This window comes from Capricornis sumatraensis, chromosome 4, assembly GCF_032405125.1.
Source record: "Capricornis sumatraensis isolate serow.1 chromosome 4, serow.2, whole genome shotgun sequence".
Lineage (NCBI taxonomy): Eukaryota > Metazoa > Chordata > Mammalia > Artiodactyla > Bovidae > Capricornis > Capricornis sumatraensis.
In genome coordinates, this window is record NC_091072.1 from 29,299,288 (window position 1) to 29,570,864 (window position 271,577).

At 39.8% G+C, this 271,577-nt stretch overlaps 1 protein-coding gene and 1 non-coding gene across 8 annotated transcripts; both read left to right on the forward strand.

The window, feature by feature from the left end:
* Nucleotides 1–11,383: 11,383 nt before the first annotated feature.
* Nucleotides 11,384–223,950, forward strand: SORBS2 (sorbin and SH3 domain containing 2). Of its 7 annotated transcripts, XM_068970137.1 has the most exons (26): nucleotides 11,384–11,448; nucleotides 45,194–45,333; nucleotides 123,339–123,388; nucleotides 127,888–127,980; nucleotides 131,061–131,087; nucleotides 131,321–131,445; nucleotides 143,867–144,005; nucleotides 147,636–147,808; nucleotides 153,468–153,534; nucleotides 154,439–154,483; nucleotides 157,008–157,197; nucleotides 159,328–159,442; nucleotides 166,893–167,051; nucleotides 167,741–167,824; nucleotides 169,823–169,879; nucleotides 174,238–174,287; nucleotides 177,284–177,471; nucleotides 179,779–181,359; nucleotides 183,561–183,649; nucleotides 185,023–185,069; nucleotides 196,647–196,761; nucleotides 197,550–197,678; nucleotides 199,306–199,509; nucleotides 215,311–215,360; nucleotides 219,369–219,475; nucleotides 221,845–223,950. In XM_068970137.1, exons 3-26 carry the CDS (start codon nucleotides 123,379–123,381, stop codon nucleotides 221,904–221,906), a joined length of 3,906 nt encoding a protein of 1,301 aa, XP_068826238.1. In that variant the 5' UTR covers nucleotides 11,384–11,448; nucleotides 45,194–45,333; nucleotides 123,339–123,378; the 3' UTR covers nucleotides 221,907–223,950. The 7 variants fall into 7 exon arrangements, with proteins under 7 accessions (XP_068826238.1, XP_068826244.1, XP_068826243.1 ...); XM_068970143.1 differs by lacking the exons at nucleotides 166,893–167,051; nucleotides 167,741–167,824; nucleotides 179,779–181,359; XM_068970142.1 differs by lacking the exons at nucleotides 11,384–11,448; nucleotides 45,194–45,333; nucleotides 123,339–123,388; ... (3 more) ...; nucleotides 167,741–167,824; nucleotides 179,779–181,359 and adding an exon at nucleotides 132,239–132,817.
* Nucleotides 223,951–234,012: 10,062 nt separating this feature from the next.
* On the forward strand, nucleotides 234,013–234,084 carry TRNAS-GCU (transfer RNA serine (anticodon GCU)). Its single transcript has one exon. It is a non-coding gene; the product is annotated as a tRNA-Ser (tRNA).
* The last annotated feature ends 37,493 nt before the right edge of the window (nucleotides 234,085–271,577 follow it).

The following is a 271,577-nucleotide window of genomic DNA, read 5'->3' on the forward strand; positions in this document are numbered from 1 at the left end:
AATTTTTCTTTGATGTTTTCATATAGTCAGTTCATTATTACTATTTTAATAACTGTTTCCTTACAGAAAATATGTCCATTTATTGAAGAGTATACAATTCAACACGAATAAAGAAAATCTGTATATCATCCAAGCACTCATTATTAAATATGGGTAATGTTTAGTATAAATCCTATATTTCATCCATGAAAATATATTCCAAATTTTACTTACAAAAATGAAATTGTGCTACTGCGTTATTTTTATAGGTTTATTGCTGTTGCTATTTATTTAAATATAATATGAACGTCTTCTGTGCAATTCTATATTAAAAGTCAATTAGGATCTTGATTGCTCTTTCATGTCTTTCAAAATGCTTAAGTACACCATGAAACTACCAAAGAGACACAGTTCACAGGGTTTCCCACACTGTTTTGGCCTGTGGTGCCCTTTTTGAACAGCCTCTCACAGAACACATTCTGTAGATATCATACTACCTAATTACTGTTAAACACTAAACATATCCTGGCTGTAAAGGAGTAGAGTGCTCAGCCACTCAGTCATGTCCAGCTCTTTTGCGACCCCATGGATAGTAGCCCGGCAGGCTCCTCTGTCCATGGAATTTTCCAGGCAAGAATACTGGAGTTGGTTGCCATTCCCTATCCCAGGGGATCTCTCCAAGCCAGGGCTCAAACCTGCGTCTCCATCGGCAGGTGGATTCTTTAACACTGAGCCACCTGGAAAGCTTCCTAGGTGTAGAAGAACCATAATCGATTTAATCACTTCCCTATGACAGAATTCAAGTAATCATTATCTTTAATGAATTCCCTGCCTACATTGTAAAGTTCCCATTCTATTTCTAAAAGGAAATAATCGTCTTTCAATAATTCTGAGATAATGCTTTCTGCCATTGAAACATTTCAGAAAACCATATGCTTCTCAGCCAGGCAGCAGCAGTCTTGACGCTCTTGCCACGTGTGTGGACATCGACACTCACCGGACGTCAGGGAGTGTTCTGAACACAGAAGAGGCACACCACTTCTAGCAGTGCTCCTGTGCCAACAGCCCTCCTGGTGGCATAGAGCAGTGACTTGCAAACGTCAGGTGCCCTAGAATCTCCTGGAATAACAGCAAAGAACGTGGAAGCCCAGGCTTTTCAGAATGAAGCATGACTTGGGGCTCTAACTTTACCACTTTTCTAAGTGATTCTAAAACTGGCCAAGTTTTGTTTTTTGTGTGTTTTTTTGGCCAACATTTTTTTTTTAATGTAAAACCATTTGTTTCATTCTAAATCCAATCACTTTCACAACAGTGAAAATTAGAGACTGGTCAAGGCATGCCACTGTACATGGTGTTGTTTTCTGACTGTGGTTGGGACCTGGTCTTGATCCACAAAGGTGGCAGGAGGGGTTGGGGAGCAAGAACATAGAAACACACACAAAAGAAAGGAAAACTACCTCGGCAGAGAGGCAAGGTGGTGAGCCTGCAGTAGGGGTGAGAAGGGGCTCCGGGGCGGGGTTACCAGCAGTCCTAAACCGGCTCTCCTAGCCCAGCTCCTGGCAGAGGGCAAGTGGGGACCTGCCAGGTTCAAGGTTAAAGGCCAAGTTTTAAAAATTACCACTAAACAGGTGACAATACTGTGTGTGTCATGAGGAAAGAGGGCATCTAAATATTCAGAGGAGTTGAACACTGAACGTGAGGAATTTTAGGAATATCTTAACTACTTTTTCTTTCTTTCTCTTTTGTGTGCCCAGAGTGAGAGATGATGAGATTCACTCCACATCCATTTAAAAGAACTCTTCCAACAAATAGTATTCAAACATAAATAAAATGGAACATTGTGTCACCAGTTTATTGGCAAGCTTTGTTTTTAATCTTTAGAGGAATGTAAGATAAGGATATGTCTTATGATTTATGAGTCCTTCATTTTGCTGGAAAGTCTTTGGCACCTGATCTAACACCTCACATAAAGAAGATGTTCAGTAAAGGTCTGATAAAAAAAAAGCCATCAAAACACCCAGCTCAAGGAGTTGCTCCACTAAAATGTATTGCCTCGGTAAATGTGTCCCAGAGTTATCTTCCTAAAGTACAAATATGGGCACATCTTTGGTCTTTTAAAAACTCTGTTATGGCTTCCCATTTCCTGAAAGTCCAAAGTCCTTAACAAGTAGAACAAGGTATTTCACAAACTGCCCCACGTCTGCCTTTTCGGTCTCATCTTTCACGCCTGCCCCGGCCCGTGTTTCCACCACACTCAACTGAGGTCCTACAAACTTCACACTTGCTCTCCTGTCCCTGAGCTCTGCTGGCTGCCCTGTCCCCCAGTGCCCAGAATGAAAAACCCCTCCTAGTCCTCTTAGCCCAGGTCGAGTACAGCCCGTAGTCATTTTTCTCTGGCTCCCTGGGCATAATTGTACCTAAGAGCAAGTCCCATTGTAATGTCACTTGTATTTTCCTCTCTCAGAAGGAGAGCTGTAATTGAGTAACCTGACACCGGATGAGGTTCTTGGCAGGTAGTACAGGTTAGGGGGATGTTTGTTGCATTGCATAGAGGGGCGGCCATGAAGGAAGATACAATAAACCCAGGATATCCCCAGCCCGTTCATTCATTCATCTGTTCAGCCATCGTGTCTGTTTCTGCGTGCCAGGTGCTATGCTAAGCAATCGAAACAGGGTGATGATGAAACAGACATGATTCCTGTTCCGATGAAGTTTATAATCCCGTAGGAACTGGGGTGCCCCAGGGCCCTGTCTGTGAGCAGCATCACTTTCAAAAGCCCTGTTGTAGAAGGCTTGAAGGAAAATGTGACTCTTTCCTGAAAGGGCCACCCTGAGCTGGGTCATACTATCTTATTTGATCCTCATCAAAGTCCTATGAGACACTCAGGGGATACAGTCACTCCACCCAATTTGTGAAAGAAAATCCACCAAGGTCCCTCATATATCTTACACTTGGCTCATGTCATTCCCTTGGTTTATAGATTTCTTTTTTGTCTTTCCTTCATCAAGGCCTCCATATCTTTCAAAATATAGTTTAGGTATCAACTCTTTATCCCTCCTCTGGTAAAGCTGGTATGAAATGATATTCTGTGCTAATTTAAACCCACAAGGACTGTTTACAGAGTTAATCATCTTCCTTTTGATGTAGAAAAGGCCTAAAAGGAGAACATTCTATCCAACTATCATTTCAAGGGAACTATCTGGCAATTAGGACTTTAGACAGCATGAGAAATGAATTCTGCTCTGGGTAGATTCGGTAGAATAATTACCATTCTGGATTACAATTCTACCCTGAAAACAGGGAGCTCCCATTCAGTATTCTGCGTGCATGCTTGCTAAGCCGCTTCAGTCATGTCACGCCATGGACTGCAGCCCACCAGGCTCCTCTGTCCATGGGATTCTCCAGGCAAGAATACTGGAGCGGGTTGCCATGCCCTCCTCCAGGGAATCTCCCCAGCCCAGGGATAGAACACGTGTCTCCTGTGGCTCCTGCGTTGCAGGTGGATTCTTTATCACCGAGCCACCCAGGAAGCCCCTGCAAGGGCACACAGGCTGTTCGTTTCTTCTAGCTGTGTATGCCGTCCCTGGGAGGCTTTCAGCTATGCATCTCCTAAATCTAGCACATTTTGTCCCTATGGTTTTTAGTTTGTTTTCAACATTTTTCTCATTTGGTATCAAACACTTGGATCCTAAAATATGTACTAAATCATGTATTACTCAGACCTCATTATTTGTTCACTTTGATGAATAAATCTTACTGAACAGTTACATCAGAAAAAACGTCTAAAGGGCAAAGGGCGACCCCTGCTAATTTGCATTCCTCTGAGATTTGTGTGTTTGGTGACTGAGGGCTTTGGCAACTGCCTCTTCAGAGCTCGCAGAGCCTGCCAAGTTTCACCTCGTGCCTCATGATTTGTTTCGGTGGCTCAGGTGAAACCAGCGGCATTTGTTTTAGAGTGCTTCTCTCCGGGAGTTGTTTGCCCAGGCTGATGGGGCTTCATTACTAATTCAATAATGTGGTGACGCCTGAGCCTGTGGTTTGCTGTGGGGTCAGGCGCTGTGCCACGTAGCCCGTAGGCACCCGGGAGCCGCTGTCTCCATAAGGTAACAACGGGAGGTGGAAACGCTCCTTCGAGAGACACTCTGTTCATCTGGTCAGAGTGCCTCTCAGAGAACAAAGCCCGGCCCCTTGTAGGAGAGCAAAAGCCACCAGCCGCCTCTTTCTAGGTAGCTTTTCAAGCTTATCATTATGAAGTACAAACAGTCAACTTCCTTGGGACCAAGTGCAGCCTTTGCTATACAGGGCTCGAAGAATCTTTCACCCTGTGGGCTTAATATTAATAAAAGCCAAGGGTGCTTTCCTTTGCAGGTGAGGAAAGGCAGGAAGGGGGAGCAAGCAAGATGTATTTGCTTGGGGTGGGGGTTACCAGGGCTGAGGGACTGGTGGGTGTGGAAAGTTCACTGTAGATTAGGTTTTCGCTTTTGCTATTGGCTAACACTATTTCTTACCCCCACCTGGTACTGACACATATTAATGGACATTTTCAGATAAAGTCACACTTGAAAGCACCTGCAATTAAAGGTATCTGCAAGCCCAGAGCTTGAGAAACCCGAAATGCTTAAAACAACATTGTTATTATTAGCCAGTCAAGACCACGTTCTCTGTATTTAAGCCTGACCAAATCTTCTTTCTGTACCTTCTGTTACAGTTTCCTCTTTCCTCTTCATCCAGAGGGGATACAGAATTTCTAGTGGGTTCTCAGAACTACTAATGGAATTTACTTCTGTGGTACACATATGGTATTTTTGTGTTAACAGATTTCACTTTATATTCAGCTTTTAAAAACATTTTTATGTAGCTGATATTTATATTCTTATCATTCGCCCTCTAGTAAGGTTTTGTTCTTCTGTAATCATTTTCTCATTTGTAATTCAGTCAGTAAGTGGATGTCCATAAAGCCTTCACTCTGCTGGGTTTGTTTTGGTTTCAGGTACCTCTGATTTATCAAGGTCATTCTGGATCCTTATCAAGCTTAGACTTCCTCAGAGGATATGAAGGCATTGACTAATAGCCTGTGAGTCAGTTGGCTTCCCAGCATATATTTCTTGGAGGATGGAAGTTTAGAAATAAATCCCATTTGCTTAACAGAGGTACCCCAAGCCTCTTTCTAATCCCATCCAGGGTAGCTGTCACACTTCCCATCTTGGTCCCACTTAAAAGCACATTTTTCATGTTATTGCTAACATATCTAATTATGCAAAATTTAGAAAGATTCTTTGGCATATTCTCTGTGTTGCTAGGAATTAGAAAATTCAGTCTAAGCTTTATAACAGTCTGTACTATCCCATTAAACAAACCATGCTCAAATTCTGTTCTCTTAGTTGTACAAAGAGCTTCTTTGTTACGACAGGGATGGGGTCCCTTGGAAGACTGTAACCCAGCTGCAGAGGCTGTAGGGCTCAGTGTGACTGCAGAATACTGCTTCAATCAGCAGTGATCTTGCTGAATTTTTACAGCAATGAAGGAACCAGATTAAGAAGGATTTCTATATGGGAAACAAGGGATACGTGGCTTACTACCAGGATATAGGAAAGCAGTAAATGTAGGGAAACAACAAACTTCTCTGAAAGTACAGAATGTTTCTAATACTCTCTACCAGAGTAGCCTCTTCATAACAGTAATCAGTATCACTTTAGTCTAGAACTTAATAACTTCAGTTTTAACTTTGTCTCCCATCAAGTAATCTTACCTTAAATCTCTTTTTGTTCTAAACACTTGTTTTATTTTATTTTTAAAAACTTTTTATCTTAAAAACAAATAACTTCAAACTTACAGAAAAGTGCAAAGAATAAAAGGAATACCCTTTACCTAAGATTCACTAGGTGTTAGTATTTTGCCACATCTGTCTTAGCTTTTGATAGATTGATGGATAGATGTGTACATAGGTTTACATAAATCTAGTCGTCATCTATTTTCTTTAGTTTTTATTTTTAGTTTTTATTTTTTTATTTGGCTGTGCTGGGTCTTAGTTGCAGCATGTAGGATCTAGTTCCTTGACCAGGGTTCGAACCTGGGCCCCCTGCATTGGGAGCTCAGAGTCTTAGCCACTGGACCACTAGGGAAGTTCCAATTTTTATTTTTAATTAGAGAATAATTGCTTTACAATGTAAGGTTGGTTTCCGCCATACAACAATGTTAATCAGCCATGAGTATACATATGTCCCTATCTATTCTTATAAGTGGTAAATTGTACCATGAACATGCATGCATAAGATGGATACTTAAAAAAAAGACAAATATATTAACTATTATGCATTATTATTCTTTCTGCTGAACCATTTGAAAGTACGTTGCAGAGTCCATGGCCCTTTACCCTAAATACTTCAACATATGTTTCCTAAGAACAAAGACATCTATTTTTAAAAATCATACTATAATACAGAATGGGAATGACACTATTAAATATCACAGAGCCCATTCTCAAATGAATGAATTGTCTCCAGAGCAGACTTCATGGAATCTTTCTTCCTGACCTAGTGCCCAATCCAGGATCATACGCGGTTTTCAGTCAGTCTCCTAAGGCTCCTTGTATCTGCATCAGCTCCTCAGGCCTTTTATTTTCATTTTTAAAGACACTTATTGTTTTCTTTCTAATTTTACAAGCAATATATGTTCGTTGCAGACAACAGTTCCTCACCATTTCTTTTTCTTTAATGATACTTGCTATTTTAGAGATAAAAGTAATAGTAATTTTGACAGGCACTTTTGCTGACAACATTTTAAAAGGGGAATGTGATTTATATGATTTTAGATTTTGTTTTAGAAAATCACTCTTCATATTGTAGTGTGGCAGTATACACATTTATACTGAAAAAAATTTTCAAAATTAGACACGTGGATTTTTACCCACATTCTTCATAATAAAAACCAAAACAATTGGCAGTGAATTACTGGTTTCCCTTTATAAAGGATAACTTATTAACTATTAATTAGGTACCAAATTTAATTATGTTTAAATATATAAAAATTTAAAAAATACTTTTCACAGACATTTTGTTTAAAATTCTACACTAAGACAACAAATCTCAATAGAGAAAATAGGCAAGACCTATGAACAGGAAATTAATGGAAGAGATGACTCAAAAGACCACTGGACATGAAGAGAAGTTCGATTTCACAAGTAACTAAAGTAATGCACATTAAGACAATAATAAGTGACTACTTTGTACCTATTATATTGGCAACATTTTGAAAGCCATATAATGCCAAGGGTCTCTACTCTAGCTGGCATTTAGGGCAGGCCAGGTATACAGTTACTAGCAACTTATGATGTATCTCATCTGGCTCAGAAAGATGAGCTGGGAAAATCCTATTTGTTTCTTGGGACTCTGTATTTAGCAATGAGCAAGTTAGAAAGGAGAATAAAAGTCAGATGAGGCAGGGCAGAGCCAGAGGGCCAGAATGATGCGTCCGGCAGTCAGAGCGATGAGAGGAGAGACCTGGGGCAGGTGGTGAAGCCTGATTCTGCAAAGAACACAGCACCCCACCACCCACCTCCCTATCCCCTGCTGCACAGAGTGATTTATAACAACTAACAGAGGGGCCATGATGGACACCATGGGAGCAGAATGATTCATCCCAGTTCCTGCCAGCTTCCCAGCTCCTCATCCTGTGCAGCTTTGGGTATTCTCTAGCTCTCTCCTTCCGTGGAGTATAGTGGGGGTGTACTGGGGCAAGAAGACAAGACAAAAGAAGACCTTGATAATTTAAAAGGAAAATGACTTCAAAGATGCTTAAACTTAGCCAAACAATCAATCACATGTGAAGGGAGAATAAAGACATTCTTGAACAGGTAGTGAGAATCCACCCTAAAATACCAGATGAATTCAGGATGTTTCTTGATAATTTTTTTTAATGCCAACATTTAATCAAAATAACTTAAATTTTTCTGAAGTCATACTAAGTCAGTAATGCCTGGTATCGAAAAGATGAATGAAAACCCAGACTTTACACTAGCCAGTCTTTCAACATCTGTTCAGACACTGTTCTAGGCTGTCACTAAAAGTATATTGAAAAATTAGAATATTTTAAGTATGATAAATAAGACGTGGACCAGGTTGGCCTCCGGGTGTTGAAGGAGCAGTATGAGTCAGACAGGAAAGGAAAACAAACTGTGGAAAATTCTGAAAGAGATGGGAATACCAGACCACCTGACCTGTCTCTTGAGAAACCTGTATGCAGCTCAGGAAGCAACAGTTAGAACTGGACATGGAACAACAGACTGGTTCCAAATTGGGTAAGGAGTATGTCAAGGCTGTATATTGTCACCCTGCTTATTTAACTTCTATGCAGAGTACATCATGAGAAACGCTTGGCTGGATGAAGCACAAGCTGGATTCAAGACTGCCAAGAGAAATATCAATAACCTCAGATATGCAGACGACACCACCCTTATGGCAGAAAGTGAAAAAGAACTAAAGAGTCTCTTGAAACTGAAAGAGCAGGGTGAAAAAGTTGGCTTAAAGCTCAACATTCAGAAAACTAAGATCATGGGATCCAGTCCCATCACTTCATGGCAAATAGATGGGGAAACAGTGGAAACAGTGGCAGACATTATTTTGGGGGGCTCCAAAATCACTGTAGATGGTGATTGCAGCCATGAAATTAAGACACTTACCCCTTGGAAGGAAAGTTATGACCAGCCTAGACAGCATATTAAAAAGCAGAGACATTACGTTGCCAACAAAGATCCATCTAGTCAAGGCTATGGTTTTTCCAGTAGTCATGTATGGATATGAGAGTCGTACTATAAAGAAAGCTGAGTGCTGAAGAACTGATGCTTTTAAACTGTGGTGTTGGAAAAGACTTTAGAGAGTCCCTTGGACTGCAAAGAGACCCAACCAGTCCATTTTAAAGGAGATCAGTCCTGAATGTTCATTGGAAGGACTGATGTTGAAGCTGAGACTCCAATACTTTGCCCACCTAATGCGAAGAACTGACTCATTTGAAAAGACCCTGATGCTGGGAAAGATTGAAGGTGGGAGGAGAAGGGGACGACAGAGGATGAGATGGTTGGATGGCATCACAAACTCAATGGACATGAGTTTGAATGAACTCCAGGAGTTTGTGATGGACACGGAGGCCTGGTATGCTGCAGTCCATGGGGTTGCAAAGATTCGGACATGACTGAGCGACTGAACTGAACTGACTGAAGTATGATAAATAAGACGTGGACCAGGTTGGCCTCAGAGTGTTGATGGAGCAGTAGAAGAGTCAGGCAAGAAAGGGAAACTGCTAATAACCTAGAGCACATGACAAGGATGTGACAGTAGAGGCAGATTCCAGGTACAGTGGGGGCACAGAGAAGACCACTGCAAATCCAGGACCGTCTTTAGGGAGGGGGTCTATTTGAGCAAGGTGCGGAAAGATACAGTAGAAAGCAGACTGGGATGCAGGCGGAAGATGCTGGGGGGATGGACTTGATGGAGAAGCTTTTGGAACACCTGCAAGGCCAGGAAGCAAGAAATGGGATGTCATTCAAAAATGCTGAAACGTGGGGACGAACAGAACCTGAGGCTGAAGTGGAAGGCAGAGGCAAGTTCAGGAGTAGAACACTCAAAACAACTTAAGGGAAAGTAACTCAGATCAGAGCAGGCTGAAAACAATGTGAAGTAGGAACAACCCACCGACTTTTCTTCAGCAGATGTGATAACTTGAGCAGGCTCAAACCGACCGAACGGGAATATGCTTGGAGACAGAATGAAAATGGGACCCCCAAATCTGCATGCACAGGACTCTTATGCACAGTAAAGTTGGCAATTACTTCTGAAGCAGGAATCCTAAAGTGGGAAGGGAAAAAATGTATTACAATACTTACAAAACGGTAAACCGATGACTACCAGCAAATGAAGGAAGTATCTATGCTTATAAGTGCAAAGTATTAATACAACGATTCCAATCAAGTTGCTAGAAACAAACAAACAAACAAAAAACAGGATGGTGTCTTGAAAGTATGTCAAATAGAATATGACTGGTGACAGTATTGAAGGGTGGGGATTTTGCAGAGAGTATAAATGGTTAATGGTGTGGATTACGGGAACTTCCCGGGAAGAGGTGAAATTTTAAGGAAGTGTGGGATGAGATCCATCTAACTGAGGAAGTAAAACTATTCCTGCTTCGAAGGTAGTTTTAAAGCAAAGGAGTCTTAACTTGGTCTTGATTTTCTAATGTATTTTAATACTACAAATAAATCATACGTTAGTTAAAGAGTCCTTTTCCACAGTAGGAGACAATAGGAATTTTTAGAATTTTATTTTAAAGTTTGTAGTACCGAAAAGTGTATTAAAGTAATTAAATACATGGAGTCCATAAGTAACACTTCATTAAAATATCCTAACTGGTTTGGTTATTTTAGCCACATATAATGAGTCAAAGGGCTCTGTTTCAGCTGAGGGGCTAAAAGATTATCATTGAAAAACAGAAAGTACTGATATAATTGCCCATATTTGCCAGTCTCCTTGAGGCTATGAGGAAGGTAGGCCCCGTTTTGACAATGGTTTCAATTACCGTTGCTACGGTGATTTGCATGTTATTAACCTGGAAAGACACAAATCTATGTATTGAGAAGGGCTTCCCTGGCTCAATTTCACATGGCTCAGATAACAGAAGTTCCTCCTGAAAGCTGAAAACTCAAGAGCACTTGTACGATGGGTGAAATATTGAGAATGATCACAGAAGCTACCCTCCTCCCAAAATGATGAGTTCGATGAAAAGAAATTAACAAGCTGTGTCGGGGCGCCGCACGTGATCAGCCGTGCTTGCTAAGTCTGTCTGTTGGTTGTTGCTATGGCTACGAAAAGCCAGTGGAACCCAATGAGCTGTCTGCAAGCAGTTGCTGGGAAGACCAGCCATTTTACTTATGGAAAACAGGGTGGCATATTCTGCCGAGCTTTACCCTGGAAGGAGCATTTTTTAAAAAAATCTATTTGAGGGACGAGAGAAGCGGTGGGCATGTTGGTATACAATTAGCACAGCCAGGCATGCCTGCCAGCTGCCGTTTGGACAAGCTGCTGACTGCTTTTCCTAGTAGCTGATCTGAGAACGTGGAATGCAAGGAGATAACGCTGCCTATCTGCTATCACACAGCAGGAAAGGTTTTTGTCTTGGGAAGGCTCGCCTGGCCTGCAGTGTTATCTCGGCAGCTCTCTAGCTGCTTACTCTGAAAACTACTGACCCCGCAGGAGGTGTTTCCGGCTGCAAACACCGGTCCGCTGCGTGGCTGTTGCGTATGAGTGGCAGGTCTGAAGAAGCAGGTGCGTGCTCCGATGGGCACTGGACTGTAACGCGGGCGGACGCGCTCGGGTTTACCTGCTTCCTGTTAACAGATTGTTGGCTCAGAGAGCATCTGCCTGCACACTGAGGCCGAGGCTGAGAAGGAGGGTCCCCGTGTAGCCACTTGACTGACAGAGGTAAGCCTTTTTGTCCTTTCTCCAGCACAGCATAACAATAACTCTGGGCAAAACTTCACCTAGACGTTTACATTCATTGTTGGTTCTTTGGCTTTACCAAGGCAACACACACACACACACACACACACACACACAATAATGTCAGAGACAGAAGTTTTTTCAGTAAGTTCAGGTTCTAGAAATCATAGCGATTTAAAAAAAAATTCCTAATATATATGCCTTGGGGTTTCAGATAAAAATTTGCTGTTCTAACACACCATGATGGCTTGTCCTTTTGGACAGCCTTCGTAATCAACAACCTTTCTCCTTTAGAAACAATGGAGGCTTTTATAACCTGCACTTTGACATACATTAAGACAATTACATTGAAAATCAGGGCTGGAAAACTGTGAAGCATTTATTTTTAAGCCTGTGAAATGATGTATTTAACTCTTAACACACCTCTATATACATTTACATTAAGGAAGTCTGTTCCCTATGTAGGTCATAACAGCCAGTGGATCATGTCCCCTGCTTACTCTGAGCAGACTCTTGGCGTACTGTTTGATTTAGTTGGGGGTAGTTGCAAAGCAAATAGTGTAGGTATTGGAAGCTGCTCACACGTCCTCCCTGAGTATCATGCACGCCACGCCAGCCCAGAGCACAACACCCTCATTGTGTGCCTTAGCTTGGAATCCAGGCAAAGAAAGGAAGTGAATCGCTGCATTGAGTTCAAGCACAGCATTACTATGTGACAGTAAAACTTCTTTTATTGGACAACTTTTCTCACAAGCAGATAGGTTTCAGAGAGAGAGTGAAACCTAAAACACAACACTCCTCTGACAGATGTACTAATATTTGCAGTGGATGTTTGCTATCCATTGCTACATGATAATAGCACAGATTTTGAACTGCAGTAGGAATTGCTCCTTACCGAGTATAATCTCTTAGGAACAAAGCTGCTACTGTGGGTTGAAATTGGTCAGTCAAATTGAAATTCCTGGTAAGGAAATGATCAAATAATGATTAAATTCTATTTCAGCAACACTTCAGTTTTAGGTAAATCACTTCTGTTGTTGGTGTATCGGAAAATGTCGGATCATTTACAATGCTATAGAAAATATTTAAGGAAAAATATTGTGTTGAAAATGTTGAATAAAAACCTGTAAATGCTAAAGATGAAATCTACCATGAAGTGTAAAATAAATAGGATCTGAGATCTACTTCTAAGAAATATATCTTTATTTGCTATCCTTTTACCCAACATGTGAATGACATAGGATACACCGTTTAAGTATGATAATATAATTTTCATAGTTATGTATGAGTGTACATCACCTGTTTCACAAATATTGCAATGTCATTATGCCCTCAGATAAGAGAGTTATAGAGCACAAGGAGAATAGTTTAGAAACTTCTGTTCTAAATGTCACCAATAATCAAGAAACAGAAATATTCAAAAAAATTCAAGATATAAGCAATCTCAGTCCAGAAAATCATCCCCAAACATTTAACGATAAGAGCTCTAACTAGGAATATTGTTTGTTTGTGTGTGTGAGACAATGTATAGGCTATAATAGTGAGGCGATAGCGTTGTACTTCACTTACGTTTAACTTTCAAAGCAAAGTTGAACTAACAGACTCAGTTTTGAGTCCAATTTTATCAATAACATCAGCCAAGAAAGTGAGTCTGCTATAGCAAAAAGAAAGGTGGGGGAAGTCCTTCATCAACTTAATTCTTGTTGAAGCTTTGCATGGCAAAAGGAATTTTTAGAATTAACACAGTGAAAAGCGCTGCAGCAAGAGAGGATCTTGTATTAGATTTTCTTGGGGGAGTTTTTAGAAGAACCAGGTGTGACATACCGAAGGTTGTCTGCTATTGCCTTTGCGTGGCACCATATGTGATGGGAGTCAGACTCTGGGAAGAGGGACGCACAGACTTTATACCTGTGCTTTCTTCCCCTACGTTAATAACCTTTGAGGTGATGTGCTCTGAAAGATTAGCAGTCTCCGTCCGCTACTGCACAGCACATCTTCATAGTTATGAACGCAACAATTTTGAGAAGCAGACTCAGAGATGTAAATCCCTATCTTTCAAGACTCTGCAGCTTTGACTGTTTTCTGCTACTTCTCAAGTCACCCGCTAGCAATAGCAAATACTTTGTAATTTCCCAAATGCACTATACCAAACTTCGGCAAAGCCCATCTCCTCTGTACAAATTTTTTCTTTAAATCACCCCCACAGCGGCAGCCACCTGCCAGGCACCCTTCAAAATCCAGCTAGAATGTCTCCCCTGACACTTCCTCACCTTCTGCTTCAGCTCCAGCCGATCTTATGTCCGTAGTGCTGCCCACTACACCAAATTGCACTTGGCTCTGCTCAAGGGCTTCCAGAGTATTACTGACCTCTGAACGTACTTGGTCGAGTGTCTAGAACTTGGCATTCTGACATTGTACTGGTAACCTCGACTTCACTGTTTTCCTGTTAGTTACCATAAATATGGGCTTAATCTTGAAATGGAAGTCCTATTATCGATTATACTGCATTTGATCAGAGAAACTCAAAACATCTAAAAACAGCAATGAGCCTTTAATTTCCCTGCTTTCAAACTGTAGCTTCAAGATCACAATTTAATAGAAGGAATACATGTCCTGTAATACATCTGAATTTTCTCAAGGAAAATTTTACAATATGTAAGTTTTAAATAAAACCAACTTAAAAGCTTTAATATCTAGAAGATACTGTTTTTCTACTTGTAGCTATTACAGAATTTGCAGGGGGAAATGAGCACATTAAATATCCCTATTAGAAATATGCTCTAAAATCAGGTCACTTAAAATTAATGTTGAATTGATGATGATTAGTAGTTGATTATAAAAATGTTAGTTATGGAATTGTTTTCCATAAAAGTCAGAGGAAAGTAGAGGCCATGAACTGGGAAGAAACCAAAGGATTAATGCCTACAATACCAGAATTTCTTTTGATTTTCCATGTAAACCTGAAAGGTTACAGATAATAACTAGTTACATTACACTTTTCCGTAACTTGAGTTCCTGGGTGATGGAGAGAATTGTTACACTCTTGTATAGGTATGCATTTGGTTATAGAGACGTCCCACTCTTTTTTCTATATTAGATGGCATGATTGTTATTTTTTAAAGCCTAAATTTTACAGACTTTTTATGGAAAATTTATCACCATGTTGTAATAAAAATAAAAATGCATCAAAAGTTACATTAAGAATGAATAAATATATAATCCCTCATCTCTAAGATACTCACCTAAAAAGCAAATGTTGGAATTAATATGAATTCTTGTACATAAAGTAGCAAAGATTAGGGAACTTAAAATATCTAAATGTTTGTAATTACTAAGCCAAATATTTAGGAAACCACCTAAATTCATATTTCATATTTTTACACTATTTTCCAGCATTGAACTTTATAATCAACATAAGATATATAGTAACTCTTAAGTATCTTGCTGTCCTTTAAAGGCTTATTTTTACTATCTTCTAGCTGTTATTAATGTATAGCATGCTAATTAAAAAATAGTTAAAGTTGAAATTGGTTCTAGTAGTCTTAAAGACTAACCATGCTTAATCAATTACTTTATATTGTATATAGTAATTAGATTTCAGGAAACATGATTCCATAGTATTTCTGTATCATTTTTAAGATTTTCTTATTTAAATAACTAAGTTGAATATCAACATACTTATATGTATGTATGACATATAAGTATGTTGACATTCAAATGAAATGAAGGTGCTCCTTGCATTTTATAATGAAGTAATGTAATATATAATTGTATTAGATAATTTTCTAAAAGTTCCTCAAATAATTTAATAATAGATGTCTGTTAAATTCTAACTTGTTATTGCAAAGAATTATATGGAGATTTTCAAGATCCCTTTATCTACATTTCTGAGAAAGTTAAGACATACATTTAGCTATTAGGGAACACTTCTATAATTAATTGAGTTCTAAATATTGATGAGTTCTAAATATTGATGGATAAGAATCCTCATTCCAGATTAAGCTCATTTAAGATGATCTTATTTGATATATGACAGAGAATCATCAAAAAGAGAGTTTTATTTTGAGTTTCAACAACATGATATATCTGTATGGAACTGTATTATACTTTACCCTAGTCTTCAAAACAGAAGTTTTGTCAACCAAGAGTTTAGTCAAAAATACAGTGGTTTCTTCTTCCCCATACAGGTCTGGTATGATATAGATCCAGGATTAATTTCGCACCTTTGAAAAGCATTATTTGAGCCAAAATCCAGAAATCTTTCACTTTTCCTAACTCTAAGCAAAAGTCTCACTTTCAAAGAAAAATTTCCTACCTCAAAAAAAAAAAAATCTAGCCATACTCTCACTATATTTCCTAATTTTTTCTATCCATGTTAGAATTTAAGAAATTTTTATTTTTAATAAGAACATTATTTTAAAGTTTTAGTTATATTTTGGGTTTTTAATGTGCACTGTTGCTTACTTTTAAAATTTTTGACTTTTTCAGTAACCTAGACATTCAATTCTTCTAACTTTCCTTTGAGATGTCTTCTCAACAGCTGGTGTAAATTACACGCCAAAAAGACTTTCTTATAATGAATCCTATCCTCTGCTTTAAGTAGGAAAGTTAATCCAACCAATTAGAAATACTTCTTTTTGGATGTCCTTTCCTGATCAATTTTTCAGGAATGGCTGAATGTGAGGGGCAGAATAAACCTCTCAAGCTCCAAGCCTTCTGACCTTCTACTGAATTTGGTATCTTCTAGAGACAAATGTGGCTTTAAGGATCAGCCAAAAGGAATCCAAACAAACTGTACCAAAAATAGGTTTCTAATCAAGAGCACTTGTTACAAAAATCCCTGAGTCCAGGCAGGGAATAGTATAAAGAATGGAAATTTTTTTAATGTATCTACACAAATATATGCAAATGAGACATTCTAAGGAAACACTGGCCAAGTTGCAGAAAATGTATTAGTATAAACGTTCATTCTATCTGCCTCTATAAAGTCGCTGTCGCTACTTGTAGTCGGAGGTAGTTATCTTCTTCGGAAACATTTAGTCCTGTGCGGAGGTGGCGGATCGAAAGAAACTTGCTTAAGCTTTTGACTAAGTTGAGGTCTCATCCTCCACCTGTGGACACATCAGCTACTTCTGCCTCTTTGGATTCTTTTGCGATCAGATCTTAATGTTTAATAAGGTTTTCCTTCGCTTTATACGTTAACCAAAAAAAATTAAGAAAGCAACGCTTGGTTGTTTGCAAGAGAGCTTTTTCACAGATTATCAAGATGCCTTCACACATCAAAAGATTTCAAATTTCTGCGCTACAGTTAACAAAGGGAAAGAGATTAGATAACAGTTTCAGCTGTTCTTGTGTTAACCATGTCATCTGGTGAACTGTCCGAGCACTTTCTGAAACAAGCACACGTAATCTGTCAGGTATATAATTGCAGTAGAATAAATACTATTGTATCCTGTGGGGATAAATAACTTGAAAGAACTTGCCTCAGTATCCAGATGTGGAGATGTATAAATCAATAGCATAGCATTACTAGTAGTGAAGATAAAAATTTTATAACTTAATTGTTCTGGAACAGAGTGAATAGACTTGTATTGGCTGATAGACCTCAAGCACCGGCTTGAACCAGTTTAGGTAAAGGAAGATGCTGACTGTAGCAAGAACAGGAAAAGGTACAGATTGCTTGCACAGAATTAAAGTTCCAGGGACAACTCAGCTTGCTTTGCAAGGGCAGCTGGAAACTTGTAGGCACGTAGCAAACAAGTCAATTTATTAAATATTCAGTCAGTATTTGTGGACTGAATGAATGGATCACCGTTTTTCCCTTGATGTTGTGCTAATGGCAAACGTTGATCAGAAGATGTTGCTTCAATTTAAAGATTAAAAGGTCACTGACAAGATTTTCTGAGGTTTTTCTTTTTTTTTTGGAAATCATGAAACTTGAGAAAGAAAAAAAGATGGAAAAATTTTTAAATGCTATTATTTTAAAAAATAAAATATAGTCTTTCTGATGAGAAGACTCATATATTTTAACAATGATATAGAGCAGAAATATAACCAGAAGCTTGGATAAAACTCAAAGGGCACACATCATTTACTGAATAATTCAAATTGATTTCCACTCTTTTAACTTTCTTAAAATCTCTGGTTACCATCACATTCATCAAAATATGATCAACACTAAAGAGTAAAAGTATCTTACGCTTCTTAGGGCAAGATAAAAATGTTAAAACCTAGAGTTACAAAAATTAAAAGGTTTATTTTAAGGCTTTATAATATAGTTAAACAGAGAATTCAAGACAGAAAAAGGCATCCATCTGGGAGATTTTTTCAAGTTAAAAACCATAGGAACTGGGAGACCTTCCACGGCCAAAGAAAATTGCTCTGTTTAAACTCAAGAAAACAATGAAAACTGAATAACATGATTTCAATAAACTGCAGAAAAAATTGCTCAGTTTTTTCAATCCAAAAGATACTACTACTAATAAAAAGTTACATGGACTTTACTCTATGCTAGCTGCTATCTGAAGAGCTTTACATATATTAGCTTTTTGTTGTTGTTGTTGTCACCATACAAAGATTTTACATAGTTACTGACTGTATTTCCCACTCTGTACACTTCATGCCCATGACTCATTTATTTTGCAAGTTTGTACCACTTAGTTTCGCTCACTTGTTTTTTGCCTCCCCTCAGCTCCTCCCTCTGGCAGCCACCTATTGGTTCTGTTATCTATGATGTCTGTTTCTGCTTTGTGAAGTTTACTCATTTGTTTTTTTAGATTCCACATAAAAGTGAAGTCATATAGTATTAGTCTTTCTGTGTCTGATTTATTTCACTTAGACCTTCTAGGCCCGTTCATAGGTGTCACAAATGGTAACATTCAATTCTTTCTTAGGGCTGAGTAATATTCCATATATTACTTTGTGTGTGTGTATGTACATATATATGTACACACATTCCACATTTTTATCCATTCATCTTGTGATGGACATTTAGATTGCTACTGTATCTGGCTACTGTGTGTGGAGTTTACTCTGTGCTAGAGAGGGCAATGGAACCCCACTCCAGTACTCTTGCCTGGCAAATCCCATGGACAGAGGAGCCTGGTGGTCTGCAGTCCATGGGGTCGCTAAGAGTTGGACACGACTGAGCAACTTCACTTTCACTTTTCACTTTCATGCATTGGAGAAGGAAATGGCAACCCACTCCAGTGTTCTTGCCTGGAGAATCCCAGGGACGGGGGAGCCTAGTAGGCTGCCGTCTATGGGGTCGCACAGAGTCGGACATGACTGAAGTGACTTAGCAGCAGCAGCAGCAGCTACTACCCCAAGAACTTTACACATATTAACTTTTAATGAAGGATCTGAGAATTCATGAAGCTTTTAAGCATATTTTAACTGGAATTTTCCATAATGGGATCTTAAATTAGTCCCCAGAGAGGGACGGAATGAATAGCACATTTAGTTGCTCCTTCTAAGATGCTCTCATATCAGTTTGTAAATTATATTATTTTTATCTAATTTTCCCTATATGTGTTTTCCCTATAAGTGTCTCATCTTTCCATATGAAAGTGAATTCCATGAGGGAGTGATGGTGTTTTATGTCCATTTTACTTCCATCAACTTGTCATGGGAATGGCCAAGAGTAGATGAGTTTGGATGATTAGCCCAAGTAGTCTGCTAAATCAATTTCAACAAATAAAATTGACACCAAGGAAAAGAGATGGAGTCAAGGTAATAAAATCTGTATGTGATTCCATGTAACCATCATGAGAATGAACTCAGTTTACATATCTTTAAATGTTTGTTGTTCTTTGCTATGGTTTTACTGTTTGTTTGTTTTTGGTTAGTATGCTTTTCATTTAAAGCACTAAGTTAAATGTCAGAGCCAGTCTTCTTAATACATGGGACCTCCTCAACAGAGGAAATCATGACAGGACCAAAAATGTTCCTGCTCACTTAAACCGCTTTAGACTTTTCCCCCAGAATTTAATCTCCTGAACAAGTTAACTATATGTTTGTATCTCTGACAATCAAGGAAACAATAAAAATGTGGGAAAGCACGTTATCTCCTTTACCAGAAAAACTGCTATTCGTTTGTTGAAAATCTGTTTTGGGAAAAGGGTTTTTTCTTAGATCAAAACTTCAGATGACTGCTAATATATTCTGAATTCTTTGACACTGACTTTACTTAGAAACATGACTTTTTATATTATATGTAGTCTACTATATGTAGTTTGACTTCCTTTCAAACATAAACTTAAATTTAGAAGACTAACATAACTGATTTATATAATTAATATGACTTTTTTCTTGAATTTAAAAAACCTTCCTTCTGAAGTGAACAACATGCTTTTAATACATTTTAAATTAGCTTTTAGATTTATTGGCAGCAGAGAGGCGTTTCGTCATTCTCATTTTATAAATAAATGTAAATGAAAAAGCCATGAATAATCTAATTGGAAAATCTCCTTCCTTTTGACCCAAAGTCCCAAATGTCCTCTCATATTGACAGTTCTCTGGTAAAATAATTGCACCTGGTGTATGTATTTTTATGTGATGCATTAACACATCATAATCATTTTGAACCCTAAACTTTTGCTTCCTTTGGGATGAACTGGGAAAGCATACCCCTGAAACTCTTGTTCACTCCTCCTGGCACTAACATTTAACTTTGCAACTGTCAAGAACTGAAAGATTACAATCATAAAATTAAGCTTCCTGGGGAGTGTTCCATTCAGGAACTGCCTTGCTCCCAGACTCCTCTGCATTCTGTTTATAACCCAGTCTGCGAGAGGAAGTGCTGACTTCCATGGTCCAGAGAAAGCTCAGCGGGGAGGAGAGGACAGGAGCTTAACAATGAGGGCCCAGGAGGATCCCAGTACTCCAAGGTATTTGCTATTGGATGAGGTCATTCAACTGAAAGAGCTAGGAGTTTAGTAGAAATTAGAAAAAGTCACATGTTCTGATTTCCAACCAGAAGTAAAGCATTTCTTTTGAAAATTCAAGTTCTAATTTTAATGACAGAAGCTGAAATACAGTTTATGCTCTTTTCCTCTTCTAACCATTACAAAGACCTCTGTTCAGCTCAGTTCAGTCGCTCAGTCATGTCCAACTCTCCGCGACCCCATGAACCGCAGCACGCCAGGCCTCCCTGTCCATCACCAACTCCCGGAGTTCACTCAAACTCATGTCCTTCGAGGCGGTGATGCCATCCAGCCATCTCACCCTCTGTCATCTCCTTCTCCTCCTGCCTCCACTCCTTCCCATCATCAGGGTCTTTTCCAATGTGTTAACTCTTCACATGAGGTGGCCAAAGTATTGGAGTTTCAGCTTCAGCATCAGTCCTTCCAATGAACACCCAGGACTGATCTCCTTTAGAATGGACTGGTTGGATCTCCTTGCAGTCCAAGGGACTCTCAAGAGTCTTCTCCAATAGCACAGTTCAAAAGCATCAATTCTTTGGCGGTCAGCTTTCTTCACAGTCCAACTTTCACATCCATACATGACTAGTGGAAAAAGACCTATACCAACGCTATTCCCTTTTACAACAAAATCTGAGTTCCTATGAAGCTCCATGTCTTACATTTTAGGGAGATATGGCAGGTACAGAAATGAAATATTGATGTATCCAATAAGTTTCAAATTGGAACAATTTCCATGACAACTTACTCAGTCTTCTTTAATGAAACACTTGCACAGTTCATATACAGAACCAACATTTTGTTGTTTGGCTCCCTGTATATTATTTTGTGTTATGAGAAAAGTAAAGCATTTTTTGAGAAATCAGTGCACACTCTTATGTAATGCATCTCACAGAGTGACAGTATTTTATCTGGCCAACAAAACAGAATGGTTTGTTGTTGACTAACATTAAGAAACGTCACTTCCCAAAAGGTCAGATTACTATATAGTTGGTCAGTGCGTTCTGTAGAGAAATAAAATCAGAATTGCATCTGACAAGTAGAATGTCAGGGACAGACAATTTGAAGACTATCCTCAAACTAGATTTGCCCAGCAAACACATCAGAACTGTGAGTCCATAACTGCTAAGTAGACTAGAATATCTAGAGTTCCCTGTTCCTGCAGCTGGCCTTGACCACACACTGACAAGAGCCTCTAACTCCCTTTTCTTCCCAGACTCCTGAGGATTGTTGTCTCAATTGCTGGTATGTTCACATCCATTAGTTGGCATCTGATTTTATCTGATATTGAAAAGGCTTTGATAGGGAAAATAGAGGATGAGAGAGATGCTAAGTTCTGAGAACAATGTAAGGAAAGACCAGACTCAAATACAGATACCAGTTTTAACTGCATATTTAAAAATCATTCTTGAATTTTCATATCATTCATCTTTTTCATTTATTGCATCCTCAAGGAACTACAGTGTGTTTAGCATGGATAAAACGATAAGAAAATGAAACAGAAAGACACTTAAAAAGCTTATAGTTTAGTAATAGAGATAAGACAGGAACACTAATTTTTATAATTAGAAGATGAAGAGTGATAAGTATTATAAGGGAAGTATAATCATGCATTTATGTATTTCCTCAAAAGATATGCCTTTGTGTAGTTTGGTACTGAGCAAAAGTTATTTTTCCTATTGAAGTTATGAGCACTACTAGTTCAATTTTGCTGGGAAAAATAAATAAGGATTAAAAAAATAAATTATCTCAAAGGGTCTTTGAGGCTTAACTGGATTATAAAGGTTAAGTGTGTAGAATGGGCCCCAGCATGTGGAAGATGCTCATGAAGTGCTAGCAATATTGCACTGGCCAAAAAGTTCGTTGAGGTTTTTGGTACCATCTTAGAGACAAACCTGAATGAACTTTTTGGGCAACCCAATATTATTAGCAGTCATGTATATATAAACGAGTTAAGTAGAGAGTGCAGGCTCTGCAAGTTCAGTGGTGACTTGCCAGACTCAGTTCTTGAGAACAGTTCACAGTCTTCAGGGATGAGGGAAAGGATGCTAAGGATGACCAAAAAGTATCACAAATACCAACACAGAGGTGAGGGAACACTCAGGTCAACTCTTCTAAGTGTTTGGGCTGCATCTCAAACAAGGACTGCTCAACAGCCTTAAAAATAGGTGATTCTCACTCAGAGTGGTATGGTACGCACAGAAATGTAGGGCATGCAGAGGACCTACTGTGCTTGTTGGGGCGGTGCTCCCGAGGTATCAACAAGGAAACATCTGCGGCGTAAAGAATAAGTGGGCTCTTGTCTTGGGACGCACTGAGCTCCGTGATTGACAAACCGCATGTGCTGAAGCACAGGAGCCAGAAGGAGGTGTTCTAAGGACTGAAAGTCAAGTCATTGGGTGTGGTTGGAATGCAGGGTGCTTTACATGGACAGAGAGAAGGTAACACGGACAAGAACAGCAGAGCCAGACGGTGGCACCGTGTGTCACGCTCAGGTAGATGAGAAGGCTTTGGAAGAGTTCAAACAGGAAGGTGAACTACTGGTAATAAGATTTCCATTATAAAACCTTTATTCCGGTATAAAGTACAACGAGGGTGGGGGCAGGTGGTGAGACTAAATTCAAGGATTTCACAGAGGATGGTGCAAATTACAGGAAGAACACTGCTCTGGTCCTTGATCTTTTATCTTTTAAGGATGTGGGACATGAGATTGGAGTTTCAGAAACTTCAGGAAACTTTGATTATCTGTGCTGAAATTTCATACAAACGGGAATCGGCATGTAATAGGCAAAGCCTAATGCAAAATGAAACTATGAGACTCCTTATTCAAAAATTATTGATAATTTTGAGATGAAGACCATAAAGTATTAAACCCAGCATCTGCCCTTTCTAAGCACAGCACCAGGTATAAATGCTCAGGTGGTGGTGGTTGTTCAGTTGCTAAGTTGTGTCTGACTCACTGTGACCCCATGGACTGTAGCCCGCCGAGACTCCTTTGTTCATGGGATTTCCCAGGCAAGAATAGTGGAGTGGGTTGGCATTTTCTTCTCCAGGGGATCTTCCTGGACCAGGGATCGAACCCACATCTCCTTCATTGGCCCCACTCCAGTACTTTTGCCTGGAAAATCTCATGGACGGAGGAGCCTGGTAGGCTGCAGTCCATGGGGTCGCTAGAGTCGGACATGACTGAGTGACTTCACTTTCCCTTTTCACTTTCATGCATTGGAGAAGGAAATAGCAACCCACTCCAGTGTTCTTGCCTGGAGAATCCCAGGGACGGGGGAGCCTGGTGGGCTGCTGTCTATGGGGTCGCACAGAGTCGGGCACGACGGAAGCGACTTAGCAGGAGCAGCAGCAGCTCCTTCACTGGCAGGTGGATTCTTTACTTCCGAGGCACCGCAGGTCCATAAAGCCAACCCTGCACACAACTTGTATTTTTATTCATCAGATGTGAACACGCTTACCTTTTGTGCATCAAACTCAATGGACTTAATGAGTAATGAATTTGACTACCACTACTGGCAGCCACTTTTCCTGGTTGGAGGAAAATCAGCTTCTCCCCTGGCTGGGGCCCTTGGGATGCGTGAGTCCTGCCATACCCTTCCCATATTCCACATGGTAGGGATAGGTAGGGAAAGGTCATCAGAACATCATCACCTGGACCCCTGCATCATGTCAAGGGGGCCCTTAAATTTCCCAATGTGGGAGGCATCTCATTTCTCTTCTACCTTCTAAAAACCCTCGTTTCTCTTCTACCTTCTAGAAAACCCTCTCTCCCCACCTTTCCAGTGGTAAGAGGGCATTCCAACATGGAAGTGGGAAGATTGAGCCTTCCCAGAGGATGGGGGAAGAAGAACTGGGTCAAGGAAGCATAATCTGGAACTCTCTCAGATAAGCCAAATAGCTTGAGAGTTTGGGGTGGACTGTGTGCCTGCAGTTCTATGTCCAGGCCAGTGCTTGAAGATGCATTTGGATTTTTGTATTTATGGATTTCTGTGAATGGAAGGTCCTCGACCCTAACAGTGTCAACATACTGATCAGTTTCAGACTTTCCCTGTAGTACATCACAAATGGAATCTCCCTCACTGAATAGCACCAGGTGCCAAGAGGGCCCCAGACACTCAGGAATGTGTGTGTGCCCCCCAAAACCCCCTACCCTGATCCCGCTTTGCCCTTCCTCCTCCTCCATCTGTCTCCATTCTCCTTCCGTCTGATGTCATTTATTCATGTGGTTGTTATAAAAATCCAAATTACAGTTTGACGTCCCAGTTAATTGTATTTAGTAAACAATTTTATGCTCATTATTGTTGGTTGCTGATTTTTAAAGGTCAGTAAATTACAGTATGAATTAAGTACTTTTTAAGTTTCAATAGCCCATAACTTCTTTTCCCTTTGTATGAGCCTTGTCAAAGACAAATTTTCTCTAATTCTGCATCAAAGTCCCTGCAGATTTTTTTAAAGAAAGAGCCAAGTGTGTTAAGTGTTGGTAGTCTATTGAATAGTTAGGTCATTTCCAAATAAAATGAGATTTTGAAACATTTACTACTAAACACTAATTTCCTTTTACAGAGAAACTCAAGAGATTTGGGACTATAAATGAATAATGTTTGGTGCCATCCTAAAATGTTCTAAGAAAGCAAGGGTTTTAGAAATTATCACTGGTATTTATGCTCACCAATCTATAAAATGCTAATATAAAAGTTAGTTCTAGGTTGCTAAAGGAAAGTAGGAAGTGTGTTTTCAGTAAAAAAGAATAGAAAAAGGTATGAAAAAATACTAAAAAGAGTTATGCATGATCAGGATTTTCTAAAATTGGATTATAATTAGTTAGATAAATGGATTTTGTTAGAAATGACACAGCCGTAAGAGAACTGGTTAGAGTCAACTGGTCCAAGATCGTGGAGCTGACTTTCACTAGACCTGGAGTCTTGGTATTTATGCCTATTGTGACATATCAGCAAGCTAAATGATACACCCATCAACATTGACTAAATCTGATGAAATGTTCTAAACCCTTTTAATTGATCTTTTCGATAAAACTTCCTAAATAGAATTCTTTTGAAGTTCTTTTGACCTCTAGCTAATATTGGGGTGCTTCAGAGGGCCCCTGAAACATTCCAAAGAGAGATATTAAACTGTGTTTATTTGGTTGGTTAAATTACATGAAGAAGATTATCAGATAAGTAATAAATCTGCTCATGTTATAATGTCAGAGAAGGCAATGGCACCCCACTCCAGGACTCTTGCCTGGAAAATCCCATGGATGGAGGAGCCTGGAAGGCTATATAGTCCATGGGGTCACGAAGAGTCTGAGAGGACTGAGCGACTTCACTTTCATGTTTCACTTTCAGGCATTGGAGAAGGAAATGGCAACCCACTCCAGTGTTCTTGCCTGGAGAATCCCAGGGACGGGGGAGCCTGGTGGGCTGCCGTCTATGGGGTTGCACAGAGTCAGACACAACTGAAGCGACTTAGCAGCAGCAGCAGGGGCAGGCAGGGAGGAGCCTGCAGGGTAGAGTAAGGTCCAGTCATGGGCATGGCCTTCAAAGAATGTAAGTGTAGGCGTGTGAGTGAACATCTTTCAACCACAGGTCTGGAACCAGGTAAATGAGGATATTATGCCTGGGTCATAGGCCTGTTAGTTCTAGTACATGAAATAATTCATGCAAAAGTACCCACAACAGTGCCTAGCACATAACTAGCTCTCAATAAATGACAACTCTGCCATCAAAAGCCTTCTGGGATGAAAGAGAAATGGGGATCTAACAGAGAGGTCTTGACATGATAGACCTGGATTGGGCCCAGGGCAAAAACTATATACTGCAAAATTATCTACATGAATTTCCATAATAGATAATGTAAAGCATCTTAGTATAAAACCCACCAGACTTTCAGTGATCACATAGTTCTTAAACTTGACCTTTAAAACTCAAAGCAGCTTTTAGAAGAATCTAACCCACGTACTTTTGTATCTTCTGGTTATCACCAAATTATTTCATGCCAAGGCAAACTTCTCAGAGTTATTAAGTGAAAACACCATGTTAAGATAGAATGGGGGAGATCATTGTTTTTAAAGGTCCTAATTCCAAATAGCCATCCCACCATTAACTGAGCTAATAGAGAAGAATTTTAATGAGCCCTACAATCCGAAAGGACTTGCTCCAGAATGCCTTATAGGGTCTTTTGCCAATAGATTTACCTGCTTAATTATGTTTTTCTTGGGCTGGTCTAAAACTAATCTTCAAGTCACATGGTGCTGAGCTTGGTGACCTGCAACTGTTAGTTAGGAATGTAAAATAACAGTAAGTTTTCTTATAAAGGTTAGCTATCATTCACTGAATGCATACTGTGTTGGGCAGCTTGCCAAATTCTTCAAATACCTCTCACTGACTATTCACAGAAACACTCTGATGAGGGTATTATTCTCATTTTACGGAAGAGGAAACAGGGTCTGAGAAGTTAAACGTCTTGTACAGGGTCACACTTGAGGGGAAGGGAGGAATCAAACTTGGGCCGGCCAGATTCCAAACCGGTGCTCTAACATTCTTCTAGGTTGATTCTTTGTGGGAACTTCTGACGAGCTCCCCCCAAAATATTATAATTCCCATGTTATCCTCCTCTCTATATTTTTTCTTTGTGGACTCTATAGAAATATTTATTTACCAGACTATACCAAGTATCTTTATTCTCACAGATGAGAATCAACACAACAATAGAATTAAGGAGAGGGGAAAAATCAATCTAGAAGGCAAATAAGGATTCTCTCTCTGTGGTGAGATTGCAGATGAAATTTTCTTTTCTTCTTTCGCTTGTTCGTATTTTCTAAATCAACCTTGAGTTTTGAAAATTTCAAAATAAGGAGATGCACATTGGTGAGGGCCGAAGGAAATCTGTGGGGCACCAAAGGCGCTTAGACATCCCAATCTGATGTTGCAAAGCGAAGCAATAGAAATTAAAAACAAAATGAATCTCTGGTTATACATATTTTATCAATTTCCTTTTATTGCCACAGTTTGCCTCCACTTTAATTTGGGAGACTATTTGGAAGATGAACCACTAGAAATTGATCACTGCCAGCTTGATTTTTTGTGCTCAGTGTCAGTGGGCCTGTTTACTGGTAGTGATGGTTTTACCTCCGGATTAAGAATGATTAGTTCTACTTTGGAATCAAATACAGTTCAACCGGAGTTCGAAAAGAATTAAGTGTCTTGTGGCTATGTGCACGTGGAACAATTTCCCTTTGTTAACCAGGGCACTGTGATCTAAAGGAGAAGTGGCCACTCTGAGAGCATGTATGGATACTTTGAGGGAAAACAATCTTATCTCGTTCACATTTTTAAGATAGGAACTAGAGCTATAGATAGCCATTGAGACTCCTAACCTGTAAGCACTAACACACTAGGTGAAATAGATCCAGAACATTTAAAATAAAAATAAGATGGAAGAAAGATCATTTCAAATTCCAAAGATCATTTCCAAAGCATTTGTTCAATATACATCACATGGCCTGTCTCACTGCTTTGGTTCTTCCATTATTCTGTCATTCACTTCCCACCAGCATTAAGTAAGCTTATTCCTGTGAGTACTGTATTAGTACTGTACTGACGTGAACAAAACAGACGTTCTTGTCCCTGTGGAGCTTCCAGTCTTAAGGTTTATTTATACTTTGTATATGAACCTGAATGGCCTAATTCATGAATGTGTGAGCTTATACACACAAAACATATGATGATATGAAGTGTGGAAAATTTTCTTAAACAATTACTATATTCATAAATATATTTCCCAATTTATTTTCTAATGTAGATGGTGAATGTATGCATCCCATTGAGTGGTAATTAAATGGTGCCTTGGCAAACTGTACTCATTCTAATTTAAATAGATGTCATTTTTAAGTTGCATTGAAAATAAGCATACTTTTCAGAATTAGTACTTAGGAAAATCTTTAAAGTTGTTTATTAAAAATGCCATTTTAATAAGCATCATTAAAAGCAGTATATTACTATGCTTTTAAATCACACTGACATCTTTTATTGCTTTTCCCCACATTCATGGTCTCCAACTCAATGTTCAAACTTTTTCAGAGGAAACATTATAAACATTATGGAATATAATAATATAATATTATAACCAAACACCAAAATCAGCTCTTCTTTCCATTTATGGGATGTAAAAGAGGAAAGCAGTTTCAATGATACAGAATCGATGCTGAGTTACAAAAGTCATTCATTTCAGGAAAATGTGACCAGGGAATCTCGAATTCTGCCCTAAATTAATAAAGCCAGCTGTTAAGTAATAAGTAAATTTTAGAGTTATTATATGTGAAATGAGAGATGCTTTCTACCCACCCAGAGGACTATTATAAGAATAAGGAAGTTAACATTCATGACATTAAAATGTGAAAGCTTCTCAGTATAGAGTTTTCTTTAAAAGCTAAAAATAGAGCTACCATATGATCCAGCAATCCCACGCCTGGGCATATATCTGGAAAAGACGAGAATTCTAATTGTAAAAGCTACACGCACACCAGTGTTCATAGCAACACAAACTACAGTAGCCAAGACACAGAAGCTGACTAAGTGTCCATCCACAGATGAGTTGATAAAGAAGATGTGGTATGGACTACTGCTCAGCCATCTGCAATGGCATGGATAGACCTAGAGGTTATCACACTGAGTGAAGTAAGTCAGACAGAGACAAATACTATATGATACCACTTATATGTAGAATCTAAAAAAATACAAATTAATTTATTTACAAAACAGAAACCAACATACAGACATAGAAAACAAATTTATGGTTACCAAAGGTGAGAGGAGAGGGGAAGGATAAATCAGGAGTATGTGATCAACAGATACACACTACCATGTACAAAACAGACAACAGGATTTACTGTGGAGCACAGGGGACTATATTTAACATCTTGTAATAACCTATGGTAGAAAGATTTTACACACACACACACACATACACAGGTATATATTGTTGTTATTTAGTTGCTAAGTTGTTTCCGACTCTTTTGCAAACCCATGGACGGTAGCCCACCAGGCTCCTCTGTCCATGGGATTTCCCAGACAAGAATACTGGAGCAGGTTGCCATTTCATTCTCCAAGGGATCTTCCCTACCCTGGGATTCAACCTGCATCTCCTGCATTGCAGGCAGATTCTTTACCACTGAGACATCGGGGAAGCCCTGTATAGGTATATTAATATATACAGACAATCCCAAGGACCGAGGAGCCTGGAGAAGTTGGACACAACTTAGCCACTAAACAACAGCAGCAATGTGTACAGATTATATATACATATAACTGAATCACTTTGCTGTATGCGCAAAACAAATACAATATTGTAAATCAACTATACTCCAGTTTTAAAAAATGTTAAAGTGTCTTTCACATGAAGAGACCATCTGTAACTGTGACTGGCTATCCAGATAAATGGTGTGAAATACGAGTCCATATATTTCTTGACTCTTTGAAGGTGGAAACCATTCCAATTTTCGAGTCACGCAGCTACTCAGGTATCTTGTAATAATTCCCAAAGTTTATACCCCTTATCCATTTGGAGGAAACCATTAGTACATATCCAACAGATGAAACGACAGAGATACACTTATTTTACTTGTAGAGCCACAGAGATTATCATGTAAGTGAGAATCAGGAACGTTTTAGTTTTAAGTGTGTTTTTGTGTACAGGTGTGGGCACTAATCGGTATGTGTTAATAGACTGATTTACTCACTTCATTGTTCTGGTGTTTCATATCTTAACCCAATGCTAGCTCCTCTGAGAACAAAGTTAACAAAACCACTGAAGCAGACAGTGGAGATAAGTAATAAGAAACAAGACCCTGCATATCCTGCCTGCTGAAGTGTGTGAAACGAGAGCCCTGTTTCATCAACCTAGAAGTTAGCAAGGGCCGTTTATAAACCTTTTCATGACTGTAGTATATCATTTTTCGTTGAAACAGAAATGGCAAACACAGCCCTTGAGGCACTGCTCACTTTGATTTGGAAACTGTGCAAGAATTTACATGTGTAGGAAGACACTTCAAACTCAAAACTTCTAAATATACTAAGACAGTGAGAAGACAGTTGAGAAGCAAGAATAGCAGCAAACTTACATAACTATTCCTCACCTTGTATGCGTTCAAGATTCTTTACTATTTAAGAAGGAGATGCATGAAATATTGCATTAAAAATCAAGACGAATTCAATGTTATGTCTGTCTCGAATGATTCTGTTGTAAGAAACATATATTCTGAAGGCACCACACAAAGGTTTCCTTCTATAAATATATTGACTTATATAACTATATTATATATAAATTATAAATGTAATTTATCACTGATTTGATAAATTATATTTTGATAAATCAATTCTGACTACATTCTGAACAAGTTATGCATGAAACATGAAGGCTCTGATAACCTTGTGTTCAATTAAAATCCAGATAAGATGAGCTCCGCCTATGAATAGGAACGAGTTCTCCATGGGGACAGCATCATTTGATATGAACAGAGAAAGGACCTAGTACCCATCTCAGGGCACACAAAAGCAAGCTTTAAAAATGGCCTTAAGTTGAATTGTGGTTATAGGGGGAATGAAAGAGCAATAATACGGTAGCTGGAAGAATAAAATCATCACAGCAAAGATGACCTAACCTGGTCTAAATGTCTAAGTCAGACACTCCAAAGAATAATTGGAGCCCACAGCCCAGGGGACCAGGTTTTCACCAGATCATGTTCTTCAGTTTGTAGGTGGTGGTGTTTGTTACTACTTGAAATTTCCAGCACCTTTGTGGTTACCCAAAATAGAACGTGGTACAGAAGTCCAGTTTGGAGTCACAAAGGTGTGTTCAAATGTGCACAAGCCTTTAAAAAGAGGCCAAGTGGATAGATCTTAATCAGGAACAAGAAAACAGAGTTCGTATTACAGAATGTTAGAGCCATTGCAATTTATAGCTCAGGTTTGGTTTGGCCACAGGTGACGGGCAGCGTTTGTTAAGACCTTCCCAATTCTTTCTTCTCTTACTCAATGTTGTATATGCAAATCTAAAGGCAACCTGGTTTTAGCCCTCTTTATCTGTCTTTGCAGGTAGGATTCATTACAGAGTAGAATTGTAAAACTGGGCAAATAAGCACCCTAATGTAATGCTATTAAATGAACTCAGGGTTCTGTTTTTTAGAAGAGTTTTACTAAGTGAGCCCTGCATTCATAAAAATGATTACTTGTTGAGAATTACCTCATTTTTCAAGCCATTTTTCTAATTATCTTAAATGGTATTCTTCTCCTTTGATGATTGAGTCCAAGATCACTTTATTCTACTTGCGTGTCTGACTATGCTTCAATTAAAATAGAGCTAGTATTGAACTCTGTAGCTCCAATGCTTCTGTTTTATGAGATGGTCTATTAACTTCTTTCCCCTACTGAATCCCTTCTCATTAGAATTATTGCAAATAATTCTACTTCTCTACTGTTTGTGTCTGTTTTCTTATCTCTCTGAAAACCTCTTTTGGTTGAAGTTGAAGCCATCACTTGATACTTTAATGAGTCTACTACTGTGCATAGCATTCACTCTAATTTAGTTCACTGAGGGGTTGAATCCAAGTTTCGATCAAAGCGGCTCCCAGCAAAAGGAAACAGCAGTTAGTGATGAAGGAGCGCTGGAGCTCATGGTACAGACCAACAGGACCCAGTGGGGCTGCTCATCCCATCTCGGGTCTCAAATCTGCTGTTGATGCTGCGCTTGACCTTTCAGCCTCATAACGACAAGGTTTCTCAGACTCTGGCCCCAGGGATTTTCTATGAAGTGATCCTCTGTACCCCAGCGTTCTTTTTTTTTAACTTTTTAATTTTATAGTGGAGTATAGCTGTTTAGCAATGCTGTTGGGGATCAAAGAGAAATCAGGAGATCTGAGTTTTATATAAAAACGCCTATGAATCAAAGAAGAAATCAGACAATGCTCACAGAAATCATGAACTAATAAGAAAGAAAATATAGGTGAAACGTAGACAGTTTCACTTAAAAACGTTATTTATCATCCCCTCAGCGAGCAAAGGGATCCCTGTAACAACCTTTCTCTGTCCCTTACAGTCTGCCTTTCCCTCTAAATGTGTGAGGAAGAGGCTGTCTTTCAATTACTTTTTTGTTGTTGTTGTTCAGTTACTAAGTCGTGTCCTAGTCTTTGGACTGCAGCCCGCCAGGTTCCTCTGTTCATGGGATTTTCCAGGCAAGAATACTGGAGTGGATTGCCATTTCCTTCTCCAGGGGATCTTCCCGACCCAGAGATTGAACCCATGTCCCCTGCTTGGCAAGACGATCCTTTACCGCCGAGTCACCAGGGAAGCGATTTACTTTTTTACTTAAATCTGTTCCCCAGAACAGTGGTTCAGTTGGGCAGTGCCTGTCTCTCTCACTTAAGCAAGTCGAGCTTGCCAGAAATCACCATGGTTGTTTCAGTCCCCCATGCAGGGTATCCCTTTCATTAGATAAATATTCACACAGAAGATTCTGGGGCCCAGACACTGTGCTGGGAATTGGCAATATTTATGGGGCTTCAAAAAAAATTTTTTTTATTTTAATCTTTTGGCCACACCTCAGGGCACACATGGCCTATGACATCTTAGTTCCTGACCAAGGATCAAACCCAAGGGCCCTGCATTAGCAGTGCAGGGTCTCAACCACTGGATTGCCAGGAGGGTCCTGATACTTGCGTTTCTAAAGGGAGGCCAGTCCTCAAGGAGCCTACACTCTAGTAGAAAAAGGACAGCAAACAGCAGCAACAGCACATCACTCCTCCACTGCAGGTGCTTGACTCACTGGCTTCCCACAGCCTCATGCCATCCTCTCAAAAGGCTCCCCCAAAGGCAAGGAACATTGTTTGTGTTTTACAGATCCAGAAAATCAAGGCTCAGACTAAGTAACTTGCTAAAAGTGACAGGGCTTGCTAAGTCTGATTCCAAACCTTGAATCTTTTTCCCAGCAATGTACTTATTGCTAAAATAGGGGTACTTCTACTTCAATTAATCACTTATAAAAATTGTAGTCAATGGATATAATTAGTGTGCATTTGTTTTTAGCAAAGACGGATAGAATTATAACTCTGTTCCTCCCCCTTGCTAAGGGAACGACAGACTCTTAAACGGACTTACAAAGTCCACTCTTTCTTTTTTTTTTTTTTTGCTTCTTCTGGTTTATTCCTTTTAATGGTAATAAATTCCCTCATCAACCTATTACTCACCAAATAAGATGATGATAATGCTGTTGCTTTAAGGGGGAAATATCAATCATAGAGAAAGTCATTATCAAAGATTGGGAATTTTCTTAATCCATTTGTTTGACAATTCTATGAATTCTTACTTAAAATTAAAATTTTTTAAGTCCCCAAGAAGTCTGAATGTGAGCCATCTGAAATGAATTATAAGGAAATTAAACTCAGAACCCCAGTGTGTCCTATCCATTTCATTTCCCCCCATTTGCAAACTAATAAAAGAACACATTTGCAAAGATCAATTATTACATTGACAAATAATTTTTTTCTACCTGATTTTTAAAATAACTGATGATTATTTTGTGGCAGGTATGGCTTTTCATGCAATATCTTCTGCTGCTGCTGCTAAGTTGCTTCAGTCGTGTCCGACTCTGTGCGACCCCATAGACAGCAGCCCACCAGGCTCCCCTGTCCCTGGGATTCTCCAGGCAAGAACACTGGAGTGGGTTGCCATTTCCTCCTCCAATGTGTGAAAGTGAAAAGTGAAAGTGAAGTCGCTCAGTTGTGTCCGACTTGTAGGGAGCCCATGGACTGCAGCCCACCAGGCTCCTCCGTCCATGGGATTTTCCAGGCAAGAGGACTGGAGTGGGGTGCCATTGCCTTCTCCGAGTATCTTCTTCTATCCCCTTAATAATGCTCTATGGTAATTAAGTGGGCTTCCCAGGTGGCACCAGAGGTAAAGAACCTGCCTGCCAATGAAGGAAATGCAAGAGCTGTGGGTTCCATGGCTGGGTCGGGAAGATCCCTAGAGTAGGAAACGGCAACCCACTCTAATATTCTTGCCTGGAAACTTCCATGGGTAGAGGAGCCTGGTGGGCTACAGTCCATGGGGCCACAAAGAGTCAGGTACAACTGAGCGACTTGTCAGCTGAGGGAACTGAGACTCAGAGATCATGCCCAAACCAAGGAGCAAATAAGGGGCAGAACCAGAGAGTTAAGTAAGGACTATTTATCCTCAAAGCGTGTGCTTTTAACTGTGTGTGTGTGTGTGTGTGATGCCTCATTGAGACAATGATCACATCAAGAGCAGCAAACAACACTTATGCCTATTGCATACAAGGTATTGTCTTAAAACCTTTGCGTATATTAACTCGTTCAATCTTCATACCAATCGGATGCGTTAAGTGCTGCAATAATTCTTACTTTCTTCACACAAGAACTGTAGCTCAAGGAGATTTGGTAACCGTGCTACTGAAGGCAGTGGTGTCAGATTCACTGGTGGCAGACAGCCTCCAGACCCTTCCTGTCGAACATCAAGCTCCTCACCAATATAGACAGAAAGACCAAATGGTTATACGTGACTGATGGTTGCAAAATGGAATGTATTATACTTTATATTCATTTCTTCAATGTATGGTACAACCAGAAGCCATGAGATAAGAATGCTTAAAATAATTTCCACATTGTATGTGTATCTTAAGTTTGATTTGAAACTGAAAAAATTATTGGCTTCCTAATCCAACATGCTTTCGCCTCAGTTATGACTGAAAGCATTTACCATTTTAAGAAATCCTAAGTAGAAAATTTTAAGATCATTTAAATACATCCCTTGCCATCTTCTCAAAATCACTTTTTTTTTTGTACCAAGGACAAATTCCATCATTCAGTTTAGCTTTTGAAACCTTGGTAAACTACACTTCAGTGACCCTGCTCAGAGTTTTCTGAACAATGCTCTGGCAATGTCCACTGAACAGGGTAAACAATGGGTTCCTGTTTTCTATTTCCTGCAGACTATTATGATGTTCTTATTCCTCTTGATATCACTGATCACTAATTGTTAGTTTTAGGGAAAAAAAAAAAAAAGAGCCAACTACTCAACTCTATTTGTTTAAAGTCGAAAAGGTTCCAACGCTGCAGCTCCTTGGGCTTCAAACATATCAGCTCTGTTTTTCACAGCAATTTTCAGTCCATTAGAAAATGACAACGGGCCCCAAACTAAACACAGCAACTCACAAGAGGTGAGGGCTAACTGTTGATGTCCAGAAGTACTTTCAGAACTTCTGAAACTATTTTGTGCGTGATTATCTTTATTATTTTTTAATTGGAACATACTCGCTGTACAATATTGTTAGCTTCTGCTGCACAGCAGCACGAATCAGCTATGTCTACATATATGCCCTGCCTCTGGGGCCTCCCTTCCACCCCACCCCATCCCACCCCTAGAGTTCATCACGGAGCACCCAGCTGAGCTCCCCTTGCTACAGCAGCTTCCCACTAGCTGTATATTTTACACATGGTAGTATATATGTATCAATGCTACTCTCTCAATTCATTCCACCCTCTCCTTGCCCCTCTGCATCCACCATTCTCCATGTCTGCATCTCTATTCCTGCCCTACACATAGGTTCATCAGTACCATTTTCCTAGATTCCATATACACGTTAATAGACGATATTTGGTTTTCACTTTGAGTTAACTGCACTCTGTATGACAGGCTCTAGGTTCATTATGATATCTTCATAGCCAGTCTAATAGGCTTCGGCTATCTTTCAGCCAGCCTGAGCTGAGAAACTTGTTCTTGGATGATTGTGTTGGTATGCCTCTTAGTTTCCAGCGACCAGATTATCTTTAACCAGGTGAGGGGCTGGTTTCCCCAAAACGACAAGGCGCCCAGAGTGGGTTCAAGGCTGCTCAGCAGGTGCTTCCCAGAAGGGTATCTGCATTTCCATCAGCTCAGAGGAGCAGTGCCAGGTGACGGGGCGAAGGGTAGAGCACCCTCTCCTCAGGAGGGTTAGCATCGCACCCGTGAGACGTCTTGCCTGTAGCTTATCAGCCTGAACAAACCACCAGGGGATCCCAGAAGATAAGTTTTTAAATAGACCTGTGACCAGGATTTTATAGCAGAGTTGAAAGCAAAGATGGATCCTCCTTAGGTAGAAAGCTGCGTCTGCCACGACTGTGTTACAGTATTTATTTCTTTTCAAGCCATGAGTCTGGATATAGTGAGTGACTTGATTGTAAAATGAAATGTGTCAGAGAGAAACTCCATTTGAAAGTGACCCTTAAAGAAACTCTGGCTGAGGAAAAGAGGAAACTCACGAGAAGGTGAAAATGCATGCATTTACTTTGGCTCAGACGTCCATTCCCCACCCCTCTGCCTGAGCACACACTACCCACAGACAGGACAGACAGTCCAGCACTTTCCTCTGGAGACCAGGCCAGTCCTGGCTCAGCCCAGAGTCTGAACAATGATTTTCCCCCCTGTTTTTGGTAAAACTGAGCTATCGTTACTCATTTCTTGACATTTCTAACATGCCTCTCCCATACCATCTCATTTCTTGTGTTTCCTTTGTTAACAAGACTAATGTTGCTGTTTTTAGGAGGCTGACCTTGCTGGTTAGATCATTCCCACCCAAACTTGTCTATATCTGGCACATGGACAAATGAGCATATCTGTAGGCACGGAGGTAAACAGATGAGGTTGCTAACAGCCAGAGGTGACTGGCCCCAAAGCTCCAGGTGCCTTGGGTGTCACCTAGTGTGGTGACAACTGAAGGGATCAATATTGCAGCAACATCTGTAACCTACCTGGGACACACCAACAGGTCACACGAAGAGGTAGGAAGGTCTGGATTGCAGGACGGATAACACAGAAAACATTAACATGTCCAGTGTCTGAAAGCTTCCATTTCTAACCCACATTCATTTTAGGAAAATGTTTTTCTTATGCACTTGATATAACAAATCTATATAGCTCCTTCTAACCCTTGCATGCTGGTCCACTCGTCCTTATTATTCTTCACTCATATTTCATCTCTGTGGGTTTCAAGGACATTTTTCTAACATTTTGTGTATTATTTATGTATGCCTGTCCTTGCAAAATTAACTTTTGTGGTCATAGTAACGATGGAAATATGCCATAGATGGTTGGGTTAATTAGTTTGTTTTTTGAATGCCTCAGAAAAGATATTTTTCATGCTCTACTGTGTTGATTTCAAAGTGTCTTACACGTGCACAAAAAGCATGATTTCAAAGTGTCTTACACGTGTACAAAAAGCATGTACACATGTACAAAATAGTACATCTTCAAACACTCTTAGGCTGTAACCAGTGTCCTTGTGCCCAGGGTAGAAGAGAGTGTCTCACAACCTCTTCCCAGGCAACAGGGTAAAGACCAGCCCCCAGTCTCCAACTCAGCTCTGTATTCCAGGCCACACAAAGCTCCCTTTCCTCGCCTTTGCCAGAGAACAAGATCACAAATCTCCCAGTTTTTCGACAGCCAGTAATTCCTGGTGTGTTTATAACTAATACACTATATGGACATGACAAAGGGTTTCATGCCGCTAGAATGACAATGGCCTGAGCAGGCAGTGCTGTAGGTGAGACACTTCATTTCTATTTGTCTGCTCATCAAGTATCTATAAAAAGCATCAGGTATGGCTTGCAGGAAGCCATGTGGTATAACTGTCTGCTGCTGCTGCTAAGTCGCTTCAGTCATGTCCAACTCTGTGCGACCCCATAGACGGCAGCTCACCAGGCTCCCCGTCCCTGGGATTCTCCAGGCAAGAACACTGGAGTGGGTTGCCATTTCCTCCTCCAATGTGTGAAAGTGAAAAGTGAAAGTGAAGTCGCTCAGTTGTGTCCGACTTGTAGGGAGCCCATGGACTGCAGCCCACCAGGCTCCTCCGTCCATGGGATTTTCCAGGCAAGAGGACTGGAGTGGGTTGCCATTCCCTTCTCCAGTATAACTGTCTGCTGCTGCTGCTAAGTCACTTCAGTCGTGTCCGACTCTGGGTGACCCCATAGATGGCAGCCCACACACAAATACATCATTCTCTCAATAACCCTAATCAAAAGAAATTTTGATCAGGGATCCCAGTTGAGTGATTAATACACCCTAATGGAGTGTTACATGATTTTTAAAAAGATCTGGAGAGATGATGCAAGAATGCAGGTATCGATTTATTTCAAGCCTATTTTAGAAGATAAATGCAAGTTATTAAGATAATAGATTCTATCCCGAGGAGGAAAACAAGTGCTGATTCTTTAAAAATTTTTTAAATCAAATATGTAACCAAAAAGCAATACCGTTCAGAGAATCCTCTTGGTTGGAAATAGCTGCTTAATCAGAATACAGAGTTTTTGCTTTTTAGAAGATAAGATACTTTTATAAGCTCTCATTTATATATAACAAAAATACCATCATGTGTTGCTTAATGCCTTGAGCAGAACTTACTGAATTGCTTCTTTATTCAACAAATGCACACTGAGCCCTCCCTCAGTGCCAGGCACAAATATAACACACCTGTCGGGGGTTCAATGGGAATCAGAGGAGAAATCCATGAATCAATCACTCAAACAAAGGCAACGTTTGATGTTGGAGGGAACGCGAGTATCACAATTCTTTAAGAGTTAAAAAAAAAAAAAAGCTTGACCTTGGCTAGAGCAGGGAAACCCTTCCTGAGGAAAAGGCACTTGAGCTGACAGCTGAAGGGTGCCTGGCATCCACGTCAAGCAGGGCAGGTGGCAGGGAGAGGGAATAAAGCACACACAGGCCCCGACCGTGGTCCAACCCAGGAACTGAGGGGAAGCCAGAGAAACCGGAAGAAAGGGAGCTAGAGGAGGGAGGGAGATGTGCGTGGGTATGAGAAACAGCAGATCGCACAGAGCCTTAAATAGGCCCCTTTATGAAGGCTTATCTTGATGATTTTTCTACCATATGTAGCAACTGTTGCATATGCTCAATTTCAATGGAATATAAATATCGAGAACTAAGTCATAGTTATATAAAACAGCAGAGGCACTTGCTAAATACACATGGAGTTCAGACAGTCAGTTTAAAAACAATAAGGTTTTCACTAGAAAAGTGAGTTGTAACAAAGGTTTTAAGAAGTTATTTCTATAGAATCTCTAGCACTTGATAGATAGAATCTCTAGTCTGAATTGTTCATTCAGACACTCACCTTATTTGGTAAAATCCAGTCCCAGACTGCATAATGGCAAATGGGATGGCAAGTCACATTTCGTTTCATGTCAGTAAACCAGGAAGCAGAAATCAGTGACATATGATGTGACAACTTTAAAATAATTATGCCTGCAGATGTAGATCATGGGGGTGAGCGGGAATGGCCAAATGAGATCTCTTAGCAGTCCAAGTAAAAGTCGAGCTGTTCAAGTTAGGAACGGGCTTTATATAGCTCAATGTTTCTGCCTTTTAGGGTATCCTCGCAGAGGACTTGTATGACTGGTCTGAAACCATTCAACCCACGGGCTTGGGTTTCCCCACTTGGTGCATTTATTCACTGTTCAGCACACTGAACTTCTTGGAGACGACGCTGCTGGCACTTACTGAGTGTGTGATGCTTCTAAGCATCACTAGTTTCGTTGCACACACACGTGGTTCACTCTGTTTCCATGTGGTTGAAGCAGACAAGTGTAAAAGATGTCAGTACACTTAATTGAGTCTTCATTTTGCATCCAGCATGCCTGCTTTGGGGGTCTGCCCCTTCCTTTCATCAGCGTTATCTGATTTCTATCATTTCTATAGGATCAGAATCTGACCGCCTTTTCAATACATCTTTGAAACTCATGCCAGTGTTTCAGGCAGTCCTGCTGCCTCTCCCTAAGCACTAAAATATCTAAGAGAATGACGCATTGTTCTCCTGGAAAATTAGACAATGCTACCCAACTGACATGACCCTGAAAGCCTTCAAACATTTATAGTGCAACTCAGTTTTCAAAGGACTTAGTGGGGTGGGGGCGGGTGGGGAGAATGTGTAACCTAGAAAACAATATTCATGGGAAAACTACATTCACTTCCTTCCTACTGAGATCCTCTCAAATCATAGGAAGCGATGAGGAATCAAATGAGAATTTGGAGTTCTCTTGGGGGAAAAAAATTTAAACAACTCTCAAAGAAGCCCTCAAAACGCATGTATTGAAGAAACCACGCACATAAAAGTCCCTAGAAATCATCATGGTATCTGAAAACAAAATACTATGTTTGGCCATAAAAGGAAACCTGCACAGTTATTCTACTACGTTTTAATTATTTAACCAATAACATTAATAGCATTTGCGACATGGAGAAGGAAATGGCAAATTCTCCAGTGTTCTTCCCTGGAGAATCCCAAGGACGGGGGAGCCTGGTGGGCTGCCGTCTATGGGGTCGCACAGACTCGGACACGACTGAAGTGACTTAGCAGACTTTTCTACATTCCTTTGAAATGACAACTCTTCTAATCCTCACAACAGCCTACTGAGATAAGTCCTATTTAAAGAAGAGGAAACAGAGGCACAGGGAAGTGAAGCAACTGGCCCAAGGTCACACCAAAGTGGATTCAAACAGACATACTGTCCCAGACTCTCTGCTCTTAAGCATTACACACTTTTTTAAGTTTTCTGAAACAACCAACCAGTAAGACCTAAAGCTACAGACGATCGCTGCATACAGAACTGGGAGTTTTAAATATTACTGTGTGGGTCCACATTTTCTGTTACAATGAGGATTTCATTTTTAGGAAGCCCTTTGAGCCCACGAGGCTTTGGTGCCACCTGAAAAGGTGAGAAGGCATTTGGAAAACTGGTGAAAGCATTCAAAATAACGTGTTCACTTACTTAACAGTGGGGCAGAGGACAGCGGAAGCCTCTCTTCTCCAAAATGCCAGTCTCTTGTGCTTCTAACAATTGGAGGGTTATCTGAGTTAATAAGATCCTTCCTTGATACATAAATACCTTCTAGGATGGTTTGTTCTACATCAACTGTGCCTTAGGTACAGTTTCGATTAGACCAATACTTAGCTGAAAACAGTCTCAGTATATCTTGTGTGCTATGGAGGGAGAGAAAGAAATGAAACGCTAAACTGACTTTTGACATTTCCATCCATTTCCCCCATTCCCTCTTCATCTCTGAAAGATTATTCCTGCTCTAGCCTCTGAAACCAAGCCTGTCTTTCTGGAGAGTTTAAGAATCTCAGTGAACATGGTGGCCAGTCCCACTCATGCCTGGCACCAGGGCAACTAGGTTCTTATCTTTTTCTTCAGAACCAGTATTGCTGCCCAGAATCTTGTGAAATGTCCTAATTCCTCTAAGCATTAGATGTTGATCTGTGGACCACTCTTTTAAGTAGCAAGGATCAAGAGCTGCTGCTGCTGCTGCTGCTGCTGCTGCTAAGTTGCTTCAGTCCTGTCCAACTCTGTGCGACCCCATAGACGGCAGCCCACCAGGATCCTCTGTCCCTGGGATTCTCCAGGCAAGAACACTGGAGTGGGCTGCCTTCTCCAACGCATGAAAGTGAAAAATGAAACTGAAGTCGCACAGTCGTGTCCGACTCATAGCGACCCCATGGACCACAGCCTACCAGGCTCCTCCGCCCATGGGATTTTCCAGGCAAGAGTACTGGAATGGGTTGCCATTGCCTTCTCCAAGCAAGGATCAAGAGCAGTGGTTCTTAAAGTATGGTCAAGTATCACCTGGGGACTTGTTAGCGATCAAAATTTCAGGCCCCTCCCCAGACATAGTAAGTCAGAAACTAGGGCTAGGACCCAAGAATGTGTGTTTTGATGAGCCTTCCAGGTGACTCTGATGCTTACTACAGTTTGAGAACCACTGGCCTAGATGGCACTGCCTGATAAAAATATAATACAAGTCATATTTATAATATAAAAGGCTTTGTCATTTTAAAAAATAAAAAGAGGTAAAATTAATTTTAACAAAATATTTAATGCAATGTATCTGTAATACTATTTCAACATATGATCAAGATTTTAAAAAAATTCTGCTTACAATCTGTTTTTCATACTTAAAGTCTGGTATATATTTTACACTTATATGACATCTCAGTTCTGACAAACCACATGTGGCTCAACAGCCACATGTATCCACCACATTAGATAGGCAGGCTCTAGACTTAAATAAAATCAGTCCTGAATATTCATTGGAAAGACTGATGGTGAAGCTGAAGCTCCAATACTTTGGCCATCTGATGCGAAGAGCTGGCTCATTAGATAAGACCCTGATGCTGGGAAAGACTGAGGGCAGGAGGAGAAGGGGACGACAGAGGATGAGACGATTAGATAGCATCACCAACTCAATGGACAGGAATTTGAGCAAACTGTGGGAATCATGAAGGACAGAGGAGCCTGGAGTGCTGCAGTCCATGGGGTTGCAAAGTACTGGACATGATTTAGCGACTCAACAGCAACAACAACAAGGCTTAGCAGTGATAATATCATGAACTTTTATGTTTTCTGTGTATCAGGCATTACTTGGTTAAGCATTTTATGTACATAATCGTATAAACCCGACCACAGCTCTATGGATTGGCATTGTTATTACCCCCATCTTATACAGAAGAAGAGTTATGCCAAAGGCCTATTTAATGTTTCATCAATATAAGAAGCCCACTCTAATATAAGCATTTCCGAATGATCTTAAATCAATTTTTTTGGTAAAAAACACAAAAGAAAAAAAAGAGAAATAAAACCATTAACAGTACAGTTGATATAACTGTTACGTTATTAATAACTTACAAAAGACATAGTAGTTGGGTAAGTACTCTAACCTTTAAAAATATGCCTCAATTTGCACTCTTCTGTGATGCCAAATCTGTTGAAAAGTTCTTAGGGACAGGCTGTCTGGACAGTCAAGATCTTTGGGGAACAAGGGAGCCCTGGGTGAGTTACTTGGCAGGGTAGGACTCATCCTAAATGGAACAGGGAGTTGGGTCATAACCTGTTCATTCAAGTGCAGATGGACATAAAATGACTCTAAAAATAGTTCAACGTGAAGCAATGGGCTTCTCTCAGTATTGGTGTGAAAAGCACCCTGTTTGTAATTTAAAAATAATGGTTGACTTAGTACTCAAATAGTTAATCTTTATCTGTTCCCTTAACTTCCACAGTTTCCCAAGGAAGGTCCATTTTTAAATGTATTTTCCTTTTCATTATAAACTACTATAAGGAGAAAAAGGAAAAACAGTTAAAAAGTTTAGTTCCTGTTACATGGCATAGTGATTTGATATTTCTATACATTTCAAAATGATCACTACAGTAAGTCTAGTCACCATCTGTCACCATACAACGATATTACATAATTATTGACTATATATAATCCTCAAACTGTCCATTTCACACCTTGTGACTCAATTTATTTTGCAACTGGAAGTTTGTACCTCAATCTGCCTCACCTATTTCTTTCCTCAGTATTTTCTTTAATCAGTTACAAGGAAAGAACTGAATTTGATGTGAGCCTCTGGTAGCCAGCCTTCATAATATTCACTATAAAATATATCAAGGTGGTTTTTATAATGGACTAAGATCAGGGGATCTTCTTTTATCTCTCAACAGTACTTCCTGACTGCATACGCATTTTCTTTGTTACAAAGAATGGGGAGTTCAGAGGTTTCAGGGATTTCATCTAGAACAGAGGCTTTTTTACAAATACTTAAGTGTTTCCTTGGTAGGAAGTAACTAATTTTCCTTTTTCGGGATGTTGCAAAAAGCCTAATGAAGCAATGGCAGTCAGGAGTCGGTCTGATGACGCATATATTCCCTGGGTCAGAGTAAGAGATCTCCACATCTTCAGTTGCCATGGTTTAAATAGCCTGTGGAAAAGAAGCTGTAAACGTCTGTAACAAATTCTGTCCTTACTCTCGCTGCGTTTGTGTGCTGTAAACCTTTCGAGGCAAAGAAATTAATTCTGTCCACTATTGTATTCTCAGAGTGCTTGGCATATCAGAAGTTTTGCCACAAAAATGTTTGTTGAATGAATGAATACAATTTCCAGATCTTAATTCATCATTCTACAAACAAAATGAAAGCTCAGAGTTTGCCAGTCATTGCTGGTGACCCAGTCTGAAGTATTTCTTCACTGGCCTTTGGAGCGGGGAGAGAGCAGGAGATGGGTGCCTGTCTGCATCTTGTCACTGAATGGCCCCCAATCTCTGCCAAGAGATAAGAAATGTCAACAGCTTAACCCAGTAGCTTTCAAAAATAGCATGGTTGATGAGACTGGAAATGTGGGTGTGGGCTAGAAATAACTCATTTGTCTTCAGTCTTAAGGAGGACAGGCTGACAACAGTTATTCCTCCCAGAGAGAAATGTAAAATATTTTTTAAGACCCATATAAGCTGGCCAGGAACTATCAGAAGAAAAGTCTTTCCTCTCAATACGGCATAAATAGGACATCTGATTTTCAACGAATCAGGTGAATCATTTTGAAAACGCAAGGATTATGGCAAAGTACTATGTTTCTTTAAGATTCCAGTTAAGTTTTTTTGTTGTTGTTACTGTGTGTTTTGCTTTCAATCATGCTGGCAGTTTTCCTCAAAATATAAAGGAATATTTGCACAGTGAAGCAAGTTGTTGTGGGTTTCCTGGTTTGTGTCCCTGCCCCCCAACACACACCCCTGGGGGGGCGGGATGTGGCGATCCAGGCAAGGTTTTTTCATCCCTTGCAGACAACCCCGGCTGCTGTTAAATGCTGAAAATAGCTCAAATGCTCTCAGAACAGTAGCACCACCCAGCAGCTGAGATTCTTTCTCTCTCTCACTTGCTTTCTCTCTTGCCCACCCCCCACCTTTTTTTTTTTCAGACACTTGGATTGGACTTAATCTTAAACCTCTGGAGTTCAAGACCTTTTAAAAAGGGCTAAATAAACAACCTCCACATGTAAAAGGCCACTGACTCCTACTTCCTCTCTTCAGAGCAACTGTTGAACCTGGCTGCCTGTAGGTAAGATTTTTTTTTTTAATTCTGGAATTATTTTGTTGGTTTATCACATGGACTCAATGTTTTTTAAATAACTTGTCAATGGTGAAAATAAGCAGGGGGTGGGGGGGGGGACGGTTCTGGGGGTGCTGAACGCCCTCCAGGTAGATACAGTGTTCCACAGTCCAGCAGCAGCCTGAGTGCGTTTCTGCAACTGCAGCTTTAAACAGTGCTGAACGCGCTCTGTACGATGCTGACCTGCAGAACAGAGCTGTCTGTGCCTGAGCCTGAGCCGCTGCAGAACGCTAATTAAGCCTCCTTGCCAGGGTCATCCCAGAGCCTTTCAGACACCCTCATTTTCTTGTTTAGACCGGGTTTACTTATTTTTAACTTTCTAAGGGCGTTTTTTTTTTAAGGGAAAAGATGCAACTACCTGAGTAAAGGAGCTAGATTAGTGATTTATTCTTTAAGGACAATGAGGGGCTCTATCTTATTACCTTCCTTCACCATTGCTTTGTTCATTGCTACTGTGGAATTAGAACAATTTCTTGTTTGCTTTTGTATTGTATCTTCCTACCACAATTCAGTGACTCAGTTTTGAGGTTTCCTTACCTAGCCGATGGTCTTCGGCTAGAAGTTTTCTTTCTCTACTGTCACAATATAATAGTTTGGAGGGTTTTCTGTGCTTTCTCCCTCCCCCACCTTACGCTTGGTCTTGACATTTTGCAAAGCACTTTGATCTGTGGACTTTAACTTCAAACATGGCATTTACTTTGATTGTGGGTATTTACTATGTTCGGTAAAAAGTCTTCTTTTTTGTTTAAGGCTTTTATATCATTTCCTTGGAATAATCTATTGGGTTTTGGTTTTCTCTCACTGATATGTGTTAGGTTTTATTAGTATAGGGATCCTCCTCCCCCCAGCAGAAAAGCAAAGACTTCTATGGCAGGTTTCTCTGACCATCACAGAGTTTATGATAGCTCTCTGCTCCACTCAGCAGATGTCTAAAATCAAGCAGGAAATAATGGTGCACAGACCAGACTCTATCAACCCCTCTTGTAAGTGCCTCTAAATTGCCATATGCCTTGGGGCCCTTACTGTTGCTGTTTAACAGGGACACTGAAATCCTTGAAATTTAGAGATTATTATTTCCAAAGAAGTTTATTGGTATCTCACCATATGTCAAAAGAAAGCAAGCATTTTAAACACACATCTTCCAGGTAAATTTTTTTTTTTTTTTCAAAAAAGAAAGTAAAAGAAAAAAAATTTTTTTTAAGAAATAAAAGAACATTTTACAAAGGAAAACTAGAAAAAAAGGAAGGAGAAAAAAAAATTCTCTGTAGCCAGAAGTCTGTTATGCTAGTGAAACTTCTGCTGAATGAGGGATAAGGAATGAAAAAAATGTATTTCCTAAAACAGGCAGAGTGTAGCACTTTCTAGCCATTCAGTCAACCTTTAGATGTTCTGTTTGTTTTAGAGAAAATTCGTGGGTATATCACATTTGTTTGTCACTCTTTTCTTCTCTATTGCAAACAAAGTGTGTTTTCAAAGTCCTCAGCCAGATACTGAGTTTGTCATCTCCTGGCAATCCGGCCTTGCGTCCTGGGTGAAGGTGAACAGTAGGACGAGCCTAATCCTGTCAGGAGACTAAGTGCCAGGCAGGGACCCTGGCTCCTCAGAGCTGACACAGGACACACCCTGTGCCCTGCATCGTGCTGACAAGAAAGGAAGCCAGTGGCCGCTGGACTCAGGTTCAGAGGGTGGAGCTAGGGAGTAAGTTATGGGAGACGTCCCTCTGGATTAGAAGCAGATGCAACATGATCTCTAGAACTAGGACTGAGATTGAAGAAAAACCTAGAGCTGTTCAGTCTAATTTTTTTTTTTTTAATTTCCCAAAGCTGGACATTTAATTACTAACTTTCTTTCTTCAGATCTTCATTATAAGAGCTTTTGAATCGTCTCATTTCTGTGATGTGTGTATAGTCAAAACTTGAAATCCTTTGGTCATTTTGAGCATATCCGTCACTACCTTTGGTGGGGGTCTTCCCTTTAATACTAGGCATTCTTGATTTGGCATTGCTGAGGAGAAATGTGCTGCTAAAAAGGCAATGCTAGTTAAATGGCAACCCACTCCAGTGTTCTTGCCTGGAGAATCCCAAGGACGGGGAAGCCTGGTGGGCTACCGTTTATGGGGTCACACAGAGTCAGACATGACTGAAGCGACTTAGCAGCAGCAGTAGCAGTTCAGTTGCAGAATCCAATGGCTGAAATGTGTTTGGAATGTGACAGAGGCCATTCCATTCTTGAACAAGCTATTTTTTTCCTGTTCTGTTGGGTTTTTTGTTTTTTTGTTTCCTTTTGCCTCTTAATTTTACTTTGAAACTTTGGCTTGTTTGAATGTGAAACTCAAGGATAAACGTAGCCAAAACCACTGAGTTTCACACAGCTTCCACATGAAAGAAGTATTCTACCCAGCCTTGCTCGAAACTTGGCCCATGTTTTGCCAAAAGTTTCATGAATGTCACTGAGCCTGGATTTGAAACATAATCCCAAGTCAAGTGACTTCTGGTGACTTTGAGGCTGTCCTGTAGAAGTATAGAATCTGTCAAACAAGGGCACCCCTTATTTTCACATCTCTGACTATAATTTCATGTATACACACATTTTTGCAATAAACTTACATTTGTTCTGTGATACTTTAAAGCCAGGTTCAATCCTAATGTGAATTTTTATCACTGGGGTATTGGAGCAATTGGCAAATAGAAGTCTGCATTTTAAAATTCCAACACAGTCTGAAGCAAGTGGTGTGAACATGTTGGTATAATTCAGCTGAAGGAAGTCAGTCCCAGGAGAGTCATGGAGTGGCTTTCTTTGCTTAAATATACTTCTGTGCTCATGTGGAACAAACAGTAACATTTTGTCCAGGTCTATCTGCTTGACAGTATGCCTTTTGTTCGTTCTCCAAAGGTGGTGTCAAATATATTGGTGGAAAAATAATAAACTTACAGATTTTTTTTTTTGGCCTTCTCAACTGACACACTCCTAGGGAACATTGTAAGCATTGAAAAGTTTAGTAACGTTACTTGTAATGTATACTGAGGGTAAAGGAATCCTCAGCAGTCAATTTTCTTCAGAAAAGCTTGACCTCGAGCTGTTGCATGACAGCCAAATGGGCTGGGTTGTGAAGTTGTGTGTGTGTGTGTTGAGTGGCTGGAAAGGAAGATGGGATTTGTAAACCTGGTTCAGCAAATGTTACATTTACACGAGAAACAACTGAGAGAAGAAGGAGACAAAGATGAGAGCACTGGAAGTAAGAGGAGACCATCTGGTGCAGAGGCTGAGGAATCAGGACATTCAATAGCGACTTCTTTAACTCGACTTTGTCCTGGAAACTAAAACTCTACCTGCAAAATACCCACACCTGTCATTTTATTTAATACTCAGGGTTATCAGAGATCATAGACTGTGTTTTTATTTCACCCCATGCATGGTTGTTTCACATTCAATAACTGACTTCCTGGATCATCTGTCTTAAGGTAGGGTGGTATTCCTACTAATATGGGGTTGGTCATGCAGGCAGTGTGTTCCCAATGTACAGGTGAGGACACTGATCCCCAACGTTGCCACAGTATCTATTTTACATCCCTAGAAAATAGCCAATGGTAGGTTGGCTCTCATATCAAGAGTTTTCAAAGTGTACCGTTCCATCTCATTACATAATACAAAGATATAAAACAAGTTAAAAATAAAAGCCAAAGGATAATAAGAAAATAGTTAGTCCAAGCTATGAGGGGAACGCTATTTGGAATCATAACAATTTCTGAGTTTCTATACTTCACTGAGAAATAATAATCAAATAATTAAATAATCAAATAATCAAAAGTAGGATGAAGATTACAGAGAAAGACAAACATGTGTGGTATAATGAACCAAAAGTTATGACTTGGTGATCAAAACAAGACGCAGGTCAGTGAAAAGAATCACGTTAGTAACTTGATACAGCTTAAATAAAATAATGTACTTGCTACTGAAAGGTCAATCCAGTATTAGAAAAGATAGGACAGAAACACTAATCTCTTGTTTTGAACATAAATTTGGACTTGAAAAGAGAAAGTGAATTTAGTTTAATGGAAAAACACATGTACAGCTTGTGTTATTAAAGCACTGTGTTTTGGTTACTTTGACCTGATACAAATCCTGGTCCAAGCACAACTTTGAATTGGTTTAATTCTAGTGGAGCCGTTGCTCTTGACATGCATTCAGCTTAGTGGTACTTCTCTTGTTCAATTTTGCAAACCTAAGAAATTTGGTTGGTTCTGAATTTAGCTCCAAGCAGTGTTCAGAACTTTTGTGTTTGTTCGACCTGACTATTTAAATATTTTAAAACCACATAACACTCAACTTTAGAACAAATTCCTAGTGTTAAAAATACCTAAGAATGTTGAAAAAGTTATGTATAGGTACACTGTCTGCAAATTTAATGAGCATACAACCAAATATAGTTAACAAACACAGTTTCGATCTGTAGATCAAAACTATTTTCTATTCCGCATTTGTATGGTTTACTATGAAAGTATTCATTTAAAATTTTTTTTTATTATACTGGGATTAAAGATCATGGTTAAGGACAGAAAACTGGGAATTCTCTGTCAGTCCAGGGGTTAGGACTCTGCACTTTTACTGCCTCCCCCCGGCTTCAACCTCTGAGTGGGGACCTAAGATCCCACAAGCCACAGGGCGTAGCCAAAATATTCTCTTAAAGAGAAAAGAAAAGAGAAGCATGGAAATCTATCCCCAAACAAATATGGCTGAGTAAATGTGCAGTTAGACTAGAAACCACATCCTTGTGGTACCAGCAAAGCCAAGTGTTTGCAGGTATTGTCTGGCATCTGGTTGACCTTCACATGGACATCTGTGAATAGTCCAGAATAGTGGGTCTGTACTGAAGGATTCAGCAGGGGAGTGTTGGAGATTAAGGAGGAAGTTTTGCACTAATTCAAGAAGGATGCTAAATGTCAAGCTAAGAGATCCACACCTCTTTCTGATGTAAGAAGTGGTCATTATCCCTGACTGTACAGGGCAGTAAAATGAGAACTTTGGGAAGAAGTAAACAGCTTACAGAATATCACGTCTTAGAGACTGAGATTTTAAAAAAATTAGATTGCTTTGAATAAAAATCTTTGAAATATACATTTTTTAGTATTTTTATTTAATTAAATAAAATTTTAAATAAACTCATTCTGTTTATTTATAAATGTTTTATAATTTGAAATATAAATTATTTTACTTATAAAATGTAAACAATATTTTATAAATTATTTGCTATAAAACTCAATAATTTACTATTGATGTGGGGCATAAAATTAAATCCCTGAAATTTTCTTTTTCTATCAAATATGACTTTTTTCATTCAAAGCAAGATAAAACCAAAAGTACATATAAACAAGTTCTAAACTTTATATTGATATCACAAAAGACTGTGACTTATGATGAGAAACTTTTAAAAACCAAGAGACCGAAAAACTGAGTGAAATGGTAAATTCGGCAAAAGACAATTTTTTGTAGAAAAAATAATGAAAGTTGACTTTGTAAAAAAACAAAAAACTTTTTTAAGATGACTACTAGTTTTCAATATAAAACATATTTCATTTTAGTGTTTAAGCTACTTTACTTAATAAATGAATGGATGAATTTTATATTCCAAAATTAAAGTTGGCATTTGCACTTTATCTCACATGGTGAGATCCATCACTTAATAGCCATAGTTTGTGTAAAAACTTGTCTGGAAATGAAGTGATAATATTTATGCTAAGGTAAGAAAATTTGATTACAGTGAGAGTTTTATCCTCTTTATAATATTTTACCTATTTTGTATATTGAAATTAAACAAAAAGCATTGAGGTTAAAAATCACTTGTGCCTAAATCATGTACATCCTTTTCCTAATCAACATTCTGAATGACTATATAAGAGCATACAAAAATTACATGTAAAAACACTTGGCAGAAGATCAGTTTGCATTTTTCAATGAACATTATAGCTTCTTTCACTAACACATGACGTGCTTTTTAATTTAAGAAGAATGATCTTACATATAAATCAAAAAGGAAGGAAATTAAGAGGTTACTAGTAAATGCAAACGGTGTTTTAAGGGACCACAAATAACTACTTTTAATATCCTAAGCATTTTCATATTTATTGAGTGAATATTGTCATAAGGGTCTTTTTATATTGCTTCAGTCATTTGCTTCTTAAAGACTGCCGCCACCATCCTATATATGAAGCATATGGAGCTTGAGGTTTAAAACTTTACACTCTGACACTCTGACTACTGAGCAATCTCAAGGTAGAAGACACTGATAAAATCCAAAACAACTTTTCAAGTTAAAAATTCACAACCAGCCATAGGAAAGAATTGCTTTTACCTTAAAGAAAAAAAAAAAAAGTATCAATTAAAAACCTGTATTATAAAAGATGCACTAAAAAACATGATTCTCAGATTCTGGTTACCTTGGGGGACATAGGGAAGATATTTCAACCAGAGGTGTGTACCACAGAATTTAATTGAATTCATAATGTCTTATATTTTAAGATGAATTGTGGGTACATGGATATTTTTATATTATTCCTTTTATCTTTTGAATGTCTGAGTAAATGCTGGCATCTTCCATGCCTTAAATTTAAGACAAACATTGTATATACTGAAAATTTTAAGTATATTTCTCAGCTGCTAATATTGAGAAGACAATATTAATTTTAGTGAAAAGCAATTTTATAACATACAGGCAAGCCTTTCAGTGGCCACAGGACCACAGCAGTGGTTTGATATGCATGAGTTTCCAGTTAATGTTATCCTGTGCAAAGTAAGGATGACCTATGTTTACTATAAAGACATCACTCTGTAACTTAATAACACATTTCTTAAAATTTAATTTATTAAAAAATTTACATACACACAACTGTTCCTTAATTTTCACACTAACACTTTGATATCATGGGGCAGGGGGAAGTCCAGTTATTTTTCATTATCATTTGGTAGGAACCTGCCAAATGAGAATTTTCATTCTGATTTTTTTGTTTGTTTGTTTTATCCATAGAGTTATTTCAAAATGCTAAAATGGAAAAGCTGGCAGGCAGCACTATCTTTTTTAGGAGGTTTGATGAATGATGGATTATACTGAATAACTTTCTTTTTTTTATTGCAAGTGATTTTACACTTAGTCTGAAAATTCAGTACAAGCCAAAAGTCCCTTATTTTAAATCACAGAATTCAAAGAAAATATATTTCCTAAGATTCCAGACAAAGCCTATCAAAACATTTGAACTGTAAATAATAAACTCATCGAAGAAATTGTGATGTTCTGATAATACAGAGAATAACTTTGAATTTCTTCATGCCGTTGTTACTAAAGCTGTGAAACCAACTATTACATAATTAATAAAAGAGTAATATCTATAAACAAATGTGAGGAAGAGGCTTTTAGATTTCTGGCATTAGACACTGTCAGTTCCCTGACCATTAAAGTCTCTTCTCCTTTGCCTCCTGTGACACTGAAATATTTTCCTCCAGTCTCTGATCACTCCTGAATTCCACTGACAGGTGAATCTTTCTTTGCCTGACCTTAAAGGTGTTCCCTTGGGTTCTGTTCCTCATGTCAAATCTCCCCTCAGTTCACCTTTATCCTCCTTTGTGACTATCTTAAAATCTATGCCTCTATCCCTCATCTCTTTCATGAGTTCCAGCCTCACATCTATAAGGAAATGGTAAACACCCCATATGAATACCTTCAGTGTGTTTCAAACTCAGTACTTCTAAAACTCATCATCTTCCAATTCCCAACTTGCTCTTCTTCCCCAGGGCTCTGTTTTAATAATTGTGTCACCGAGTTATTCAGAATTAGAATCTTAAACAAGCATTCAAATGTTCCTTCATACCAGCTTAGTCACTGTCGAGTCTACCTACACACACAACTTCAATATCGCCCCTTGCCCTCGCTTAAAAGCCACTGCAACATTCTTGACTAGAATTTCTCAGCACTGTCCTGATTACTCTTGACATCCATATTTTCTGCCCTCCAGTCTAATCCCTTGAAGCAGAGATGCTTTGTTGAAATAAACAAGCTTGGTATGTAGACTTCCCATACACCACACTCCCCTATCATATAGCAACTACATTCACTTTGCTTTCTCCTCAGGCTTGCGGGACCAGGAAAGATGCTCATGTCAACCAATGGAAGTAAAACTCAGTATATGGTGTTCAGACATAAACAGCCCTGGGTTTTCCCAGACAAAAGGCAGAGTTGGCAACCTTTCCAGATTCATTAGTAAGAAAAGGTGTGGCTCACTGTGCCAGCCATGGAATAGAGATCCAAAGTCAGTCTAGCTACTTCTCTCAAAAAATCCTTTCCCTCTGATTCTCCTTCTAACAGTAGTTCACAAATCACCTGTTTCATTGGCACTTATTATGTACAATGTGATGGTTGTAGGCAAAGGCTAAGCGATAAACATTTTGTTAAAAAAAAAAAAAAAAGACCATAGGAAGAACACAAAGTTTTAAGCCAGAAACCCCATGTGATTCATAAGTGACAGTGGAAGAAGTCTTTGAGAAATAAATGACTTTAATTTTTTGAGGAGCCTCCATGCTGTTAGAGGCTGCACCAATTTACATTTCCACCAACAGTGCACAAGGGTTTCCTTTCTTCACATCTTCAATAAGACTTGTTATTTCTTATCTTTTTGATGATAGCCATTCAACTCTAAAATATGTGAACATCTTCAGAACTAAGTAGAAAACAAAGAAATGACTGAAATAATATAAAAAGATCCTTATGACAATATTTCACTCAATAAATATGAAATCACTCAAGGTATTAAAATCATCTGTGGTCACTTAAAATGCAATTGGTTTTACTAGTAAATTCCTAATTTCCTTCCTCTCTGATTTATATGTAAGAACGCTCTTCTTAAACATAAGCACAGTCAAGTGTTAAATGTACCAAGCTCTAATAGTCCATTAAAAAATACAAAAACAAGGAATGGAGCTGTTTTGGGGGACACCATAAAGGTCCCACTCATTGAATGACTGTCATAATTATAGTAAATATAACTTTATCTGAATAGTAGGATATAAAGAGTGAAATTCTAAATACCAAACTTCTGGATCTTTTAACGTTTCTTTAACCATTGATCTTTAGTCATCTGATCAGTAATCGTTTATTAAGAGGCTACTCAGTAGTCTGTTCTGGCCTCTGTGACAGTCCCTGAGAACTAGCCATCCCCCCACACCACCCCCCATCCCTGTGCAGTAGGAGATAGTTATTGAAAGGTAATTGGCCAAATAGCCATATAATTAAAACTGTAATAAGAGCCACGAAAGAAAGATAAAGGATGCTAGAAGAGCAGAATTCACAACTGTGAGGACCAAGGGTCAAGGACAAAAAGACAGCTAGATTTGGAATTTAGTGAAATTATTAGGAAGGTGAGTCACTTGGGGTAGCAACCAGAAGAAGCATTTCCTATGCCAGGAATGATGGTCCCTTTTACCAATTACTGATGGTAAAGAATGAAGAGAGATGGACACGATTCCTCCAAAAATAGATACATCAGGCATCACTGTGAACATCCACCCTCTCGATACAAGTGAGTGCATGTGATGGACTTTTTGTCCTGTGGAAAATATCTTTAGAATGATAGCTAGCTGGGCTAGTATATATATATCGTGGTGCTGGAGAAGACTCTTGAGAGTCCCTTGGACTGCAAGGAGATCCAGCCAGTCCCTCCTAAAGGAGATCAGTCCTGGGTGTTCATTGGAAGGACTGACGTTGAAGCTGAAACTCCAATACTTTGGCTACCTGATGCGAAGAGCTGACTCATTTGAAAAGACCCTGATGCTGGGAAAGATTGAGGGCAGGAGGAGAAGGGGATGACAGGGAATGAGATGGTTGGATGGCATCACCAACTCAATAGACATGGGTCTGCATGGACTCTGGGAGCTGGTGATGGACAGGGAGGCCTGGCATGCTGTGGTTCATGGGGTCACAAAGAGTTGTATACGACTGAGCAACTGAACTGAACTGATTATATATATATATATATATATATATATATATATATATATATATATATAAACTAGTTTGTATGTATATATACACACATACATATAAATTAGTGTGTGTGTCTGTGTGTGTGTGTGTGTATATATATATATATATATATATAAATTCTCCATGGATTTTATAGTGTTGTGTTTGCTCCTGCTTAAATATTGAAGGAGTATGATTTCTGAAATGATTTATGAAAGATGAATGTGACTTTGAGTAAAACTTATTTGAGCTTTGAGTAGGATTTTCAAGATAAACATCCAAGGAAATGTCTAACAAGAGGGATATTGAAACACAATTTCTCAATGAATAAAGACCTTACTGATTGCAGCTATGAATTCAAGTATTTTGACATATGTTCAGGTGTTTGTTTTGAGGCATGTAAGGAGTTAAAAGTGAAAGAAAATGTTTAAAGTTCTCTTCCTCACTTTGAACTACATTTCAAAGAAATACATACTTTCAACGTAAAACATATTTCCTCCATAGACCAACACAAATATGTGTATGAATGTGAATTAAATCTCATGGTTGGGGTTATATCTGTTAATTTTTATTATGTATCTATAATGGCAACTATTTAAAATATTTTCTGCTTTAATAATATTATTCAGAGTAGTACTGATAATAATATTTCTTCTGCTTCATATACCCTTATTTACATTTTTCAAAATCAGCAATGAGACTAATTTATTTTAAGAATTCCAAGGTTTTCAAACAAAAATACCTGCATGCAACTAAAAAAAAAAGAGAGAGAGAAAGAAACATGGTTTTTAATGCATTATTTACTTTAGGTATTTACTGTGATCGATTGTGTCCAACTCTTTGCCATCCCATGGACTGTAACCCTCCAGGCTCCTCTGTCCATGGCATTTTCCAGGCAAGAAGACTAGAGTGGGTTGCCTTTTCCTTTCCCAGGGGATCTTTCCAACCCAGAGATCAAACTCACATCTCCTGTATTGCAGGCAGATTTTTACCACTAAGCCACCAGGGAATGTTTCCAGAAATAATCATAAACTTATATTTGTAAAAGGTAGCTGAGCACATTTATAACATTTCTTTTCCAGGGATCAGTATTGCTCTAGAAACTGCTGTTTGAAATCACAAAGTGGGTATCCGTGTAGACATCTTTTGTTAATTTTTCAGATTATTCCTTCCTCATGCTACCATGAACAGTAGCAAAAAGGAATCAGAGAGAGCAATAAACAATGAACTTCCAGGTTAAAGAGTATTAAACGAAGCACTTCCAATTCAATGACTATTGTATTCCTAATATAAGTCTTGAACCCAAGAACTGGGAAACCTGGGCATTCATGGGCAATAGAAATATGTCAAAAAAAAGGAGAATCAGAATATTTGCTGGAATCCCTAAACTGTGCAATTCCTGAATGAGGCAACTTTGAGTAGAAAACAGAAATCTGCCTCATAGGAATATGAAAGTGCTGTGGCACAGAGTATTTTCTAGAAGTTGAAGATTTGACCTTGCGTGATTACTGAAGCTGACTTAGAATACTGTCCATGGCAGGAATACTGGGCTGGGCTGCCATTGCCTTCTCCATGTTCTCTTTACTCACGGTCAGTAAATCTGTCCTATGCTATAGTCATGTAGCTCAGCCCTTAGGAGAAGACATCCCTCTTCCTTCCAATACACACACACACATCTTATTTGATTTCTAAATATATCAAATGGAAAACCTTACCCTCATCTATGACCCTGACAATGCTTGGTATTAGGAGAATTACTGAGAAAAAAAGCAATCAACTCTTTTATCGCTGTTACTTGAAAGGTGCTTTCCTTACATTAGGCATAAATAGTTTTAACTCCTACTTCATCTCTTAACCAAGAAACTGTTCTTTCCTCTGGCATTTGGTGCACCATAGGACATGTTTCATTTCTAGACTTAGACCAAGTTCCTTGTCTCTCTAGAGATATTAACAGCACCACCATTCACTCAGACAGAGGCAATCAGAGCACCTTCTAAGAGGAAAGCACTGCTCTGAGTTCTTGGGACACATCAGTGAGCAGCACTGATCAAAATTTCTGCCTCCAAAGAGCTTACATTCCCATGAAAAGAAACAAACAATAGAAGATAAATATAATAAGTAATTACGTAGTAGGTGAGAAAGTAACAGAGTGCTTTTAAAATACAACACACTAAGGAAGATGTGGAGAATGTGTTGAAGACACTGTGGCTCAGGATTTTAAACGTGGAGCAAAGAACATGAAGGAGTGAGGAGCTGTCCATATGGATCTCTGGGGGAACCGTAGTCTAGGCAGAAGGATGTGCCCCCCCAATGCCTCCAAGGAGCCAAGGCTTCCCTGTTCGAGGTACAGCAAGGAGCCTGACCCAGTTGCAGCCAAGAGAGAGGAGAGAGCACCTGGAAGATGAGATCAGAGAGGCACTTACACTATAGAAGGCACTTACACTTACCCTCTGGCTGCTCTATTGAGAGAAATCTGCAAGGGAAGGGTGGAAGCTAGGGAACTAAGGAGGAAGCTAGTGCAATAACCAAGTGAGAGAAGATGATGGCTTTGGACAGGGTGGGAATGGAAGAGGTGACAAGAAGTGGCTGGTTCTCCATGGGTATCTAGATCCCTGGGACATTCCAAGATTGAGAGGTCAGGACGCAGAGGAGAAACCAATCAATGGACCTGAGAAGACGTATCTAGAGAGACAGGAGGAAAAGCAAGAGGGCGCCGTGTGCTGGAAACCAAGAGGGGAAATTGTATCAGAGGAGGAGGCATGATCAAGTAAGATGACACCTGAGACTAGGCTAGTGAATTTCACAAATTGAAGAGGATTAGTGACCCTGACAAGAGCAATTTGGCGGAGTGGTATAATTCTGGAAGGTCTTTGGCATGATATTTAACTTTAAAAAACTGAAGTGTTTTTATTGGTGGGTAATAGCTTTTTTGATCGATTTAAACTTCCACATTATTTTTACTCCACATGCCCAGCAGTCACAGATTCCACAGTCACTGGACCACTTGAGCCCATGGTGCCAGTGTTTAATGAAGTATGTGTCTTCAGGTCGGTAAACTTCACCATACAACTTGGAGTGCTTCCTGCAGATCCACTTTCTGACTGCTGAGTGTTTACATGGACCATGGTGATACCCAAAATAAAAATGCTTTTATACTTATAGATTACTTCACTGAATTATATAAAACTGATATCAATAAACATATTTACTCCAAAAAAATGAGGTATAACACAAACAAATTCATGCAGATTTAATGGCAATCTGAATTGTTGTTTAGAACCTGAGAGTTTCTGCACCACCAGTCTTACTAATTGTGTGAAGAATTACATGATATTCTGGTTATCAACCTTCATGTTAACAATCTATAGTAGTTTCCACTTATTACACTCAATCACATGCGTGAATCAGCCAATTTGTACAAGCTGTCTTGCAAATAACTCCTATAATAAGAGTAAAATAAGAAAACCACCATTATGGAAATTATTGTTAAAACACTTAAGCCTGAATTTTCCCATCTCATTGTGTAGATCTAGCTGGAGAGAAAGCAGATGCTTTAAGGACTTGAAATAGCTGAACTAATGTATGCTCTCATCTGTGTGATGTGTTATACAATACAGTTCTATACCAAACAGGTTTCTCTCTGCTAGACTTTTATTGTGCTTCTGTGTTTGATTATGTTATCCTGAAAAAGGTAAACACAGTGTTTTAATTTCTAAGGACTCAGAATAACCATTAAAATAGAATTGTGATGTTGCATTGTAACAAATGATATTGAAGGTAAATGCTATTTTCCTATCTTGAAATTATTTTATAACAGCATTAGTTTCTGAAGTCTTTAAATTATCAGGTTAACAATGAAAGGGAAATTTTAAAAAAAATCTCTAAAAGCTCAAATGTACAGTTAAAGACTAAAATTTAATATAAAGTTTAGTTGTGTTTTCCTACCCAGAAATCAAAACTTGAAGAGCAGCAAGGGAATTTTGCTCTTCAAATTTCAATATAGGGCTTCCCCGGTAGCTTGGATGATGAAGACTCTGCTTGCAATGGAGGAGACCCCGGTTCAATTCCTGGGTTGGGAAGATCCGCTGAAGAAGGGATAGGCCACCCACTTCAGTGTTCTTGGGCTTCCCTGGTGGCTCAGCTGGTAAATAATCCACCTGCAATGTGGGAGACCTGGGTTCGATCCCTGGTTGGGAAGATCCCCTGGAGAAGAGGGAGAAGGGAAAGGCTACCCCCTCCAGTATTCTGGCTTGGAGAATTCCATGAACTGTATAGTCCATGGGATCGAAAAAAGTCAGACTGAGTGACTTTCACTAAACACCAATGCACTGCTGATATATTTTTTAAATTTATTTATTTTAATTAAAGGCTAATTACTTTACAATATTGTGGTGGGTTTTGCCATACATTGACATGAATCAGCCATGGGTGTACATGTGTCCCGCATCCTGAGCCTTCCTCCCACCTCCCTCCCCATCCCATCCCTCTGGGTCATCCCAGTGCACCAGCCCTGAGGGCCCTGTCTCATGCATCGAACCTGGACTGCCAATCTGTTTCACATATGATAGTATACACACTGATAATTACTGCAGAACTACTTTCTAACATTTGAAGTGAAACTTGATCTTTTAATACATGTAACTGGGTATGAAATCAGGATCAGTGAGATAAACAAATGAAAGATTTTTACCTCAGTGAGCCATTGAGGGTATGTTCTATGCAGTGATGTTTGATGAGTGACAAGAAGGTCCACATGAGACCTTTAGCCATTGTGATCCAAGTTAATGAATGCTTTAGCCCCTCTTGGTAGTCAAATCCAGTTTTCAAGACTTGGTGCTACTTCCAAGCTCTATGACAATTTTTGTTGTTTTATCTCCTCTGCTAATGTCTGCCAGTTAAAATCTTGCTTGGAAAATTCCAAGGACAGAGGAGCCTAGCAAGCTGAAGTCTATGGGGTCGCAAAAGAATTGCGCATGACTTAGCAAATGAAAAATAACAACAATGACAAATGAATGGCAGAATCGATAGTCACATTCCAGGTGACAGTGACTCTTCCCCCTGTTAAGACAAAGGTGCAGGGGACACTAATCAGATCTTTCCCTGAACTGGACAGGACTGCTCTTTCCAGAAGGAAAGGAGCATGATTACTCACAAGGTCAAGAGGGTAGTCTGGGCATGATAACTGACCAGGTCTGTTCCTAAATGACTGGGTGGAATAGACACCTCCCTTTCCTACTCTCACTCCCACCCTCCACTGACCTGCACCGGATATTTAATCTCCTGTGTTAAGCCACTAAAACACAGGGCTTGTCAATTATAGACACTGGCCAACCTTACACAGTTGGTGACACTATATGGCTACATGAATCCATAGTGAAATATGCCAACATAGCCTAAAAGACTTAATGATTACATATGAAGATATATTTCTGAATTTTTGTATTATTAAAAGATACAGGAATAATTTCAAAAACTCAAGTCCAATGGTACTATGATTTTACAAGAATTTTTAAAAATATTGAATTTAATTTTTTGATTTCATTTGAAAGTATGTAAGTTACATATATGTCTTTTGGACAATGCTCATTAAATATTTCTGCTTTCTAGGAGGATATGAGTTATTCTAACACAAGGAAAAATCCACAAGATATTAATTTTTTTAATTCCCCCAAATGAAACTGTTATCCTTTCTACTTTATCTGAAAAGAGTATTTTTATGAATAATCTTTAAAAACAGATTTGAACCTGTCAAGTTCCAAATTAAAACTTTCCAGATTAGATTTTTAGGAGGCATCTTTTACCTTGAACTCCTCAAAGTATTAAAATAAGTTAAACAAAGGGAATTTAAGATTTTCTTATTGTAAAGTAGTAGATCTTATTGCATCTTTATGCAACTTATAGTTCCCTGATGTGTTTTTTACCAAAACCTATTTTTTAAAAAAGACTTCCAGACAGTTCTTCATCATCATTAAATGACAGGAAAATGAACAATAGTGCTGGTGTTTAAACAGCCATGGTTCTATATCCACTCCTCTAAAACCTTATTTTGGTATTCATGGGTCGGTGTCCTACAAAGCATAGTGGCTACAGAGTTAAAATTCATTCATTAGGTCTAATTAGGATCAAATATTTATTATGCATCACTAGCTACACTGAGTGTATTTCCTAGGATGGAAATTGTTTGTGGCTAATGTGCTGTAGAACCCATAAAGTATTCATGACTATGTTAACTGGTTCTGAGATTGGGTCCCCCTTTGTGGAATGTCTTTCATCTCAGTAGCTGCTTTATATAATTTGGCTGGGGTTTCCCCTACTAGTCTAAATGTAGCATATTAATGCCAATTTAAAGATCAAATATTATGAATAACAGACATGCATTTTTCTAATAGATATACATTAATTACCTCAAAAGGGATACAGATTCTTCAGGATATACATTTTTTCATAACTAAATGGGTCAGAATTCATTAGCAGTTTGGAAAGACAAATATAAAGTCGGACCAGTAGCTGAGTTTAATTAAGTTGTCACTTCTTTCAATTTTTTTCTTTAAGGCAATTTTCTGCTCATTACATCTGAATTCTTTCTGTAAAGGACTAAGCTCAGAATATCGTTGCTTTCCACTGGCATGATTTTGATGGAAATATTTTCAGTTTATTCTTTGAAAAGGGTGATGAAACTGAATATATTCTTTTAAAAGTCTCTCAGTAAATGTATAGAAGTCTAACCACAATGAATTGTTGCTTAAATTCTTTTCAAATATGTGATTTCAGGTGTGTAGGTTCTGAATACAGATGCTGTCTATATTCTCGATATTTTCCAGTGGGAAAGAGACAGTATTGCAGGGATGATGAGGAAATTTAGACCCCTGGTTTGATGATAATGAAATAAAGCTGGATTTTATAACTTGTACATATGTGATACATATAGTTGACTCTTAATATGATGCTTTGTATCATCATTTTCATTTACATATGGGGAAGAGCTTCAGAAGTATTAACTTTCTCAAAGTCCCTGGGCTAGTGAGTTACAGAGCTGGGATTCAAACCTGCTTTGTGTCACATTCCAGTATCCAGGTCAGCCCACAACAGCAGGGAATCTCTCCATATTAGTAGATAGGTAACAGGAGGTATTTGCAAGTAGCCATATAAATGGTTACATTTGAACAGTTTACTATTTCCCCAGTGAATACACTTAGCAACCAGCCCCACCAGACAGAAAATTAAGCCACAGCACCCAGTTAGGGCTGCAGGTGAGCAACAATTCCCCAAAGAACAGCTTCTAATTTTTGGTTTATAAGGAGTTTAATGGGCATACACTCAGTAGGCATGCAGTTTCTTTTTGGGGTTGCATCAGAGGCTCTGATCTCCATTTTCGTATTTGTTTTGTCTACACGGGCAACACAGAGTCCTCCATTAGCTTTGTAAACTCCTGGCAAACGAGTCCACTCTGGCCTATTCTGCTTTGGCCTCTGCAACATCTCCAAAATTACTTCCTCATCGTCAACACGTACGTTAACTAACGTATCTGTGTAGTTTCTTCCCGACCTAAAACTGCGCTGGCCTAAAAGTCCATTTACTCTGAGGTTATACAGCTTCACACATTTGTCTCTGTAATTCTGGCCCCAGATGGCCAGGAATCAGAGGTCCACATGTTAATGAGTTGGTATCTAATTAGTTCTGATATCCAATCCCACTAAGATTTCAGATTTAAAAAAAAAAAATGTGTTTCTTTTTTTTCTTTCTCTCTTGTTGTTACTTAAGACAATATAAAGGCTCTGTCTCTATCTCCCTCAAGGCTTGACTCTCAGTGGGGTATCAACAAGGCAGGAAACTCAAAGTAATTAAATCTCCTCTGACAGTCTCTGCCATTCCCAGGGATGGCTCAGAGCAGGGCCAATTCCCGGCGCTGTTTGCTCTTGGCAACACCATGCCATCTTGCCTCCTGACTGTGGCTCTAGGGTCACTCCCATAAGGCACTGGTTTTTGCAACAGTGACTTACATTGTCTCAGTGTTCCTCTCCTCCCCAGATGGTCAGAAGCCACTTCTGCTTCCAGGGAGGCTGGGCACTTTAGTCTCCTCAGCACCGCCAGGAGGCTGACTCATGCACTGGTGGCTGGTCCCTACTGGTAGCTGTGGAATTCCATGGTTTTATCAAGGACCAGTTTTTTTTTAAAAGAGCCTTACTCAAAGTTTCCTAAATATGCATTAAAAAAAAAAACACATAACCATAGCAAGCAGAGCTATATTTGCAAACATTGTTTTGGTCTTTGCTCCCCTCTGAGAAAATAACACCATCTTAGCTTGGAATTCTCTCTCATTCTTCCTCAGGTTCTGTTCCAAAGGGTGGAGCCTCTCGTTTTTGCAGGTGGAAAGTTGCTGCTCCTTGCACTTGGGCACTGGAGCTCATCAATAAATTAGGCTCCAGAAACAGCCCAAAGAAATCCTATAGTTGCCAAAGGTAAAAGGTGAACCGGCTCTAATCATAAGCCAGGTTTGGCTATCATTTTTCAATATGTTACTTGGATTACCAAAAAAAAAAAACCACAAACTGATAAATCAACTCAGTAGCAAAATCTAATAGCATCAGAGATTACTTTGAGGTGGTGAACAAACCAATTTTATGCTTCAAATGTCACTAATATCAAAACTACGGACACAAAGCCCATGATAAATCTCTCCCATCCATTATTGCTGCTGCTGCTAAGTCACTTGAGTCGTGTCCGACTCTGTGCGACCCTATAGACGGCAGCCCACCAGGCTCCTTAAAATTGCCCTGGGCCCTCCCTTGATACCCTCGACTGGCTGTGGAGGGTGAAAGAAAGTGAAGAAAGTGCTAGTTGCTCAGTTGTGTCCGACTCTATGCGACCCCATGGACTGAGGCGTCCATGGGATTTCTGAGGCAAGAATATTGGAGTGGGTAGCTGTTCGCTTCTCTGGGGAATTATCGCAACCCAGAGATTGAAACCGGGTCTTCTGCACTGCAGGAAGACTGTTTACCATCTGAGCCACCTGGGAAGCCCACCAGGGAAGGCTGTGGAGGGTGTTCTTGCTTTAATGTGTAAGGAGATGATACACCCCTTAGAGGGTTTCAGCACTCTGCTCCCCATTTCCCTTTACCTCAAACCCCAGAAGCAGATGTCTATAGCAGAGGGGTAAGACTGATAGACACATCTTGAAATTATGTTCAAGAACCAACTGCATGAATCAAAGGCGGCATGATTAAAAAGAGCTTCCCTGAATGACTAAGCATCCTCGGGTGGGATTCGTGGAGGATTCGTATAAGGTCCAGAAAGCCTAGCCTGTCATTCTTCATTAGAGCCCAGTTGTCATGGATGAGGCCAAGGCCACAGGCCTGGATGTTGTCGTGTGTGCACGCTTAGTCACTCAGTCGTCTCTGACCCTTTGCGACAACATGGACTGTAGCCCACCAGGTTCCTCTGTCCATGGGATTCTCCAGGCAGGAATACTGGAGTTGGTTGCCATTTCCTACTCCAGGGGATCTTCCCGACCCATGTCTCCTGCATCTCCTGCGTCTCTTTACCCACTGAGCCCTTGGGGAAGCTCATCAGATGTTTGTAGGGTTGATATAATTTCCCAGTTACACAGTACCACCAAGAACAGCCCTCTCTACCTCAGAGCACACCACCCCAAAATTCACAAAATGTGCCTTGAATGGAAGACAGCTTTGTAACCAGCTCTTACAGCATCTTAGACCAAACCTGGGGAGACGTATAAGAATCCAGGTCCAAGAGGTGGCAGAGACCACATCTTCCTCCTCCAGACGGGGAGCAGTGCATGCTGGGAGAGGACAAGGGGACACCATTGCCCTGATCGCCTCTGAGTCTAACTCACTGTCTGGGGCCCAGGAAGGGACTAATGATGGCACAACCTGCTACCTCTGGCTGTCCCTGAGAGAGGACAGAATGGTTTCGATGCCGTGGGCTCTTATCGAGAGAAGTCAGGCCATCCTGAACACAGAGCCCATTAACTACCAGCCTCCAGGGTTCTCCTATCACACAGATCATCAAAAGCCTGTTTGCACTCACAGCCAGACATATGCAATAAGTTCAAATTACTGCATCAGGAAAAAAGTGCATCCCTTACTTACTGCTTAAAGCCTACAGGCTGCAACTAGTTTAGGAGACAGTCTGGTTGATGAGGAAAAAAAAATCTCCCCACACAGGGACATTTTACCAGGCATTCCTAACTGTGCATCAGTCTAGGATGAACTCAGCTTGTCACAGCTTGTCATGGTTGCTCCCGCCCTTCAAACACAGCCTCCGTTCTCACTTAAGTAACTCGGATGAGGTAAAAGAGACCATGTGGATCCATAGAAATCCATCACATTTCTCAAAAACAAACCCCCAAAAACTGACTTACGGTGATGTCAGTGGCAGACTTTGCAGAAACAACAAAATGTATTTGAATTATGTCACCAGGGGAATCATCTTTCTATAACCTTTCGAGTCACTTAAGTGTAGAGAAAACATTCTCACCTATAAATCTTACCTAAAGGCGACCCTGATGAAAACTCACTTGCTGTTTCTCCCCCAAGTGTCTGTCATTTTGTTCTTCCTTCTGTGATTTCTCCCTCTGCTGTCTTTTCCACGGCTTATAAAGTAGAAAGATAGGGTTGAAGTATTGCTGATGAGTGGCGACAACTAAAATATGACCAGGAAGACTTATTTGGGACAGCTGGGGCCGCCCCACTTTTCAGGAAGGCCAAAATGGCAGCGTCGTGGCCAGGGGACAGAAACCCAAGCGATCAATGAAACAGGCTTTCATCATAGGTGCCTAAGTTGGTATCTTCAAAATGTGTGTAGGTGGTAGGTGGTGGGGGTAGTATATGTTTAAAAATAAAAGTGTACCATCTAAAGAGAACCAGAAAGAGAAATGCTATTTGTCTGTTGCTACTTTGTTCTTTATCTATGAAAATAAAATTTAAATTCTCACCAAGTATTAAGATTATATCCTACTAAATATTATAGTTATACTCTAGATAGGTTAGTACACTGATTGACTGGTACAAGAAAGTGGATTCCATATTCACCAAGTATTCTGGGGAGCCTTGGAAAAGGCTTTATGGAACTACTGTGTTCCCAAATCCCACAGGAATGCAGGAACTTACAGGATAGGCTATTTGTTTTGAAATCACCGGCACTGACATGACCACAGTGTAACTATATAGTTACAATAGCATCCAGCCATGCGAACTTATGGGAAGAGAAAGTGGGAGACAGAAAAATAGAGCAAAAAAGGAGAAGGTGAGGAGGAAGAGAGGAAGAGGAAGAATTAGGAGAGGGAAGAGAAGTGGTACAAAGAACCTTAAGTTTGCCTTGTCCCACCACTCATTTGATATCTGAAGCCTCTCTGAACTTGCAGGAGTGGGAGAGAGGAAGGAAGGGTAATTGAGTAGAAAATGAAGTGAACAAAAAAAGAGCTCTCAGCTACTGGGGGAACACCCTGCAAGGAGGCAATAAATCATTGCACATCACACTTTTTAGCTCCATGTCCTCACTTCATCCTGAGGGGGAAGGAGTGATTACAAGCCTCATAGTCTGGTTACCAGCCCTGGTCTTTAGCCTCCTAGGTACCAGGCAAGGAGCAAGGTGAGCCGCCTGTGCAAAGTCAGCATCAATATATCCAGGATCTAGTGGGTTCTCAAGACACAGCGAGTTACCACTGTAGGCTTTCCCACTGTGCTGAAATTTAGAGAGTCAAATGACTTATCGAAAGTTCCCTCTAAGCAGCAGATTATAAAACAAGCCTGCTCACGAGGATGCTACAAAAAGATAATGTGAGCATGATCATAAAAATACAGTTAAGATACACTTCAAAAGGAACGTGTATCAACCAAAAAGTAACAGCACCAAAGCTCAGTCTTACCCACTGTCTAATCTTGAGATCTGAGGTTCAGATCTGCGGTGCTTTGTAGATGGAGGTAAAAGAGATGCCTCCTCAGGAAACTGGAGCTGGTACCAACTGTGTCCCAAGGACTCAGGGCTATTTGTCGCCACTCTCCCCGGGGCCCTTTAGAGTTGGGGGGGTGGGGGTTGTTGACACGCGCCGCAAGCTGTGTGGCTGGGAGTGGGGTCAGACCGTGAGCACACAGGTATGCATGCACACTAAGTCACTTCAGCCATGTCCGACTCAGTCTGCGACCCTGCAGGGCTTTATAAATACACCTTTCCAGCTGTGCAACGCCCATCCAATAGCACAGCTCATGGGTTAGGAAACACTGAGTCCACTTAATACCAAATTCATGCATGATTTTAGCAACTATTTCTCTTTCCTGACTTCCCTCTATTTTCTGTCCTTTTTACCATAGTGGATACATCTTTACTTCTAATTTTAAACTTTGGCTATAAGTTTACTGTTAAAGCTAACAACTCTTGTGTATTTCCTATGTCAAAGACACGATGGTGAACCATTCTGGTGGATTCTTTTATTCAATCCTGGAAGTAAAGTGCCCTGGGATATAAACTCCATGAGGGCACGGACTCTTATCTGAATTCCTTTTGCCTGGGGGCAGGGGTAGTAAGTACTCCATAAATTTTTGCTGAAGGAATGACCAAATGGATGAATGAGTGAAAGAGCAGCCTATGAAGCAGGTCCTATCATTATTCCCATTTTGCGACATGAACAGTGGCCAGTCAATGGTGAGAACAAGACATGGAGCCGGGCAGTCTGTCCCCACAGACAGTGCTTCTGATGAGTACAGGTGCTAACTTCACACAGGGTGGATTTTGTATTTTATTCACTGCTTGCTTTAGGTACCGAGTCGTCCTCAAGTGCCAGCTGACAGGCTTGAAAGATAGGATTCTGAAGGGTTGTCTGAATCCCACAGCTAAACTCCTGGAGCCAGGGATGCATCCTCAAGAGCTAGACACTATTTTCTTTACCAAGAATGAGCAAAATTAAGAAGTCAGTGGGGCGAGTTCAGTCAGGAAGAACGCGAGGGAGCTGAGATACCTATTTCTGAGAAAGGCAAGTGGGGGCGTTGGCAAGGGCTGCCAACTGTGGAAGGGACTCGAGGCTGCATCAAACCAGAAGGATTCTGAGATGCAGGAGACGAGGGGAGCCAGTGCCGACCAGGGTCAGGTGGAGGACGGGGGTTGGGGGGGGGGCGGTGACGGGAGGCGGTGAGCATCTTAATAACCACCTTGAAAGTCAGGCGTTCAAGTTTGCTCTCGTCCGCTGGCCACTGTATGATTTGTGGCTAGGTTAGTCCAACATGAAGGACCAGAGATAAAGCAGATAACAAAAACAAAAAATGTATTTTTAGTTTGCTTCGTGTAGAGTCTAGCACAGTGTCCAATCGGGGCCACAAAAGCAAGAGTTGTAATGAAGTCAGGAGGAGGGGAGGTCTGGGGCCTGAGCCTGGCTCTGAAGCAGTGACTGGGCTGGAGAAATGAAAGGCACTAGCCATCATGCACTTTTCTCTGTTCCCCTCTTCTTTTTCCTTCATGACTCCTCTCGTCCTCTCTTTATATCGGGTCTTCAGCTGACGTTTCTCTTTCATGTCTTATACTCAAAGACCTTGTCCGTATTCAGGCAAGGCATGGACCACAGGTCCTAACTTGGCAGTTTTTAGTTAGATTTTCCCTACGAATTTTCGGGTTCTAACTCTTCTTGCCAAGGGACCAGTACATGCAGTGGGAACTGGTCTGAGGTGCTTCTTTGGCAATTCTGCCCTCTCAGCATCCCTCCATGCCACGGCACAGACAAGTTGACCTTCAAGCCTTCATTTCACTGCCTGCCAGCTTTCTGTAATGCCAAAGCCACAGATCACTCTTAGGTTTGAAATCACCTTTTTGCACAAGCAAAGAGGAAAAGCCAAGCAGCACAGATAACTTGGCCTGTCCACCCTAGTGATACTCCGTCAGCTGGAGCCTCTGTGCCCGCGGACTCCTCACCCGTGCTTGCTCTCCGTCACTTATGTAAATGAAACAGCATTGCTGAGCCCGCATGGCTGGCGCCCTGATGAGTATCCTGTGCACGTGTGGCTGCTGGCCAATGCAGGCCAAGTCCAGGTTCAATGTACAGGCGAGACCGGCACTTTGCTCTGCTCCAGTCCCGTAGAAGACACCCACGGCAGACTTGTATTTCTGTCCAAGGCTCCGTTTTCCATCATCTATTTTTTATAGCACTGATACTAAACCGGCTGCAGCAGATGAAGGGTATTCTTTCTGGCTCGGGTGCATCACCATACTGATCTGCCCCTCCTGGGAAGCAGGCTTGCTGAGTTAGCTTTTATCCTTTACCATGGGAGACTCAGTTCAACAAAACGTAAGTGTTTTGAGATGCCTGGTATTTTCAAAATGTAAATATCTACTTCCCCACACATGAGGGGCCAAGGGCCGTGTGATAAGATGGAAGAGGGATGGGGATTTTATTTGGTACCATTGGTGGCAGGATGACAGTGGGTTTGAAGACAAGCAAAAGAATTTGTGGCGACCTCCAGTTTCTCAGTATGTCATTAACCTCTGAGAGAATCTTAGTTTATTCTGAGGCAGCTTTGTGACATTTCAGAATCATACTGTCATCTGCTTTCTCTGAGATGCTTGCATATTCTCATCTTTATATGCTCGCCAAATAGAATAAGCTTGCATTTTTAGACTTCTCTACGAAGAGTGATAAAGATTTGCAAACCAGGAAATTTAAAGATGACCATTTATAAAGGACCATAAGCCACTTTTCCCATATTGAATACTCCACATACCCTCACACACTAACAAACATAAAAAGATTTTAAACATTAACTAGCTAACTAGTAATAGCGTTATATATAAACTTAGAATGCTTTTGGCTTACACTAGATTTACGTAGAATGATTCATTAAATGTCAATAATAAACGACTGTATTTGTTGCCCAATATTAAGCTTTAAATCTGTAGTGTATTTCACCAGGTCGTTTGTAGTTTTATGAGAGCTAATGATCTTTATTTCCATATGCATATTTATCACATTTCAGGTATACAGCTATTATTGCTTTTTCAAGCTTGTTTTTCTTTTGGCCTGTATTCTCGACTCTAACTCTATTCAGCTTTTTGATTTTGAGAATGTTATTGCCATTTTCAGCTGGTAAAAAACAAAAACATCCAACCAACCCACATGAACTGCTATTTTTCAGTGTTCCTGTGTGTCTGTGCTCTACCTAACAGCAAGATCTGTAGGACACCAGGAAGGGAAACAAGTCAGCTCCGGGCTACACTGTCCACTTTGTATTAAACTTGACAGCTAATTTGCATGTTCGCACTTGTTTAATGCTGGAGTTCTTGAAACCCTGACAGCTGAACCCTTTTAACTTCAGCTAAGTATGCAAATAGAGAACAAACCCAGAGGGTTCCCTTGCATTGGTATCATTTCCAAGGTATTTATTTTGGTCAAATACAGAAATTAATTCATGTTTAATGCTCTCTAGTAAAAGGGAATCATATGAGGGCAGTGAGAGAAAAAGTAGTATTGAAAGTGCTACAAAACAAGCCTGAATATTCCAGTGAGAATCACAAAAAGAATTCAGAGACCAAATATTTAATCAAAATTAATTTAACAAAATCACATTAAGCAAGGATCCTTCCTTAGACCCACTGATGAAATGTTTCAAATGCTTTTTCTATATAAAGAGACATTTAATCTGATAAAGCAAGTGGCATTTTTATACTCCAGAAAAATTATTTATTCTTAGAAAAGAAGAAATCCTGGACATGTAGCCAGATATGGGAAAAAATATTTAAGGGGGAACTTGTTTTGGCAGGAAAGAGAGAGAAAATACTTTTTTCTTCTGAAGCACTTGGCAAAGCAGAAAGCTTAAAAATATTTCCCAATTTGACCAGTTGCAAACCCACACAGCATGTTTTGCTTTTCTGTTTGGGGAGAAGGAAAAGCCTCAATGGGGATGGCCTTCTGAGTCCCATCACGTCCCCTATCCTGGTGGGGGTTAGTCACGTTAACTCGGCGCTTATTGGAATGCCTAAGCTGTCATTTGTCCTGCCCACCCCACCCCCCCCTCCGCCCCCGAATGAGACACACGGCATTCTGAGAAAGAAGCCAAAGCAGCCAGTTTCTCAGAAAATATGAGAATGACCCCCGGAGGTTAACAGCACAATCTTTTATACAAAATTTGCTTCAAACATGGATCACGTGTTCTTCCCGGATCCGTGGAGTCTCTGTGTGTGCTGAAAGCCACTCACAAACAAGTTGCCCTGACTGGATCAGATGTGCAGGCAGAAGCTGGCGAACAGAGCATGGAGCTCACATCTCCTTTATTTTTTTGTGCCCTCGTGTGTTGTATTCCCTGAAACAGTTTCATTGAGGTAGATTAAGTGGTGAGCAAACTATCTCTTCTGGTCTTGTATCTGGAGTCAACAAAGGGTGTTTCTGTCCGCTGAGTAGAGAGTGGAAAGGTTTGTTTATTGAAAGGAAACTTCACTGTATTATTAATTTTTTTTCCATGATTAATTTTTTTTTTTCCATGTTACCTCAGAGGTCAACAAGAGGTAGGCAGCAGACAGAACCTGATTGGGGGGAGATTTGGCTTTATCTGTGGGAGAGTCCTTTAATTCCTCCCACAATGTAAAACATAAATCCTCACAAAGATGCCGTACTTTCTTTCCCTGAGGCTGGGGAGATAACCAGAATCTCCTCGCCTTCCCACCCAAGAATCAGAACCTTCATCCTGTCAAGGGTCTTACAGACCATCTAATCTTTGAGCACACAATGTTTTAACATTGTTTGTTTGTTTGTTTGAATGATAGAGTTCCCTTCCATCCTCTCCTAAGAAACCCTTTCTTCTGAGTTGCACCTTATGTCAGCACGGGTCCCCCTAAATGGTAGGGCCATTTGAGGGGAGACACAGGTTGTAAAGGAGCAGACAAAGTCTTGGTCCTGATCATGGGAAGGGGAGACCCAGGTGCAGGACAATCCCTCGGTCCTCCCCTCCTTGCTCCTCCCTGGCTGGGCAGGTGTCAGCCGCGGTCTGGCTGGACAGCTACCACTCTTCCTGCCCTGCCTCTTTAAGCCCCGATCTACTGTGGAAATCCTACTTGTAAATGCAAAGTCCAAACCATCATTGGAAAATCAACCTCTCCTTATAGCTCACCCTGAAACACAGTGAAAGAAGCAGTGGTTTGAAAGCCCTTAAATAATTGCTAAAAAGGGAGAAATTGTGGGCATTCTTGCCCTGGCTCCTGTTCTTTAGTAAATGAGGGGAGAAGCTCAGATTCATAAGTGGTGCGAAGGGCGACCCAGGACTCAGACATCCTTACGTGCTTTACTCAACTTGTAACTTGAAGTGAATACGTTAGCGATAGGGGCCAAGGGAGAAAGTACAGGACAGCCAGGTAAGCTTGTACTCTCAGGTCAAATGGATCAGGCTTTCTTGTTGGGGAACCCTCCAGTTAACCTTACTATGGGCTCAGTTCCTGATTGCAAGTCACCGCTGAGAGTGGGCCGCTGTGTGGGATGACCCATCTCTGAGTGAACGGGTGTTGAGCCCCGTCCTGGAGGACCCTTGGGTTGAGTGGGTTGTCACTCAGGAACACCTGGAGATTCTTAGGGGCTGGGGGTCACCCACAGTACAAACCCTGAGCTGTGACCAGGCAGCCTTGGCTCCTTTGCAAAAGGCGTTTTGTCTGAAGCCTCATCCTCTGAGTTTGTGTTAAAGTACCCAGACAGAGCTGAGTGCTGTGTAGACTGAATGTCATCGGCTTCAATCTCTCCTTAAAGCTCACCATACCTCCCTATTCCTCCTTGGTCCCGGGTCTGCTCAGTGACCACCAGAGTACCCAGTTCCTTCTACATTGAACAGACTTCTACATTGATCTTAATGATCCTAGAGCACTTGCAGAAAAGGGGAGACTTTCGTAGGGGAGGAACGTAACTTCCCCTCTATCCTCCCCTCTATCCTGAGTTCTTAGCTACAGCTCCTGTAATACTAACAGAAGACAGATGAACAAGAGACAAACAAGCATGTTTATTAACCTGTATGTGTTGTGTACATGGAGGTACACAGGGAAAAATGAGGAACTCCCCAGGGTGGCTTAGAATTCAGGCTTCACTGCCATCTTCGCAGGAAAAGGGGAGAAAGATGCAGGTCTCTTAGGAGAGGGTAAATGACTTTTAGGAAGATGAGTGGGCCCTTAGGAGAGTGCGTGGGAGGTGCGATTGTCTGTGGCGATGTGTGTGTGCTGTGGTTTCATTCCTAGTCTCCAAAGATGAGTCCCTCTTCCCTCGCTGATGAAACTCCTGGAGGGGCTCCATGACCACTGAGTTCCTTTTGGAGCTTCTGTCTTTAGGCAGATAAGGGAACTCAGAAAAAAGCCTCTCCCTGCATTTGCTGTTTTTCAAGTGCCCACAGCTCAAAATAATGAATATACCTAAGCAGCATAACTTGGGGCAGTATATTCTGCTGGCCTTCACTTCTAAATGACAACACCTATATGCTGTAATTGCCTTCGATGCAAAGCGTACTTCTCCTTTTAGTTCAGTACAAACCCAGACTTGCACTACAGCACCTGCATGAAAGCTGGTGATTTCTGAGGCTGACACAACTGTTGAGATGGTTCCTGATTGACTCGGTATCCCAAGCTCTCAAGAAGCCATGATGAGCAAATGCTTTGGGACCGTTAGAATGGGCCACTTTTAATGCAGCCATGGCAGAGTACATCTAAGCCCTGTTTGTGTGGGAGACCCAGCTCCCCACCCCCCACCTAGACCTGGCTAACTTGGCGCCTGACCATGGCTCCGCCTGGCGCATTTTTGGAAGGATTAATAGAAATGCTTTGGGAAAGAGCTTGAACACAAAACACATTGGCTGCAATAGATACTATAACTGTGTTGCTGGAAATCCAGCAACATTAGGATTGTATGAAAAATCAAATTCTGAGCATTTTCTAAGAAATTTGTTCATTGCAACTTAACTTCATCAAGGCACATGCGATACACAGGATTTTAGTTTTCTGGAGGTAAATCATTTCTTTTGATCCATCAGTGATGAAGAGGACAAAACTACACACACACACACACACACACACACACACACAAATATTTTAAAGATACAGTCCAGGAATGGCAATTTAACTAAAGTTTAGCAGGAAAGCAGATGCACTTTTAATGAGGTTTCATCAGATATTATTTATAAACAGTTAGCTTAAACAAAATGAAGACTTAGAGAGATTTGGGGGGAAGGTTGCATGTGAGTATGTGTGTGAGAGAGAGAGAGAGACTGTGTATGTGTGAGAGAGAGAGTGTGTGTGTCTGTGTGTGCAGTTTGCCTTTTTCCTTGTCAGAATGGTTCCATTTAGGAAACAAGCTTTCTTCCCAAATTTGCAGATGTCTGCAAATAGTATTCTGCCCAGAAGGGAAAAAAACAGCTTACTATGATTCATTTGAAACAAATCTCCTACAATGTCAAAAGGGAGTATTTATCACTATGAGAGACTGGTTTATCTGCAGAAACAGATATTGCTTCTCACCTGAAAATCAGGGCCTTCCCTAGAAATAGGTTGACTGACAAGATAGGAGGACCCCTGAGAAGTTCCCACTGGCCTCCAAGTGGCTCCTTACCTCCCATGACCCTTGCTTCCTGGCTGGTCTGAAATTCTTGCCCACAGGGTCAATCTTATGTTTCAAAAACACAGATAAACTTAAGATAGGATTTACTGAGAGGAGAGTGTGTTCAACTTGTTAGCATCTCACAGAGCCTTAAATGGTGAGATACACTACTGTACCCCTTCAAGATTCAGTGAGCAGACCCAGAAAGGTGATTTTCAATTTGAAAAAAGCATCTGGGCAACTTAAACTTTGAATTGTAAGGAAAGGGTTGAGAGCTGGCGAATCAATTGAGGAGCGATCCTTTGAGGAGGGGACATAATGGGGTCTCCTCGCAGGATGAGCTGGCTGTGGGTGGGGGGCAGGCAGCAAAGCACGTGGTGAGTGAGGGTGGGGGTGGGGGGAGAACACTCCAGAGAACTGCCTGGATCCTGCAGGAAGTGGGGTTGCCTCCCTCCTACCCTTTATGCCTCCCACCTCTCCTATCCTGCTCCATGCAGATTTGGAAAAGACTCTGGAAGAGCCAACAGGAGATGGGAATGGTGGATACAAGATATATTGACACTATAGTCTTTGCTATCCTGCATTCTTCCATTCTATTAAAATACTCATCGGTGGTAATGAAGCTTTGTTAGAGAAAGTTTGTTTTAAATAAATGGGGTGAGGAACGTGGGAATGGATCAGCAAAACAACTCAGGGCTGCCAAAGCCACACTGCCTGCTTCACCCCCACCTGAGACCACCATGGGTTAAACAGCCCTGATCGACCAACTAGCTGTGGTGTGTCACAAACTAAAAATAACGACAGGTGTTGGCCCAAATATTTCCTTTCCTATTGTTTCTTGAGAACAAGGTATCAAACTTGGTCAAGGAAGAAGGGTATACACAATACAACGATAAAGTGAAGCTTTCCTGAGCTTGATTTCATTGCTATTTTGGTTGCTTTCGCGATCACCGAGCTGATCCCACCCACCTATTTATTGTAACGTTTCTTTTCTAGAGCCAGAATAGGACAGACTCATATACCATTCTGATCTGGGTGCATTTCTTCAGAAGGTATGCTGTGCTCATGGGGAACTGCGGCTGCCCGGGAGTGGGGCTGACAAGGCCGGGAGGAAAGTCTGTGCGTGTGTTTTAATAAGATTTCCCAGGGAAGTGAGGGACGTAAAATGATGGGCACCAAAGGCTGTGAGGCTGCTCCGCCCTCTCCTGATATTCATTCCTCCAGATTTCATCCCCAGAAATTCTGCTGGAATTCTTCAGAGATGCCCTTGGTTTAACTTGATTGATGTAAAGGAGGCCAGTGGGGAAATCAGAGGAAGTTGGGAGGTGGGGGGGGGGGGGGGGCGGCCAGAGTGATGGTTCTGGAATTCTTGACTCTGCCTTATTTCTCAGTAGGATATTGTGCTGTGTAGGGGTGAGGTCGGGGGGCGGGGGGGCTGGGACAAGGAATCTTAGGAATGCTGTGAGGAAACTATAATCAGGCCCCATCCTTGTCCTAAAGAGGAAACTAATCAGGCCCCACGTGCCTTGTGTCTGTGCTTAGTTGCTCAGTTATGTCCAACTTTGCGACCCCATGGACTATAGCCTGCCAGGCTCCTCTGTCCATGGGATTTTCCAGGCAGAATAGTGCCATTTCCCTCTCCAGTCGGGCCCCATCCTTGTCTGAAATATCTCCCGTCTCGCTGCTTCTCAGTTACAGTCACGCCCACGTGGTCCTACTTGTTATAGCGAGAGGATGCCTCTTGCTCACTAACACTTGACAGGGCACGGGAATGCCCTGACCACCATGCACACCCCTGAGAGCAGGACGTCTAAGGCCCTCCAAGCCACCTACCAGTGAATTTTCCCTGGCTTTCCACTGGGCTCCAAGAGTGGACAGGACAGCAAGGTGCCACCACTGGATGTCAAGGGGTCAACAAGGTCACTCTGCCCTTAAAGGCGCTAGAGAAGAACCCCTCTTGACCTTTTGCTTGCTCCAGGTGGTGACCAGAAATGCTTGGCATCCCTTGGCCGATGGCAGCATCGCTCCAGTCTCTCCTTTTACTGTCACATGGAGGTGTTCCTTTTCCTTGTGTGTCTGTCTCTCTCTGAATCTCTGCCATTATAAGGACACCAGCCACTGGTGTCCTTAATCCTCATGTGCAAAGAGCCTATTTCCAGGTGAGGTCACTTGCGTAGGTACCAGGATTAGGACTTTACCATATTGTTTTGGGGACCCAGTTCATCCTGGGATCACCACTCCTGGGCACTGGGTCATGCCCGAGCAAGAAGTATCTTTCAAGTGTGGATCACCGGCTGGTGACCCTACAGTCCCAGACTCAGCACTCACCCCCTCCCACATCTGTGCAACTGACCTACTCCACGGGGAGCACAGAGGGCCGTGGTCCAGTGTCTCACTGGCAGGACAGGCCCACCTGGTCCAGGTGATTCCTGAGTGAGATCAGAGCCTGGAGGACTCATCACCTCACCATTACTTAGGAGCTTTGGTCTGAATGAACCTTAAGCCCACAACTTCAGTTCAGTTCAGTCGCTCAGTCGTGTCCAACTCTTTGCGACCCCATGAATCGCAGCACGCCAGGCCTCCCTGTCCATCACCAACTCCCGGAGTTCACTCAGACTCACGTCCATCAAATCAGTGATGCCATCCAGCCATCTCATCCTCGGTCATCCCCTTCTCCTCCTGCCCCCAATCCCTCCCAGCATCAGAGTCTTTTCCAATGAGTCAACTCTTCACATGAGGTGGCCAAAGTACTGGAGTTGCAGCTTCAGCATCATTCCCTCCAAAGAAATCCCAGGGCTGATCTCCTTCAGAATGGACTGGTTGGATCTCCTTGCAGTCCAAGGGACTCTCAAGAGTCTTCTCCAACACCACAGGTCAAAAGTATCAATTCTTCGTGCTCAGCTTTCTTCACAGTCTAACTCTCACATCCATACATGACCACAGGAAAAACCATAGCCTTGACTAGACGGACCTTTGTTGGCAAAGTAATGCTTTTCAATATGCTGTCTAGGCTGGTCATAACTTTTCTTTATTTTTTTATTTTTTACTTTATTTTACTTTACAATATTGTATTGGTTTTGCCATACATCCACATGAATCCACCACGGGTGTACACGTGTTCCCAATCCTGAACCCCCCTCCCACTTCCCTCCCCATACCATTTCTCTGGGTCATCCAGGTGCACCAGCCCCAAGCATCCTGTATCCTGCATCGAACCTAGAATGGCGAATAGGTTGGTCATAACTTTTCTTCTAAGGAGTAAGTGTCTTTTAATTTCATGTCTGCTATCACCATCTGCAGTGATTTTGGAGCCCCCCAAAATAAAGTCTGACACTGTTTCCACTGTTTCACCATCTATTTCCCATGAAGTGATAGGACCAGATGCCCACAACTTACTTCTTCCTAAATACTAGGACCATCATGTAATAGATCATTCTTTTTTTCACAGTCCTTCTGTCACACTTTGATGCCCTTCTAATCCACACACAACATTGAGAATATCTTTCAAGGGAATGAGTTTTCCTAAAACTTCATGGGTCTCCTTGATTGTTCTGAATTTAGAGGGCTGCAGAGTACCCCGGAGTTACTTATTCCTATGCAGAGAATTTATAAAATGACCCATCGCCATTGAACTTTCCATTTTCTACTTGTATATTACTTCTAAAAGGAAAATTTTTACTTCCTCTATTGTAAGTCAGGTTTTAAAGGGGCATATTTCTCAAGAAAGCAGATCAGATATCAGAGCATAGGTATCAGGCTGTGGAATTTATTATCCATGATCTACAAATAAGAATCTGAGTGATACTTTTAGTCCTTTGTCTGCACACTGATTTGAAAGTATATCTGGGAAGAGAGAGACAGGAGCAGAATGAGAGAGACATTCCCCTGTCTAAGAGTCACTGCTTAGTCATTGCGTTCTGTGTAAAGACAAAGAGAATCCTACTGAAAAGGTAAATATCAAGAGGCTTAGTTAGGTATGACTATGCAAGACATTTTATAAATATTTTGATACGCAGGTACAGGAGAAAGTGATTTGTGAGACGGTAATTTTGCATTATGCTATGGCCAAAGCCAACTGAAATTCCTCATTTGCATTAACCATCTGAGCTCTTTTCCATTTGGAGAAATGTTCTATTCTGAGTTCCAGCTCCTCCCATATTAGGAGGGCAGTAATGGAGAGTCTGTATTTGAATCTGTCCAGATGAAACTGTGTATCCAAGTTAGTTCTATGTATCAGAGATGAAGTAAGAAGTTATCTTATTTTATTTTACTGCTGCTTCTACTTTTAATTTAGACTTGATCCATTATTACAGTGAGGTCATACTTTCTTCCTTTCTTCTTCTCTCCCTGCCTTAAATTAACCAATGGGACTTGGTTTTTAAAACAGCCTTTTAAAGAATATGGATACTTGCACATAAGAAAAAGATACAAAATAATGAGTGGCATAAGTCATTTGTTGCTTAATAGAAGGGAATAACTTGTTTAGTGACTTTGATAGGAAAAATATCCACTAAGCAGATAACATCAATTAAAAAATATATCTATATGACATTTTAGCCATAAGGATGGAATCTGGGTAGAACGCTGCAGCCCCTTCGGGGTTTCAAGATGGTTGATACTTTCTCACCTGTTCCAGCAGGCAGGCAGGTGCCTGGGAGCCCAGCTCCAAAAGTGGGACAGCATTTAAAGCCTGGACCTCCTCCAGCCAGTGACTTCTAAGGGCAGGGCCCTGAGCTGAGCTATTATTTGTGCATTCTAGCTGTAAACTGCCTACTGCAACCTGGGCTGCTGCAGTCCACAAGAGGAATCTCTGTCCTTTCTTAAAGGAACTTAAAAGGGACTCGCTCAAGGACTACTTGTCAGAAATGCTGAGTCATTAATGTTTTATTACAATTCATCACGGACATATGTTGCCTTTATTTGTGAAGGTTCATAAGAGCTAAAATATGACATGGTAAAGTTTCTTGGCTGTCCTGAAGTGTCCCCCTGAGTGGAAGAAGGCATGCTTCTCAAAAATGAGAGATGACTTTTACAAAAATCCAACCCATCTAAGAGATGATGAAATGAACATTTGGAGATATTTTTCCCCTGTTCTTAAAAAAATTTAATAGTGACCTTTTTAAAAACCAAAATTGGAATTACACTGTGTTGGTCTGCATCTTCAATTTTACATCATTGTTTTGAGAGTATTTTTCCATTCATGAAATGTTTTTGAAAAATGTAAATTAATTAGTGACACGAGGAGTTACATAATAGATAAATATAATACAATCCAATCCAATGATAAAAACTAAAATTTTCTCTTAATGTTAAAGGAGCCAGAAATTCTATATTGAATGTTAGATTTTTCTCATTCCCTAAAAAAAAATTACATAAGTTATACTGTAAATGAAATGTGATAGGGGTTTTTTCCTACAAAGTAGATCTTGATAATTCTAAAATTGGGCCAGAACCACCTGGAATATGAATCATTAGACTAAGTAAGTAGAAAAAGAGAAAGAGTAATAGGGTGTTTTTCCAGGAAACCAAAGATCTGTATTATTCCTTTTATTTCACGGGCTGGAAACTAGGGATCTGGGCGAACTTTAGATTGGATGGTTTTGTACGATTAACGCACCCTGAATACTTGTAACCCATGTGCTTACAGAACTACAGCCATCAGCTAGCCTGATGTGAGGGTTTGTTCTCCTCGAATCAGTTTAACATAAGGACCAGGCAGATAGAGACAGCACTAAGCATCTAGCTCTGCTCTCTACTTATTCAGAAACTAGAAGTAGAGAGGAAACCGCAGAAGAACATCCTGCCTCTAGTCCCTTAGAGGGGAGTCCTCTGAAAGAGTAGAGATTTGCTCAGCTGGCCCAGAGAGAACTGGGTAGAAAGTCAATGAAACCTCTTAGAGTCTTTTCCTTTTTCAAGCATACAGACTTAAAAGCAGCTTTGTCATGATTATACTTATTTAATATTGGTAGAACTTACAATTTACCACATGAGAAAACACAGGAGAGTAAGAAATAAATGAATTCTGTGAATCAGAGACATGACCTCCGTGTAGGAAGATCAGCAATTACCAGTCACAGAATTCTCATCATATGCAGCACCCCTGTGCTCAACACTTAATTCTCACATGCTGCTACTGCTAAGTCGCTTCAGTCATGTCCGACTCTGTGTGACCCCATAGACGGCAGCCCACCAGGCTCCCCCATCCCTGGGATTCTCCAGGCAAGAACAGTAGAGTGGGTTGCCATTTCCTTCTCCAATGCAGGAAAGTGAAAAGTGAAAGTGAAGTCACTCAGTCGAGTCCGACTCTTAGCCACCCCATGGACTGCAGCCCACCAGGCTCCTCCATCCATGGGATTTGCCAGGCAAGAGTACTGGAGTGGGGTGCCATTGCCTTCTCCGTAATTCTCACATAATCAGTGGTAAACAGATGCAATCGTTTTTATTCTACAGCAGAAGTAGGAGAGACCGGAGGGCTGACTTCATTCATTTCCCCACCTACTCCCTCACAGAACATGTATTTGGCTCCTAATGTGTGGCCAGCATGGTTTGAATGAAGGAGATGAGGTTGGGAGCATGGCCGTCACCTCTGCCTCCTCCCCAAGCAGCCAGGGATTTGCGTCGGTGAGTGAACTCCGGGAGTTGGTGATGGACAGGGAGGCCTGGTGTGCTGCGATTCATGGGGTCACAAAGAGTTGGACACGACTGAAGCGACTTAGCACGACTGAACTGAGTTGAACCCATCTCCAAACCACAGAACCCAACACTAACAGTGCTATTTAATAGAGAAACCTGTGCAGTCTCACAGGAGACCAGCAAATCGCACTGCATCTTCATTAATTTTCTTCGTGAGTTGAGAATCACTGTGATTAACTTCAGAACCTGGAGTGAAAATAACCAGTGCGAGTGTGCATTATTCTGTGATGATGAGTTGAGGCGGGAGATGTTTGGTTAACCACATTTAGAAATAAAGCCCTGTGCTTTTGCTGCTTTACCAAAAAGAATCTTATCGATTGCCACAGAAGACAGAAGAATGCTTACAGTAAAAGAAGCACCACCAATATCTACCTAGAACACGAGGTTCATCACAATGACCAGAATTAGATAGAATGGCAAAGACAGGACCTTAGCAAGATATTTTCAAGTGATCCCCATTCACAAATACAGTTTTATTTGGCAAGCCAAGGGCTCTTCTCAGCCACAGCAGATGAAAACATTTGCCTAGGTGACAGATGGAAGAACCAGAGCTTGAAAGCATCCATTTGCAGCCACATTCTTTCCATACACCATGCAGTGGGCTTTCCTACGGAATGCAGCCACTGGCACTATGATAGATCTTCCCGTCCCCATAAAGGAAGACAGAACCTTATCTGAGTCCTATTCTTGGACTGACTAGATAAACCCACAGACCCAGAACTCAAAACACTTTGGTTTTGGAATAAAAATCTTTTTTTGAACGTTTAAATAATGTCCAGAAAAGCTATTCTCCTTAGGTTTACTAAAACTCAAACTAATTTGAAAGTATTGACCATGTATATTTCAAGTGCTTTTTAATACTGGAACCCTTAGTCAAGGATTGTACCTCTAGGATGTGTTTAATCTTAAAAGCAAATCATATTTCCATGAGAGTTAGTCATCAAAGAAAGCATAAAACCTATCTGGAGCAGATTCAAGAATGAATGCGTGAGTGCTAAGTCAATTCAGTTGTGTCCGACTCTTTGTGACCGTATGGACTATATGTAGCCCGCCAGGTTCCTCTGTCCATGGGATTCTCCAGGCAAGAATACTGGAGGGTGTTGCCATGCCCTGCTCCAGGGGATCTTCCCAACCCAGGGATCAAACCTGCATATCTTACATCTCCTGCATTGGCAGGCAGGTTCTTTACCACTAGCACCACCTGGGAAGCCCAGGTATGAATACTAACCAGTAATTCAAAACAGTGATTGAGGATTGAGGGGTTTTATTTCTGTTTAATTATTTTTCCTGAACAAGCTATTCCCCTTGCTTTACCTTAAAAGATATAGCAAACTGGTTTTATTAAAAGAAAATAAGCTTAATTATGGGACATTATTTTGGAAATCAAGTTTTATTGTTGCATAACAGTTTAATAACCATGATAAATAAGCCTGCGTCCTAATGAACACATTTAGTTAAAGGAGCTTATTGAAATGAAATGAATTTCTCTTCAGGCTTTTCTTTCTTAATGTAAGTATGATCCCATAAAAGGCTTAATTTGGTAATCTGGTAACAAAATCATTAATTCCTCATTAACTTTAAAAAATATAAAAAGTATTGAAATAAACAAGATTTGGTTCATTTAAATGCCCCCTACAAGAGTATAAGAAAGAGTCAGTTACTGAATTTATTAAAATCCTCCTAACTTCCTCTTGTATGTGAGCATTGTCACACTGTCAGTGTAATAATTAACACAACATGTTAACACAACAGTTGCAACATGTGTTGTACTTAACACAGCATGTTGACTCTGACACACCTATTCTGTTAGCTGTGAGTGTGTAATTGTGACCATTGAAGCTACAGGATCACTGATGCAAACTGAGGAAGTTCCTCAATAAATCTGTCGGCTTTTCAGAGGGGAAGAGAATTGGCTCTGATGAAGCTATTTCTATCACATCAGGGTTGACTGAAGTGAATAACTCATTTAGTCACCATGGAGATGACGCCCGGGAGTATGAAGGGAGGAATGTGTGATGTGTGTGCAGGCTTCCAGACGCTGCTGCTTTTGTGGGGGCATCTGTTCAGGGCTCCGGCTCTGTGAGACACACACTTAATGTCTCACAGAACTGTGTGGTTTTGCTTTCCCTTCCCACTTTTGTTGGTTCTCTAGAAGAGCCTCAAGTAAATATAAAACAAGGCAACCCAATACTTCACTCACAGGACCCCATGTTCTTTCCAGAAGTGTGTCTCATATTTAAAGACGTGTGCCCAAATGTGCTAAAAACAGACCTTCCTCCCAGACACATTTCTACTACTTCTATTTTGAAAGCCCTGGTCCCTCTCCAGGATCCCATACTATATTTATCTTTATATTTGTGTCTTTCTATTTATCTTACAACTGTTTCCAGAATTTTTTAATATGTGAATACTTGTAGGACAAACGGATAAGAAAAGAACGTAAAAAAAAAAAAAAAAAAAGGGCAATCAGTCTCCTTATTTGCTTAACCTACATCTAGTCAAGTAAAATGTGTGTGGGTATATATATGTATGGGTTTCCCTGGTAGCTCAGTAGCTCAGTGGCTCAGTGGTAAAGAACCTTCCTGCTAATGCAGGAGATGAGGTTTTGATCCTTAGGTTGAGAAGATTCCCTGAAGTAGGAAATGGCAACCCACTCCAGTATTCTTGCCTGGAAAATTCCATGGGCAGAGGAGCTTGGTGGGCTAGTCCATGAGGCCACAAAGAGTCGGACTGAGCACACACACGTATGGCTTTTCCAGTTGTCATGTACAAATGTGAGAATTGCACCATTAAAGAAGGCTGAGCAGCAAAGAATGGATGCTTTTGAATTATGGTGTGGAGAAGACTCTTGAGAGTCCCTTTGACTGCAAGATCAAACCAGTCAATCCTAAAGAAAAGCAACCCTGAATATTCACGGGAAGGACTGATGCTGAAGCTGAGGCTCTAATACTTTGGCCACCTGATGTGAAGAGCTAACTGACTGGAAAAGACCCTGATGCTGGGAAAGACAGAAGGCAAAAGGAGAAGCGGGAAGCAAAGGATGAGATGGTTACATAGTATCACCGACTCAGTGGACAAGAGTTTGAGCAAACTCCAGGAGATAGTGGGGGACGGAGGAGCCTGGCATGCGGTAGTCCATGGGGTCAGGATCGCAAAGAGGCAGACACGACTTAGTGAACAAAACAAAGCTTCTTTAGATGAAGTATCTTGGGGGATAGAGCGATAAAGAATGATCCATGAAAACTTTGGGTATTTTTCTATTTAAAATAAAATTCTACTGATACGTTCATTTGATAGTCAACCAGTATTAACTGAAAGCCTAATATATATAAGGCACAATGACGAACACAGAAGTGAATAAAGCATGGCCCTTGCCCTCAAGAGAACATAAACACAGATAACAACAAGTAAGACAAGATCAAATGATTCAGACAAGGAACTATATTCACTTAAATGAAAGAGGGCAATTTATGTCATATGCACAGCAGGCAACTTTTCAGTGGACCTCCAAGAATAAGTGTGATTTCAAGAGTGATTAGGAGTAATGCCAATTAAGGAAAGATATCATAAAAGGTGGTTCAAAATCATGTTTGCCTCACCACACCAGTCATGTGTTCCCGGGAGACAGGGATAGGTTTTGATGATCTGGACACCCCTGAGACCCAGAACTATGCCTGACACATGGGAGGCGCCCAGTTAAAATGTGCCAATTAAACTCATAGGCAGGCTGAAACATAAAATGTGTATAAAAAGAAGCAGCAGAAAGTCCAGTTTGGCTAAAGAACAGAATATGAGAAGGGAAATAGAATAGAACATCTTGAAGATTAGGATGGGAACATATTGTGCTGGGCTTGATTTGGAATGTATAAATAGATAATGTGAAGTCACTGGTCCTTGTCAAAGATAAACCTTGCAACACTCCACCATCAAACCAAGAGAGACTGAGAGGTCAGAGGGGAGACTAGAGATGGGAAAATGAACCAAAAGATTAAAATGATAATTTGTTTGCCAAAATCAAATTAAAATAACAGAAATAATGATCCTGAAATTAATAGCAATCGTTACAAGAACTCTATGAACAATAGCAAAAATAATAAACATAACAAAAGCTAATATTTAATGATCAATGCTATATCCAGGCACAAGGTCAGAATGTCTATTAATTTACCTCTTAGGACTCTAACTTCAAAGTTGTAATTCACAAGTTTATAGGTCATTGAGTCTGGAAGGGACTAAGTAACTTCCTCAGAGAAGCTATGCTAGAAACTATACTGGGATGCCACATTTTGTTTGATCCTCTGGAACAGAATTCTATGGTAGGTGTCAGAAACCCACCTTTAAAAGCTTTATCAAATGCAGCTTCTCCTTTGAATACAAATGATTAGCTCGAATATTCAGCACCAATGGTAATAATTCCAAACTAGAATCTCTGCAGCATGGTGCTTTTTTTGCAGGATAATTTCCAAGCTTTTGTAACTACTGGATGTGAGCTGGCTGTGATGGTTTATAGCTGCTGACCCCACAGAAAACTGAAGTTCACTGTAAATATTAACAGGAGAAATGCTCAAAAATAGATGTCTAAATCTTTTTCAGGAACTAGTCAAAGATTTACTGTAATTGCTTAAAAACTCTCCATTAAAATACAAACCAGCAACAATCTTATATAGGATTCACCTTTTAAAAAACTTGCTAAGCACATAAGATGCACAAGGTCCTGAACTAGATGGAATGCGAGATAAATGGTGATAAAGAAGTTAGCCTTAATCTCAAGTGTATTGTAGTCAATGAAACAGACAGACACGAAATAGGTAAGCATACCAGTATTGCCAGAGGAGTGTGCTTTGAGAACCTGCAAGAAGAATCATGATAGTCAACGCAACAGGCATATGAACAAGCTGGTTTTAGAGCCTCTTTCTGTGTTGGAGCCTATGAGGAATACACGCATGATTTCAGAGGCTATTTTTCACTGTTTATTTGTGGTTGTTTTCGTTGTTTTAGTCACTAAGTCGAGTCTGACTCTTCGCGACTCCGTGGACCGTAGCCCCGCCAGGCTTCTCTGTCCATGAGGTTTCCCAAGCAAGAACACTGGAGTGGGTGACCATTTCCTGACTAGGGGAAAATTGTATGTTACAGGATTTGAATAGATTAAAAACACCTATAAACGCACAGAAAGAGTAATTAATTAGGGAGACAGAAGCCTTGAAGATGGGTGAGAGTTGAGGAAACCAAGAGAGTTCCAAAAGGAAATTCTATACCCAGATGGGGAAAGAGCATAACCATCCATGGTGGACTTTCTGAAAGAACAGGCAGACACGGCTGAAGTGAGGGCTGTGGTGGAAGAGGAGGCTGGGGATGGAGGATGGCATCAGATCAGGGGATGGCCTTATGGTCACACTGAATTGTGGGAAGTTGACCTTGGACAACCAGAGCCTTGAGAAGCTTCAGGAGGAGCGGCATAATTGGGCTAGGTTTTAGGAAGGGCAACAGTGCAAATGATGGTGAGGAGAAGTAGAGGAGTCAGGTTAGGTACCCCTACCTGACGTCGCAAAGTATGGATCTGATCGCTGGATGCTATGTTAGGAAACTTAGGTCAGTTCTGCAAATATGACAGCACTCCAGCAAACATTTGCTGTTGAAGGATAACTAGCTCCTTCTAGAAGCCAAGAAGACCATTAACTAGCTGCTCATTCCTCTTTCAATTTCTGCGCATGAAAAAATACTGCCAGGTAGTCAAGAAAAACACACCAAAGTGGTCCCAGCACAGTTTAAGACCTAACTTTACAGTATCTTTTAAAAAGCCTTTTAAAACACCCAAGCATCCTCAAAAATAGTCAGAGATGCCTATATGTAAGTCAAGAAGCCCAGGATTTTTTCCCCCAAGATCTTTTTTTTTTTTTTTTTTAATACAAAGCTTCTTGGATCATTAATTTGAGAGCTGAAACAACGAAAGATAACTTACAGCCTCAAAACTGCTTCCTGCTCTCCAACTATAAAGAAACTGCCCTTTCGCATGGAGGAGTGCAACTACCTGGAGTATTTAAGTAATCTGCTAACATATAAATGCTAGAAAAACTGAAAATTCTTACTTCTTGGGTATTTTCCCTTTGTGTATGTAGCATACAAGAAAAGTTTAAAGTAAGTAAAGTGATTAAAAATATGAGGCCTCAATGCAGCTGGAGTCTATGGATTAATATACTGTACTCTCTCCCCACTCCTTGGGAACCCAGGGCCTTTACAGTCACAGAAGCAAGGTCAATGCCCTGCTCTGTGACTGTGAACTCTCCTGCTTCTCCCTCAGCTCCAGAGATCACTGAACTAGAAAGATGCATGCTTCAAAAAGAAGCATTACTAAACTCCCCAAAGCTATGAAATTTCCAGTGTGATTAAGACACTTTCTACCTTGAGCCTCCAGATTCCGTATGCCTTAACAAACACTGGAAATTATTCTAAGGTGAAATGGACTAAGACTTGGTAGTTCTTAAAGCAAATCAGCGTCTCTCCTTCTGGATATTTGAACACACTTGTACTGGTACCCTGGATCTTTTTTTTTTTTTTTTGCCTCCTGGCTTCCCGCAAAGCTTCATAATTATTTTCTCACGATCCTCATAGAAATAGATTGCTCTGTTAACATCTGTTGCTTAGCTTTCAGCTTATTGGAACATACTCAATATGTTCTATACGATCTGTATTTCTACTAAATTGGGTCTTATTCTCCAAAACATAAAATTGTTTTCAGAGTTCCTTAAGGGAGATGGAGCAAAAGAGTCCCCTTTCTTCATTTTCGGTGAAGTTGCCGCTCCCCTCCAGCAAGAAGGCACCTGTGTTATTTCAGGTGCTCACCTTTATGGCCAGAGTCGTGCCTCCAAATACAATATACCTTTAAATGGCTCTGAGACTGATTAATTTCTCAGATGTTTTCCTTCTTCCCTCCATGACGATGTGAAATTCATCTCTGGCCCTCTTCAGCTATTACACAAAATAAAATTACATGGAGTCTTAGAAAACTGGCTATTTTCCTGGCACTTTGGGTGCCCACTTTGGGTAGTATTTTGGGTAAGAGTAAAGGGGTGTTAAGAAAAGCTCAGGTGTTTCTGGTTAGTAGATACTTGATATCAATACTATTCTCAATGCTTTGGCCATTAGAAAAAGGAGATGAAGTTCTTAAACCTAACACAGGGATGAAGGAAAAGAAGCCTTATGGTCTCTTCAAGTCCCGTGTTTTCAACAGCTCTCAGAATTCTGTCCCAGAATAACTTATGATCCATGCCTGATGATTTTTATTAATGCATTTACTTATTTGGCTGCCCTGGGTCTTCATTTTGACATTTGAACTCTTAGTTGCAGCATGTGGGATCTAGTTCCTTGACCAGGGATTGAACCCAGGCTGCCTGCATTGGGAACGTGGAGTCTTTAGCCACTGGACCACCAGGGAGGTCCCATTCCTGATTATTTTTTATCACCAATTGCATGCCACAAACAGACTCATTGCAGAATGTCATTCTGCTCTTCAAAATATGAAGTGATATTCAGCATTTTCATAACTCTAAAAATATTCAAAAGGGCAACATAGCTGCTTCATGTTAAATTCAGTTAGAATAAATTGTAGAAACAGTTTTCCAAATAATGTGTGTGTGTGTGCATGCTCAGCCACTTAGTCGTGTCCAACTCTTTGCAACCCCAGGGACCGTAGCCCACCAGGTTCCTCTGTCCATGGGATTTCTCAGGCAAGAATACTGGAGTGGGTTGCCATTTCCTTCTCCAGGGGATCTTCTCAACCCAGGGATCTAACCTGCCTCTCCTGCATTGGCAGGTGGATTCTTTACCACTGTGCCACCTGGGAAGTCCTTCCCAAATAACACCACTTTCTAACTAAATAACCATGTGAATAATAATAATAACTGAAATCTAATTGTTCATAGCTTATTAGGACTGAAGAGTCATTTTGAGATTCAAAGATTAGGAACTTTTCTGTCTCATTAGACTAGACTTTCATAGATGTTTTTCATTAAAAAAAAAAAAAAACAGAACTCAAAAGTAACACAGACACACACACACAAAAGTAACACATCCATCCTTAACACCATTCTCCAGATAAGCAAATAAAGCTGATACATGATCATGGCTTTTTCATCACCCTGTCTGGGCTCAGTGACAAAACACGATCTCCTTTCTATTTATTTTTTGCAGATTATTCTGAAGTACGATTTATTCTAACAGCTGTTACAGAACTCATGACCTTTCAACAGGTATCAGTGGTGCCCATTTATATAATATCCTGAGATTTCAACTGTTGTTCTGGCTAAAATTGGAACAACTTCTCATTTTTCTCCCTTACTACACTTTACTACCACTGAGAAGGTTGTTTTGGATAAAGATTATAATCTCACATGGTAGTTTTCCCTAAATTATTTCGAAGTTGAGCAACACAGGAACAAAAGCCTATCATTAAGAGGAAGACCTCAGTTCTCTGGAACAGGGCTTTTCCCCAAGTGACGGATTTCATCTCCTAAAGAAAGTTCTTGTTTTCCCCATTTTTTTTCAGTGTATATTAATACAGAAACCATTATATTTTACATAAAGATCTGGGTGTTTTTTTTTTTTTCCTCTTTCACTTTACGGTAAAATACTTGGCTTATTTGAAACTGTGGTCTTGGGTTCATCTTCTGGCTATACCCCAGAATTCTTTCTCATAATTGTTTGGTTCTCAACCCCGTTTGCATGTCATATCTGGATCAAAATTCTCATTAAATGTGACAGAACAGGGACGAGAGCAAGATTTGCACTGGCTGCTCCAGGAAGTTTTCTTATACTAGCTTCCAAGAGCTGCTGCTGCTGCTGCTAAGTCGCTTCAGTCGGGTACAACTCTTGTGTGACCCCATAGACGGCAGCCCACCAGGCTCTCCCATCCCTAGGATTCTCCAGGCAAGAACACTGGAGTGGGTTGCCATTTCCTCCTCCAGTGCAGGAAAGTGGAGAGTGAAAGTGAAGTGGCTCAGTCGTGTCCGACTCTTAGCGACCCCATGGACTGCAGCCCACCAGGCTCCTCCGTCCATGGGATTTTCCAGGCAAGAGTACTGGAGAGGGCTGCCATTGCCTTCTCCACCAAGAGCTGCTACCTGTTGCTATTTAAGGAAGTTAGGGCACCAATTCAATTACCGTGGTGATTTTTATCTACAAATAGGTTAGAGATCAAACATTTCTAGCACACTTAAAAGAGTTGGGGCAGGGGCTGAGGGAGGAGAAGTTATTAGGAAGTTAGTTTTCATCATAGTTGTTCTTTTGTCCCCAGTATATGGTGTCTCTGTCTCCCCATGAGGGAGACAGATCAGGAATTGTAGCATCATCCCCACTGCAAAGGTGATGCCTTTCTTGGCTGAGAAATGTTTCTGTAAATTTTATCCAGACATCTAGAAACCTTAACTCTGGGCCTGTTCCTATACTGCAAAGACAGAATACATTCTGTACCTAATGCAGTCCACACACAAGGTAAAATGTAACTTGATTCGTCTTCTGGCAGTAGCAATCCTCTCAAATGTTTATATTACATGTGGATAATCAGAATCTACAGTCATAACATCAACTCAGGCAACATGAAGAATTCAGGACAATATGAGAAATTTAAGGCATTTAAAAAATTTATTTTCTAAACTTCAGAATAAATCATTTTGTTTCCTATAGGACATTCCATAGATATTTTGCCTTTTATGGTTTTTGGCCTCCTTAACCTTTAAGTAACTTTTACTGGAAGTGATAATAAGGGAATAAATATTGGGCATGAAGTGCTTTACACTTAAAGGCTTTGAGAATTTCATCTTATTTAATACGTCACGCTACTCTTTGTTGTGTCCAGGGCTGATTCTTGAGGCACTGAATCACTTAAAATGCCACTGAATTTTTTTTCTAATGTGTTATCACTAACAACTAATAATATCTGTCTAAAACCTAGAAATCTAATTTTGTATTTAATTTAGTTGTTTTCAAATTCATTTTAGGAATTCAGTTACATGCATGGTGTGTGAAAAATTAACACAGCTCTGTGCATGTCTTTGGAGTATCTCTTTAAACAAAGGCTCACTCTGAACTTTTTTATGTACAAAACGTTGTGTTTAGACAATGGGATAGTAAACTCTGGGACGTGGAATGTAGGTCTAGACCTGAAGGAGTCTATAATCCAATGGAGATGATAAGACATTTAGGGAAGAGTGGAAGGGGAAACAGAGGGAGGAAGGAAACAAGATCTTTAAAATAGACACAAGGGTTGTAGTGCCACCAGGAATATGTTTGCTAGCCAATATTTCACTCAGCCAGTGACAGAAAGAAAATGAAGTTTCCTATAAAGTTGGAGATTTTCCCCTTATAACTATTCCTACATATAAGTTGAATGAGAAATTATGATTTGCTGGATTCCAACTGTGGTAGTCCATTCACTGGAATAAAAGCTCAGTGCTCCTGGAGATCCAAAATAATAGAGGCTTAAATAAAGGACATGCTTGTTGCCCACTTGTGTATCAGTGCAGGTGGGTACTGGCATCGTTATCAGGGAACCAGCCTCTTGCACACTCAACTTACAGCTTCCCTTTCATGGTCAAGATGGCCACTCCAGATCCTAACACCAGGTCTGTTGAGAGCAGACAGACAGAAAGCCAAAAGCACCCCTTCCCTGTAAGAGGGCGCACATATGATTTGTCTCATGCTTACCAGCCAAACTCTGGCCACAAAGGAAAGAAAACTGAGAAATGGAGTCCTCACCTGGCCTAAGCCATATGCCCAGCTAAAACTTCAGTTATAGGGTAAGGAGGAGATATTGGTAAGACTGCTAGTTGTCTCTGCCACCTCCTACCGCAGAACTGAGAGTCATGTAGGAGAAAAGCATCTTTTTTAAAATCACATATTACTAGAGCTTTCATTTTCAAAAACAGATGAGATGCACCCTGGACGATTTCAACAATCAAAAGAGGATTTCTCACCTTGTCAAGAGCTGCCCTCTCGCAGCTGAAAGCTCACACCTTATGCTAAGCTAGTCAGAGCCAAATATGATTAATTAGATTAAGCTTGTCACTAAAATATCAAGACAAATGTTCTTGAAACATGGCACTTTCTCCCTTTGCCTTCCCCGCCCCCCAGTCTGGTTTTTTTACAATAAAAGTAGGTTGAGGCACGGCGTTGCAGAAACTGAGCCTTATGACTGTTACTCTATATATCCCCACAACTGATAACCAAAGGCTGCAGAGCAAAACAGATCTGAATTGTGTTAGCAGGGACTTCCCAGCCTGGATCACATTTAATAATTAATCACAGTGGTTTTCACACTGGTTTGAGAGCCTTTATAAAAATATTACAGGCAAGTCTGGATATGTCATTCTCTAAGGAGCTGTCTCAATTTAGTACCAGAGCTGTGACTTGCACCTGCTGCTTCTCCAAATCAGAAAGACTGAATTTTCCTCCTCTTCTTTTTTTGGTAACCTCTCTCTAAGAAAATGATTTGCCAGAGGAGTTTTTAAAATGCACCAGTTAACAACTCTATGACACACCTTTCTTGATGCAGTAGACAACAGACAAGCTGATTTTTTGAAAACCCAATTCTCTTTTAAAGGCATTGGGCAACATGCTCTGTAATGGAATATGATCATGCATTTGCTCATTTGTACAGCAAAAATAAATCATCTGACTGTTCCTGATTTATAACTCTGAGTTTCCACATGGGCACGTTTGCTTAGAGTTAACCTGTGAAAGAAATTATTGTACAGGACTGCTCTTCCGAAAAGGGATCAGAAAATTATGAGTTGTGGAGATCTAGGAAACATTGTCTAAAAGTCCAACTTGCATTAGCAAATGAGGACACAGAGAAATCCACAAAGATTCCACACAGTTAGCAACCAGAACCTGGACCCCAGGTTCTCCCAAACCCCACAGAATTGTACTAGGACCACATGACTTTTAAGTGGAATAAACACAGATGTCCTTGTGCACAGAATCTAACTAATACATAGCTAACCTTGGGCAGCCTGGAGCACGTACACACTAAATTTGTAATGTCACTGTGACAGTAAGAATCAGCAGCTACCAACACGGGAAATTTAAGAAAACTTTAACTTTCTCTTTGCTTCCTTGACACTTTCCTACTTTGGTGAGTCTACCCTTTTTATCTGAACATGTGGCTTTCCAAACTTTTGAGGTTTCATACACCTGCGATTCTCTAACTTTTGGGTGGTGGTGAGCTGTATTCTAGAAACAATAAAATAATGCTCATAAACATAGTGAAAATTATATCTTCAGTTCAGTCACTCAGTCGTGTCCGACTCTTTGCAACCCCATGGACTGCAGCACGCCAGGCTTCTCTGTCTATCAGCAACTCCTGGAACTTGCTCAAACTCACGTCCATCGAGTCAGTGATGCCATCTCATCCTCTGTCGTCCCCTTCTCCTCCTGCCTTCAATCTTTCCCAGCATCAGGGACTTTTCCAATGAATCAGTTCTTTGCATCAGGTGGCCAAAGTATTGGAGTTTCAGCTTCAGCATCAGTCCTTCCAATGAATATTCAGGACTGATCTCCTTTAGGAGGGACTGGTTGGATCTCCTTGCAGTCCAAGGGACTCTCAAGAGTCTTCTCAACACCACAGTTCAAAAGCATCAATTCTTCAGCACTCATCTTTCTTTATGGTCCAACTCTCACATCCATACATGACTACTGGAAAAACCACATAGCTTTGACTAGACGAACCTTTGTTGGCAAAGTAATATCTCTGCTTTTTAATTTGCTTTCTAGGTTGTTCATAGTTTTTCTTTCAAGGAGCAAGGGTCTTTTAATTTTGTGGCTGTAGTCACCATCTGCAGTGATTTTGGAGCCTAAGAAAATAAAAAGTCTGTCACTGTTTCCATTGTTACCCCATCTATTTGCTATGAAGTGATGGGACCAGATGCCATGATCTTAGTTTTTTGAATGTTGAGTTTTAAGCCAACTTTTTCACTCTCCTCTTTCACTTTCATCAAGAGGCTCTTTGATAGTTCATATTCCCTTAATCATTCTTAGTGCCAGGGACTTTCTTAAGCACATTATTTTCTAAGTATATTACATATATTATTTCATTTCATCCTCACACGGATCTTGTGAGGTATGTACTAGTATTTCCCCCATTTTATGACTGTGGACACCAAGGTACAGAGCATGTAACTAATTCACCCCAAGTCCCACAGCTAATAAGTGTGTATGTTAGTTATTCAGTCACGTCCAACTCTGTGACCCCTTGGACTGTAGCCCACCAGGCTCCTCTGTCCATGGGATTCTCCAGGCAAAAACATCAGGGTGGGCTGTCATCCCCTTTGCCAGGGGCTCTTCCCAACCCAGGGATGGAACTGGGTCTGCACTGCAGGTAGATGCTTTACCATCTGAGCCCCAGGGAAATAAGAGTAAGAGTTATTGTTTAAATTGAGTCGTCAGTTTCAGTCACTAAAACATATTAGCTCTCATAGAAAAAGAATTCTAGAGTTCATAACATATGTAGCTATACATATACAGTATGTACTGAGGATGGTGTGGCATAATGAAATGAGCCCTAGTCTTGGGGCCAGAAGGGTTACAGTCTTTCTTCTTTTTATTTTATTTCAATCCAGAGGCTTGAGCTAATTGTCCTCCTCTGTGTATCTCTTTTGACCCATGTTAGCTCCTGCATGTATGTATAAGCACTTCTTTTAAGACATAAGCCTCGCACTGCACCTATGTATGATACTGGTTTTGAAGAAATTACTAAAAATTATGATTCCATTTGATTAAACAAATAATATGTATTAAACATTGGTGACATGCCAACCACACTGGACATGCCAACTGTTACTGGCCCTGCTCAGATAACAATTCTTAAAATTCTACATTCATTTCCATGGCTCCCTTACCCTCCTGTCCTTATGCAGAATGGTCCGGGCTTCAATACCTCACTGCAAGTAACAGGAAAAAATGATCCTTAAGCAATCACTGCCTTTTTTTTTTTTTTAAACTTTTGGCATTCTGACAGTGGGGTGGTTATGCCCTGTAATCAAAGGAAAACATAAACTGGTCATCTCCTAGCAACTCACTGAAGATTACTCCCAGGGAATAATTTGTGTGGCTGAGCTGGAGCGCATATAACTTTGAAGCCAACAGAGCTTCTTCCCTGGCCATTAACTCTTCTCTGTATCTTGCAAATACAGTGAACTCATTTTTGATGATGTTGCAGGAAGAACAGGCACTAAAATATCCCAAGCGTGAGCAATTTTATGTGAAAGACACTGAAAGAGTTTTATAATCTTTTTTGTTGTCGTTAAAAAAAATCTCATGGCAGTGCAGTGTCACTAGGCATCAAGATCATTTTGCGGCTCCAGGTTCCCCTTTTGCTGACACCTGTCCCCCGACTCTCCTGTATAAAGGGACATCTGTCGCCTAGGGTTGGGCTGTGTCACGGCAGCCTTGCCTTCCCGGGTGTTTCCTCCCAGTGGGGGCTTCGTTCTCTGCCCCCACAGTCTGCTGTGCTGATGAGACCAGTCAGTCAACATCGGCTCCTCGTTAGTCTGGGGGAGCCACCGTGTGCCAAACGAAGGTGCCATCAGAGCAGATTTGACTCAGCCATCTGTGCCTCCAGGAAGCAACTGTGACTCGGAGAATTCATTTGAGCTCTTCAAACCAAGAGTTAGTGGGCTCCTTTAGAATTTTTAATTTATAAAAAGAGGAAAGCTGACTAGAGAATTTGTTTGAATGAATGACCTTGGCAAGAAAGAGCCCCACGTCTGGAAGGGGTCAGCCAGCCGCTAGTCACAGGAATCGACACCAGAGAAACACTCGCTTTTTCACAGCAGGGGTAGTCAGTAGTAACATTACTGGCAGGATGCCAGACCCACGTCTGCAGGCTTTATGTATATTAATCATTGGACCCTCAAACAACTCGAAAAGGTTGGCACTATCATTACTCCTATTTATAGAGTGGGAAGCTCCATTAGGTGCAAGGAGAGGAGAAGTAGTAAGTTTCCTGAAGTTAGCTAGGGATATGGTAGAATGGGCTTTTAACCCTGCTGGCTTGGCCCCAAACTCTTGATCACAGCACCAGCCGCCCCAGCAGCAGGCATTCTCATTCGCCAATCCCAGCTCTGTCTGGAAACCAAGGGAAAAAGGTAATGATGATACAGTTCTTGAAAATGCCCATAATTCAGATCATAAGCATTAGTTCTAACATGCCTTTTCCATGAAATCCTCTGATACAGAAATTATGTCTATTTCCAGCCTTTTCCATGAAATCCTCTGAGGTAGAAATTATGTCCATTTTTATTTGGTAAAAAAGAAGAGGACTGTTATCTTTTAGGTTTCTTGCTGTGCTTTCTGTACGGAAAAGTATTCCTGTTCTGACCAGACAAAAATATGTAATCAACTTTAGTCCCAAGCCTTCCAGTAGAGTTACATTATGGAACACTGTGCAGTGAGCATGAACAGCCTTCTTTTTAAAATATTCTGTTAGAGATTCTAAAAACATTTAATGGGTGGTCAGTATTTATTATTTATCTGTTGAGCATGTGGTATTTTTCATTTATTATTTATGATCTCTGTCTTTCAAGCCATTTAAAGTCAAGAGGGAAACATGAATGGGACTGTCACTCATGCATACTTGTGAGGATTCTAATTCTGTCTACATTTTCAGTCTGTATAGTTCAAATTATTGATCCCCAGAAATTTTCTACTCATTATATAAAATGGTGTCTCATCTACATTTATCAAAAAGATTTTTGAAGTATAAGGAGTGTCTTTTAATCCTGCTAAGTTAGGTCTATGGAAAAAGTAGAATTAACTTTACCAAAGTTTTTCCTGATTTTAACATTTCAGTCCCATTTTTTGAGGGGGGCTAAATTATAATTTTTCTTATTTAATCTGAAAAGTTATTTTATTTTGTTTTATATCTGTCCCTTTGACCTTGTTATATGCCTTTTCTTAACTTCGTTATCTTTTTCTTGGAATGCAGGGATATTTCTTAGAGAAAAAAGCTATAAACTGCTGGAGAATAATACTAAATTCTATAAATTGCTGGAGAATAATATTAACTATGTTAATATTAAAATAGAATGAATTTTGTTAAGTCCCTTTTTTGCCTTATTATCTGGGATAATTCCAATTTATGCCTGTTATGTCAGCATAAATATTAAAGACACTTCCTTTTACTACTGTTCTATTTAGACAAATTATACAGCCATGCTTTCCAAAAGTAGAGTAAAGCTAATGATTAAGTACATTTGTTTTTATTTCCAAGAATTCATGTATACATACCAGAAAACCTTATTTCCTAAAACCTTCCTTGAAAACTGCCACTGTAAAGTAGATTTTCTTTTTTTGACAGTGGCTTATAAGCCTTTAACTTGTAGTCCAGAAACACAACTCCTTACCTTGTCATAGATATGTTCTGAAGCTGACGTAAGTGAAAACCTAAAATCATTCAAAATACACAGGTAGCAAGATAGTATTGCTTATTGCTGTTATAAAACATATCTCTGTCATATTTAAGGATACATTCTGTGTGCAAATGAGGAAAAGACCTAAAGCAAATTTAAATAAACACTAAGCTTGTACAATCTGCCATCATTCCACATGACACCAGCTTAGCGTATCCATGAAACTCCAATCTGACCTGATATGAACCATGTCTAGACCAAGTATAGAATCTGTGGTCTAGCTATGGGGTTCTTGGAGGCTCACTTGTAAGACACTGCCCAAAAATAAACTACAGTCTAGCCTGTCGGCCCCTCCCATTATTCGGGATACTCCTTTAGAAATAAATGAAAGACAACCTGTTAAAAATTTTAATGTGTTCTTTTTAGAAGTCAAAACCTCACACTCGAGATCTTAACAAAACTTGATGTTTTGATAATGTAAGATAGAACATCCACCATACAGCCAATTAAATAATGAAGGTTCTTCCCACCAAGGATGTAATTTTTTCATTATACTTACGATAGGTGGTAGCTACCTGTCCCATTTAGACTTAAAGTTACGATCACAAGTAGTGGTACTGATTCCAAATTTCACTGAACTGCGTCAGCATTGCTTGGAACCAATGCCCGTGATCAGAGTCCAAACTTGATTGGTGACTGTTTGTCTAGTTTCACATGAGAAGACAACAAAGGCAAATAATGGTGCTCAGAATGAACATACGGCAGTATTGATGTGTTGAATGCTGCAGCATGACAGTGGAGCAATTAGCAAATCATAATGATTAGAGTTTCTATTGATCCAATTATAAAACACTGATCTGATCCACTCTTTTTCTTGTACTCCAGTTCATAACAGCAAAAGTTCCCACTGTTGCCTAAGTGGTAACGTTTGACTGTCTCTGCATTAACTATAAAGGGAGGTGGGGGGTGTTGATTTCAGGAATTGGTAGCACTCATCACTTCCTGGCACTACCCTGGGTGGAGCCACAGGAGGCCGGTGTGTTGGTGGAACTGCCCGGGAGGCTCCACCCCATGACTGAACTTCCTGCCTCTGAATCACATTCTCCTGAGAAAAGTCCCTGGTCTTCTGAGCTTATGTTCTTGGGGTGGGAAAGAGATAATAAACAAACATAAGGTGAGGGATGATAAGAAGGGTTCTGATGAGAAAAGCTTGCAAAGGGTAAAGGAAACATGGAGGGGGAATTCTGTAACGGATGGTTAGGAAAGCTGTCTCTGACAACGGGGTGTTTGAACTTAGACACGAAGGGCTAAAGGAGAGAGCTGCAGATACAAAGGGAGTGTTCCAGGCAAAGGCAAAGACCTGGGACCATGTGACCTTGGCCTATGTATTCACAGGGAGGAGGTCTGCAAGCCTGGAGCAGAACAAGCAGGGAGGGAGGGGCAGCATGAAGCCTGAGGTCGAGTGAGGGCCCAGGACCCCGAGGACCCTGTAGACTACGGTAAGCATGGGAGCCCAGATGCCCTGAAGGGTTTCCACGAGGGGACTGAGTGATAGCGCTCAGCTTTTAGAGAGATCATTCTGAACACTCTGGGGACAGCAGAATGCAGACGAAAGGAGACCAGTTGCAAGCCTCCTGAAATAGTTCTTAGACTAAAGTGAAAGGCCGTAGTGGAGAAGGCAATGAAAGCATTTGGATTCTGGACATACTCTGAAGGCAGAGATAGTAGAATCTGCTCATAAATGAGGGGCAGGGATATAAGAGAAAATCTAAGTCAAATATCATGGCACTGCTGTTGGTCTGAGCAACTGAAATGGTGATGCTGTTTACGGAGAAGTGAAGGGAGGAGAGGGTGGGTGACATGCCTGGTGGACATCCAGGTGGACACGGCCAGCAGGCAGGTGATGTTCCAAGCCTGGCACGCTGAGGACAGTCAGGGGCTTGGGAAGTCAATTTATGAATCTTCAAATAGTTGTAATTTTAAGTTACCCAGTCTCTCTTTCAAACACATTCATGTTTTACTCTGCCACTGTTTTAAGGATGACTGCCTAAAGCCCAACATTAAGTTTGGGAATTTTGCTTGGGCTCAGTATAAACCCAACTGTGATGAAACTAACAAACAAACAAAAAAATAATACGAAAAGACGATGGCAGTAAAAACACGGAACAAGGGTGGAAGGACACCAGCGATGCGCTGCCCCACTCTGCCACGTTAGCAGGTGTTTGACCCTTAGGGCTCACCTGGACGAGGCTGCACAGCAAGAGACCATGTGCCCGGAAACGCTGGTCAGACCTGTATATTTCTGTGAACTGCTCTACCTGAACTTGAGAAGCAAAATATCTGTAATAAAAAGTTGTTGAGATCTGTTACATAATTCTATCTCATTGTAGAAGGCATTACATTGGTTTTAAAATAGTTCCAAATGTCTAATTAGTAGGATCCTTGTTATGTTTGGGATAGATTTCTGTGCAATTTACGAATAGAGCTGTGACTCAGTTTTGCATCTGTTATGGTCCCTCAGCGTTTACCCGAAGAGCTTGGTTTCTTCCGGCCCCATCAGGTACATGGTCTCTCTGTACCTCCACTGCCAGACCTTCTTGCCTCCCACACAGTGTGGGCAGCAGACTGGTGATGCTCACTTTGCCATTAACATTCATCGCTAACGCGCAACGCAAAGCCCATAACTCGTAAGACGAGGGCTCCCACAGCACAGAAGCAGCTGTGTATCTTGCACAGAAAATAAAGACTGAAACAAAAACAACTCAAGTGCTGGAAACTAACAGCCATAATAAAAAATACAGGTATCATGCCATTGTGTGGGAAAGAACTTAAACAGTAAATATAGGGGAAAACACTTTTACTCCATCTTGAAAATTTGGAGTAAGAAGAATTTGGAGTGAGGGGAGAAGCATGTATACTCAAACACATGTAGAGATAGACAGAGAGACAGCTGAAGCTTGGAAATCCAGAAATAATGTTCCAGTTCAGATTTTAAAAGATGGCATAAAAAAGCAACAATAAAGATGAAAATATTAAACTGTCTTGAAAGTATTTGCTTCTTTGAAAGATGCACGCTTTTAAAAGACTGCTGATTGTGGGGCCTTTTCCCGCCTGCCTTGATGATGTTAAGGTTTTCAGCACCACATTTCCTGCTTTTTTCCTGTTTTATTGGTGTGACCAGGGAAGCACTGGGAAAGGGGAGAGATGGAAGCAGGTGTCACACAGGGTGGAAAGAATGGGTGAGATAATTCCAGGGAGAACTCAAAATAGCTAAACTAGTCTTTTTGCCAAAGGTAAATGAAGTAATTTACTTTTTATAAGATTTGTTCAGCTGAATAAAATGATTTCATTTTTGAATGTTCCTGTGATTATAACTAAAATATGACTCATCCATCTGATGGCTCATTCTTCCTCTTGATAATAAACCTTCAGAATCAGGATGAACAAGAGCTTAATGGAGCCATGGAGGGTGGCTCTGATGATGGTTTTGGTGCTGGCAAAGGAATCAAATGCTATTTGTGCTTCCTGTCTCTGATATTTTATGTATATTTATGGCAATAGCCTTTCTTGACCCAGTAAATTTATTATGAGTTGCTGTGCAGTGACATATGTAAACTTTTTTTTAATCTGTTTATTTTTTATTTTATTTTTTATTTTTTTAATTAATTTTTTTTAATTTAATTTTAAAATCTTTAATTCTTACATGTGTTCCCAAACATGAAACCCCCTCCCACCTCCCTCCCCATAACATCTCTGTGGGTCATACCCATGCACCAGCCCCAAGCATGCTGTATCCTGCGTCAGACATAGACTGGCGATTCAATTCTTACATGATAGTATACATGATAGAATGCCATTCTCCCAAATCATCCCACCCTCTCCCTCTCCCTCTGAGTCCAAAAGTCCATTATACACAGCTGTGTCCTTTTTCCTGTCTTGCATACAGGGTCGTCATTGCTATCTTTCTAAATTCCATATATATGTGTTAGTATACTGTATTGGTGTTTTTCTTTCTGGCTTACTTCACTCTGTATAATTGGCTCCAGTTTCATCCATCTCATCAGAACTGATTCAAATGAATTCTTTTTAATGGCTGAGTAATACTCCATTGTGTACATGTACCAAAGCTTTCTTATCCATTCATCTGCTGATGGACATCTAGGTTGTTTCCATGTCCTGGCTATTATAAACAGTGCTGCGATGAACATGGGGGTACATGTGTCTCTTTCAATTCTGGTTTCCTTGGTGTGTATGCCCAGCAGTGGGATTGCTGGGTCATAAGGTAGTTCTATTTGCAATTTTTTAAGGAATCTCCACACTGTTCTCCATAGTGGCTGTACTAGTTTGCATTCCCACCAACAGTGTAGGAGGGTTCCCTTTTCTCCACACCCTCACCAGCATTTATTGCTTGCAGATTTTTGGATCGCAGCCATTCTGACTGGTGTGAAGTGGTACCTCATTGTGGTTTTGATTTGCATTTCTCTGATAATGAGTGATGTTGAGCATCTTTTCATGTGTTTGTTAGCCATCCGTATGTCTTCTTTGGAGAAATGTCTATTTAGTTCTTTGGCCCATTTTTTGATTGGGTCGTTTATTTTTCTGGAATTGAGCTGCATAAGTTGCTTGTATATTTTTGAGATTAGTTGTTTGTCAGTTGCTTCATTTGCTATTATTTTCTCCCATTCAGAAGGCTGTCTTTTCACCTTGCTTATAGTTTCCTTTGTTGTGCAGAAGCTTTTAATTTTAATCAGATCCCATTTGTTTATTTTTGCTTTTATTTCCAGAATTCTGGGAGGTGGATCATAGAGGATCCTGCTGTGATTTATGTCTGAGAGTGTTTTGCCTATGTTCTCCTCTAGGAGTTTTATAGTTTCTGGTCTTACATTTAGATCTTTAATCCATTTTGAGTTTATTTTTGTGTGTGGTGTTAGAAAGTGATCTAGTTTCATTCTTTTACAAGTGGTTGACCAGTTTTCCCAGCACCACTTGTTAAAGAGATTGTCTTTACTCCACTGTATATTCTTGCCTCCTTTGTCAAAGATAAGGTGTCCATATGTGTGTGGATTTATCTCTGGGCTTTCTATTTTGTTCCATTGATCTATATGTCTGTCTTTGTGCCAGTACCATACTGTTTTGATGACTGTGGCTTTGTAGTAGAGCCTGAAGTCAGGCAAGTTGATTCCTCCAGTTCCATTCTTCTTTCTCAAGATTGCTTTGGCAATTCGAGGTTTTTTGTATTTCCATACAAATCTTGAAATTATTTGCTCTAGTCCTGTGAAAAATATGGCTGGTAGCTTGATAGGGATTGCATTGAATTTGTAAATTGCTTTGGGTAGTATACTCATTGTCACTATATTGATTCTTCCGATCCATGAACATGGTATATTTCTCCATCTATTAGTGTCCTCTTTGATTTCTTTCATCAGTGTTTTATAGTTTTCTATATATAGGTCTTTAGTTTCTTTGGGTAGATATATTCCTAAGTATTTTATTCTTTTCGTTGCAATGGTGAATGGAATTGTTTCCTTAATTTCTTTTTCTACTTTCTCATTATTAGTGTATAAGAATGCAAGGGATTTCTGAGTGTTGATTTTATATCCTGCAACTTTACTATATTCATTGATGAGCTCTAGTAATTTTCTGGTGGAGTCTTTAGGGTTTTCCATGTAGAGGATCATGTCATCTGCAAACAGTGAGAGTTTTACTTCTTCTTTTCCAATTTGGATTCCTTTTATTTCTTTTTCTGCTCTGATTGCTGTGGCCAAAACTTCCAGAACTATGTTGAATAGTAGCGGTGAAAGTGGACACCCTTGTCTTGTTCCTGACTTTAGGGGAAATGCTTTCAATTTTTCACCATTAAGGATAATGTTTGCTGTGGGTTTGTCATATATAGCTTTTATTATGTTGAGGTATGTTCCTTCTATTCCTGCTTTCTGGAGAGTTTTTATCATAAATGGATGTTGAATTTTGTCAAAGGCCTTCTCTGCATCTATTGAGATCATCATATGGTTTTTATTTTTCAATTTGTTAATGTGGTGAATTACATTGATTGATTTGCGGATATTGAAGAATCCTTGCATCCCTGGGATAAAGCCCACTTGGTCATGGTGTATGATCTTTTTAATGTGTTGTTGGATTCTGATTGCTAGAATTTTGTTGAGGATTTTTGCATCTATGTTCATCAGTGATATTGGCCTGTAGTTTTCTTTTTTTGTGACATCTCTGTCAGGTTTTGGTATTAGGGTGATGGTGGCCTCATAGAATGAGTTTGGAAGTTTACCTTCCACTGCAATTTTCTGGAAGAGTTTGAGTAGGATAGGTGTTAGCTCTTCTCTAAATTTTTGGTAGAATTCAGCTGTGAAGCCGTCTGGACCTGGGCTTTTGTTTGCTGGAAGATTTCTGATTACAGTTTCAATTTCCGTGCTTGTGATGGGTCTGTTAAGATTTTCTATTTCTTCCTGGTTCAGTTTTGGAAAATTGTACTTTTCTAAGAATTTGTCCATTTCTTCCACGTTGTCCATTTTATTGGCATACAACTGCTGATAGTAGTCTCTTATGATCCTTTGTATTTCTGTGTTGTCTGTTGTGATCTCTCCATTTTCATTTCTAATTTTATTGATTTGATTTTTCTCTCTTTGCTTCTTGATGAGTCTGGCTAGTGGTTTGTCAATTTTATTTATCCTTTCAAACAAGGGACACATACAGACTGAAAGTGAAAGGCTGGAAAAAGATATACCACGCAAATAGAGACCAAAAGAAAGCAGGAGTGGCAATACTCATATCTGATAAAATATACTTTAAAACAAAGGCTGTGAAAAGAGACAAAGAAGGCCATTACATAATGATCAAAGGATCAATCCAAGAAGAAGATATAACAATTATAAATATATATGCACCCAATATAGGAGCACCGCAATATGTAAGACAAATGCTAACAAGTATGAAAGGGGAAATCAACAATAACACAATAATAGTGGGAGACTTTAATACTCCACTCACACCTATGGACAGATCAACTAAACAGAAAATTAACAAAGAAACGCAAACTTTAAATGATACATTAGATCAATTAGACCTAATTGATATCTATAGGACATTTCACCCCAAAACAATGAATTTCACCTTTTTTTCAAGTGCTCATGGAACCTTCTCCAGGATAGATCACATCCTGGGCCATAAATCTAAACTTGATAAATTCAAAAAAATCGAAATCATTCCAAGCATCTTTTCTGACCATAATGCATTAAGATTAGATCTCAATTACAGGAGAAAAACTACTAAAAATTCCAACATATGGAGGTTGAACAACACACTTCTGAATAACCAACAAATCACAGAAGAAATCAAAAAAGAAATCAAAATATGCATAGAAACTAATGAAAATGAAAACACAACAACCCAAAACCTGTGGGACACTATAAAAGCAGTGCTAAGAGGAAAGTTCATAGCAATACAGGCATACCTCAAGAAACAAGAAAAAAGTCAAATAAATAACCTAACTCTACAACTAAAGCAACTAGAAAAAGAAGAATTGGAGAACCCCAGAGTTAGTAGAAGGAAAGAAATCTTAAAAATTAGGGCAGAAATAAATGCTAAAGAAACAAAAGAGACCATAGCAAAAATCGACATATGTAAACTTAAAGGAAGACATGTGACACGTCGCTTGCCAGAATGTCCATACATTGCTGAGGATGCTGCGTTACTGGTCCATGAGCATTTTGCTCTTCATGTAGGAACATCTTCTCTAGGAAGGGAGCATCCAAGTTGTCTCTGCCTTAAGATCATTATCTGATTCCCTGAGAGCCACCAAGTGCCCAGACTGTGCACTTAGTGTCAAGGCATAGAGGAAGCCTGGGCATCTTAAGGGGTCTTCCCAGGTGGCGCTAATGGTAAAGAACCCACCTGCCAATGCAGAAGATGTAAGAGACACAGGTTCGATCCCTGGGTCAGGCAGATTCCCTGGAGGAGGGCATGGCCACCCACTCCAGTATTCCTGCCTAGAGAATTCCGTGGACAGAGGAGCCTGGTGGGCCACAGTCCATGGGGTTGCAAAGAGTCGGACACGACTGAAGCGATTTAGCATGCGCGCACAGGGGCCCCTTAAAGGCGGATGAAGATGAGCAAGGCGATTGGGAAGATGCGTATCCTCTGACTGCCGTGTAGAGCGATGCAAAGATGTGGAGAGATGTGACAAGTGCATCTGAGAGCTGCCACCACTGGGCTGGCGGGGCAAGCAGTGATACCTTCAGCATCGAAATCTGCAGGTGTGGATGTGCCTGGAGTGTGTCATACAGGCTGAAGTCAGAGGGGCGCTTTTATACGCTTTACCTGTATTTGGCCCACAGAAAGTTCAGAGAGCTAAAAATGCTTATCCTCTCATACCCAAATCTCTTCCTGTGGGGCTGTGACAGAGGCATACTGTCCTTTCCAGGGCTAAATGTCAAACACATACAGTTGAGAGACAGGGAATGGTCAAGGTTCCCCCCAAGTTCTGCTTATACAATGCCTGCTTTCAAATTTTTTGATTAATGAATTAATGCATTGAATAATGAATGCATGGAGACATTCTCTGAGTTAAGAAATGCTAAAAAATGGGGTGAGGTTTGGGGAGAGGGAAATAATCATGAACCCAGCATGAAGTGGGAAATAAAGTATATTTGAAATGTTACTTAGATGTATCAATTTACAAATGAGAATAATTGGATGAGGGTCTAGGCTGCCATTTACTTTTGATGATATTAAAAGCTAGGTTCTTAAAGAAAATGCTAGCATAAATACCTACTCGACATAAAATAAGCCTTTTTTGAAACATTTAGTACATGTTAATTGATGTCACATGCACAAGTCATTCTTATGTGTTTATTAAAATAAAGAACCCATTTTTTGGCATTATTTCCTGGACCTAAAGTTAATCTACGTTTTTGAAGGAAATAAATTGTTTCTTCACAAACATTTGCTAATTCATCCTTCTCCTTAAGTTAATTTTCTTTCTTAGTCAACTATAACTCAATAACATGTGTATCATACAGTTGCCATATAAATAACCAAATATCCTAAAATCATAACTTATGCTAAGTAAACAGTCTAATTCCAAAGCTTCTGAAAAGAGGAACAGGCTGATTTGAAATTTCTGTGGGTCATAAGACTTTGGTAATTTGTTTGTGAGCCTGATGTCAAACTTCCACAGTAACCAAAGCATATAATAGCAATCATCCACATGAAAAATCATGTGAAATAACACTGTACTTCACATGCTATTATAATTTAGCAAGCGCTGACATGACTGATTCAGCCACTAAGAAAATGTAATAAAAATACTAGTTTGGAACACAATGTGCTGAGATCTTTCAGCCTTTTGTTTCCTCAAAGGTCAACAGACTTTACTCTTGGAAATACAAGATATGCAAAATAATGTAACATTTGGAATTTGAAACCACATTCTTGACTTATCTGTTTTTTCCACTGCAAACTCTAATAGAAAACCCCCAAAATCAATGATCCTTGTCACTCCCAATGTCCCTGACACCATCACACCACCCGTAATGGAAAAAGCTTTAAAAAGGTGATGATAATTTATTGACTGAACTTTATTTTTATACAAATTGTTTTGGATGTACATTTATAAAATGGATATTGTTTTAGGCCACATGAAATCTTAAAATTGATCATCTCCACTGAAAGGCACTTGAGGTAATATGGGAAGACATGCCATATAGAAAGAGTGCTATGGACCTCATTCCTGGACTTACGTAAACGGGGCAGCTAGAGGACAGCAGCCATGGGCGAGCTCAGACTCGCACTAATATGTATCTGTCACATACTGATGCTACTAGAAATACAGATCTTTCAAAATCTTTTTTTCTGAATTTTAATGTGTAAATGAGTCATTAAAATACTGACTTCCAAGAAGATTCTGCTTTATATCATATACAATCATGTTAGTAAGGATACTGGATTGTACCATTCAATACATATAAATTAACTAACTATACCTTTTTTGGATTTAGGAAAATTTCAGACCATGGAAGGACCTTATGTGCTTTTGCATTTTAAAACAAGCCTTTCATTTTATAAGTTAAAACACTCAGGCAACAAGAACTGCAGAGATTTGCCCAAGCAGATATAGGCACAGAAGACTAACTACTGACACTTACTTTCATACAAGGAAGACCTTGAGGGAATGTTAAAGAACATGTACCTGAAGGTTCCCTGAAACATGGATTGTTGAATCCTGACTCTGCCACTTCCTAGCGGCTGATGACAGTATATGTATTAATATATTTCTGAAGTTGTCCCTCCCACAAAGTGGAAAGTTGCTAACTTTCTGATCCACCCATTATCTTTGGCTCCCTCCTGACTTGAGGAAATATGAGCTATATTTTCTCTCTTTTTTTAATTGAGTTATAATTGACATACAGCATTTTGTAAGTTTGAGGTGTACAACCCGACGTGAATTATAATATGATGGGCTCCATTTCTCACCCTGACATAGGAAGGGCAGACAGGCAACATCCCAACTGAATGAGTTCACATTAGAAAACAGAAATGTGATCGCTCTCCTCAACTACATTTGCTAGAATCACTATGACAGCATGTGATCATAACACAGTTTTTAGGTCTCCAGTGTTGCAGGAGAAATGAGGGAATGCTTCTGCTCTCCATTAATAGAGAAGAAATGATGCTGAAGTCAGGGAGTGTCAGGTTTTGGTCATGGGATGTTCACTGCAGATACAGTCGCTATCTGTGAACCTGATGGAGTTCACAGCAGAGTCCACATGATGGGCACAAAAAGCCCAGGGTGGGTTTTTAAGATCATGACCCCATGCCACAGCTTACCCTGGAGGGGAACCCAGCCTGCCCTGAATCCTCAGGCCGTTGGGAAGCCAACATGAAGTCTTTTCTGCTTTTCAAAGAGCAGCCAAAACTCAAAACGAAGAAAGTAGAGAACTTCTCCCCATAGATAAAAGCGGGGAGGGAAGACTAACAAGGAGCAGATCAAATAAGGCTTTAACTGTATATGTTAAAATATGTTCAACAATCATCTTAAAGAGTATTCCAGTCATTTCTTGATGTAGCGAGTGTGTCCAAGGTGTCATGAAAGGGCACAATCTTTGTTCAAATAATTTTCACTGTTTGCCAATGTTTAATTTAAGTATAAATTTGTATGCTGTTTTCTTTGCCTATTTTTGGTAGGTTGAGTGAAAGTTTTAGCTTTAAATAGTGGCAGGGTATGAAGGACTATATTAGGTATTAAAAAGTGAAGAATGCTGGGAACATGTGACTTGGTTAAGACCTACAAGTGAGGTCATTTGAGTTGGCATCTTGTTGAGCAAAAGAGGAACAGATATCAACTCCAGTTTTGTTGTATAATGCAGAATTATTAAAGCCCTTAGTTCTAGGATGGGGTTATTTATATCCTTCCTGATGAGAGTTGTAAACCAAACCGTTAAAAACCCAGCACTGAGAAATAGTTGCATTTGGACGTAATACAGCAGTGGGTTGCCATTCCCTTCTCCAGGGTATCTTCCCAACCCAGGGTTCAAACCCGGGTCTCCTACCCTGCAGGAGGATTCTTTACAGTCTGAGCCACCGGGGAACACTTGGATATCATGTTTCTTAAATTCAGGTGCATCCTAAGGGATACTGAAACTTTGAGTTACGACTGTTATTCTTCTCCCTGTCAGTGCAAAGCCTCAGTGTGAATAATTTAAGAGTATTAATCCTAAAAGCCACTGAGATGACTTCCCTGAGATGAAAAAACAAAACAAATCAGGGCACTGTCGATAATTTTCTTATGGCTGCTAACACTCAGATGACAGCACTTTCCACCGAATCACTCAGAGGCTTCTCCACTTCCCTTCAGCATTCAGGGCTAGCCTCTAAAATCTGGGGAGACACTCACATCCACAGCAGGCTGGCTCATGGACAAAACCAAAAGAATGACATTTTAAAAAAAACTGAGGCCAATGAGGTGCCAACGTGAGTGTAAAAGTGAGATCATAATCTTCCTTGATTTTTTCAACCACTGCTCATTTTTATATTGATACAATCACATTTTTAAACCCCTGTGTCACACTGAGCTCGCAGCCCACTAAAGCTTGCATACATATTTCCGATAAAGTTTTGAGAAATCAATCTTTTCAACCTTATCATGAAATAATTTGGTGTAGCTGAGTTACAAGACTTTTTATTTATCCCTGTTAAAGTTTAACTCAGCCTGTTAAGATAATCTGTCTTTCTACTTGTTACCTAGTCCTCTCTTGGGTATATGCCTTCTGTGGAACTGATAAACATACTAGTTATTTTCCCAAAAAATAAAAATGTTGAACACACACAGCTGGGGAAGGGTGCTCCTGAAAATGATTTTTAATTCATCTGTAATTCCATCTAACACTTTCACATTAGTACATAGAGATGTCATGAAGCATTTTGCCAGATTTCTTGCTAAAGATCTAGTGAACTACTTTTGCACTCTGAATATTACATTTGGATATAAGAAGTCAATAATTTTAACAATGAAAATAGAAGATATCTGTCTTTATTATCTATTTTCTTTGGCTCCAATGAATAGTGTCATAAACTACCCACTCTTCAGCAAAAATACCAAGTTTCAACTTTTAATAAATTCAGGATTTCTTCAGAGGCAGTATTTTCCTTCAGTGGCCTCTTTATTTTCTTTCTTGGATTTTCGCAAATTAGTCCAATTATCTTAAGATGTTTGTGAACTGATTTGCAATACATTTTCATTCTAAATAAACTTTGTAAGAGAAATATTATTTAAATGTTAAGTGACCAAATTAGAGCAAAGTTCTTACCACCACCAGCACCCCCCAAATTCAAATCCCAGATAGAGTAGCAAATAGAGTTTTACCATGTCATATCTGCTGCTGCTAAGTCACTTCAGTCGTGTCGGACAACACAGGTTTGTACTACTGCTGGCAGTATACAGCAGGCTTTTTGCCCTTGCTAAGTTATGCAAACATTATTTCAGGTGTTCAGGAAGCAGGTGTGTTCAATCAAAAGAAAAAATGTGACTCTTTAATAGTCAATTAACAATAAGCAGATTATTTAAAGGTAGTTATTTCATAAAATAACATTGCCATGGAAATACGTCCAAATAAATATTAACTTAAAATTCTGAGGTTTTCTTAAAAAAAAATAAAAAAGCAATAGTTATTGATTTAGGCTTAAGCCTAAATAAAGCTGTCTATTTAGGCTTGTGTAGTAGTTGGGTGAAAGAAATCCTTGTTATAAGCAAGCATTATCTCCATGTTAGTTCTAGAAGAATAAATCTATGGTCCTCTGTTAACAGTCCTTACTTATTCATCAACCAGGTCTGTGTTTTACCTACAGAATCTATCACACCTCCTCAGATGTAGGAGGTACATGTATGTTTATCTGGTAGCCCCTGCCATGTAGGTAGGATTCAGGACTCAGGCACTATGCCTAATGTACTCTATTATAATTAATTGTAATGTGTTGAGGGGAAGCAGCTTGATTTCAATTACATTTGAAGATGTCTTAAAAGGAGATGCCTTTTCTTCACTGTCAGGAGAGCTAAGTCAGTTTTGACTGTCAACTTGTTACTATTTGATCTTGGAGCAGTCATTTCTCTTATTCCCCAAAAGCCTAACCTCAAAAATTGAAATGACTGATCCCAGGTCCTTTTCAGAAGTTGAAATTTAAAAAATAAAACACATAAAATTATACTTCTTTACTACTACCACAGCATTTAATGTTTGCTTCCACTTAAAGTCTGCATATGATATATACAAAATTAAACTAGATTATTTAATTTCCTTTTATATCAGCTAACTTGTGATATCAGTGTATAAAAATTAAAATGAAAGGTTTAAAAATAAAAATAGGAGGAAATTTATGAATAAACAACAAGATCCTACTTGATAGCAGAGGGAATTATATTTAATACCCCAGGATAAACCATAATAGAAAACAATATTAAAAAGAATGTATATATGTATATAACTCAGTCATATTGCTGTACAGCAGAAATTAGCACTATATTGTAAATCAGTTATACTTTGATAAATAATGTTTTTTTAATTTTGAAAACGGAGGAAATTTTTCAAAGTTCAAATTTTTAAAAAATATGGTTCTTTTGTTTTTTTACATTGAACATAACTGTGAAGTGAATTCGTTCAGTCGTGTCCAACTCTTTGCAACCCCATGGACTGTAGCCTACCAGGTTCCTCTGTCCATGGGATTTTCCAGGCAACAGTCCTGGAGTGGGTTGCCATTTCCTTCTCCAGGGGATCTTCCCAACCCAGGGATCAAACCAGGGTCTCCTGAACTGTAGACAGATGCTTTACCATCTGAACCACCAGGGAAATCCCGAACATAACTATAATTAACATTTTTAAATTTCAACTTTATGGAAGCTATAACTGACATACACAATTGTAAGATGTTGCAAGTGTACATAGAGATGACACGTGTACACTGTGAAAGGATTCTCTCCATTTGTTAACACATCCATCATTTCATATATTAATAATCCTTTCTTTTTTTGTTGAGAATATTTAAATTCTATTCTCTCTGTTGTTGTTGTTTAGGCATGAAGTCTGTCTGACTCTTTTGCAACCCCATGGACTATAGTCCTCCAGACTCCTCTGTCCATGGGATTTCCCAGGCAAGGATACTGGAGTGGGTTCCCATGTCCTTTTTCAGGGCACCTTCCCAACCCAGGGACTTCCTGCATTGGCAGGCAGGTTCTTTACCACTGAGCCACGAGGGAAGCCCTCTACTTTCAGCAAATTTCAATTCTGCAATACAGTGTTATCAACTGTGGTCACCATGTCATACATTACATCCTCAGACCTTATTCCTCTAACAGCTCAAAGTTTGTACCGTTTTACCAACCTCTGCCTATATCCCTGCTCCCACCCGCAGCCCCTGGCAACCACTTTCTTACTCGCTGTTTCTATGAGTTTGATGGTTTGGTTTTTTTTTTTTTTTTTCTGTTTTAGATTCCACATATAAGTGACACCATGCAGTATTTGTCTTACTTATTTTGCTTAGCGTAATGCCCTCAAGGTCCATCCATGTTGTCACAAATGACAATACTTCCTTCTTTCTCACACTTGAATAATGTTTTATTGTGTAAATACACCACATCTTTATTCATTCATCAGTTGGCAGACACTTAAGTTGCTTCCATGTTTTGACTGCTGTGACTAACGCTGCAGTGAACACGGGAGTGTAGGTAGCCCTTCAATATTCTGTCTTCATTTCCTTTGGATATATTCCCTCAAGTGGGATTCCAGGATCATATGGTAGTTCTGTTTTTAACTTTTTGAGGGACCTCTGTATTTTCCCCTGTAGTACCGGCACCAGTGTATTCCCACCAACAAACAGCGCACAAGGGTTTCCTTATCCCCACATTTCACCAGCACACTTGTTATCTCTTGCCTTTTTGATAGTAGCTGTCCTAACAGGTGTGAAGTAAAATCTCATTGTAGTTCTCATTTGCATTTCCGTGATGATTAGTCATGGTAAACACTTTCTCATGTACCTGTTGGCCATTGTATGTCCTTCTTTGAAAAACGTCTCTTCAGTTCCTCTGTCCATTTTTTAATCAAATTGGTCTTTTTTGAGTTTTGGCTTTTTGCAGTTGATTTATAGGAGTTCTTTATATATTTTGTATATCAGCCCTTTATCGGCTATATGACTAGGAGATATTTTCTCCCATTCTGTAGGCTGTTTTTTCCTTCTGTGATGATTTCCTTTGCTGTGCAGAAGTTTTTAGTTTGATATACTCTTACTTGTGTATTTGTGCTTTTGTTGTCAAGTACAAATATATATATATATATTGCGAAGACCTAAGTCGGAGAAGGCAATGGCACCCACTCCAGTACTCTTGCCTGGAAAATCCTATGGACGAAGGAGCCTGGTGGGCTGCAGTCCATGGGGTCGCTAAGAGTCAGGCACGACTGAGTGACTTCACTGTCACTTTTCACTTTTATGCATTGGAGAAGGAAATGGCAGCCCACTCCAGTGTTCCTGCCTGGAGAATCCCAGGGACGGGGAAGCCTGGTGGGCTGCCATCTATGGGGTCACACAGAGTCGGACACAACTGAAGCAACTTAGCAAGTCAAGCTTATGCCTTGTATTTTCTTCTGGGACTTTTATGGTTTTAGACCTTATATTCAGATCTTTTATGGATTTTGAGTTGATTTTTGTGTATGGGGTAAGATAGGTGTGCCGTTTGGGACAGTCCTTTCCCCATCATATATTCTTGGCTCTTCTGTCATAAATAAACTGAGCATATTTGCATGGGTTTATTTCTGGGCTCTATATTATGTTCCATTGGTCTGTGTGTCTGTTTTTAAGGCCAATACCATATTTTTTATTTTATAGCTTTGTAATAGAGTTTGAAATGAGGAAGTGTGATGTCTCCAGTGTTGTTCTTCTTTCTCAGGATCACCTTGGCTAGTCATGATCTTCTGTGATTTCATACAGGTTTTAGAATTGTCTTTTCTATTTGTGAAAAATGGCATTTAAATTTTGGCAGGGACTGCTTTGAACCTATAGATTGTTTTGGGTAGTACAGACATTTTACCAATATTCTTCCAAGCTGTGAGCTTGAAACATCTTTCCATTATTTATAGCTTCTTCCTTTTCTCCCACTGATGTCTTACAGTTTTTAATGTACAAGTGTTTCATCTCCTTGGTTTCACTGATTCCAAGTAGTTTGCTATTTTTTACACAGTTGTAAGCAGGATTACTTTCCTAATCTTTCTTTCTGATATTTTGTGATTAGTGATATTAGTGATTAGTGGATAGAAACGCAACTGATTTTTGCACATTGATTTTGTATCCTGCATCTTTACTAAGTTAATTGATTAGTTCTAACAGTTTTTGTGGTAGAATCTTTAGGGTTTCAATATGTGATATCACGTCATCTGCAAATAGAGACAGTTTTATTTCTTTCAAATCAGAAAGAAAGCGTTTATTTTAAAAGATCATAGATTTAATTTATGGTACTCTCTGCAATGGTGGATGGCAGGGGAGACACATTCACTTAGTGAAATAAACAAGGATGGCTGTCACCAGGATGTTATCACTTTGCAATCTGCCACACAATTCTTTATGTGACATTTAATAGACATCTCTTTCCTCCAACCATCACCTTAGGTTACAAGCTGTCAAAGGTAATGGAAAGTCTTTTTTTAAAGCTAATTGTCACAACCTTTAAAGTGTCCCTTCCCCTTAGGTTCAGTAGTAAGAACTTCACTGGGGCAAGAGGCTAGTGTTTGATTCAACTATTTCTTTGGGTCTGTCTCCTCTTATTCACTGCAGTGGGCAGAGGCCATGGGGAGAATCTCAGCTAAAAGAAGGCTCTGTTTAAGGAAGAAAGAAAAGCTGCCTGGAAAGCAGAATTCCTTTTCAATTCCAATATGTCACTAAGTTGAGCATGGAATAATTGAGTAATGGGAAAATACACACAAATTAACTTTATAGACTGTGGTGGCTTAGTTCAATCTAAAGCAATAAAATAAAGTCTGTGTATTTTTAGGAAAGTGTTGATTACATTCAAATGACTCAATCAAAGGTAAAGGTCTGTCTCAAAATATTCAAAATGTTGGTGAATGGGAATGATGCCAGTTAGCCAATCTGGGGATGGTTCACAACAGTTGGGGAGGGTGTTTCATCCTGCTCCTGTTGCTGCTGCTGAAGATGACAATGATGTTGCTATAAATCATTTTTAAGGGCTTCCCTGATGGCTCAAACAGTAAAGAATCTGCCTGAAATCCAAGAGACTGACCTAGGTTCAATCCCTGAATTGGGAAGATCGCCCGGAGAAGGAAATGGCAACCCACACCAGTATTCTTGCCTGGAGAGTTCCATGGACAAAGAAGTCTGGTGGGCTATAGTCCATGGGGTCACAAGAGTTGGACACCACTGAGTGAATAAATTATTTAGATGGCTGCAAATGGGCACAACCGTGTTTGAATCCAGGTCCACTTGACCTCAAGACCTATAGTTCCAACACTATTCAGTTCACCTGTAACATGTGTCTCTATAGTCTAATTCTTTACATGTCTCTTTGATGATGTGTCTGACTTACCAGGTCCACATTAAAGTTCTGGCTTATTTTCATTAGGAATATATTTGGATTTTGATTTACAGAGTAGAAACCAATAGAAATTTCCTAGTACTATACTATCAAGTTGATCAATAGCTTTGACTTAGAAATAAATGCATTTGTAAGTACTTAGATGTATTCTATAATCAGTCTTAAGTACTATGAAAGTAAAAGGTATTATGAATGTAGGATACTAGAGCAATATGAAATCACTTGATCATTTAGTGCAAAAAGAAACCAATATTCTTTTATCATTAAATAAGAGAGTAAATTACAGAGTTTGGAACTTTGGAATAGCATCAGAAAGAAAATTATCTACCAGGATCGACTAGTATTCTTTGTAAGGAAAATCTGTACATATTTGGACTAGCTTGCATTGTAAAGTCTCAGAAATAAAATTGCTAGTTCCCTTGAAAAATATATGGGCAAAACTGGGTTTGAATACAGGTCCACTTGACTTCAAGACCTATTCTTGAACCAACACTATTCAGTTCACCTATAACATGTGTTTCTATAGTCTTCAGGAAATTTTTCCAGGTATAATGATATTTGGTATAATGAAAAAGAACACTGTACTTTTATGAAAATAGTCAATGACCTCATGTCCTTTTGTTCATCACTATTCACAGTAATGATTTTGTCTTATTCCTATGAAATGACGCTAAATGTGTTCTGACCCCATCATTCATGTGTGAATGCTATGGGTAATTTGACTTCTGCATACTAAGGACCCATCTTTAGGCAGCATTCATTCAGGAATGTTCAGAGGGATTTAAGTTCTTATATGGAGGCTGAGCAGGGACAACTGTGCCCTCATTATTGACTGAGATGATCTGTGCCACCCACTCAGAGGCAAAGGAGCCCCCAAGCTGGCATTATAGACTGGCTGTCAGCTCAGAGAAACCATTCAGAAAAGGCTTGACGTGGATTCTCATTTATCTAAGCTCAGGGATTGTAAAGAATATAATAAACAACTTGGGGTATTTTCCGTGAACATTTCAAAGCAGCCTATTAACACACTAGAAAGGACACATGTCAACAACTTAAATTATGTCATTTGGCTATAATTGAAAAGTGAAATCATTTGGCATTTATGAATACTGCTAATCCTACCAGAGACAGAGAGAAATGCATTGACCACTCAGGGTAGTTTATGCAGAAAGAATGGTACATATGACCCCATTTCAAAGTAAATTCAGGCTAAACTCTGGTGCATAAAATTAATATGCACCATATTTTTATTCTTGTGTTTAGAATATATCTCTTAATAAAAATCTAACATTCCTCAATGTTTTCCCACCATTCTGTGTGTCCTATCTTCTGAATTATATATGAACTCTGAATAGAATAATTTTAAAATGACCTAGCAATTTACTGGATTAAAATTATTCCATGGAAAATCTTTAAGTCTCCAGTCTTAAAATCCTCATATTAACTGAGCTAAAATGTAGTCCTATAGTTGTACAGCTGGCCTTGGTGCTTAAATTCAAGTCTACAAAAATAACATAACTAACACAGAATTGTTGGACAAAATTGAGGAGAGGCATTGACCCTGCTCCTCTTCAGAATGGAATGCCCAATAATCAAAAGAATTCAAGCAGAACTATAAGATTATGGGCACAAAGTCATGTTGGTGCCCATGAATGAGCAATCAAACATCTTAAGATCCTCATTCAAAACTTAAATGACCCAATCTGCTGTCATGTTGGAAATAAAGACTACTCTGATCCATTAAAAAAGAGAGATCTGATCATTGAAAGTAACTCAAGGGAAATTAAGAGACCATAGCCACAAAATCATGTCATTGCTCTCTGACCTATGAGAAAAACAAACCCACGGCTATATACAAATTGTTGCTGTTGTTTAGTGCTAAGTCATGTTGGACTCTTTTGTGACCCCATGGACTATAGCCTGCCAGGCTCCTCTGTCCAGGGGATTTCCCAGGCAAGAATACTGGAGTGGGTTCCTTCTCCAGGGGATCTTCCCAATCCAGGGACTGAACTCAGGTCTCCCACATTTGCAGGCAGATTCATTATCATCTGAGCCACCAAGGAAGCCTTTATGTTGCCTTTTATATAAAAACTTCAGCAAGAACTGATCTTAAGGAAATATAGCTCCACACCACCTGTTGAATATCCTTCTGACACTTGAATGCACAGATAGTTCTTTGCCCTGTGGATTATCTGCTGAGGTTCAAGGTAGCCTGCATTTTATGGTCAGTTTTCATAGTCTCGGCCCTAGTATAATTCCAGTTCAAGAGAATACTTGAAATACTGTCTCTTCTAGTAGCAAGTAAACACTCCAGGAATTCGATGCTTTCCAGAATAATCTGTGCTTGTTATGTAAGTACCATCAAAGGCACTTTTTCAAAACAGAACAAAAGAGATTAGATTCGCCTTAGTTCTAACTGTCTAAAGAGACTTCTCAGCTGTAGACTTGTTAATGGCTTTAGCACAAATAATGGAAATCAAATCACGCATTTTTATTAGTCACCAAAGAAGCCTTGGGTTTCGGGTTCTTCTGCAGAGCTCAATCACTGTGACACTTCTTTTAACAACTTGGAAAATGTCTTTCCTGATTAGGAAGTTAGTCATTTCACGTTTCAACATCTAAAACAACGCAAAGTTAAAAAAAAAAAAAACCTCACAAATTACATTTATAAGTAACAAGATACATCACTTTAAAGAAGACAAGTTCAAGGCTTTGTGATGCCTTTCTTTGTTCCTAATAATCCTATTCTACTTTTTTGAGTGTCAGATACTTTGTAAATATCGGCATTTGAATTCAGACAATAAATGCTGATAATTAGTTCCTCAAACTTGGTATCAAAACATTATTATAGTAGCAGGTTTCATGTTTTGAGAACTAACCTTCCTTCAGTTTCATGTTTTCTGTAGCAATTATTACTATCCCAGGTCAAACACTGTCTTTGCGATTCAGTTTTAAAACTTAAAACATTTTTTTAATTTATTTATTTGAAGGGTAACCACTTTGCAGTATTGTGTTGGTTCCCACCAAACATCAACATTAATCAGCCGCAGGTTTACCTATGCCCCTTCCCACTTGAAAAACTTCAAACAGTTTTAAACATCAAGTGTTTTGAAAAGGAGTGATAAATAGAACTGGGGAAATGTCTTTCCAGTCCTCATTTTTCTGGAGGCTTGTTTATTCCTTCTTGTTTTAGCAGTTGCTTCAGCCTTGGTCACAGACATCCCCTGAGGCTTCTCTTTTCTATTTATTTTGCCCATTTAAGGTTAACATATTAGGAGTTTTGCTACTGAGACATTAAAATAAATACATCTGGGGCTTTCTCAAGGCTCCTGCACTGACCACTGCCTTCTTCCCTGAGTTCACTGGCATCCCCTCAATCCAGGCGGTATTAAGGCTACAGAGTAGAGCTCCTTAGCTATGTACCATGTTTATTTTTGTATTCGGAAAAAGAAAATAGAACCTTGCCTCTTTATTTATACTAGCTGAAAAAAAAGAGTTACAACTCATCATAATAAAGTGTCCTGCAATCACTATTTAAAGTCGATTGGCATGAAATTTTACGGTGAAATTCAGTGTAATGTTGTGACTCTCTCGGTCCTGGCTGTGGCAGCTGCAGCGTCCTTCAGGGTGGATGGGCAAGAATGTAACACTAAACACTACGTAATGAGGATGTCATCTGTGTTGTTTTCAGTGTATAGCTCTAAAAAATAAATTGGGGTGAACATCAGTACTATCATTTTATCTATTCTATATATTCACTGTTGTAGTATTCATTGAGTACCAGGACCTTGGAGAAGGAAATGGCAACCCACTCCAGTATTCTTGCCAGGAGAATCCCATGGACAGAGGAGCCTGATGGGCTATAGTTCATGAGTCGCAACAATTTGGGCACAGCTGAAGCGACTTGGTACAAGTACCAGGATATTAGTAATTCAAGTGTAGGCATAAAAAGATAAAATCCTTCTCTTCTTGCTTCCTACGTACATCTCATATCATTTGAGTGTATTGATTTCATGCTGGTTTATTTCTCGAATTCTCCCTCTACCCTGGGGGAGAAGGTATCATTTTATTTAGCCAGTATCCACATTTTAAAATTTTTTTGCAGGTTTAAATAATCCAGTTTATTGAGATATAAGTGACATACAGTACTGTATAAGTTCAAGGTAAACAACAAAATGATTTGACTTACATACATCATGAAATGATGACCACAGTAAGTTTAGTGAACATCCATCATCTCATATAGATACAAAATTAAAGAAATAGAAAAAATATATATTTTTCAATGTGCTGAGAACTCTTTGGACTTTCTCTCAACAACTTTCATAGATAACTACAGCAGTGTTAATTATATTTATCATGTACATTACATACCTGGTACTTACTTCTCTTATAAGTGGAAGTTTGTACTTTCTAGCAGCCTTTATCCAATTCCCCCTACTCCTACCAGTGGCAACCTCAAATCTGATCTCTTTTCCTATGAGTTTGCTTGTTAGTTTATTTGTTGAGGTACAACTGACTTACAACATAGTATGTTAAGCTTCTGTTACACCACATAGTGATTCGATATTTCTATACAATTCAAAATAATCACTATATTAAGTCTTGTTATGAATCTATCCCCATACAAAGATATTACATAATTATTGACTACATCCCGCACACTGCGCGTTTCATACCCTGACAGCTTGATTTTGCTGCTTGGAAGTCTGTGGCCTCTTCATGGCCCTCACCTATTTCTCTGTTCCACCCACCCTCTCCCCTTTGGCAACCACCGGTTTGTTCTCTCTATCTGCGACTCTGTTTCTGTTTTGTTATGTTTGTTCATTTGCTTTGCTTTTTTATTAAAAATATTTTTTTTTGCTTTGCCATGTGGGTTTGTGGGATCTTAGTTCCCTGACCAGGGATTAGCCCTATGCCCTCAGCAGTGAAAATGTGGACCGCTGGACCACCAGAGAATTCCCTATCTTGTTTTTTTGATTTCACATATAAGTGAAATCATACACTATTTGTCTTTCTCTGCCTGACTTATTCACTTATATCCTCTAGGTCCACCCACATTGTCACAAATGGCAAGACTTCATTCTTTTTACAGCTGAGTGATATTCCATTGCACATATAAGCCACATCTTCTTTATTAATCTATGGATGGATGCTTGGGTGGCTTCCATATCTTGGCTGTTGTAAATAACACTGCAACAAACATAGGGGTGTATATGTCTTTACTAATTAGTATTTTTGTTTTCTTTGGATAAATACCCAGGAGTGAAATTGCTGGAACTTATGGTAGTTCTATTTTTAATTTTCTGCGGAATCTCCATAGTCTTTTCCATAGTGGCTGCAACAATTTATATTCTCACCAGTAGTGCACAAGGTACCCTTTCCTTGATATCCTTGCCAGCACTTGTTATTTGTTGTCTTTTTGATAACAGCTATTCTGATGGGTGTGAGGTGATATCTCATTGTGGTTTTGATTTGCATTTTCTTTTTTTTTTTTTAACTTTATTTTACTTTACAATACTGTATTGGTTTTGCCATACATTGACATGAATCCGCCACGGGTGTACATGAGTTCCCCACCCTGAACCCCGCTCCCACTTCCCACCCCATACTGCATTTTCTTGAGGATTAGTGATGGTGTGTGTCTTTTCACGTGCCTGTCGGCCATCTGTATGTCTTCTAGGGGAAAAAGGCTTTTCAAATCCTCTGCCCATTCTTACATGGGTTGTTTGACTTTTTGATGCTGAGTTGTATGAGTTCTTCGTATATTTTGGATATTAATCCTTTATCCAATAAATTATTTGCAAATATCTTTTTCCATTTAGTAGGTGGTCTTTTTGTTTTGTCGACAGTTTCTTTTGCTGTGCAAAAGCTTTTTAGTTTGATGTAGTCCTGCTTGTTTATTTTTGCTTTTGTTTCCCTCGCCTAAGGAGACATATCCAAAAATAACATTACTAAGGCCAATGTCAAAGAGAGTATTGCCTCTATTTTCTTATAGAAGTTTTATGGTTTCAAGTTGTATATTTACGTCTTTAATCCATTTTGAATCTATTGTTATGCATGATGTGAGAAAGTAGTCCAGTCTGACTCTTTTAATGTAGCTGTCCAGTCTTCCCAATTGGACATTTTAATTTATTATTATTTACTGACCATGAGGTATAGATAATTTTTTTTTTAACCTATCAGATATTAGAGTGCTAATGCACATGGAAACTGAATGTGTGGTGTAGGGGAAGTTCATGTTCATTGACAATAGGCCCTACTCAGGAGCTAAGGCAAAGTGACCAGGGTTAAAGAACTATCAGAGAGCTCTTCCTCTTAGAAGCATTGCTTCCTGAAGAGCCTATCCTTTCACTTTGGTTACAGGGTATAGAGAAGTAAGAAACTCTAAAAATGAGCACAGAGAATATGCCAGGAAAAGAACTAAGTCATATTACACATCAAGAAATACTATAAATATTTTGAAACTTGTTTTCTACAACAAGTACCATTTTTCCAACCCATTTCCAATAAGTTAATCTCAACTGTCATACAGCAAGCACTCCAATGGGGAAAACCACCACATCTGATACTGAAACAGAACTGGGTTTAGTAGTCATCATTCATTTCTTGCACTTTAGTAAAAATAGATGAGTCTTACCTTTGAATACTTGCTCAAAATACAAGTACATTTGCTTAAATACATTAAATATTCCCTGGCAATAAATTAACTCAATAATAAATTGAATATAATAAATTAAATAATGTAAAGTAATAATCTCAAATAAAATAAATTAAATAATGCAATAAACTGAATAATGTAAAGTTAATGATTTCAAAGTATCAGAGTGTTTTTTAAAATTCTGGTAGAGGGCACTTAACCATCAATGATCCTTTCTGGTTTAGAGAACAAAAACTGTTACTATAAATGTGTGAGAGAGCAATTTAATTTTCAACCATGAAAACCCTACTCCATTTTCATCCATTAATGATCACCATTAAACAAAAACATGAGTTTATGTTTATGATAATAAGACCAATAATAATTGAAGTTTAACTTGAATAGAATTATAAATTCTGCCCACTTTATTAAACTCTCATTTAAATAAGACTAATGATAATGTGATATTAGCTCACAGGTACACCAAAACCAAAGAAAAACACTTTCTTAATATTTTGCTCCCCACGCTAGTGACAAATTAATACATCATTTTCTTTCTACAGGAAAACTGAAGACTTAAATAACAAACCCTCCAAGGTCAAAATGAACGCAGGTATGCTGTCTCTGTTAGTTTTAAACTCTTCAGCCTCACTCTTTAAAAATCATCTTGGCCCTAAATCATTAGTTTAGCACCTGGCTGATCCTAAATGTGATACTGAGTTTCTGAGATAGTCAAATTCATTATTTGATTTCTTTGTTTTTGTACTTCAATCTTACAGCCATCAAAAGTAGAATTTTCTGTTTTGCTGTCTTTTACTCCTGTTTTTCTGTAATTGTATCATGACATTAACTCCTATAAACCCTAAGAAAAGGTAGTATATCATCCAATGCATACATTTGAAAACTCTCACTTAAAATAGGCTAAATTCATAGGCAGGTTGCTCTAGTGAGAGAACATTTAAAGCTCTCCATTCTATAAACATTTTACATTGACATCGAGAGTAGATAGAGTGCCAAAACTTTACAGGAAATCAGCTTAATTAATCCACAGAAACAATACACTTAGAGTCCTAAGTATTATATTTTTAGATGTGAGAACAGTATCTCCAAATAGCTTAACATTGGTGCTCAGAACCCCAGACTGTATACAGATTAATTGTAAAAAAATTTTGTAATACTTGCTAGATACATATGATTTTTCCCCATAATTATTTTAGCTTACATTTTCACCTTCTCCTTCTGAAATTCTTATATTCAGTATTGAATAATTCTGGAAAGCAAGTTGAAATTTTGTAATTTTCAACTTATTTCGAAAATACCACTTCCTACCCATAAGTGATCACTCCAGAGCAGAGGAGAAAGCATAGTGGAAAATATGTTGCTCACATTAAGCCAGTTGCTTTTTTGCTGTCTCTTGTTATCAAAATGCCTCGAGGGAGGATTAACAACCACTGGTGAGAACCAATATCTAATCCCTAGATCAAGTGTAGAGACATGCACTCTGAACGTGATTCTGTGGCAGCCCCTTAGCAGAAACTGGCTGCAACCGACCTCTGAGAGTTTGAAGTCAGCTGGCCCCTTGGGGATGCAGTCAGCTCACAGGTGTGCAGGCAAGATGAGGATGTTGGAGACAGTCAACAAGTACAGGGAAGGGTTAGAAATCAACAGAAATTGTAATCCTGGAAATGAACCAAGTAAAGTCATTTGGACAACTGGAGATGTGAGGATTATACATGGGAAATGAAAGGATAAATCTTATTAGGCAAAGGAAACTGAAGAAAGCAAATAGAACAGAGAGCCCATCACTGAGCTCGTCAGAGGAGCCTGAAAGGCTACAGTCCATAGAGTCACAAAGAGCTGGATACGACTGAAGTGACTGAGCACATGGACACAGAAAACTACATGCACACACACACACACACACACACACACACACACGTAGTTTTTCAACACTGTAGGAAGCTGAAGAAAGTGTTGTCACTGTATCTCAAAACAAAGTAGAAATTAGTTCCCAAATATCCAATAAATAAAACAGGTCTCCATTATCTACCTATCAATCATTAAAGACAGATATTACTATTTCAAGGTTCATTTGTCAGTCACTAAAGTTTTTATTAAAAAAAAAGATTCTTTCAAAGCAGCTCTTTGTTTTTAGCCCAATACATAATAAACCTGCCCAGGGAACTGTGACACATTTCTCATACTAAAGTATCTAAATAATGTATAAAATATACAAAACATGCTGTATTTGTACTCTTAGAATTTTTGGTCCACTATTTTCGAAGGAAAATCTTTGCCGGGGACAAGAGAGAGAAAGACATCAAATGCTCCATTGTATACAGTTTACTCCTGTGAGTGTTTTCCAGCAGTAGAAGCAGCTCCCGAGGGTCTTGCCACTACCTGGAAGCGTGAGCAGGTTATGAGTGAGTGTGAAGGCGAGGGCAGCATTAGTGTTCTTTCGGATGACCTGAGCATGTAAGATAGCATCCTCATTTTGAGATCTAAAAGAATATCTTCAAGAAATTGCAGGAGGTATCAACACATAAGTAAGAAGAAACAGGATATCATAGATTTCTTCATTCCAGCACTTTCACCAATGCCTCAACTTTTCAAATTAAGCTCTTTATTAAACTGTTAATAAGGAAAAATTCTCCAATCATTTTACCGAGTTCTTAGAGTTACGTGGAATACAAAAATTATTTAACCCAGAGGTTCCCACACTTGCTTGGTTGACGGGGCCAAGAGAGCTCAGTAATTTTTCACACACCCTCAGGCCAAAAGAAATACCTGATAGTTGTGCTTAGTAAGCACTTAGGTGCAGACAGGTTAGTAAGTGCTCATATTCTATCAACTCAGAAGCAAACTGAACAAAATCATATACTTCCCCGGCATCTCCAAACAGCCAAGGTTATTTTAGAGCTTCCCTGGTGGCTCAAATGGTAAAGAGTCTGCCTGCAATGCAGGAGACCCAGGTTCGATCCCTGGGTTGGGAAGATCTTCTGGAGGAAGAAATGGCAACCCGTTCCAGTATTCTTGCCTGAAGAATCCCATGGCGAGAAGAGCCTTGTGAGCCCCAGTCCGTGGACTCGCAGCACATCGGACACAACTGAGCGACTAACACTTAACTTCATTTCATATACTTCAACTGAAAAATAATCATTTAGCCAATTCCCTATCATCACAGTTACTTGTTACTGGGATGCCTGTGTGTACTGGGCGCTATAAAATTTCTCAGGCTCAGAATTAGATTGTATTTCACTTCTCTCAATTACTGGCCCGGATTACTTTCACAGGGCACTTGCGCTCCACCATAACAATCGCGAAAAACCCAGATTTACAAAAGATGTGACGTCACCTAAAGGAAGATAACAGGATCGCTGATGTTGAAACTGGGAACTGCCTCAGGCTAGTGGTGGATGCAGTGTCTGTCTGATACACATCACTGTGTTTTCCTCAAAAATGTCAACTATGTTCCCAAACCCTTGTGAATCCACTGTGGTGGGTGCTTAATACAGAGATCTGGAAACCGAAGGTTTGACCAGCGACCTTGGGTCTCCTCATTCTGAATTTTTCCCTTTGCATCTCTGCTTGTTCTTCAGATGTTCAGAACTAAAAGAACTAGAAAATGTAACCTCTAGTAAATGAGAGCTTTCCATTCACACTGTCAACACCCTGGAATACTTAACCCTTTGAGACATTGATAGCTGCTGTATATTGCATATTCAATAATATTGCCTCTATTTTATCAGAAACACTCATCCCCCATGGCTATTTTCAGTTTGCAGAGTTTGCTAAAATCCTGTTGGTGCCTCTCCTGAAGATACATTTGGTTGTATGTTTTTACCATTTATGTCTTTCTATATTTGGTATTTGGTTTATTTGATTTGCTTTCTTTTGTTGTCCCATTTCTCTGTATTAATTATTATTTCCATTACAAAATTGTTATTTTAAGTATATATTTAAAAACATTTTGACATGAGAATCATTCTGTCAATTTAAAGGTCTGCTGACCTTACTACTTGTGATTTTACCAACAATTAATTCAAATCATACTTTTCAGCACTCGATTCCCTCATGTCCAATAAATGAAGTGGATACAATCCTTAAGAAATAAAGGAAAGCAATATGCAAGACTAGCATGTGGCAAAATATAATAATTATAATGTTGGTGGTTATAGAATTTATCTTTTTGTTATAGCTTTCAAAAAGAATTAAATTTAAGTTCTTTTGGTTCCAGGGGAATGAGCAAAACTATTTATTGCACATTCCAGCTACAAAGGAATGTGGGAATGGAATTGGAATCTGTTCCTAAATAGAACATTAACCTTCCAATTTTAGAAGTCTTGTTATGCTAAGCTTCTCAAATCATATTAAAATAGCTGATGCATTTTCACTTCTTTTGCTTCATGTTGTGATTTGCATCAAGTGTAAATACATAAATCATATACTTCTTGTTCAAAAGTACAAAAACTAATTTTTTAAACATGGTCATTTCAGTACTGTATATATCAATATTGTTTTATCTCAATTAGGCAAAATTTCCCATAACTATTAATAACTATGGGAAGACATAGAATGTTTTTCTTTATGAATCTTACACATCAAATGTATTATGCCTATAACAGGTAACAACTTTTACTTCAAGAGGTCCTTCAGGAATCATAATAGCTCGAATACAGTAAAATCTAAAATGATGGATATGAAAGTACGTTATACCATAGCTCTTAATCCTGAAATACAGGATATTCATAACTAAAAAAACTAGTTACAGTGCTTGTAAATTTAGTCGTTGAATTCAAATGGTATACACAAAGTTCAGTTCTATATGTGGTGTTCCTCAAAGAAAAACCATAAAACATTAAGTATAAAATCTGATTTTTTTTTTTTTTACTAAATCATTGGCATCTATGTCTAAGCCATAGCCCTGGCGTGTTCCTTCTGTCTTGCTTCGGTTTAGTCTGGGGTGGGTGTAAAGTTTGCAGATGTCCTCCATGGTTACCAGCACTGACTGTTCATCTCTCGTGGATGTCTGTCACATTTCACTGAGATGCATGATACGCATGTGCTTTCTCCTTTGCTGCGGCCTCTGCTATGTCATGTTTTTGCTTCCAGATATCGGTGGGTGTGCTCGCAAACGTGCCGCCATGTCTGTTACATTAACATCTGTGAAGAGAGTTCAGAGTTCTCCAAACCTGTTGGCTGCAGGTATAATATCACTAACTCACAGAATGTCACATTTGAATGGCTTTCTCTGACCTTTCTCTCTTTCCAGAATTATCCTGTTTGGATGACGAAAGTGGCTGTAAATACCTTTCTAATGCCCCACAAGTTCTTATTTTTCTTGTCTCAAGAATAGCTCCTATCCCTTATGACTGTTTTGCTCTAAAAATAAAAAATGTCAAAGGGAACTGATATCTTGTAGAAAATATTTTAAAAACCTAATTAAAAACAACAGTCACTTGCCAAAAATGTGTTAAGTAGCTGCAAGTTTTAACAACTAAGTTTTTGTACTGCATGAACTAAAGTAACATAATATTTAATTAAGATAACTCATAGGTATTTTTCTTGTTTTTTACCTAAAAACTGTTGAGGGTGGAGGCACAGAGTGTCAGAAGTGGGATTTGCAGGAAATTGAATCTTTATTAATTTGCTTCTCTGTCAAAGGTTGCAAATAAAATGAGAGAATATTAACTTTGAAAGAGATTTTAAATCTTCCTTTAATCCAATCAACAAAGAGCTTTCTAATATATATTTTTAAACATCTTGGTCCAATTAAAATTAACATGAACTCGCAAGTATAAATATACTCTAGAAAGTAACTGGGAGTGTGATATTTCAGCATCCACTGAAGTGCGTCTTTTTATAATAAATAATCTCTCATGACTTCAACCCTAGTCTCCCTAGACCCTGAAATATACCCATATCACTAGGTAACTGGTTAGTTGGTTGGTCAATTTTATTTTTCCTTGGTTAGTTGGGGTTTCCTTTGGTTTTTTAAATAATATTCATGGGTTTTGGAACAGAAGTGGGAAAGGGATGAAGGATATTTAAATAATTCTAACTCTCACTGTGCGTATTAGTGTCTTTTATACATATGCATTTATTAGTCAATTATTCAGGATGTCCTTGACTTTGAAGCCACTTGACTCTAAACTATCCAGTTTTGTTGAGGAAAAATCAAGCTTCCATGTGGAGAATCCTACTCCTGCTTACCACCTTCAATCAATAAATAGATTTCAATGTCTAAGTTTAAATACAAAGCCAGGTGGTTCCATAATACATAACCTTTATTTAAAAAATATAAATTGCATTGTAGCGGATGTAGTAATGATCTCATTTTGGTTTGAAAAAAATATCTTTATATATATATATATATATATTTGTACCTGTTTATTCACGTGGATGTGAGCATAGAAAATGTTAGAAAAACAATCATTTCCCAAACTCATAAGGATTTGTCAGAAGTAAATGAGGGTAAATGAAGAAAATAAATGGACAGGTTTATCATAGTACTGACAAAGACAGTAGCCATTCAGTAAGTTAACTTGATGTAATTAATACATTAAATTCTTGCAAGCCACTTGAACCCTCTAAAGAAAGGGGCTATAAGAATTAAAATCAACATAGCTTTAAAGAAAAGTTTCTAATATAGCATATCATAAAGAAATTTAAGTAAAACCCAAGAATAGAGACTATGAGGTAGGGAGTACTGCAAACACAGCTACATAAAAATAATAATGTTTGAATCATAAGGGTGGAAAGGACCGCTTAAGGACATGAAGTCCAGTCCCCGACACCAAGCCAGGAAGGCCCTGACTACTTCTCTGACGTGTTTGCTACCTTCTGCAGCATACAGGGAGTGCTTGTTGTAAGAGGGAAGAGCAGTTAAAGTTCTTGGTTCTCAAAGACTATTTTCACGCACAGAACAGCCAGGGAACATTAAATCCATCCCATTTACTCATTCTTAAATTTTCAAAGAAGCAATGACCACCCACTAAAGAATACTAAAAATTAAAGGCTCTGATCCCTAGAATTCTAGCTGGGTTTTGTTTTCACAAGTGAATGGTCATACTGTTCAAAATATTAGACAAAACCATTTTCTCCAAGCATCTGCCAAGTTATTTACCTGGCCAATTCTTTAAAAAATAACCAAAAAGCTCTATTCTCTTTACTTGACATGTGTCTAGGATGCTTCTTCTTATCCACTCCAAATCACACCTGCCCTCCCTTTCCTAAGCTTTCCTGGTAGGGGTGAAATAAAAACAGAGCTATGGTGAACAGTGTTCATGTGGGATGCTGTATGACTTTCAGTTCCTCTGAAGAACTATAATATTAGTAAAGTAGCAAATTGGCACTCGGCGTTTTATATATCTAAAATTAGGTTTATGTTAAAGAAACTGAAATATTTGTACACCTAAGGAATCCTAAAGGACCACCCACTTAAAAGGAAATCTGAATCATTAACGTCCAGGACCTGGACAGAAGATTAGGCTGAATGATCTCTAAGATCCTTTCCAAAATTAAGGCTTTATGATTCCAGGTAAAGTTGGCCCCATGGTATCATAGAACCAAGCAATACAAACTGAGTACCTAAAATTATGCATAATTTATAGGAGATTCTTGAAAGTATAATTCCAAATAAAACTGAGAGTAAATATGTCATCAGGCTGCTTTCCAGCTGTATTATCAAAAGCAATTTATTAGTACTGAAATGCTTACTGCAAGACAGTGGAATACTTGAAACAGCTTTTTCATTGTTGAATATAAAATCACTCTTAAATGGCAATAAGAAGAAAATTCAAAGTCTAAGAGTGATTTGAAAATATCACATAATATGGCAGTGTATTTTACACTTTCTTAAAGTAAAGAAGAATTAAAGCTACAAAAAATTGATGGCATTGAAATCTAAGAATCTGGTGGTTTGATTCATTGTTAGGAGAACCATTCATTGTTTACCAAACTTTTGATCCTTCAAACTGATATTTAAAAACTCATACATTCACCTTAAGCAGTAATAAGATAAAATTGAATTCTTGCAGTAATACTGAGGGGAAGATAAGTGTTTGATATATGTTTTAATTATATATCATATTTAATTAATTCTAATCTAATTGAAGTAAAAACAAATGCACAAATTTCCATTAGTATATTTTATATACCCAGAGTTTTAGAACTGAGATAATGTTTGCCCAAAAACCAAAATGGACGTGGTTTTTTGCTAAATGATCTTTACTGCATTGTTCATTTTACCAGAGAACTAATTTTGACATTTCTTTTTCTTTTAGGGCGTGATTCTCAGTCACCAGACTCAGGTACCAAAACACTATTCTGAATGACTACTACATTTGTTGTGAGTTTTTTAAAAAACATATTCATAGCCACATTGTTACTCTTATAGTAAACTTAAATTGCATACACAGTTACACATTTTTAACGTCTAAAAAGAAAATTTCAATTTTGGAAATGAAAATAAATTTTATTTTAAAAATATGTTAAAAGTGAATGTAGATATTTTTGTATCCGATTTGTTTTCTCTTAATAAAAGCTTGGAGATGTTACAATGATCGAAATCAAGAGACACTGAATGGAGATGCTACATGTTCCTCTCTTGCAGCAAAAGGTTTTAGAAGCGTTCGACCAAATCTACAAGAAAAAAAATCACCAACTCAGGTAATCCTGCATGCTGCTGTCCACTGTGTTAATTTAAACCACTGCTCTAGGGTCTCTTTTCTAGTAACATGCATATTTTGATATGTTTCATTCTTAATATGTTGCTTTTATATTTGTATTGACTTGTATTTAAAACATGGAAGACAAGTCTTAAGTTCAAAACAGGTTATTGATTTTTCTTTTTTTCTGATTCAGCTGATAAAAGCGTATCAGTTTCTGATATAGCATATAATTTTCAGGATATTTTCTAATTCTTAGAAAAACAGCTAGTTGATGATTTGGATTTCAAAGTTATGAGGCCAGCAATATATTTACTGAATAAATATGAGTTATTAGTAAAACTGTCACAGGCATGAAACGTGTTACCAAAACAATGTGAGTAAATACTGTATATGTATCTCAAGGTCTAAAAATATACCAAGAGAAAATATTTTCACTTTTAACCTAATTTCCCAGAAAGTAGATGGAGACAAACTTGATAATATATTCTCCATAAAACTATTTTCCCCCAGAAGGCAACTATTGACAACAAATTAAAATGCATTCTAAATGAAATAAACATGATCATTCAACCTGGCCAACAAAACGTATAGCATAATAAGAAGGTGTGACATTGCTTTACTTTCTTTAAGGGTAGAGTTAACACTGGTTTCTTTAATGATTAACTTTGACTTTCTCTCTGTTTTTCCTTCAACATTATTTCTTTCTCTGGATGCTTTTGGTAACCCAGGCACCCCTTCCACCACCCAGAAAAGAGAGCTTTTGTAGCTCCTTGATAACCAATCATACAAAGGGTGACATTTTAGACCAATCAGTAACTAACACACAAATTCCATCTTGTACAGAGTTCTTTACTAACAAAACACCTCTCCAGGGAACTATGTATTCTAATGATGATTCTAGCCAGACAATTGTATATTCTGAAGAATCTAACACAACCGTGTCATATACACAAAAAATCACTAATCCACTACCACCACCTTCCAGCACAGGTCCCCCACCAAAAGCTGATATGAGTACCCCATTTCTCCAAGAGGACTACACCCAAGATTCTCAAACTCGGAGAATTTCCACATTGAAACTAATCCATAACCAGGATCCAGGAAGCAGCATTACCGTTAGTCCTCCGCAGTTTCCCAAATCTGTTGAAGTACCATCATTGCTCAAAAGGCCTTGCTCACCACCCGCTAACCCAGTGCCTGAGAAACACACAGCATCTCTTTCCATCCAGATAGCTCCCCTTTCGGGACACGATCCTGAAAGCCACAAACAGCCACCTGAGCTTTCTCCAGAGACTGCAAAGATACCTCTTCAGCCAGAGAGACAAAGACCTGCAGTTGCTGCGGCCTCTCAGTCCTCAGACTGCCAAGTGGTACCTTACACCTTCCGATCTCTTCTTACAGCCTTCTGTAGAGACCCTAACTCCTTTGGTTTGGGCTTCTTATATAACCCGATGCTTTGTTAGTTTGCAATCAGGAAAGGAGAAAGAAACCATCTTCCTATTTAAAACCCCATCAAATTCATCAGTAAATTTCTAGGGATCTTTTAATTTAAAAAATCTACAGATCTTTTACCCAGAAATAATGTTTTATAAGCATCTTCCTTCTAGGTATTTATTAGAAATCTTTGATAATTGGTTAACAATTAAAACTGAAAAGTACTCTTAAGTTTTAAAGAAATATTGTTCATGCCAGATTTCTGAGTACTTAGATTTTACTTTATTTACATGGGTAAAATCTCTTAAAATAATTGTCCATTATAATTCACTTTGAAAGAAACAGTTATCTTAATTCTAGCAGAATTTATTTTCTTGTAGTTCAAAATTCATTTTCATTGAAACTCGATAAATTTCTATGTGTTTATTATTTCAGAAAGTATATAAGTAAATCTTTAGTACTCAGACTATTCAGAAGTAAATCTATATTTCCTCATATGTTAAATTCTCCCATAGTGTCATTCTGCTGACATTTATGAATCTAGTTAGAAGAGAAATGTGTTCCTTTTCTTGGCTTTTTCACAAAATAATGTAATGTGAAGAGCATAAGCTTTAAGGCTAAACTGTAGATTCCAAGCCAAACTCCATCACTGGCTATGTGATAAGACAACCATCTAACTTCTCTGTGAGTCTGAACAAAGAAATGAGAGTATTAGTTAACCCTTAATTCACAGGCTATGATAAGAGTAGGAAGTCAGTAGAGGTACATTACTTGGGATTCAGCAAGTTCTGCTTAAACGGTAGCCATTTATAAGGACATACTGGCAACTGCAGCAGTAGCATGAGTCCAGAAAAACTCATACTTGAGTAAATAATTTGAAGAATGGTATCTACTATAGCTGGACTATTAAAAGTCATCCAAGACATATCCTTGAAGCAAGGTATTTTTTGTCTTTATAGAAAGTCTTCAATAGACATCTGATTGACATCAACATCCTTCCCACACACACCCACCCACCCATAAAGCAGAAACCTTAAGCTTAGATGATTAAAAAGACAAGTGGGTGTTCCTACCAAAATACCTCCTTCATCAGTGCAAATTCTTTGAATTAGGGTAATATCTTCTGAGAGCCCCTATGAAATAAGAGTTCACTATATGCAGGTACTGTTCCAAACCACTCACATTTATTAACTACTTCCACAATCCCATGAAGTAGGGAGCAAAATCAAGTGGAGACACCACAGACAGGGATGGGCTAGTGTTAGAGAGCAGACTTATTTGTGTCCAAGAACGTGTCCCTGGGAGCAGATGTAGAAGTCAGAGCAGACACCACCACATTCACAACTCAGTTCACTCATCTGACATAGTCTGGCTTTTAAAACTTGTTTTATTATGCTTAGAAACTTAATTTGAGAACTTTCTTCCCTATGGTTTTGTCACCATCCAGGCTGGCCAGAGACAGTTGGTTTCATTATCCAGTCCCCAGGGAATCAGCATGATCCACAAATCAGGATTTGAGATGCTGTCACTTTGATTCATTTAGGGCTTCCGAGGTGGCGCTACTGGTAAAGAACCTGCTTGCCAATGCAGGAGTCACAAGAGATGCCAGTTTGATCCCTGGGTCAGGAGGATCCCCTGGAGAAGGGCATGGCAACCCACTCCAGTCTTCTTGTCTGGAGAGTGTCACAAAGAGTTGGACGTAACTGAAGCAACTTAGCACACACTTAATTCATTCAACAGATATTTATTGGGTGTGTGTTATCTATTCTAGCCACAGAGTTGCATTTGAAACCATTGATGATTAAAGCCTTGTCGACAGCAAAGGGAACAAATATTAATAAAAACTTAGATAAGTAGATTGCATACATTAGAAGGAGGTTATGTCAATAAACTAAACAGCACTGGCCAGGAGTGAGGAGAGCAGAGTCCATATTAAATAGGGTAGTCAAAGAGCCCTCATGCAGTAGACAGAGCGACTTTGAAGGGGGAAGAACTTTCCAGGCAGAGGGAATATTTAGTAGTGTAAAGGCGTTCAGGCTGAAGCACACTGGGGCTGCTCAAAGACCATCAGGGAAGCCAGCGGGAAGGAAGGAATCAAGTGAGGCTCAGAGTAAGAGGAAGTCAAGACCGAGGTAACAGAGGCCAGATGGCAGAAGTTCTAAGAAGCTACCGTAAGGATTTCAACTTTTACTCTCAATGAAAATGGGAGTCAGTGGGGGAATTTAAGGCTATGACTGTCATTATTTGATTTACAGTCTAACAGAATCATTCCGGCAGCTCTGTGGAGAGCAAACTACAGGAAGGCAAGACGGAGAGTAGGCAAGCCAAGCAGGTGGCAATGGCAACAGCTTAAGTGAGAAATGGCGGTGGCTCTGAGCAGGGTGGAAGCAGGGGAGGTGGTGAGAAATCGGATTCTGAATGTATTTTGAAAATACAGCACATAGGACTTCCTGACAGATTGCACGTGGGAGGTAAGGGAAAGAAAAGAGGCAAGGCTGCCTTCAAAGTTTTGCATCTTTGCAACAGGGAAACGATGGAATTTGCCACCCATTGTACCCTGAGACTGGATAACCATGGGTAGAGCAGGTTTGGGGAAAGATCAGAAGTTCCATCTGGGACCTGATAAGTTTGAGGTGGGTTTTAGACATCCATGTGCAGAGGTCCAGGATGCAACTGGATATAGGAGTCTAGAGATCCGATGAAAGGCCCAGGTTGGAGATATAAGCCATCGGCTTATAGATGCTTTTGCAGCCATGAAACTGAATGAGATGACCAGAGCATGGCTGCAAAGAGAGGAGCAGGCCCAAGGACTGAGCCCAAGGGCCTCCCGACTGTAAGGAGGAACCAACTCAGGAGACTAAAGGCAGTGTCTACTAAGGAAGGAGGAAACCCAGAAAATGTGGCCTCCTGAAAACCAAGTGGGGAAAGTTCATTAAGAAGAGATGGTTAACTGCACAACTGATGCTGCTGGTATGTGTAAGATGAGACCTGCTAACCTGTCGCTGACTTAGAAGTGGGGAAGGGGGCTTTCCCAAGCTCTCTCGTGAGCTTGAGAGAGACTGGGAGGAGAAAAGTTGGAAAGTCAGCTCCTTAAGGAGTTATTAATGTCAGACCTTTCAGTGAATGATTATCCTTCCCTGAGCCTCATCTTACTTCATCTATAAAAACCTTACTTCATCTATAAAATGGGGATAATAATGTAGCATTCATCGCATACTATTGCTGGGAGGTTTCACAGCCTATAAGGAGCTGGGTACAGTGACTGCCATGATAATCCCTCAGTATGGAGTAACTGTGGTTATTTTTAAATATCCTTTTTCCTGTGCATCTGATTGGGAAAAGGAAATATATTATTCTCAACAATACATTTTCTGAATGGGTGGATTAAAGTTTGTTTTATAACACTTTGTCAAAAAGTGGTATAAAACTGTTGCAGTTCTGACTTGTTTTAATTGTGTAAGAATACTGAACTGAGATCCACCCACTTAACACATTTTAAAGTATACAATATAGTATCATTGACTACAGGCACAGTTTTGTACAACAGATCTCTAGACTGTAAGCACGTCACCATCTCGCATAACTGAAACTCCTCCTGTGAACAGCAGCTCCCATTTCCCTGTCTCCCCCGTTCCTGGCAACTACCATTCTACTGTCTGCTTCTATGAGCCTGACTGTTTTAGATCCCTCATAAAAATGGAGCCATGCAATATTTCTCCTTCTGTGACTGGTTTACTTCATTTAGAATAATGCCTTTGGATATCATCTGTGTTATCTCATGGGACAGGATTTCCTTTTTTTCAGGCTGAATAATCTTCCCTTGCCTGTATATACTGCATTTTCTTTATTCATTCATCCACTGATGAGGATTTAGACATGTTTCCACATCTTGCCTATTGTGATATACTTTAAGTCTCATTTGCCATGGAATGGCCTTTCACAGCAGTGACCTTTTGTTTTAAATACCCACATTCCATATTCTTGTAAGAAAGTCAGTAAATGCCAAGAGCTATCAGCTACATATCGTAAATCAGCCAAATATATTCTCTATTATAAAGAATCATCCTCCCAAGAAAACAGCAGTCCCAAGAAACAAAAATGCTCTGCTGCTGCTGCTGCTGCTGCTGCTAAGTCGCTTCAGTTATGTCCGACTCTGTGCGACCCCATAGACGGCAGCCCACCAGCCTCCCCCATCCCTGGGATTCTCCAGGCAAGAACACTGGAGTGGGTTGCCATTTCCTTCTCCAATGCATGAAAGTGAAAAGTGAAAGTGAAGTCACTCAGTCGTGTCCAACTCTTAGCAACCCCATGGACTGCAGCCTACCAGACTCCTCCATCCATGGGATTTTCCAGGCAAGAGTACTGGAGTGGGTGCCATTGCCTTCTCTGACAAAAATGCCCTATTGAGAGTAAAAAGGAAACTTTAGTGCTCTAGAAGTTTCATTTATATACTTCTCCTGTTTTTATTAAAGTCTGACCATTAGTGTAAGAAAAAAACTATAGCCTACCATTAGGAATTTTCATTCTCTCCATATTTGATAATATAACACATTGCTTTATAAGCTGCATATGCTATAATTTACCTCCTACACATTTATGTATAGAGAGAACACAAAATGAGGTATGTTACCCTCTGTCACTATGTGAACAGATACCCTGTTGCTAAAAATGTTGCATTGTTCCCAATGTCAGATAAGTGCAAGTCTAAATTAGAAGCTTTGAAAGACAGCAAAATCTACACCTCATACATTTTCTCTGGCATTTTTTACCGCTGTGTCCTTTGCTTCAGGAGAATAAACTTTATGATATATATAATATATAACAAATCTATTATGAAATAAAGTTATCAATCATTTGCCAAAGCTTTATTTCACAACTGCTGATGCACAAATGTTAGGGACTCAGAGGGGACTTTGTCTCAGTGTCATATAGAAGAGGGAGAGAACTCATCTCTGTGGCTCCACGGGGTCAAGATGTAGAATGTGAAGGAAGGCTGATAACGGATAAATGCCAGCAAAGTGAGATGCCAGAAAAGGTAGAGACTACGGATTATACTTTCTGGACCAATCCCATCAACGCCAGCCCCAGTCACTCATGTGTTCTATTAGGTCATGAAAAGACAGAGATACAAAACAATGATGCTTTTCTCCAGTCATCTATCTGCCACCAACTCCGTAGGGGGAAAAAGTCTGCTCTTGTTGAAAACTAGTTTTTCCTACTTCAGAGTAGTTCAGAATGAGAAAATACTTCCCTCCCCTTTTCATACTTTCATCTTCCTCCTCTTACGTTCTCTTCAGGGAAACATTTGTATTGTGATTCTTTCTCCCTCTGTGTCTAAGAGGGTATTTCATTAACGCAGGTATCAGGGTTATGTTCAAGAAGCTCCAGCTAGTCTAAGAGAAAAGTTACAGCTTTATCCCAAGATATTTCAGAGTTTGTGTGTGGGTGCCCAATTGACTGTTGAACTTTTCAGTTTTATCCCTGGAAATTTAACTGTGATATGAGTCAACAAGAGGCATTTTACTGTTATTTACACACACATACACGTGAAAATTGTAAGCATATCAGCTGCTTGAGAGAAATTCAGAAAGTGAGATAGCTCTGTTTTCTGTAGACACTCTCTTTAGAAAAACAATGAATAAGGACCTTTCCTAGATACAATGCTCTACAAACAAACTGATCATATTCCCCATAAGTATGGTGGTTTTAGAGATGATATTCTTCAGCTTTTGACATGTTTCACATCCAAAGAAAATGGGCAAGCCAGTCCCAAGAGGGGTACAATCATTAAATTTTTCTTTTTATTTTAAAGGAAAAAAAAAACTTGCTTTATGCAGATTACTCAAATCTTTTTGAATGATTTAATTAAAAATTTTTATTTAGCATAAACAGAACTAAAGAAATTTACATTATATGAAAATGTCTTAAATGAAACTGCATTGTTATGAGGAATTTCACTGACATTATCCAACCCAAGACTGTTCTATACTGAATTCCATTCAGACTTGTAGCAAAATTCTAACCTATTAGCTTGTAATTATTATAGTTTCATAATGTTACAGTTTTACTTCCATTAAAATCTAAACTTATGATTAAAAACTTACTAGTAAAAAGGGTACAGTCCTTCTAAAACATTTCAAGTTCTGGGTTATTTTAAGGTTTCTATAAGTTAATTATAAAATCTGAAAACTATACAAGTATAAAAGTATCATTTAAAATGAGTGGGGTTTTTTTACTTTATAAATGTTTAATTTTATTTTGGCTTATAATTGATTAACAATGTTGTGTTAGTTTCAGGCACATAGCAAAGCGATTCAGTTATGCACATACATATCTATTCTTTTTCAAATTGAGATGGACATGTACACACTGCTGTATTTAAAACGGATAACCAACAGATACCTACTGTATACACAGGGAACTCTGCTTAATACTATGTAACAACCTAAATGGGAAAAGAAGGTAAAATGAGTGTCTTTAAACAACAACAACAACACAAGCTTACTAGGTAAGAATAGAATAGAGAAATCTGACTTTGATTCAGGGCTGGAGTTTCTTAACCTGTTAAAGATATGCTTTTGAGTATTCATGAACTCCTAAAGTTGACATGAAATTTTATGAATTTGTGCATTTTTCCTGAGAAGGATCAATAGCTCTCAGACTTTCAAGGCATCTATGACCAAGAGATCATTTTATATAGTGGGTTTTTAAAAAATTCTTCAATGAAACATCTGAGGAAAAAATTAATTTTAACTTTTTATGAGATCAGCAGTCTACATGAGATCAACTGTTATGAACATGACAACTGGCCAAGAACCACTTAAATCTTTACCAGGCAAGATTTTTAAGTTTATACAGTTCTGTTTACTGTATTCCCCATCCTTGTATTAATAATAATACTTTGGCTATCTACGTTACAACTGACACCATACCAAACACTCAAAAAGCCTCTATTCTGGAGGTGGGGGTTTCAGAGCAAGGAGTAAGAAAAAATATTTTGGTTCAGAGTTCCATTTACTCATGTTGAGTGAATACATTTATCATCATATTTGACCTGTGTGGTTAGATAACAGAAGGTTAGGACAAATAGTTATCTGTAATGAGCCATCCACTCTCTTCCTTTTACAGACCACCCTTCCCACCATGTTTAGCCTCTTGGGTTGTATAGCCTTGGAGGTATTAAACCTTCTCTTTTGTCTTCAGTTTCTTTCTCCTTTACCTAAGATTTAAAGCCAACAGTAGTTCTAACCAACTAGGATGTACTCTAACATCATCAATGGCTGGTTTTTGTTTTGTTGTTGGTTTTTTTTCCCATTTTCACACAAAGATGCCACTATTTTCACTGCTAGGATACCTTAAAGTTCAATTCCTTTAGCATCTTATAGTGAAATCAAAATAGAGATTCAATGAGTGGAAAGGAAACAAAATTCCCTTTCCACTTAGTTGTGTTTAGTTTGATCAGTCTCTATATCTGTAAATCAGCATAACACGAGGCAAAGTCCTCCCCCATTTATAGCTGGGGGATGCTTTCCAAGAAGGAGGCAGTAGGAGAAAATTGCTATTTTTCTGGTGAAGGGAAACTAATTCTGCCAACTGATGGATAACCAGGTATTAACTTGCTGTCACCAGTACAAAAACTAAAACTTAGGAGAAAAAAATTCCATTATGCCAACACTCTTAAGCCTCTACCCCAAATGAAAGCTGTGTGAAAACTGGTCTTTCTTATTTCCAAAAAGCACTGGATTCATTTTCTGCATGTTTTCATGCTTTTCCTCTACTGTGTGGTTGGCACCTAATCCTTCTAAATATATTTCCTTAAAGTGCTTGCAAATAAATCTGTGCTTTGCCTTCTCTGTCACATTGCAAAAAAAGAGATGTTTTTATTAATTGGATAATCTATCTCTCTTCTCATTATTTTTTCCTCAAACTCAGCTTGGAAACCAGAACTTAACTGCCAATGTGTTGGAGGTAAATGCTTCACAGACAAATCTGATCAGAAGCCTCTGCTCCATGCCCACCTTCTGGGGTACCTCATAACCCTTTTTCACAAGACAGTGGCTCCAGCCCAGCCTCACTTACCCTGCCACCACCTGCTGATTTGGGGTCTTCACACCTGCAAATACCCCCCAACCTTTTCATGCTGTTTTTATAACCCACATCTCCCAGGGCGAGCACTCCTCCTGCTCCTCCAGGGAGTCCTCCTCAGCCACCCCAGATGAACTGCAGATAGCTGACTCCGACACCACTGACCGTTCTGAATTACTTTCCCCAACCTTGGATCAGCAGTCTGCCATGACAGATGGCATCACCTTAACCACCCCTGCTATCATGCATGGAATTACTCCTCTTTCCTTTGCGCCATCATTTTTTACAACAGATCTCCAAAAGCCAAAAGGACCAGTTTCTTGTCTGCCACCTGATTTTGCACCTGAGCATTTTTACTTGCATAGGTGTTGATTTCATCTAAACCAATCCTGTATCATCTATTAGGGAAAATTCCATTAGAGTCATCCTCATAAGCCTATTTTGGGCTGAAAAAGTCAGTTATATTCTCTTAATTCATTTTAGAGTCACTTATGTTAACACTGTGTTGCTCTAGTGAGTTGTATAGTGATGTGCCTTAATAAGAAGGTTTCTCAAAAATTTAGATATCCATATAATATTATGATTAGATTATAAAGTCTAAATCCTGGTAGATAATAGTTTACTTCAGAGACTCATATGAATGTGCCCTGTGTGAGCAGTTCACATCTCCTTATTCATCACATACATGATCACTATATGATGTTAATTCTTGTTGCTTCTTCATTAGCAGCTACCTCTTTTGAACCCATTTGTCCAACAGGAGTAAATAATGTAAATAATCTACACTGCAGGAATTTAGCCCTATGAATTTTTTGGAACCATTTTCCCAAGCCATTCCAGTATAGAAATTTATGAATATGTATTGTTTTATATAGAAATGATTTGTCTTCCATTTAGATTAAATATAAATATTTTCCATACATATTTATGTCATTTACATATGTCTATTTGACAAGCAGCCCCTAATAAATGATTTATGAATGACTGAAGTGCTTCAAAATTTTATGGTGCAGATTTTCAATTATGTATACTGCATATATGCCTGGAAGGGATACATATATCCTCGTGGAGCTAGTTGTAACTGAACTTACCTTTTTTTTTCTTGCAGTGCAATAATAAACGTTTATTGTTTTAGATTCTGAGTTTTAGGTGGCTTGTTAAGCAGCAATAGCTAACTGATACAAAAACCAACACTATATGAACTTACTTTAAATTGCATATACCTTCTCCATGAGACGGCTTTCCTAATAATCACTTCATATAACAATAAAATATATTCTAAGGTTCTAATAGTAGTATTCAATTAGTAAAATCCTAATTGATTTAACATGATGAAAGACTAAATCTATTTTCAGTGTTTATTTTTTCTTAACCCATAGCCATTGTTATTGAAACCATCAATGTAGAAGGAAGGGCAGCTTTCCTAAGTTTAGTTACAAAACATGATAGTTTTTAATTCTCTGACCTTTAATGTTAATTCAAACACATAATAACACTAATATTGAAAATGTATTTCCAAAGATCAACCAAACTGGATTTGGGCCACAAGGCAAAAATATTCTTGAATAATTCATCAAAGGTATATAAGCATTCTGAAGCATTTGGGGAGATCTGTGCATCACACTTATTTGAATGGCCAGTGCTCTAAGTTAGAAGACCCTCAAGACAGAGTTGCTTATAATATGAGAGTAATTTCTGTAACAGCTCAGAGAAGTACTTCATCGTTAAGCACAATCATTGTAATGAAATGTTTACTGACTTTAGACAGATGTGGCACGGCTAGAAAGTAACAAAATTAGATTAATTCTACATGATTTGAAAACATCTGCTTTAAAGTGAGAAATCACGGAAATGTGAAATTAATTGACTACCTATGTTTCAGGCCTGTACAACAGAAGTTTAATTGTTTTAAAATAAGTAGATTAAGTTCACAAATTACGGTTCTTTATCTGTATGCATATGTGTGTTGTGCGTATACTATATTCAGCTGTATTTTAACTAAGTGCTCTTGCTAACATTTTATCTTATTTGCATGCATTATATCATCTGCACAGTGCCCAGCGCTGCATTGTGGACAGACAGGCAAGCTTAATAGCAGTGAGTTCAACCTCTCTGAACTGAGCTGATTCAATTCAATTTTAATATGTATCTACTGAATATCTACTATGCTATTAGCACCAGGTTGCATGTTATACAGGGAAAAAAAAAATACCAATGGGGATATGAAAATACTCAGATAAAAAGCTATCAAAACAACAAATTAGTATTACTATAAAGGGCTAAAAAGTGAAATGAGAGCAGGAAGTAGCCAGAGATTTAACACATCTTTCTGATGCTTTGCGAGGTATTTGATTCTTCCAGAATAGATTGCTTCAGGACATATAAATCCAAACAATTATCCTCCTTCTGTTAGTCACCTTGCCCTGGAGACACTGATTCACAAGAGGATATACATCCATGATTAAACCTGAGAGCCAATCCCTTTCTTCTTGTCAAAGAACATTCATTTCAAATCCCACACGCAGAGCAGTATGACAGTGTTCTGACTACTTAAGTCCTGAGCATAAGAACAGATTCACCCTCGTGTTTATTGTAACTGACTCCTGTGAGATTTTTGGACATCACTGCTGGCAGAGTGCTGTGCCCAGTGGTCAGCTGCTTGCATTCCCTCATCACCTCCTATGGTCTCTGACATAAAAAGAAAGTGATTTTCAAAGTAAAGGAAAATAGAAAAGACACTGAAAAGAACGTGCCATGCCCTTCTCGACATCAGTTTCAAAGTAAATAAACACTTGACAGCTGATTACCATCATGTGAGTGGAAGTCTTTATTGCCATCTAAAGGAGTGTGGTGTATAGGGGAATGTGTGCTTTAACAGGATGTCTTTGCACTTTTCTCAGAGCCAGATAACAGTGAACGGAAACTCTGGAGGCACTGTGAGTCCAATGAGTTACTATCAAAGGCCGTTTTCCCCTTCTGCTTACTCGCTACCAGGCTCACTCAATTCAAGCTTGATCATGCAGCATGGCCGGTCACTTGGTAAGTCATCTGATAGTCATGATTTTCATGACAATTTCAATATAGCAGGTACAAACCACATGAGAAATATATAAAGCATCCAAATAATTTTTGGAAAAGGAAGAAGCAACATGCAACACTCCATTTTTTTAATGATCCCATCCTAGGAGAGGAATTAAAGGCAGAGGATTCAACACTGGAGAAAATAGACACCCAACTATTCCAAGACGATGACTGCATCTATGTGTGTGGAGAGGGCTATTAGATATTTGGGGTGATGGCATAGAAAGAAAGAGATGGCCATTTAGGGAGAAGTGAGTGTACATATACCAGGAGAACATTCCATGAGGGACAAATACCATGTGTTCAAGACAGCCCTTTCTTTCATGGAAAAGCTTTCAATATAGAACTGTTTAGCAATTAAAGCAGCCTAACAAGGGGACAGGCACCTCACAAAGTAGTAAACTGCTGTTGGAACCGAGACCAGAAGACCATCAGACAGGGGTGTGAGTTCCTTTAAATGATTCCAGAATTTTATAGGAAGTTATTTCTAAATCTTTGGGGAATTAAGTCAAAGATAGAGCTCTCCTCCAGAAAAAGAAATGAACGTTAGAACAGCCACATAAATTTTAAGACATAATTTCATGGGGCTAATGAACTCTTTAGAGCCTCCTGGAAAAGAAGCTATGCTATGTAATTCTAGAAACATTTTTATGCAGCAAACTATGTTAGGACAATTTAGAAGATAATGTAATAAGTATTTATGGGCTTTGAAAAGGGTAAAGAAAAAACCCCAAACATTGGGAAACTGACCAAATCAAATCATCATCTGAATTGAAGCTGAAAAAGGTTCCATAATTAGCAACCGGAAGGTCTACAGGACAGCCGGAAACAGGGAACCCAGCGGAGGGCCACATGACCTCAACCTACCTCTCAGAAAAGCAGGAGACCAGTCCTCTGGAAACCACCAAGCAGCAGAGAAAGGAACTAGACAGGGCTCTAACTCCCATGTCTTCACTGACAGTAGACAGTATCTTCTCAGCCCTGAAACTGTATTGAAAGAAAATAAGGGTATTAATTTACCCAGGAACACCAGCCTATGGATTATGCAACTCAAACTTCTGCAGCCAACAAAAGCTCTCTAATTATAAGACTTATATGGAGCCATGAGACTCATTAAGCAGAAGTCTAAATATACTTGCTCCTTCTCTAAGGCTGCTCCTGGGATCATCTGTGAATCTTATAATGATGTCCTTTTAGAGTATAAGAAAGTAGAACGTCTTTGTGCCAAAACACTGTAAGCACTCTGTGGTGTAGTATTATAATAGAAGTCTGACATATTTAGATTCTTTGTGGAGCTATGCATGAGCATACCCACCCTTGCCGTAATATTTTTCCAAATAATTATCAAAATTAGACTCTCCTCTTTGTCTCTCTTAATGAACACAGTTTTGTCCCTCCCACTCCAACAAATAAAATATATAAATACTTGAGAATGGGCAGATTTTTATATTAGAACATATCAATGGGTCAATTTTACATAAAAACTATACTACACAGAAAGAAATTCTGTAGATAAATATTGAACAAATTCTGCCTAGAGGAACTATTCTGCCCTAAAGGAACTTTATAGAGTTGAGGACAAAAAGACTGAAAATGAGAGTTAGTAAACCATATAAAAGCATAATAAAATAAAAGGCTAACATATTGTGTAAGCTATTAGTTCATAGAATCCTAGGAATCACATATTAAGACAGCGTTAACACCGTTTACACTGGGACTTTGCACATACTCAGTGCTCAAAAAATATTTGATAGAAATACTAGCATCATGGTGTCCACTCAAATCCTTTCCATAATTAAATGGAAAATCAGAGGCAAATATGACTTTGCATCTTAATTTGGAGTTGCTTGGGAACGATATTACTTTTATATACAATAGCGCATAAAGCAGTTTTATTCTTAGCCTATTTATCCTTCATCCTGAATTGAAATGGACTGAAAAAGCCTTTCTGTTGCAGACTAAAACATAATCAGAGTATAGAAGTTATAAATGTTACAATGGATTTTAGTTTGAAGAGGACTTATCTTTATCCTTATAATGATGAGTCAAATTTTTAAAATATCTTATGAAGTTCTGCTACAAAACACAGTCATATCTTTTTAGATTTTTTTAAGATCTGCTATATCTGTATCTATACTTATATGTAATCAATGACTGCTACCCTGACATAAAGACTTCCTTATCCATATAGAAAAAAAGACCCAAGTTACATGAGCAACAGACCTGGCAAACCATGGCTGAGAGTCACACTTGGTCAGCAAAATTTTGAAATTTACTGTAGAAAAACAGAAAGTCATATCATCAATTGTACTAAATAAATGATAATAATGTATAAATACCTATATACTATAAGTGGAATAAATAGTACACCTATGTCCTCTTTGTTTCTTACAAAAGTACACCAAAAGTTAACAAAGATGGCTTGAAAATAAGAATGTGATAAATCTTAGCCAAACTGTATGCTTATGGCGACTTTCACATCCCAGGGGTGGGAAGTCATGGTTTTTGCTTCTTTAAAGTAAAAACAAAGCTATTATGGCCATCATAGAGTCTTAGATAAAAATAATACTAATAGCTTATGATCATTTCTTTACCCATATGCCTTATCATCCAAGTATATGTTTGGATGTGAAGATTTTCTGATGTGATTAGGAAGTCATCATCACTGGACCCACCAGGAAAATCTTAAAAGCACTTTCTTACCACATTGGTGGCTACACAGCCACATGGTCTTTCAACAAATACTATTCTTCCCTTAACCCCTGTCACTGAATGATGAAGATCTTGTTTTCAGAGGTCCAAGCAGTATATACCTACATGTTAACAAAGAGTGGCTCAAATTTAAGATAAATGAGTTAAAAGAAATAGTGATGGAAATACACTCTATATTTATTTATAAATATAATATGGGGCTTCCCTGGTAGCTCAGTTAGTAAAGAATTGCCTATAATGCAGGAGACCTCAGCTCTATTCCTGGGTCAGGAAGATCCCCTGGAAAAGGGATAGGGTATCCACTCCAGAATTCTTGGGCTTCCCTGGTGGCTCAGATGCTAATGAATCTGCCTGCAAAGCAGGAAACCTGGGTTCGATCCCTGGGTTCAGAAGATTCCCCTGGAGGAATGCATGGCAACCTACTCTAGTATTCTTGCCTGAAGAATCCTCATGGACAGAGGAGCCTGGTTCAATATATACCTACATGTTAACAATGAGTGACTCAAATTTAAGATAAATGAGCTAAAAGATATACTGATGCAAATACACTCTATATTTATTTATAAATGTAGTATTACATGTGTGTTATTCGCTCAGTCATGCCCGACTCTTTGCAAGCCCATGGACTAGGATTTTCCAGGCAAGAATAGTGTAGTGGGTTGTCATTCCCTTCTCCAGGGGATTTTCCCAACCCAGGGATCAAACCTGGGCCTCCTGCATTACAGGCAGATTCTTTACTGTCTGAGCCAGCAGGGAAGCCCATAGTATTACATATTTGCATAATTAATCACATATAACTGTATGTGTAGGCATGAATATGAGGCTTCATTAATCTGATACCCTGTGCATCAAATATATTTCACACCTTCTCTGCAGATTCCTCGGAGGCATACCCCCAGCATGCCCAGTCTCTGGATGGCAGCATGGGCAGCTCGATACCACTGTACAGGTCCTCTGAGGAGGAGAAGAGAGTGACAGTCATCAAGGCGCCCCACTACCCAGGGATCGGGCCGGTGGATGAATCCGGAATCCCCACGGCAATCAGAACGGTAGGAAATGCCAGCGCCCGCTTTGCTCCGGGGCTGTGCAAATCTCCACAAAGGATGGATTGTCGATGGCTTTGTGCATTCCTACACTCTTATATAATGAGGATTGCCCTCTGTGCCATCTGAGTTCTCATGAATATTATGCTGTGTGTGGCAGAGAAAAGGAACTGTCCATTGAAGATAATGACCCAATCTGTTTATTTCAATTAAAAAAGCAGGAAAATTGTGATTCTGTGAGATGATAGAACTAAGCTTTGTTTGCCTTCACCTTTTACCAAGGAGTGTTAGGGCAACAGAGAGAGAAGAGAGAAGGGAGAATTAAATGTGAATTCTTTGGCTGCACTGAATTCCCACGTGCACAGAGAATAAGCCAGTGATTTGTGTCTGGAGATGGATGTGCCTTACCGCCAGGAGATTGGGAGCCCTGGATTGGGAGTTGAGAAGCCTGATGATTGGAGGGAAGGGAGTTTATGTCAGAGAAAGGAAAAGCTGTCCGAGGAAAATACACAGCACATTTGAGTGTCCCTGCTCGGCTGTGCCTGCCGAGAGCTCTCCGGGGCGATCAGTGGAAGTGTTTGGGTTGGTTTTTTTTTTTTTCCCTCCAGTCTGTAAACTCTCCCAGACCATTGCTCAGTGTGTCAGGGCAGCCCCTTCTGGCAAAGTTCAGCAGCGTCAGAGTCCGAGCTCGGGCAGGCAGCTGCTTGCAGAGCCAGTCCACTTGGAGAGGAGGTTTGTGCTAGCCTGCGGGGAAGAAGACAGGGCGCCAGGATGAGAGCCGCAGCACCTCTGCAGGTGAAACTGGGGGGGCGGGGAGGCACTGCAGGGCCAACTGCATACACAGGGTCCGCATACCTGGCTGGGAGGTTGCGGAGGGCTACTGGTTTGGAATGCAAACCTGCAGGGCCAAAGATGAGAGTGCAGAGAGGAAAAGACGAGGCATTAGATCAGAAAAAGAGATCGGGGGCAATTGGAATCTGCTTAAAAAGAACGAGAGAGTGGGGGTGGGTGGGATTCTTCTCTCCTTGAATTTGCATTTGTTACATGGATCCCACGATCTGAGAGAAGAGTTAAAAACTGATTATTCCAAGCATCTGTATTAGAAAGGGAAGCCAGAAGGTAAGTCTGTAGAGTCATTGCTAGGGCTTTAGACTCATGAGATTCAGGGAATGTTGAACGTGGCTAATTATAAAGACCTAAAAACAATCTATGTTGGCACTAATGGTTGTCATATTTAAGTGACAGGAAAAGTTTGTGATCGGGACTAACATTTTTAATCTTAACAGTGACTGCATGTTTCTGGTGGTGGCGCTCCCTTGAATGTTTCTTTTTTAAGATTTCTGACCCCAGATGCTTTAATTAGATTTTTTTTTTCCTAATAGAGTAGGGATACAGTGTCAGACAGGTACAGTGTCACTGGTTTTGTTAAATTGACCCTTGAAACATAACAGTTACACAAATTAGAGATTCCTGATTCTGCGTAGTTATAGACTCTCTTATTTTATCTGAGACCTCTAGGTGTGTTTTTAAGTCAGTACACTGCAAAGTTAGAACTGTTTTTATCCTTTAGATATAATCTCCTTAAATAACAAGGCCTTGCTTTTCACATTTTAAAAGGAAAAAACTGAGATGTTAGAGATGGTTAATGAAAAATCAAAAAATATTAAATTTTTTATATTTTGTTTTATCTACTGCCAAATGAAAAGCATGTTTAGATGTGCATAAACAAATGCATATACTAGACATTCAATGCAAGCTTCCCTTCTATAAAACAGAAAATAAAATATAAGCAACTCAGAAGTTCCTTATAAGGAACCAGCATTTTTATGTACAGCCAGGCTCCTCTGTAGACATTTCAAGGTTTACAAAAAAGGTACAGGTCTGAAGACTCATTCACATTTCTTATTTGTCAGCCCCGCACAGCACATCCCCAAGTATAGCTGTGTTTATAAATGTGGAGTCAAGCCATCTCGGAGCCACAGCAGGCCAAGAATCTCCAAGGCTGTTTTCCATTCTCATCTGCATAGAAGCAATGATTATCTGACTTACATTACTTCACGTGGGCTTTCCACTCAGGGTGCACACCAAAGGCAGTGCTGTGTCAATGTACCATTTTATAGTCTCATGGTCTCAGTTAGACATTTTAGACTGTAGGCTCATTTTAGACATATTCTAGATGTTGTGGTGCTGCTGCTGCTGCTAAGTCGCTTCAGTCGTGTCCGACTCTGTGTGAGCCCATAGACAGCAGCCCACCAGGCTCCCCCGTCTCTGGGATTCTCCAGGCAAGGACACTGGAGGGGGTAGCCATTGCCTTCTCCGAGGTGTTGTGCTAGGTCTCTGTATATACATTGTTTCTCTCAATTTCCATAGACCAAGGACACAGAATTTTGTAAAGTCACCTAGAAGCTCTAGAAAGCCAAGAGGTAAACAAACGCACCTTTGAGCTATTTGCAGGAAGGGGAGCAGCTCCCCAGACTGCCCTCTCTCATGTGACCTGGGACGTCTATGCCAGCCTTTTACTGCCATCCTTAACAACAACAAAACCCGCTGGGGTCCAGCTCCCACAAGACTGTGTAATTAAGGCCAACTAGTTAAGTGAAATACAAGATTCTTTTCTTCTACCTCAAATATAACACCGGTAGAGCCTTTTCAAAGCTGGAAAGGCAAAAACAGAACAGAACAATGAACACTGGTGGGTAGAAAATACATGTCTTTCCCCTTTTTGGAAATCTCTGCCTGATAAATCAATGTAGAGTTCTGATGTTTTGTAAACTACAGGAATGTAAATTTTCAGGTTTATTCAGCCAAGTTAGAGAAAACAACCAAAGAGTGATTTACTAATAGCTACGATCCATGCAAAACCATTTTGAAGAACACATAAGACAGTAAACTTTCTCAAATTCAAGTAGACTTCTGTTTACTTAATCTCACTATTTGCCATAACAACCTACATGAGGACATATATAAAAGGAACTTTAAATGCTTAGAGGACTTCTTTGAGAAAGAGATGGAGAGGTTAAGTGTTCCCATTTACCAGGTTCATAGTTCTCTTTGTCAACCAACTTGGGCATTTCCTGGCATCTCGGTGCTCACCATATAAAGCTAGCAGATGGCACAACGAAGATCCTGCCTGATATGTGCCCTCCAGCAAGTGAAGGGAAAAAAAATCCTGTCTGTCAGGATACCTTGCCATATACAGTGATATAACTCACTTATTCAGCTTCCCCGTTGCCATCGGTGGTGTTCAGGTATGGCTGGGAAACATGTTTACACAGTGTTATGTTTTATTTCTTATTGCTAAAGACTACAAAGGAATCAAAGCTTAATTTTAAAAAAAAGAAACCCATCTTTTATGAAACTAAATGTCCCTTAAAAAATACAAGTTCAGCTACTTTGTTTAAACCAGCAAATAACAGCTAGACTTTGCTTTATCACTACCTCCCCTACCAGCTTCCACCATTTGAGTATAAATCCACCCAATATTTCCACTGTAAAAAGAGCCTAAAATGAATGAAGAAGCGATTTCCAACAAAGTCAGGTAGCCCTTGATGGTACTCTGTATTTGTCGGGATTATCAGAATCAGATATTCTTAGCAAAAGAAATTTAGATATATGACAAACTCTCAGTTTCCAGAAGAAAAACACAATGACCACACTGGAGAGAAGAATCAGGATACAAAATGTACACCAAAGCTCAGTGTAACAAACACATGACTACTTTTATGGCTGTCCTAACAGAATATTTTATATGAAGAGAACTATCTAAAAAAATGGTATATTTAGTTACTATATACAGAACAGTCATGTTTCTTACCAGAACAGCCCTGGAAAAGCTGAGGTGAACAGTTTGCCAAGCAAAATCTTGATTATGATTATAAGGCATATGTACCCATTTACAGGTATACTATTAGGCAGACTTCCATCCAAAAACCTGGGTCATTCATTTTTTTATTCTGTAAATATTTGAGGTTTTCTACTGATATGACTTATGTAACATTTCTTATATTCTAGCCACTGTTTTAGATCTTTTTGCATACACTGTCTCTTTCATTTTCCATAACAATTCTATGATGTGGATATAATTATTTCATCTTAGAGAAAACTGAGGCTCTAAAAGGTTACCTCACTTGCCCAAATTCACATTGCTGGGAAATATTAAACAGTAATTAAAGGAACCAAGAATTGAATCTAGGTTGATCTGACATTAATCTTAGCTTTCCACTGTAGCCTACTGTTTATATTATGTCAAAAGCAGAGTGGATAAGAAGCTTCTGCTTTTAAGGAACTTACAGTTTAGCACAGCAAGTACTGCCAACATTTTATTATTATGTTAAAGGAGTTTTGAAGCAATAGCTAAATTTTTGGACTCGCTCCAGGACACTAACTTATTTACTATATTCAGTATTTTATTAACTTAGACTAGTAAATATCAAATTTTTATTTCTCTAATTCTAAGCCAATGATCAGAATACAGTTTGCATCCAAAATATTGCCTAGTTAATTTTAAAAATAATGTATTGAATAGTATACTAACAAGTTTTTATGGATAATGATAATTATCACCAAAAGGAGTAAAACAAAAAACTATAACTACAAACTATAATTACAAAACTATAGCTTTGATTCAACTTGTTGTTGTTCAGTCACTAAGTTGGGTCCAACTCTTTGTAACCCCATGAAATGCAGCACACCAGGCTTCCCTGTCCTTCACTGTCTCTCAGAATTTTCTCAGCTTAGCTAATTTTATATAAATAAGCTTGCAAAAATATCAACTACCCCGGGTTGGGCACAGCTGTGATCTGGAAAAAAAAACCATAGCATATAATATTCCAGCTCATCCTAAACTCAAACAAGGGGTAATATGTTTACAAACTGTGGGTCAGTTCAGTTCAGTCGCTCAGTCATGTCCAACTCTTTGCAACCCCATGAACTGCAGCATGCCAGGCCTCCCTGTCCATCACCAACTCCCGGAGTCCACCCAAACCCATGTCCATTGAGTCGGTGATGCCATCCAACCATCTCATCCTCTGTCATCCCCTTCTTCTCCTACACTCAATATTTCCCAGCATCAGGGTCTTTTCCAATGAGTCAGCTCTTTGCATCAGGTGGCCAAAGTATTGGAGTTTCAGCTTCAACATCAGTCCTTCCAATGAACACCCAGGACTGATCTCCTTTAGGATGGACTTGTTGGATCTCCCTGCAGTCCAAGGGACTCTCAAGAGTCTTCTCCAACACCACAGTTCAAAAGCATCAGTTCTTTCGCACTCAGCTTTCTTTATAGTCCAACTCTCATATCCATACATGACCACTGGAAAAACCATAGCCTTGACTAGATGGACCTTTGTTGGCAAAGTAATGTCTCTGGTTTTTAATATGCTGTCTAGTGATATCAGCTTATTGACCAGAGATGTATTAGTACATCTTTTGTTACCCAAACAGTATTGACCTGAGTGTTTCAATATTTACTTACATAACAAATCACCAGCCACAGGTGTTGATTTCTACAAAAATCCCGTGGTCAATAGTGTGATATTGTCATCATGAAATAATAAAGAGAAAATTGTATTACAGAACAGACTCTGCTATGAAAAAAGATAAAATATAGAAAGCAGAACAACGTCTATTTGTGACCAGTTTTGTAACTTTTGGACATTTTCTTTTACAGACAGTTGACAGACCGAAGGACTGGTACAAGACCATGTTTAAGCAAATCCACATGGTACACAAGCCGGGTATGTAGCTCTGTTTTCTGATCAGGTCCTTGTGGGTGGAAGAATAAGTACTCTTCTGTGCAGTTTTGTTTCACACAAAATGTCGAGACTCTAGCAAACTTCATGTCCCTCCCTTCTTTTCAACACTCCTCCTTACTCTTAGTATTAAATGTTAGTCACTCAGTCCTGTCTGATTCTTTGTGACCCCATTGACTGTAGCCTGCCGTGTTCCTCTGTCTATGGAATTCTCCAGGCAAGAATACTGGAGTGGCTTACCATCTCCTTCTCCAGAGGATCTTCCCGGCCCAGGGATCAAACACAGGGTCTCCTGCATTGCAAGCAGATTCCTTACCGTCTGAGCCGCCAGGGAAGCCCTTATTCTTAGATCACCCCTCAATTCCCAGACACCTGTGCTTCTTCTTCACCCCTGAGCTGCCAGAAAGCCTCTTAGAAGATGACCCTCGAGGAGTACCAGAGGCTCTGGCCTTATCCGTTCATTCTTCCCTGTTCACAGTATAAACAAGCCTGGCTATTGTCTGCTTAAACAGACTCAGGATTCCTCTGTCCACACAGATCCACCCCGTGTCAAGAGAGTGGGCCATAGCTGGGTCTCACCAAGCTGATAAGAGATCTTGAAAGCACTTACCAAAGGAAATTCACCATCCAGAACAGGTAGAAAGGGGGGAAAAGGACTGACGTCCGTATGCTGTGAAGTGGGCAGCAGAGCAAAGCTGTTACAGCCCAGAGAAGTCAGTTTGCAGAGGCCCAGCAAAACAAACCAAAATGTAATATTTGAAAATTTTTAAATGGTATTATGAACTAGGCAAACCATGTTAGCTTCCTAACAGATCTGTTGTTTCTGCCATCTTGATAGGATGTGGTGACCGCATCTGTATTACCATAATATTTATGTTTCATTTTCTAGATGATGACACAGACATGTATAATACTCCTTATACATATAATGCAGGTAGGCTGGTTTCCTTGCTTGCCATGAATACACTGTGCCTTGCCATGCGTGGAAGAACTTCCCACTTTTTTTTTAACCACTCTGAGTGCACGATTTCGGTTTCTACAATTGGGAAGATGCTTTTGTGTGTGTCTGTCTCTTTCTTTTCTCAGCATGTGTAACAAAAAAATGTGCATCGTTTCTCATGCAAATGAGAACTAATACTGTTTTATCTGCTTCACCCCCACTGTTAGTTTATTCTCGGCTTCAGGAATGTTTAACCAAAATATGAAGGACAGCAGGGAAGAACACACTGTAATGGGGGTACAAAGTAAGATAAAGGTCTCCTTTTATCAGTAAAGAATCATTAAAATTGCGTAAGATCTTTCGGATTACACTTCACAGTAAAACAAGTCAAGCAAAGTATTTTGTGACCCTGTCCATGCTTTTGCTCCAAATGCAACCATTCATAGAAAGCTTTTCAAAAATCCCAGTTTGCCAGACCACTCTTCTGACTCAGAGTTGCCAGTGGTCATGATGGAACGGCTTCAGCCCTGGGCGTTTCCACTAGTGTTTCTGTGAGCTGGTGTCTTGGGAATGGTTGCAGGCTAGAATGAGGGGCCCCTAAAAAGTGTTTCTGATTACAGCTGTCTTCTAAATATCACATCAGGGGATCCTGCACAGGGCCTCCGGTCACTTGCCAGTTCCGGGCTCAGGATTACAGCTCTGTGTCTGTATTCCCTTCTTAGAGCAGGCTTGGGGGCCTACGTCCCCTTTGGCAGCTGCGGCCTCCTGTCAGGGTCCCCTGGGTCAGCCTGGCCCCTGAACTAGATGAGGTTGCCCTCTCCGTGACACTTGAAGGCCAGCACTTTGGCCTTTTTAACTGTTGAGGATTTTGCTACTAGCGTCCAAGGACAAATAGAGGAAAAAAAAAAAAAAATACAAGCAGAACAAGCTCAACAAGCTTCAAGAATCTGGCTTTCAGCCCTCACTCCTCTCGATGATAGCAGGCGGCCACCTAAGAGTCCCTCAACTTTTATATTCTGGTCACAGGTCCTCCCAACTCCCCTCTTGGGTTTAGCCTGTTAAAATGCAAAACGCAATTGAGAAATTTCAAAGATCTTATTGACTTTATATGACAATTCATGAATCAGGTGGCATTCAATCCAGCAGACAGAAAGGACCTCCTAGGAGCTGAACTCAAGGAAAGAATTTAAATAGGCAGAGGGAAGCGGGAACAAGGAAGTCATACCACGGAGAAAAGCCAGCACGTTGCCTCAAGGTCACTCTCCTTGAGGGGAGGGTAGAGGTCTGTCAGGCAGAGTGTTTAACTCATACTGACCAGGCAGTTTCTGATGGACTGGTTTAAGATTCTGTTTCTGGGAGAGTCAAAACTGTGACTAAGTTTAAGTCTCGGTTTCATGACGTGGGGCTTAGCATGAGTGACTCCATTTTGGGTCTGTTGTTTTGTTCTTAAAAAGCATTACAGTTGAAGTCTAACTGTGGAACTGAGGCAAAACAAAGTGTAGAGACTGTATCTTATTTGTCATAGCCAATTGTACATGGGCTTCCAAGAGAAGGAGAGGAGTGAAATTAGTAATAGCTCAAAAGACTGAGGTGGCAGGAAATTCAGAATTTTTATAATTATTGTTCATACTGAGGTTTATATCCATGCATAATTAACAAACTGAAGAGCAGTTACCTATCAACTCACAGAGCCCTTTAGAGAGCTTTACCATTTAATCAGCAGACAAAGCAACTCTAATCAGTCTCTTCCCCATTTACTAACCTTGCATGGTGCTGTTCTATGCATTGCACTTTGAGCCTCTTTTTTTCCTCTGCTGTCTCCACAACCTCTTCCCCTACCTGCCCAAATGATCCTTCAGGGCTCACACTCGTGCCCTCGGTTTTTTATATCTTCTCCAACCTATCAACCATCTTCTAAAATCTTACTTGCCAATATAAATTTCTGCATGTGGCCTTTATCATATGTTACCAATTATTTTCAATCATAATTCTAATCATGTCTCTTTTCCAGAGATGTCCTATGAGCTTATTGAGGGTTTAAGTTTCCTTATGCCTTGCACAGCATGTAGATAACTTGCTCAATATTTTATATGATTATAATTAACATGTCAATTACTATATACAAATCAAAGCTTCTAAAGTAACAGAAGATAATTGGAAACATGTTACTAGTTTACATTATCCAGGAGCAAATTTGCTAAGTATCTGTAAGTCTGTTTCTAGTACCAGTCTGAATTATTACTAATTCCATAATAATTGATGAAGATTCACTGTAACCAATGCTTGTGCCTACAGTACATTAATGAATTAACAATGATTAACAACATTAATCAATCAAGAGCATATCATTCAATGCATGCATTATGAATATGTTTACCGACTATAATCTTGGTAAAATCATGGGATATTTTGTAAATAAGTAAAAGGATTTTTATTTATTACAAATAGTGTAATGCACTTTAAAAACGTTACTTGTCTCTGTTCTTTTTTTGTTCTGCTGTGCTGTGCTTCCTGACAGGCCTATACAACTCGCCCTACAGTACTCAGTCACATCCTGCTGCCAAGACCCAGACCTACAGACCGCTCTCCAAGAGCCACTCCGACAACGGCACCAATGCGTTTAAGGATGCTTCGTCCCCCGTCCCTCCCCCGCCTGTTCCTCCTCCGGTTCCACCATTTCGAGCAAGAGATCGGTCTTCAACAGAAAAGTAAGGCTTTCCCCCTCAAAGTGACCAACAGTAAGTTTAGGATAAAACTAATTCCACACGGCATTCAGCAGAAGAATCGGTGCTTACCTTACGAGATAGTTTGTGCATAACCTTATATGTATCATCTTATCAGCCATGCTGACCTCCTCTATCAAGAGTGCAGTAAACACTTTCATACTCTTGCCTCATAATACCCTAGTCACCTTAGTCAGACTTGAAGTAACTGAGCGCCATCTCCACTCTTTGATCAATAAATGCATATGACAAACAGAAATAATGGACACCCACTCCCTTTGGCATAGCAGGTCAGAGACTATGCAGTTAAATTTCAGGTTCCTCAGATTCAAACTGTTAGGACTATTAATGATTTAAAAATTCCCCTCCGATATCCAAAAGTACAGAAAAGGTTATTCATAGGTAAGGCATTAGTTAACAGGTGTCCACCTATGACTCATTTCACACACTAATTTTAATTTCCCCATTGAAATACATTTATAGAAACTATTCAAACAAAAATAAAAAATTTATAAACATACTTTTATTGTGCCATTTTTATTAGGATGATGACTAATAGCCCTACTTATAGGTAACCTTCATTGAGACCTCCCTACGAACACTCATCTAAGTACTTTTCCTGTATAATATCACTTAATTCTGAACACAACCCAATGAGACATGCTCTATTTTAAAGCTATTTTAGAGAGGAAAAAAACTGTAGTTTCAAAAACCAAAGTAAGTTGCTCAACTCATGCAGCTAGTATGTCCAAGCCAGACTCACACTTGTCTCTGACTAAAGCCACAGCTCATTCCATACTAGCAATAATAAATAAAAATGTAAGGATTATTTAGTATTAATATGGTTATTAAGCATCCATCTATCTGACCCATCCCAGAAATTATATTCAACACCCTACTGTACCATGAAGAGTAATTGACGATCAGATAGGTTATAAGACAGCACAAAGACAAGACATACATTATATGTGAAGAGATTCTATTTTAATGCCATATCTTCATGATTATTATATGTTTACAGGTATGATATCTTAAATTTGAGAAATAATAGTCTAGACACAAAACAGTATCTCTGCCATAAAGAACCAAGATTAACTCAGACTTAAATGTATTATTTGTCCTATATGTCTAGTAAAAATTAATCTTTCCTTAAGAAACATGATAATCCCTTAACATTTTCTAGAATGCTTTCTTCTCTGCCGAATAGTGCTCATCAATTTACTAGAAAGCCAGGACCTGCTTTCCCCTAGCTCTCCTGTCTTGTAGAATATGAGTGTCTCCAACCTCTCAGTCAGAATTTCATCCTGTTCGATAGACAAGAACTGCCCCCATCTATAGGCAGAAAATTCTTCTTCCTCAAAAGTGATCTCCCAAAGGAAGCCTTTTTCAGACTCAGCTACCTAGAAGAGTTTTACTTTTGAAGTCCCCCTTTGACTGCCTCTTGAAGGATGTTAGTTAAGGAAAAAGAGCTGACTCCAAGGTCTCCTATGCACAGAATAGATGCCAGGCTCTGGTTTCTCAAGGGTAAAACCATGGAGGGGCTAGCCTGTCACACAACTTGCTCCTATGGACAGCAACCCAAGTAAAACTTTTGCACATTTTGCAGACAAACTGCGATGCCATTTGCAAGATAAACAAGATCAAACATGACGTGTACATTACTCCCTGTCACTTCAGATCAAGGACGCCAGGTCACAGAGTGATGGGATAAACTCACAGGACTTAATGGCGGGTAGCCACCACTTACTCTAAACACAAACATACACAGCTGCCATTTGTGACTCCAGGGTTCACTAGCACATCACTGACTGCATATTTATTGCACAGACCCCTCTTGTGACTTACTGAACCAGCAGGAGGCACATCCTTGTATGAAAAAAACAGGGAACATACAGCATGAAAACAAAGAAATGGCTTTCTTTAAATCATTTATGTAAAACAGAACATAAATGTGCCTTTTTTTTTTCCAGGGTAACATTTTATCCTGAGACACTTTTAAACAGTCTATATCGGAATTAACTTTAAAAACAGACATTGTTTTCAAAACAGTGGTTTTATACAATGGCTTTAAGCACAGAGAATGATTTTAATATGTAACTTGTTGTTGATTTCTAGGCATGACTGGGATCCTCCAGACAGAAAAGTAGACACAAGGAAATTTCGTTCTGAGCCGAGGAGTATTTTTGAATATGAACCTGGGAAGTCCTCCATTCTGCAGCATGAGAGACCAGTAAGCGCTTGTCATTAAACAGAATGCCAGTTCTCTAGGCTTCATGGGTTCCCAAATAAACCTGAACTTCATATTGTTTAGCAATTTTTATCACCAAGGTAATTTATTTAGTTGGCATTATTTAAAAAATCTTGTTTGTTGTACATTATGACTTGTGCATCTTATCTTAGAATCAAAGATGCACTCTCTAATATACTGTCCCTACCCACCAAATATAGGACTCATTGGCATGGAACTATAACTATGCCTAATCATGATCCTGAATTTAATGTTTTTTTTAAAGTAAAAGAACACTCAAATGCTGCACTAAACTGCCCATCTACATTGCCAGTAAGAACAATCATTCTTGGACCTCTCTGATACAAAGCGATCAGGCAGTTCCATCCCTTCATTTCCATTATTGGTTTCTTAGTATTTCTTTGACTTCAAGGGAAATTTTCCAAATGCCCTTTTTTTATAAAAGTTGTTTTAATTGATTCTTATTAAATCTCTCTCAGGTTACCAAGCCTCAAGTCTCCTGACTGATTGTCAATCTAATGGATCAAGATTATATTTAACTTTGCAGCATTTTTTCCAATTATATGTTTTAATAATCTGCAAAGGAAAAGATCTATAAAGTTGAAAATAACCGCATGTCTCCTCAAAGTGCAGTTTAACAAACAGGCTCTTCCTTGGCCCTCTTAATTCCCCTAATCCTCCTTTCTGAGTCCTCTGCTTTCTCTCCTAGACCAATGCCTTCAGGATCTCTTTGAAATTCTGAAATTCCTCTGCGTCATTTCTATCAAAACCTGCTTCTAGAGAAACAATTGTGCGGTTTACTCTTGTCCTTGTCTTGAAAGAATGTTAGGTGTCAGTGAACAGGAAATAGAGTTTTCTTTGTTAGTGTCTTTAAGAGTACCCAGGAAGCCACATCAATTTATATAAGGTCAGCCCTGAAATTTGATTAGAAACTGTTGCGCACCACACCCAATATGAGTGTCCTTGATTTAGTTTTCAAACCCTGTATTTATGGTTATGTTCTTGAGAAACATGTTCCAAAACTTTATAATCACATAATTCATACAGGATATTTTTCTAAACCTTCTTTGCCTTTCTTCAAATTAACTTGTATCTTTTAGAGTAACATGACTTTACCAGAAAAACTGAAAGAAAAAAAAAAAATGAACACCACTGAATTGCAGGTTTCACTGCAAACATATAACTCATTCACTAAGTTTTAATATCATTTAATATCATGATCTTTGAAATTTTTAGGATGAGAACCGTGAATTCACCATTGCATAAAATGGAAAAGATCAAAATCATCATTCAGTATGAGTCTCAGAGTTAAATGTAGTTACCAAAACATTAATGATCATTCTAACAATGTCTGAGACCCTTAGGATGATGGGGGTTGTTACTGTCCTGGAATGCTGTTGCAGCTTTGGTGTCAGGAAACAGGACTGATTTTGGAAGCTGTCCATCAGGATATTTCTAGTATTTACTCATGCAACAAAATTTATGGAGCACAACCTATGTGCCAGACATTAGATTAGGTGCAGGGGACATGGCAAGGAGCAAGACATAGTCTTTACCTCAAGGAACCTGTAGTCTTTCGTTTAACCAATATGCAGAGTAGACCCACATTTGTAAGAAGCAGCATCTCCAGTGAGGTTAAAACGGAGACACGCAGAATGAACTTGCCCTCCTCAAGAGCTTATTCACAGGCCCTGTCATTGTGAATGAAATGTCCACTTTAGTCATGTCTTTGGGTTAATGCCTTGAAGACTCGAAGTTTAAAAACAGCAACGACAAAAGCAATAGCAATAGTTGTAGCTCCTTATTGAGCACTTACTTAAGATGTCAGGCCTTGTAATCCATGCCTCATTACCATATAATGATCCCAACAATTCCATGAAGTAAATGTATGGAATTCCCATTTTACAGATAGAGAGACTGAACACTTGTTAAGCAACCTTGCCCAGCTTCCCATGGCTGGTTAGCACTGCACCTGGGAGCTGAGCCCAGGCAGATTCATACCTGGTGCATTTCATCACCTGCACAATGCTAAACTGCAAACACATTTAGCTAGTAGTCATTATCACCTTAATTAGATGATTTTTTAATTATTTTATAGTATAAGTTAATTTGTTCATTTATAATAGTGTACTGGATTTATTTGACCAGCAACCTGGGCCCTGAGTATTATAGTTAAGACACAAAACCAATATACCCAGTATACTGAACTAGTTCTAAAAGGAATGGAAAGATCTAGAGGGCAGGTGTGGTTGAAGATTCAGATATCGATAGCTCTCTGCTGCCACAGGAAAAGGGCAGTGAAAGAAACCTAGAAACTTGGAAAAAAGTGAGAATGGCTATCTCATGAAGAAACAGAAAGAACCAAAATGTTTATGCCTCCTAAACAATTTTGCTGAGGGCCAGCCTTATGCAAGATGATCTCAGCCAGTCATCTGTATCATCTTGGCCAGGCTTTTTATTATAGGGCTCAGCTGGTCTAGGATCTTCTTCTTTTCATCAACCCTGAATCCATTCCAATTGCCTCTCTAAACCAGAAAAAAAAAAGGGCGGTGGTGGTGCCACAGGGCATGGTTGCAGAGACTGGCTATGTCTTGATATTTTGATAGAGTTTACATAAGATTTGATGTCTTAGACAGAAGAGATAGAGGATAGGGAGCAGGTTTGCTAAATAAGAGGGATGGGACAGCAAATGAACAGCACTCTCATGTCTTTACTCCAAGACAGTTTGTGAGCATTCCTTTGCTCTTTTCATCTTTAATTTCTGTAAAGTATACACCACAGCTAGCGTACTCTCTGCTTCTCTTTTGAATTCCGAGATGATGCCATCATCTGCCCAGTCTTCCCAAGTTGTCATCTTGGATTCCCCTCTCCCCAACCATCTCAAAGTCCTGCCTCGTGGGAGAAGGGCCACTGCCCTACTCTGTCCATCTGGCCCACCACTGTCCACACCTGGATTAGAATGTCAGCCACTAACTCATTTCCCTAATTCTCCAATCTCGTCTCCACACCATAGCTACGACAACCTTAGAAAGCCTCCTGCTCAAAACTTTCTCCTGGCTCTCAAGGGTCCTTAGAGCAAAACCAAGTTCCTTAACATAATACACAAAAAGCCTCGTGGTCTGGCCCCACTGACCACTGCAGCCCTGAGTATCTCCCTGCCCTTCCTGTCTCACCACATTACAGCTCTACAGAGCTCTGCATGCCCTCCTCCCTGAACCTCTGTCCAGCTGTCCCTCGGCCAGGAATGCTCTCTCCACCACCTCTTTCCTCCCATGGAAAGTCCCATATCTCCTGCTCAGCCTGGCTCACTTCCCCCAGGGCACCACCCTATCTTCTAGACAACAGATGCCTGCTTCCCCTGCTGTGAGAAGCCCCCCTAAAGCACACTGCACTGCCCCTTACCACCCTGAATTGTTAATGGCCTGCTGACTTGTCTATGTCCCTCATTAGACTTTAAGCTCCTTGAAGGCATAGACCATATCTGGTGCACCAGCTGAATCCCTAGCACCTAGAGCAATGCCTGGCACAGGGTAGGTGCTCAGTGAACACACACTGAATTAATAATAAGAGAATGGGGATAGGTTTTCCCCTTGGAGTAAGTTGTCAAGTTGGTGGGATGGAATCCTTGTTATGTTGCTTATCTGTGAAGTCTGTATGTTTCTAGGGATGAAAGGCACCCCCGGTCTCCCATCAAAGCACACACAAGGGTTCCCACACACTGCTGTTAGTAACTGTGGTTCCCTGATTCCCTGGCACATGAAGTGGAGAGAGGAGACAGTGCTATCTGAACAGAAGTCCTCCCCAAGACCCTGGCCAAAGGGATCCTCCTCTTCCTTAGAAATCTTCCTTATAATGTACATTCATATTCTTTAACAGGAAAGTAAAAATGAATACAGTTTTTTGGAAGTGCCTGCATACTCTTTGACTATAAATTCAGGAATGATGATTAAATGGCCCTAATGTTTGATCTAGAAAAGTACTCTGCAATCACCAGGAATTTATCTTAAACTGACTTGAACCACAATTTATTCCACAAGACAATCATATAAACTCTCTCCTGGGATTATATTGATAAAAATTCTACATCCTCTCTGGCTTGGATATATTTACAGGTGAACCACGTTAAATTCAATTAAGCTCTGGTTTAGAACACCTTTATGCTTGAAAATAGAAAATAACGTGGAGATGTAATCTTTCTCTATGATAACTAAACCCACACATCATAAAAGTGAGCAAACAACCACTGAAAATACAGTGCAGAGTTGAAATGCAACTTAAATCCTCAGTGAAGTTAAACTTCTTCAGCAGTGAAGATTGTCACTAGAAGCTTAAGCTATAAAAACTGAGAGTTTCATCTGTTGGTTTAAACCATAAAAAATTGTCCTAACAATTGTAGAGCATTTACTGTGGAATCTCAGTAAATATAAAACATAGTTGCCAACATCCTTAAAGCTTAAAAATCTAATGACCATATGACAGTGGCAATTTCTTTTTGTGCAGAACTGCAAATAGAAACCCCATGCCTGCAATAATATTGAGAACAGGAGAATTTTTATAATCTGAAAAGCAACTCAATTCATTTCAACAGTAGAAAACAAACCTTGAAAAATAGGTTACCTTTAAGAATCGTATGTGATTCATAGTTTTCGGTTTTCTCACACACCTTCCTCTCGCGCTGATGACCCAGCGTTCACTGTGAGCACAGGTGTGCCGAGTTTTTCAAAATGAGAGGAGACCCAAGGAGGGTAGAAAGAGGTGCAGCAGAACCGCTGGTCTTTTGTTGTCTTTTTTGAGCATGGTTGTGCCTCCTAAATGTTTCCTTTGTGTTGTTAACCTTTGTGTTGAACAATTGAAAACACTTGAGTCGCTCATGGAAAGCGTTGTTTTGTGAGATCATGAGTATGTCTGTCTCTCTGTGGGCTGACCATCCGAATGTGTATCACTGACTTCCATGAGGCCCCTGTGTACCTTAGGGTGACTCTAGGTTGCTACATAACACATTTAATTGTTGCCTGACTAAAGGGATTCAAAAGGTTAACCGCAGCAAAGAGAAAATTCCAGTTCTGCCACTTAGCATTTCTTTACCAGGCAGGCTCTGCTCAAGCCTGTGCCTTTCATTATGCCCCAAAGTTATGGATAACTGCTAATGATCATTGTTGTGGGCTGGGGGGGTTGGATGGGGGGAGGGGTTCTCTTCTAATTGAAACAGTAAATTGAAGTTTTATTCTACAAAATTATAAGTCATGGGAAGTTGCCGCTCTAAGGTGGGATGCGGGATGGTAGACAATATTCTCCCTTTTCCCTAGTCTATCAGTGAAATAGATTTCTATAAATCAGAACTTAGTATATTTGTTTGCTGTATATATACACTTTTAAGGTGAAAACAGAGTGAAGTTGTAACCACTGGAAAATATACTTATTTGTTTGGTAAATTTGCTGCCCTCTACTGTTCAAAACGTTTTTAAAACAAATGTTTTCTCTTAAGAGAAGTTTCTGTCTCCCCTTAACAAAAATAAAGTATCGTACATGAAAACAGAGATTATAAAATCAAGAATTAGCAATATTATTAAAGGTGTAGCATGAGAAACAGTGAGATTTGAAAAAGTTAAAGATTATTCTCCTCTGGAACCAGTACTGGGCCTCTTACACACAGAACAAAATTGCTGGAAAATTCTAATATCATTTACCCTAAAAATCAGCTCCAGCCAAACTATTCCACAAAAAGCCTACATGCTGCAGCTATAATCTAAATGATAATTGGAGAAAAATAATATTTTAGTACAATCAAAATCTCAATGACTACTTTTGCACTATCAACACAGAAATAAATTGAAACAAGTTTTTAATTAAGGAAATGGTAAATTAGTTACCAGAATATTTTCTATCCATTTCATTACTTCTGAAATGTAAACCAAACATAATGCTTACTAAATGGAGAATACATCTCAAGATTTCTGCAGCATTTTTCGTAGTAATCATACAATGTTTTCCATAATGTTATAATAGTCAAGGATAATAATATTTGAAAAGAAAGAAGTCTCAGCACTGTTTGTCCAGGCACAAGCTTTGTGACACCGCCATCACTAGTATCACAGTCTGTTTTGACTCACTCAGCACCCCATCGTAAATGTGTTACAAGGTTACTATATGGGCTTTATCACTTTGTTCACCACAATATATCGGGTATTGTAGGCCATTTCAGCCTTCTGTTATGATGTCTCAGACTTTTTCTATCACTGCCTGTAACTACTATCACAATCTCAGAAAATACTGAAATAAAAAGCACATCTGTTAAAAGACTTTGGATATAATTGATTATTAAATACAGACCGTGTGTTATTAACAAAACTATTGGGAATGCAACAGGCCAACAAAACACTTGGACAAGCTAGGGTCAAACAATGGCTTCTGTTCGAATATGGCGTACCTCAGAGGTTGTTAGAGCGTTTCTTCTGGAGCTGACATTTAGTTACTCAGTGCAAGTCCTTGAGAGCTTTAGGGATTGGAAGAGAATATAAGGACCCACTTTGAGGCCGTGAGCACATCACAGACCTCTTGGACTATGTCCTCTCCTGGACCAGGTGAATGGCTTTTAGAAAACAGGAGCTTTTTTTTCCCCCCTGACTTAAAATACTACCGTCCAGCTGCTCCACATTTAATTAATGTCATGTAATGGAGCAGGGAATGCCAGCCCACTCCAGCGCTGTTGCCTGGAAAATCCCACAGACAGAGGATTCTGGCCGATTATGGTTCATGGTGTCACAAAAGAGCCGGACACAACTTAGCAACTAAACAGTGAATTCTCAAAAAAGTTATAACCCATACGTAGTACTCTAAGCATCCCTTTTGAATGTAAAATCAGTAGCCTGAATCAGTCTGGTCAGGCATGTATTATTTAAAAGCATTAAGGATATTGCTGGGTAAAGTCAATGCTCTTTTTTTTCCTATTATCAAAACAATTGTATATATTTTCTCAACCTGCTAATATTAACAGTCCTAGGTTTTGTACCTTAAATATGACATTCAGAAACCACTGGAGAGGTGAAAGTCAATTATAAAAATTTTTTTTTAGTTTTTCTCTAGAATGTTAACCAGGGTTGGATTTTCTCTCTTCCCCAGCCCTTGGCTAACCATATGAAAAACCCCTCCCCACCCACATCCATGCCTCTAGCTCAAGGTGGACAGGTAGGTGGTACTTGGGGTATCATAAAATGAGACCTTTCTTCGCTTTGTGAAGGCTCTTCACACTGTTTTCAGTGTTCGGATCAGTCCTAAATTATCTGGGGGCTCCTGGGGCAATGTACTTTCCTGGACCGTTTTCTTCTGCCTGACTTAAGGTAGGGCACAACGCACTGCTAGCTGGTGTCCTGTTGGCTCCCCCAAGAACCTCTATCTAATGAATCAGTTTGTCCTTCACCCCTTTTTCTTGCAGCCCCCTCTCCCAACCACTCCGACACCTGTTCCAAGGGACCCTGGCCGGAAGCCTATTTCTATGTCACCCTGCGGAGAAGTAACTGGTAGCCCCTCCCCTCCGCCCAGGACCAGTCTCCCCGCACCAAGCCCGTGCGCCCCGGCTCTCTCCCCGATCCGGGTGAGCTCCTTCCTACTTTAACCCACGCCGTCAGGAAGTTCAGGTGTAGCCCTTGTTCCCCAGAAGCTGAGAAGATAATCAGAGGCTGGCTACGCACCGTCACCCCCCTCCTTGCTGCCCTTTTCTCTCTCACCGAGACTTCCGGGTTCCTCTTGTCCAGGGACCCGCTAACAGTCTCCCAGCACTGCTCACTCCTCCCCCGACCTTGTATCTCTTCCACGTCCCCCCCTTCCTCCCCGAGGCTCTCCAAGTGCCTGCACCCGAGTCAACTGTGAGCGGAAGGCAGGCTCACTCACTGGGACCCCTGAGGGCAGGGCGACGCAGGCACTCGCCCAGAAGAGCTACCTGGGGAGGGAGTTGAGCCTGTTTTAATACCTTGCTGGGCTATATCAGTGCTCAACCTCACTGTCACAGAGAGTCTGTCATAGTTTATGCATCCAGCTAAGGAGGAAACCAGAAATGATGGCAGAGAAAACAACTAGGGCCTAAGTGACGCCCTCGAAGCTAAGCCTTCATATCCTAATGTGACTCATTTTACTTTACCACCTCTGTTCTCTCTGGCTGAGATCTGTTGGATGAAAGTTGATGCATGTTTGTGTGCGAACGTGTGTGTTTTTCATGCCTCACAGCGTTGCCCTCACTTAGCTCAGTGTGACTTTTCCTTCCCTTTTCCTTCACATCTGCTCCAGACTGATCGCATAAATCCAGATGACATAGATTTAGAAAATGAGCCCTGGTATAAATTCTTTTCAGAACTGGAGTTTGGACGCCCGGTAAGTGAGGCTAGACTGTTAATATAAAACAATTAGGAGAATGTTGTTTGATTTTTAAAACATAATCGTTATCAGAAGAGATAGGTGTCATTTAGAGAATAAGAGCTGAATTCTATAGACACCAAAAACCACTGAAAAAAGTATATTCTATATACACAAATTTGGTACAGCTTAGCTCACACTCACTTCTCTACCAAATGGTTAAATTAAACATGTTCAGACACTGCCTATATAGTTCTTTTTTCCCCCACCAAATCATACATTAGGATTACTTTATATCTAATTGCAAATTCAAAATGTTGAACCAGTATCTGTCTTCCCATAGACAGACAATTCTTGATAGAAGATTTGTATTTGTTTACAGTCCATTTAGGTCTAATTCAATCAGAAGAGTACCCTGTGAAATTTACGATAATAAAAATTACTGTGATGATAGCTCCTGTTTGGTTTGGAATCACCAAGCACCTGCAGAGGGCCTGTTCTGTGTGATCTCAGAGAGACCTCACAGCATCCCTCCTGTAAGAAAAAGCCAGAGGACAGAGGGGTTAATTAATTTGCCCAAGATAGCAACTGGCAGAGTCAGAAGTTAATCCCAGACCTATCAAAAAACAAACAAAAAACAAACATCCTGGGAAAGCCCTACTATAATATACTGCTAGAATATCACCACCATAAAATGTCTCATTTGCTCTTTGTGCTTTTAGGCATGAAAAGAAAGGGAAAAACAAGGAAACCCTGTGGACCTTGATTTCCCCTCCTGCTACTGAAAATCACAACATCTCTGGTCCCCAAAACCCCACCAATAAGAATTGCTTAGTCTGTTTGGGATAATGAGTTGACCCAAGCTTCAAATAACAATTTCCTCTATCAACTAAAATTTTATTGGGGAAGTGCAGATGCCAACAGCAGTGCATTTGATGTCTGTCAATGTCACAGTTTTTATACTTTCATTGGTGTTTCTGAATTTTAAATGCCTGAAGAACATACTGAATGCACTGCACAGAAGTTTTAGTAAATCTTTCTTTTATCATATCATGTACTGATTTATACACTCATATACTGACCATGTATTATATACTAGGTGGTTATAGTGGTTAGTCCCTTTCATCCATTAAAATGCAAAGGAGACTTGATTAGATTCATTATATCTTATTGAACTGGATCAAAAGTGACTGTAAATGAATATAAACCAACTAATTTTTTAGAATTTCTATAAGTAATAGGAAGAATATTTTCCCTAATTTGTATCCAAGTATTCACATACATCGGGCTTCCCAGGTGGCTCAGTGGTAAAAGAATCCGCCTGCCAATGTAGGAGACCTGGGTTCGATCCCTGAGTTGGGAAGATCCCCTGGAGAAGGAAATGGTGACCCACTCCAGTATTCTTGCCTGGGAAATTCCATGGACAGAGGAACCTGGCGGGCTACAGTCCCTGGGATCACAAAAGATTAGGACACAGCATAGGGACTAAAACAGCAACAATTCACATAAATGCATTTTACTTTAGAGAAAAAAATGTCCCAGCTTTAAATGTGGTGTTGTTACTGTTGATTAGACAGTTCACAGGGGCTAGAACCAATTTCTGTTCTGAGCCTAAATTATCACCATTTTTCTAACATCATTTTCAGCTACACATGGAAACTCACCAGCATGCTATCCACCTGCTCCTTCGGTGTTTCTTTAATGTACCTTGCATTCCTCCGCGGCTAGAGACTAGGAGTGCTGATTTTGATTTGCTGAAATGAGTTTATACTAATCCAATCACCAGTGATTTTGCCCAGTGCTTGGAAATAGTTACGAGCATTGCACTCCTCCTCCCGGGCTACCGCGCCCCCGCCTCGCCGTTTTGCTCCATTCACGTCGCTCTTTTGTGTGTATCTGATGCTGTCGGTCGGTCTCTAACTGTTGTCACCTTTCCCACATGGTCATTCCTTGCTGCCATTGGTTCTCCTCCATTCCATCTCTGCACTTCTGCTTATGTGGTGCATCTCCACCCAGCCTCCCAAAAAGGCTCTGGACTATGTTCAAGATCACTCTCCTGGTGTTTCCAATGAGGTAAAAAACAAATTACTTTCTTTTTCAGATTTCTTTCTTGGGAGCTGTTACTGTGATTCTGAACATCCATGTTTTACGAGTCACTGAAGTATCTATAACCTGTTTTTTAAAATCTGTCTTTGTACCATTGTGTTGTATCCAGTATCATCACTGCTTGGACATTAATTACATCACAGTTGTTGGCTCTTAGGTGAACAGTCATGCCAATCATTACTTTCAGGTGAACTATTCAATGCATCCTGGTATCTGAGTGTGATAATCAAAAAGCATTATTGCTTATATCTGATTATACTGAATAAAATACTGCTGGAAATCTCCTCAGAGCCATTTTATCATCATGCTTGGAGGTACAGAATGACAGTTTGGATTCTTAGATGATCAGATTTTTTTTTTTTTTTTTTTGGCCATACCATGTGGCACAAGGAAATTCCCTAATCAGGGATCAAAATCACATCCCTTATGGTGTAAACATGTAATCTTAACCACTGGACCACTGGGGAAGTCCCATAATCAGATTTTTTTATGTCTCATATATTCCTAAAATTTATTTCAATTCTTTCTTTTTCACAGATACAATTTCTAGATTTTAACATCAGATAAAATCAAGAATAGGACTGACAAATAACTGGCACACATATTACAACTTCCTAGGCAAACATTACTATGCCCTTGGCAAACATTACGGATCCTTCTCAATGCCGTGATCCAGGCAGCCACTATAATAGAGTAGATTATCACTGGCACATGAGATGAAATGTATTTTCCATCTCTATATATGATGTTCATGACAATCTGATACATAAAACATATTATGCCTGGCAATGTAAAGTATTATTTGAATTAGTCAAAAAGAACCTAAGAAATTATACAGAGCCAAAAGCTTTTTCTCTGCAAAGAAGAATGAAATTATTTTGGAAAGCAGATTTAGGACCATTAATAGACATAAGCAAAAGTGATGGTTGTTTAAACATTAGCTAATAAGAAACAAAAAACCCCCCATGGGAATTCACAGATGCAGCTAGGATGAGAGCAAAGTGAATAAACTGGCTTTTGCAGTAGTTTTTACATAGCAGTTTCTCTGTGATCCTAAAGAAATGAAAAAAGCAATAAATATTTTCATCAAAAAAGTCTTAATTCAGTTAAATATATTCAACTAGAAAATAAAGCTAGTAGGACACCTATGCTGCGGGATATACTACTGATACACGAAGGTGATAACTGGAATTCCAGGCACAGCTGCAGGAGAAAATACCCAACTAGCTAGAGCAATCTGCAATTCCAAATGACTTTCCCTGAGGTATGCATCAGAGTGTATGTTAAAAGTGTATAAATATTTATATATTAAATAAAAAGTAATATAGAGTCTGAAGAAAGAGTATCATTTCAACATAGGAGCAGTCAAACGATTTACTTCAGAATTCGATAAGGTCACGTATTTCTCTTAGATATCCTGGCCAAATATTTCCAGGATATTATTAAGACAGTTCATTGAGAACTGACATGGAATTCAGAGATCACCATGTCTAACCCACACATTTTTCAGTCAAGAAAGGTAGAGTCCAACTATTTTAAGAAATACATCCAAAACCAGATGATAATATATGGCAAATTAAAGATAAAAAACATCTCCTAAACTTCCTTTATACCATACTTCTTAGCACTTCCAAGAGATGTACTAAGAACTAAAACCTTTTAGATACAAATTATTTGTTTTATTTGTTTATACTATTATACAAGTTATACTATTCTAATAATAGATTTTTATAAAATACATTTCTGTAATTAATATTACATAATAATACTTGGTGTAAAAATAGTAGAAAATTAATTCTATGCATTCTGTAATGTTAACAATAGTGATGAAAATATCACATATAGATGCACTTGGATATTTAAACTGATTTTCATCTTCTCTTTGGGACTGAGAAGAGGGTGTTATTTGTTCTGATAGCATATTAACTATATTATTAATTTCACATCATAGTTTTTCAGTGTTAAAAAATAGTCTGATAAGGTACTGAATTCTGTCTCTAATAACCTCATGTAAAACATTTCTGGTCAAATTTGTAATTGATTGGACATCAACCTAGCTACCATTTTTTATTCAGTGCCTATTATATGCCATGAATAACACATTTTTAATTCATAAGTGAGAAACTGACATTAATAAGGAACAAGTAAGGGTTTTTAAGCAATGTTTAACTGCATGATTACTTAGACTCAATGTCTGTACTTTATTAAATGCCCTTCATTTGGGTGTATTAAAATAATGGTAACATGTAAATACTCAGTACATTATAATAGGTAAAACAGGTACCTCCTCTCTGAAGACAATTTCCATTTCAGAATGAGTACCAATCATATACAAAGTTTTCTCTTAGTCATCTATCTAAACTTCTTATTGATTCCTTATAATTTAATACTGAACCATTTCCTTTCAGCATACATCACAATACTGGTTTCAATTTATTTTACCTTGTGGAAACCAGCACATGGAGGAATAATTTTAGCTTCTTAGCGTAAGTCTAAAACACAGTTTAACAGTATGGAGTCTTCACTTCTTACACTATGTTTTATTTCATATTACAATAGTGTTTATGCTCATCTCAAGCTAGTGATTCAAAATTTCTGATCACTTTAAGCGTATTCTAAGAGTGTCTACAAATGGACACTTTTTTGGCCAACTGGGCACTGTGGTTGGGTGTCCCATGAAAGCTGTGAACCACACAGATGTTCTGAGGCTCTTTGGTGCTGCTCTTCTGCAAACATGAAGAACTAATATTTATAAATCAGAATATAATTATCTGGTTTTATTTATTTACTTGTTTTCAATCCTTCTTATTTGTGTTTATCTTTCCACCCTTCCAGTGTCCAATTTAGAGTAGCAAGTTAAAACAGTCATTAAACTTACCCAATTAGCAGACCAATTTTTTTCTATCTTTTTATTTGTTGAGAACCTCAGAATCTAAATATTTTATAAGAACTAAAAGTATGCTTTTTCTCTGTCTAAAAAGAGGGAGTAGTATTCTCTTGCATAGGCATGCTTTGTTTGTTTTGGGGCAATTCCATTCTCATTCAGTAAGAGAGAATTAAATGAAAATAATAGTTAATAGAAGATATTTTAGAGTTGTGTGTAATGGGGCTTGTCAGTATATATCTACACATACTTGGTAGGCATTTTCCTATACATCCTACACACATCATACATCATACCACAACTACTTGCCTCTCAAATCCATGTCTAACAAAAATATTAATATCTATTTCATTGTATTGTTCAGAATAAAGGAGTATGAAAATGGTGTGTACAAGAAGCATTTGGAATTATTTACCAAATTTATAGTATCTATTTTTCTTTGTTCCTATGTCCATGGACAACTGAAAGCTGATTTTCTGACTAAAAGATTAAAAGTCCACTTTTAAAGAAAAGTTGATACTTTGATTCATTAAATCTTCTATTTTAACCTAACCCTGAATGTAAATAATTTCAAAGATACAAATCTGTACCTGATTCAAGGACCAGGTAGTTTAATTTCAAACCAAATTCTGTGGTTTTTTTATTTAAAAAGTCATGTTTATGTTGACAGATGAAAGAAGTTCTGCTTAAATTTTATGTCTACATAAAAATTACACATGGCAATATGACAAAAATTTATAAAGGTTTATGCTTTATAAGGATTGAATGATGGCTACAAATACTTCTTTAAACATCAACCATTTCTTTATGTGAGAAGTTTCTATTTATAGGCTGTTTATACATGAAGGGGTAATTTTTCTTTTTCTCACCCTAGGCAGCGTTTATGAATATTTTTAGTTACACAGAGAAAAGTAGTGTTGTACACTTGGCCCTCCATATCTGCAGGTTCCACATTCATGGATTCAACCAACTTAGGGACAAAAATATTTCCCACACACACACACAAATTCCAGAAAGTTCCAAAAAGCAAAACTTGAATTTGTCATGCTAGCAGCTATTTCTATAGCATTTACATTGCATTAGGTATTATAAGTAATCTAGAGATGATTTAAAGTATACAAAATATGTGGGTAAGTTATATGCAAATAGTACACCATTGTACATAAGGGACTTGAGATCTTCAGATTTTTGGTATCCCTGGGGAGCTCCTGGAACCAACTCCCCTCAAATTATATATTAGATGAAAAAGTAGATAAGAGGAAAGTAGAAATTAGGCTGCATGACTTCTTTTTGGGAAAACATTTTTATGCCCAAAATAAATGGTATTTTTAATGTCAATTTTGACAATATTCTTTTTAGGATACCTAATTTAATGTCCAGGGACAAATAGAATTTTGCCAAGGTAAAAATTTTCATGTTAACTATCCTTCTGTCTTAACAGGCCTCATTGTATCAATCCTCTATAGACAGAAGCCTGGAAAGACCCACTAGGTAAGAATCTCTTTACAGGTGGTGAGGGGGGTGGGAGGGAGGCTCAAAAGGGAGGACATATGTGTATACTTGAAGCTGATTCACATTGTTGTACAGCGGAAACCAACATAACATTGTACAGCAATTATTTTCCAAATGAAAAATTTTTTAAATCTTCTTACATTATGCAACCAGAATATTTTATGCCAGTGGTTTCTTTTTCAGTGAAATAGTAATGATAATTTTTTTATCCTTCATCTTTATTTTAAGCACCATAATTCATGAAATTGTTTTGTTTCTGCATCATTTTATATGAGGAAATATTCAAGAATGTATAAAATTTAAGTGAAATAATTCTAGGTCACTTTACAGGCCGAGAAACTCTTGCCTTTCCTGTCTCCTCCATACTCAAGTTGTCTTCTCCTTAGATAAGGATTATAAACATCTAATTTTTAATACTGTTAGATGATATGATGATGATACATTTTTTAAAACTGTAGTAAATTATAAACGATTTTATAAATTATGTTCTGCATATATTTGTTCATTATACTCTGACCACACATTTCAAAATACCATGGAGTCGTTGCGTGTGACTCCATGGACTGTAGCCTACCAGGCTCCCTTGTCCATGGGATTTCCCAGGCAAGAGCACTGGAGCAGGTTGCCATTTCCTTCTCCAGGGGATCTTTCCAACCCAAAGATCAAACGCACATCTCCTGTGTCTACTACATTGTCAGGCATGTTCTTTACCACTGAGCCACCAGGGGAGGCCTAGAAATACTGTTACAACTGATAAATGAGGACTTACCATATACCAGGCATTCTAAGTACATAAAATATACTCAAGCCTTAATTATGAATTAAGTACTGTTATCTACATTTTATCTCTAGCAAATGGAAACTTAGGCTTCATAACATGCCAGGTTTACACAGTCAGCAAGGGACAAAGTATAACTGAACCCAAATTACCTGTAGGTCCTAACTGCCCTAAGAGACCACCAAGGCAAGTTCTGTTTGTAGGCCTTCAATATCTCACTTACCTTAAAGTGCTACAGAACTTCAGACACAGTTCAGTGACAATACTGAAAAATGCAGACTCCCAGCCCTATCATATCATCAGCAACAAATAGTTAACAATAATTTGCCCTTCTGCAAATTGCTATCAACATAAATGAAAAACTTGGTAAACTGGATCCTTTGTCCATTGGTTTCACGAGTGCCATTTAACAGCATTAAGGTCACTAAGAAAAGAGCCCACCAAACCCCTCCTTTTACATCTTGTGCGACTATGTATGCACCTGGAATATTTGAATTTTAGAGCTCTAATCTGACTTCAATAAAGACACACAGACCCTGACAAGATAATAACAGAAGATGGGCATCCTCTTTGGAAGAATGCAGACAAATTCCGAGGTCTGGCTCCACCTCTATGCGTGCATAGTCTGTAGGTTCCATTTATTTGTAAAACACTGAAATACTTCATAGGTTACTGTGCCTGCATGCTGTATAAGACAATAATGTCAGTAAAGTAAATAGCATACTTTGGCCATAGGACCTGTTGTACTGCTGCTGCTGCTGCTGTTGGTGGAATTTCATCTAATGATTTGACAGACAGCATGCTACATGATGTATATATTCATTCATTCATGTTTGTTTTAAATGATGCTATACTCAGAACCATGATAAAAAAAATTCCCCTGCCCTTACAGACTATCAACATCTTTTAACACAACTAAGTGAAAGGACTCTAAATAGTTTATTTGATGACCAGATTATTGGTTATTCATTAATTAAATGTTGGAATTGCAGTGTAAGATTTTTAAAGCTAAGATGATTAGGAAAAGCCTTATGGAAAGCTTGAAGTAAGAGAAATTGGTCTTATCAGATTTCTTCCTTTCCAATCATCTCTTCCATTTTGGCATCCCTCCTCTGGATGTATTCATGTCGGCGCAACTCCTCTATATAGAGAAAAGATGTATGGTGCAAATCATAGCACTGAATTGTCAGTAACAAAAAAACTACCCTAATAGGAGAATTTTTACTTTAAATGGTGATTATAAACTTATGTTCATACAAAAACCTGTACATGGATTTTACAGTAGCTTTATTCATAATCGCCAAAATGTGGAAGCGACCAAGGTATCCTTCAATAGGAGAATGGATAAACAATGGTACATCCATATAATGGAATATTATTCAATGATATGAAGAAATGAGCTATCCAGCAATGAAAGGACATGGAGCTACCTTAAGAGCACACTGCTAAATGAAACAAGCTAATCTGAAAACATTATATACTTTTGATTCCAGCTACATGACATTCTGGGAAAGGGAAAACTAGAAACAATAAAAAGATCAGTGGCCACCAGGTGTCATAGGGAGGCAGGGATGAAGGGGTTGAGCCCAGGGGATTTTTATGGTAATGACACTACTTTATATGATACAAAAGTGAGGGATGTATGTATGTGTGTATGTCGTCATACGTTTGTCAAACCCATAGGCTGTTCAACAGAAAACATGGACCCTAATGTAAACTATGGGCTTCAATTACATTTAATAATAAGATACTGATATGATTCATCAACTGCAAGAAACAAAAGATGATAATAACAGGCGAAACCGTGTGCAAGAGAAAGGGAATACATGGGAACTCTCTGTACTTTCCAATCAATTTTTCTATAAACATAAAACTGCTCTGAAAAATAAAGTCTAGGAAGTCCTAACCACAGCAATCAAACAAAACAAAAAAAAAAAAAGAAAAGAAAGAAAAGATATCCAAATGGTAAAGGAAGAAATGAATCTGTCACTCTTTGCAGATGAACCTGTTAATTTTCAAAGAGGTGACTGTAAAGAAATAGTTTTTTATATTAAGGAATGAATTCCTAAAAATGCAATTTGGGGGATGAAGGGTGAGAGTCATTCTGTGGCCACCTCCAGCACCTTCCACTAGTCTTTCTGGTTCACATTTGAATCCCTGCAACACCAGCCAAACTGAAGCCGGTTCCTTCTTGCAGTTCTGCAAGCATGGCCAGCGACTTTAGGAAAAGGCGGAGGAGCGAGCCTGCGGTAGGGCAGCCCAGGGGCCTGGGGGACCCAAGTGCAAGGAGCACTAGCCCAGGCCGAGCAGACCTCCCGGGATCAAGCACCACCCTGACAAAGTCCTTCATTAGTTCTTCTCCTTCTTCTCCGTCAAGAGCAAAAGGTGAGCGGCGATAAATGGCATGTAAATAATTTACTAGTTCAAGTTTTACCCTTGGGAGAACTGGTCCAATGATGACCACCCAGAGATGGTTAGGGTTGGTATTTTAATAAAATATAGTTTCAAAACCATAGCTTTCCTTACACACAGACTAAGTCAGGACGATGAACCTTCTGAATGACTTAAAGGACTCTGACTCTCATCTGTTAATGCTTTCTTGTCTCCAAATATATCATGTGTGTTATTTGGAACAAATTTAAAGTATCAAAAAATGTATGGTCAGGCTATTAAAAGATTATAAACATTTGCATACTGTCAAAATTTTCTAATGTTACTACAACTAGTAAAATTAATCAGAGTTATAGAATAGAAATTAGTAGTAAGCAACAGAGAGCATTGTTGCCTAAAACATAAATTGTGTTGGTTTTTTTAAAATTATTTAATTCTAGACAAAAGTTTTTCTAACCTATGAAAGTTGTTTCTTTAATCACTTGGTTTATATTTTAGTCAGTATTCATACATACAGTAGAATATCCATGTTCTGTATGTAACATAGTGTTCAATTCACAACAGTCCATTATTGTGAAGTTTGTTTATCAACAAGTCATTTTTCTATATGGCCTGTCTCCTCTCTGGAAGTTTAGTGAGTTGTGTTGAAAAGGAGCAGTCACTACTTCAAATCTCTGTTTAGTTACATATTACTGCAGCTGTAACAAGAATAGTCCCAAAACAGAAACCCAGGATTGAACCAGCATCCATAGGTACCTACGATTTGGGGACCCAAGGTCTTTTCCAACTCTCTAGGGTTGAAACAGAAGACAGAAGCAATTTGAAGTGTGGAAGAAAGTGAGCTGTAAATGAAGTTTCCATAAAGTAGCAGAGATTCAGCTACACATACCAAAGGCAGGCACTGAAAGTGCTGCCACATAAAAGTAAAGCTAAGAGTTAGCTGGTTTGTGAGAAAGGATTTTTGGTTCTGATGATTGGGCTCTGGAGAGGCAGGAGGTGCTAGCTCTTGTCCATGACCTAGTAAAGCTGTACTTGCTGGAAGATTCAGATTCCAGCATTCAGAGGGAGGAAGTCCCTTTCAATACACCATTCCTCAATTATCAGAAGCACGCTTACCAGATTCTACTGATTTATACAAACAAATATCCTAAAGAAACCAATAGGTCATGAAATGCCATTGACTCACTATGCTTGGATCCCTCCAAAAAGTTAAAAGGATTCTTTCTGATTACTTCAGATCTTTGCTTTTATCCTAGGGGGGCTGTTAACTTCCTTTCCCAAATACTACATAGCTACTTAATGTATTTATGTACTTTTGAAGAATTTGGGGAAGGCAGGAGCTCTCAACAGAGGTATTTTCTTCCACTGGGCTTATTTTTAAGAACATCAGATGTAATGTGGTCTGTCATTTATTAATTAGATCAGCAACACAAAACAAAAGACTATTTCCATAAGTACTATTTCCATCAGGGTTAGCTCTACATTATTATACTGCAAATGATTTTTTAAAAAGACCTTTCCTGGAAACAAGCAAATGCATTTACCTCTGATCAAAGTTTCATAATATATCCAGTTATCCTTATGGGAACCTGCTAATAAGAGGTTGAAGGTAGAGAAATCAAAGAGGTAAATTCGTTTGTTTAAAAAGGTGCTAGTTGGTTTATTTCTTTCTTCTTTTTTTTTGGTTTATTTCTTAGAAAAATATTAGCAGCAGTAGTTCACAGCAACTGAACTTAATTTTGCAATTCTGGAAAATATTCTGTCTTATAGCTTTTTCTATATAATGCCCATGAAAAATTATTTGATATCATTATTGGTGTATTAATTAAATGTAAATGTATAAGTTACTCTTTACATCCGTATTATTATAAATCAAATAAGACTCAAATTCTGATCCTATTAAGATGATTAAATCTATAATATTTTTGGTATTAATTACAAAACCTTTAAATCACTACCAGGTCATGCTATTGGCTTACAAGGTACTATTAGATTTTTGACATACCATATTCGCAGAAAGATGGATGAAGTATGCAATGGAAATAAATATATTTAGCAATACCAGTTACTTTTCATACACAGTTTGGTTAACTATTGTCTGCAAAGCTATGCTTATTGCTTTAGAATTAGACTTTTTTCTCTAAGTTAAAGCTACATCTATGACGTTCGGTGTCTGGATTGAACCCCACTAACTGCTTTCTCTTTGCTGTGCTGTCTGATGCTAACTGACATGCTGTCCTCTTTACGAGCCTTTTAACTTCTCCAACGTCTCTCTTCCACCACGCTGCCTTGGACTAAAAGGTGGGGACGATAGCCAAACGTGTCCGTCCCTTTGCAGTTTCTCAGGGCTCAATGGCCACCCCTCCCACGAGTTAGATTACTGTAATACATACAGACAGCATCTGGATGTCCCACAAGACTCGCAGAGGGCCATTACTTTCAAAAACGGCTGGCAGATGGCCCGGCAAAATGCAGAGGTATGGAGCAGCACTGAAGAAACCGTCTCCCCCAAAATCAAATCCCGTAGTTGCGACGACCTTTTAAATGATGACTGCGACAGCTTGCCTGACCCGAAAACCAAGTCGGAAAGTATGGGTTCTCTGTTATGCGAGGAGGACCCCAAGGAGAGCTGCCCCGTGACGTGGGCTTCCCCCTACATCCAGGAGGGCCGCAGTAACGGCAGGTCAAGGCTCCGACACAGGTCGGCCCACGACGCCCCGGGCTTCCTAAAGATGTACAAGAAAATGCACCGCATCAACCGCAAGGATCTGATGAACTCCGAGGTCATCTGCTCCGTCAAGTCGAGAATAATGCAGTATGAGAAGGAACAGCAACACAAAGGGCTGCTCCACGGATGGAGCCAGTCCTCCACGGAGGAGGTGCCCAGGGACATGGTTCCCACCCGCATTTCTGAATTTGAAAAGCTGATTCAGAAGTCGAAGTCCATGCCGAATTTGGGAGATGAAATGTTATCTCCGGTAACCCTAGAGCCGCAACAGAATGGTTTATGTCCCCAAAGGCGGTTTTCCATTGAGTCTTTGCTGGAGGAAGAGAATCAAGGTAGACACCCTTCTCAGGTACCGCGAAGCTACAAGTCTAAAGCCCTGGTGCCCATCCACATTGAAGTCACCAGTGACGATCAACCAAGAACCCACGTGGAGTTTTCTGATAGTGACCAGGACGGAGTTGTGTCTGACCACAGTGATTACATTCACGTTGAAGGATCGTCCTTTTGCAGCGAGAGTGATTTTGATCACTTCTCTTTCACATCCTCTGAGAGTTTCTATGGATCCAGCCACCATCATCACCACCATCACCACCACCATCACCGGCACCTCATCAGCTCCTGCAAAGGTAGATGCCCTGCCTCCTACACTCGATTTACCACGATGTTAAAACACGAAAGAGCCAAACACGAAAACATTGATGAGCCCAGAAGACAAGAAATGGACCCTGGCCTTTCTAAATTGGCATTTCTAGTCAGTCCCGTGCCTTTCCGGAGGAAAAAAAATTCAACTCCCAAAAAACAGATGGAAAAGGCAAAATGTAAGACATCTGTGTTTGAGGCTCTGGACTCTGCCCTTAAAGACATTTGTGATCAAATTAAGGCCGAAAAGAGAAGGGGAAGTTTGCCAGACAACAGTATATTGCACCGTCTTATCAGTGAACTGCTGCCAGATATTCCTGAAAGGAATTCATCGCTCAAAGCCCTAAAAAGGAGCCCCATGCACCAGCCTTTTCACCCACTGCCTCAAGAAGGTGCTATTCATTGTCCATCGTACCAGAACGATTGTGGGAGAATGCCTCGCAGTGCCTCCTTCCAAGACGACACCAACAACAACTACCACCACCAAGACCACACCAGTGCACTGCACCTCCAAGGTGGACCAACTTTTCTTTCCTTTTCCTTGTGGTTCACATACACACCCTCCAGTTCTTTCATGCTTCATCCCTACATCTCATCATTCTTGAGCAGTGACCTCCTGAATTCATTATGTGTTGTGAAGCAAATGCTTGTTGTACAAACATCTTACCAAATAGTTCTCATTTGTTCCTGGGATATGTGGACTTGATGTGTGGCTTAAAGTGATCACAAAAATTTACTCATTCAGAATCAAAAGGAATAAACAGTTTTGCAGCTTGTTGTTGGGGTTGAGATAACTGTTACATAGAAATGACAAATTAAACTTATTTTACCAGTTTATAAGAATTTCAAGACAAATCATAATTGAATATCAGTATCCTTAAGAAACTGACAACTTTGCATTAACTTTTTTTGTTGTGTAAAATGAATCAAAATCACTAGTTTAACATCTTTTCCTTGATTCTATTAACTTTCTAGTCATTCGCCCAATAAATAAATTTGCTTACATTCTATATAGAAGATAAAAAATTAGCACACTTAGGAAGCAAAACAAAAATATGTAATGTAGTAATTGACGGGCAATTAACAGATTAAATAGGACTTGTTTAATAACTTTCTTCTTTTAAAAGATACAACTGATAAAATTTTTGTGAATATATCTTTAAGCTGTATATGTAAAAGTCATATTTCCATCAGTCATTTATTCATTTTCTCTTCCTCTCCATTATTTAACTTATTTTCTACTTCTGCTAAAACAATCCTGTACTGACATTTGAATTAGATTATTTAGGATAAAAGTGACTCTCAACTTCATTTTCATAGATTTCTTAAAGTGGAACACAAGGACAAATACAGAGGACATCTTTTCAGGTATACATTACTGGAAAACACAGGATGTTTGATATTTTTATCCAATCCTTTTCATTAATGCTTAAAGTGCATTTGTTTACTGTGTAAACTTTAAAAAGCTGGAATGAATTTTCCAGGCTGAAACTTGGATTGTTCACAGAATTTTTTATGCACCAGACATTCCAAAGTGCTTTACACACATTTTCTATGTAACACGGCATAAACCTAGATGATAGATATTATTGTAAGCACTGTTTTACAGATGAGGAAATTAATACACAAAGAGGACAAGAAATCTGACCAAAGTCACACAATGAGTAGGTAGCAGAAACAAGATTCAAATTCATGCAATTCAGAATTTGAGCACAGAATGTATAACCCAACTGTTAGTAACTATTGCACAAATTTTCTTATCTTATTAGTATTTGTTTGTTTTCATTTATACCATATGACATGCTTCAAAAACAGTAAATTTACATTTTTAAAATCAAAGTCAACAGTTTGAAATTTTCACTGATTGAGACATGTCATAATGGAATGTTTTCATAAATTAGCTACCTTTTCCAGTTATTCAATATCATTTACATTTCCATTTATAAAAGCATAAGATAGATACTTGCATCTTTATTTTATAATGCAATTAACTGTGTATATTTTGTTTTAAAGCAAACAAAAACAATGCAACAGTTCATAAGCCATTGGCTACCAGTACGACACTTTCTGTTTAGAAAACTTTTATCCTTTTGTTTCTTGGGATAAATATTCACTTTCTAATAAGATAGTTGGAACACAAAGGAAGCAAATAGATGATGGCCTATTAAGCCTTAAGCCTTAAGATGTCATCTTCAGACTCAGTAAGTCATTAAACACAGAGAGAGAGAAGAAAATGGTCACAATGTAGTTCTGCCATCATATTTTTTTGTTTTTCATTACTGCATCCTTAAATTGTTCCATAACATGCTTCAGTTTTTATAAACGGTTGCTCCCGTCTTCATCTTCTATAGGCTCTATCATAGTAATTATAAACTGGTGGCAAAAAGAACAGCAAGTATTACATCTTTGAGATGAAAAATCCCTGTAACTTTGAATTACCTATAGTTGGTGCTGCAGCATAATTATATCAGCAGTGTAACAATTAAACCTTTATATTTATAATACTTCTGAAATCTTGGATTCTTTTCCTCTAAAAGTGCTCTCTTTTGTGTCTTATATCACATCTTTGTAATTACCTATGAGTTTTAGGCCTGTGTTTTCCATTGTGGTGTCTTTCCACATTTGAAGGGGAATATAGTTGCCACCAGGGAAAATGGCTAATCAAGTCTGCTTTTGATTATGTGGATACTCACTCTGGCCCTGTCCTTTCCAACAGAACATGAGTCCCCTAGGAGTTACTCGGCCACACTGACTGATCTTGGAAGGACCGCACCCAGGGAAAGAAGAGGAACTCCAGAAAAAGAGGTAGTCTGCTTAGTGGCACTTGAGTTTTTTTCAACAATATACTTGAGAAAGCATTTGCCAGCTGAAGTTAGTGTAAAACCAGTTAAGAGCCCTGATTAAAAACATTAAAGTGTTGATGGAGAAACTAGAAATTAGTTTTCCCTGGAGCCCAAGCAAAAGATTTGAAGCCATGGCATTCTAACCTGAGCAGCACGTCTCCCCCAGTTGTAGTCCAGTTTTGAGAGTGACTCTCTGAGTCTTGACCTGACCTATAGATTAATAGCTTTGTCTGAAACAGTCTTGAGCTGGGCCACCCCTTGGAGGAAGAAAGCTTTCCCTATCGAGATTTCTGGCCCAGCGATGAAGGGGACGGTCCTATCAGCTGTGCTGCAAATCAATACAAATTCCATGGAAATAATTTTTGCTGCCCTGCTTTTATTGGGGAGGATCCCTGAAAAAAACCCCGCTGTTTCTGGGAACCCCCAGCCTGCTGGCTCTTGTCCGTGGTCCTGAGCCAGGACTGACAGTCTGGCTTTTACTATCTTGGAGCCATGAAGGTTTGATAAAAACAGAAGGCTAGACCTGGACTGTCAGCCACTCCAGAAAGTTCTCTACCAGTGTCTAACACAGTCCAGTGCCTGTGGATCCAGGATCCAAAGCCAGGAATGATCCAGGATGCCCAAAGTCCACCAGAGTCTCAGGGAAAGAGCGGTGAGAGGATGGTTGGCATCAGAAAGGAAGAGCTCAGGTATGTAGCTACAGGTGCGCCAGGCAGATCTGTGGGCCCCAGAGCTCGAGTGTGGGCTCGTGTCGAATCTGGTCAGGACTCAAAGACGAGCAGCTGGTTTACTGGGTGCTGAAGCGTTCCTGAACTCCCCAGGGAATACAAAATGACCAAGTCCATGCTTTTGGCCACTAACTAGCCTCTCCATGATAACTAGGCTATATTTCTTTGCTACTATGTTAACAAGTGTTTGGTAAAAGGAGTAATGACTTCCTTCGTGACTTTTTCCAGTCCTTTAATTATGGCTCAGAAGCTGTGTCAATACTTAGGACACAGAACAATTGATCTTCCACAGTTATCCGAGGAAAAGCCAAAATTATACATAGGACCAAATCCTCTGCAGGCATTTTATTCCCCTTTCATGGCATACATTTACCTTAGTCCCTAAGATGAAATGTGATATTCAATAATTATGGTGAATAGGTCATCTGTTATAGTTTAACTATCTAAAAAGAACCAATTGATTTGCTTATAAATTGCATATATGATTTACATTGTATATGTTTAATCAATCCTTCAAGTTTCATTTCTCTTTAATTCATATGAAACTGATTTTTTAATAGGAAATCCAAAATTTTAAGTTAGCATCAACCATTTCCTTCCTTTTCAGAAACTGCCTGCAAAAGCTGTTTACGATTTTAAGGCTCAGACATCCAAGTAAGTATAAGCATTCATCATATGATTTAAGTTGACTTTACATACATAAATAATACTTTAAAAGACAAATATTGCACTGTGATGTTTTACAAATAAGACCTAGTTCCCAATTCAGCAATCAACTCTAATTAAATGGTTCCTTTTGAGTTAATTGGGATGTGGGCGTAATTTTATTTTCATATTGAGTTTCATTGAGAAACATTGAGTTTTAAATTACACTAAATATGTTCGAGCACAATGAGTTCAAAAGGATACGAAAAACAAAATGAAATTAGGATCTTTGTTTCTAGAATTTTCATGTCAAGAATGAAGTAAAAATAAAGTGTTGGGGAGTAATTAACACTTAGAGAATTTGATAACATTTATTTATCCAACTATATCAAGGATAGTTTGTGGTTAAAGACTATAACTGTGTACAAAGACTCCAATAGTAAAAATCTCCATTTCTCAATACTCAGAGCTTAAAGACTCTGAGTACATTTTTATCCTGTGCCATTTTTTTTTTTTCAAGAGGTTAACATTTTACCTATTTATTTGGCCACAGTGAGGGTCATGTGGGATCTTAGTTCCTCAACCAAGGATCCAACCTTTCACCCTCCACAGTGGAAGCATGGAGATGGAGTCTTAACCACTGGACTCCCAGGGAATTCCCTATTCTGTGGTCTTTAATGTTGGTGTTTTCACAACACAAATTGTGTGGGAATTTTTCACTTTTTTTTTTTTTTAGGAACTTGTTCATCAGATCGGCACATGGTTAGGGACAGCTAATAGTAAGCACATGAGGAGGTTTAAATAGGAGCAAGACTTCCAGCTCTGTTAGGGTCCATGTCACATGCCTAACTTAAGAAACTTTGGTCTCCAATAGAATTCAAGATACTGGCATTAAATTACACTACATCGTTTAGATGGAATATATATAATAGCCAAAGCATTTGTTCATAGAAATGCATATTATATAAATTAATAGTTAAAGAATCCATCTCTGGCAGAAGACATATAAACAATAAAACCACTCAAAATTTGGGAATGAATAAGAAAATGCTATTTAGAGGTGAAAATGTTGAACATGACTTAAATCTGGGGTTAAAAAAAATTCCGAAAGAAAGCTTACAACCTTTTTTTCGATGAGAGAAGTAACATCTGCCCTGTTTCCACTGCTATTCTTCGGATGTAGTGTGATCACTCATACAAGGCATGTCAGTTTTATAAAATAATGATTTAAAACGTGTAAGTTTCATTGCTTCTTTATGACAACCAAATGTGTCCTTAGATGTGTGAAGCCCTGAGGAATGACAGGATGTATAACATATGCTAAGGGCTCAGAAGCTTTTTGAGAAATCTTCACTAGAAACAAGCATCGAAAGACAGATGAGGTGCAATGCAGAGGAAAGGCGTTTGTGGTGTCGATTGTGTCAGTGGATTTCACCTGCTCCAGGTGCCAAGCCCCTCACCCTCCTCCATGGCCATGTCCCCATGAATGTGTGAGCGTGGCAAAGGTTCGGAGAAACCCACTCTCCCACACACTGCCCACGGGAGTGTATATGACACAGTTGTTCTCAAGGGCACCTGCACTACCCCCACTTTCACAAGGTCTTCCTCAACCAACGAAATCTAATTGTATTATACACCTTTAGAGAAGTGGAGTGAGTAATTGCCCATGGAAGCCATCCCATAACTTTCAGTTCAGTTCAGTCTTTCAGTCGTGTCTAACTCTTTGCAATCCCCTGCACTGCAGCACTCCAGGCCTCCCTGTCCATCACCAACTCGGAGGTTACTGAAACTCAGATCTATTGAGTTGGTGATGCCAACCAACCATCTCATCCTCTGTTGTCCCCTTCTCCCCCTGCCTTCAATCCTTCCCAGCATCAGGGTCTTTTCAAATGAGTCAGTTCTTCACATCAGGTGGCCAAAGTGTTGGAGTTTCAGCTTCAACATCAGTCCTTCCAGTGAATATTCAGGACTGATTTCCTTTAGAATGGACTGGTTGGATCTCCTTGCAGTCCAAGGGACTCTCAAGAGTCTTCTCCAACACCACAGTTCAAAAGCATCAATTCTTCAGCACTCAGCTTTCTTTATAGTCCAACTCTCACATCCATACATGACTACTGGAAAAATCATAGCCTTGACTAGATGTACCTTTGTTGGCAAAGTAATGTTTCTGCTTTTTAATATGCTGTCTAGGTTGGTCATAACTTTCCTTCCAAGGAGTAAGCATCTTTTAATTTCACGGCTGCAGTCATCATCTGCCGTGATTTTGGAGCCCAAGAAAATAAAGCCTTTCACTGTTTCCACTGTTCCCCATCTATGTCCCCATCTGGTCCCATGATGTGATGGGACCAGATGCCATGATCTTAGTTTTCTGAATGTTGAGTTTTAAGTCAACTTTTTTCACTCTCCTCTGTCACTTTCATCAAGAGGCTCTTTAGTTCTCCTTCGCTTTCTGCCATAAGTGTCGTATCATCTGCATATCTGAGGTTATTGATATTTCTCCCAGCAATCTTGATTCCAGCTTGTGTTTCTTCCAGTCCAGCATTTCTCATGATGTACTCTGCATATAAGTTAAATAAGCAGGGTGACAATATACAGCATTGACATACTCCTTTTCCTATTTGGAACCAGTCTGTTGTTCCATGTCCAGTTCTAACTGTTGCTTCTTGACCTGCATACGAGGCAGGTCAAGTGGTCTGGTATTCCCATCTCTTTAAAAATTTTCCACAGTTTGTTGTGGTCCACACAATCAAAGGCTTTGGCATAGTCAATAAAGCAGAAGTAGATATTTTTCTAGAATTCGCTTGCTTTTTCAATGATCCAACGGATGTTGGCAAGTTGATCTCTGGTTCCTCTGCCTTTTCTAAATCCAGCTTGAACATCTGGAAGTTCATGATTCACATACTGTTGAAGCCTGGCTTGGAGAATTTTGAGCATTGCTTTACTAGTGTGTGAGATAAGTGCAACTGTGCAGTAGTTTGAGCATTCTTTGGCATTGCCTTTCTTTTGAATTGAAATGAAAACTGACCTTTTTCAGTCCTGTGGCCACTGCTGAGTGTTCCAAATTTGCTGGCATGTTAAGTGTAGCACTTTCACAGCATCATCTTTTAGGATTTGAAATAGCTCAACTAGAATTTCATCACCTCCACTAACTTTGTTTGTAGTGATGCTTCCTAAGGCCCACTTGACTTCACATTCCAGAATGTCTGGATCTCACCATCATGATTCTCTGGGTTGTAAAGATCTTTTTTGTATAGTTCTTCTGTATATTCTTGCCACCTCTTCTTAAGGTGGCATATCTTCACCATATCTTCTGCTTCTGTTAGGTCCATACCATTTCTGTCCTTTATTGAGCCCATCTCTGCATGAAATGTTCCCTTGGTATCTCTAATTTTCTTGAAGAGATCCTTAGACTTTCCCATTCTTTAGTAAGAAAAAAAAAATTGTTTCCCTCATAGTATCAATAAATTTACCTGATTGCAGCTTAATCACCTTCCTCTCTTTCTATACTCAGGAAATGTAAAAGAGTGGTTATGCATCACCCCCAATGTAGTTACATACTTGACACCAAAATTATGGTTGTGGATGACTCATACAGCTTGAAAAAAAAGGCTCACACATCCAGACAGCTCTGAAAGTTTCAGGAGGACTGGCCACATTGTGAAGTCATTTCAACCATGAGCTAGATGTGAGGATTAGCAGACATCTGGCCCAGAGGTCCTTGAAATCTAGTCCTATCCAAACTATCCATGAGTGTATTTGTCCATGCCAAATGGTTTTGGACAGGAGCACGTATCAAGGACCTTTTGGCAGAAACCAAATGTCTTACAGACATTCTGGGCAGGATAAAATGTCCTGCAAGAAATGTGAGTACTTCTTGTGCCTAACATCTTAACAAACAAGAGACAGATATTTGTTTGAAATAATTATCTGTTTTAAATGCTTTTTTTTTTTTTTACTGAATACATAATGTCTAGATTGTTAACTAGGAAAAAGAGATAAAATGCTATTCCCAAAGGTTGTCAATGGCCACTATTCAAAGGTGGTGGGGGTTGGGGGTGGAATAAACTTATCAAAATGAGACTTCTAGGAAGATGAGCCTCCCATGCCATGAGAACAAGCCCTGAGCCTTTGGAGCAGGAGCACTGATTCCAAGACCCTAGACTACCAGAGAACTAACCATAGGGAATATCAAATAGTGAGAACTCACGCAAAGGAAACCACTTGGATACAAGACCCGGCATCACCCAAACACCAGTAGCACTCTGTCCAGGACACCTCATCTAAACAACAAACAAAAATACAAACCCAATCATCAGCAGACAAGATTACTACCTCACTCAGTGTTGCCCATCAGAGGAAAAACAAACAAAAACTCAGCACAAATCTCACCCTATAGGAAGAGTGAGATACTTACACAAACCACTGGACAAAACTTAGGAGGGTAGAAACCAAAAGGAAGAAAGAATTCAACCGTGAAGCCTGGGAAAAGGAGACCTCAAATGCAGTGTTTAAAAAAATAATGAAAAGGCAGAGAAATACTACACAAATGAAGGAACAAACTAGAAACACAAGTCTAAATAAATGAAGAGGAAATAGGCAAGCTACCTGAAAATGAATTCAGAATAATGACAGTAAAGATGATCAAAAACCTTGAGAACAAAATGTAGGAAATGCAAGAATCAATTAACAAAGACCTAGAAGAATTAAAGAATAAACATACAGAGACAAACAACACAATTACTGAAATTAAAAAATACTGTAAAAGGAATCAACAGCAGAATATCTGAAGCAGAAGAACAAATCAGTGAGCTGGAAGATAAAATGGTAGAAGTAACTTCTGAAGAGCAGAATAAAGTAAAAAGAATAAAAAGAACTGAGGATAGTCTCAGAGACCTTGGGATAATATCAAATGCACCAACATTCAAATTATATGGGTCCCAGAAGAAGAAGAGAAAAAGAAAGGGCATGAGAAAATTTTTGAAGAGATTATAGTTGAAAATTTCCCCAACATGGAAAAGGCAATAGTCAATCAAGTCCAAGAGGCACAAAGATTCTCATACAGGATAAACCCAAGGAGAAACACACTAAGACACATACTAATCAAATTAACAAAGAGTAAACACAAAGAAAGAATATTAAAAGCAGCAAAGGAGAAGCAACAGGTAACATACAAGGGAAATGCCATACACTTAACAGCTGATCTTTCAGCAGAAACTCTGCAGGCCAGAAGGGAATGGCAGGATGTATTTAAAGTACTGAAAGGGAAAAATCTACAACCAAGAATACTGTACCTGGCAAGGATCTCATTCAAAATTGATGGAGAAATAAAAAGCTTTTCCAACCAGCAAAAGTTAAGAGAATTCAGTACCACCAAACCAGATTTACAACAAATGTTAAAGAGACTTACATAGTCAAGAAATACAACAGATGAAAAAATATCTACAAAAATCAACCCCAAACAATTAAGAAAATGGCAATAGGAACATATATATCAATAATTACTTTAAATGTAAATGAATTAAATGCTCCAACCAAAAGACACAAACTGGTTGAATGGATACAAAAACGAGATCCATATATATGCTGTCTAAGAGAAACCCACTTCAGACTTAAAGACACATATAGACTGAAAATGAGAGGATGGGAAAGTATATTCCATACAAATGGGAAGCAAAAGAAAGCTGGAGTAGCAATCCTCATATCAGACAAAATAGACCTTAAAGAATATTACAAGAGATAAGGAAGGACACTACATAATGATCAAAGGATCAATCCAAAAGGAAGACATAACAATTGTAAATATCTATGCAACCTACATAGGAGCACCTCAATACATAAGACAAACACTAACAGACATAAAAGGAGAAGTTGACAGTAACACAATAATAGTAGGAGACTTTAACACCCCCCACTCACACCAATGGACAGATCATCAAAACAGAAAATTAATAAAGAAACACAAGTCTTAAATGATACATTAGATGAGATGGATCTCATTGATATCTTCAGGACATTCCATCCAAATGCAGAAGAATATACCTTCTTCTCAAGTGCACAGGGAATATTCTCCAGGATAGACCACATCTTGGGTCACAAATCAAACCTCAGTAAATTTAAGAAAATTGAAATCATGTCAAGAATCTTCTCTAACCACAATGCTATGAGACTAGATATCAATTACAAGAAAAAACCTGTAAGAAACACAAACACATGGAGATTAAACAACACGTTTCTACATAACCAATAGGTTACTGAAGAAATCAAAAGGGAAATCAAAAAATTTCTAGAAACAAATGACAATGGAAACACAACTCAAAACCTATGGGATGTCCCAAAAGCATTATAAGAGGGAAGTTTATAGCAATACGATCCTACCTCAAGACACAAGAAAAACAACCTCACTTTACACCTAAAACAACTGGAAAAGAAGAATAAAAAATCCCCAAAATTAGCAAAAGGAAAGAAATCATAAAGATCTGAGCAGAAATAAATAAAAAATAAATGAAAGAAACAATAGTAAAGATTAATAAAACTAAAAGCTGGTTCTTTGAGAAGATAAACAAAATTGACAAAACTTTAGCCAGACTCATCAAGAAAAAAAGAGAGAAGAATCAAATCAACAGAATTAGAAATGAAAAAGGAGAGGTTACAACAGACAATGCAGAAATACAAAGGACTTTAAGAGACTATTATGAACAAGTATATGGCAATAAAATGGATAACCTGGAAGAAATGTACAGATTGTTATAAAAGTTCAATGTTCCAAGACTGAACCAAGAAGAAATAGAAATTATGAACAACCCAATTACAAGCTCTGAAATTGAGGCTGTGATCAAAAATCTCCCAAAAAACAAAAGCCCAGGACCAGATGGCTTCACAGGAGAAGTCTATCAAACCGTTAGAGAAGAGCTAATGCTTATCCTTCTAAAACTCTTTCAAAAAATTGTAGAGGAAGGAACACTTCCAAATTCATTCCATGAGGCCACCATCACCCTGATACCAAAACCAGACAAAGACAACACAGAAAAAGAAAACTACAGGCCAATATCACTGATGAACACAGATGCGAAAATCCTCAACAAAATTTTAGCAAACAGAATTCAGCAACATATCAAAAAGCTCATACTCCATGATCTAGTTGGGTTTATTCCAGGAATGCAAAGATTCTTCAATATACACAAACAAATCAATATGATACACTATATTAAACTGAAAAATAAAAATCATATGATCATCTCAATAGATGCAGAAAAGACTTCGATGAAATTTAGCACCCATTTATGATTAAAACTGTTCAAAAAATGGGCATAGAAGGAACCTACCTCAACATAGTAAAGACCATAGGCCTACAGCAAACATTATTCTCAATGGCAAAAAACTGAAAGCACTCCTCCTAAAATCAGGAACAAGACAAGGGTGTCCACTTTCACCACTATTATTCAACATAGTTCTGGAGGTCCTAGCTACAGCAATCAGAGAAGAAGAAGAAATAAAAAGGAATCCAGATTAGAAAAGAAGTAAAGCTCTCACTGTTTGCAGATGACATGATACTGTACATAGAAAACCCTAAAGATAGTATCAGAAAATTACTATTAGTGAATTTAGCAAAGTTGCAAGATATAAAATCAATACACAGAAATCACTTGTATTTCTATATACTAACAATGAAAAATCAAAAAGAAATTAAGAGATCAATCCCATTCACCACTGCAACAAAAATAATTAAGCATCTAGGAATAAACTTACCTAAGGAGACAAAAGAACTGTACACAGAAAATTATAAGATGCTAATGAAAGAAATCAAAGACAACATAAACAGGTGAAGAGGTATTCCATGTTCCTGGGTAGGAAGAATCAATATTGTGAAAATGACTATACTACCAAATGCAATCTATAGATTCAATGTGACCCCTATCAAATTACCAGTGGCATTTTTCACAGAACTAGAACAAAAAAATTTCACAATTCATATGGAAACACAAAAGACCCCAAATAGCCAAAGCAGTCTTGAGAAAGAAGAATGGAGCTGAAGGAATCAACCCTCTTGACTTCATATTATACTACAAAGCTACAGTCATTAAGACAGTATGGTACTGGCAAAAAAAAAAAAAAACAGAAATGTAGACCAATGGAACAAGATAGAAAGCCCCAAAATAAACCCATGTGCCTATGGGTACCTTATTTTTCACAAAGGAGGCAAGAATATACAAAGGGGCAAAGACAGCCTCTTCAATAAATGGTGCTGGAAAAACAGGACAGCTACATGTAAACGAATGAAATTAGAACACTTCCTAACACCATACACAAAGATAAACTCAAAATAGACCAAAGACCTAAATGTAAGACCAGAAACTATAAAGCTCTTAGAGGAAAACATAGGCAGAACATTTGATGACATAAATCAAAGCAAGATCCTCTATGACCCACCTCTTAGAGTAACAGAAATAAAAACAAACAAGTGAGACCTGATTACACTTAGAAGCTGTTGCACCGCAAAGGAAATGATAAGCAAGGTGAAAAGACAACCCTCAGAATGGGAGAAAATAATAGCAAATGAAACAACTGACAAAGCATTAATTTCATAAATATACAAGCAGCTCATACAACTCAATGGCAGAAAAACAAACAACCCAATCAAAAAGTGGGAAAAAGACCTAAACAGACATTTCTCCAAAGAAGACATACAGATGGCTAACAAACACTTGAAAAGATGCTCAACATTGCTCATTATTAGAGAAATGCAAATCAAAGCTACAATGAGATATCACCTCACACTGGTCAGAAAGGCCATCATCAAAAAGTATACAAACAATAGATGCTGGAGAGGGTGTGGAGAAAAGAGAATGCTCTTGCACTGTTGGTGGGAATGTAAACTGATACAGCCACTATGGAAGACTGTATGGAGATTCCTTTAAAAACTAGGAATAAAGCCACCATATGACCCAGAAATCCCACTCCTAGGCATATACCCTGAGGAAACCAAAATTGAAAAAAACACATGTATCCCGTTGTTCATTGCAGTACGATTTACAATAGCTAGAACATGGAAGCAACCTAGATGTCCATCAACAGATGAATGGATAAAGAAGTGATGGTACATATACACAATGGAATATTACTCAGCCATAAAAAGGAACACATTTGAGTCAGTTCTGATGAGGTAGATGAACCTAGAACCTATTATACAGAGTGAAGTGAGTCAGAAAAAGAAAGATAAATATTGTATTCTAACACACATAGACTGGTAGGCTGCAGTCCATGGGGTCGCTAAGAGTCGGACATGACTGAGCTACTTCACTTTCCCTTTTCACTTTCATGCACTGGAGAAGGAAATGGCAACCCACTCCAGTGTTCTTGCCTAGAGAATCCCAGGGACAGGGGAGCCTGGTGGGCTGCCGTCTACGGGGTTGCACAGAGTCAGACACGACTGAAGCGACTCAACAGCAGCAGCAGCAGCAGCAACACATATATATGGAATCTAGAAAAATGGTACTGAAAAACTTATTTACAGGGCAGCAATGGAGAAACAGACATAGAGAATAGACTTATGGACATGGGGAGAGGGAAGGAGAGGGTGAGCTGTATGGAAAGAGTAACATGGAAACTTACATTACCGTGTGTAAAATAGTAGCCAATGGGAATTTGCTGTATGGCTCAGGAAACTCAAACAGGGGCTCTGTGTCAACCTAGAAGGGTGGGATGTGGTGGGGGGAGATGGGAGGGAGGTTCAAAAGGGAAGAGAATATGTATAACTATGGATGATTCATGTTGAGGTTTGACAGAAAACAACAAAATTCTGTAAAGCAATTATCCTTCAAGAAAAAAATTAAAAAATGAGACTTCTAGAAATTCTAGCTCCAAGATGAGATGAACATAATTTTGAAAACTGAAAAGTGAGACCAGTGTCCTTTTTTCCATGATGACTTGAAAAATTTAAGTACAAGTCTTCACACATAGAAAAGATATCTTTTCATATTAAAAAAAAAAAAAGATTAGCTGTCTCTTAACTACTCTTTTTTAAAGCTAAGCTTTCTGATCTCATTTCCAGATACAAAATGTACTTAGTATAAATAAAACTGTTGGATTATAAACATGAAAATACTTAGGTTTTTATTTTCTATATTAGCCACATGCATAATGAGGGAAGAAGTACTGTGCTTGAATGTAAGGCTCTGTGAATCTTCTTTGCTTTTAGGGTTACTGAAAGTTTAACACACTTGCATTGTGAAGGTTTTAGCACTTCTAAATGTGTGATAATTCTTTTTACTATGCAACTTTTTTCAATTAATTCTTTTAATCAGTGCAAAATATTCTACATTTACTATAAACCTCTCTGCATTATATACTCTGCACACATAAATGCTCCAACTCAAGATCCTGAACCAAACAACGCAGAAGATTTGGGAGTGGGAAGGCAGATGTGTGGGACTGTGGGGCTCTTGACAAAAGATCTGAAATAAGTACCCTTCAACGAGAGATAATTGTGGAGGCAAAATAACACAGAGACACAATCACCTGGGAGATGAAGCCATGAAAACTAAAGCAGTGAGGGTGAGACTTTAGGCATGAATTATTCATGATGAGTAATGTCTTTATAACTTAAAATTAAACACCCCAGTCTACCTACTGTCTCCTTAGAAACAGCCAAAATGGAAAAGCATACTTAGTTTCTTGAAATTATTTTTATATTTAGAAAACAAAAAATATAAAGGAGGGCACAAGCAATCTGGGCTTGTCTTCGCACTTGAAACAAGTTTATCTTTGTGACCATAGTTCATAACACTTTACTGCATATTTGAAAGTTTCTAATAAATCTGAAAAGTTCTCATCATGAGAAAAAAACTGATAACTATACGGGTGACTGTTAACTTATTGTGGTGGTGATTTTGAAATATATACAAATATTATGTTGTACATCCAAAACGAACATAATGTTCCACATCAATTATATTCCACTTTTTAAAAATGTTTCTCATTGTGCCTCATTGAAAAATCAAAGTATAAAATCTTTTCTGCTTCACAAGATAAAATCATTATCAAGATACTCTACTTAAATGCCTGTCAACCAGCTTCAAGGAACCACAAATAAAATTTTTTCTCATGTCGGCACTTGTGTGCTAAGGCGAAATGATATTGGACTCCTCATTGTAAGCTTGAGCTTACAGGAGGAGACAAAGAGAGAGAGAGAGAGGTAACTAACTAGCTAACTAACTTCAGGACAAATAAAAATCAGTGCAGAATGAACCCAGCATTATGGCAAGCGTCACAACTCTTCTCCCATAAACCAAAGACAAGATGGCAATCGTCTGTCCCCACCTTTGAATTTCATATTAATCTGCCTGTGATTTAAATCAGTCATGATGTTTATATTTGCTCTTTTTCAATCATTTCTAAAGTGATAATGTTTCAAATGAATTCTAAAAATCTTTCAAGGAGCATCCTTAGCTAACTGGGCTCAACAGATTTTTTTTTTTAATACTCGAAGTACATTAACCAGCCAAATGCAGATCCAGTGAGAATGCTGATCTGAAGAATAACTGCTGTACATCACAGAAAAAAAAAAACATTTAAATGTATCTCTTCCAGGGAGCTGTCGTTTAAGAAAGGAGATACTGTCTACATCCTCAGGAAAATTGACCAAAACTGGTATGAGGGAGAGCATCACGGGAGAGTGGGCATTTTCCCAATCTCATATGTAGAGGTAAGCCCTTCCCCTTCCCCACTATGTGATTATTGTTTCTAGAGTCACCATGGGTCAAGAATAGATAACTGCTTTGCAAATAAGTTCATCTGTACCGTTGTTCTAGACTCCACAGTTATGAGTTAATATATGATATCTGTTTTTCTCTTTCTTACCTCACTCTGTATGACCATCTCTAGGACCATCCACGTCTCCACAAATGACCAGTTTCATTCATTTTTGTGGCTGAGTAATATTCCATTATACATGCACCACATGTTCTTTATCCATTCCTCTGCTGATGGACATTTAAGTTGTTTCCATGTCCTGGCTATTGTAAATAGTATTGCTATGAATATTAGGGTGCACGTATCCTTTTGAATTATGGTTTTCTCTGGGTATATCACCAGGACTGGGATTGCTGGGTCATATGCTAGTTCTATTTTTCATTTTTGAAGGAACCTCCGTACTGTTTTCCATAGTGGCTGTATCAATTTACACTCCCACCAGCGAGGGGTGGGGAATGGCGTGGGAGGAATTGGGAAATTGGGATTGACACACATACACTATTGATACTATGTATAAAATAGATAACTAATGAGACCTTACTGTACAGCAGAGGGAACCCTACTTTGAGCTCTTTGGTGCCCTGATTGGTAAGGAAGTCCAAAAGAGAGGGGATATACGTATACATACAGCTGATTTGTTTTGCTGTACGGCAGAAACTAACACAACGTTGTAAAGCAACTATACACCAATAAAATTTTAAAAAGAAAACAAAGAATAAAGAGAACTGTTCTCCTTTGTAGAAACTCACACCTCCTGAAAAAGCACAGCCTGCAAGACCACCTCCCCCAGCCCAGCCTGGTGAAATCGGAGAAGCTATCGCCAAATATAATTTCAGTGCTGACACCAATGTGGAGCTATCGCTGAGAAAGGTAAGCGGCTTTCTTCCTTGGTGCATTTGAAAGGCTGCATAGTTTCAAAACTAAGACAGGTCATCTTCTTCCTTCGACAATTTTTGCATCTTCCTCATTTTCTGCAAAGGACCCTGTAAGGCTGCCCTGAGTCACTGCTACCTACCTCTCCTGTGCGCTTCCTGATGAGGTCATTGTGAGATACAAAGCTTTGCAGAGAGACTTTTCCTCTGGGAGAGCTCCAAATTGTCTCCCAGGGGTGCCTTGGGCTAAATATCAGGAGCTGTACAAGTGAAAACATCAAAAGAAAATAGCACCATGGACAGAGGAGCCTGGTAGGCTACAGTCTATGGGGTCTTGAAGAGTTGGACACGACTGAGCGACTTCACTTTCACTTTTCACTTCCATGCACTAGAGAAGGAAATGGCAACCCACTCCAGTGTTCTTGCCTGGAGAATCCCAGGGACGGGGGAGCCTAGTGGGCTGCCGTCCATGGGGTCGCACAGAGTCGGACACAACTGAAGCGACTTAGCAGCAGCAGCAGCAGCACACTTCAAAATATTGTTCTTCTGCTGCCTTGTTATTCAAAGGTTATATCAAACAGAGTTTTGTAGCATTGGCTTGATCCTTCAAGTCACAGAAATAGTGACTGTAGAAAGTCCTGCTGCTGCTACTGCTAAGTCGCTTCAGTCATGTCCGACTCTGTCCGACCCCATAGACGGCAGCCCACCAGGCTGCCCCGTCCCTGGGATTCTCCAGGCAAGAACACTGGAGTGGGTTGCCACTTCCTTCTCCAATGCATGAAAGTGAAAAGTGAAAGTGAAGTTGTTCAGTTGTGTCCGACTCTTCGCGACCCCATGGACTGCAGCCCACCGGGGTCCTCCGTCCATGGGGTTTTCCAGGCAAGAGTACTGGAGTGGGTCGCCATTGCCTTCTCCTGTAGAAGGTCCTAGCATTGCCAAAGCCAGGGGTTTTATGAAAAACATTACTGACCACTATGGCATGGCCACCCACCAGTCAGAATGGATGCTGGTATTACACCGTCTTGATGCAGACCAAATGGACGTGAGTCCTGGCCACAGCTATGCATTATTTAGGATGCTAGCTATGCCCCATCCTGTTAGCTTTTACTCTTTCGTTACTATGCAGCGCATTAGATAAAGAAGAAAAATGGTGCACTGTCCAACTTCATCCCTTCCAGAGGCTGCTTTCTGTAACCCTTTTCAGACACACCGTCACCGCAATCTCTGGTGCACATTCTGAAGTTCTGCCCACTGCAGCTCATCCCCTTGAGTCTGTCAGTGATCAGAGGATGGTCTTGTCACCGACACACTGCAGGTTAAACTACTGCACTTTCTGAAATAACTCACACATGACATTTCCCACAGGGCCAATCTGAACATGTGTAAAGCCCAAGTATCCTTAGGAAAGATTCTAATAAATGGATGATTACACTGTATATATGTTGATGACCTATAATTTAGGAGTGAGCTCTGGAGGCTTTAGTTGCATTCTCCTAACAAAAACAAAACGCTCAAAGTATAAGACTTTCCCAGGTGGAAAACTGTTATTAAAAAACACTGACAATTATAACTTTTTATGTTATTGCATGTCTATTTCTGACGTATTTTCCTATTATTCATTACAGGGAGATAGAATTATTCTTCTTAAAAGAGTTGATCAAAACTGGTATGAAGGTAAAATTCCAGGAACCAACAGACAAGGCATCTTCCCTGTTTCCTATGTAGAAGTTGTCAAGAAGAATACAACCAAAGGTGCTGAGGACTATCCCGAACTTCCAATACCCCACAGCTATTCCAGTGATAGGATCCACAGCTTAAGTTCAAATAAGGTAAGAAGACATTCTAGCATATTAGTATAATACTTGGGAACTCAGAGTAAGATAATTGGTACATATTAGGGGATTAGACTACAACATCGTATCTATGGCAAAATGAAAGATTTACATGTTGCATTTCTAAGTGTGAGTGCCAGGTCAAGTCAGTGTAATTTAGTTTTTCTTATGGGTGCTAGCATAATGGTTTAAGCTACACAAAGGGAAATGACATAAAGAATCTACTATCTTAAGAGAAGAATTTTCTTTTAGAGGGCTAAGGCTGTGCATTTTATTTATTCTACTTTTCTTTGAAGACTGGGTTTATGAGCAATTACTCTCAATCCTTTAGCATTGGAGAGTGAAAACAGTTTAATACTTGCTAATTTTGACTAGTAACGAAATTTTCCACAATCTTCTTTAGTATATATACTTCGCTAGCAGAGCTCAGCATTTAGATAGCAATATCCTTCCTTTGGTAGTTCCTACTAAAGAAAAAAACCTTCATCTCTGTATTAAGTATCTGTCTTATCTAGCATTCAGTCATCTTAACAAAACTCCTGGGTAAATTTCAAAGTGACCATCCTTTCAAATAAAAGGTTATAAGAAAGAATCAGAAGAAATTTTTCCATGAAGTCTTAATAAATATTGGCAATGTAGTAGTTTAGATCACAATGTTTTGATCTTTGTTGTGAATATGATTTAAATGTATTTTCAATTTCCTAGGTTTTTCTTAGGATATCATATTCTACATTTTATAAGTAGAGATATGTACAAATTTCACTAATAACTAATTAGTCTTTTATTCTCACTGCTGGGGAAAAACACATTAAAAAGCTTATGTCCATAAATTTCAAAAAAATATTTAACAGTTCACCAACTGGAGTCTATACTATGATGTCACCGGATCATTTTCAGAAAAAAAAAAAAAAAAAACTGTAATGTACTTCTAAACAAGGACACCCCAAATAAACTAAATGTTAAATATCCTATTTTCTAACTGATCTTGGTAAATAGAGAAGGGAATTCATTGTGATTTATGAATCACTCCAATCACATTTCTTTAGACATACTATCTTTATTTAGGAGAGGTTCAAATGTAAGTTGGTATTATTTCTGATATTTCTGCTTTTAGTAGAGTAGAATCCAATTTAATACTTTTAGAAGATAAGATAATTATATGATACTTGTACTACAGGTATACTTTTTGTGATATAGGTATCTCAGGGTACTCGATTTAACTTGAAGCAAGCCCATGGTAAGGCTAAGCACTTTGAACCCATTAACAAGTATATTAGTGCCTGTGGTGGTAATGGCATTGGAGTGGTAGTAGTGAGAGGTGGTAATGGTGGTAGTAATGGTGTAGTGGTAGTCATGACAATAATGGAATTTAAAGACCTTTCTTCCTCAGCCACGCCATATTCCTGGCACTAAAAGGTGCTATGTAGCCTTTAGTCTTAAATCTTCTATAAGGATGCCCATAAATGTTTTGTGACGCTTTGTCTCATTTATCCCACCCCACGGTGACGTGACATCACATTTCCTTTTTTTAAAAAAATCTAGATGAATTCATTAAACCCCATTCTGCTTATAGGATAGAAGTTAAAATTAAGTGCAGAATGCACTGGGCGCTGATCCATACTAAGGCCTAAGGACCAAGAGTGCTGAGTGCACCAGTGACATGTCATTCAAAACAGTCAGCCAGAAAGGGCAATCTCTCCTAAAGACTTTTTTCTTTCCAAACCCCAGTCATCTACTTGGAAAGAGCCAAAGTAAAATGTCTTTCGCCAGCCTCTCAAATACTTAACATGTGTAGCATATAACATTCTTCCTACTCCAAAAGCAATATATAAATGTATTAGAATGTTCCTAAGCACATGTCAAGAACAGCTTTTAATGAATAAAAATTCTGTTTTGTTCAGTACATCCAAAATGCAGTGGTAATATTAAGATATACAGAAGTATTTTTTTGTACTTCGGGAGATTAAGTTTCATAAATTAGACCTCCACTAGTTTACATAAAATGTCAAGCTTTTGAAAAAGAGAATGGAAGTCCTACCAGAAATTTACTCCTGTTCACATCTTATGCTCCCTTTCTGTGTAAACATTTACTTTGAATTTTTTTAAACTCTGAAGTAGTAGTTATGTAAGTTCAGTGTCATTTTGATCATAAGTTTCTCTTCTTAAAAAAATCTTTCTCAGAACTTATTCGTTTAGAAATGTGTTAGCGTATAATGATGTAAAAATATTTTATGCTATATGTTATAATCACCTCGCAACCGTAAGTGAGAAAATGATGAAAGTTCAAAAGATTTGGCACAGGAAGAACACTAAACAAATTCTGGGAATAAAAAAGGCTTAATTGTTGGTTTTCATCCTACATTAACATTATTCCAGAGTTGTTTATATTAAATCAATATCTAGAAACCTATTTTCAAAGAAGTAGTCTATTAAATCTCCAAATAATTTTCCTGGTTTTATCATCTCTATGACAGTTTTACCTTGTCATTTGACATTTAATGGGCCCTTTCCAAATGCTAGCATAGTTCAGATCAATCTTTAATTAATATGCTAAGGATTTTATGTATTTAAATTCAAAAGCTATCGGCCAATCTACACCATAGCATAACGTATTTTTTATATTCACCACCATGTCTTTCTTCATTTCTGTCTCTGTGTCTTGATGCATCATTTTCACTTTCACGTTTTCTTTAACGTCATAATCCCTGCTCATCTCTAAGCTGGCTTCCAGTGAACCACGCCCCCCTCTCTTGCACAAAGCTTCACATGACCCAGATAGCGACGCTCTCCAGGGAACCACCCTGGGGTGGCTGTCCCTGCCAGCCAAGGGTGCACTGGTAAATCCTTCAGCCCCAACGCCGCCTCATTTTCTGGACAAGTTCTTGGATGAATTAGAGAAGCTTGGTGCTTTAGCTTTACCAGCTGACCCAGCCAAACCAGATACCCCAGAGGAGATCAGCCTTGAGATTAAGGAGGACCCCTCCACACTCCCCCCATGGCCGCGAGCACCCACACCTGCCAAAGCCCGCTCCTCTCAGCTGCCTTTGCTCCATTCGGCTACGACCTCAGCTGCAGCGCAGCCTCAGGAGGCCACGATGCTCCCGGATTCTAGAAAAACACCTCCGAACAAGTCTGCAGATGTGACCAAAATGAGAGAGGGCTCCGCAGGCCCAGATAAGGTACTGGTGGTCCTAGGTGATAAGTTTGTGACCTCCGCACACCCTGGCCTGGGTCCCTTGCCCCAAACCCTCCCTGTCATTGGAGAGGAAGATGAGGAAGTCTATGAGGGGGTCAGGGCAGGCAACCGAAGAGGGCTGGAATCTCAAGATCCAGATGCCTTGTGCTGTGGCCGTGATGGCACAGAGGTGATGTCACACCTGCACATTGAAGAGGAGGATGAGGAGAGAAAAGATGACTGCCCAAGATATCCGATAGCCACCCTCACAGGCCCTAGGGCCCCTAAGGAAGACAGCAATGCAGCGAAAACCAGAGATGAGGTATTTTCATGTTGCCTAATTCCTGAAGAACTAACCAGTCTTACTTCAATTAGCTAGGACAGTTAATCATATTAATAAACATCAATTCTGACATTGTTTTAGATGGTTTTCACACAATAAACACAGCACCATGCAGTATAAGGGCAAGGTGGAAGGATGGATGAAAAACACATCAAATTTTAATAAGATGATATACATATGTATTGTTATTCTGTTATTCATTATTATAAATACATATTTAAACATTTTTATAAAGTCTAATTTTAATATTAATAATAATAGTTAATATTTGAGGTCTTATTGAGTTTCAAATAGTTTTCTAAGAATAATACATCTTTACTTTTCAAAACTCAATAGGGAGGGTAATATTATTTTCATCCCCACTATACAGATGAGGAAATTGATACACAGAGAGAGAGACTAGTTCACCTCCAGAGTGTAAAAACTAAATACCATTTCTTTGATATAATAGCAGTCTGAAAAAGAAGGAAGGAAAAAAAGAGAAAGAAAGAAAAGAAAAATATATATATACATGCCAGTTCCCTTTCAATTCTCTCTGAAGACGTAATTTTTTAAGTTGGTAACTACTTAAGAATTGGGTCCTGCATATTCACCTTACCAACAAAGAGCCTTGGGCAATGATTTTAATCAATAAAGAGAGGAGTGCTCTAAATATTTAAGCTTCTTGTAATCTTCTCTCTTCTAAAAAAGACAAAAACAAAAAACTTGATATACCAAATATTTAATCTGTGAATTAGAAAAGCAAATGTGACTACTGGCAAATATTAAAATTATGAAACCAAATCAATGAATCATATTCTGCTGCTAAGCAAGTCACTTTCTCCCATAGCTCCTCAACTTAGAAATCTTTTAAAATGACAGTTTTTTTCTTGTGCATTTCATTTATTTGAAACATTTTTCCATCATGAAAATCACTTTTAAAACCTCGTAATTTCCTATTAAGACCTTACCAATAACAAATGTAGAGGTATTTGGTCTATATGGGGTATTCTTGGGATTAAACAATGGTAAGTGTCCATTAGGTCACTGGACAGCCACAAAACCCTGAGTCTTGGCAGTTCCCCAGCCAGGTGAGGAAATGTCCAGTTGACCATTTCCAAAGAACCCAGCCATGCCTGCATTTGTATAAAATAAACACACTTTTTAGCAATAGAGGTCATTCATTGCAGTAAATCAAAAATATTTCTAAGTCACTTACTTAAATAACTTATTTTCCCTTCAATTTAATCAGTTTTAAGATGGGATTAGATATGTGGCTTGGTTCCTACGAACTGCTATTGCAGGCTGCAGGCAGCACCACTGGTATGGTGTTCAGGAAGCGGGTGCTGAGTTTCACAGCCAGTTCCCAACAAGCACGCACAGGCACAGAGGTCCTAACTTGACTAGCTTTGTAACAAACCTATTCTTCATAAATTGCGATCTACTTTACAAGCAAGTTACAGACAGTCATTGCAGGGTTTTACACTTTTTTCCCTTCATGGTTAGAAGGCCCCACCTCACAAACACCTTATAAAATTGTAGACTATGGGAATGCTGATCTCCAGCCCCTCATGAATCAGAAAAATGAAACTGATCAAACCCACTGGGAATTTTGAATCAAATTCAGAAGTTAGTGCTTTCAAAGCAAGAAGTTGTCATAAATGTCATACACCCAGGGTATGTAGTAACTTTAAAAATATTTAGGTGTGTTGGGGGGCGGTATTCTCTGAAAAGCATGTAACCTCCTCATTCTGGACACAAGCATAATTGCATCTTGTCTTTCCTCAATATTTAAGCCATCTTCATTCTCTTCGGGACATCGAATGTCTACATCTTTTCCCAGCTGTCTGCTTTCCTCCCCTCCCTTTCATTCCTCCTTCGCCACTGTCTCTGACCTGGTCCCCACATTCTCTCAGCCTACCCAGCCCTACTCATCTCCGCTCCTCCCTAAATACTCTTACCAACAGGAGATAAGTTCACCACAATTAAAGGTAACTGCATCTTGAGTGTGGTTTATTGCATGTCTTTCAATGAACTTCATTAATTAAATGTATGTCTTTAGAGTCATGTTGTCTTACAAGATCTAAAAAGTCATTCAATTTTGGTTGCTAACTTTTAACATCATTAGCATGGCCTCTGTCTGAAAATTTGAAAGATATATTTGCACAGCAGCTGTACTTAAGAGTGAGGAGAAAAACAAGCTAAACTTTGTATAGTAATAAAATGTGATTGTTAGACTTTTTCTTTTTTTAAGTTGAGGATCAGCAGGAGAACCATCCCCGTTTAAAGGCATCAGCTATATGCCTGTCATCTTCTGTCACATCTTAGTGGGCTCGTTGCCTCCCGTTTCCCAACTAATCAGCAGGTTCAGCAGAGCCTGAGGGTTGGATGATCTTTGACACTGACTCTCTTGAGCCTTGTTCTTCCACAAAATTGCAGGAAACTAATGAGGATGTGGGAAGGAGGTTTCTTTTGTAGCAGTTAACAAAGCACCCATCTCTGAGACTTGCAGGCCGGCGGGTGGCTCTGCTGGTGTTTAACTCCCTCTTAGGATACTGTGATAAAAGATTTTTAACACAATTAATAACTGACCTTGGAAAGACATTTAATGAGAACCACAGCATGAAATCAATCCATCACAGAAAAGTTTTACTTCTGTGTTCAGAACGATCCTCAAAACCTTTTCCTTTACACAAAAGGACTTCAGATAATGACTCATCCTCGCATGCAATCTTCTCCACTTGGAATGAGAGCCTCTTCAGATAAGGAAAAAAATGAAGCAAAACGAAGGCTCTGGTAGGGTCATGTTTTTGAACTATTAATAGAAAGCACCAACACCTAAGAAATGCCATTTATGCAATCTTCCAAACCCCAATCACCAAATCTATCTGCCAAAATAGTCCATCTATGTGAATTTTATCTTACTTAGAAAAGTAATCTTTGGAAGGTGGGGCGGGGGGGTGGGGAATGTAATATATTTTAAAGACTAATTGTTCTTTGCCCTTTAAGGTTTTATCTTAGCTGGCAGGAAATAATTAGGAAATTTTTAAAATAATAATAATTCTTTAGATAAGGTCTAAGACTAAGAATTTGCCTTCTCTATGTGTGTGTGTGTGGTTTTCTTTTAGAGCCAAAATATTTATTCCTTGCCTTTCCCTACCTGTTCTTCAGCCAATTGGTTAGCCAATAAGTGGGCAAGTAACTTGAGAATCAGAGTTCTCTAATTTAGAGAGATGGAACACTCACCATTGTAGTGTCAAGGACAAAACCAGAATTTAAACAGGTATATTCTCCTGCAAGAACCAAGCTCATCTCATACATTCTCTATGTCTCAGTTCATGAAATGATATGAGACCATGGAGATATTCATAGTAACTATGTTTTCAAAGAATACTTAAATAATTAATTCCAGAAAAAATTAAGTTATTTTTCTCCTTTTATCTCATATTTGAGAGCAAATGTTAATTTTAATCCCCTATTGAGTTTTTTGAGACTCTTATAAGTCAATTTTTTTATTCATAGAAAGAATACAAGTCAACTGAATTTATGCTTGTAAGTGTAGATACAAATTGAATCAACTACAAATTTTAGGCCATTATTATGGAGAAGGAAATGGCAACCCACTCCACTATTCTTGCTTGGAGAATCCCAGGGATGGGGGAGCCTGGTGGGCTGCCGTCTATAGGGTCGCACAGAGTCAGACACGACTGAAGCTACTTAGCAGCAGCAGCAGCAGCATTATGGTTTAATCCACATCTGACACAGTAAAAATTGACGTGAATCCTTTAAGAAGGCTTCCTAGTTCTCTTGTTTCAAGAATGTTAAAAATTATGCTTGTTACAAAGAAGAAAAGTAACCTAGCACTAAAAACAAAGAGAAAATAAAATGGCAATAATGTTTTAGTAGGCATAGTATAGTATGTATGAAACCATTATAACATTTTTATCAATACTTGTCAACCACTATTTTACCTAACCCATATTAATTTAATGCAGTTTTATTCTTCGAAAGTATTTTCTGAGATAATATGTCTGTCACATGCAATGCAAAATCATTTGTAAAAGTTGCCACTACTTTATATATTATAGAAGACTGAAATGTACATATAAAATAAGAATTTGATACATAAATCAGAATCCAATATTTTTTCTAGTCTTTGAGCATCTTTTTGAAAATAATGTTTTGCAAAAAGGAATTATTATAATCCTCAGCTTGGATGTAAGTTGAACTTCCAATTCTATGTAAAACTCTTTTGTAAAAATCCGTGTAGCCCATGGATTCAAACTGCAGTGGAGGTGCTTTGTAAAGAGATAGAAAAACTCTTTGTTTTTTTTTTTTTCCCCAAGAAACTCAGTTATTATGGTACCATAAGGAAGTCTCCTCACCTTAAAGCCATCCCAGCAGAAGGTGATCCCCTTGAACACAGTTTCCAATGTGAAATTAAGTCCTGATTCTTCCTAATATGTTCAAATGATCTTTCCAGCTGTTTATCCACATCATTCCAGTGCTACTTTTTTTTTCTATGACTCTTGATGTTTATAGAAACCTCATATTAGTCAAGATTGGGGCAGCTGCAGTGCCAAAAAACTCAAAATAATTAGGTAGAAGTATATATTTCTTATGCATAAATGTAGGGCATCCAGGATTGGTATGTTGCTCTATATTTATCAGGAGACTCCATTTTATTTTGGCAAATCACCATGCTCAATGAAAACCTTCCAGCTGGTGGTCCAAAGTGGCTGCAGCAGCTCCAACAGTCCCTTCCTCAAACCAGCTAGCAGGAAGAAGAAAAGAGGAGGGGAGTTTATGCTTTCTTTCTTGAAGGACATTTGCTAGTAATTGCACATATCCCATCTGTCAAAACTTATCACATGAGCACATCTAGATACAAGGAAGGCTGGAAAATAAACTTTATTCAGAATGGCCGTGTGCCTACCTGACATTCAGGATTCCATTACTGGGATGACAAAGAAGAGAATGGATATTGGATAATGTGAAGCATTCTCTGCCCCAAGACTTAAAAGAAAAGTGCCTGATGCATTTCATCCCCAGAGACTGAAGATAGGAGGTCAATCATTACTAACTATTATGAGATTTGAGAAAACCACATGCTTTTATTTAAAAGTCCTTTAGTCCTGCTAAAGTTCCCATAGTACAGTACAGTGGTAATCACTCAGTCATGTCCAACTCTTTGTGACCCCGTGGACTGCAGCCCTTCAGGCTCCTCTGTCTATGGAATTCTCCAGGAAAGAATACTTGAGTGGGTTGCCATTCCCTTCTCCAGGGAAGATCTCCAGGGGATCTTTCCGACTCAGGGATCAAACCCTGGCCTCCTGCATTGTGGGCAGATTCCTTACCATCTGAGCCAACAGGGAAGCCCAAGGTTCCCATAAGCCAAATCAAATACTAGACAATACACTGCTGGGTTCAGTCCATGAATGGACAGAAAATCAGACAGGCACACAGGAAAGGTTAGCTTTTTCACTGTTGTATTAAAAAATGCTACTTTGAAGGAACATCAAAACAGTCACAATGTGTTGGGAGTTAGAACAGCATTCTGAATTATATTTCACCATTTCCTCCAGAAAAGCCATATTTTGTTCGTATGTGTCTTACTAGAAAGTTTGCCTTTGACAAATGATTGATACCATCTATGAAATCTGATGGATATTAAGTGAAATGTCCCTGGATCTTACCTTGGATCTATTCAAACAAACACAAAGAAAACAGGTCAGATCTGAGAGTCTCTAGAAACCAATCGTTAAGCATTTCAACAGACATAAACTTCTTGCAGGTGCATATTGCATGCCATGCAATATTGCATTCAGACATCTTCCCTATACCAATTTCCCTCCATAAATGTCTCTCTGCTCTGCCCGTGAGTTCCTTATTAAGGCAGCAACTGATGCTTGTGTAGTGAAAACTCTGGGCCACCAAGCGAGCTGTCTGCGGACCGTTAACCTTCTGGCTCTGTTATTCGGGAGTTTGGCATGCTGTGTGTGCATGGGGGGAACAAAAAAGAAACCAGAAAGCTCCTCTGAAGGCTGGATAATAAAGACGAGAACTAATCAACTTCTTATGGCTTTTCCAGGCTGATTTTAAAAGCGAGGTATTTGTCCTGGGTAAGCCTCCGCGTAGCCCAGTGATGTCCAGGAGGACCTCCGGCTCCCCTGTCAGAGGGCTCGGCGGTTCCCACAGGGTAGGGTCAGAACACCCCGCCTTGAGCCAGGCTCCTGGCCACCCCTCCGCCCTCGGCGGGCTGGCTCTTCCTTAGTGGTCATTGCCATACTTTGCCAGGGAAGTAGGACTGGACGTACCCTTGAAAGGAGATGATCTATTGATGAAAAGCTACGAAGTCAGATCAACACGGAAATCCTATCCTGCGTCTGTGAGCAGTGTGCTTCTCTTTTATGCGTGTGTGCAAGCCTGCCAAAAGCCAAAAAGACATGTCCCAATTCTCCTCGGTACACAAAAGGGCGTGGCACATGTTGTCTTCAATCCCCCCATCTCGTGTGAATCACCGCTCTCCCACCGCTATTTTTAGTGCAAAGAATAAAGCTGCTGCCAATCACATACTGAACTTACACCCTTCGGGGCATGTCTGCTTCTGGGTGGTTCAGTTTATTTGGATTTCCTTTAATCCATGATCCTTGTTGTAAAATATCTTCTTGCTTTGCTGGCATGTGCTGCATTCGCTCCATGACCCTTTCAAGCCAATGCTACTTCTCTGGGTTCCAGGGTCTCCCAGTCTCTTGAGAGCTTTTAATGAACTTAAAGGTCAGATTACATTCCCTTTGACTACTTAGTTCTGTAGCATCAACAGCCCTTGAAAATAAATTGATTCTAACTGGTGCCATCAGTTCTGAGAATGACAGTGGAGGAGTTTGAGAATTCTCATCTCTGCATAAGTCAGTCCTCTCCCATTTCTATTGTAATGGATGCTGGTCCAATCTCACATGTTTCATCACATGATGAAGTTGTGGTTCTGCGGGCTTTTGCTTTTAAGGGCTTGATGGCAAAGATTTCCTTTTCTGTTTTTTAGAAATGTAGATACTTCTCTGTGTCTAGGCCATTTTTGTGCTTTTTGCTTTGCATAATAAGACCTGATTTTGCTTCTTTTGTTGCCATAGCGAATGAGGAATGTTGACTAGGAAAAAAGTCTCATGGAAGGGCTTTCCAGAGCCAAAACAAAAAGAGAGCATTTTCCAAAATTAATATGGCCCATCCATAAACCTCCTTGGGTCAGTGAGATGGTATGCTTTGGGTCACCTTAAGTTTTTTCTTTGCCAGATTTTTGCATTATGTGCTTATATGTTCTATTATACATGTTTGTATGAAACACAAATATTCTATATTCTTTAGATTTATGAAAAGTTGTATTTTTGCAATTTAAAAATAATTTAAATATTAAAACAATTGTATAATGTAAGAAAGAAAAATATATCTATAAACATGGTACTGTTATTAAGAGAATTTCTTTTTTTTTTTTTAATTCTGCTTGGAAAGTACCACACCTAACATTTTCCGGCGGAGGCTGGGGGGGTGGGGGGGGCGGGGATGAACTCTAGAACTGCTTATAGCTCTTTCCAAGATTTTTCCACATTAGTATTTAAAGTAAAGGTCAATATTTATGCAAGAATTATCTAATTTTAGGACAGATTTATTATCTGAACTAGAAAAGTATATATTTTACTGATACCAGAGATTCTAGGATATTTCAGACCAGCTTTCTTATGCGCAGTGGTTTGTGGTTGGTTCTGGCTTCGAAATTAGCATGTGTTTAAAACCTGTCTCTCTTGTATCTGCTTTTGACATCACTAAAAAATGGCTACACTAGGAGAGGAAAAAAAGATGGCTACATTGTCAAGGAAAAAGCTAATATTTAGGATTCTACAAAAATATCGTTTCATTGAATTTTCTAATTTTTATTGTGCTCTTAAGACTCATTGTGAAGTGAAAGTCACTTAGTCGTGTCCAACTCTTTGTGACCCCATGCACTGTAGCCCACCAGGCTCCTCTGTCCATGGAATTCTCTAGGCAAGAATACTGGAGTGGGCTGCAATTTCCTTCTCCAGGGGATCTTCTGACCCAGGGATCGAACCCAGGTCTCCTGCTTTGCAGGCGGACTCTTTACCTATTGAGCCACCAGGGAAGCCTTGAATGTCACTAATGTATCTGGTTCTATATTTATCACAAAACCGCTAAGAAGTTATGAGTAATAGAAATGCCTGAGCAGATAGTGAAAATACAAATGAACACAGACCAAAAATACTGGTGGCTAAAGACCGAGCCTTTCTCAGAATTTAAAATCTGAGACAGGTCAGAAACAGAAATGAATATCTATTCCACATCGCTCTGTGGTCTTTAAAATAGCCTTTCAAAATGACTCCAGGCTGAAGGAACTTGGCGAGAGCTGTCCAAAGGCATTAACACTTTTTAACATGTTGCTGCCGTTACTCACCATTAGGTGGCAATAGAGTGCAGACACAGGTCTTTGCCTCAAGCTTTGTGCCCAGTTTCAACATCAGGAGGGGGAAAGCAAAAGACAGCCTCCCACAACAGTTCAGTTGAGTATCCACACAGAACATAAACACTTGCCTAAAGGAAGAAATTAAGATGTGACTTTAATAAGCCCACACTATCTATTCCATTATAAAGGAATCCCATTTCCACAGATGTCTTTCCCTTGTTACCCGTTCAGTTGTCAGAGAGCTGTGACAACGGACGTTGGTTAATTTCCAAGTGTCTCCATCATATAATAGCAATTAATTTTAAAACAATAATTAAACTTCATTTTTCAGGTCAGTAAACTAAAGCCCAAAGAAAATTTCTTAATACCACAAACAGGTAAGAAGAAGGAACTGAATTATAATTTTGACTCTCTATATTGGATTAAAGATGACTATAGTCAAAATTATAATTCAGTTCCTTCTTCTTACCTGCTTGTGGTATTAAGAAATTTTCTTTGGGCTTTAGTTTACTGACCTGAAAAATGAAGTATAATTATTGTTTTAAAATTAATTGCTTTTATGTGATGGAGACACTTGGAAATTAACCAACGTCCGTTGTCACAGCTCTCTGACAACTGAACGGGTAACAAGGGAAAGACATCTGTGGAAATGGGATTCCTTTATGGATTCCCTAAGGGGAACATGACCTAAACCATCACTGTGTCTGACTCCTTGATTTCAGCAATAAAGAAACTGAGGTGCGTATCCAAGGTCACACAGTTAGTCACTGCCAACGCCAGAAAGACACAAGCGTGCCCTCACAAGTACCTATACTGCTCACTCCTCTGTTGACCAAATACTTTTAAAATAAATTATTTCAGTTGGTGTAACTGGTCATCTTTCCTCCAAACTGGTTCCCAGGTATCCACATTCACATAGAGATGAGTCCTATCAAAGGTAACCTCAGAAAAGTTCTAAAACTCTCTATTATAATAGATACAGAACTTCTCTGCTAATAAAAGCTGTGATAAATCCTGGCCTGAGTATGTGAACAGTATAGAAAACTAGTGATTCAGGAAAAAAAAAAAAGTGGGGGTGGGTTCTTTAAAGGATATGAAGGAAGTATTGGGAAAGATTGGTTAAAAAACAAGGATGTTACTGGCTGACACACCCAGGAACGTGAATTATTAAGACACAGAGGCCCCTGGAATTAAGGTAGCCACATGATTCTGGCAAAAGCCTGACTTTCATAATTAGCAAAGAGATGGTTCATTTAAATGATTTAGGAGATGAGTTGAATTAAAGAAATTAACCTAGTAGAACTATAATGACAACACTGGAAAAGTGCTATATGGATTGTAATAAGTAAATTTTTTTAATGTTAACAATCTGATTTTCAAGTTGTATCCACATTTTAACAGAGGCAGCAGTGAAACTAGACCAACCAGTTTAACCAAGCACTGATGCCATGATGTAGAAGTGAAACTTTTACTCAACTCAAAAATATCAGAATGATTTAAAAGCGTGAAAATAGGCATGCCATTTTTAGAGCACAATGAAATATATTTTACAAAACATTTTCTCTTAAAGCAAGAACATATACTATTTTCTTATAACTTTGTTATGCACTGTAAATGGCGCTGTGACTTTTTGTGTGTGAGAGAATTAGTAGCTATCTTGGTATGAGATTTGAAACATGGCATTTTAGATGTTCTTAAGTTGCATTTTTAAATGTAGTATTTTTGAGAAACTAACACCAGCATTTGCAATATCATGTGGCTTGAATGCATAATCTTTGGCCTGAAATCTTACTCCTGGAAATGTGTTCTAAGGAATAGCTCAAAAGAAGAAAATACTCTTTGTATAAAAATGTTTATAGCTTTGATATTTATGATAGTGAAAAAGGCAAGATCAATCTTAATTTCAAAAGCAAAAAAGAGAGAGAGATGACTAAGACAATCAAAAAAGATATATATACATATGTGAGGGAACATTATTCTGCAGTGATTTAAAATGAAAAAGAAGACTGAGAAAAGGAGAGTGGAAATTATTATAAAACATAAATAGCAAGTGATAAATACAAATCTTATTTCTGCACAAAATTATATAAGATATATATGTAATATATCATATATATATGATTGAACAAAAACTTGAAGAAATGTAGGCTTAAGAATGACTTAACTTTACCTCTTCGTTTATTTAAGTTGATTTAGTCTTAATCTTTAAATAGTATATTTTATAATTTTAATAATAAATACATTGTTAGTTATTTTATATTTATGTACAGGCTAAGTATTATACTCTTAAGCCATACATGTGTCCAACAATTTTTATCCACTCTTTAATCTTACACTTATATATTCCATGCATAGACTGTTGAGTGAAATTTCTAAGAATATTGCTGGTAAATATTAGGTTCCAATTAACTGAAAGCTTGACGTTTTAGTAGTGTAGTTCAGTTCAGTCGCTCAGTTGTGTCTGACTCTTCGCGACCCCATGAATCGCAGCACACCAGGCCTTCTTGTCCATCACCAACCCCTGGAGTTCACTCAGACTCACATCCATCGAGTTAGTAGCATAGTAACAAGCACCTAGTCTTCTATGTAAGACAGACAGCTTGGATGGGAAGGGGACGGATGAAGAATGCAGGAAGGGAGCAGGTTATAGACTTGTAGACTGAAAGAAACCCCAGAGTCACCCTCCATTCTTGAATCAGTGGGGTTTCGATGGACAGTTTTCAGGGGGGAATTCCCAGTCTCTCAGTTATCCATTTATAACTCCAGGATCCAGGAACTGACCCTGAAGTCTAATGTCAGGGATCTAAGATCTAATCATCAATAAGGAATCACTTTTATAATTGCCATGCAATTTGTCATTCAGATTCTGATTTATCTCATTTTTACCACATAGCCATCATTTATTAGAGAATGGTTTTGAAGTGTGTTGTGAATGAACTGTGATGCTTTTTTCCCCCTCTAAAAGGTAACATTTAGACAGTTGGTATAAATGACATTGAGTTTACATATTCCAGAAACGTGTTAACTTTCATTCATTGAAGTATTTATGTGGATATATGGGATTCAAAGGCTTGTCATTTCCAATATTATAAGTATCTATTACAGATACTGGTCTTGATGCTTAGTTTAAAAAGAAAGGAAACTCTTTTGAGAGTTCAGTGCACTGGGAATTTCTACCAATATTTCTCTTCTCAGGTAAAATGTTACGTGTTACCTGGATATTGTTTGTTACATGCAATTTAAAACTCTCTGTTTTCTGTTTTTAAAAATGCATGTGTTTCCTCCACATTGAGAACAGAGAGTGTTAATTCAAATGTAGCATGGCATGTCTGCCTCTTGACATGTTCCTCTGTACCGTATGTGAAAATGTTGTCTGTGAAGGAAAAGTATATTAGAATGAATGTGGATACTTTGCTGTTAAGACTACATGTGGTTTATTTTTTGCTTGTTTGAGAAAATGCTGAAGAATAAGGTTGAATGAAGATGTCCAAACTCCCCAGTCTAGTTATTTGGTGTCTTATGTTCTTGCCATTGTTCCTGGCCTTTGAAAAATCAATGGGACTGAGTCTTCCTTAAAGCTTGAGCAGACGAGATTGCAGATACGTTTCAAACATTTGAACTTTGGTTATTTCAACTTAATTTAAAGCACCCTTCAAAATATTTTAATTATGAATCCTGTAGAAACCCTTTATTTGGTTTTTCTTTTCTTCCTCTTGGTTTTTTACAACAGGAAATATTAAATGTCAAGAAAAGTGCCATGCCATTATCCAAATTATCTTTTAATTAGTACCAGTTTAAGCATTGATTACATTGAAAATCATTTCATTTCAGCCACAGCGTCCTGTGTTTACTCATGAAAACATTCAAGGTGGGGGGGAACCGTAAGTATTCTTCTTATCTTATAAACTTGAGACTAACCTTGACCCGCAAAATGGACCATTGATGTACCATGAGTGAGGATGATACAACTTTGCACATGAAAGAGACCAGAGGAACTAACACGAGATAAGACCTCCCAGATTAAGATTAATTGCAATAACTTCCATCTTTCACAACAGAGAACAGAAGCTACTTTTGAAAAAAATCCATGATTTTGCAAAGATTGATTTATGCACTAGAAAAACCTTCCAATGCTGTAGTGATTCCTAAGGTTTATGAATCTGTCTCTCTCCCTGTTCTACTCAGCATGTAGATTTTAGTAACTGCAGCCTTAAAGACACTGAAAATGTTCTAACATTGTTTTTATACATATTTGAAAAGCAAGAGATTGTCAAAGTAGACCTACAGTGATAAGTTAGTGACATAATTCCGAAGTTCCAGAATGTTGGAAATGTCAGTCTTAAAACATGCATTGTTATTCAGTTATGTGATGTTTACACAAAGGACCAGGAAAATAAATGCCTTTCACACCTTTCAAATCGCCACCTCCTGATACTAAGTCAAACCAACCCTGAACGTGTCACATACTGTCTTTAAGGTTGTCTTTCTGTTCCATTTTGCCCAAGGGAGACATTCAGAGGTTATCCACTTCCTGTTGGCTGTTGCCTCTCTGAGTCAGGAGCGAGCCCCGGGGAAGGGGCAGTTACAGGGCTAAACCTTGTCGGGCTGAGCTGAGGATACATAGTGCGCCCCCTGCTGGCTGGCCAAGTTCCACTCCCCTCAGTTCAGTTCAGTTCAGTCGCTCAGTCCGACTCTTTGCGACCCCGTGGACTTCAGCACGCCAGGCTGGAGCAGAGCAATCCAACAGGGCCTGGCGATCTCCCAGCCATTAGTCCCTCCTCACTGCTCACATACCTGGTGCTTAGCTAAAAGCACAGGCCTCAGAAACCATCTCTAACACCAAACTAGCTCTCACTGGGTACAACTAGAGAAATTTTTGTTAATGAAAAGAAAAGGTTTGGAGGAACAAATCATTTAAATTTTCATTTAGTTGGGGAAAAAAAGTTTAAGTACAACCCTTAAGTCTAAACGTTGACTTTCTGTTCTTTTTTACACAACTGACTATGAGATGAATCATAGAGAATAAATCCAAGACTGATTAAGTTTACTGCACTGCATCATCAATGTATTATATTACCAGCTTTTAATCAATTTATGGATTAGGATATAGGTGATGTTACTCTGTTTCATGTCATATGGAGTTAATACTCACGTGTTTATGAGCTCACAGGCGGGAGAAGGCACATTTTCAATGCCCTGCTTTGAACATTAGAAAAATTCTTTATTAAGTTTCTATTTGATTACAATGCCAAGTATAGCTTGTTGTTGTTCAGTCGCTCAGTCATGTCCGACTGTTTGCGACCCCATGGACTGCAGGGTATCACTTAATCTCTTACATTCAAGAAATAGGTTTTGATTGAAAATAGGAACAAAATGTTATCATGTCACTCCAGAAGTATGGTAAAATATGTTACAGAAAAAGCTGCAAGTTATAGACAGAGTTTCATGATTGGACGAGCATTTCCTGTTTTAAAGACAAATTTCTTTCTGAGGCATCCTGACCCCACCACCATCATTCATCTCACCAATACATCCTTCAAAACAGCATTTTTTTTAAATTGTAATTTGACTGCATTTCCTGTCGTGCAACACTGATTTTGAAAGCCAACAGAGGCAGGAGGATTTCTGAAAGGTTTGTTTATGTTTCCATGAAACTTCCAATTTTCTTTTTTTTGGTGGTCTAATTAAACCAGAATGGTAAGTAAACTTTGACAAGCACACTGGTTTTCATCATGTTAAAGAGAAGTAGGAGTTCGTGCCAATTCTTTTTTTTTTTTTTTTTTTTTTTTCGCTCTTGGGACCTTGAGATTCTTCAAGCAGCTGGGACTTATGGCCTTAAATAGGCCTATTTCTGGGAGTGGTTGGAGATGGGCCTGGGTCAAGGCTGAAGCCTGAAGAGATCCAGTATTTCCCAAAGTGAGAGATGCAGTGTATATCCATAGACTTAGCCGCCCAGGAATGCCTATCTCCCTCAAATGTGAGACCAGAAAAGGAATGGTGGTGAAACTAACATCCCCCAGGGATGGACAAAAGACACCATTCCTCCACCTGAGCATCTTCAAATCAAACAAGAAAATAATCTGACTCCTCCAACCGGGGCTGGCCCCACGCAAATATCCAAATTAAGGAATGTTGGTTCTCAAGACCTCCCTGTCTATTTTGCCACTGCTCTAGGATTTAGGCTATCTTTCTTAGCCCTTCCCCACAACCAGAATCCTCTCTCCATAGAAGACCTCAAAACCCCAAGTGGCTAAAAAGGTTGACCCAGAGAAAACAGTGTTAACAGGGGACAAAATCCCTAACACTGGAATTCCAGGCTTTGCTCTCAGGCCAGAGAAGATAGTGTTTTCTAGGTGAGGCTGTTAGACACCACATCTTATCAGGTCTTGCCCCAGTACACCTTCCTCCAGTCCAGCTCTATCCAGACTCCCTCCTCCCGCAATCTAAAAGTGTAGAGAAGCCAGTGCGGCTGTCTCTGATCTGCCACATGACATTTGAGTTCAGGAGAGGGAGCAGTTTTGTTCTACCAGAGCTTGATTCTCTTGACTGAATGACGTAATCAAAACAAATCATTCTTGTTCCTGAGCAATATCCAATATTACCAACCTTTTAAAGTTGGCTTGAAAAAGTCCAAAGTGCCCTGAAATGTGGTTCTTATTTCCTCCTTTGGCAAAATTACATTAACTGTTAAGAAGAACAGCAGAAACAAATTCATTAACTTAAAAAAAAAATCCCCCTCACAATACTGGTAATATTTTAGTAGTAATATGACATTTTCATGTTAACTGCATATCAAATGCTTCCTGACCCTCTAAACTGCTAGAATCAGTGTCCTTCCAAAATGCCAGTCCATATTAATATGCCTGCTATTTTATTACCCCAAATTCTCTGAGTTTATTACTGACTGATGCCACCAAACTATATGCTCTCAAAGAATTCAAAGAAAGAAAGAAAAGTGACAGCATTCTATCAGTAATACTTTTACATACAATTATTTCAAGAGAGAGTTTTTACATTAAGCACAATTTTTCCAGGACCTTTTAAAAATGAATTAATGTCCTAACTCTGCTGCTTGAGATCACCACTTACACGGATGCAAACTACAAAATTAAACTATTTTGAAGATTTCCTCCCAGTAAAAAAAAATAAACTTCTCTTTTATAGTAATTTCCACACAGCAATATAAAAGCTTTATCTGAGATATTTTGTACATCTCAATTTAGAATCATTTGAAAATTCCACTTGCAAGTTGCAGTTCCTTGCTTCTGAATATGGCTAGTTAAAACTATAATTCCTTCTTGTTTTTCTCGGCCTTTTGGCTGAGATTGCAGACGGTAAAGCGTCTGTCTACGATGTGGGAGACTCGGGTTTGATCCCTGGGTTGGGAAGATTCCTTGGAGAAGGAAATGGCAATCCACTCCAGTACTATTGCCTGGAAAATCCGATGGACAGAGGAGCCTGATAGGCTACAGTCCATGGGGTCGCAAAGAGTCGGACACGACTGAGCGACTTCACGTTGCATAGCTGAAAAGTACACATACCACTTCTCTTATATTCTGTATTATCATTTAATGTCCAAATGATAGCTATCTATGACTATACAATTAAAGTGCAGGTCGAATTTATAAATGTTAAAATGTTTTAATACAACTCATGAATATTAGAATCTTCCATAAATTTTCCTCATTGTGAGTTCTGAAATGCTGTTAGAGTGGTCTAATTCTTATGAAAGCTTAACTACCTCTAGTTACTTTACAACCTAACCAAAGACTTATACTACCTAATTAATATGTTAAGGATAGATTCAAAGTAAAATAAATATTATATTCTTTCAGTAGTTTCATAGAAGTGCAAAATTTTTTTTAACACATGCATTTGTCTTGTTTAAGGTTTCAGGCTCTGTATAACTATACTCCTAGGAATGAAGATGAGCTGGAGCTCAGAGAAAGTGATGTCATTGATGTGATGGAAAAATGTGATGATGGATGGTTTGTGGGTATGTGTACATTTCCTTTCAGGCATTTGGCCATTTTATAATTTGCTTATGTTTGCTCCCATGCATGGTTGGATGTGATAGTCAAGCTTTCTTTGATTTCATAATGCCTTTATCTTTCACACATCCGTATGCATTATGTAATCCTAGGGCAACTGCATTTTGAACAGAGTTTAGTATTACTGCTTCAGATATATGTGGTTTCCTGCTGGTTTTATTTCCAAGTCAACTGAAAGAAGAAAATTTCTCTAAATAGCACCAACCAGTAAAGACTGAGATCTTAGAATAACAATGAGCTGTCCCCTAAATGAGAAACACGAATATTCTGGTTCAGCACAGAATGCTGGACATCAGTAGTGAGGATCTCATCAGATGAAAAACATCAGAGAAAACAGATGAAATGAACAACTCATGCTTGACTAGGTCTGCTGGAGGTGCCCTTTGTTGTTGTTCAGTCAGTCAGTTGTGTCCCACTCTTTGCGACCCCGTGGACTACAGCACGCCAGGCTTCCCTGTCCTTCAGTATATCCCAGAGCTTGCTCAAACTCATGTGATGGAGTCGGTGATGCCATCCAACCATCTCATCCTCTGTTGCCCCCTTCTCCTCCTGCCCTCAATCTTTCTCAGCATCAGGGTCTTTTCCAGTGAGCCGGCTCTTCACATCAAGTGGCCAAAGTATTGGAGCTTCAGCTTCAGCATCAGTCTTTCCAATGAAGACTCAGTGTTGATTTCCTTTAGGATTGACTGGTTTGATCTTCTTGTTGTCCAAGGGATTCTCAGGAGACTTCTCTAGCATCACAGTTCAAAAGCATCGATTCTTAGGCACTCAGCCTTCTTTATGGTCCAACTCTCACATCTACTGGAAAAACCTTAACTTTGACTAGAGGAACCTTTGTTGGCAAAGTGAGGTCTCTCCTTCTGAATACACTATCTAGGTTTGTCATAGCTTTTCTTAAGAATCCACTGACCCACTTTAGCTTCAATATGTGGTCCAAGTAGAGAGAGGTTCCATTCTTACCACATACAAAACAGCCCCATTCTTACCATCTTGAAAGAAAACTAGAGGTTTTCTGAGAAAATTTTTGTAGACAAGAGTATCATACACTAAGTCACAGAGGAAAGGGATAAAAAGGAAACAGATGTAGGAAGATGGAGACAGCTGATGGAGGTACGAAGGCTTTCTGTAGACAGGCCAGCTGTGGGGAAATAAAGGAACAAAGGCCACATTAGCAGCCACAAGCCTCTGCCTCTGTTTATATTAATTCCCCACTGAGAAGAAGAGTAAGATGGCTTACCTGCATAGGGATAAAGAAGATCAGTCATCAAACCAAGACAGTAAGCTCTAGAGGGTAAATGAGAAAGGGAAGTACAGAGACTTTGTTCACTCTACGTGAGCTGGGAAACCTAAGGAAGAATTTGGTACACTTGCTTTTCCAAAAAGCTTCAAAGGAATTACAATATTTGAATCCAAAGGCGATCATCATGATGGTCCTTTATGCATTTGGTTTTACTCCTCATATTAGAAACTTCCCCAGTGATAGAACCCTCACCTGCTAACGGTGGTCTGCCTTTTTTTCTTTAGTGATTTGGTAAGTTGTTCAAATTTTCTACATTTTATGAAGGACCCTGGCAGGGCTATTTGTAAATAAATGCTGTGGCATTCAGCATGATCGTCTATGAAATAACAAACCTGGGTGGTGATGGCATTCCTGATAAAGCTTTCGTGTTACACTGTGCTAAGGAGCCGTGACAGACCTCCTGCTCAGAGAATCAAGCCTTGGTGTGGGCCTTTTCCAGTCCATCCTATCCCACGGCCAGCCCCGTCTTTATTGAGAAGATTGTACCCACATGCATCTCCTCTTCCGCTCCTCACTCCTGTCTAGCAGCCTCAGTGATGGAGCCCCATGATACTCAAGTATCCTTGTTCTTAAAAACCCACCTCCCCGGCAAGATTGTCTCTTCCCTCAGACCTGAGCTTTTCTCTTTAGCCTGGTGTGATGGGAGCAGTTGGATGGCATCACCGACTTGATGGACATGAGTTTGAGCAAGCTCTCCAGGAGATGGTGATGGACAGGGAAGCCCAGCATGCTGCAGTCCGTGGGATCGCAGAGAGTCGGACACGACTGAGCAACTGAACTGAACTCAACTGAACTGATGGGAGCACAGCCTTTAAGCTTAAGAAGTGATGAAGGCATCGGGCAGTAGAGATTAGACTGCTGACTCTGTCATCCCATCCCTTCAGTGGGTCTCAGTTCTTTTCCAAACTCTGAGGGCTTGCTCTCTTAAGTGAGTTTCAAGCCCACTTGAACTGATGAACTGATATCTCACGGTTGTTACCTCCCCCCAATTTCATTTATCATTTCTATTTTCAGGAACCTCTAGAAGAACCAAATTCTTTGGTACTTTTCCCGGAAACTATGTCAAGAGGCTGTGAATCACTCTCCTGGTTATTTATGCCGCATTTCAGCAGCACATCTGCATAACCTTGCCTGAGAGATCCCGCAGGCCTCCTGCTGTAATGCCTTCCATTTCCAACAGAAGTCACCCACCGTCACCATCTCCACCTGCCACCAAACCACCAGCAACTGAACTGCCACGCCTTGGGGAGATGGGCGGATTAGTCTCCGTGTGAACGTGCATATTCCTGCTTTCTGCTCTAAACTTGGAAAAGTGGATCTGTGGCATCAGAAAGAAAACCCTATGCTTAATAAGGGTTGAGCAGTTGAGGCAAAAAAATAAGTGTCTCAAGGAGGCTCCCCGGTCCACTTTGAAAGCTGTTCTCCCTTCAGGCAACCAGAAGATTGTTTCTTGATACTTGCTGTGGTTCGCATTTTCACCTTCTTAGCTTGGCAGTATATTTTCCTTTCACGAGTTTGCCTAGTGTCCTGGTTTACACGATATGACAACTGTACTTCAACTATTGTTTGCCTGCACTTATCTGTTGTAATATGCACAGTGATTACAAAATCTAAAGTAAGAGTAGGAAAGTTAATTCGAATGAGTGTGATTTTGTTGAATTGAATGTGAGTTTCCAGTAGGAGTCTTTTCCTGCAGGTTTTTTTTTTTTTTTTTTGTACTTTTTAGAAGTGCAAACAATAAGTGAATAAGAGCCTTTGGTAATAATCATGAGAATATAAGAGGTTTAGCTAGACTACAAAAAAAATAACTATTGTGTTGTAAAGTTGCATTGCTATTTTATATTAAAATGTAATAATCAGCATAATGAACAATGAGCTCTTAGTGTTTTATTTATCTGATAAAAGTTAAATAAAAGCAGTGTTAGTGACAGGGGCAATGAATTATTCTAACATAGACACTTGAAAGTATGTGTAAGCAATATTCATAGGTAAGATTTCACTGTGTGTACACATACACATCTGAGATTGTATGAGAACAGACAATCCATATGCTATGTTGTACGTTTTATGGAAATGTAGAGGAATCTCACACATTATTTTATAGAAATAGAGTACTTTGGAAGCATCACAAGTATTAAGGCTGGTTTTAGTAAGGATTATGATCAATACAATTATTTTTACTATGACAGTTATTTTTCTTCTCTGGAACTCAGAATCCTGGCTACATTTGAGGACAGGAATATGTTGAGCCTGATTTTCCTGGTGTGTGTAAACTATTTCCTCGGAATACATTAGGCACTTTTTAGAGACAATGTTAAATCATTCAGGTTATATTTTCTGCCCTGAAGTAGAAACCTACGAGATGATATTGGGACCTGAAAGATTTAATGTGGTTAACAGTGCCTGAATTACGCATACCCCGAGAACTAGCTTTGTATTTCTTATGACTTTGCATAAGAACTATTCATATTTGGATCTTTAGCACCTTATAGATAAAACTTTTTACAGCATTTCTTCTGTGGACAGTGATTGATCTTTTCACAATGTACGTAGACTCTAGAATTTTGTACATACATTTGCTCTTTTTTTTGTACAGACTATTTAGTTGTTGAGAAGACAAGGGAATTTCCTAATTTGGTCTTTATCCTTCATTTAAACTAAACTAAAACACCTTCAACAGAGCATCCTTTACATCTCCCACAAATCATTATTATGACTCGGCAGTGCGATTCTGTAAGATAGCACTTATGCAAAAGTTTATGAATATAAGATTTTAGCAGCCAAACTAAAATGTATATAAATACTGATTATAGAGGAATTTCACTAGGAAGAAGGTAAAGAAATATCTTTGAGTAGCCTACCTTGATTATTGTCAAGTTCACAGCCAGCTTTATATTTTAAAGGCTTTGGGTTTGAAATTAGGTCAACTGCATGTGGCTTTGCTGATAAATGAATAATTACCTTTGATGCCATTTATGAGAGAAGACTTCAATATCTGTTGCTTGTCATACCTAAGAAAAATTAATGTTTCTACTCTCTGTATCTGATTTTAAAAGGAAAAATATTCATACCAAGCTTTTAGGTAATTGACTTCAAATTCTTACAAGCAAAGGTCATTGTGTTTTTCTTGAATAGACATCTAATAAATTTTGCTTGGACATATACTTCAGCCTTTCTTCTTGACATTTATCCTTACGTGAATTGTGTATTTTATTCCAACCTGTTAGATAAACTCAGATAACATGCATTTGCTCTGTGTTCTCTTGACTCACAAATGGAGAAAAGATGCATTTGGATCAGCTCAGATAAGAAATATTTTTTAAAACCATCACCAAAGCTCCTTTGCTAAATACGCTTTGGCTAAAGATTGTTCTTCAGCTAAAACAACACATTTTAAAATATTTCTGCCTCAAAAATAGCTATTTTTCTAAGGAGAAGTTAATTATAAGAAGTTGTAAGCTCTTTACAAATTCAACTATCTTCAGTTCAACATCCTTGCCCCAAAAAGCTTTATGACCATTGGCATGGCAAACTGTTAATACTCACAAGCACTCAATGAATCTCAAATTATGTGTTGCCATTGGGTGTCATTCCTTTATCTCAACAGATAGTAAGCAGCTAGCTCTCCCACTTGGATCCTTTCTAATAAACTGGAGTCCTTTCTGGCTCTATGTGCTTCAGCCCTCTTCCATATCTATCACTCACATACTCAGAAACACCATCGTTCCTCTGTTGGCAATTTAGTTATCATGTAGCTTCACCCAAACATCCACCCTGATCCCCTCTATTCCACTGGGTACTTTCCACCATGTATTAGCTTTCCACAAAGGTATGTTCCCATTGTATGAAGAATACGCCCTGTATTCTTCTTCTAATCCCTGGTTTTGTGAGAACATTTATGGGTCATTTAACCAGGTGAATCTGATCAAATGCAGGATGCTGTTGGTGAACTTTCTGCAAGAGAATCTGCCAAATGATTGGCACTCTAAATATGTAAATCTGGGATTTTATAAACCACGAGCATCAAGATCTGGACTTCCTTGTCTCACTGGAGAATTTTATCATCTGTGCTCCTCTGCAGAATCCATTGAGACGCAGCAGCAACTCTGTCAAAGCCCAAGCTCAAGAATGCCTAAACAGGGACTTCCCTGCTGGTCCAGTGCTTCTTAACCAGTGATAGATATCCGTGCTCTCAGTGCAGGAGGCATGGGTTTGATCCCTGGTTGGGGATCCTGTATGCCACATGGCACAGGTGGAAAAAAAAAGAATGAAAATAGTACAAAGAATTCCTAAACAGCTTTGGATTTTGCCCAGACTTCTGACTCAGCCATCCCAGCACTGCTGTAAGATCCACACTAGCCATAACCAGCGTTCAGCCCTCCTGCCGTGCTTCCTCACTGTGGATGCCAGAACTCTGGGTTGAATGCTGAATTATTTTTTTTGCTCCAAAATTGATGCTTAGTGACCTATTTTGCTTGATTTTATGTCAATGCACAATCATCAGTGAAATTCCTCATTTACGCCATTAACGGTTGCCTTGCTAGGTAGAAGAGGATCCATTTTGTTGTGAAACCAACACAATAAGCCCCGTAGAGCACTGTCTCTACTCGTCGGCCTCAGTGGGCTGCAGACTCACACCCGTGCACCAACCAGCCAGCCGGGTCAGGGGAGGGGCAGCGGGAAGGGACCCTCTGACATTTTCTGTGCCAAATTTTAATCCCTCCTTTGCACGGAGGGGGTGCGAATGAATACACATATGCATGTCTTCTACTTATTTGATAAGAAGCAGAAAGAACCTGATAGAGTAACTGTCTGTTGCCATGATGATCCACGGCTTGATCTCTGTGTGTAGGTGGTCAGTTTGTGTTGCCTGATCATTTCTTCCTACTGTTTTCCTGATTTCAGCCACAAATGGATCAGATAGAATAAGCACTTTGTCAGCTTCCAAAAGCCTATTTACAGATTGAATTATTTCACCTTCCTTTCCAGATTGTAGCCCTCCAATTGTTGTTTATGTAGCAATTATGATTTCAAATGATTTACTCATCATGGATGATTGGGTTAGAGCACAAGCAGAGACTGGTGTTAGTTGTAGAGAGTATACAACAAGAAACTGTAAACTATGGTCTGTGGACCACATTCAGCCTGCTGCCTGTGTTTATTTGGTCTGCAAGTTAAGAATGGTTTGTACAGATGAACATGGGCAATCGATCTGATGATAAGGAGCACTGACTTTGAGCCCCAATTAACTCAAACATTTCTCTCCAGAAAAAGAATCCCTTTCTTTTCACTGGTAGGTCTATATCAGAGAAACGTTACCCTGTTATTATATTTGGATTTCATAAATTCAAAATTGGTAGAAATTAGTTTTCTCTCTGTAATGTAAGTTCAGTTCAGTTGCTCAGTTGTGTCCAGTGCTTTGCAATCCCATGAACCGCAGCACGCCAGGCCTCCCTGTCTATCACCAACTCCCAGAGTCCACTCAAACTCATGTCCATTGAGTTGGTGATGCCATCCAACCATCTCATCCTCTGTTGCCCCTTCTCCTGCCCTCAATCTTTCCCAGCATCAGGGTCTTTTCCGAGTCAGCTCTTTGCATAACGTGGCCAAAGTATTGGAGTTTCAGCTTCAGCATCAGTCCTTTCAATGAACACCCAGGACTGATCTCCTTTAGGATGGACTGGCTGGATCTCCTTGCAGTCCAAGAGACTCTCAAGAGCCTTCTCCAACACCACAGTTCAAAAGCATCAATTCTTCAGCGCTCGGCTTTCTTTATAGTCCAACTCTCACATCCATAGGTGACTACTGGAAAAACCATAGCCTTGACTAAACAAACCTTTGTTGGCAAAGTAATGTCTCTGCTTTTTAATATGCTGTCTAGGTCATCTTGGAATGTGAAGTCAAGTGGGCCTTAGAAAGCATCACTATGAACAAAGCTAGTGGAGGTGATGGAATTCCAGTTGAGCTGTTTCAAATCCTAAAAGATGATGCTGTGAAAGTGCTGCATTCAATATGTCAGCACATTTGGAAAACTCAGCAGTGGCCACAGGACTGGAAAAGGTCAGTTTTCATTCCAATCACAAAGGCAATGCAAAAGAATGCTCAAACTACTGCACAATTGCACTCATCTCATATGCTAGTAAAGTAATGCTCAAAATTCTCCAAACCAGGCTTCAGCAATACGTGAACCGTGAACTCCCTGATGTTCAAGCTGTTTTTAGAAAAGGCAGAGGAACCAGAGATCAAATTGCCAACATCCGCTGGATCATCGAAAAAGCAAGAGAGTTCCAGAAAAACATCTATTTCTGCTTTATCGACTATGCCAAAGCCTTTGACTGTGTGGATCACAATAAACTGTGGAAAATTCTGAAAGAGATGGGAATACCAGACCACCTAACCTGCCTCTTGAGAAATCTGTATGCGGGTCAGGAAGCAACAGTTAGAACTGGACATGGAACAACAGATTGGTTCCAAATAGGAAAAGGAGTACGTCAAGGCTGTATATTGTCACCCTGCTTATTTAACTTATATGCAGAGTATATCATGAGAAACGCTGGACTGGAAGAAACACAAGCTAGAATCTAGATTGCCAGGAGAAATATCAATACCCTCAGATATGCAGATGACACCACCCTTATGGCAGAAAGTGAAGAGGAGCTGAAAAGCCTCTTGATGAAAGTGAAAGAGAAGAGTGAAAAAGTTGGCTTAAAGCTCAGCATTCAGAAAACGAAGATCATGGCATCCGGTCCCATCACTTCATGGGAAATAGATGGGGAAACAGTGGAAACAGTGTCAGACTTTATTTTGGGGGGCTCCAAAATCACTGCAGATGGTAACTGCAGCCATGAAATTAAAAGACACTTGCTCCTTGGAAGAAAAGTTATGACCAACCTAGATAGTATATTCAAAAGCAGAGACACTACTTTGCCGACTAAGGTCCATCTAGACAAGGCTATGGTTTTTCCTGTGGTCATGTATGGATGTGAGAGTTGGACTGTGAAGAAGGCTGAGCGCCGAAGAATTGATGCTTTTGAACTGTGGTGTTGGAGAAGACTCTTGAGAGTCACCTGGACTGCAAGGAGATCTAACCAGTCCATTCTGAAAGAGATCAACCCTGGGATTTCTTTGGAAGGAATGATGCTAAAGCTGAAGCTCCAGTACTTTGGCCACCTCATGCGAAGAGGTGACTCATTGGAAAAGACTCTGATGCTGGGAGGGATTGGGGGCAGGAGGAGAAGGGGACGACCGAGGATGAGATGGCATCATGGACTCGATGGATGTGAGTCTGAGTGAACTCCAGGAGATGGTGATGGACAGGGAGGCCTGGCGTGCTGTGATTCATGGGGTCGCAAAGAGTCGGACACGACTGAGCGACTGAACTGAACTGAACTGAACTGAGTTTGGTCATAATTTTCCTTGCAAGGAGTAAGCGTCTTTTAATTTCATGGCTGTAGTCACCATCTGTAGTGATTTTGGAGCCCCAAAAATAAAGTCAGCCACTGTTTCCCCATCTATTTGCCATGAAGTGACGGGACCGGATCCCATGATCTTAGTTTTCTGAATGTTGAGCTTTAAGCCAACTTTTTCACTCTCCTCTTTCACTTTCATCAAGAGGCTCTTTAGTTCTTCTTCATTTTCTGCATAAGGGTGGTGCCATCTGCATATCTGAGGTTATTGTTATTTCTCCTGGCAATCTTGATTCCAGCTTGTGCTTCCTCCAGCCCAGCATTTCTCATGATGTACTCTGCATATAAGTTAAATAAGCAGGGTGACAATATACAGCCTTGACGTACTCCTTTTCCTATTTGGAACCAGTCTGTTGTTCCATGTCCAGTTCTAACTGTTGCTTCCTGACCCGCATACAGATTTCTCAAGAGGCAGGTTAGGTGGTCTGGTATTCCCATCTCCTTCAGAATTTTCCACAGTTTATTGTGATCCACACAATCAAAGGCTTTGGCATAGTCGATAAAGCAGAAATAGATGTTTTTCTGGAACTCTCTTGCTTTTTCGATGATCCAGCGGATGTTGGCAATTTGATCTCTGGTTCCTCTGCCTTTTCTAAAAACAGCTTGAACATCTGGAATTTCCCGGTTCATGTCCTGTTGAAGCCTGGCTTGGAGAATTTTGAGCATTACTTTACTAGCATATGAGATGAGTGCAATTGTGCAGTAGTTTGAGCATTCTTTTGCATTGCCTTTCTTTGTGATTGGAATGAAAACTGACCTTTTCCAGTCCTGTGGCCACTGCTGAGTTTTCCAAATGTGCTGACATATTGAATGCAGCACTTTCACAGCATCATCTTTTAGGATTTGAAACAGCTCAACTGGAATTCCATCACCTCCACTAGCTTTGTTCATAGTGATGCTTCCTAAGGCCCACTTGATTTCACATTCCAGGATGTCTGGCTCTCAGTGAGTGTGAGTGATCACACCAATGTGATCATCTGGGTCATGAAGATCTATTTTGTACAGTTCTTCTGTGTATTCTTGCCACCTCTTCTTAATATCTTCTGCTTCTGTTAGGTCCATACCATTTCTGTCCTTTATTGAGCCCATCTTTGCATGAAATGTTCCCTTGGTATCTCTAATTTTCTTGAAGAGATCGCTAGTCTTTCCCATTCTATTGTTTTCCTCTATTTCTTTGCATTGATCACTGAGGAAGGCTTTCTTATCTCTCCTTGCTATTCTTTGGAACTCTGCATTCAAATGGGTATATCTTTCCTTTTCTCCTTTGCTTTTCGCTTCGCTTCTTTTCACAGCTATTTGTAAGGCCTCCTCAGACAGCCATTTTGTTTTTTGCATTTTTTTCTTGAGGATGGTCTTGATTCCTGTCTCCTGTACAATGTCACGAACCTCCGTCCATGTAAATAATATCCTTAATCTTGCCTCCTGGCCCACAAAACCTGAAATACTTGCTCTCTGTCCCTTTATAGAAAAAAAAAAAAAAAAAAACCCTGTGAACCCCTCATCTATTTGAATTGTCAGTCACAAACCTGGAAACCAACTAGAGAGAAAGGAAAGCTGAATATCTGCTATATACCAGACTGTCATTTACAAGCATTCTGTGTTTTCATCCTCACAACAGATCTAAGAGGAAACCTCTATGCCCATTTTATAGATGAGGACGCTGAGGAATATGAGAAGTTAATACAAAATATGCAATGGAAGCTGAATTCAGACTCTGGGGTCTATCCACCAAGCTTGTACTCCTTCTTCTAAGCCAGCTGAGCCTGGTGCTAAACACCTTTGATCAGATCAAAGTCTGAGTCAAAGTCAGAGTCAGAGTCAAACAGCTACATCCTCCCAGCTCCCTCCCTATCACTTCCCTCTCGCAAACTCTGCCGTCAGCAACGGCCAGCCACTCATAGCAGCATCAAGCTGTGCCCAAGATGACAGAAAGAGGTGTCTGCTTTTGTCAACCACCATAGTGTTTCCCTGAGGAACGCTAATTTGGGTTTCTAAAAGTACACAGTAACCAGTGAGGTTATAACTTCGATTTCTGGCATGTCTCAGCTGAGCAAGAGCCTGCCCATGAGCTGTGATTCATGAAGGTCCTGGAGGCTGTTGACGGTGAGTCACGTCAGCAGCTGATGGTGCTCAGAGAGATGCTTAGTATTGTGGAGCCATTTGGAGAAGAGCAAGGCCAGCATGCTCTAAGAACATGGTGTGCTTATTGGACCTCTTTTCAATAAACAAAGCCCCAGGATACGCTAGCCATTCTCTGCTGGATGACACTCTGAGTGACTGAGCGCCTTAGCTCACGGCTAAATTCAGCCCCGCCATGGCTCAGGAAAGTTCCATCTGAGCTCATGCACGTACATATATCTTGACCCAAAAAACTTTCAGTACAAGGCAGAAATCTGCCTAGCGAATCTTCACCTGTTCCTTTGGGGTTTCTTGTTTCATCCTTTTCCCTAAAATACGACGGGTGACTCAGTTGTCCTAGTGTCTTCCAAAAATAAGCGCCACTGAAAACAAAACTCTGGTTACCATTAACAACACCCATGGGCAAGTGTCAACTCTTGCACTGATCAGACAGAAAGCTGGAGAATGACTTTGCAAACATTTTCGTCTTTTGTAATTTACAAGCAAAACACGTATTGTAGGAAAAATTAGAAAACATAAATGAGCAGAAAGGAAAAACACTGAATCACTAAGGATGTCATTTAGGGTAAAGATTATCATTTGGAATATATTCCTCCATAATGTTTTTCTGCACATGTGTATTAGCCTGTTGTGTGTGTGTGTGCATATGTGTGTATGTGTGAAAAAAATGGAATCATACTGAACATATTACTTGACATTTAACATTGAACAGGACTCTGAAATAGTAAATAAATAGTGCTTCAATTCAACATTACCAAGGTTTACAAAACCGGTGAGAAAAAGTCAAAGTCAACCCCAGGATTCATGAAAATGTAATGAACACAAAGCAAAGAGGCAAGAACTACAGAATTACCCCTAGGCCAGAAAATCTGCTAGATGAAAGAAAGAAAAGATCAAGAGAGAGAGGAAATAATATTTATCACCCTGCCATAAGCCACCACATGCATTAAGCATTTTTATAGCTAAGGGGGTGGCTAAAGGAAGAGAGAGATTAAAATGAGAAATGTATGAACTCCAGAGGAGTTGGATATGACATCCAAACTGTCCTGGGAGTTAGCTGAGTGCACAAGTTTTGAATCAAAACTGAGAAAACGGAAAATAATTTATTTGGAAAGTAGATATATTCCAGAAAAGTTAGATCTAAAACATTTTCAAAATGTACTAGCACAGTGCTTCTCACTGAGAGCAATTCTGTCCCTCTCCCAGGGGACATCAGGCAATGTCTGAAGACATTTTTGGTTGTCACAAGCGGGGGTGCTATTGGCTCCATAAGTTGTTGACTGGATATGAAATACCAATGTTTCTCCTGAGGGTGTAAGTACTGATAAAGCCATGATGAGGTATAAGCTCAAGAGTTTACAGATAATATTTATCCTAGAGAAATTCCCTTAGACAAAATGGCAAGGAATCAACCTACCTTTTCTAAAGACTCACTCACTATTTAACCACGTCAACTAAAACTGGTCTCAAAATTAGATTGGTATAAATACTGGCTTTATTGGGTCTCTAGTGAATGTCAACCCATAGCACTCTTTCTACTGTCGTTGCTCAAAATCACTAGTCTGTGTCTGAGCCTGTGCCCCTGGATTTTTTTCTGCAGATGAGCTTTGATACAAGGAATAGGATATCAAGACCACACATTCAAGGCATCCTGGCTTGAAGATTCCTGACTGCAAGCTGCCAGTATCTCAACTAAGCTCCCCTGGGGCCTGAGACCCAGAGCTCTGACACGGCCAGACATGACTGCTGTTGATCATTCCACTTGGCTCATTTTGGGACTCATTACCAATACCAATAGAAGACATTTAACTCAAAACAAAACAAATACATACTTAGTTGTAGAGCTATTCAGAACCTCTGTGTGTCACCATAGACCAGACCTGGGACATGAGACTTGATTACTTTTTAAAATTTTTCTGAAGCATAGTTGATGGGCAGTATTATGTTCATTTCAGGTGTACAACCTAGTAACCTATTACAAGATGACCACAACAAGCTTAGGAACTACTTGTCACCTGCAAAATTATTATGGCATTATTGTCTGTATTACAGTATTACTGTCTGCTACATACTACATCCTTGTGACTTATGTAACTGAAAATTTGCACCTATTAATCTTTACCTATTTCACCCAGTCCCCTCTCCTTCTCCCCATCAGCAACACTTCATCTGTGTCTATAAGCCTGGTTTTCATTTGTTCATTTGTTTTGTTTTTTCGATTCTACATTGTAAATGAGATCTTGTGGTATTCTTCTTCCTCTGTCCAATTTCACTTGGCATAATATCCTCTGGGTCCATCCATGTCGTCACAAATAGCACAAATTTCATTCTTGCTATGGCTGAGTAGTCTTCCATTGCATATATACACCATATCTTCTTTATGCATTTGTCTGTCGGCGAACACCTAGGTTGCTTCCATGTCTTGGTTATTGTAAATAATGCTGCAATGAACATGGGGGTGTGGATATCTTTCCAGATTACTGTTGTTTTCTTCAGGTAAATACCTAGAAATGGAATTGCTGGATCATATGGTAATTTTATTTTTTAAAAATTTTGAGGAATTTCCATACTATTTCCCACAGTGGTTGCACTGATTTACATTCCCACCGACAGTGCACAAAAGTTCCCTTTTCTCTACACCCTGATCAATGCTTGTTATTTCCTGGCTTTTTGATGATAACCATTCTGACAGGTGTGATGTGATACCTCATTGTGGTTTTGATTTGCATTTCCCTGATGTTGAGTGATGTTGAACATCTTTTCATGTGTCTGTTGACCATCTGTAGGCTTACTTTGCTAGTAAGAAAATCCCTCCTTGGAAGTCTGCTCCTGTACAAACCAGGCAGTTGTTAGATAGCTTATCAGACTCGCTGATAGCATAGGCTTCCACCTAGAATTACTGGCATTTTCCCCCAACTCATCAGCTAAGAAAGATAGTTACTGGTGGACAGAAATGAGTTGGAACTAGCAAGCTGATCTTTGACCTACTTCCTAAGAAAAACACTGGTACTATTTGTCCAAAGTATTTACAATGAAGCCCCTAAAATATCGTCTTCTCTCCCTTTCCCGTCCTTCTTTCTTCTAATGGAGGAATCTCAAAATGCTTATGAACTCTGAGCTACTGCTATCTAGACTTCCCACCACCACCACCACCACCACCACCACCCCCAACAGACAGCCTTTGGTCAGCTGTCAGATGATATGACAACAAGCTTAGCATACATCTGCCCCTGGATTAATGGGTTTGGTATTTCTTTCGCTATTAAAGATAAATCACTAGACAGCTGTATTGAAAACCACAGCATACTTCTCAACACTGATGATGCATAGATGAGATGACCTGCTTTCTAAATGGGGTCATGAATAATCTTCCTGCCTCAGGAGCTCTTCTGCCCAGCAAAAAAAGATTTAAAGAAGCAACAAGGAACACGGTGTAAACTTCAAATTCAAACATGGCAACTTTTTGACTCTGCAGGTGCTGATAATGACATATTTTTTGAGGATCATTCTGGAATTCAAGATTAATCAAAAGAAAAATCATAAGAGAATGAATGCCTTGCTTTGCCAACACAGGATCTCCCTGGTGGCTCAGATGGTAAAGCGTCTGCCTGCTGTGCAGGAGACCAGGGTTCGATCCCTGGTTTGGGAAGATCTGCTGGAGAAGGAAATGGCAACCCACTCCAGTACTCTTGCCTGGAAAATTCCATGGACTGAGGAGCCTGGTGGGCTACAGTCCATGGGGTCGCAAAGAGTCGGACACGACTGAGCAACTTGACTTCACTTTCACTTTCACTTTGCCAACACAGATCAGTAAAGCAGTATGAAAAGCACCTCGTTCAAATTCAGACTCGCTTAGGTTTCTAAGGAAGTTGCCCTGAACTGGTGACAACTTCAGTTAGCTTGTAAATGGATACAATTTTTTAAAAATCACATAAAGCTTATCTGAGAAGTAAATGAGATAAAAATATGCAAGTAGAATTGAACACACAGTTGACCCTAAATAAAGGCTAGTTCCTTGGCCTTCTTTTCCTTTTGAAGTTACCATTTTGGCTGATTCTAATTAGCAGTGAATATTTGGATTTACTTGTAGATACGCCTCTTGGCTGCACGACTAAGTTTCAGAGCCTAGATGTTTGAAGAGGACAGTCAGAATATAGCACTAAAAAATATTTTAAATCAATATTTTAAAGCATATTTTATATAAAACAGGTATTATAATTTTTCATATAAGCTAAGTGTTCTTAAGAAAGAAATGACATAAAAACAGAGCTAAAAGCTAGAAACAAAAAAATAACAGAGCAGGGAATGTGCATAAAGTGCTACCAACCATGAGTTATTCAGACAGTTCCAACACAGAGATCTAGTCCATCTGCAGAAGCCCTAGTGGGACTGGGGGTGATGGACATACACTCCCAGTGTCTAGAAGGGCACTATGGAGCCTGAATTCTGTCCTCATGTGATCTGCGACACTGAAAGTTACTGGAATGGCAGGAAGGTCAATATCCTCCTTGATAAAATGAAGAAAATCAACAGAATCATTGAGTTCCTTTCATTTCTGAGCTGTCCAGGAAGTCTTTAGGGAAAACCTTTCCCCCAAAGAATCATCGATCAGGATGAAAACGCTTGGACCTTCAGGCTAGCCTCCCCTCCTAGGCTTCCTTCCCAAGACAGTTCCCAGGTGAATGGGAAGAAGGAGCGTTTAACATTCTCACGATGGTGGGCAAGATCCAGGGTCTGGGAAAGGATGTCCTCTACCTCTTCTGGTCTCCAGGGCTGCATCCCTTGTCCCCTGGGTGTCCCCTGGCCTCCAGGGATGAAATCTGAGAATGGTGTGGCTAGCGATCTGATCTGCCTTGGTTTGCTCCAAATGGCCACTTCCTGGCTGACTCAGGCTTGTGTTAGCTTCTGCAGGCTAACTGACCAATTGCCATGCCCTTCCTTCAGCCTCTGCCTCGGAGGTCACCTCACCTAACCATCGTGTGCACCACTGTAGACCTCTCCCTTCTCAACTCTGCATCCCCATCAGATAAAGAATTGTGGTAGCATGGCAAAACTCAAACCCAGGGCCCCCTGTCTGCCTGACCACACTGCTTTGCCCAGCTTACTTGTGATGTGCCCAAGGCCCAGACTGCTAAGTTAATTCACCTGAAAACATAGGCCTCCAGTGGCGGGGAGGGAATCAAGAGACCTCCCACGTTCTTCATCCTTTCTCTCCTTCTTCATCTTTCTTTCATTTCATTTCCCAGGACAGTCTCTGGCCTGGCTTTTCTTTCTCTTCCTTTACACCCAGCCCCTTCTCCCCTACCCACTCCAGCTAAATATGCGGGGGTCTCTTCTCTGCAGAAGAAGGAAAGGGCTACCCACTCCAGTATTCTTGCCTGGAGAATCCCCATGGACAGAAGAACCTGGCAGGCTATAGTCCACGGGGTCACAAAGAGTCGGACATGACTGAAGCAACTGAGCCCTCTTCTCTGCAGTATTCAAAATCTCTCTGAACTGAAGCCTCTATGCTCAGTTATTAATCTGATGCCTCTATGCTCAGTTATTAATCTGATGGGAATGTAGGAAGCCTTTCTCAAGAAACTGCTTGCAAGACAGTAGTTTATATCATTCTGTTTTTCAATCATATTAATAATGAATATTACCTTAGTCTTTCTCTTGGTATTTCTCCTATAGAAATTATATTTAAATGAATACTGAGATCAGAAGAAGCAAAGGTTTTTGACTGAAGAAAGCAAAAAATTAAATATTTTAAAACTTCATCTTCATAATAAAGCTATTTAACAAAGAGTCAGCCTAAATATTACTACATACCTAGATTAAAACAGAGAGATCCCAGGAAAGGATGAACTGAGTCTTGGAGGATGCTGGATGTTAATAAAGGGAATTAAGAGAAATCAGTGCAAAATATAGAGAAAATGTGAGAGATAAAAACTAAAATGTCTGAGATTCCTCTGGAAGTCAAGTGGTGAAGACTCTGCACCTCCAGTGCAGGGGGTTATGTGTTTGATCTCTGGTCAGGGAACTCAGATGCCACATGCCCTGTGGCATGGACAAAATAAATAAATAAAATAAAATACCATCTTCTAAAAAAATAAAAAAGAAGAAAGAAAATGTCCTGTGTACTTTGTATACTTTCTCTACATACTCATGTTGCTTCACAGAGAAGTAATTATGCTACGCACAATCTTCCTGCTATGGGCATGACACTTTCTGGAGACCAGGATAAATAATTAAGACACCCATGTCCATAGTTTATTTCTCTGGTGTTTTGTTCCAGAAAGGATTCCAAGCAGCTGACAGGGATAACTCTCAGCCTACAGGAAAAATGAATGGCATAGGATTAAGGCGCTTCAAAAAAAAAAGAGAAGAATGTTTCTTCTTTTTAGAAGCATTTAAAGGTGTAAACTCTCTAGTTCACACAGAAAAGGCAGAAAGAAATGTTGGAGATGATATAGCTGTGTAAAGAAGACAGACCAAAATAAGAAAAAAATGAAGATTCAATCAAGGAAAGCATGGTGAAGAGCGTGTGGGAAGTGAGCTGGGCGACATGACACGCAGCTTAAGAAGATGACCCTGGAGCCTTTAAAGGGAGCAAGACGGAGGCCAAGAACCCGGCAGCCATGCTGGTCCAGGTGTGGGGAAAGGAGAGTCTACAGTAAGGCCGCAGCAGTGGAAAACGTGTCAGAGGGGTTAGAAAAATAAAAGCAGCAAGACTTGGCCAATGACTGGGTTAAGGATGAAAGGAAATGGTGGGGTCTGTGACAACTATGCGGCTCCAAGCCAAGCCAACTGCAGGAATAATAAAAGCAATATGAGAAATGGCCCACTTCCAGTCTTGCTCTTAGAAAAGAGTTATGGTAATTTATTTTCCACATAAAAGTTTTCTGTGATAACAATATCTATAGACGTAAAAGTAAAAATGAAAATTTTTAAAAATTTGTTCTGAATCAGTATACTTAATAGCTGTAAGAAGCACTCCAATTTACAACATAACATGTCATTTGTTATTTTTGAAGCATAAGAGAAATCAAAAATATAAAACACTGACTTAACCCAAAGTGTTTGAATTTATAAGTGTTATCTCACACTGAGTTTATACACCTTGTGGATTGCTTTATTTTTGCAGAGCTATCTATGATTACCAGTTTTTTTTTTTTTTTGAAGTTTATTCTTTGGCAGAAATAATGTAAAGCTATTTGTAGTCTGTTAAGCAACATGGTACCAGATTAGGATGGTACCTAATGGTACTTTCTGTCTCTATGAATTTGCCTATTTCAGATATTTCTTACAAATTGGATCATAGACTGTGTAGCCAAACAAGCTGCCGCAAGAACTCTTACCCTGTTGAGCAGCAGTAAAAATTTACTTTAGCTCAAATTTAGTAATTAGCATCTCAGACATTTTTGGTTTAAGACAATTTAATTTTGGTAAAGATTCATTAAGCGCAAAGCACACTGGCTAACCAATTTTTTCTCCCCTTCCCTCTTCCTTCCCAAATTGCTCTGGATCCAAGGGAAACCTGAGGATCCTCCTAGCAATGGTGGGGGCAGACGTCGTCCTCTGCTGGCCTCTGCAGGGCGGCGGCCTGATGAGGCTGGACTCTGGATCTTTGCCCTCGGGACAACTGGTCCACGCTGGACTGGGCAGACGATGGCTTCCCTCGTTGCTGACATCTGAGCCCAACACTGTCTCCCGCCACCCAGATCACTGCCCATGGCAGTCGCCAATGCCAACTCCTGGCTTCTGTATCCACACAGAGGGTGGGCCTTTTCCCCCCCTCTTTACACCCTGCGCCTGTCATGGAGCCTACATAGAACAGGCATTCAACAATGTTGTTTGAGTGGGTGAATACATCCTTCGAAATCCAACTAAAATATTATCTCCTCTATAAACCTTTCTTTAATGCTGCCACCCTTCACACCCTCCATTGCTTGTTCTGTGCTTCCATAACAAGCGGATCTTGCTGCCAGTGGAGCAGGCTGTATCATAACCCACTGTATGGGTATCATCTCTCACATAATAAAAATTCCACTGCCCCTCACTGCCCAGAGGAGGAGCTTCCCAAGGCTGCCCTCAGATCCTTGCCACATAAAAAATATGCTCTATACCCCAGTGGAGACACAGACATAGAGAACAGGCTTATGGACACAGCTGGCAGGGGAGGAAAGAGAGGGTGGGATGTATGGAGAGACTAACATGGAAACATACATTATCATATGCAAAATAGATAGCCAGTGGGAATTTGTCGTATGACTCAGGGAACTGAAACACGGGTTCAGTGACAACCTAGAGGGGTGGGATGGGGCGGGAGAGAGGAGGAGGGAGAGGACATGGGTAAACCTATGGCTGATTCACGTTGATATTTGATAGAAATCGACACAGTACTGTAAAGCAATTATCCTTCAGTTCAATTCAGTTCAGTTCAGTCGCTCAGTCATGTCTGACTCTTTGCGACCCCATGAATCGCAGCACGCCAGGCCTCCCTGTCCATCACCAACTCCCGGAGTTCACTCAGACTCACATCCATCAAGTCCATGATGCCATCCAGCCATCTCATCCTGGGTCGTCCCCTTCTCCTCCTGCCCCCAATCCCCCCCAGCATCAGAGTCTTTTCCAATGAGTCAACTCTTCACATGAGGTGGCCAAAGTACTGGAGCATCATTCCTTCCAAAGAAATCCCAGGGCTGATCTCCTTCAGAATGGACTGGTTGGATCTCCTTGCAGTCCAAGGGACTCTCAAGAGTCTTCTCCAACACCACAGTTCAAAAGCATCAATTCTTCGGCGCTCAGCCTTCTTCACAGTCCAACTCTCACATCCATACATGACCACAGGAAAAACCATAGCCTTGACTAGACGGACCTTAGTCAGCAAAGTAATGTCTCTGCTTTTGAATATACTATCTAGGTTGGTCATAACTTTTCTTCCAAGGAGTAAGCATCTTTTAATTTCACCTAACCTGCCTCTTGTGAAATCTGTATGCAGGTCAGGAAGCAACAGTTAGAACTGGACATAGAACAACAGACTGGTTCCAAATAGGAAAAGGAGTACGTCAAGGCTGTATATTGTCACCCTGCTTATTTAACTTATATGCAGAGTACATCATGAGAAACGCTGGACTGGAAGAAACACAAGCTGGAATCAAGATTGCCAGGAGAAATATCAATAACCTCAGATATGCAGATGGCACCACCCTTATGGCAGAAAGTGAAGAGGAGCTAAAAAGCCTCTTGATGAAAGTGAAAGAGGAGAGCGAAAAAAGTTGGCTTAAAGCTCAACATGCAGAAAACGAAGATCATGGCATCTGGTCCCATCACTTCATGGGAAATAGATGGGGAAACAGTAGAAACAGTGTCAGACTTTATTTTTGGGTGCTCCAAAATCACTGCAGATGGTGACTGCAGCCATGAAATTAAAAGACGCTTACTCCATGAAGTCCTTCAGTTAGAAATATTTTTTTAAAGTATGCTCCATAAACATTCAAAGTAATTAAAGCCTTGTCATTTTAAATTAGTTAGATTTCTTTTCAAAAATAGTAATATGGAAATTTTACAAAATAATCATATGGGTATAAAATGAAAAGAAGTGCCCATTCAACCCCAAATAGTTTCAAGAGCCAGTATTGAAACTCTTCAAATTTCTTTTTAAATGAGTATTTAAAGTACTGCCTAATAACCTGAGTTAGTAAAGGAGAAAATTTACACTAGAGGTTCCTAAGTGAAGAGGCCAAGAAGGGATTAAAGGCAGAAAGAATTGCATTTGCAGACTCACGCACCGCACCAGAGGATGAAGAGGCAAGTAGGGCCCTTGACGATGAGAAATTTGAATTTCCTCCTGAAGCCAAGGACAAACCCTGCCTAATCAGTTCTATCAACAAATATGTATCTCAATTCTCCAATGGAATGAAATCTTTCCAATAGTTACTTGAATTTTTCTCCACTGATTACCTGATAGCACCTGCCTATGGATGGTTTCTGACATAATTTGGTTTCCAGAAAAATTAAATCCAGGCACTTGTGGGTTCAAGAAAATCTGAAGATGGTGGTACTGAACTGAGACGTTCAGATTGTGAATGTACACTGAGTTGGGAAAAGAATGAACACTGAGATTTTTATTATTCTTTCCATATCAATATGTCCTCTGTTTTCTCTAAAGTCACTTCAGAATTTTTCGTACACAATGTCCCCTTAGAGGAGGCTTACGGAAAAAGAAGACAGGCAAGCTAGGTGGTCTTCCTACTAAATCGGCAGAAAAGTTTTCTCCGGACAGTTTCCCCAGAACCAAAAGTGCTATTGATCAAACTAAAAGATGGAGAACACAAGCTGAGGCTTGGAGAATGGAGGCCTCCCAACGGAGTCAACAGAGAGCCATGGTTCTGAGCACTGGTTCTGAATCAAGCCGCCTGGATTCAGACCACAGCTCCACCATCCACTGCATATCCTGGGCAGGTAATGTATGCCTTCTTCTGTTCCCTTGTAAACTGAGATCATTACAGGACCTATGGCTAAGGCTGGGGGTGGGGGTGGGGGTGTGAATGAGAGTAAAGTTGATATATGTGTCCTGTCATCGTCCCCTCCATCACTCATCATTGCCTGTGTTCCTTCACATCACTGTCTGTTTTCCTCATCTATCTTCTGTGGCCTCCTTTCCAATAAATATCATCTCACAGCCTTCTATTTTATCCCAGATAACCATATCTTTGCCTTGGAGATGAACAAAGATCATTCTGTCATTTTTGAGATTGCATCCAAGTACTGCATTTCAGACTCTTGTTGATTGTGATGGCTACTCCCTTTCTTCTCAGGGATTCTTGCCCACAGTAGTAGATACAATGGTCATCTGAGTTAAATTCACCCATTGCAGTCCATTTTAGTTCACTGACTCCTAAAATGTCAATGTTCAATGTTTAACCACTTTCAATTTGTCTTGATTCATGGACCTAACATTCCAGGTTTCTATGCAACATTGCTCTTTACAGAATCGGACTTTACTTCCATCACCAGTCACATCCACAACTGGGTGTTGTTTTCTCTTTGGCTCCATCTCTTCATTCTTTCTGGAATTATCTATCCACTTTTCTCCAGTAGCATTTGGGTACCTACCAACCTGGGGAGTTGATCTTTCAGTGTCCTACCTTTTTGCCTTTTCATACTGTTCATGGGGTTCTCAAGGCAAGAATACTGAAATGGCTTGCCATTCCCCTCTCCAGTGGACCATGTTTTGTCAAAACTCTCCACCATGACCCATCCATCTTGGGTGGCCCTACACTGCATGGCTCATAGTTTCACTGAATTATACAAGGCTGTGGTCCATGTGATCAGATTGGTTAGTTTTCTGAGATTGTGGTTTTCAGTCTGTCTGCCCTCTGACAGAGGATAAGAGGCTTACAGAAGATTCCTGATGGGAGAGACTGACTGAGGGGAAAACTGGGTCTTGTTCTGATGGGCGGGGTCATGCTCAGTAAGTAAATTTTTAATTCAATTTTCTGTTAAATAGTGGGGCTGTGTTCCCTCCTGCTGTGAAAGTGCTGCACTCAATATGCCAGAAAATATGGAAAATTCAGCAGTGGCCACAGGACTGGAAAAGGTCAGTTTTCATTCCAATCCCAAAGAAAGGAAATGCCAAAGAACACTCAAACTACCACATAACTGCACTCATCTCACACGCTAGCAAAGTAATGCTCAAAATTCTCCAAGCCAGGCTTCAATAGTATGTGAACCGTGAATTTCCAGATGTTCAAGCTGGTTTTAGAAAAGGTAGAGGAACCAGAGATCTAATTGCAACATCCATTGGATCATCAAAAACGTGACAGAGTTCCAGAAAACATCTACTTCTGCTTTATTGACTATGCCAAAGCCTTTGTGTGATCACAACAAACTGTGGAAAATTCTTCAAGAGATGGAAATACCAGACCACCTGACCTGCCTCTTGAGAAACCTATATGCAGGTTAGGAGGCAACAGTTAGAACTGGACATGGAACAACAGACTGGTTCCAAATTGGGTAAGGAGTATGTCAAGGCTGTATATTGTCACTCTGCTTATTTAACTTATGTGCAGAGTACATCATGAGAAATACTGGACTGGATGAAGTACAAGCTAGATTCAAGATTGCTGGGAGACATATCAATAACCTCAGATATGCAGATGACACCACCCTTATGGCAGAAAGTAAAGAGGAACTAAAAAGCCTCTTGATGAAAGTGAAAGAGGAGAGTGAAAAAATTGACTTAAAACTCAACATTGAGAAAACTAAGATCATGGCATCTGGTCCCATCACTTTATGGCAAACAGATGTGGAAACAGTGACAGGCTTTATTTTGGGGAGTTCCAAAATCACTGAAGATGGTGACTGCAGCCATAAAATTAAAAGACACTTGCTCCTTGGAAGAAAACTTATGACCAACCTAGATAGCAAATTAAAAAAGCAGAGACATTATTTGCCAACAAAGGTCCATCTAGTCAAAGCTATGGTTTTTCCAGTAGTCATGTATGAATGTGAGAGTTGGACTATAAATCAAGCTAAATGCTAAAGAATTGATGCTTTTGAACTGTGGTGTTGGAGAAGACTCTTGAGAGTCCCTTGGACAGCAAGCAGATCCAACCAGTTCATCCGAAAGGAAATCAGTCCTGAATATTCATTGGAAGGACTGATGCTGAAGCTGAAACTCCAATCCTTTGGCTACCTGATATGAAGAACTGACTTATTGGAAAAGACCCTGATGCTGGGAAAGACTGAAGGCGGGTGGAGAAAGGGATGACAGAGGATGAAATGGTTGGATGGCATCACCGACTCAATGGACATGAGTTTGAGCAGGCTCTGGGACTTGGTGATGGACAGGGAGGCCTGGCGTGCTGCAGTCCATGGGGTTGCAAAGAGTCGGACACAACTGAGAGACTGAACTGAACCATTTCTTTTGGGGGATTCCCTTGTGGCTCAGTGGTAAAGAACCCACCTGCAATGCAGGAGATGCAGGTTCGTTCCCTGAGTCGGAAAAATCCCCTGGAGGAGGAAATGGCAATCCTCTCCAGTATTCTTGCCTGGAGAATTCCATGGAGAGAAGAGCCCGGCAGGCTACAGTCCATAGGGTCGCAAAGAGTCAGGCACAACTGAGCGACTGAGCAACACACACACAACCGTTTCTTTTATACTGTAAAATTAGGAAATGAAGAACCCAAATACCTATGAGATATCAGTATTAGATAGAAAGACAACTTCATTTTCTCTTTTCTTTGCATAATGCTTTTCTAAACTCCTACTCTGGCCACTCCACCAGAATGGAGTAAAGGCTCCCAAACAAAGGGTGAACATGAATGAAACTACACCTGGCTTCCCTTTTCTGGCTGGTGACACTCCAGCCCCTGACTAGAAGGTTCAAGAACCCTGTTCTGGAAATGGATATTGGAGATTTGGAGAATGGCGATTTGGCTCCTGTTCATAAGCAAAGGCTTCTTTGAGAAAGAAAAGACTGCATTATTTTACAACCCTATCAAGTTATACAATCCTGGCTGATTTCTGGAAATAAGTTTGTCATTGAAGGCATGAGGCAAGCACCTTTTTAAATTATTGCAAGCAATCTGTGGAAGCATAATGCCAACCCCCACTCTCAAAGGCCTCATTGTGACTGCTGGTGCTCGGAGCTGCTAATTGCTGGCCGCCTTCCATCCTCCTCCTGCAAACACCATACCATATTTGTCTTTCAGCTGTCACTATTTGTTAGGGGCCTATAAACAGAGAAGATGCTTTCTTAGCAACCACTGTGAAAACGTAGAACACTCCCTTCCCCCACCCCCAAAACAAGCCTGAAATGAGGAAAGAAAGGAAAAGGGACCTGACCAAGGTCCATGCGAAAGTCAGAAGGACAATCCAGTACAGAAAGTTTCAAATACTGCTGGCTGCCTTTGGCTTGGGGGAAAACAAAGGAAAAAAACTCACAAGAAGCTTTCAGAAGCCAGCTGCCAACAGATTAAAGGGCGACTAGAAATGATCTCACCGCCATTTGTAGACGTCTGGTCACACGGATATCTGCAAGATAACCAAGAATAATCTGGTTACGTTATTCAATTTTACTTCCTTGGGGAATGCTTTGGGCTTCATCTTGCTATTTTTAGTCTTCGGTGTCAGACACCACAGGAAGTCATGGCCAAGGCAGTTCAAGGATGACATGTTCCTCCAGAACAGGTAAAAGTTCTGGAAACCAAAATGACCGAAAAAGCAGCTGGAGATCAAAGCATTCAAGAGATTCTGGAACGGAGGAGTAGGGAGGAGATAGGGAGGTTTTTGTCAATAACCACAGAACAGCCTTGATGGATGCTACATTTTAAAGAGCATTACAGAAAATCGTCATGTCTGTAAAGAAAGCAGAAACTTAAAAAAAAAAAAAAAAGTACCGCAGAGGATCTGTGGGAGCACCTCTGGCCACTGAAGCTTTCAGGAAGTTGAAAATGTTTCTGGAGTTAAATCAGTTCACTCTCGCCAGCCTGAGAACAGCCAGTTTGGAAAACAGGACTTGTAGGCATGGAAACAGCAGGCATCTTGGTAACAAAACTCATTGCAGGGTTTAATGGAGAAAAAACTGTGGAGAATCCTCAAGAGGGAAGGATAGTTTGGTGCAATACTGCAAGGCCAGAGAGTATGAAACCTAAACTGAGAGTAAAATATGCTAAGCTTCAGTAATTGAGTGCAAGAGTTAAACTTTTGTGAGCCATGATCCTTCAAGTGCTGCCTGTTGGCAAGTTATCTGGGATGCTAATCATCAAAGCAATGAAAGTAAAGGACACCTAGAAGAAATTATTTAATCCTATATTCCCACTAGGTCCTTGAAGACATATGACAGTTAAGAGATAGTTAAGAACTAACTCTCATGAACAACGTTTCAAAATTGGAAAAAGCAAAAATATTGTGAACAGAGTTTTTATATTGAATGCCAACTTTCTTGCTCATCTTGACCCCACAATAGCTCGTTGATAAGGATATTATCTGGGCTTCCCTGGTGGCTCAACAGTAAAGAATTCGCCTGCAATGCAGGAAATGCAGGTTCGATCCCAGAATCAGAAAGATCCCCTAGAGGAGGGCATGGCAACCCACTCCAGTATTCTTGCTGGAGAATCCCAAGGACAGAGGACCCTGGTGGGCTACAGTTCATGGGGTTGCAAACAGTCGGACATGACTGAAGCGACTAAGCAGGCAGGCATGCACACAAGGATATTATCTCTACTGCATTTCACATGAGGAAACTGAGGCCCAGAGGAGTTGAGGTCTGTAAGCATCAGAGCCAGGCTTCCAGCCTAAGCCAGGACTGCTCCTCCCCTTCATCCAGCCTCCATCCTGAACATACTGTGATTCAGGTAAGGCTGTAGTGACACATGTGGGTACAACAAGCCACTCCTACGGTGCTGGTCCTGCCCCCATCAGAGCATGCCACTGCATGAGCAGGCAGAGGGCATAGTGAGCATTTTTACTGTAAAAACAGGAAACTTTGTTGTATACTGTTTGTATTTTTTTAAAGCTCTTTTCCTTGGTCACAAATTTTGTCTTTGTGTTTTTCTCTTCCTCTACCTCTTCCTCTTTTCTCCTTTCTCTCTCCACTTTTACACACTCAACTTACACTGGAGCCCCAAGAGTAAAAGGAAGCTCATGAACTCAGGACTTCCCAGGGTACTGGCTGTGGCCAGTAATGACCACCCCACCCACATCCTCCTCCTCACCCAGCCTGACTCCAGCTGCTTTGTTTGCTGATAACTAAATAGTAAAGGCAGCAAACGGGCAGCCTCAGGGAAAACAGGGGAAGCAGTCATAGCTATTGCCAATTTCTCATGACCTCTGGTCTTCTAGGAGGCCCTGCTAACATGGACAGAGAGTGATGGTGGAAAATGGAAAACTGAGTGGAAAGTACACTCACCGTTAAGATAGGTTTGGTGCAATTTGGCTGCCCAGCTTCTGAAATCTAAAGGTGGAGCTCTGGTCTGGGGACAGCAATGTGACAGTATATGATTAGAACTACTGTGAATATTCTAACCTAGTCCCTCAGTTTCACGTACAATATTTAATCACTTGTTGTTCCTTCTCCATTTTCCCCCAATTGTAATTTATAGATTTTTTTTTTTCTGCCAGGATACTAATAGCAGTGCTTTTCATTAACCTCAGCTACAATGGGTTTAACTGTCCACTAGTGACTAGAATATGAACTTCCTTCCCTTAGTGAAAAGAAATTGACTTAATACAACATCAGAGAACAAAAGAAGAGGGAGATCTATGAACTACTTCAGTTGCCTGCATGCTTAGACATGTCTGACTCATTGTAACCCCATGGAGTGTAGTCCATGGCAAGGATATTGGAATAGTTGCCATTTCCTAATTCAAGGGATATTCCAGACCCAGAGACCAAACCCACATCTCCTGCATCTCCTGCACCGGCAGGCAGATATTTCATCCCTGCACCACCTGGGAAGCACTTTAGTTACTAAAACACAGTAATTCTTCAAGATTATTTTCAATACATGTAATTACTTATATTTGCAACCATTCATTCACATGAATTTATACTTTATGAAAATGTGGTATATACTGACAATACCAAATGCTAGCAAGGATATAGAGTAACTGGTCCCATTCACTGCTAGTAGGAATGCAGAAGAGAACAACCACATAGAAAAACTATTTATCAGTCTCTTTAGTTAAATATACACCTTCCATAGGATCCAGTCAGTCCACTCCTAGGAATTCACAAATGAAAACATAAGTCCACACAGAGTTAAATATAAGCATTCAAAGCAGTTTATTCATAATAACCCCAAACTGAGGGGAAAAAACCAATTTTTCATCAATAGGTAAAGATACACAGACTGTGGAATATCCACAGTACAGAATACTACTAAGGAAAAAAATAACAGAGGAGGAGGAAGAGTGGACAACTGATACAAAATATAGGTGAATCTTAAAATCATTATGCTAAAGGAAAGAAGCCAAACACGAAAGAGTCCATACTGCATAAGACCATTTATATAAAATTCTAGAAAACGTGAACAAAGTCATTGAGACAAAAAGCAGATGAGTGGTTGCCCAAGGCCAGGGAAAGATGCTGCCAAACATCTTACATAGTATGAAAACCCCCTCATAATAAAAACTATTGGGCCCAAATATCAGTAGTGCTGAGGCTGAGAAACCTGAGCTAGTCTGACCAACCAAAAAGTGAGAAGACTCAAATTACTAAACTCAGGAATGAAAGATGAGACATCACTACCAATCCTACAGAAAGTAAAAGGATTATAAGGACATGCTATGAATACTTCTATGCTAACAAATTAGGCAATTAAGATGAAATAAGAAGATTTTTTAAAAAAGGTATACAGTAACAAAACTGAGTGAAAAGGATAAAATATGAACAGATCCATGACAAGTAAAGAATTTAAATTAGTAATTGAAAATCTTTCTTCAAATAAAAGGCTAGGTCCAGATGTCTTCACAGGTGTATGCTATAAAATATCTAAAGGACAAACACCACCATTCCTTCAAAACTCCTCCACAAAACACAAGAGAGAACACTTCCCAACTAGTCACTCAGGACTAGTATTCCCCTAATACTAAAAAGACAAAGACATCACAAGAAAAGAAAACTACAGGCCAATAGTCTTCATGAGTTTAAATGCAAAAATTCTCAACAAAATGTCAGCAAGCTGAATTCAACAACATATCAAAAGGATTATATACCAAAACTGAGTGAGTACAAAGTTGACTTAATATCTAAAAGTCAATGTAAAATCATTTTAATATAATATGAATAAAGGACAAAAACCATATGCTCATGTCAACATATAGAAAAAAAGCATTTGTCAATATCTAACACTTAGTCATGATAAAAAGTCTCAAAACTAGAGATGGAAAGAATTTTGTCAACTTGATAAAAGGATTCTTTGAAAAAATCTCCAGCTACCATCACACTTATTGGTGAAAGACAATGCTGTTTCCTCTAAAACTGAGAAAAAGACCATATATTATATGACTGTATTTGTGTAATGTCCGGGAAAAGTTAATCTATAGAGACAGAAAAGAAGAGAGAGAGAGATACTTACAGGGTAATACGATTTTATTCTTGATAAATGGACTTTTCCTTTCTCAAGCTAGCTGGTAACTGCTGACTAAGCTCCTCCTTGGCCCCAGGATGTCTATATTTTTTCAGAAGCTCATCTCTGATCCCAAGGATCAGGCACTGGCAAATACCCTCTGCATGCAGAGGGGGTGTGTGGTCCCCTCAGAACCAGAAGGGGTTTGCTTCAGAAATACGGGAAAGGAACATTGAAGAAAATGCTGTTAAGGTCTCCAAACCTGAATTTTATCATTCAGAGGAACAGGTCCACGTCTAAGGAGACAAAGAGCACATGTTCCAGGAAGAAATGTCACTTCAACACAAAGGCATTGCTCTGGAATCAAGAGAGTGAGAGAACCCAGCTATGATGGCAGTGCTTTGGAGATAAATCCCTCTGTCATCACACCACTTGATAAACAAGTCACACCAAGCCTCTCAGCAACTACAGGAGTTTTCAGCACATCACAGAGAAATAAATGGAACCTAGTCAGAGGGGACTGTTGAGAGCAGAAACACTGCTACCTGCAAGTAAGCAGCACCATACCCGGAATGCTGTGAGCACTTGCTCATCAGCATATGGATGCAGCTCAAATCCCTTCGCTGTCCTCACATTACATAGAGCACGGCAAGACCTTGAGTCCTGGACACCACTGGTGGAGGAGACAGATGTCACCATCCACCAAAATATCTATCTGCATTTCGGCTGGTAAAGTTACGGAGTGCTGCCTTTCCCCATGTATCATTTTGCAACCACGACCAACCAAGAGGCAGAGGACCAAGAAGACGATTGATTAGTGGCCTGATTCTTTCTGTTTAAAAGCCAAAGAATTTCAAAATCTGCCTGCTGAACTAGCATAATCTTATGTGTGTCCCAAGAACAGCAAAAGACCATGGTAGAGACATTTATCATCATGATGGGAGAAGGGTGTCTGGAGGATGGATCCCAGACACAACAGCAGGGCCTAGGTAGGATAACTGCTGATCCCCAGCCAGGAGTGTAGCTGACGCTCCAGCCACACTGTCACAGTATGTATGCTAAAAGGCAAATGGTACTCACGGTAATGGAAAGAGATGCGTCATTAGAGCTATAAGGCTTTGGTGTTTTGTTGTCAAGGAGGTTTGTTGTGGGATATTCTTGGCTGAATATAGGCTTAAGCAACCACAAGGAGTAAAAAGTTCCGTTAGTCCCCTTGGGAGGCAGAGATGCTGGTGACCACAGAGACCAGAAGGTGCCAGGACCAGAAGTGCTAGCATCCAGCCCAGAGGCTCCATCATCCCAGGAGCCCCATGGGTCTACCTGTCATGTAAACGCCATCACTTAAGTACCAGTGCATCCCGGAGCAAAACAGAAGCAGGTGTTTTCTCAACACCTGTATAAGGACTGCCTTCACGATGAAAGGAAGAGACCAAGAAAGAGCAAATTGGCCAGATTGGTCCTACTGTGTTGAGGGTTAGTGTCCGAAGAAAAGAGACCCAGGCCCACTGCAAAAATAATAACATTAGAAACCTTGGAGCATGTCTGCCCCTCATTCTCCCAGCGAGAGAGGCCTGGGGGCATCGCTCTCCGCTGACTCCAGCAGCACACTAACGCCAGCGGGAGGGAAGGGCCCCAGGGCACCCAAGCCAGGGGAGCGAGACCCAGTCCTCTCTGTGCTGGGCATCTGAACTGACTTCCCATGGAGTCTCATCTATGTGGAAATTCACATATATCTATTCATTTTCAACACTGCTTTCCTGAAGTTTATAAGTTTATGACTTTATTCTTGACTTAGTCATAAGTACAGTCTGTGCTTATCTGGCCAAGTAACCCCCTCAAGAGAAAAAAAAAAAAAAGGAATGTATGTACTTTCCAGTTTGGAAAGGAATATGTACTTGGTGTACATTAGTCTTATTTATCATGTTTGCTGGCTTTCAAGCTTTTGCTCAGGAACTATAAAATGGGTTTAAATAAAGCAAAAAGGAAATTGAAATCCATCAATCAATACTCTGAAACACAACCAAAATTAGATGTCATAAGGTTATACCATTTCATCACTAATAATTAATATTGTCTGTGCAGGCCTCTTTTGAGAAAATATTTATGTTTTGTTTCATTTCCTAAAAAGAAATTCATCTTCTGGCCTCCCCACAAATTGAAAAGTTATATTGTAAGCTAGAAAAAAAAAAAAAAAAAAAGAAAACTATTGTAGCCCTATTGGTTAATTTTAAAGTGAAATCTGTTGCAGAAAAATATTCTTCCATCTGAATAGTCAGAAAATAAACTGATTTTGAAGCTTTCTATTTTTCTTCAAGAAAAAGTCTGACTTAGAGGAACTATAGGTCACAGAATCACTATTTTGCTGAAATCAAAATTCATATTGAACTAATAGTTAAATCAGGAATAATTAAAATGTTTGATGTGCACTTTTTTCTTTTTGACTAAAAATGATCATTTCTCAGAAGATATAGTTTGTCTTATGCTTCCTTCCTATATGTTACATAGGGTCTTTTGATTCACTCAAGGAATTACAATATTTAGTGATGGGAGACAGGAATTGTGTGGGAACCCAGGGAGGTAGAGCACAGCTAGGGGCACCTTGGGACTGGACTGAGTGTGGTAGGCAGAATCCTAAGGTGGCCCCAAAGACTCCCACTCCCCAGAGTACACACCCTGTGTAATCCCCTCCTCTTGAATGTGGAGCAGTGAGTATGGTAAGACAGTCACTCATGATTACTGTTATATAAGATGCTGAGTAGAAGACTGGAGTGAAATCCCCATGCTGGGCTTGAAGAAGCATCCTGCCAAGTGCGGAGATGGCCATGCAGCAGGGAGTGACAGGCAACCTCTGGGAACTGACAGCCTCAGTCCTACAGCCACGGGAACTGAATTCTGCCAACAACCGATGAGCCTGGAAAACCCTGAGCCTCGTCTGACCACAGCCCTGCCGACACCTTGACTTCAGCCTGTGAGAGCCTGAGCAGAGGACCCAGCTAAGCTGTGCCTAGACTTTTGAAATTGTGGTAAAATAGATTTGTCTTAAGCAGCTGAGTCTATACAGCTCATTTGATATTCAACAATAGAAGATTAATGTGTTAGTTACCTTCTTGCCACTCAGGGATAGAAATGTGACAATGCTACCAACCTGTGTGTAATAAGCAGCCCACATCCTTGATTCTCTGCATTTTGACTCCTCATACTCATGGTTTCTTCAGGACTCTCCTACTTCATGCCCACATATCTTTTCTCATGCTCTGACTCATAAGTCTCTGTTTCATAGAAGCTGGACAGACAAAACAATAAATGTCCTCAAAAGTGCTTTACCTTACTGAAGCACCTTCGTAACGTCAACTAATCCTCAAAACAGCCCTTTGGGGTGAATGTCATTATTATTCTCATTTTTTTTTTAATAAATCAAGGAGTTAGGAGACTTGAGTGGAGATTCCAGGCTCAAACCCAAGACATCCTGCCTGATGTCTTGGACACACAAATATTGAAAACTTCCCAGGAGAGTACTGACAACATACACTGCATTCTTTCCTCTTGAGACAAACCATGGACAAGCTACTACAGAACCATCACCCAGCTTCTCTAATTATGTTGCTTTTGCATTCCCAGTAGTGCCTGAGTCAGGAAAACCTAGGTATAAATATTTGCTCTGTCTATGACCATGATGAGTTACCTCTGTGAGCTTCAACTTTCTCAGCTGCAACATGAAGCTATAGCAGAACTTACTCCAAAATATTTTCATAACACCAACACCAAGACAAGGGCCACTGCAATGTCTTATACCTCTGTAGCTTAACAACAATTAAGCAACCTCTAAGGAGGACTCAGATGAATAAGCTACTTCAATTCAGTTCAGTTCGGTCACTCAGTTGTGTCCGACTCTTTGCGACCCCATGAATCGCAGCACACCAGGCCTCCCTGTCCATCACCAACTCCCAGAGCTCACTCAGACTCACGTCCATTGAGTCAGTGATGCCATCCAGCCATCTCATTCTCTGTTGTCCCCTTCTCCTCCTGCCCTCAATCCCTCCCAGCATCAGAGTCTTTTCCAATGAGTCAACTCTTTGCATGAGGTGGCCAAAGTACTGGAGTTTCAGCTTTAGCATCATTCCTTCCAAAGAAATCTCAGGCTGATCTCCTTCAGAATGGACTGGTTGGATCTCCTTGCAGTCCAAGGGACTCTCAAGAGTCTTCTCCAACACCACAATTCAAAAGCAGTTAATTCATATTCTAATCTGAATGGATGTCCATGTGGGTGAGGGAGTTTCCATGAAAGAAAGAACTGACTCTTTTTCATTTGGGAAATAATTTCTCAAGAATTTAAGAGCAGTCAGAAGTCCTTGAAAGAGCAAACTAGGAGTGGGTTTGCTCAAGCACAGGGCAGTCCTACTTTTGGAACTCTATTGAGGGGGCCAGCTCATCACCATGAGAAAATTTCCAGAAGGTTCAACATTGAATTTAAACTATGTATAGAATCAAGGTTAAGATAAGAGCATGGACTTCAGAGTTGCATCTCCCTGGATTCAAATCTTGCCTCTGGGTGTCCCTTGGTGGCTCAGTGGTAAAGAATCTGCCTGCCAGGGGACAAGGGTTCAATGCCCAATCCAGGAAGATCCCACATGCTGCAGAACAACTAAGCCCGTGTACCACAGCTACAGAGCCAGCACTCTAGAGCGTGCGTCTCAACTATGGAGCCCAGGGGCTGCAACGGCTGAAGCCCCAGGGCCCCAGGGCCCGAGAGCCCGTGCTCCACAACAAGAGAAGGCACCACAATGAGAAACCCCCACTTGCCACAACTAGAGAAAAGCTCATGCAACAACCAAGACCCAGCACAGCCAAAAATAAATAAATTATATTTTAAAAATATCTTGCCCCTGCCATTTATTCCCTGGACTTGCCTCAATAAGTACTTAATATTTTTGTGCCCTGGATTCCTCATAAACAAAAGAAGGATATTAAGTGTTTTCTTCATGGTGTTACAGAGAGTATTAAATGAGTTAATATATATCTAAAGTGCTTAGAACAGTGCCTGGATGTGGTAAACTCCTATATGCGGCTGAGGACAAAAAAGGAAGAAGAAAAAAATTAATGCTTATTGAGTGTTCATGAATAAATCACTCTGATAGTGTTTTACATATATTCTCTTAATAACTTCTTATTAGAGATCTTATTAAGTAGATACGATCTGCCCTGTGTTTTAAATGAGGAACATGGATAAAGACAAATTAACCATATTTTGTAAGGTTACAGAGCTAATATGTGGTAAGGCAAGTACTTGAAGTCAAAGCTAGGCTTAATCCTGCTTTTGCTATAAACACAAGCTCTGTCTTTGAAGAATGAACAATCTACAGTAAAGGTTCACAAGTAAATGACTAAATATAATAAGATGTAAATGCCAAAGTAGAGCTGTATACTAAATAGAGATACGTATCTGTAGGAATGAGGAGTTCCTTGGGGTGTCAGAAAAATGACATTTGAAACATGAATAAGATTTCTCCAGAAGAACAAGGGCTTTCAGGTGGTAGACGGGGAGAGGAGTGAAATACTCACAGATTGAGATGCACAAAATAATATCTGAAGTACTGGAGGGCCAGCAAAGAAAACGACCAAGACTGCCATCTCTGTGAATGGGGACTTGGGTGGCAGTTCAGCGGCCAGCCCATGCAGCATGTTGCTGCTCATAGTGATTCCAGGAATTCATCTCTGCCTTCAATGTCAGCACTTTCTAATTGTAAGCACCAAATTTCTCTGTGTCACTGCCTCTTCCCAGCAGCCCAAACCCAGGCCAACTACACACCTAAACTGCACACATCTTTAAGGTGTTTCTTCTGTCCTCCTTGACTGCTAGCACCCACTGCACTTTATGTTAGAGTGTGTACACCTCTCATTGTGTCTTGAGTTCTATCAGTCTGCAACAGCTTCCAGAGCCTGCTTCATCAGTTCCACCTGCTTAAGAATATATATTTTCCAAAGATTTTTCAGCCCTGCCTCTATTCCGGGCAAAATGAATCTTCTGTATTGTTACAGGCTATTTCCAACAGACCTTTATTATGTTGCCGTGACTGTCTATGTGCCTCTTTTCCCTAATGTCAAGTCATTAGAGTGAGCAATGGGTATGTTCATCTCCAATTTTCTTGTCCAATGCCTCACATATAAACATGTGATAAATAAATAAACAAATGCATGAATGAATGATAACTCAAAGGCCCCTGCCAGACATTGTAAGAACCTCCATCAGATGGATCCACCCATTCTATTCAACATTTTCTTCCAATAACCTTCACAAGACAAATTTTAGACTGGTCTTCTTCTTACTCAGTCTTTCTCCTCCCACTCCAACCGTTTTCCAAGCTCCCCACTACCTCTTCCTTTACCTTCAATCACACAAGATGCGTTTTTCCACCTACATAGTTTTTGCTAATGTTTACCAGCCTGCAAAGCCAAATCCTCTCTTCTCTGCCAACTAATAACAAACATACTCTTCACAATGTACAAAACACCCAGGTATCCTTCCCTGACTATTTCCCATCCTTGAGACTGTTGTTTAGAATTGTCTTTAACTTTTGAAACCGCTAACGCTCATTTGACCCATTTACTGATCTCAAGTTGTTTTGTACAACCATATTTGTCTTCTTGAAGCCAGGGAATGTCATCTTATGTTCCATTTTTTTCTGTCATTATCCAATGCAAGACACAGAGGAGTTTTTAAAATAAATGAATAATCGAAAAACTGGCAGATTCAGAATGGCTGCTTAAAGGCTAATCTAACACAGTATTATCCAAAATATTTTCAGTAGGAATAATAAACTACTATTGCAATTAAGTATGATATATGGACAAGGAATTTTAAGAAAAACCAAGCTAATTTTCCTCTGCTAAGAGAACTGAAATATGACTGACCTTTGTCATGGGTAAGTATTTTCAGAGATGATGCAACATACCTAGATTCAAGGCCATGCAATTGTTCCATGAGTGGATTTTGCTGGCTGGAGAGCTCCACATTTGCTCACAGGCACACAGGCTCCTGAGACCGTAGATTCCATCCGCACTCCTGGGTCCAGCTCACATTGTACGTGGACTGCGGCCCTTGCTCTGATCTCTGAAGCTCTGGCTGACGGCCCACCATTTCCATCCAAATCTTCTCATCTGGAATGAGCAGATCCATCTTCTTTGCCAGAATAGGCCTCAGCCCTAAACCAAGTCAGGGCAGCTGTTTGCCAAACTTGGAGATGACGTTTGATTCTATCAATATGGCGCTGAGCCACTGAGGAGAAAATGACAGAATGGAAAATAATGACGCCCAATTTCCAGAGGAACAGCCATAATGTATTTTTAAAGGATCTATCTAGTTGGCTTTGGCCGGTAGGGCTTCAGTAAATCTCATCCTCATTTATATTCTTTTTACACGTTTGTAAAGAATGTAAACAGAATATTTAGTTTTACAAAAGTCTCTTTCAGTGTAAAGTTAAATTGGACGTTTCTTGAGATTAAGGAACTTTTAAACACTTCTGACATAAACAGAAGAAAGACGGGAAAAAAAAACAGGAAAGCAAGGAATGCTTTATAATTCTCCCTTCTCGATTATTCACTGGTTCCCTCTAGATGAGTAAAACTTCAAAACTTCAAAATGTAAGCTGATTATCTGCCCAAACTGGTCAAATCTCATTCTCAGGTTGCTTTAACCTGAGATTAAAAAGAAGGCCACACTCAATGGCAGAAGACTACTATCTGACTCTGCCCCCATGACTGGGCAGTCCTCCCAACTTCCCTGTTCTCCCCAGGAGTACCTCACTTGTACACCACGATGCCTTCTTTCATGGTCTGGTTCCTAGAACTGTTTATACCAAAAATGACAGCTTCTGCCAATGTAACATGATGAAGTCAAAACCACCAATGCCCAGAGAAGCTTCTATCACTCCTGCCTATGCCCACTGAAGTCACTGATCCAAATAACAGTTCCAAGAAAAGTGGGCAATACAGCTACACCAAGTCCAAAACGTGCCTGCTCCCTCCCAGAAGCAATGACATTACTGCTAATGTCTACTTATGTTGTTGGGCCACCAATCCCCAGGAGTGAACCATGCCCACTGTTGAGGGTACTGCTGGCTAACGAAGTTGCCCTCTGAAGCTACCAGTTTGTTCACACTAGAGTAACTGTCAGTTGTTGTTGTTTAGTCACAAAGTCGTGTCTGATTCTTTTGTGATTCCATGGACTGTAGCCTGCCAGGCTTCTCTGTCTATGGAATTTCCCAGTGAAGAATATTGGAGTGGGTTGCCATTTCCTTCTCCAGGGGATCTTCCCGACCCAGAGATCAAACCCATGTCTCCTGCATTGGCAGGCATATTCGTTACCACTGAGCCACCGAGGAAGCCTGTAACTGGCACTATGTGTCTTAAATCACATTGACATTTTCATGAAATCACTCTTTCTCATTCTTATAACTTCTTGCCTTAGGGCTTTGAAACCCACTGATACATGTTTTGATATTGACTGGTGTGGCTGACCTGAAATGATAACTACTAAGTACAACACACCCACCCTTTTAAATTCTCCAAGCCAGGCTTCAGCAATACATGAACCGTGAACTTCCAGATGTTCAAGCTGGTTTTAGAAAAGGCAGAGGAATCAGAGATCAAATTGCCAACATCCAATGGATCATTGAAAAAGCAAGAGAGTTCCAAAAAGACATCTATTTCTGCTTTATTGACTATGCCAAAGCCTCTGACTGTGTGGATCATGGTAAACTGTGGAAAATCCTGAAAGATGGGAATACCAGACCACCTGAACTGCCTCTTGAGAAACCTGTATGCAGGTCAGGAAGCAACAGTTAGAACTGGACATGGAACAACAGACTGGTTCCAAATAGGAAAAGGGATACATCAAGGCTGTGATAATATACATATACATTTAACTTATATGCAGAGTACATCATGAGAAATGCTGGGCTGGAGGAAGCACAAGCTGGAATCAAGACTGCCGGGAGAAATAACAGTAACCTCAGATATGCAGATAACACCACCCTTATGGCACAAAGTGAAGAAGAACTAAAGAGCCTCTTGATGAAAGTGAAAGAGGAGAGTGAAAAAGTTGGCTTAAAGCTCAACATTCAGAAAACTAAGATGGGATCCGGTCCCATCACTTCATGGCAAATAGATGGGGTAACAGTGGCTGACTTTATTTTTCTGGGCTCAGAAGTCACTGCAGATGGTGACTGCAACCATGAAATTAAAAGACGCTTACTCCTTGCATGGAAAGTTATGGCCAACCTAGATAGCATATTGAAAAGCAGAGACATTACTTCGTCAACAAAGGTCTGTCTAGTCAAGGCTATGGTTTTTCCAGTAGTCATGTATTGATGTAAGAGTTGGACTATAAAGAAAGCTGAGCGCCGAAGAATTGATGCTTTTAAACTGTGGTGTTGGAGAAGACTCTTGAGAGTCCCTTGGACTGCAAGGAGATCCAACCAGTCCATCCTAAAGGAAATCAGTCCTGAATATTCACTAGAAGGACTGATGCTGAAGCTGAAACTCCAATACTTTGGCCACCTGATGCAAAGAGCTGACTCATTTGAAAAGACCCTGGTGCTGGGAAAGATTGAGGGCAAGAGGAGAAGGGGACGACAGAGGATGAGATGGTTGGATGGCATCACCGACTCAATGGACATGGGTTTGGGTGGACTCCAGGAGTTGGTGATGGACAGAGAGGCCTGGAGTACTGTGGTTCATGAGGTCACATGACTGAGTGACTGAACTGAACTGAACTGAACTTATGGACTCACACCAAACCTCTGAGTATTATCCAATTTCTTATTCTCTCTTGCTCTGGGATCAATTTCTTCAGAAGAGGTTACTCACCACAACTACCTGCCGGGCTTTTCTGTCCATGGAACTCTCCAGGCAAGAATACTGGAGTGGGTAGCCATTCCCTTCTCCAGGGGATCTTCCCAACCCAGGGATGGAACCTGGGTCTCCTGCATTGAAAACAGATTCTTTACAATCTGGGCCACCAGGGAAGCCCCAACTACATGCAACTGCTGCTGCTGCTGCTGCTGCTGCTAAGTCACTTCAGTCGTGTCTGACTCTGTGCGACCCCATAGACGGCTGCCCACCAGACTCCCCAGTCCCTGGGATTCTCCAGGCAAGAACATTGGAGGGTTGCCATTTCCTTCTCCAATGCATGAAAGTGAAAAGTGAAAGTGAAGTCGCTCAGTTGTGTCTGACTCTTCGAGACCCCATGGACTGCAGCCCACCAAGCTCCTCCATCCATGGGATTTTCCAGGCAAGAGTACTGGGGTGGGGTGCCATCGCCTTCTCCGACACTGCACCTAGTAGATAGCAACTAACACTTTAGTGCCTGGCCAGCTCATGAGTCCTTCATATATGCCAGACAATCTGGAATTCCATGGCCTGCCTGCTACAACTATGTGTTTTCTTTTTTGGGGAGTATTTACTTCAAAGACAATAAGAAATGGTCTTATCTTTGTTGATGCCAAGTGGTGGACAAACCTAGAAGTTCAAAACTTGAGTTCTGAAAAGCATAGGCTATGGACAGGGAGGCCTGGCGTGCTGCGATTCATGGGGTCACAAAGAGTCGGACATGACTGAGCAACTGAACTGAACTGAACCAGCTCAATTTTGACTACTTGGTAATTTTGTTTTTATTTGTTTCTTTTGTGGGTGTCTCTAGAAGTAACTTCAGATCTTCTTTAAAGAAGTTAAAATCTGTGTCCTAATTCTGAGAAAACCCACCAAAATCTTAACAGAATATGGTACAGAAAGTTAGTATCAAGAAAAGAAGTTTTGAATTTCTTACAATTCATTTAATACCACAGTAATTAATTGGAATTTGAATTTCATAACCAGATATCACAATGTAAGGATCACAGGACTCTCTTTGACAAATCTGTGATAAAGAGTGCTCTTCTAATTTGAGGGTCACAGAGAAAGACCCACAAGAAGATACACTGCTGTCAGACGTGGACGCCCCGGTTGCCACTGCTCCACCCACTCCCCATCACAGCTGGATCACCAGGCGATATGAAAGCCCCCCAGGCTGACTAATTCTTTGTCATCTATTTTAAACTGCTTGGTAAAATGAAATCAGACATGCCTACAATTCTAAGAATGCCTGCTAAGCCTCCCACCAACCTCTCAAGTCAATCACCATTTCATCCACCTTCAAAAAATATTTAGCTAAAGGGATATCTTGCTTCCAGTGGGGCCTTGTGTTATTTAAAAGTATACCATAAGCTATGGGTGGAGATGTGCTAAGTTTAACCCAGGAAAGAGAGAGAAAACCTACGGTGTTTTCCTAGGACAAAAGGGTATGTCTCCACTAAACAGATGAGCATGTAAAATATGATTGGCAGGCAGTCTTTATAGTAGAGCCTCTGTGACACCCACAGATGCAGTGTTTTCTTTCTCGTGTTAGGATCTTTTAAACGTCACGCTGCCAGGTAAATGTACAATTCATTATTTACGTTTCACTTGCAGACTAGCATAATCAAACTGTTTCACTGAGATTTTTAAGAAAGACACAATCTTAAGAAATATATATGTATATATCTTAAGAAATACACAATCAACTAACATTTTTCAATATTTGACACATTTCAAAATAACTTTTAAATCCTTTCATGGTTTCATTTTCAGGAAGCTTTTAATCTGTGGTAGGTCAATTTGCTAGCTGGAGGCGAGAATTTAGGGAAATATAAATCAAAGGATTCAGTTGCCATATTAACAAGCTGGCTACAACCTATTTCACGCCCTCAGACCACTCCACAAGCCCAGTCAACCACCTAAAGTATGCACATACCCAGTAACAGGGAAATTAGACAAAATGTATGTGCAGAGAGTTTCCCTGATGGTTCAGCAGTTGGTAAAGAATCTGCCTGCAATGCAGGAGATGCAAGTTCGATCCTTGGATCGGAACGATCCCCTGGAGGAAGAAAAGGCAGTGCACTCCAGTATTCTTGTCTGGGAAATCCCATGGACAGATGAGCCTGGTGGGCTACAGTCCATGGGGTCACAAAAGAGTCGGACATGACTGAGCATGCATGTATGTACAGAACAGCAAAAACGCATAACCATTGATAGAAAACTCCCCAAAGACCATGACCTCGTGAAAGGAATTCATTTTTTCACCTAAAGAAATGCATAATTATATCTACCTCTTCTAATTTCTAAGAATATAGATGACCCCAAGAATAATGCTACCATTCACTATCCTGAGAACAGAAAATGTTCACCAAGTTCACGTGCCTCATTAACTTCCAAGCAAACAGCTCCAAGAAGATAGTACTCCTTGATGTAGGAATTCAGAAAACCTTCAAAGAAGACTACAGACTCCAGCTCAGTGTCAGGGTGGAGAGTTTATCAAAAGCAGGGAAGGACTCCAGTTGCCTCGCTGATCATCTTTGGTAAGCTGAGTAATGACATGTGAATTATGGATCTGATCTCGTCCATGATTCAAGTTAACTTTTTTGTGTGGTAAGGACACTTAATATGAGATCTACCCTCTTAGCAAAGCTTTAAGCGTACAGTATGGAACTGCTAACTAGAGGCACAGTGTTGTACAACAGACCCAAAACTTATTCACCTTACATAACTGAAATGTTACCCCCACTGAACAGCAGTTCCTCATTTCCTCCTTCCCTCAGGCCCGTGTTTCTGTGAGTTTCTGTGGCTTTGACTATTTTAGACACCTCATCTAAATTTCCCTCATGCCCTCATGGCTCAGCTGGTAAAGAATCCTCCTGCAATGTGTGAGACCTGGGTTTGATCCCTGGGTTGGGAAGATCCCCTGGAGAGGGGAAAGGCTACCCACTCCAGTATTCCAGCCTGGAGTCACAAAAGAGTCACAAAAGAGTCAGACATGACTGAGCGACTTTCACACACACACGTCTAAGTAACGTTACACAGTATTTGTCCTTTTGTGACTGGTTTATGTCACTTTAACATAATGTCCTCCAAGTTCATCCAGATTGCAATTCGGTAGCAGTAGGGGCATTCTCTCTCAGGAACCACTATGTAGTTCCAGAATCTTTTCATCTCCCCCAAAATGAAATCCTGCACCCATGAAATAGTCACTCCCCATTTCCCATAGTCTCCAGCCCCAGACACAACTAATCTGCTTTCTGTCTCTATGGATATGGCTGTTCTGAATATTCAGATAAATGGAATCACACAACTTGTGGGGAGTGCTCATTAGGTGGCTGCGAGGAGAAGGGGAGCCAACACCTAGGTCTGAGCCTTGATTAGCAACACTGGAGGTGCTCCTCACCAGAACGGAGGGGAATGGAAGGGAAAGAGGCAGAGGATTCAAATTTTGGACAATCTGAGCCTGCCTTTCTCTGAGGGAAAAGGTTAGCAGACACTTCGATATATGGCTCTTACATCCAGAAAAAGAAAGTAATGACAGAATATATATATCTCATTGGAGGAGACAGACTTTCAGTTTTGCTTTGAAACTCAATTATTTATTATTATCACTCTAACACTTCCTGTAAGTTTAAAAGCCTGGGTACTGACCAGAATTTTAATCTCTTATGAGGCCGTATGGAGATTTGTCTTGGTTTATGGTGACACCTCAGTTTTCAGCTCCCCTTAGGGGCTTACAGGCATTCTCTGTCACGTCTAGAGCAACTCTGCACACTGTCTGTGAACCCCTCCTTTTCTAAGCATAGACAACATGTATAAGTGCACCACAGGGATACCACATGTATACAAATACTTCCCAGGCTTTGCCTACCTTTACCATGGTCTTGACCCAACACTCTATAACCAGGGAGCTTTGTTTGCAATTATAGGCGTACACTAGGCTCTTTCGGACTTCCACAGTGGCTCAGTGGGTAAAGAATCTGCCTGCAATGCAGGAGACTCAGAAGATGCAGGTTCAGTCCCTAGATAAGGAAGATCCCCTGGAGGAGGAAATGGCAACCCACTCTGGTATTCTTGCCTGGAGAACCCCATGGACACAGGAGCTTCATGGGCTACAGTCCATGGGGTCGCAAAGAGTTGGACACAATGGAGTATCCATTCATACATACATAGGTTCTTTCAGATTTCAGGAATGATCTGAAAGACTTGGTAAAAACTGACCCATCTCAGAAGCCTCTGATCAGAAGTCAGCTCCACATTGAGAACATGGCTTACCTACCCAGAAGGAGTCAACCATGATTCCCATGGCCCCACTCCACCCCTCTTACACATCGGTCACGATGCCTGTAGTCCTTCTGTACATTTCTCTCTTAAACATCTACCTTTAAAAAAAAATTTTTTTTTTGACGTGGATCATTTTAAAGTCTTTACTGAATCTGTTACAACACTGCCTCTGTGGTTTATGTTCCAGTTTTTTGTCCTGGAGGCATGTGGGATCCTGGTTCCCCAATGAGGGATCAAACTCACATTCCCTACATTGGAAGGCAAAGTCTTTCACTACTAGACCGCCTGGGAAGTCTCAACATCTATCTTTGTTAGTAGTCTACAAGACTTATACCAAGAGCCACGTGTTTTGCCCACTGTCACTCTATGTTCTCATATAGTGACTGAAAGTAATTAACCACATAACTGTTAGTAACATGGCCTAAGAAACTGGTGGTGGTGGTGGTGGTGGTTTAGTCGCTGCTGCTGCTGCTAAGTCACTTCAGTCATGTCCCACTCTGTGCGACCCCATAGATGACAGCCCACCAGGCTCTGGGATTCCCTAAGCAAGAACACTGGAGTGGGTTGCTATTTCCTTAGTCTCTGAGTCGTGTCCAATTCTTGTGACCCCATGAACTGTAGCCTGCTAGTCACCTCTGTTAATGGGATTTTCTGGCAAGAATACTAGAGTGGGTTGCCATTTCCTTCCCCAAGGGATCTTCCCAACCCAGGGATCAAAGCTGTATCTCCTGCATTGCAGGAGGATTCCTTACCACTGAAGCACCAGGGAAGGCAGGGAAGTTGATTAGATACATAGGAAAGGGTTTAAGTTGAACTGGGGACTGAGACCAAGAGAGGAGTGAAGGTGAGTGAATGAGACAAAGACGAAGTTGGAACTTATCCAGTGACCATCCCCACCCACCACAAACTACAAAGGCATATACAGTATATAAATATATCTTTTTCTATAAAAAATATTTGGAAGGAGGCTCCCAAGCCACTCCAGCCCATTAACCCCTGTCCCTGTTAATGTTCTCTAAACAAAAAGGATGTTGCTACCTCCCAGTACCATGGTTAGTAAACATTTGTGTGGACTAGCCAGTATCATTCTAGCTCAAAATAAAGACTCTTCTTGGGGCCTGAAAGTAGATTTTTATAGGGGCCCAGAGGGCAAGCATTGGAGAAGGAAATGGCAGCCCACTCCAGTGTTCTTGCCTGGAGAATCCCAGGGACGGGGGAGCCTGGTGGGCTGCCGTCTATAGAAGCCCAGAGTCTCGCACAGAGTCGGACACGACTGAAGCGACTTAGCAGCAGCAGCAGCAGAGGGCAAGAGGAAAGCAGTCAAGAAACAAAGACAAAACAGAGATCTAGGGGACTTCCCTGATGATCCAGTGGTTAAGCTTAGGGAACCCAAGTTTGAGCCTTAGTCAGGGAACTGAAATCTCACACTCCAGCAGGACAACTAACCCTATGCACCACAACTGCTGAGACTCCTGAGCTCCGGGGCCCACAAGCCACAGCTGGAGAGTTCACACACCCCAAGCACAGCCAAAAAACACAATAGAATAGAATTAAAAACTCAATTAGATACTGCTGCTAAAAATGAGTAAAACCAACCAATCAACCCCAGACATCTGCAAGAGTCATAGTCATGCTAGTTAAGAACTAGGTGGCTCACTCAGGCAGGTTTAGAAGCTGGAGGCAGACGGAGAAGCCTAGAAAACCAATGTCTGAGGACTCACCAGTGCTTGATGAACACCATAGAACGTCCACCTGGCTATAGCCATTATCAGTAGATAGGCTCGGCTAGCAAGGACCCTCTCTGCCCCTCAAGAACTCCTGACCAGTGAGGAGCCCTCCATGGTCTCTGAGGGTGTCCGACTCCCAGGTGACAAGAAGCCCTGGGTCCGAGCGGGGCGGGTCCTGAGCGGTTACCAGGCGAGTGGTCCGCGTCTCCCTGGCCGCCCTGCCGTCCGGCCCTCAGCTCCTACTCGGAGGTCACCGGGCCAGAGGCTCAGGAGCCGTCCGGGCGGGTTGAGTCCCCATCTGCCACGAGAAGATGCTGTCCGCGCACCACACCCGGAAGACAGACACCGGTTTCACCCTTGACCCGGCCAACCTGACCTCTCGGGGGCCGCCTGCACACCTGGCGCTCAGACTGCAAGATGCTCGCTGGGGCGGGACCAGGTACCACGCGGCGGCTGCTCGAGCAGAGGCTGCACCTGGGAGAGCCCGCGGCGCATGGTGAAGCCTCCTCGCGTGTCAGGACACACCCAGCCCTCGGCGCAGGCCTCGCGGCACCTGCACTGCTTTTTCCTCCTGCGACCTCCCCCTAGCACCTCACAAACCCGTGGCCTCGCTGGAAAACTACTGCGCCCGACCTCACAGAGCTGAAAAGTTTCCATGCATGCCGAGAAGGTCCCCAAAGTTTCCTTATGTGCAGAGGCCTAAAGCGGTCGAGGGCCGCAATGTACACAGAGGGTATCCGTCTCTTGCTGCAGCCTCTTGGGTTCCTCCTGTTCCTCCTCTGCCTCTGCTTTCCGGTCACTCCCTTCCCCAGGTTTCCAGCTCTGCGGAGCCCTTCTCCAGGCCCTCTGCCTCCTTGCTGGCTGATAAGGGAAGCCAGACAGCCAACCAGAATTTTTTTTAAGGTGTGTTTTTTTTTTTTTTAACATAGGCTATTTTTAAAGCCCTTATTGTGTTCGTTAGAACCTTGCCTCTGTTTTATGTCCTGTTTTTTTGGCATGTAGGATCTTAGTTCCCCAACCAGGGATTGAACCCACACCCCCGGCATGGCAGATGACGTCTTAACCACTGGACCGCAGGGAAGTCCCCAGACTTTAAGTAGCTGCAGGCTTTTATGAAACCTCGCAGTGAGATTCCAGAACATGAGATGATCCTGGAACCACTGACATTTAAGAGGCAATTATGGAAGGGAGCTTTTGAAGAAACTCAGGAGCTTCCAGTGATACATGCCAGGAAAAAAATCCAGAAAATTCCATGACAGGATCTAACAGATCCATGGGAAACAGATGGAGAAACAGTGGAAACAGTGTCAGACTTTATTTTTGGGGGCTCCAAAATCACTCCAGATGGTGATTGCAGCCATGAAATTAAAAGACGCTTACTCCTTGGAAGAAAAGTTATGACCAACCTACACAGCATATTCAAAAGCAGAGACATTACTTTGCCGACTAAGGTCTGTGTAGTCAAGGCTATGGTTTTTCCTGTGGTCATGCATGGCTGTGAGAATTGGACTGTGAAGAAGGCTGAGCGCCGAAGAACTGATGCTTTTGAACTGTGGTGTTGGAGAAGACTCTTGAGAGTCCCTTGGACTGCAAGGAGATCCAGCCAGTCCATTCTGAAGGAGATCAACCCTGGGATTTCTTTGGAAGGAATGATGCTAAGGCTGAAACTCCAGTACTTTGGCCACCTCATGCGAAGAGTTGCCTCATTGGAAAAGACTTTGATGCTGGGAGGGATTGGGGACAGGAGGAGAAGGGGACGACTGAGGATGAGTCTGGATGGCATCACAGACTTGATGGACGTGAGTCTGAGTGAACTCCGGGAGTTGGTGATGGACAGGGAGGCCTGGCGTGCTGCAATTCATGGGGTCGCAAAGAATCAGACACGACTGAGCGACTGAACTGAACTGAACTGAACAGATGCACAATTTTAATGGAATAAGTAGACCAGAGCCTTCACTGAATTGGTTTTAGTTTGTACCAAGAGCATCCAGTTCTACATATAAAACTTAGAGGTTTCATTATCTTGGAGGAAGAGCAAGTGTGTGTGCTTTGCAGATGGTCTTCCTGTAGTGAGAAGGCTTTCCTCCAACTACAACTGCTTGGCCAGGACTTGGAACCTGAAATGTTCATTCTCTTTGTGTGACCAGAAAACTGGGACAAATGGGACAGAAGTACTCATTTCCCTCCACTCGACACAAGTGGAGGCTGAGCCCATTATTCTAGAACAGCAATAACATTGTCCAAATAATATAAACACAGACTATATATAGTAATTACTCACTAGTTATTGTCCCCATTTTTCATCTTAAAAGTCTTGAAGAATTTTAAGAAAAGAAAACATGGGGCCACTAAGATGACTGTGTATGGAACCTAGTTCTATCTGGACTAAACTGATATACCAAGTACAGAACACACACGTTTTATTTGTTCAGACACCAGTCACGCGGCCCAGTGGTGAAGCAGGTGGAAACGCTCAAGGAGATGGCCAAGGCGTCTGTGATAGATTAAATTCTAGCTTTAGTGCTTCCCTTCAAACCTTCTGGGTGACTAAATCCAGGCCAGGCATCCAGCCATCCAAGTCTAGAGCTCCCTGTACATTTCCCCAGGGTTTCCACTCACTCTGTTCTCATCTGAAATGTTTTTATAGTGATGATAAAATGACTCCAAACAGAAAAGCTCCAAAACACATGGTCTCTGTTACCGAAGCATGAGTTCTAATGTATTTCTATTATAACTATTATCTTGGCTCTTCTAATGGCTCGTAAGCATGTTTAAAAGAGAAATCTAGATAGAATCTGAGAGCAGTTAACCCTACCAAGTAAAATACCATTTGACTGAAGATTAGGTCTTTGATTTCCCAAGACCCATTTAGGCAGGAACTTCTAGAGACCCTGAAACATCAAGAACAGGTTGCAGCGAGCAAGATCAACGCCAACTTTCTGAGGAGTCCTTTTCCACTGGGATTTGTGACTCCACCTAGGTCCCCAGGGAAAACAAGCTTCTGGCTTCTAAAAGACCTCAAACCATGGCACTGAATGGCCAGGAGAGGTTGTTAGAGGCTGTCTGGGGTGGATAAACCTTAGCAAATGTGCATTAAGAGGCAACATGAAGGGACTTCCCTGGTGGTCCAGTGGCTAAGTAAGAATCTGCCTTCCAAACGCAGGAGACATGGGTTTTGTCCCTAGTCAGGGAACTAAGATCCCACCTGCTGCAGGGCAGCTAAGCCCATGCACCACAACTACCGAACCCATGCTCTAGAGCCAGGGGCTCCCTAACTAGAGAGAAAGCCTGTGCACCACAGCAAAAATCCAGCACAGCCAAAAAGAAAAAAAGAAAAAAAAAGCACTGTGAAATAATAGAAGAAGCAGGAAGTGGCAGAAAGGGACAGATCTAAGCTTGAATCCAACTCTGCCACTTATCAGGTATAACATCTTAGGTAGCTTCCTTATCTTCTCACAGTCCCTATTTCTGAATAATAATTTCATAATAATATCTATTCTGCAGGATTGTCTTAGGAATCAGAAATAACTAGCCTGTTAAATGCTTAGCACAATGCCTGACATGCCATAGTAGCTCTTCTGGTCAAGATCAAGTTCACTTTGGCAGAACTAGAAACAGGTAAGTAGTCCACAAAGAAAGAAGCTTCTTCCTCAAGCTGCCAGTGCCAGGAAGCAACCTGCCCTCACTCAGCTTGCAGTCCACCCAGAAGACAATCTAGTAAGGATGGAAATACCCCAGATAAGCAGCTGCAATGGGAAAACATGATAAAAAAAACTCTCATCCTCTGACCAACTCTCTCTCTCTCTGACACTGCAATTTGCAAAGGCCTAGCATGCAAACGGCAGCCACCAGCAGTAAGAGAGGCTGGTACCCAGAAGTCGCCCCTATTTGCTGCTCAGTCCACAGTGCCTCAGTTCTCATTTCCAGCATACTGATGAGTTTCTTGATTGTTATTAGTTAATTCAGTACAAACAGTGGGAAAACTCAGTGACATTTCAGAGGGGAATACCAAATGAACTTGAGCTGAACCATCGCATGGTCCCAAGGAGTGTGACGACGTGGGAATGAAACAATGGAGGCTCCTGCCAGCACTGAGGGCAGGCACAGAGCATGGAATTCAGTGTGGTTAATTCTCCAGAAGAGATTTCACAAGGGCCCAAATCCTCCAAAGCATGAAAATCACACGGGCTCTTACCAAAGAGGAAGTCAGATACAATGAAGGGAAGGGCTTGGGAGCACTGGCTGGCTGCCCGGGCCTCTGGATAAGTTGGTTTGTGTGGCCCATACCAGCAAAGACACGCAAATACAGCACCAGCAAGGTAGGGCTGGGGGAGCTGAAACCCTTGTGAACAATAAGCATAACAGAAGCTGTCAGGAAAGGTGCTTCTTGGTAGGACTATTGTGGAAGGGAGAGTCAAGAAGGAACAATGAGCTTCCCTAATCCAACCAATTCCAGTCAAGACCAAAACCTGCTTCTGCCTATGGAAGATCCCCTGGAGGAGGGCACAGCAACTCACTCCAGTATTCTTGCCTGGAGAATCCCGTGGACAGAGGAGCCTGGCGGGCTACAGTCCATGGGGTCACAAAGGGTCGGAGACGACTAAAGCGACTTAGCACAGCACGGCACACTTACCGGTAATTACCGACCACCTCCTCAAAGCCCTGTACTAGATGGAAGTTTTGGTAAATTCCAATGAAATAGGACACCTGCCCTGGAAGAACCTATTGTCTTGTTGGGAATGCAAAATAACTCTCAGGAAAATGTCAACCTTGGGACTCCCCTGGTGGGCCAGTGGTTAAGACTATGCTTCCAATGCAGGGAAATTCTTGATCCCTGGTCAGGGAATTAAGATCCCACATGCCAAGCAGCCAAAAAATAAATAAATAAATAAAAGTAAAGAATAAAAATAAAACATCATCCTTGGAAGATTATGTGCCTGTCAAAATCCAGACTCATCCCTTGTCCCTGTGTTTAACCCCAGCATCCATCACGTTAGCAGGTGCTTGGTTATACTGGAGAAGAGCTAAATTCAAAATCAGGATATATTGACAAGAAATAAGAGTTAAGTCAAGAAAATGTTCGGGGTAGATACTGGTGGCCAATCAAGTCTTCCCATAAAATGTGGAAAGGCAGTGGGCAAAGAGAGAAAAGAGGACATTTCCGAAAGGATGAACCACACATATGAAGCCACAGTATAAGATTTTAGAATCCTATGCGTTGATTTACTTTTTCTTAATGTGTGGTCCACAGACCACCCACAGTGGATTTTGGCCCAAGCAACTGAATTCAGATCTCTATAGAGTGGAGCCCAGGAGTCCACATCTCTAATAAGCACCCAGGCTGTCTTGTGCAATGTGCTGTGCTGAGTTGGACACAACTGAACAACTGAGTTCAACAGCTGAGTTGTTCAGTCGTGTCCAACACTTTGAGACCCCATGGACTGTAGCCTGCCAGGCTCCTCTGTCCATGGGGATTCTCCAGGCAGGAATACCGGAGTGGGTTGCCATGCCCTCCTCCAGGAGATCTTCCCAAGCCAGGGACAGAACCCAGGCCTCCCGTGTTGCAGGCAGATTCTTTACCATCTGAGCTACCAGGGAAGCCCCCCAGGCTCTCTTAATGCGCATCAAAATTCAGAACCACTGACTGAGGGGGTCTCAGACTTAAACACATACTCTTCCTTTAAAGACAGAAAGAGAAGTAGGGAAGGAAGAAAGGATGAAAGAACTGTTTGGGACCAGAAAACACCTATCCTCTAGGATTTTATATAACCCGCCACTGTGGACAAAGTAGTTCCAACCCAGGTTTTGCAATTTACACGATTTCTGGGCTAGTCAACTTTGCTTTCTGCTTCCTGAATCTGTCCCCTCTCTGAGTCTTAAAACCACATACAAATAGATTAGGCTGCTAATACGGCATACTCTAGCTCTTCTTACCTGAAGTGAGACAGCCCTGTCGTATAGGGCATAAAGTCCAAGACACTCATCCTTGGGCTTTTTAAGCATTTCATACTTCTCCTCCCTTGTCCCTCCCCTTCTCCTTGGGAATCAGAGCATCCTGGAATATAACACAAGAAATATCTGATTCCACATGGAGCCTAGGCAGGACCCCCCTCAGACTATCCTGGTCTTCAGACCTACACCAGCCACACCCTGGAGTCAGGCAGACCTGGGTTTGTGATCACAGCTGTATCACTTATTAGCTATGTGATCTATGCAAGTAACTTCTAAGAAATTACTTCTTTACCAGAAAAAAAAAAATTGAGAAGAAAAAGAGCAATCTGATGGGCTTGCCATGGGGATGAAAAGGACAGGGATAAAGCAATCACCATAGCACCTGGACAATTAAGATGTTCACTGCACACCCACCCCACCTCTTTCTCCTATACCCAGTTTCACCCTGTTCAGGGGTCCTCTTGCACGGCTCACACAGGACAGTCTCAGCTCCTAGGTTTCTGTTACACTTGCCACCCGTGTGTCAAAAACATAAGTTTACAGACTGAATTTGAGGGAAGTACAATTACTCCAATCAAAATTAAACAATACTTTGGGTATACTGGGGTTCCCTGGTGGCTCAGACAGTAAAGAATCTGCCTGCAATGCAGGAGACCTGAGTTCGATCCCTGGGTGGGCAAGATCCCCTGCAGGAGGTCATGGCAACCCACTCAGCATTCTTGCCTGGAGAATTCCATGGACAGAGAAGCCTGGTGCAGGTTACAGTTCATGGGGTCGCAAAGAGTTGGACACGACTGAGCGACTAACACTTTCACTAACACTTTGAGTATACTGACGAATTATCTTTTCATATACACTCTTAGATGACCCATTGGATTGGGGACGTTTGCATAATATTTTCACTTTTAGATTTCTTTGTTTTTTAAAAAATAGAAGTTTAATATAGTTATATTATCATAGATTACATAAGGGCTTCCCAGGTGGCGTTAGTGGTAAAAAAGAAAAACTGCCTGCCAAGGCAAGAGACATAGGAGATGCGGGTTCTATCCCTGGGTGGGAAAGATCTGGAGTAGGAAATGGCATCCCACTCCATTATTCTTGCCTGGGAAATCCCACGGGCAGAGGAGCCTGGTGGGCTAGAGTCCATGGAGTCACGAAGAGTCAAACTTGACTGAAGTGACTTAGTGCACAGGTACAGACCCACATGTGGTGCGAAGCAATGTGCAGAA

What these genes read in the sequence shown, in the direction of transcription:
- SORBS2 (XM_068970137.1), top strand. An exon ending in TCCCCACGGCAATCAGAACG is followed by an intron (nt 147,809 to 153,467) that starts GTAGGAAATGCC and finishes TTTCTTTTACAG; the next exon opens with ACAGTTGACAGACCGAAGGA. An exon ending in TTCTGCAGCATGAGAGACCA is followed by an intron (nt 159,443 to 166,892) that starts GTAAGCGCTTGT and finishes TTTTTCTTGCAG; the next exon opens with CCCCCTCTCCCAACCACTCC.